General features: G+C 38.2%; 4 protein-coding genes across 11 annotated transcripts; 1 reads left to right on the top strand and 3 right to left on the bottom strand.

Moving 5' to 3' along the window:
• The first annotated feature begins 31,944 nt into the window (after nt 1-31,944).
• Nucleotides 31,945-100,811, top strand: LIN28B (lin-28 RNA binding posttranscriptional regulator B). The gene is made up of 4 exons (XM_026726490.2): nt 31,945-31,989; nt 32,569-32,774; nt 72,049-72,233; nt 93,680-100,811. Exons 1-4 carry the CDS (start codon nt 31,959-31,961, stop codon nt 94,053-94,055), a joined length of 798 nt encoding a protein of 265 aa, XP_026582275.1. The 5' UTR covers nt 31,945-31,958; the 3' UTR covers nt 94,056-100,811.
• A 12,001-nt stretch (nt 100,812-112,812) lies between these two features.
• POPDC1 (popeye domain cAMP effector 1) lies at nt 112,813-141,002 on the bottom strand. Of its 8 annotated transcripts, none has more exons than XM_087913670.1 (9): nt 140,833-140,959; nt 138,975-139,119; nt 137,652-137,885; nt 137,097-137,221; nt 130,344-130,531; nt 125,055-125,163; nt 121,358-121,525; nt 119,417-119,558; nt 112,813-115,401 (listed from the first exon to the last, which is right to left on the bottom strand). In XM_087913670.1, the coding sequence occupies exons 3-9, from the start codon at nt 137,872-137,874 to the stop codon at nt 115,289-115,291; spliced, it is 1,068 nt and encodes a 355-aa protein (XP_087769796.1). In that variant the 5' UTR covers nt 137,875-137,885; nt 138,975-139,119; nt 140,833-140,959; the 3' UTR covers nt 112,813-115,288. The 8 variants fall into 8 exon arrangements, with proteins under 8 accessions (XP_087769796.1, XP_087769812.1, XP_026582455.2 ...); XM_087913686.1 differs by lacking the exon at nt 140,833-140,959 and adding an exon at nt 140,621-140,746; XM_026726670.2 differs by lacking the exon at nt 138,975-139,119 and having other exon boundaries at nt 140,833-141,002.
• Nucleotides 141,003-149,825: 8,823 nt separating this feature from the next.
• On the bottom strand, nt 149,826-166,632 carry POPDC3 (popeye domain cAMP effector 3). Its single transcript, XM_026726671.2, is given in 5 exon segments — nt 149,826-150,029; nt 150,031-150,270; nt 155,869-155,977; nt 157,973-158,615; nt 166,298-166,632. Coding segments are annotated over 4 exon segments (909 nt in total). The 5' UTR covers nt 158,464-158,615; nt 166,298-166,632; the 3' UTR covers nt 149,826-149,960.
• Nucleotides 166,633-195,030: 28,398 nt separating this feature from the next.
• PREP (prolyl endopeptidase) lies at nt 195,031-263,177 on the bottom strand. Its single transcript, XM_026726667.2, has 15 exons — nt 262,956-263,177; nt 255,540-255,614; nt 252,445-252,578; nt 252,085-252,215; nt 251,544-251,753; nt 250,739-250,860; nt 242,125-242,230; nt 227,188-227,379; nt 224,256-224,453; nt 219,217-219,320; nt 205,597-205,733; nt 201,855-201,949; nt 198,919-199,050; nt 197,271-197,427; nt 195,031-195,886 (listed from the first exon to the last, which is right to left on the bottom strand). Exons 1-15 carry the CDS (start codon nt 262,998-263,000, stop codon nt 195,592-195,594), a joined length of 2,133 nt encoding a protein of 710 aa, XP_026582452.1. The 5' UTR covers nt 263,001-263,177; the 3' UTR covers nt 195,031-195,591.
• Nucleotides 263,178-263,905: the final 728 nt, after the last annotated feature.

Below are 263,905 nucleotides of genomic sequence, written 5' to 3'. Positions count from 1 at the left end.
AGAAGGGTATTAGAAGCTCATCAGGAACAAAATGAGGATACAAAGACAATTTTTCTTCAGGTTTCCCAGCACTTGATATTACTAGTAAAGGACATTGATCAGTTCAAACGTGGTGCCAAACCATGCTTAAGCTCATACAACATGGTAAGGTTGGATTATCACTGATTCTAACATTGTGGGAGAAAGTGCTTAATTATGTATCATCAAATTGGTGTTGATTCTTGACAATAACATACATTTACTTTTTCTATGACTTTTTCTATAACAGCTTTCTTGCTGTAATTGCGTCCATCCATTTTGCTGTTGGTTGTCCCTTTTTTCTTGCCTTCCAACTTTCTAACATTAGAGTCTTCTTCAAAGAGCTATGTTCATAAAATCTGTCTGAAGTAAAATACTGTAAGTTAAGAGCCATGACTTGATTGATTGGTTGATTTATTTATTTATTTTTGACTACTCATTGTATTCTCCAACACCAAAGTTCAACTGGCAATTCTCTTTCTATTCTGCTTCTTCAGAGTCCTATTTCACTTCCATAGAGGAAGTCATTGCTTGCACAATCTAATCTTTTATTGGTAGACATATCACAGCATCTCATATTTTCCAAGGTCTTGGTTCCTTTCCTACCAAGTGGCACATTTCTGGCCTCCTAGTTCATTTACTATTGATTCTGCAGTAGTAAAAGTAGAAGCTATCCATCATTTCAGTATCTACACTGTAAATATGTCCCCTTATTGTCTTTTTATATAATCCCCAAATATAACATATTTTTAGCAAAAAGAAGCTGCTCTCTATTTCTGTTAACATTTTGGCACATTTTCATGCTATACAATATCAATATTACTTGCAAGATAATTCTAAAATATTCTCTTTCTTTTTGTTGTTTAAGCCTATCTCATCTAGGAGCCAGAAAATACCCCCTTTTATTTTACAACAAAGCACATAATGAAAGGAACTCTGGTACATGTATTATGCAGGTATAATGACAAATTGGAATGTACGATTGCACACTGAGTGTGTAATAGCAGGTGATTTTTCTAGATACAGTAGAGACTTATTTCCAAGCACTCAAGGGAACAATGAATCCACTTCATAGCAGACTTTAAGGTTAGTCCTAGTAGTTAATAAAAATTAAATATTTCTACTTTCAGCTTGTTGCAATTTAATTTTAAAATTCAATGTTTCAAATGCAATGAATAAGTATCTTTTCTATAAACCTATTTGGAATCCACTCTTTGTTAATTGAAAATGATATTAATACTCAGCTTTCAGAAGAACAATTTACTAATACTCAGATGAGATTTTTCTTTTCTTTTATAAAGCACTTGATTTTTTTTAAAAAAAATAGTATGCACACAAAAAACCTCATTTTTTGAGCAGAAGTATTAAAGGGGTATTAAAATGCATTAGAAATATATATCAGTTTGAAATGAAGAACATATTGGTATGGGGTAAATAGCTTGAGAACTACACTGCACAAGCTAAGAAGAAACAAAACATGTTTAAAGGATTAAGAAGATTTTAAAATGTGAGCAGAATACATCAGAGGAACCATATTAAGTGGACTTAACCTACTGAACACATACTAGAACACTTTAAAATTATATTACCAGTAGTAATTTATTTATTTATTTATTTAAAAATAGGAAAATATATTACCTGTAAAATCTAAGAGCCTTAAGAGCTGTAGAGAGAAAGACCAGTCCATTCCCTCTTAATAATATGGCTAGGAAATAAGGGGAGCTCCTAAGTACTATATATAGCAAGTTATTAATATTTTTTTACATTGCCGCTAGTGGCACTAGCATGCTATTCATTCAATTTATATGGGTATCATATAAGGGATGCGGTGGCTCAGCAGCTAAGAAGCTGAGCTTGTCAATTGAAAGGTTGGCAGTTCAGCAGTTCAAATCCTTAGTGCCGTGTAACAGGATGAGCTCCCATTACTTGTTTCAGCTTCTACCAGCCTAGCAGTTTGAAAGCATGTAAAAAATGCAAGTAGAAAAATAGGGACCACCTTTGGTGGGAAGTAACAGCGCTCCATGCGCCTTCAGCATTTAGTCATGCTGGCCACATGACCATGGAGATGACTTTAGACAGTGCTGGCTCTTCAGCTTTGAAATGGAGATGAGCACCGTCCCCTAGAGCCAGAAATGACTAGCATCTATGTGCAAGGGGAACCTTTACCTTTACAATATATTCTTTGTGTTATGTTTCCAGCGATAGTTTTCTAATGCTTAGGAATAGACTACAACATTCTATCTATCATCTATCTATCTATCTATCTGTCTGTCTGTCTGTCTGTCTGTCTGTCTATCTACTACTCATCTCGCAGTTCAGGCAACTCTGAGTGGCTTGCATCAAGATAAAACAACATGTAATAACAGTTATAAATATCAAATGGATTAAAATTACAAAAATTAAATTAAAAACAAGGGTTTGGGAAGAGAGATGGGATATTTTTTCTGTTATTGTACCAACCACATCCAGCCAGCAGCTTCTCCTTCAGGATGCCAGGTCAGCCAGCATAACCAGATTTTAAGAACTTTCCTGAAGACTAAAAGGGTGGGAGTGGATCTCACTTCCTGAGCTAAGATGTTTCAAAGCCATGGCAGGGAGCATTCTTCTCCTGCATCCCACCAGCCAAAATTCCTTAACTGATGAAGTTTGCAGTAGGCCCCTTCTACCAGCACAAGTGGGACTAGGCCAATCCCATTGGGGGAAAATGCTTCCACAGATAATCTAGACTGATGCCATAAAAGGACCTTAAACTATAACCAGCACCTTGAATTGCACCCAAAAGCAGATCGGCAGCCAGTGCAGTTCACATAACCGTCGACCCTAGGAGTCTCCAAAACTGCACTATTGCATTCTATACCAATTTTAGCTTCTGAATAGGGTAGCCCCATGTATAGCATATTGCCATAATCCAGGCAAAAGATGACCTGAATAAGTGCAACTTGTTATGATCTAGAAAAGGGTGCAATTGGCACACCACATGTGATGAAGATATGCAAAGCCACAACTGCTACATGCTCTTTGAGCATGGGTTGTGACTGTTGGGTATTGGGTCTATCTAGGGTAGTGCTACCCCATCCTGAACTAAAGATGATAAACAACACGTGTGAGATATTGCTGTCACTCAGATTCAGGGGTGGAATTCTACCAATTTAGTGAACCCCTTGCTTTGAAGATCAGCTGGCAGCGAACCAGTTCACTGCCACGAGCATGCGGGCCTGCCCACCTGCCCCTCCTCTTTCCTGTATTCCCTTTTGTGAGAGGATAGCTGATTTGCGTGGCAGAGCGTTTTGCTCAGCTATTTTAGTCACAGGGACTGCAGAAGAAGGCAAGTATAAAACCTTTTTGAAATGCTGAGTGCGTGCGATCACCAAACCGGTTGTTATACCGGTGGAATCCCACCCCTGCTCCGATTCCAGCAGCAAAGAAAGTATGGTTAACCTGGGTTGATCTGTACTTGAATAGACCATGAGGAATTTCCAGAGTTGTAAGCTACACTGAGGAGTGAAAAAAGACCTCCCTAAAGGAGACAGTAGTGATACAACTGCATGGATGTAGCTACGAAGTTACCAAGCTTTCAACTCCACTCAAGAGCTTCTTTATCTTTAAGTTAATGTTACTACAGCCTAACACTGTTCCGTATCACCTTGGCCCAGGGGTGGAATTCAATTTTTTTAACAACCAGTTCTGTTGGCATGGCTTAATTGGTGGGCGTGGCTTGATGGTCATGTTTTTGGCTGGGTATGGCCACCTCAACATCACTCAGATTGAGTCACGCATCTCTTTGCCTGGCCTCATTACTGTGGGGATGCTGCAGCAGTTGTAAGTGTGAAAAATGGTCATAAGTCACTTCTTTCAGTGCCATTGTAACTTTGAATGGTCACTCCACACAAGCAAATACCAGCAAAGGAGGGGGAAAAAAACTCCAGAGACATTCCTGAGACAGGAAGTCCAGTCCTGCCAAGAATGTAATAAGGGTTAACAGAGAGGCAGTTTCTGTAAGCAACACCATAATGTTTCCTTCCTGCCTTCCTTACAGGATTAGGCCAGTAATTTCTTCTAACAACAGGTTCTCGGAACTGCTTAGAATGTTAATAATTGGTTCTAGCGAATAGGTGCGAACTGGTAGAATCCCACCCCTGCCTTGGCCCCAATGTGCATATCTGAAGACTCTTTATCTTCCCATCCAATTTTACTTGTATAGACATGGACTCATGATCAATCATATTTTATTTTCTCCTTCTTTCTTTCTTTTTAGTAACTTGGCCAAAGAAAGTTTTGAAACTCAAAATCTTGCAACGATTTTTTATAATATCGGTTGGCATAACAAGATTATTGACTCCAAAGATTTTGGATGTTTTTTCCCTCATCATCAGCCATATAGCTCTTTTTGCTTTTAATGTTCCCATATTCTATAAATGTAATAAAGTGGCCTAGCATGGATTTATTTGTCTTCCAGCTTTTGGTTTTTATTTCTTTTTAAAAATGACTTATAATATTGCAGCCAATAACACAGATCATCTGAAAAATGCAAGTTTGGGCCTTTCTCTTTGTTTTGCTTAGTTTACTGATTTTTTTTTAAAAAAAATCAATTGATTTGAAATACTATCAATACAATTTCACAGTGATGTCAGTGGGACTTTTGTATGCAATTAACTATTCATCTGGATGTGTTCACATTGGTGAATACTGGTAATGACAGTTCTGCTGCACTCGAAATCCCCTGTCACGGAACTCTGAACGCAAAAGAAATTTGTAGCAGATTGGAGAGAATCACTCTGAAAGTCCATGAAAAGTCCTCAAACTAAAATTATTTATTTAGATAAACGTTAGAAGGCTAATTATATTAACTGCTCTGCTAAGCTGTTGTCCACTGGTGTGTTTTGTTTATTTATGGAATATGTATAATTTCAGCATATCTTAAATGGCAACCATTTTTTTCAAATTCCTCTTAAAAGCCATATGATCCACTATAGAACAGTCTCATCAATACAATCCAAGGTTCTGTTAGCAAGTGGATTGTCTCCATGTATTCCAAGCTCAGTTAGGATTTCCCTCATTACCAAATCCTAGAAGTTCATTCACGAGCATTTTCATATCTCTTGTAAATGTTTACGTGTACATCATTTGTGTCATGAGGTAAATGAATTATGAACTCAGCAATAACAATGATTAAAAAGAAAGAAACGATTACTGTCACCTTCTACATTATGTTGCAATGTTTCTCAAAATCCCCATAGATGGAAAATAAAAATCAGGTGTCCCAGCAGCAATTTTATAGTGTGGCTAACACTTAATTGTCATAATGAAAGGGGGGCAAATGCTCAGATTATTTCTTCTTTCCCCAGTAACTACCTAACCCTCCAGTTCAAATTCTTGCATTGACTAAAAATTTAAAAAGAAAGAAAAAAATCTTTGTTATATTTTTATCTAGCATTTTATAGCATGTTTTATATGTTATAAAATATTTTTAAATATTTTATATATTATATTCTATATTTTACCTTATAGAAAAATACATTTTATATTTTTCTATTCTTCATTGCCCCATTGGAAAGATATTTTATAAATGAATATTACCCAAAAGTTGAAAAAGAAGGGAGGAATCATAAAGGACTCAGAATATATGAAGAGAGAAAGATTAGACTTTTTCTCCTCAGCTGTATCTTTCCTCCTCACAGAGCAATGATCCTTACAGGGAAATGTTTCTCTTAGTATCAATGGAGCCTGTTTTCTTTGCTAGGTCCAATTTCATAGAAATAACGGTAAGAGAGAAAAAAGAATGTGGAAAAAAGTTGTGTTTTTTAATGAGGTTTTTTTCCCCCCTGGAAAAAAACAGAAAGCCTTAGAAAGAAAGTCCTTTCCCAAGAATACAGTATTCTGCTTTTTTGCTTGTTTTAGTTCATGTGCTGGGCTCAAATAGGATATCCTTGTTGATGTGTTAATGTGTTTTGCAAACTGAGTCACTATGACATGAAGGAGTTTTAGATACAAACATTTAGTCATGTAGACATTGTGATTAAACCAATGACTTCTTTAGGGTGGTTTTTTTTTTTTTCCAATTTTCCAGACAAGCTTAAAGGCTGTCCTGTTTATGAAATCTGTGTTGTGATGGTTACATCAGGTGTTCTTGTGTATGTATTCAATATTACTATGAATGTATTGGATTCTTCCAGGCCTGGAGAATAGATGAAGTGGAGATTTTAGACATAATGCTTTGAGACTATTACTTGTCAGCAGTGTTGCCATGGACACAAGGGGCATGTCTATCAAGACTCTTTGATTGTTCCTTTGTTGTCTGAAGCAATCATTTTCATTTTCTGCTGGAAAACTCAGCTAAGCTACACTTATTTTTTACTGATTTAAGATGACTGTCATAAAGTGCTTTCCGTATAAGCTTCCTGATTACATTAGTTCCTAACCAGTACATAATTCTCATTTTGTTCATAATTAAATTTTCTTCTCTAAAGACAAATAAAGCAAATACTTCAGACTCCATGAACACAAGCATTCTCCTGGTGCCTATTTGCTAAAATGAAGATGTAGTCTTTATGCTAGAAATCAATTTCAGGTTTCATAGAGAAGAGGCAATATCACTGAGGCTTTTTCCACCCACTTACCACAAGAGGTCAGCCATGCTATGGTTTCCATTCAAAAAAAATCTACCCACAATAGTTTTAGAAATTAGATTTCTTGTTTTATATTAGTATTATAGATTATAGATTAGAAGTGTTTGATGATGATGATGTTGATGATGATGATGATGTTGATGATGATGACTAGAGTATTTTTTTAACTTCAGTTTGAAATGAATAATAAGTAAGCAGCAAAACCAGATTCAACCCCATTAAGCTATATAGATAGTCCTCAACTTACAACAGTTCATTTAGTGACTATTTAAAGTTACATAACAGCACTGAAAAAGTGATTTATGGATGTTTTTCACACTTACAACCATTGCAGCATCCCCATGGTCACGTGAACAAAATTCAAACACTTGGCAACTGACTCATATTTATGATGGTTGCAGTATCACAGGATCATGTCATCACCTTTTGTGACCTTCTGACAAGCAGAGTCAATGGAGAAGTCAGATTCACTTAATAAATATATTACTAACTTAACAACTGCAGTAATTCACTTCACAACCATGGCAAGAAAAGTCATAAAAGTCACTTAACAAGTGTCTCACTTAGCCACAGAAATATTGGGCTCAATCAGAGATGGGTTTCTACCGGTTCTGTCTACCTCTGTAGAACAAGTAGCTCTGAAGAGCAGCAGACATAGAACCGGTTCTATGTCTGCTGATGTTTTTGCCCACCCGCCCGCCTGGGCTCTTTCCTGATCTTTATTTCCTGATTTATCAACTTCAGCTGCCCAACACGGCACAGCTGCAGTTAAAAAAAACAAGAAAAGAGGGCTGTTTCAAAGGCTGCTTCTGGCATGCAGCATGCTAATGACAATTAACAGACTCACGGCTCACAGCGGGCAGGGAAGCTCGTAAATCCCAAACCGGTAGTTAACCCTGTCATATCCCACCCCTAGGCTCAATTATGGTCGCAAGTTGAGGACTACCTGTATTTGGGTAAATACACATACATTTCTTATTGTGGATTCCCTAATTTGTTGTTTAGACATGTATACTTTCAAAGTACAGAGTCCTACCATGTTCTGCCAAATCTGCTTTTCCTGATGACGCAGAATTTTGTTAATGCTGGAAACATTTGGCTTTTCTGATAAGATTCCCACCCCCAAAAAATGTACTGCCTAGCTGGCAGTAGAAAGCAAATAGTTGTGGAATTAAATGCTGTATTAAGTACTGAGTACCTCTACATACCTCACCCTATCTTTCTGGCCTCAGAAATGGAGGAGGATGAGACTTTTTATAGATCATTTCTTAATGGCTAGAATTAGAGCACGGATGCTGCTACAAACTAGACTAGTAAAAACTAGTAAAAAGGAAACATTTAAACTAGTAAAAATGAAATATCTCAAAAGCAGGAGGCACTGGCAAACTGTTTTCGTATTGCTAACAAAGGCTGTACATCACCAGGAATGATATTAGATTGATATTAGTTTGACTTCTTGCAATTCCTTCAGAGTTGGCACTTATAACATTACCCTCTCTGATTTTTTCCCCTACAACAGATCTGGAAGGTAGGCTTGCTCAAAATTCATCACAGATGAACTTCCCTGGCTAAAGTTGGGCTTAAATCTGGATCTCTACAGGTTCTACTTCAACCCATTTTATTAATTTCTCGCATTTATCTGGCCACCCACCTCATAAAAAGTGACTCTGGGTGGTGTAAAACAATCGTGAACTGCTACTCCTCATTAACTTGAAAAATAATTTATGCTTTATGCCTCAGTATTAATTATCCTATCCTCCCACCAACGTATATTGGATGCCTTTCTTATCACTTTCAGTTAGAATAGCAACTATTTCGACAGGGTGGGTGAAAATTGCCAGATTATATTTCAACACATTAGAGCACTGTTTCTCAACCTTGGTAGTTTTTAGATGGGTGGACTTCAACATCCAAAATTCCCCAGCCAGCTGACTGGGGAATTCTGGGAGTTGAAGTCCATCCATCTGAAAGCTTCCAAAGGTGAGAAACACAACATTAGAGGGAACGAGGCTAAGAAAGACAGGGCTTTGCTGTTAATACAGATCATGGATACTGTAAAAATATTGGTGAATGGGCAGTGCTATCATAGGGTATGAAACTGTTCCTTTGCTAGCTACTTGTTTCTTAAGTTTCTCCTTTCTTCTTTCTTTCTTTTTTCTTTTTTTCAGGAGAAGTGGAAAAGAGCAATTATTTCACAAAAGCAATACATGAATTGGTCAGCAATAAGAAAAAAAATCTGCATGCAAATATAGCTACTGACTTTAATTTCTCTTTACACAAGAAGCAAGTGCTTTATGACTGCAATCCTAAGCACATTTGTCATGTACAGTGAAGTTTCTGTACAAAGGAGCATGTAATAATTATTCAATTATGCAGTGAAATGGTATAGGTTTATGACCTGAATAAGGACACACTATTTCTGACTATGGATAATATGTACTTTCATACATTTTTCTCCTTATCTGACTGCAGCTATACATTCTGTTAGAAGTTTAGCATGAATATCCCAATGTATTAGTAACAGAAGTATTTATGCATGAATAGCTTCATACTAAGGAAAGACAACATAGATGCATCAGTGGTGGGTTGGATTAAAACTGTACAGTCCACAAAAGTGTTGATTGCTGTTTAAAGGGAATGCTTTGGACACATCCTGGGAACCAGTTTAATCTGCTTTCTTCCTGTCTGGGAGGTGATCCAAAAGTGTGTCAGCATTATTTACTCTGTCTGCATAGCCAGCCTCTACTGTACTCTGTCTCATTAACGAGGGCACTGAGTGGTGCTGCCCTAGCAGTTTATTGCAGGACAAACCAAGGCGAAGTGCTTGGTGGATTTCCTATTGGCAGGAATCCTTCCACAAATCGCCACAAATCTTCTGCAAATCTGGTGGAAAAAGCAAATTTTGACTGAAAGCTTCATTCTATGCTTTGGCTCCTTAAATGATATTCAGCTGATGGTTTCTGTCAGACCTAAGTGCCCTTTTTCATTTCTTTTGTTTAAATTTCCTGCTTCTTTTATATTGGGTCTTGCCTGTCCTATCTTTTGGAATTGTTCTTACCTGTCCTGGCTCTTATCATATCTGTCCATTTTCTTCACACCTTTTCTTCCTCCATTCAGTGACGGCAGGTTGTGCTGGGGTGGCACTGCTTGTATAGTGTGCTGATGGATCACATAGAATTGAAAGCAAAGGGGAAAGGAGGAATTGGTGGCCCCAGATGGAAGAACAAATTTGGGGAACCATCACAACCTGCTGATGTTTATGCCAATGAATTGGGCAGTATATCTGGGAGAGGAAAATATGGCTTCAAAGTTCATACTTTCTCCGCACAGAATCAAGACATGGCCCCAAGTGAAGGGATAGATAGCATCCCAAGGAGCAAAGTTAGTTTTAGCCCAAATCCAGAAAGGCTGTACTGTATAGATCAGTAGTGGCTAACCTTTGGGTGCTCCTCGGCCAAAAATTTTGTGTGCGCTTGCATACTTGCACTCGCGTGCCAGCACCCAGAAGGCAATGTGCACGCCCCCACACCTCCCACGCATGCACGCACAATCCACCCACCCACCCACTGTCCCCTTACCTGCACTGCACCTCACAGCTGATTTTCGGCCTCCCAAAGGCTTCAGGAAGGCTTCTGCAGGCTTCTGCAAGCTTTGCAGGCTGAAAACTAGCCCCATTTCATCACTTCCTGTTTTTCCAAAAATACCATAAGTGATGAAACAGGACTAGTTTTTGGCCTACAAAGTTTGTTGAAGCCTGCAGAAGCCTTTGGGAGGCTGAAAAAGGCCTCAAACCAGCCAAAAATAAGCTGTGAGGCGTGCACATGCGCAATGAGGTAAGTTTGCCAGCAGCTTGCATGCCAGCACAAATGGCTCTGCGTGCCACCTGTGGCACGCATGCCATAAGTTCACCATCACGGGTATATGTCAACGCTACTATAGGTATCCTCCACTACGACCATAAGTGAGTCCAAAATTTCTGTTGCTAAAAAAAAACAATTGTTAAATGAGCTTTGCCCCATTTTATGACTTTTCTTGCCACAGTTGTTAAGTGAATTACTGCTGCTGTTGTTAATAACAGTTTTTAAGTGAATCTAGCTTCCTCAATGACTTTGCTTGTCAGATTGCAAAAGGTGACCACACAACCCCGGGACACTGTAACTGTCATAAATATGAATCACTTGCCGAGTGTCTAAATTTTGATCACGTGACCATGGAGATGCTGCAACAGTTGTGAGTATGAAAAATGATGATAAGTCGCTTTTTTCACTGCCCTTGTAACTTCTAACAGTCGCTAAACAATTGGTTGTAAGTCAAGGAGTACCTGTAAAATATTTTCAGTTCTTCTCAGAAACCTATTGCCAAGAAAGTGGACAAGGCTCCCTCAGCTGTTAGTTCAGCTATTTGTATATAAGATCCATGCTCTTCCTGGCTTATTAAAGTTGTGCAGGGAAGACATGGAATTGGATCTGGGCAGTAGTTAACTGTGAAAAAGGATGTAGTTTCACCAGTTCTTAAAGAGATAGTGATATTTTTTCAAAGGACTATTGTTCAACCCAACCAAGCTTGGCAGTTTCACCCAGTTTCCAAATTTCCTTTCTTAGAGAAGATTGTGGAGAAAGTGGATAAGGTTAGGATTAGGATAGGGTTAGGGTTAGGGAGCTACAGAGGACCTTGGATGAAGAGGATTATCCAGACCTCTTTCGATCAGGGTTCAGGCCAGGTTTTGGGAGTGAGATGGAATCGATCACACTTATGGGTGACCTCTGGCAGGAGTGGGATGGCAGTAGTGTATCCATCCTGGCTCTTCTTGATCTCTCAACAGCATTTGATACCATTAATTATGGTATTTTTCTGGGCCGACTCCAAGAGTTGGGATGGTACCATGTTATGTTGGTTTTCCTGCTTCTTTAGGGCTTATTTTCAGGGAGAGATCCAGGTTGTGGAACACCTCAGGTCAGTTCTCTCTCCTCCTATTTAGCAACCACATGGCACCATTGTGTGAGGTGATCTGTTGTAAGATATCAATATGCAGATGACAACCAGCATTATATCTCTATTTCAGGCCCCTTGAGAGGTGTCATGGGTGTTTCTATCCCAGTGTCTGGAGGTTGTTCGGTTCTGAATGAGGCGAAACAGGCTCTGACTCAATCCTAGCAAGCCAGAGTGGCTGTGGGCATTTGAATCTTCTGGAGACAAGGTTATTCCATTTCTAGTTCTGAATGGGATGACACTAAGATGGGTTTTTTCTGCTATAGCCCCTGACTTACAGAATATTCTCCCCATGGAAATTAGATGGCCCCAAACCAGTTGCTTTTGCAAAGCTTTAAAAATTTGTGTATGTACCCAGGTCTGGGGCTCAGAATGTGTTAAATTTGTACTCGCTGGTATTTATTTTGTGGATGTTTTTATTATTTATTTGATGAGCCACGATGGCACAGTGATTAGAGTACAGTACTGCAGGCTACTTCTGCTGACTGCTGGCTGCCTGCAATTTGGCAGTTCAAATCTCACCAGACTCAGGGTTGACTCAGCCTTCCATCCTTCCAAGGTGGGTAAAATGAGGACCCAAATTGTTGGGGACAATAGGCTGACTCTGTAAACCACTTAGAGAGGGCTGTAAAGCACTGTCAAGTGGTATGTAAGTCTCAGTATTATTGCTATTTTACTGTTTTAACTTTTTAAATAATTTTAGAATTCTAAGCCTCCAAATCACTTAGTTAATTAAACTGAATAAATAAATATTAGTCTCAATGACATCTCATGCTGCTGAAAGACCTAATATGTTCAGGAGACCCACATTCACTCATTTCAGGTCACAGTAGAGCAACTAAAGTTTTAGGTCCTGGAAGCCACTGGTAGCATAGAATGGGGAAAGGATGATGTTGGCTATTCTTTGTTCTCACCTGTCTTGTCAATATCAGTGGGGTTAGTTGATGGTGTGAAACCAACAAACTCCTTTGACAGGAGGAAACACATCCACAGGGGAAGTAGATGAGGTCGATCCTTACACAGCACAGTAAGAACCAATCAACATGATGGCATATGATTGCATGCATAAACCATCTTTTAACAGATTAACAGAGTTGGAAGGGATTTTATGGCATATGATTGCATGCATAAACCATCTTTTAACAGAGTTGGAAGGGATCTTGTAGGTCTTCCTAGTCCAACACCAAGGGTCTTCAAACTTGGCAAGTTTAAGACTTGTGGACTTCAATTCCCAGAATTCCTGAGCTAACATGACTAATTCTGGGAGTTGAAGTCCACAAGTCTTAAAGCTGACAAGCTTGAAGACCCCTGCCCTACACCATTTCTGACAAATGGCAGTCCTGTCTCTTCTTGAAAGCTTCCCGTAATGAAGCTCCCACAACTTCTGAAGGCAAGCTATTACATTGGTTAACTGTTCTCACATGTGGTACAATTTACTCCGTGAAGCAAGCGACGGAGATTTCAAGTCAAGGCGTGGCTGCCTGCACAGAAATGTCACCTTTAACCATAGCGATCCCTAATATAATCCTGGTTCAGCGGATTCAAGGGTGTGCGAGTTGCGGGTCCAACCCCAACAATTAACTTGTTGTGGGGCGGGCTCAAAGCGTGCTGCAGCCAGAAGACAGGGGAGAGGGACGAAGGCGTGCATTATTTTTTCTGGCAAGGAACGAGGGGCGGAGAGGGTGGGGGGAATATCCAAATTCACTGGAGTTTATTCAATCATCTCCACTTTCTGCATTCCTGCCCGACAGACCGACGGGGTTGAAGCTTGCGCTTCGGTACTCGGCGGCAAGCCCTCCTCAGGGGTTAAAAAGCAGCCTTCGAGGAGGCGTGGTTTGGGAGAAAAGAGAAGGGCGAAAAAGAAGCCGAGAAGATGCGCGGAGAATCCCAGCCGAACAGCCGGCATCGGAGGAGGCCTCTTTCCCGGCCGGGACCAATGCGGCACGCGGGCGAGAGACCTTATTAAGCAGGTGTTGCCCAAGCGGGTGGCTGGGCTGCGGCTCTGCTCAAGCCCAGTTCAAGCTTCCCCGGCCAGCGAAGCCTTCCCTCCCCCGCCCATCTGCCCATCTTCCCGCCACCGCCCCCTTCTCTTCTCAGTATTTTGCTCCCTTTCTTTGGCAAACCCCGAACCTGCTCGGCCTTGGAGTGACCATGGCGCGCGCGAGGTAAGCAAAGCCTTTCCCGCGGCCAAAGGGAGGGGCGTGGGGGGGGAGCTCAAAGCGTGCTGCAGCCAGGAAGACCTGGGCAGAGGCGCCGAGAGGCGTGTGTTATTTTTCTGGCAAAAGGGGGAGAGAGGGACAGACAGACAGACAGACAGACACACACACACACACACACACACACATTGCCGGTGGTCTACTTCCGGGTGTGCACCTTTATTTCCCTCCCTGCTGCCAGCGGCTGGAAGCCGACGGCCGATTCTTTCTTTCTCTCTCTCTCTCTCTCTCTTTTTTTTTTTTTTTTTGCTCGCCTTTCACGGCGGCCGAAGTTTTCCTTCTCCAGCCCCCCCTTTTTTTAAAGCCGAGCTTTATAGGTTTTAAAAGGACAAGGTTGGAACCGATCGCCCCTTCCTTCCTCAGCGCGGCCGCCAGGGGGTGCCGTGTCCGTCCCTCTTGTGCCTTCCTTTTCCTTCGCCGCCTTGATCCGCGTGTGCGGTTTCTGCTTTGAACGTGTGAAAAGCCGGCGAAGGAATAAAGCTACGGTGATGGGAGGGGGGAGAGAGGGGGAGCGCAGGGTGTTCAGGAAAGGCCACCCAAAACTTGGAAGAGAGAGTGCGAGGAAACTGCAGCTTGAAGCGTCACGTACGTGGGAAGCCCGAGTGCGAGAAGTGAAATAGTTTACATTGTTTGCGATGAGAAGGCGCGGTTGCTTGTATTGATGGCGAGTGCAAAGGATGGAATTAGTCTTTCGTTAAGACTAGAGGCTCTTATTTTTTTATTTTTTTTAAGTGCACCTCCTTTGGGTTTCTGGGGAAGGGAGAATGGGAAGGAGAACCTTATCATTGTTTACGATCTTGTGTATAAATCGGGGTCCTCTGAATGGGATTTTAAAACGTAAGTAATGGGACGCCATCTTGGACTATTTCATGCATTAGAAAATGAACTCCGAGATCTTGCTTGCTGCTTTTTAAATTTTTTGCTCTTCCCCGACAGAACGTTATTTTTTTTTAATTGTTCCCAGAGTTGCTATATATACCATAGTTTGCTTCATGCAGGTTATTTTGCAATAATACTATGTAGCGAAAAGTAATTCCTTGTGAAACAATGTATTTCAGATGTCTTGGAATGAAAGGGAAAAATAAAGTATCTTAAGCATATATTGTAAATCTCTGTCGTCTCTTTTGTAATCATGGTAGAAATCTAGTTAGATTAATTTGACAAGTATCACCACAAGGTACTTAAAAGAAATTATGGTGGGATTCTGTGTATGATGATTTCTTTTAAACAGAGAAAATGTTTCCTAGTTTACTGTACAGATGAATTCAAATTTATCCTGGAACACATTGTAGTGCATTTAGTTGACTTGGTGTCTTTCTCAGTTGTGAATTTCCCAAAAGATTTTTATTTTTATTTCTGGCCTATAGATTATTATAGACAACAACCAAATTAAATAACCTCAGAAAAGAGAATGAAGCCAGAAGTGAATTATTATCTTAAAGATAGTTTGGCTAACAATGTGCAAGACATTAGGCGTAGAACATCCAGTATAGAGAGATATTCTACGGATCAATATAATCAATTAAAATAATGGACACGGGAGGGCATATGCTGCCTTCCAATAACCTTAACTATAGCTTAAAGGCAAAAGTGCTTAATAAAAGAAATATTGGTACTGAGATAACTATCAAATATCATTTTTCCAAACATTATTTACAATAAATATTAGAAAAACTACACATGCATGAAAATAAGTTCCATTGTCTAATCATCCTAAATGCTTTTAAATATTTTCTTCCCTCTGGAATACCAACTTATGTCTTATACAGAGCAGGATTTATTAAACAAAACGGGTTTTTTTGTGTTTTTTTTCCTACATGTAATAAATAAATGAATAAATAAAATAAATAAAAATTATAATTCAACCAAGGCAATGTATGAAAACTTTATCTGGTCATTATAAACTGGATCTCAAAATGCAATGTTCAGAATATATATATATATATATATATATATATATATATATATATATATATATATATATATATATATATATCAGAGATATAGAAGCATATGAATTTGCATAATAGCCCTTCCTACAACAGGATGCTGTATCTATGAAGTCGCTGGCCAAAGTGCTGAAGCAAGACAGCCATTTTGATCATTATTGTGTCCAACTGAAAACATTCTAAACTTTAGAAATTTTCCACTTAATTCCCTTTTTTATTTTTATATTTTCAACATGGTTTCATTTTTGTAAAAGGCAGATTTAGTTGCATGCCACATCGTATCTTATACCTTGATGCTGAACAAAGTGCTCAAATCTCTTCTGATTTTACATTAATTTGTAGAAATGGAAAGATTTTGTTTATTTTGATACATCCAACTAAATCCTCCTGTAAAAAGAGACTTTAGGCAGGAACAATAACTTTTTGGATGCTGGGATTTTGAAAGACATGAAAGTTGATGTTGAGACTTCTAATAACGGATAAAGAGTTTGCATAAAACCTATATTAAAGTTTCAAGCAAATCACATCTAAAATAATATTGAAGAACTTAAAATATGGATGAGTAATTTTGTTTAACAGTACTAATTAAACAAAAACGTTATTTGAAAGCAGATCTGTACTAGTTCACTTTAATTTCCCACTTTGGTTTTTAACCAAAGGATTAAAAACAGGATTGCTTAACATCTTGTTTCTAAAAATAGAATAAATTGATCCTTGAATTTTCGAATTTTCAGATTAAAGGCAAAATGTGACAAACTGGGATAAAATCACACAGCTTATCTTAAAACCATTTAATTTTTTTGCCAAAACAAATTTGCAAAACAGTGATCTACATTATAAAGGAGCCCAATAAATGTCTGTATATTTTTCTAATAAGTATTAATATTTTATATGATTAGCATAACATCCCAATTTATAAAATCAAAGGTGGAAATTCAATTCTCTAAACTAGATTCAAAATCACACAAATGTAAGCTTCCAAAATAAATTTTCAAGTACTGCATGTTTTGTTTTGCTATGGTAGATCAAAACCTGCACACCTATGAAAGCTAATATTTTCCTTCACTCAAAAAAAGTTGCAAATATTAATGGTTTTCAATTTGTTATCCTATGTCATATATTAATTTTTAAGTTAATTACATCTGAAAAAATGCTAACATTTAATTTCCAGAGATGAAGTTTTTAACCAACAATTTCTTTATATATCTGTGTGAACATATTTTAAATTCTGCAACTGCTTCATTAACTCAGGGGAAAAAAATCATTACATGAGGTTTGATCTTTTAAACCAATGTTTTGCATAGAGTAAAACTCATTAATTTTAAGTTCCTAAAAGCAAAATTGCTTGCAGAAAATGAATAACTTAATATTGTGGACCTAATTTTAATCTTTCATTTTATATCAGAGTAGATAGAATTAAAGCCTAGTATCCTGCATTTATACAGTATTATTATATTTACATAAGTGTCATTACTATAACTGAAATATTACTACTGTTTATGAATTTAGGACTATTTTTCTCTTCAATAAAATATTAGTGCTTGAAACACTAGATGAAAAATATTCTGTGGGATTGTTTTTATAACTGAAAATGTAAGATAAATAAACTTCATATAATTTAACTTGAGCTTGGGTTTAAAGTCCTTATTTTATATTTTTATTTACTTTATATTTATTTATATTTCATAGTTCTTAACCATCCATCTCCCTCAGAGGGATGCTTAGTAAAAAATAGTATAACAGAAATTAGAATAAATCATTTACTTAAAAATATGACTCCTATCAAAAATGAAATATACCCTTTCTAATAAAATATAACTTTACCGTATAGCTTATTTCTAGACATGTAATTAACCTTTTTGATTTTGCAATGATCATTCAGATAAGTGCCTCTGAACTCAGTAGGGCTTACTACAAAGATCTGAGTATTGCTTTAGGTCCTTTTAGGAGGCAAACTGAAAAGTATCTGCATTTAAATATTTTTTTAATGTTCGTACATACTGCATTTTAGTAGGAATGATGTAATTTGATACTGTCTCAAAGACATTAATATTTTAGAAATAGATAAAAAAGGATACAACAATGATTTAGATGTTAATATTAAAACATAACATTAAAATATTATCTTTTTAAACTTGGTCATTTTTTCTCTGAATTAAAAGAAAAAATGTAGTTATGTTTCTTTTAGAAACAATGAGATAAAAACTTAAATTCAATTAATAGAACATGTTATTAAATATTCTAAAAAATATTGAATGTGTTTCTCTGTGTGTATTATGTTACATTACATTAATTATGAGGAATTGTAGATAGGGAAATCAAATTTTTCCAGTTTAAATAGTGGAAAAATTGGGAATAAAGTGTTTGATTATTATGTTCAGATTAAAAGTATGAACTGCATTTTTGACTCTGGAAATAAAGCTTCTCAACTGAGCAGTAGTACTTTGTTAAGAGAATATTCAATGATTGCATTAAATGAAAACAGAACTATACATAGAATAACAAATATGAAAAGAAGCATTGTTTTTAGAAAACATTCAGAAAACATCTTGGCAGCAGTGACATGATTTCACTGACAATCCTCACTATGATTAAAGACAACTGTTTGGCCATCACTATGAAAAATTATTAGGACATTTATTGAAAGTAATGGATCTTATGGTGAATTGATGTTTTTTATTGTAAATTCACAATATAACTTCATTTGGATTAATCTGCTTTAATGACTTTGATAACAATATAAGAGATGATCATTCTCAGTTCTAACACATACTAAAAGGAAGAAAGTTAAAGAAGCGATATATCTGAAAAAGTAACACTAAAGATTGCAATCTGGCTAAGCAGAAGTATGTTACAAAATCCATTTCATGAAAAATGTTAAGAATATACATAATTCTTAATGTTCCATCCTGGTGTGAAAATCAAGTTAAATTTGGCATCATTGTATATTAAATCTTTAATTTAGATAACTCAATTGTCTTGAAATGGAAAAAAAAGCTATTTTCTTTATTTTTTATACTACTAAAAACCAATTTTTAGTATCAATATCTGGCAGTTGAGAACAATTCTAGATTAGTTGAATTGTGTTTTGTTTACAAAATAAATAAAATATTAGACTGAATTTTCTTGCTTGGGAAATATATTTCAAATAGTCCTAATATTTCACTCTCTTATAAAATAAGAATTATGTTAATTCAAATAATAAAAAGAATAATTGCTATGATGAAAGATATTTTAAGTAGGTGACCATTTTAGCACAGAAGTGGGGGGAATAGACAAATGGCAGAATATTGCTATAGTGTTTTATTTATTACAAAGTTTTCAAATATTGGTGAAGTTTTCCCATAATTCTATTATTTATTTATGTATCATCTCACTTCAATGCATGTATAATGTATGGTGACTTCACCATGTAATTTCAGTAAAGTTGATTTTTATTTATTTGAATTTAAACAGTAATTTTCCATTTGTAATTGATGTTTCAGGTAGCTAACAAATTTAAGCATAATTAAGACAGATTAAGGAATTATAATTGGAAATGTAATGGTATTTAAAACATCATAATGCTGAATGAAATGTTAGGACTGGACACGCTAAACACCTCCAAAATGACTCAAGGATCTTCTAATTTTACAACTGCTTTTTGAGTATTGGAAGAATATTATAATCAGGATTATTTTATTTACATTACCATGCCAGCCAGTGCAATTTGAATTAGCAGCATAACCTTATTTGAGGTTATGCTTAACTATTCAATATTATTCTTTGATGAAATATCCAATTGAATAAAGACAGTGCAGACTTAATAGTGGAATAAAGCAAGTCATATACGGCTTATAACAACTGCTGTATTTTGTGGAGCAGATAGACAGACAGACATAGAGAAAGAGACAAAATGCAAAGAATATTTAATAAATGCCTTCTGAATATTTTCTTATTTTACTCCCTTCACTATTTACATTCTGCTATAGTTCAGCAAAATGATTAATATGCAGGCAGAACATGCTGCGTGGTTTGCATTGCCCAATAATGCAATCAGGATTTTGACTTCATTATTCTTCCTAGTGTCTGATCATGCCTGTGAGAAACTGTCAGTAGATTGTGTGGATTGTGTTCCAGTTCTCATCTTTTTTTTCTTCCCTTCACCTTATTTTGCTAGCAATGGTATCAAGGCAGGCTAGTGTAATACCATTCAAACATCAAATAAAACAAAGTGCTAGAATGTTCCAAACATTATTTTTATCTTTTTTTTTTTAGTAACCTTGGTAGTATTTGCTGTAGGCCAAATTTTATAAATATCTGCTACTATTTGGACAATTTTTGTCTCTGATCTTTGGCTTCCTTTTATGTATCAAAAGGTAAACTTTAACCTGCCAAATGAAACTGAGCTGTTTCGTGGGAAATAGGACCTAGTTTTGAATTATTCAGAACAGAATCTGAGTACTGCATATTTGCTATGTCAATTATATACAGGGAAGAGATGCTGACCCTTTCTAACTGCAATTTAATTATATTTTTCTTTGTTCTTTCTAAAAAAGAGAAATACTGATGCCTTGAAGAAATTCATTTTGTAACATCAAAACGTTTTCCTTATTGAAATAAAGGAATTCTGTTTCCTTATAACTATTACACACCTGAAACATATCCCAGTATCATTGTCTTCCTATGATTAATCTTTCTTTTTTTGTTTATACTATTCAAGTTCAGTTTTGTTAACTTTGGATGAAAAATTACTGTATGTTACCATTGTTTAATTCAAGACAGAATTGTTGGTTTATAAATTCAGTTTCTAATTTATAGAATATAAAGCCTAGTGGAAAGATTTATAAAATAATTAAGCTTAGTTTCACACCATCTTTCATTTGCAAAGTAATTGAAATGGAAGGAGATAGCTGGGATACACTTTAAAAAAAAAAAAACTACCCAGTGGCTTGTGAATGTCAAAATATATTTGCTTAATTATTGATATATTGACATTTCTTAAATATGCAGGGCACAATAAGCAAACAAGCCCCATTAAGTAATGGAGTAATAGAATTAACACATTCACTTCACCCAAATATTAGTGCTTCTATAAATCTCAAAAGACAGTTTGAATAAAGATACATGGAAAGATTTATTTATTACCTATGTCACCTGTCTAAAAAGTATGTTCCTATTGCATTTTGCTCATATTTGACTAAAGTGAATGCCAACCGTTTCATGTATGTTTGTTGATCTGGCTAAAATATGTAAGGTACCATGGTACGATTAGTATATGATAAATTCCACAATTAAAAAAGACTTTCTGCTCCTTCTGCAGTCATTCAGTTATTTTCATTAAAAGGTGAATGCCTTCTCTGGTGTTGCTTTGATGAGAGTACTACCTATTATTACATTTATTGGTTGTAATGAGTTAGGTAAAGTCTCAACCTGTTAAAAACTTTATAGGCCACTTCATAGAGTCAAGAGCTGGCATTTTACAGCCTTCTAATGAGTTGTTAAACTAGAGAAGGGAGAATTAAAGAGAGGGCTCTGCTGGAATTAACATGGTAGTGACTGCAGCTCTCTGATTCCTAGGTCCTTCAGAAGACTATGAAATCCTTCTGGAAAGTTTCTTCAAATCCAGGTTAGTTCTTATTTCACCCCACCCCTTCTCCATTCTGATTGTGTGCTTGTCTTAGCTGTTTGTTGTGAAGTGGAAATAGATACAGTAAATGAACCATAGTTTCCCTACAGAAGAAAGAAACCCCAAATACAACGGTGCCTTAAGATTTGATGGTATCCTTCTTGAACTTTGAAAGCGTGTGAAGCTGAAGAACCTTTCTGTGTAAGTGAAGGCTGTAAATGATGTAGCCTGGAATAATAATGATCTGGAACCTAATCATTGTTCCTGTTTAAGATGATTCCCATTTCTGCCAATCTCACTTTCCCATGAACATTCATTCTTTTCTAGGGCACTAGAGATCCTGCTAGAGCAGTTGATTTTCCCACAAGTCAAATGTTATGAGCACTTATTTTTCTATTTAGAGAAAGGAAGGTTAAAAGATTTTCCTGTAAGACATTTGATATATGTAATGCAACAATAAATGAAACCTCCAGGGTTTTGTTGAGCTATGTAAACACCTAAATGGAAGAGTTTTTATCTAGATAGCATGCTCTCTTCTTTTAAACGGTTTTAATGTATTTGGAGAAGCCATACAAGCAGAACAAGTTCCTATATTTCCTCACGAGGATGTTTATATCCAGCAGATTATCTCCCTTATTGGTCTTCTCTTTCTCCCCCTCCCTCCCCCAATGATCTGAGCATTTTGATCGAAATTGAGCTATCAACTCTTGGGAGAAAGAGGAGCCATCTTGGTTCTTTTCTTCTTTCTTCTCCATTCCAAGAGATGCATTTCGGGCTCAGCTGGCTGCGCTTCAGGCTCCAAGGCTGCCCCTTGGTTAACCGTTGCTGAAGATGACTTTCCTGCTCCCTGCACGATGCCCTCACCCGGACGTGGGAGGAGGGCGGCGAAGTTTCAGTGGCGCATGCGCCCTGAACCTCTGAAGGTGTGTTGTTTTATCCCCCAAGATGTTAGGAGAATGAGCCCTCCTGCCCGCCGCATGAATTAAACGCGTCAAAACAAAAAGTTTTTAAATTTCACTTTGTCGAAATTTAAACACCGTAAAGATAGCCTCTCCCTTTCCATCATCTGGCCCCTTTTCCAGTCAAGAAGTTTCCGATTCTTTCGCTTCTTTTCCTTTGCACGTGGACCTCGCCCGTAGAGGAACCGGTGCAAGGCAAAACAACACAATACCTGAGCACAAAGCCTGGAGCAAGAATTAAGATAGAGCGAGCTCTAAGCGTCCTTATCCGAGGCAACTCCGCCTGCCTTTATGGGGAGGCGCTCATAACTCCCTCGCTCCTTTGATTGCCTCCTCCTGCCTACCGGTTCGAAGAATCCGACTTGGTCTCGCACACCTCTGTTCGCGACTGCTAGCAATCTCTACGCCTGGGCTGCCAACTCTTTCTTGCAGGGAAGGTCGAGACGGTGCCTGGGGATAAGTTTTTAGGTTTTCTGAGGTGTTTCCAGGGTCTCCTCTTCCCACCTACCCACCTTTTCCCCGCTTCTCCTCGGCCGGACTGTGAAATGAAGGCTTCCGTCCTTTGGCTGAGCCAAGCGCCCCACGAAATCGGTCTGGGACTGCAGCCTGCTTGCCGGACGCCCAGCGTCTCTCGCTCCCGAAGGAGCTTCTGCCCTCTTTGTCGCAAAACCACCAGTAGGAAGTGGCCACCGGACACGAGCCACCTCTGATCGGCTTCCCTCTAGTTTTCCCCAGGGTCCAAACGCCCAGGAGTTTATCCCCCCTCCCCCCCCCCCCAAGCCTTTGTAAAGCCGACCGGCTGTAGTTGCCCCTTCGCAAACCACTCGTCGAACTGCGCGAGTTTTCTGGCAAGGGAAGGTTTTATTTTTTTAAATTTAAAAAAACCCACGTATTTACATTAAATAGAGGGTTGAGTTGCACGATCTTTATTAAACCCTTTCTCCCCTTAACTGCGAGGTCCTGAATATAATTGCTGGGCAACAAGTTGCAGGGAATTCGCGGTGAGGGTAGTAGGCCTAGTTATGCCGGACTTAAAGATTTCTGTTTGCAGAATCCATCGGTTTTCTTCCTCCTCGAAAAGAAGCTACAAGGCTTCTAAAACGAAGCGTTTCTTCCAGATCCTGTCCTAGAGAATGAATGAAATACGCTTTTCATTTAAATTTTGCACGATAACCGTACTCAGTTTGGTTTTTTTTTTTTAAGTAGTCCGATGAATAAACATGAACCGTAAACGAGTCCTGCTTTCTTACCAAGATCCATACATTTAGGCAGGAGGCGGACGCTCGCTTGGTTTTGCATCTTTCTTTAGCAAGAAATCTCCGTGGGCGGGGAAAAGGCATCAGCTGATTTACCAATCAGTTTCTCTGCCGCCCTTTCCTGTTCCTTCTCCGCCTCCTTCTCGCGATCCTGAGACTCATCCGTGGCCACGAAGGTTCCCAGGCTCCTAGGATGACGATCGACTCTTGCATAATTGGAGCCCCGAGTTTCCACAACGCTGCACTTTACATTCACCCGTGGGCTCTCGCCCTACCGAAAAGTTTTGGCCTGCCATTCAGTTTCCCCGCATCCATCGATTACGGCTTAATTTCAGGTGCCTCCCCCTTCCCCGGAATCACAACAAGGATATTACAACATTTTTTCGAGATGCGATTGTAATACCAGTAGTAAGCAAAGAAAAGAAGAGCTCACTCGTGTAACTTTCAACCTTTTGCTGAAACGTCCCGCGGTTTAAATGAACAGAAATAGGAGTAGCGGGGAACGTGTTAGGGGAACTTTAGAAGACTGGTTCTGGAGGTCTTAACTGGTTAGTATCTAATCGCACGAAATTCTGGGGCGCTGCTCCCATTGTAGCTACGTTTTAGTAAGCTACAAAGAGGGTCTGGATCGCGTGGAGGAGCCAGTCGCACCAGGAATTTCAGCATAGTTCCTCAATACACTGAAGTGGGCGAGAGGGGGAAATGGTTGGCTAGAAGAAATGTCTTCATATCTGCCACTCCCGATCCAATAACGGGTTGGTTTATATCGAAGTATAAGGTAATGCTCAAAACCGTGGAACAGTTACAGAGTGCTTTAGTTTTTTAAAAAAAAAAAAAAAACCGAAGGAGCCCTGCGAGTGATCTACCTATAAGGGTCACACGTTCTCCTAAGCCTCGCATTCACTTCTGTGCGGTTTCTAGGCAACTGGTAGTCCAAGCGGCAGGCGAAAGTTGGATGAGGAAGATTATCACGATTTTGTCTTAAAATGTGGCGTTTACTATGAGCTCAAAAGTCCCTCCTCCCCCATTATTTAAAAAGAAAAAGAAACTGGATATAATGAAGCAAAAACTGTCCCGGAACTGCATAATGCATACCAGCCAGCAACCATATGAAACGCCTGCTTTTAAATCGAGGGTTGAGACTCGAGTTAATAAAGTTGGACTTTCTCGCCACAGCCGCATTTTTACTTTTGAAATGTGCCTTGGCCATTTGTGAAACAGCCGAAAGAAATCGTCTTCTCAAAGGTGTTTAAGGCGTCTTCTCTGGTCACCGTCCTTCGTGAAGTGAGCCGATTGCTTTTTCTGGATTAGAACTGCTGCCGCCGCTACTCTCAGTTTCGGAAAAGAAGGCTTTCCAAAGTCTGCAACAGAAGTCCCAAATGTATCCACACACCCGCCCGTAAAAACGGCTCCTTTATCAAACAAACACACCATGAAAGCATTAGAGATAACTTCAATAAGACTTTTGTTCCGTGTTTTTATATATATATTTATATATTTATGGATGAGTGAAGACAAAGAGGTATGATAGAGAGAGATAGATGGAGAAGATAGAGAAGGTAGATAGATGATAGGAAGATAGAGATAGATAGAGAAGGTAGAGAAGGTAGATGGGTGGATGGATGGATAGATAGAGATGGATGGATGGATAGATAGATAGATAGATAGATAGATAGATAGATAGATAGATAGATAATGGATGGATGGATAGATAGATAATGGATGGATAGATAGATAATGGATGGATGGATAGATAGATATGGATGGATGGATGAATAGATGGATAGATAGAGATGGATAGATAGATAGATAGATAGATAGATAGATAGATGGATAGATAGATAGATAGACAGACAGACAGACAGATAGATAGATGCGGGCGGCAGAAATATTATAAGCCAGCGCTATGTGGTTGGTGCCCAAAATAGAGATTCTATATAGAGAAGCTGCAGGAGATTCCAGTGACAGTGAGGGTGAGAGGGTTGGGGGCAGTGAGAGAGAAGATGCTTCTCTTAATTAAGACTTTGTCTATTGACAAATAGTGAAAACGGTTGTTTATCCAGAAGAGGTGAAAAAGGCAGACCCGTAAGGTTTCTCTGACAGCGCCCCTTTCTTTCTTTCTTTTTCTTTCCGTTTCCATCTATCAAAGATCAGGTAGTTCCTTCTGGGGAAGGTGGCCTGAAGGAGGCTCTGCTGAAGTAAAGGTACCCGGAAGTCCTTCTCGGGGAAAGAGAGGTCGGAGCTGTACCTGGGAACCAACTAGCTTACGATTCTAAGATTCCCACACATAACCCCTCCTGTCTGAAGCCCCCGGAGCTTGAAGGACACAGCCAAATTTCTTCTTCCCGGCGCTTCCAGGGGAGTACCGTAAAATCCCAGGCGACCGCTAGATGGCAGCCAATAGTTACAGCTTTCTTTATTTCTTCGCGACCTCTTCAACGTTCTTCCGTCCTAGTATTGTAACCACACCGATCCCAAACCACCAACCTACTTCCCCAAATCCACCCCCACAGCAGGTGCAGCTGTCGCCGTCGGGGAAAAAAAAATATCACAATCGCGCCGAGCCGTCGTTTCGCAAGTCGAGCTTCGGGGTTTCGCCGGATTGTTTGAAATAGCCTCTTTGCCTGGGAAGCAGAAGGCCAGGGGTGGGGTGGGGGGTGTCGTCGTCGGAAACTTCACGCCTGGAATGCCGGTTTTTTTGAAGGAAGAAAACTGCGATTTTCGTATCGTTCAGATCCTCAAGTCAGGGCAGCGCTTTTGGGGGTACTGATTTTATCGCCACATTCCTACATGCACGCTCTGAGTTTGTGGCTAGGAGGGGGGGACCGTGATGTTTTGCGGGACAGGAATAGATGCGCCGAAAGCATCTGACAGCCTTGGTCGGACCGTTGTCCCCGACTTTAATTCTGCTAGTACTGGAGGCTTTCAGATATCAAGGCTGGTGGGCAGTCATTTGAAAATCCGCGTGTTTTTTCTTTCTTTTAATATTGTGCAATCCGCCTGCAGCCTGTTCTTCCCTAGCGACTTTCATATAGGACAACGCCTTCAATACTGTAATTGGATTTATGGCGTTTCTCAACTACAAAAACAAAATAAAATAAAAAGGTCCTTTAAGTCAAGCCTCTGCAAAACCCAATGATAAGCTTTGAACCAAAGGTCACATATCTTTGGAACAGGATGGAGCTATCGGGTTCGTTTCGCCTAAGACTTTCACTTACTACCCCGTCGACTCAGGCATTGCGTTTCTAACGTCCTCCCTGCGTATAAATTCTTATGGACAGGTGTATTAATAGGATGGTATGCACAGCTTCCAAGTTTTGCCAGTTTTTTTTTCCTCAAGGGTGTTTTTAGACGTATAATCAGAGATACTACGCAGATTGACGTTTTTATAAACTTCAGTTGCTTAGAAATACTGTCCTTTGTTTTAGGAGGATGCTTTTGTCGTCTCGGCTTTTAGAGGGCGAGGGAAAATCTCCACAAAGTAGCGCGCAGGTGAACGCGTCAGGCAAAACCTCAAAAGAGAGGGATCCAGGCATGCAGCCTCCCCACAACGTAAGCAGTCAAACTTGCGAATCCATTTTACGGGGTGGGGTGGGGGGGTGGCTTTAAGGCAAAAATGACTCTTCGTTCTGAAAAGATAGCAGCCAAATACTTTCTTCGGGGCATAAGGTTCAGGGTTAGGGTTCCTTAAACCGAAAAGAAGCCAAAACTGCCCGAGCTGCAGCAAGAAACAGTCTCGCCTTTGGACGGCCTGCATGCCTCAAAAGCATGTTCCATCAGCCAGTAATTTTTTTAGTTCTCCCAAATCCTTTGAAGGCTCTTTATTCTCATTGTCAAAGAAAGGTGGAAATGTTCTTTTTATCTAGTTTCACCATCTAGCCCCTGGTAACAGGAAGGCATTTAATTAGTCACCTCAGTCCTCTATTTCTGGTAAGTAAAAGCGTTTTAGGTTTTTGGTCTCTCCGCCTCATCTTTTTAGGAAAATCTCTTTTAGGAAAACCTCAATAAACCTTTAAACTCTTGGAAAAGCCGCGTTCTTTCTTCCTTCGAATTAAAGATTCGCTTCTTTTCGAGCTGATTTGGAAGGAAGTCCCGTTGAATTGAGAGCATTTCTTTCTAAGCAAACGTTCCCGAGGCTGGGCTGAGACCTGCGCCCCGATCCCGATCCTCAGGGATTCTGCGCCATTTAACTCTCCCTGCTCCCGCTTCCCTGCGCGCTGTTCGGTTTCGTGAAAAGCTGCGCCGGAGAGGAAACGAGGAGGGCGGGAGGAGGAGGAGGAGCGAGAGCTGACCAAAAGAAGGCGACCTCCAGCACCGAAATCACCAATGGGGAGCTGACGGTTGAAGCTGCCAGAGGAATGCCGCCGTGGACAACGCCAAGCCCTCTTAAATGAGAACAATCTTGACATCGCTACGAATTAACGCGCGGTGATGTTCTCATGGCAGGAAGGTACTCTGTCCACTTCAAACGGGGCGCAAGGAAAAGAGGTTTGCACCTTTTCTCTCCCTGAAACAAACCCTTACACAGTAACCCGGGAGTAAATAGGCCCCTTTGGTTAGTCTGGAGGTCCTTTCACTGTTTGTTCAGACTGTCTGTCGCCAGGGTTTAAACCAACAACGGACAATCTTGTGATTTCATTTAGTGAAAAAAAAAAAAAACCCGAACATTCAGGACAAATTAGAGCGAGAGGGCGGGAAGTGGGTGACAGAACCTGTCTGGATCTTACAGATAATTACAGATAATCAGAGTTGGAAGGGACCTTGTAGGTCATCTAGTCCAATCCCCCCTCCCCCAGGAGATTCTACACCATTTGTCAAATGGCAGTCCAACCTCTTCTTGAAAGTCTCAAGTGATCTAGCTTGAGAAACGGGCGGTGGGTATTTTGAGAGGAGGCCAAAGGGATTCGGGATTAATCCTGTTCGTATCCATTCCAATGGAATGCGGTACACGTGTGTGTGTGTGTGTGTGTGTGTTTATAAGTGCATACGCAGCTGCGCGGCAGAAGGCGAGCGATCCCAAGCGCAATGCCAACCAGCGGGACTCCTAAGGAAGCGGTCTTCAAAAGAGGTCCCGTTGTTGGCTCTTCAAAGGATCGGAAGTCACTTCGGCGCAGCGGCAGGGGAAAGCTCGCGGGGAAAAGTAAGATTGGGCTGCCAGCGTTCCCGGGAGCATTCGACCCGTCATAGAGGCAGAGGCGTGCACTTGTCGTGAATACCCCGATCCCTCCACCCTTTCCTTCGCCTGTGTGTTGGCCTGAGGATTCCGCTGAATTTGGAGCTCTTTGGGGAGATAGATGGCTTCTCTTCCGTGTAATTCGTGTACGGGGTCTATTAACATGTTACTTTACTCGCAGGTAAAGCCTGGACTAGATAACATTCCCATCGGAAGGGGTCCGTTTCAACAGCAATTTCTGCCCCAGCTTCATCCTTTTTTGTTTTCCGCCTCTCCTCCGGCCGGCCAGTCCGGAGTTTCCTCTTCACTGGCGAATTCTCGTTTCGCCTTTCCAGTCTCTCTCTCTCTCTCTCTCTCTCTCACCCACCACCCCGCCTCGAGAACGATCGGTTGCCGAGGGAGGTTCGTTGGACGCTGAGCTTGCAAACTGACCTCTTATTTAGGAAGTCATTAATCACATCCCCTCCCCCGGAACGAGACGGCGGTGGAACCTGTGAAGCGCCATCCCGCTCCCTCCACCACCAACCAACCCCCCCCCGCCGCCCCCGCGCGCGTAGTACCGCTTCCCTAAATGCTTTGAAACGCTTGACTGCCTCGCATCCTGAACCGAATTGAGATGACATCGCGTTTCCGGTGGGGCTTCCCTAATGGACGAGGTACAGACCCGGCAAGACGACTTTGTCCCGACCAAGCTTGATTGACCGAGTCTACACAAGGCAGACCTGCCATAAGCACCTTCAGACTATCAGAATTCTTTTATTGGCCAAGTGTGATTGGACACACAAGGAATTTGTCTTGGTGTAAATACTCTCAGTATACATAAAAGAAAAGATACATTCGTCAAGAATCATAAGGTACAACGCTTAATGATAATCATAGGTACAATAAGCAATCAAATCATACAAGGAAACAGTCAATATAGATCGTAAGGATACAAGCGACAAAGTTACAGTCATACAGTTCTGCGAAGTATGCAACGCGTATTTTAATGCTCGCCGATCGTTCGAGCAGTTGGTGTGTTTTAGCAATGTAAACCCTGTTATCAAAAGAGGCTTCGATGCTATGATTTAATCTCTGATGATATTCCACAGAGATATTTTTTTCAAAAAAAAAAAAATCCCAACGAAAAGCACGACCGAGACGGGAATAAAATGGCAGCACTGCAATGTGGTGGTTATTATAAAGAAAGCGGGACCCCAGTAGATCTACGTTTCAGGAAAGCAAATTCCGAATTAAAATGGGGGGAGAGGGGTTAATTAAACCGAGGGTTCTATCACCAATCTCGTCTTGAGATGATTTAATTTGGATTCCTGCACCGAGTGGGCTTGATGATCTTAGTGATGGATTCGTGACCAATTCTGTTAAAGGTTACAGTCATACGGCATATAACACTTAAATGGCAGCAAGACCCATGAAGTTCAGGTAGTTTTACTTCGGGGGGGGGGGGTGAGCGCAGGCCTCCTTGGCCCAAATTCTGCGCGCGGTTAGTGGAAAGGAAGGCGGCTGACTTCCAGGTAAATGTGTGTGCCCAGGAAGAAGCAAGACTGCGCCCCCTATTTCTTCCCGATTCCAACGGGACTGCGATCAGCACGCCCGTACAACGATCCAAAGCCCACCTCCCACCCAAGTTTACCTGCAGAAACCATTCCCAAGTTAAATTAAAGCCACCGATTGCCATTTAGGTTAAATAAATAAATAAAGCTCTTATCGCCCCATTTGTGGATCAGCTTCCGAGCTCTTTCCGGCGGCGCTTCCCAAGCTCCCGGGTCCCGCCGCCGTTACGAAAGTTGCGCGGAGCGAAGGGCGATTTCTTTGCACGCGCGTCCTCCTCCTCCTCCTCCTCCCCCTCCTCGAAAAAAAAAAGGCTTTCGCTCCAGAGAGCGCGCGCTCTACGCTTGGCTCGCGCGAAGCAGGCAGGCCGGCCGGCGGGCTTACGTCCTGACAAAGAATTCCCCACCCTTAACCAGCGTCACACGGATCTACGTAAAGAAACGTGCCAACTCGTGGCACGGGGAGCGGATTTTCAAATTTCGTTGTTGGTTTCATAAATTATTCCGGCCTGTCAGGGCCGTTAGAAGCGCCGATTGGCTATTCGTGGTTGGGTTTTTTTTTTGGAGGGGGGGGCAACTTCCCTCCCCCCCTCCCCAAATCCCCTTAACTCAGAAGACCCGAGATGAAATTAGTAGTAAGAAGGCATGTAATTGAGCGAGTCACGTGCAACGGGGCCCCAGAATCGCAGCCAGAGCATGGACGGCGCTTTGGCCTGGGAGGTGGGGGCGGGGCAGCCGCAAGCTCTCCTCCCCCCCCCCAAAAAAAGAGCAGGGACCTAGATAAATAAATAAAAGCGGGGGAAAACGCTCAAAATCGAGATGTTAAGCTAATTCCGGAGACCGCTTCTCCCGACCTGGAAGGGAGGGGGGATACTTTTCCGCCTCGCTACATTGGAACAGAAGGCCTATAAAGCAACATGGCCGAAGGTTATCCCCCTTCTTTTCCTGGGTTGCTTTCCTTCCCCCCCCCTCCCCCGTTTGGATCGTCGCCTGGCTTTCCTTCTTCTCTCTCCCGTCCTCTTTTTTTATTTTAAAGGAAAGCCCTTTAACTTTCGCTTTAAAGGAAAGGGCAGTTTAAAGGGCAGTTCGTTTGAAAGGAAAAGCACGACCAACAACAGCCACGAAATGGGAGGTTGTGTGAGTGTGGGGGGGGGAAGAATCCTATTGTGGCCGAGATCTCCTCTGTGTCGCTCTGCGCCGCCCACCGCCGATTCACCCGAGTTGAAAAGCCTTCGGAGGGACCATTGTCCCTATGTGATTGAGCAAGCAATAGCTGAAGGCAGAAAGGGAAGGGGAAAGTTTTATACACCTGCCCCCCATACACACACACACACACGCAGCCGCTCCATTCGGCTCTAGTGAGAGTCGTTCCAGCGTACTAGAAAGGGGAGGTCGCCGGAGGGAGGAAGAGCGCGAGAGAAATGAGCCCAGTTGGAAAATAACACCCGGCGCTCGCGGCCGTTGGATGGGCTGTTCCAAGCGGTTGTGCAATCGCCTTCTCCCTCGGCTCAGTCGCCCCCCTCCCTCCCTCCCTCCCCGCCCCTCCTCTCTCGCTCCCTCCCTCCCTCCCTCGCCAGCCAAGACTCATTCGCCTGCGAATTCCTCTGGGGAGGGATGGGATCGGTGCTCAACCAGCAGTATCCAAGTAAAGTATCGTTTTCTGGGGTGGTTTATGTGGCTGAAAGATGGAGTTAAAGGGCAGGATCGCACGTATGTACAGAACAACGTGGGGTGGGCTGGACTGCTGCTGCTGCTGCTGCTGCTGCTGCTGCTGCTGCTGCTGCTGCTACTACTACTACTGTGTGTGCGAGTGGCGGGGAGTGTATGAAAAATAGAGCCTGAGTCACAGCAGATGCTGCCTTTCCCTCGGAGATGCCCTTCAGCGTTGCATTATTATTGTTTCTTTCGAAATGCGGTTTATTTCCTCCTACCAGATCCGGGCGTGGGTGTGCTTGAAATGTTGGTGCGCTTTAAATTTTTTGTATATGTATGTGGATCGGAAGGGAAGGGAAAATAGCTTGATTTCGTAACGTTGAACGTGCGTGTATGTGTGCTTTCCGTCCTTTTCTTTAGCAATCGCTCTTGTGCAGCCGCCAAGGAGATGTTACTAGAATTTAATTCTCTGCCTGTGTGTAAGAGAGAGGGTGTGCGAGTGTGTGTGTTCTCGTGTGTATTTACGTAGTTTCTTGTGTTTCCCCCCCCCCCCCATCCCTTTCCAAATCAGCGGGGGCGCGTAAAAGTGGAGATGAACCCGGGAAATTGCCGGAACAAGAAGAGGAAGAAGAAGAGGAGGAGGAGGAGGAATCCCAGGTTTTGCACGGAACAGGCCATTGCAAGTGGTTTAATGTGAGAATGGGATTCGGATTTATTTCCATGCTCAACCGCGAGGGAAGCCCTTTGGAGTCTCCGGTTGATGTCTTTGTACACCAAGTAAGCCCTTTTTGTTACTTAAATTCTCACCTCGATCCCTTTTGGTAAAATTAAGCGATCGTAGTTCCGTTTAAGATTGCTTCTGTTTCATGTGACCCAAATAGTGTTTGCATAAATATATATTGTGCCTGTTCTGTTAGGAACTAATTTCAGGTAGCAACAGCAAAAGTCCCAATGAAATCAGTGTATTGAGAAAATACCCTATTTTCTCAGTAAAAGCTAATAAATACCTTCCCAATACAAATTGTAGTAGGAAGCCTTGGTTGTTGTTGTTTTTTGTTTTTGTTTTGCTTCCAGTGTAATTCTAGAGGAATTTTGTAATCTATTAGTCATCTGATAATTAATTATCCTTTACTGAAATTGGAGCACGAGAAAAATCAGGTGTAAACCCTGCAATCTTGTGCATGTTGATTTGAACTTAAAGATTCTGCACACAAAATATAGAACTTACTTATAAAGAAAACATTAAACAATGTTACTTTTTGTGATAATACGATGAAGTACTTGTCTTGCTCTGCTATTTGGAAACAAATGGATCTCATATTGTAGAATATGACATATCAAAGCCTAATTTATGTTCAGGTATGTGATAATCTGTGAGAGCAAAATATCTTTTATAGAGCAACAAGGCTGCTCAGTCTTTAAGCCTCAAAGTTTAGAAGTGCAAATAAAAAGATGATATTATACAAATAAAGGTGTGATTCCTTTTGCATGTTATGACTGTAACAACAAACAGCATAAAACTGATAATTCAGTTAACTATGTTGGACACATGTGTGCCTTTCACTTTCTCTTCTGTCCTTGATTATCTAAATCCTAAAAATCAGGAATTAAATTTCGAATTGTACTATCCCATAGTTAGTTCAGAAGGGGAATGAAATGCATACACATTCCTGAAATTCCTATGCACAGTTGTTAAATTCCTTTTTATTTTATTTTAAATCCTTCATTGAATGTAGGAAGACCTGGGTTTTTGATTGGGTATATCTGCAAAATTTCAATAATATTTCATGTGAATACATCTGTGGGTATTACCTGTGGGTATTTCCTGGAGAACTGAGATATATTTTTTCTGTGTCAAATTTGCTGTCTTTCTTTTTTTCTGGTTTGAGCAAAATTTTAAGATAATCCATTGTGTGTGGTTTTTATTATAATTTGGGTGATGGGGATGGAATTCATTTGCAATAGAACAAGGTAATAAAAACCAGCAATTTCAGGTATAAAAATATTTTCTGAGGCAATACATTCATTGTTCTGGAATGTTCTGGAATAAGTGGTGAAAGAATTGCTGTTGCTGCTACTCAGAATATTTACTTTGCTTTTCCCATGTTGTTACAAAATTAATATCACTTCAATGAATTGTAAATGTGGCATCTTGAAACAAAATTAATATTAATTTAACTATAAATATGGAGACTAAATGTGAAATATTTGATTTTTTATTTACATGAATTTGTTTATTTGATTTAATCTACAATCCTCATAGTTTTCAGTGCTGATTTCTAATGGCATCAGGCTTCTAAATTTCTCTCCCCTCCCTTTTTAAAGTCCTTCGTGTACATTTGTATATATAGAGGAACTGAATGTATGTGTGGAGTCACATTATGCCTGAAAATCAATCTCCCCAAAATCTGTTAAAATAGCATTTATGTAAAAGACACCTGTAGTTTGATTACTCATATATTGTCATGTTGTAAGGTGCTGTGTATCTTGCTAGGCTTTTGACATCTTGTGTTTATATGATCACAAATTTAAAAAAAGTAAAACCAAAATATTGTGGGGAGGGTTATTGCAATGGCAGTCGAGAGAACAAACTTTGTTAGTCTGTTCCATGCACACTTGCATTAATCAGTGTGGTTATTGATAGGTTGCAATAATAACGAAAGCTATGTAACGATGTAGACTTGGTGTTTGTTTGTTTCTTTTTAAAAAAGCTTGATTTCTATATTCCTCTTTCATCTATAAGTCTCTGGGCAAGTACTATTTTTTAATCTAAGATAAATGTGTACAAATCATGATCAATCCCATTTTACAGATTTGGACGTAGAACTATAGCAGGTTAGATAGTTTTCTGTACATATGTATTTTGCCACTTCTTAGTTGAAACAGCTCTTGACTTTATAAGTGGGCTTTTTAAACATTCCAGTCAGAATTCTTCACAGAAGTTGGACTTATGTGTACATGCATACATACATTTGAACCTCCTTATGCCAGATCGAAATTTAATGTTCTGTCTTGTCTATTAAGCTGTTGTAGAGTATGAAGAGTAAAGAGAGAGTAAAGAAAGCTAAAAATTCTGTAACAGACAAAATTAATCCATGAGATGGAAACATCCTTGCCGAATTCAGTAAGCAACAAAAATAATCTATATAGAAGAAAAGTGAAGTGTATAGGGGTGTTACTAATATACTTTATTTAGATAATTTGAAAAAAAGCATTTTAGGAATACTTCCATATATATGTATGTGTGTGTGTATTTGTGTATTTGTGTGTGTACACATACACATACACACATTTGCAAATAAGTATAATGAATTATTCCTGATAAACATTGAATGAAATGGGGGTTTTATGATAAAAAAAATGGAGCTTTTTTTCATTATTGGGTTATAAATATCTGGAAGGATATTTGAAGCAAAGTATTCCTCCGGCATTTCCAGTAACGTTGATTAAATCTTAACTTGCAGAAAGAGTGTACGTGTGCTCTGGGGAGCTGCTTTTCCGGTTTCCAGCGCTCCCACATGCGCGAAGACCAGTTGTCTGGCGCGCATGCACACACCGGAACATGAAGGAACAGCTCCCAGTGCATGCATGCATGCCAGTCACTTGGTTTCCAGTTTCTAATGCACATGCACACATGAAGACTAGCTGGCTGGCATGCACGCACGTGCCAGAACCCAGAAGGGCAATGGCTGGCATGCCTGGAGAGATGGCTCTGCGTACCACGTCCGGCACATGTGGCATAGGTTCGCCATCACAGATCTACGTTACAGATCTCTCTTTTGAATGCCAAGCCAATTGCTGGTAAAATATCTAAGAATCACCATTTAATGGTGAATGGTAACTTCAATCTGGTATGTATAATGGAGACTTAACCTCCATGTAGAATTGCCTCTACCAGATGGGGGGCATAGGAATTTAATCATAATAAATAAATTGAAAGTAGAGAGAGAACTTCATCTTGCTTAGTTCTTTACAGTTCTCTGTGATGTAGCTGGCTAGATTTGGACAGCAAAGTTGAGAATCTGGGTTTGGGAGCAAATCATGGTTGGTTTGTAAGAATTCCATTTTGCTAAGAAGAAATTGTCTCAAACATTCTGCCAATTCTAAGTTCCTATCACTGTAGGGACAGTTGTTCTGCTGATGTCTGTTATTGTATCAGCTATCCAGCAACATTAATACTTGGAACTAGTTTGCAGATGTTAGAGGAAATATGTTGCAGTTTGTATAATCGTTTGAAAGTGATACTTTGAAATATGCAAGAGGGCAGAGACACCCTTCTGTTTGGCTTGTTAAAGCAGCTGTGTCTTTTGGGGGGCTAGCACAGAATAAAATGGCTATGCATGCATAGGCATGTGAAGATAGCCGGAAGCAGCAGTTTGGAAACATTTTAATAATTTAAAGAGATGTTTTATATATCTGTCATGTGTTCTGAAACATCTGTTTTGAAAGATTTACACAGTTTTGGAAGGTTGTCCTAGGTTTCCTGGTTGGACAATTTAATGGTCCAGAATTCTGATCAGTCAAGGGATATCCAGAAATTCTTTCCCACCTAGGTCGTCCTCGATTTACATCAGTTCATTTAGTGACCTTTTGAAGTTACAACGTCACTGAAAAAGTGACTTATGACTGTTTTTCACACTTATGACCATTGCAGCATCCCCACATGATTTACATTCAGATGCTTGACAACTGACTCATATTTATGATGGTTGCACTGTCCTATAGACACGTGATCCCTTTTTGCAGCCTTCTGACAAGGAAAGTCAATGGGGAAACTAGATTAATTTAACAACCGTGGTACTAATTTAACAACTGCAGTGATTCATTTTAACAAACGTGGCAAGAATAGTCATAAAAGGAGGCAAAGCTCACTTAACAAATTTCTCACTTATCAACATATAGTTTGGGCTCAATTGTGGTTGTAAGTTGAGCACTACCCATATACATCTGTCCTGGTTAATATATGTTTCCTTGTCAATCCACAATTAAAACAGCCTCACTTTGGATTTAAGAATTGGGGTGGGGTGTGATGAATACAATCCAACCAATTATTTTATCTTTTTTTTCTATTTGGGGATGTTGAGGTTGTAGACAACTAATTCTCTGGCAAGAGGCCCTCCTCCCCTCCCCACTTATAAACTGGCCAGGATGTGCTTGCCCTGTGGAAGGGGGAAGAGAATGGAGGCTTTCTTGTGGAAAGTAGATGCTCCTTCCTGTTTAAAATGAAGTGCTTAGAAATCTCTTATTTAAAAAACCCACCTCTTGAATTGGGAATTGATTGACTGACCTCACATCTACTAAGAAGAGAGGATGATCTCAAAGTACAGAAGACATCTGGGAGATCTGGACTTATTTCTGTCTGTTTCTGGTTGGGTTTGAGTCATCTTAGTAAATGATCTCTGCCTGAAAATGGATGGAAAGAAATGGGTATTTATTCACATAAACGTTATAGTGGATTTCATTAACCATACATATGATTACTGGTAATCATTTGCTGTTTGAAATTATTCTAATCCTTTTAGTTGGATATATTCAGGGGGTATTGCTGGGAACTACTGTTTATATATGATGTGTTGATCTCTGGTGTCTCGTGGAATTATGCCTTGTCTTCTTAGTTGCCAAACATCTGTGCATAACCTCTAGAAATACTGAAGTGAGTGCCATTGATGTGCTGATGACGGACAGCTTATGTTGTTGTCTCCCAGCTCCAGAAAACAGTTGACACCATTTGATTCCTTCCTAAGTTCAGTTGTAGAGTGAACAAACTGCAGTTAAAGCCAGATGAGACAGAAGTGCCATTGGTCAGTTAATCTTAGGAATTTGGATTCAGGGGTTTGGGGTTTTTGGGGGAATCATGATATGGATCTTGGATTTTCTATTATTTTTTCCCATTGTAAATGTTGAGACTATTTTAATCTTTAGTCAACTGAGCACATAGTTGACAAGGACTAAAAAGTAAAAAGGTCAAAGGCTGAAAGCTTCCCATTCCAGACGGTTTAAGTAGAAATCAAATTTAGTGCTACTTATCTTAGGGGTTTTTTTTAAATGTGTGAATGTATAAAATGCCTCAGTGAAGGTGATGTTTAAGTAGCATAGAAAAGCAACACCCAATGCAACAATAACAATAAAATACCAATATAGGAAACAAAAGCAATACAAAATTCAATTCCAGTTAAAAGTAGCAATTCATACAACATTTCTGGAACTTTAGAATTTCAGTTTAGACAAGTAACACGTGAAGAGGAACTTGTGGAAGGAACTTACATCTCCAGTTTGTGATGATTTTCTTCAATGGTCTTTTAAAATATGCTGGAAGTGAGGCAAGAAATGAAGACAAGACAATTTATCTGAGCTTCTTATTTCCCAACTGTTGGTAATAAAGGTAAATGGTAAATGCTTCCAAGATAATTTCCACACATAAATTCAATCTCAATATTAATGATCAAAATTCTAATTTATTTCCTCTTGATATCAGGAAAATATCTACCTCAGACTCCTAGAACCGACTGGCTGGCTGGCTGTATAACGATCATCTAGTGTTTGTGTGTACACACACACATGCACATATACAATATAGATATATCTATTATGTGTGTGAGAGAGATATACATAAATACATACAGAGTGTGTGTTTATATATAAATATATGTACAATTTGTGTGTATGTTGTTTTTCTATTTGTTTTTAATTTTATGTTAGCTGCCCAGAATTATTGTGAGATGGGTGGTCATATAAATTAACATAAATTCAATATCCAAAATGTGCTTTACGCAACCTATAAACAACATACAATTTATTCAATTGCAACATTCTCTCTTTTCTTTAACTTTCTGGCCTGTGGGGTGGGATGGGGGTCCCAGCTATTGTTTTTCAGTTTATTTCAGTAAATTATGGGTTATGTAATATATTAACACATTACTAGGTCAAGATGTAGTTTGCTTTGCAAAGTTAAAAATTTCAATTTCCCAGGAATGCATCCCATGACAATTGTCTTTCCATAACTCCATGCTTTCCATCTGTAGTTTTGCTATGACTCTTTATTAAATGCATGTATAAAACAGCAGTTAAATCAATAACCACCTGGAATCAAACAAAACACAGGGCAACTTTCTAATAACGTTGAGTAGGTTGTCTCTTTTTACTGTGTCCTTTTGTTGCAACTCTTTCCAGTTTGCTAATACAATATTCATGCTCTTTATATCCCCCAAAGTTGTGTTTTAGTCCATGTTTCTAATTAAACCGAGGTGATAAATATTAATGTGATCAAAACACTAAATTTCCTCAGACTGAAATTCTAAACTTCACTCTTGTATGTTGCAATAAAAGCAATTTGCTTACCCCTTAATTAGATGATCAAATAACAGAAGTCTCTTTAGACTTAATCTGCTGTGGCATTCTTAAAACAAGCGGTTGTATATAGTTGGCCATCCTGAATCTAATAATGAAGAGGACCATTTGCAGTCCCCACATTTTCTTTTTGTGACCTACAAGCCACCTATAATCTTGATTTCTGAAAACTGACCAGAGATTCTGATTTCTGAGGTAGGAAGCAGATAAAAAACTGTACTGTAAGTTTCTAGGGAGGTTTTTTTGTTTTCCTAAAATGAACCCTGTGAAATTTCCAACAATAAGCAGTCTTGCTAACATTTATGATGTGGCCCTTTAACATCCTGACCTGCACTCTGAAAAGTTAAGTGTGACTTTTGTTCATCAAAGCATAAAGTGGAAAATATTCTAAATCAGACTTGATTGTTTTGCTCTATTTCACTGAATTAATTCTTTTTCTACCTTTTAATGCAGTTTCAAATAGTAACTGATATTTTGGTTGCATGTTGCATGATTGGTTCTAAGTTTTAATATTCAAAATTTAGGAAACAGATGTGTTAAGTAAAGGATAGAACAAAAATCTTGTTTATATTTATTTTGTAAAAAGGAAGTTGTATATTGATATGCATTGCATCAATATATATAGGAAGGACAATGAAGTTTACCACAATAAGAGAATTGTGGTCTTAATTATTTACAAGTAATAATTGTTTTTAATTGTGTTTAATTAAAAATTTAAATGGTTTTATAATATGTTTTAATTGTTTATTATATGCTATCCCGAGTCATTTTGTGTGAGATTGACAACCAGACACATTTAATACATAAATAAATAAAATGTATAGCCAGATTGTTGTGGGATATTTAACCATATTTAAATAAGATAATTTATGTATATAGGATTGTGTAGTTTTGATCCCAAAGCAATCAAAATCAAGCTGTCATGAAATAAGTCTTACTTATTTTTAATTGTGTGATTTTGCATATTTTTCAGAAGTCTTTTGTAGTTTTATTGCCTTATTTTATCAGTAGTCATGTGGCTTATATACTGAAATATTTACCATGCTACAAATTAACAAATTGACTACAGGCTATATAAATGCATGAAGGTTTACATTTTATTGATTGTAATAGGCTGCTTGAATGATGCTCTTATTTTCAAAATAATTATTTCAGCATTGTAAGTGTAAACCTCTGAATATAAATTGGTGATCAGTAATATGTTGATAGAGCAACATTTCCCATCTTTAGCTATTTCATAGTGCTTAGAATGGGACATAGATCCCATTGGACCTGTGGTACCTTTGAAGAAATCTCTTTCACTAATGGGTCCAAACCCCATCAACAGTTAGAGCTCTCATGTTTGAGATTCTAGATTCTAGCGCTCGCCAGCCGATGGGCCGCGAGAAAATTTTGGTGGGCCGCAGAGAAATGTCACCCCCAGAGCACCCCCAAAGCAATTAATCCAGGCTGTGCAGGAAGACAAGGCTGTGCTGCCCACAAGGCCTGCAGGAACGCTCCCCGCCCACTCACTCCTTATAGGTAAAATTGCCTGCTAAATTGCTATTTTTTTCCAACCATCAGCTGTGAGATTTAGATTAGCTAGGAAGCAGGAAATGGTTGGATTTCTTGCTTTCTAGCTAGTCTTTAGATCTTCGGCTCTGCTTTCAAACACAGCCAAATCTCCCTTAGGACTGAAGGTTCTATTATTCAGTGCAGACTCACAGCAAGCAAATTTTATATGACAGACTGAGCTAGCCAATTGCAGATAGATAGATCTCTGAATGAATCTGTGATTCTGTGAGCAACTCAATCTGCCTGCCTGCTTTGTCTGATTTTGGGTAAAAGTTGCTCTTTTTAAATAAAATATTCAATATTTACATACATGGTGTGCTGTGAGTTAATTTTGTGAGTATTTTATGAGTTTGCAAGCAAATTTTATGTGACAGACTGAGCTAGCCGATGGCAGATAGATAGATCTCTGAATGAATCTGTGATTCTCCTCCATGCTGTTGCGAGAGCCCAGGATGGGTATGACTCCTCCTGATGACATCATCAAGCTGGGTCCGTCTAGTATAAAAGTAGCAGCCTGTGGGAGAAACCCCCCAGCTTTGACTCAGCTTCTTTTGATGACCATAAGCTGGTGTCTCTGAAAGGAGTTTAGTTAGCAGCAAAAGCGAAAGCTATCTTCATCATTGGCATAGCTCCCAGGGAACTGGTGCAGGTATGCCTTCAACAGAGTGGGTCTCCACTCTCCTGCAATGCTGAGGATTCGATGTTTTCTTCAAATGAGGGATACTGTAAGTAGGGAGTAACCCTTGATCCTCCCCCACAGTCTTCCCTCAGCGATTTTGGCCTCCACGTTCGTAAAGAACGTGGCAGTGCTCCTCCTGTCCCTCCTTGCACAAAGGCAGAGGTAGTGGCCTGATGCTGGGTTGTTGCCCTCCTACGGCCTCCATGTTTCCTGATGTACTGGCCTGTCTCCTGGTAGCGCCTCCATGCTCTGGACACTACGCTGACAGACCCAGAAAACCTTGCCACAGCTCGCATTGATGTGCCATCCTGGATGAGCTGCACTACCTGAGCCACTTGTGTGGGTTGTAGACTCCGTCTCATGGTACCACTAGAGTGAAAGCACCACCAGCATTCAAAAATGACCAAACCATCAGCCAGAAAGCATAGGAACTGAGAAGTGGTCTGTGGTCACCACCTGCAGAACCACTCCTTTATTGGGGATGTCTTGCTAACTGCCTATGCTTTCCACCTGCTGTCTATTCCATTTGCACAACAGGATGTGAAATTGATTGTTAATCAGTGTTGCTACCTAAGTGGACAGTTTGACTTCACAGAAGTGTGATTGACTTGGAGTTACATTGTGTTGTTTAAGTGTTCCCTTTATTTTTTTGAGAAGTGTATTTGTAATATTTACATACAAGTCAGTCATATAACCACCAAGCCACACCCACAAATTAGGCCATGCCCACAGAACTGGTTAGTCGTCCCTGGGATTTAAAATTATGAGTTTGGTGGTCCCCGAGGTCCAAAAGGTTGGTGACCCCTGGACTAGACCATTCTGGAGTTGGTGGATTTCTTCTCCATTAATTGGAGTTGAGGAAAAAACTTGGGTAAGAAACAGGAAATGAACATCCATGTATTCATTTCTTGGCTGATATCTATAGACAAGGTGAATATCCTATGTTCACCTCTGTCTTTCTATTTTCTCACAATAACAACCCTGTGATGTGGGTTGGGGTGAGAGAGTGAGTGACTCAACTGGCTTTCACAGCTTTGGCAGGACTTGAACTCACAGTCCCCTGCTTTCAAATATCTTAACCTATAGATCAAACTTCTCCCTCCCTCTCCCACCTTTCATTTTTAGTCCTCTCTTCCCAACATATTTTGGAAAGGGACCATAAATATATCTTGCATTTATCTACAAGTTCATTTACACTTAACCAGTGGGTGCTCTGCTCATAAGTTATCCCAATTATTGAAAATTAAAACCAAGTATGGGAAGCAAATCCTTGTCTCATGCTTCTGGGATTTGTTTGTTTTGTTTGTCTTCTTTTATATATTTTGTTGGGTTTTGCTTACCTTGGTATCAATGTTGACTCCTGGTGATTGTGTGGATGAGTCCTTGCTGTTTTATTGGCAAGATTTTGCAGAACTGATTTGCCATTGCCTCTTTCCTAGGGCCGAGAGAGAGTGACTCATCAAAGGTGACCCAGCTGGGTTGATGCTTAGGCAGGAGCTAGAACTCACAGTCTTCTAGTTTCTACATTACTACACCAAACTGACTCCAGTATTTCTGCTAATTGACCAAAATTACCTCAAGTAATTTGGTGTTGCGACCCTGCCCCCCGTGCTCCATTTTTTACTTCCTGGGCCTCAGGGAAGCCTCCTGGAGCAAAAATGCTTTTTTGCCTCCTGGGCCTCGGTAGGAGCATGGGGGGTGGGGTGGGGTGGGGTGGGGTGAGGTGCTGCAAAAAAGAAAGAAAATGAAGAAGCCACGCCCACCCAGTCACATAGCCATGCTCACCTAGCCACGCCCACAGAACCAGTAGTAAAAATATTTCCATCCCACCCCTGCTTGACATGCCTCTCACTTCTGTATCAGGAAAAAGTATTACAAACTATATATCCCATATCCACAGTTTTGCTATTAAATATTGTAGGTCGACAGAACTGTCTTCCACAGGCTAAACGTTTGCAATATTGAGTAAAAGTGGTTGTTACATGAATTTATAAATCTTCCAGGAACAACTGTCATGTGTTCTGCACTTCCTTAATTGATGATGGAACTAGGAAGGGAGAATGTTTCTTTTCCTCTTCTGTCTAGAAATCCTTTAAATCAGCCTCAAAGTTTCAGAGACTCCAGAACAGATTTTATAGGATATTAGATGCTGCAGAAAATTCCATTGCCTGAATGCTTTAACACATATTTTACTTCTAGATATACACAATCCACACACAACTAGAAAATATTTTCATGCATGTTTCTGTACCCTTGGCCATTATTCCAAATCCTATGGATCCTTTTAGCCAAGATAAATATTTGCAAACCCTCCCATAAATTCCTAGAGCCCCATTAAAGTAGATTTTTTTTCTATCCCAAAATGTAGGTCCAATTGTACTTTGGAGTTTTGCTAACTATCAGATTTTCAAAAATTCTGTGAAGCTTATACAGTAAATCTTATTTAGAAAACTTGCATTCTGGATTAATCTATGAAACAATCAGTTAAATTGATAACTCACCATTCTTTAACAAAGTCACATCTCGTTTATTGAAAGGTTGGATAGAAAATATAATTGGAATATCACTGTTTAAACTATATTATTTCACACCTGGTCATAAAACCTACCTTAGGAGAACAAAATTACTTTCCATGATCTTTTATTCTGCTTCCATTTTGTATGTGTAAGGCTTAGTTGAGATTAAAAAGATAAAGCTTTCCCTGTCCAGTCGTGGCCAATTCTAGGGCGCAGTGCTCATCTCCGTTTCTTGGCCAGCATTGTCTGAAGACATTTTCTGTGGTCATGTGGCCAGCATGACTAAACAAAGGTATATGGAACACTGTTATCTTACCACTGAAGTGGTACCTATTATCTTACCACTGAAGTGGTACCTATTTATCTACTTACATTTGAATGCTTTTGAACTGCTAGGTGGCCAGGAACAGTAATGGGAGCTAACCCCATTGCACAGAGCTTGGGTCTCAAATTCAGGTTGTCAGTTTTCCAGTTGACAAGCTCAGTGTCTTTAACTAGGGCTAAGCCATCACTCCCCCTTAGTTGTGATTAAATGAATATTGTAGAGGTAGTTGATATTAGCTCAACAATATTCATTTTGATATGAATGAAGGCATTGAGAGTTATTTTAATTGTGCCTGCATTGTAGCCCACAGGATTCAGGGAGCCAGTCTTGGGAAGGCTTCTTTGGTGCAGCCATCCAGGTTGTATTCCACAACCACAACAGTTTGTCACAAAAGGAAATGGCCATACACAAACTGATACCCTCCAGATTTCTCCCAACCCACATTCACTCCTTTTTGAACATTTCTTTTTGTATGTCTTGTTACTTTTGGTTTTGTCCTTCCTTTTTTCTTGAAGGTAGGACTTGGGTTTTAGATTGTTTACTGTCTACTGCTATGACAGCTGTAGATAATGTGCTTTATGGACTGCAAATTTACTAGGAATTTCACTGAATCAATGAAGCATTTAAAGGCCATTCAGTAATTATGTTATTGACCACTTTTATTCAACTCATGATTTGTTTGTTTTTATCATATTTACAGATTACCCATCTCCCTCATAGAGTAACAACCTGATGTTGTCTGTCATTCATTCATTCATTCATTCATTCATTCATTCATTCATTCATTCATTCATTCATATATAATCCTTTTAACTATGGTCAGAAGTGAATATTCTTAAGCACCATATAATTAGATTATTCTGTTTTGTCCTGCAGTATTTTGAGCAATTGAAATAAATAAGGACTGGCCTGCTACTAAAATAACCTGCAACTGATTTCATTAATTTTATGGGTGTCTTGTAGATTGGGTGATTTGATCAATCTTTGAAATACATTATAATTGGTGGAATTTATATATAGGGTGAAAAGTGGTATACTTCATGATGCATCTTTATTTATTGCTGTCATTTGTTTTGCCTGCAATTCTAACTGATCCAAATGGAACTTGTGGATAAAGCGTTTATTTGACTATAGACTAAAGAAGGTTGTTTGGGAACATGATAGATTGGTTTATGTAGAACTCTTTTCCAAGTTTGTTTTGACCTGCACATTTGATTCAGGTCAAGCCTTGTGCTATGCCATGGAATCTATTGAATAAACCATATTAAGCAGGGTTTACATGGCATTTATGTTCAGATAATGATAATTGGTTTAGCTTGCCCTCTTTTTGTTGTTTTCATGCAGCATTATTCAGGTTGCAAACATCCAGTAAGGCTCCTTGCCATGTTTACTACTTTTCCATTACAGGAACCCTCAATTTTTCCCTTTTTTAGGCTGGTTGAAGTGGTTTCCCCATTTGCACAAAACCTTTGATGCCAAAGGCACTTCCTCATAGTTCTATTTCCACTCCCCCACCCCTTCAAAGCAATTTGAAATGAATCTGCTGATTGGCTTATTTTATTTTCCACATTCTAAGCAATTCTTTAACTGACCAACCAGGGTCTGCAAAAAAAAATGCAGCTCAACCCATGCCCTACCCAAGTAATTGCAAGCTACTACAGATCGGGCAATAAAAATTTCCTTATCTCCATCCTAGACAAAAAAAAAATGAAACAAAATAATAACTCATTCTTTTTGCACAAGAAGGAGTTCCATGCCTATACTCCCTATTTCCGCCTATACTCTACTAAAGTAATCATGTTTCCTTTCTCCCACCCACCCCCGCCCCCCCAAAATCTTCACTTGCTCTTTCACAAAAAAGCAAAGCATGAAATAAAGCCAGGCTGCCTAGCAGTTTGCCTGCCTGCTTGTCCCTTGCCTGCCAAGGAGAAAATAGGCAGAAAACCTCTCAATTTCATACTTAAGACCCACCAATGTTTGCCAAGGCAATTGAAACCTGGGAACCAGGAAGAGGGCTGAGGCAAAGATTATGTTCCGTGAGGAAATGAGCAATTCCTCATCTCTGCTAGTTTCAGTACAAAAAAAGGGGTGAAAGTGAACTAAGGAAGGATAGGGCAATTTGAGTAACACCTCAGCTGAGTCAGACATAAATTAGCTCATCTGCCAAACTATTGTCTAGAGATGAGAAGCTGAAGCGAGTATCTTTTAGCTCCTGATTGCAACAACTTGCAAGCTATGTGCACGGCTTAGAGTCTTTCCTCATCTGTTGCACAGGGAGATTTATGCTGAACTGCAGCTACCATGTGTCCAATCAAAGCATACATTTAAAAAACAGTAAAGATGGCCCATTATAAAACCTGTTCTTCTGTAGTTTTTCATTCATGTTAATTGATTTACTGTAATAACTTCAAATCTGAAAAAAAAAAAACTAATCAAGTATCCCTTAAAAATAAAGGTTCCCACACACATGTGTGCTAGTAATTTCCGGCTCTAGGGGCAATGCTTATCTCCATTTCTAAGCCAAAAAGCCAGCACTGTCCGAAGACATCACCACAGAAGTCACACGGAGACTGTTACTTTCCCACTGAGGTCCCTACTTTTCTATTTGCATTTTTAAGTGCTTTTGAACTGCTGGTTAGCAGAAGCTGGGACAAGTAACAGGAGCTCACTCCGTTACATGAAGCTAGGGATTCGAACTGTTGAACTGCCGACCTTCTAATCGACAAGCTCAGCTTCTTAGCTACTGAGCCACCACATCCCGCTAAGCATCCCTAAATAAGCATTAAAATGAACATTGTCCATGCTGTCTGTTTAATCCTTTTTTTCTCATTCATTCCAGTTTTGCGCTCCAACTGCAAATTTTCTTGATCAAACCAGGGAAATGATAGTTTACAACCCACTGTTTTCCTACATATTAAAACTTTGGTGTTAATTATTGTTTGTCAGTTAATGTGATTATTTTTTATAAAACCACAATTTATTATTTTTATGAAGCCCTAATTTATTATGTTATTAATGGGATAGCAAATGCTTCTAAAATAAGTAGTATACTTTTTTATACTTCAGCTTAAGCCCTGGGTCTTTTGCAGGTAATTGTGAGAAATATACAGTTTTTCATTGGGTCATAATGAATAGCATTTGAAACATCCATTTTAGTGAGGTCTTGAAAAAAATAATTCCAAGATATCTTGTCAGGAACTGTCTTTGCAGTGAATGTATTTTGCCTGGGACTTGGTTTATTGTGAATAATGTGGGAATAATTGTCTATCAAGTAACTGTATAGAATGGCCAGAGGTTTATATAACACTGGGATGGTGAAGCACAGGACTATTGTGAGCTGTTTCTGCCAACTACTGTAAAACATTTTGCAAATTAAGGGGTTGAATCCAATGGTGTCATGCTTAAATTAAATTCAGTTGAGGACCTGTATACTGCATGAGTCAAAAAGAGGGCTGTGAAAATATTTACAGACCCTTCACATCCCGGACATAAACTGTTTCAACTCCTTCCCTCAAAACAACACTATAGAGCACTGCACACCAGAACAAGTAGACACAAGAACAGTTTTTTCCCAAACGCCATCACTCTGCTAAACAAATAATTCCCTCAACACTGTTCAACTATTTACAAAGTGTACAGTACTATTACTGTTAATCTTCTCATCACTCCTTGTCACCCATCCCCTCCTACTTGTGATTGTAGTAACTTTGTTGGTTGTATCCTTACAATTTATATTGACTGTTTCCTAGTATGATTTGATTGTTGATTGTGCCCTATAACTATCATTAAGTGTTGTACGTTATGATACTTGATTCTTAACGAATGTATCTTTTCTTTATGTATACTGAGAGTATTTACACCAAGACAAATTCCTTGTGTGTCCAATCACACTTGGCCAATAAAGTATTCTATTCTATTCTAAAATAAATCCACTGGAATTAGCGGGACTTACGTTAATCACAAGTCTGCTCTGTTTGTTTAAATCTAAATTCAACCCTTAGTATTATATCAAGTCTAAGTAATCACAGAAATTTAGGATTGCCCTTTATGTAGGGAATATTAAATTTATCAGTACCAGCATAATACAGCAAAGTTAAATTATCTTTTGAACCCCCTTTTAGTTTCAGGAGACATTCATTTGATTGTCTTAAAATCAAAAGATAATTTTGATAGGAAGAGTGTGTTAGCGAACCTTAATGCTGCCTCTCTGTTTTCTTCTTAATATTTATTTTGTCACATAAATTCTGTTAAAACATGCTCTACAAAAGTCACAAAATAGTTTTAACCAAACCACTGATGAAAACAAATGCTTATCTCTGCATCCCAAACACACAACCTTGGAGAAAAATCTTTTGGGTCACATGTCCTTCTGGTTATCTGAGCTATCAGATACTACTGTTTATTCAAGAAGCCTTTGAAATGTGCATAGGCTGGGAGTGGGAAGAGAGATGGTTGTGGTGTATCTCTGTGTGTGTGTGTGTGTGTGTGTGTTCCTTTTTTTAAAATGGAAGCACAAGTTGAGGTGATTCAAAAGCAAAGAGGCTGTTTTGTTTGGAAATGATGAATTGATGTCCCAACTGAAGTCTTTGATTGTAGTGCTGGGGTTAGATAAAATGCCTGAATAATTACTCTGGCTGCGGCCTGGAGAAGATGCAGTTTTATATGTTTGAAAGATGGATGCATTTGAAAGATTGAAGTGGGCCTCTTGGTCAGATTAACTTGCAGCCCCATTATACTGGCCCAAGTCACAAATAGTGCAGAGCTGTGCTAATACCAGGCCTTTGTTTCTTTTTCTGGCCAGGAGTTTATGAAATGCCCTCTCCCTTCTCGCTCCCACCCACCCCCAAAAACAGAAGGAAAGAAAACCTGCTCTTTTCCTTTCAGGGCCTTGGATCACATGACTTCCCCTTCCCCCCTCCCGCCCAAAGTTGAGGGGTTGAATCAGAGGCTGATTCAGGGATCAGAAATCGTATTTTGACATTCCGAACAAATCTGGCTGAAATGGCTGGTAATTGAATTCATAACACAGGATGCAAGACACTTGCCTACCTTAATGGATGTTTATCTTGAAATCCTAGCACATTCTCTCTGAGAGGAGAAAAGAATATCTTGCCTTCTTTTTCAGCCAAGGCTTAAGCTGCAGAACTCAATAAGATTGTTCAAAGGAGACGGGGAGGGCAGGGGGAGAGTGAAACCCCAGCCAAATCCACTACCCTTCTTTCAAGTATGTGCATTTAGGGTGGGGGATGGTGGAGGGAGAGCATATGGAGAAATGTTTCCTGTTCTGGTACCTTTGTGATTAGTGAATTTTGTTCAGAATGTGCCTGACTCTGCGTGCATGGAGAAGGGGGAGGGCACTGACATTCCTACCCACATGTGGCTTTTGTGGGGGAAATTGGCAATGCCTTTTCTATCAGACCAGAATCTGATGATACAGGTAAACACATTTTTAAACAATAGCCTTTGGGGTCCTGTCGTTTGCTTTTTTTATGAAACACAAAAAATGCAATACGTTGGGTGGTGTTTTTTTTTTTTTAAAGATCAATGCTCAAGCCAAGTTATTTCCTGCATAATTACACTATTTTTTTTAAGATGCTTTGTGTAACCATTTACAATCCTAGTTAGTCTCTTGCCTTCAGTGATTTGGGCCATATTTCACTTAGAAGGATCTTAACAATGTCCTGTTATTTTTGTTTGTCCTTTCTGTTGACATTTGTTTTCTGAAGGTCATAGATAATAAAGTTAATTAGATTGATAAATGATTTAATTATTTAAACATTTCATTCACTTCATTCCATCTGATTTAGAGTTGTAGCGTACAATACATTTAGATGAAAGTCTGTTATAGATTATCTAGCAAAGATTAATTATACATAATACACATGTTTCATCTCTGGCTCTTGTGTGCATCATAGCATACAGGTGGTTGGTGCTATTAGTTCGTATTTGAGATAGGATAGAGCCAAAGACCGTCAGTAGCAGTTATCTATATCTAGTGTTCCTTTGCTAGCTGCTGAGAAAAAAGAGCTTTGCATGCTGTCTTCTGACTGTAGGTTCTGCTTTCAGGCGAGGCAGGTATGAAACAAAGCAACTTTCCTCACTACAATAAGAGAATTGTGGTCTTTGTAACTAGTTCCAAATAATAGTTACATTTTTTATGTATAGTTATTTGTTTAAGTGGTTTTACAATATGCTTTGTTTGTTTTATTGTACACCATCCAAAGCCATCTCCTGTGAGGTGGTCGGCTATATAAGTTTAATAAATAAATAAAAACAAAATGTTTCATTTGGAACAAACTAACCCCATTTAGAATGTTCTGCCAGTTCAAGACTCTGATGAGAAAAATCACAAAGTGTGTTCTACTTTCTTTTTTTTAAAGAATAAAATGCTTCAATTATTTTGTCATTGTAGACAATGGGAAGTTGAAAGAACCTTGCTAATTTTTCATCATCACCACAAAAGAATGTGGGGTGGCAACCTATACAAAATACTGTCTTCCTCTCAGCATACAAAGTGGTGAAGAGAGTGGTTTTTTAAAAAATGGATTAAACCATGTTTAAATTAGCCTCAGCAAACAACAGTAGACACTTTTAAGCATGTTTCTTATGCCCTGGTTTGGCTCAACCATAACGAATGAACACATTCCAAACTTATGGACAACATAACAACAACAAAAATACATTTCTCTGGCAGAAATGTATTTTGCAGAACAAGCAAAGCAACATCTTTTTTAAATTTGCAGTCTTACGCTATAATGGCACACCAGTATTCCAAATGTACATTTGAATTGGCAGAGCTCCACAATGCAACATACTTTCTGTATTTGCAATCCTAAAGCATAGCTCACACTGGACCCACCAGAACATGGTTATTTATAATCCATGAACTATTAACAACTCTCCACCCCACCCACCCCACCCCCAGGATAAAAACAACAAAAAATTAAATCAGTAAATTTTCCTACTAGCCAGGCAGAAATCTTTTCTTTGGGCTCAAAATGGTTCTCCGTCTCTGAACCATGTGCTGAACTGACTCCTCTGTAATTTCAATCTTCCCCCAACTAACTCTAGCCAGGAATTAGACCTTTGCTTTTTTTTTAATTAGCTAATGTGTGTTTAGAGAATCTCAAGGATTTTGAAGGAAAACATACCAATTGGGGAATATCAGGTCAAAACAAAGGGCTCCATTTTATCCTGAACGTGGGATGAGCATTGAGAATCTTAAGTACAATATTTAATTATTTTGGTAACACTGCAAAAGCACTGTCAGTATCATATTTGACTTCAGTGTTTGTGCTAGCCTACCTACATGGAAGATTAGAAGCTTTCGGTTTACAATAATGATTACTTCGTTTTATAATGATTCCTTCATTTCATAATGATTATAATTATAATGCATAGGAGTGTTTGTTTTATGTAATAGTGAATGATTCCAGCCTACACTTTTTAGAATTGAAGCTAGCTTTTAGGGAGATAAAAGGTTTGCTCAGAGTTTACTATGTAAATCAGGCTAATTTATATGTTTATTTCATATATCATATCAATCAGATAATCAGATAACATGATTTAGATAATCAGATAATCAGATAACAAGAATCTACAATAAAGGGAAACTTTACCAAAGAAATGCAAAGATATACAATCAGTTTTCCGGTCAGTATTCAAGTAATTTTCTTTTAAAATGTGGTGTATTTCTTATAATTCTAGTTTGAACAATGTTGCAGTGTTGTTTAAAAAAAATTACAGTATTTTCTTAGGCCAAATATAAGATCACAAAAAGGCTAGGTTGAAGAACATCAGATCTCATCAGATTAAAAAAAAAAAACATAGCTTTACTAGTTAATTTGTAGGGACGGGGGGTGAGAGTTTGTTTTTGATTTTTGATTTTTGTTTTGTTTTGTTTCTTGTTTTCCCAAATTTTGTTCTATTGTACTTTACTAATTTATTTGATTCTTTTTGTTTTTATTCTTTTTATTTTTATTTTTATCTTTATTTTTTGTTTTAGATATGGTTTTACATTGAGTAAGCCACCTCAAGTCACCATGGGCAAATAGGCGGCAATATAAATTAAATAAATAAATACATAATTTGCTTACATACTCAAGCATGATGATGGAATGTAGAAGTACTGTACTTTAAAAACAGGCAAATCAAAACAAATTGTTTGATTTATTAGATGAAGGCACCTCCAAAAATACATTTCCAATTTCAGTGATAAATAGCATGCTTTTTCTAGTGCCTAGAATTCTACATATTTTTGGAAAGTCTTAGCTGGCCCAATAAGACTTTTGACATTTTAATGCCTAGTGCAATTTATTTTTTATCATTATCCTTGCAACAGCCTTGAGTACTTTTTTTTTTTAATCTATTGAACTGCAGTCCCAACATCCTCAGTCAGCATGGCTGGTGGCCAGGAATGGGTGAAGTTGTAGTTCAACACAAACAAAGTCACTAAGTTTAGAAAGGTTGAGATAGAGCCTTCTTTTATAAACTAGATGACTAAGTTTCTCTCTCTCTCTGCTTACTTTCCTTGTAGAGTTTTGTTATGGGGAAAAACAGAAGACAGTACTGTATGGGCTTCCTTGATCTCGTTTAAAAAAATTAAGTTTATCATAATATAAAATACAAATGAAAATAAAGATATTAGGGAAATGGAAAAGGAACAGAAAGGGGAAGGAGAAGGGTAGAATAAAAAGGAGAAAAAAATAACTTTTAATCAGAGAAAAAATATATCTAGTTTTGTTTTTACTTCTTGAGTTTGAGACATAAAAAAGAAATACTGACTGGGATTTGCTCATTAGATCAGTTTATTGTTACAGAAATTGTTCTTTTTCCTTTTCTTTCCTCTTTCCCTTTCTTGCAGTGCTCAAATGCAAAAGGGGAAACATTTATCTTTTTGTTTTGTTTTTAGTTTGCTTTACTAGCCCTCTGCCAGCCTAAAGGGACCTCGGGGGTCCTCATTTTACCGATCTCAGAAAAAGGGAAGGCCGGTCAGAATCGAACTGCTGGCAGCCGGCAGTCAGCAGAACTGCATTCTAACCACTGCACCAGCATGGCTCGTAATGCTGAATTTTGACTATTCTTGCTTCTTATTTAAATTTTTATAGTCAGTTTTTATATTTTTAACATTTTATTTGTGTATCACCAGCGTCCCTCTATGAGGGAAATCGCCAGTTTCAAAATTTGATAGATAAATAAATAAAAAATAAATACCCACTCAGCCCAATCTTTTTGGATGGAGAGAACTATAAGATTTAGTCAACCTCCCAAATGCCATGAAGGGCTTTATAGGTTATATAAGAGCTATAAATAAGGGGCTACAGGGTTCTCCCCCTCAACCAAAACTATCCACAGAGGAAGGGGGAGAATCATTATAAAACTCTACTAATAGGACAATAGTCATCAATTTTGCTACTTTGGGGGCAGTAAACTACAAGTGAACCAGATCCAATTTTACCCCAAACTCTCTCTGTTCTATACTAGTGCAGTCTCAAATCCCTGAGACTGCCTTGCAAACCAACATATTGGTTTGCTGTCTGTTTTTAGTTTTGGACTGTATTATTTACCCCCATCATGGGCTGTTGTCTTTAATTGTTGAGTTGTGTGCCACCCAGAGGCATTCCATTGAGTTGCCATATAAATTATTTATAAAGAAATTTTAAAAATACAGTTTCCAGCACCTGACCAACTTGGAGGTATATGCAGTGTACCGAAACACACTGAGGATACTGTTTTATGGTGTGCTGATATTAACAATGCTGTTAATGAATTTTACATCCTGCTTATTATTCTCTGTCATGACAAATGGTAAATAATAGTTTTAGAAAAGAAAGTTTTAGCTCTCAGTGGTATGTGAGTTGACGAATATACAACAGTCCTGAAGATCGGAAATCCATGAATTACTGCATTTTTTTATTTTTTAGAATAGCCTTTTTATTTATCTTTCTGACTTAGTAAAGGTTTTGTTTCAGATGATTTTTCCCCATTTATGGTCAATCACAAGATTTTCATTGAGATAGAAATTTTAGAGCATTGTTTTGAGATTAAGGGATATAAACAATTTCAAGTCAGGATGAACAACTTGCTGTATTTACTGTGTTGATAAACTATTTAAAAACCAGATGGAAAAGATTTTGTTTTGTTTTTGCCTAGCATGAAAAGCTAACAAAAATGGGGATTCTAAATCTGTGTTGTTGTTGTTTTTAAAGAGAGAGTAATTTTTTTCCTGATTTTTTCTTTTTGTGTGTGTGTGTATGAGTATTTTCCTAAGATATGAAAAGTTTCCCCCATTTGTAAAACTCTAACTCTAATATCTGCGTGAGAGGAAAGCATAGTAACATTAAACCCACAATTTTAAAATGGCAACCTCAGGTCTTCATTTGTTACCATGTTGCCTTCTCTGGTACAGCAAAGCAATAAATATCTGCTTAATTCAATCAGCAATTTATGGAGTTCTTTGCTAGTGAGTAACTTAGAAAGTAACCAGCCATTGCTCCTTCTAGTCTTTGCGAAAGAGGTTTTAAGGTCAGTGGTTCAAATCTGGTTTATGTCAGGAAATGTTAAGTATACATGTGTTTTTCATTCTTTCAACTTTGCCTGTAGAAAAAATAAAGCCTGGATTTTTCAAAGTTCAGCTGTAATAGGTCTTTTAAAATATATATTGATTGCGTGTGTGCATGTGCAACTGAAATATGTAATCTTTGATTTTCACACACTCAGTGAGTTGTAAAATATGTTGACTTGTCAGTAGTGTATTAGATGTACAATTATGAGTGTGAGGATTGAGGCCCCTACAGAAAAATCAGGGCAGTGTCTGGAATCGGTTCTTCCATATGCAGTTAAAATGTATAGAAGCTGAAAATGAGATGTACTGAAAACCTTTTGCTGAGTATATATACATTTTGTTTATTTGTGGGTTTTTTGGTAATAATTTCACTGACAGTAAAAACTCTGATTATTTTTACTGTTCAGCTGAAATATTGCAGGTGGGACAGAATGGAGGAGCCTGGAATTGTGCAAACATATTGATATACATTTCCTAAAATGTTTTAGGAAATAATATCTGGATTCTATTTTGTTTTTTCAGATTGTGTGTTTTGTTTTATTGCATTCAGTTTACTTGGTTAAATACACTAACAACTGTCATCCAAAAATATTTGAGTTTTGATCAGAAATACTAATATAACATTAATAACAATAGTGTTAGTTATTTTTATGTGGTATGTATATCAGTGTTGTAGAAAAACAATGGGCCCATATGACAATACACTTACAATTTAAAGGTTAGGACTGAAGGAAAAATGTAAAGAAAAGAATAGTGAAGTGATTAAGGACAGGGGTGGGATTCAACCGGTGTTACTACCGGTTTGATGACTACGTTTTGCGTGTAAAAAAACCTTAAGCTGTGCTGCACAGAGAGCTGAAAAGCGCAGTGTGCAGGTGCACAGCATTTGAAAAGCCTCTTTTTTCCTGCTTTTTCAACCTCAGCTGTGCCGCACAAAGCAGCTAAGGTTGAAAAAGCAGGAAATAAAGAACAGGTAAGAGGCCAGGTGGGCGGATGGGCCAAACAGCAGCAAACACAGAACCGGTTCAGTGTCTGCTGCTCTTCAGAGCTACCGGTTCTATAGAGCCATGCAGAACCAATAGCATCCCACCCCTGTTTAAGGGAAAATACCAGAACCAAAAGCCAGTATTTTAAATGCATTGTTACAACTGGGAAAGTATTTTAAGAGGAGAGGATTTTGTAACAAAAAGAAAAGAGAGAAAGAGATCTTTATTTTTAAGCAACCAACCAAGCCATTAAAAGAAGACATTGAGGTTGAATTGAAAAAAAAAATGCAGTGCAATACAAAATTTAGGTTTGAATCTTAACAACTAACTTTATGTAATAATGTGTTAGTCTTTAAGGCTAACTCAATAGAATTGTTGTTTTTGGGTGCAAGTGGAAATTTTAAAGTGGATCTGCTGGATTAAAAAGATTAAGAAAGACTGATAACGTGTGCACTCCTGAATTAAAAATGCAGAGAATGAAATGAATGGAAACAAATGGAATTAAGACATTTGAAGCAAAAAGGACTATTAATCAGTCAAAATACAAACACAAATAAAAGAATGAGATTAAAGTGTGTGTGTGTGTGTGTGTGTGTGTGTGTGTGTATATATATACATATATATATATATATATATATATATATATATATATATATATGAATAAAACCATAAATTAAGTGAAATTAATTAATTAATTAATTAGAGTTCGAAAGGACAGGCAAGGGCTTTCTTGATGGATAAGAGTAATTAAAGGAAATGTGAAATGATAGAAATGAAAGATATGTCATAAAAATAGAAGTTATCAGGGAAATTAATGGAATTACTTCTGTGAAAAAGTTAAACCCAGATTAATAAAAAAGGAAAGCTAAAGTGGGGAGGGGGGCAAAGATTTCAAAACTTATCCACGAAAAAAACAAAAAAAGATCAGATATCCAATGTCTCTTGTAAAGTAAGCATGTAATGATCATGGAGAAAGACAATATGAACAAAGTGAACCTTAAGACCCCTCGGAGCAGGGAAGATTTTATCCCCTGACTTTCACTACCACTGTTACCGAATTACGCCTTGGTTGTCCACATGGCAATGTGTTGGGATTTTCATACCAGTGCCAAAGAAGACTCTTGGCTGTCTTAACATAGAGTTTGGAGGGGTGGTGAGATGGAGGCAATGAACTGAAGCATCCAAGGACTTGTGGGGTTAAAATCTGCTAGATGGCAGGCTCAGTTTCCAAACTAATTCTTTGTTACATGTGAGCAACATCAATACACAAAAGAGTCAAGATTTGCATTGCAGTGCTGCACTCTTTGCATCGCAGATGCTGATCTCCCTTCACACATGTTTCTGGTGGGACCTGTCTGGATATACATTCCCATCCTGTGGAACATCATCCACTATCACCCCATTCCAGATGAGCCTGGCTCAATTAACATCCTTCGACCCTTAAAATTTAGTAGCAACAAAAGGCTTAGGGGGTCTTGCAGAAATGAGGATTTAATGAGTTGGGCTTCCCTTTGACTGCAACATCCATGCTGTCCCTACCCTTTTTAGGATTTTTTTTTTTGATAATAGTAAAATTTATATTTTACAATTTTTTAATTTTATTGGTTTTTTAATGGTTTTATTGGATGCTGACCAGAGAATCACATTTCTGTTAGCTGAGTGGCATATTGATTAGATAGATAGATAAATGGATAGATGGATAGGCAGGTTGGTAGGCAGGTAGGTTGGTTGGTTGGTTGTGTTCTGACCAAGGCTTCCAAGCCATAATCACACACACACGTCTTTTAAAAACAAGGCTTATTTTATTGCAACGCTTTGAATTGTTTTCATTCCCAGCTGGAATTAATCTCAAACAGTCCCCTGAAATAAGCACACACCTTTCAGTTCTGTGAAGTGCTGTCAAAAACAGAAGTATCAAATGAACTAGAAAAGAAACCAACTGAAGTACAAAAAAAACCTAACAGAAGTACTAAGAGCTTCAAGAATGACTCTGAACCGATCAAACTACTTTGCTTCCTGCAAAGATACCATCATCTTGGCCTGACTTTTATAAGTTATGGGAGGGGCAATCACCTCCCAGCCTTACTCCTGAGTCGCCCCTTTTGTTTCAGCTGTTCTCACCTTCTAGCAGCTCTGTGCACACATGCACTGGGAACAGGCTCCCCTGGGTCCTCTGCCTCGCTGCTGCCAGACTCTGAAGGCTCCAAAGACAGCACCCCACTCCCAGATGGTCCTGGTCTCATCTCTGCATCAGATGCAGGACCCTCATCCAAGTCCTCTTCAGACTCCCTGACTGGTCCCTGTTCTTCCCCACTGTCTGATTCCGCTGCCATCTGCACCGGCTGCCAGCGAACCACAACAGGTTGGTTGGTTGGTTGGTTTTTCATTTAAATATGATTTATTATAGCAGCTTAGAAATTTGCATTAAAATAGGTCAGGTTCTTTGATTTATCCAGCTAAGCTGAAGGATACCAAGAAACAAAAGCATCCAGCAGTGATTGAGAGATCGCTAGACAGGCAGCGTTAAAACCCAGCAGGGTTTCTCAGTTGTGCAGCTGGATGCTAGTTCTGCCTGCAGGCTGATTGTGGTGACTTATCAGTTGCATTTTAGGAGGCCAGGGCTGCCTCTAGATGACTTCCCAGAATCGGATAGATCATGAGTGTTTCATCCAATGGGATGGTCGAGAGACCTCCTCCTCCAGCAAGACTATGAAAGAGCCTCATGTGATGGGAATGAAACATGAGCCATGTGGCACGAGCCGAGCAACTCTCCTCATTACCAACCCCTTGAGAGACACTCAGGAGTAGAAGGATGCTAAATTCAAAAATGGCACGCAAAAACAAGTTCAGTACGTTGGGCAGATGACCCTATGTACTCTTTTATAATGGCGAGGAGCCTGATTGATCTATGTGTAGGTGCCATTTCACCATAAAAAGCAAGGGTTTATGCATTACACACACAAAGCAAGAAGCATATGGAAAACTTAGTAGAGCGTAGTTTTTTGTAACCAAATAAACACCTTACAAAATGAAAAAGAGCAAAAGCATGGTAATTCCCATTAATGAAAGCAGTCTAAATTGCAATGAGTCAGATGATGTCTCAATGGAAATAGTTCTCTGTGGACCTGCAACTCTCCTCTCCTCTCCCCTCCCCCAAAGCATGAAGGTCCATCTTGGAACATTTTCATAACTCTCTATACGTAATAGGATATTACTAAAGCTGGAAAGGAAGAGCTATAATTCTGCCCATACGTCTCTGCCTTGTACTGTGTGGTCTTTTGGCATGGGAAAGAGAACAGTCACTTCTCCAGCATTTCCTAGAAATGCTGTTACAAGCCGTACCATCCAACATGTTGCCCTATAGCCTTTCTTCCCTCTTAATTTCCTGACTATGCTTTGTGCTGCCTGAACAGACCCTTCCAAGTAGCTCCGCATCCCCCTTGCCATTAAACAAATTCCTTGTGTGTCCAATCTCACTTGGGTATAAAGAATTCTATTCTATTTTGTCACGCTGCAACATATATGGAACATTTTAGGGAATATTTAAGTATTTAAGGGGACTTCCATGCAAAATACTGATTTTGCTCATGGAACATTCATAGTTCCATAGAAGTAACTCTGGCTGCTAAACATTCCCTCCAGCTAGCCAGGGGGAGCATGGGTGCCAGACTTTTAGTTAATGCTTTCCACTCCCCTGTTGTCATTGCTATGTATTACATTGAACTAGGCTGATGTTTTGCAAAATGTTCTGTGAAAGTTACTTATGATGGTCATCAGGAGAAAACCAAGGTGAGTGAAATGTTAATATAGAAATGCAAATCAGTTTCCTGCATAAGTTAATGGAAAGTGAGTAGCTGCTCCGTACCAATTTAATCTTAACTACTAAAAAGCTGGCTGAGTCATTGCAAAAAAATGCATACTGCTGCTCAGATTTCTTACATTACAGTTTTTATAACATTTATACATTAATTCCAGTTCAACTATTCATATCCTGTTATGTAGAATTACTCTTACAGTAGTCACTATTGTGAGTTCTCTTGTTCAGGTACCTGTTATATGTTTAAGCAATGTCATTTTAAAGAAGCCAAAATACAAATTAGATTATTCCTGTTACCTCTGGCAAACTTTCAAAGGAATACTTTTGGCAATTTTTGTAGTGATTTAACCAGTTTCTGAAATTTTGTTGCAGCCACTGATCAAATGGTCAAGTCTTTCATCCTTTTTACTACAATTAAGACAACACTTAACTGTTGTTTATTAATATGATGAATTTTCACTTTCATGCAATTAGTCAGCAAAACCTATTTCTTTCTTTAATGCACCTTATGTTAACGAGATCCTTGTGAGGTTTTGTAGGCCTTACATTTTTCAAGCATTGACCACACATTGGCTTGGTATTCCAATTAACAAATTGGTTTTCAATGGTTTATTTCTATATTTCTAACTTTTACTTTTAAGCTTTCCTTGATTGACTTCCTTCAGTAAAGGTGATTGACTTCTTTCAATAAAGGTTCTTCCTTTTTGTTAATGCAGTCATTCAAGCCAGGTCCCAAAAGTGCTTCTCCCTCCCCTTTCAGGGGGCAAATGGACTTTCTTGATTTTTTTTTGAAGATATTTTGCTTCTCATCCAAGAAGTTTCTTTAGCTCTGACAGGATAGTGGGGAATGAAAGGATTTATATTCCTTGCAGACAGCTGGTCATTTGCCTCCTTTTAGAGCAGAGGTTCCCAAACTTGGCAACTTTAAGACTTGAGGACTTCAACTCCCAGAATTCTCTAGCCAGTGCTGGCTGTGGAATTCTGGGAGTTGAAGTTCTGAAGTCTTAGAGTTGCCAAGTTTGGGGACTCCTGTTTTACAGGGTCGTTGAAGCACTTGGAGGTTTACCTCAGGGTCACCTGAGTAGTGCTCCTGATTCCTGTAGTCTGCAGGTTTTTTTTTCTTCTGGAAATCCATTCCTACTCCCATACCATTCAAAGGCTGTTCATTCTAAAATTGTTAGCTAAAAGTCTGTAGAGATTCTCAGCCATCCAGCTCACGGTTGTCCCAATGGTGGTTTTTTTCTCTTTCAGGAGGCACCTGGACTTTCTTGAGTGGGGACTGGAAGCATAAATCCTTTCATTCTCCTCCATGCTGCAGCAAGAGCCCAGGATGGGTAGACTCCTTCTTATGATGTCATTAAGCTGAGTCTGTACTTGTATATAAAAAGCCAGCCCCCGGGAGAATCCCCAGCTTTGACTCAGCTTCTTTAAGTCACAAGCTGTGTCTCTGAAAGCGTTAGCGTTTTATTCAGTGATTTTCTACAGAAGCTACCCTTGTTTCAATCAGCTTCCAAGGATCTGGGCAGCTGCAACTTCAGGAGAGCGGGGCTCCATTCTCCTGCAAAGTTGGGATAAACGTTTTCCCAAGCACTGCTAGGCAAGCAGGGAAGCGTCTGAGACCTTCCCCATATCCACAGTTTGTCTGATCGTAAAACTGATCGGCAAACTGATAACAGAGCCAGCTAGCTGATCGCGTGGGAGGCAATCTCTTCCTTCACTGGTTGATCTGATCGCTCGGGGCTTGCAATAGCCTAAGGAGCTAAATTCACTTCTCGGAGCCATCGACGAGCAGCGGTCATCTTTGAGTGCAGTCTCTTCAGACACAAGGTGAGCGGCCATTTTAAGTGGCCTGGTGGCCATTTTCAGGGCTCCAAAGACCCAGTTCCCACCCTCTGCCATCCTTAAGCACTTTTGAGAGTCATTCTCTCCACGCTTGAGCCTTACTTATTTTAAAATGGATCAGGACAGTGCTCGTGCAGAGCTTCCCCCCCCCCCAGTGGAACAGGCCCTCCAATCCACTAAAAGGAAAAGATGCAGACAATGTACTGCTCAGAGGGAAGTGGCTGCAAAAATCAGAGCTAAGGCTCTAGCCCCTAAGAAGACAACTCAGGCTGAGTTGAAGGCAGAGATACACAGATATGAGAAACAATGTAACATGACTATTCAACAGATGAGAGGGCAACTGCAACAGGCTTCCCAGCCAGCCAAACATCAGGGTTTCCAGAGAAGCCCCCCAGGAGAGGGAAAGTTATTCATGGAGCCTTTGGATCCCCTCTGTCTGGTCCCCTGAGGCATTTGAGGAACAACTAGATCCTCAGGATTTCAGCAGGTCTGGGCCATATTTCCAGCAAACTTCTGGGTCCTATGCCCCCTCTCTTCCCTCCAGAGTTCAGGCTTCCCAGATCAGGCCGGAAGCTACCTTCACACCCACTGCAGCTGGCCTTCGGCACTCCACTACCTTTGATAACAGGCCCAGGAAGATCCAAGATGTTGTTTCCTTAGACATTAGACAGGGATTGGCTGAAGATTTTCAACAGATTCTTCGGCCTCTGGAAAGGGTTCAGGCCCTTCTCCCTTCTCAGTCTATGGCTTTCTTACCTCCACAACAAGATTTCCACAGACCCCAAGACCTCAGGGTCCATTCTTCACAGGCAGAATGGGAGGAGTATGAAGGGGAAGAGGGCGCCTCCCTATCTGAACACAGTTGCTCCTCGTTCAGAACGTGAAGAGGGTGAAATCTGTGATCTCAATCTTTCAGAGGAAGAAGACTCTCATCCAGATCAGCCCTCTTTAAACCCGTACTTAGCAAGGCTTGGTCACTGCCAAGCTGTCACCTGCGGAAGCAGCACCTGAACCACAAGGGGAACCCTCCGGGCAAGGAGACTCGCTCTTCTTCACACCAGTAGTACACAGGGAGGTTTTGCCTTCTCCCCTTTTGTTTCTCGACATGGTCAAGGAGCAGCGCACTTCCCCTTCAGCAGGTCCTCATCCATCATCTTTGGACAAGCAGTTCTACAATGTCAGCACATCCCTAGCCAACACCCTTGCAGTGCCCTCAATAGACACTCCGGTTGTGGCATCATTCTCGTCTTCTGGCACTTCCACCGAGCGAGAGGATGTCCTTAAACTAGAGGACAAGCATTCCGAACAGACTCTCAAGTGCAACCACCAAGCAGCTGCGTGGGCTTCGAATGCTGCATCAGTTTTCACGAGGGCATCTCTACGATGGCTGCACCAACTGCAGGACCGATTGCCTGCCTCTGACCTCAGGTCTCATGAGGACCTTAACGAATTTATAGCAGCAGCGGAATTCACTGCGGATGCCAGCCTCAATTCCACCAAATTTGCATCAAAGGCCATGGCATCTTTGGCAGCAGCAAGAAGGCTTCTGTGGCTCTGAAATTGGCAGGTGGAGTCACACTGCAAATGAAAGCTGGCAGGAGACTAGCTTTTCGGCGAGGCTCTAGAGCCGTATCTCATCGAGACCAGAGATAAATGTAAAATTCTTTCCTCCTCAGGGAAAAAAGCTGACTATCGCTCAGATCCTTATCACCGACCTGCCTTTCTGGTGGAGTCCACCTCCCGCTTTCCTTGGCTACAGAGGGTGTATTCTCAATGCCAAGACCAACATCAAGAACCACCTGGCAACAACCTTCTGCTGATAAATGGCCCTTTCAGGGGGGAGGGGATCGTGCCTTCTGTCGCTCTAAGTAATACCTCGTTCTCCCCACCCATCGGAGGTTGCTTAGCCTTCTTTGCCTCCAAATGGGAGGAGCCAACGACAGATGCCTGGGTGCTCAACACTGTTAGGTCAGGGTTACAATTGGAATTTCTATCATCACCCCCAGAAAAACTTTGGATTTGTCCCGTTTCACGGGACACTTCAAAGGGAGCCCTTATGAATTCTCTCCAATTCCTAACTCTAAAAGTAGTTTTCCTTGTTTCTATCACTTCGGCCAGAAGGGTGTCAAAACTGGCCGCCCTTTCTATCAGGCAGGATCTTTGCACCTTTCACAATGATAAGGTTGTTCTCTGTCTGGACCTCTCCTTTATCCCAAAGGTTAACACTTGGTTCCGTTGGTCCCAAGACATTGTGTTACCTGACTTCTGTCCCCTTCTACACCATGACTTAGAGCGCAAGAAGCACACTCTAGATGTTAGAAGGGCTCTTAGAATTTACATCAAGTGCACTTCCCCTTTTAGAAAGACAGAAGCCATGTTTGTCTCCTTTTCCCCTTCTCACTTGGGGAGCAAGGCCTCTTCCCCTACTATTAGCAGATGGGTCAGGACATGCATTACAAAAGCCTACAAGCACACAAGCTCTTCTGGTACCCCGTGGTCTAACAGCGCACTCTACCAGAAGTGTGGCCACTTCAGGTGCCTGGGCCACCCAGGCATCTTTGGAAGAGATTTGCAGAGCGGCCACGTGGACATCCCCATCTCCCTTCATCAGACACTACCGTCTAGATTCCTTTGCCTCGGCAATGGTGGCCTTCAGCAGACAGGTTCCTCAGCGAGTGGTTCCACCATCAGAGTGATTGGCCAGATGAGGACCCGCCCATGGACATGCAAACTTTGGTATGTCCCATCCTGGGCTCTCGCAGCATGGAGGAGAATGGGCGTTGGTAAATTTACCTGTGAACGCCCTTTCTATCTATGCTGCGAGAGAACCCAGCCCCTCCCTTGGTTCATCTGGAGATGGTAAGGCATGTTAATGTATTGGATTGTTTGCTTTCAGAGACACTTCTTCAGTCTGTCAAGTATCTTCGCCAAAGCTGGTGATTCTCCTGGGGGCTGGCTTTATATATACAAGTACAGACTCAGCTTAATGATGTCATAAGGAGTCTACCCATCCTGGGCTCTTTCACAGCATAGATAGAAAGGGCGTTTATAGGTAAATTTACCAATGCCCATTCCCCACCATCCAGTCAGAGTTGAAGAAGCTTCTTGGATGAGAAGTGAAACGTCTTCAAAGAAAAGAAGAAGAAAGTCCAGTTGTCTCCTGAAAGGAAAAAAAAGCACAGTTGAAAAACCATGACCTGGATGACTGAGAATCTCTAAAGAATTTATGCCATGTTTTTCTTCCTTCACAGTTTGTTCCACCTGTAGGAGTTCTCAGCCCCATACATCTCTTAGCAAATACAGCTGATCGATATAGTTTTTTGGGTTTGGAGCATGGTGTATCATTATTAGTTTTATTGTTTTCTGATCAAAGTTTCAAATTTCATCTAGGTCCAGTCAATTCTTGCTGCATATTGTACGAGGGCTAGCCACAAAATAGATTACGTTTTGTGATAGAAAAAAAACAAAGTGTAGGAAAAAAAATTTATTATATACACTTGAAAGTGACACTTAAATACTACTTTTCAACATATTCACCGAACAAATTGAGGCACTTATCATAGCGGTGAACAAGCTTTGTAATTCCATTGTCATAAAATTCAGCCACCTGAGATTTGAGCCAGTCAGTCACACCCGCCCGCAGTTCCACGTCGTTCGTCAAAGCACTGTGTTCCAAGCCAGGTCTTCATCTTTGGAAACAAGTGGTAGTCGCTTGGTGCAAGATCGGGGCTGTAGGGCGGATGAAGAAAAATCTCCCACTTGAAAGCATTCAGGACTTCTCGAGTGCCATAGTTTGGCCGTTTTTAAACTTAATGCACCATTGGTCCACTCCACCTTCAGTGATGATGTTGTCCCCGTACACTTCACACAGTTGCCGAAAAATTTCAATCGGTTTATGGCTGCAGTTGCACACTTGTTGATCCCAGATTGCATTCCAGTATCTTTGTGGAATTTCCAGTGCTTTTTAGCAAACAATCCAGCTCAGCCTTCATTTTTCCAAATAGTTTTAAGTCATCTTTATAGAGCAAATGCAAAATTTTTATTCCTTTTTTTTAACCTTACATTTAATGTATATCTCCCCAGTTTGCCTTGTTCAAAATTATTGTCAAAGGGTTCATTGATAGTATAAAAGTAGCAGTCTCCAACCTTTCTGGGGGGGCCCAGATGGGCAGTGGCAGGGTGGAGTGGGGGAGGGGATGACTTTGCATGTGCAACCTAATCTTGCAAATGAAGCTTTACATGCTTGCCCACCACTTGTGCGGCCTGATTCCTAACAGGCTGTGACCCAGTACCGGTTCATGGCCTGGGGGTTGTTGACAGTGGTGCAATTCAAAAAAATTTATTACTGGTTCTGTGGCCGTGGCTTGGTAGGTTTGGCAGGAGAAAGGATACTGTAAAATCTCCTGTCAGAGGTGGTATTTGCTGGTTCTATGAACTACTCAAAGTTTCCGCTACCGGTTCTCCAGAACTGATCAGAACCTGCTGAATACCACCTCTGGTTGGGAACTTCTGTTACATGGAATAAAGATGATGATGAATCACACTGGAAAATTCCATGTTTAATTTTTATTTCTTCTAATTCTTCCCATCAGCCATCAGCTTTGTTTGCCAAAGTATCATTGCAATATTCATAAACTGCCAAATGTTTCTGCTGATTCCAAAAATTTTGAATCTTTTTCCAATCTAGCTATGTGGAACAGAATTGAATGCCTTTTCGTAGTCTATCCAAGCCATAAAACAAATTTATCCTTTTTTAAAAATTATTTAAAAAATCAACTTAACCAATCAATAACTGGTCTTCCATTCCCCTCCAATCTTTGTAGCATCCTTTTTGTTCTACTATTTTTATTTGCCAATACTGTCCTTAAGCATTGAATTACAAGCTTTGTACATTTCTTTAATATTAATGAAACGTAAGATAGACAATAATAATAATAATCAGACATCCTAAATGAATGCAATGCAAATGATGCTTATTTGATTCACTGTATTATGCTCCAGTATTTATTATGATAACTTCAGTCTCTCTTTAAAGCAATACTAACTATGAAGCACACCCCAGTTACCAATTGCCTTACACTTTAAAAAAAATCAAGGAGAATTTCATTCAACAGTATTATTTGGGAACCCTGTCAACATTTTTTTTTTTTTTGCTCTGTGCAAATCTGGGCTAAGAGAGCTTTAATTGACAAGAATCTTGTCAAGAGGATTTTAAAGCCGAATGGCAGCTGCTGCATAGGACCCCGCAGATGTGGCCATATGCAGAAGTGCTTTCTCTTGTTAAGGTCATGAAAAGACTTAAACTACAGAAGAAACCAAAGGGGAGTTTGCGACAGAAGCATTTCTTCCCACCCCAGCTTCAGGCTCTATCCCATACAACATTTACAATTCTTTTCATATAACAGTTCAAACCTGAAGTCTTGGCTGTATTATGATTAAAGTGACTGACGTGTTGCTTTCAAACACGACCCAGAATACTTCCTTAAGTTGTGTGTGGTAAATTGAGCTATACTCTTAGAAGCTTGATTCAGAAATGTAATCTATGCCTTGTGATGCAAATCGTTTGGTGGTTCATTATGTTTGTATTAAGAGGGTTCTTACATGTTGGCTGGAGAAACATTTCCTCAGCTAAGCTTTGGGAATCAGAAGTTCACTCCAATATGGAGTTAGTAAACAAGAACCTGGCAGGCTGCGACTGTTAACAAGCCCATAACTCCTGATGCCATGAATCCTGAACATGCTTGATTGCTTGTGGAGACAGAGAAGTTCTCTCCAAATTTAAATCATGGAACAGCATAAAACAGAATACATCTTTTGAAGAGCTTTTATGCTCAAAATGTGCATTAACGATATTGTGAAATTGCTAAGCAAGCTTACTTAATAATATGATTTAGCTTCAGATCAATAAAATAAGAAATGGAGAAACATATAGGATACAAAGACATTTCAAAGAAAAGTCCTCACTTTCCTTTCCATGCTAAACCAACAGGTGTTTAAATTTTGACTATAAGCCCACAAAAGAAAGGAAAGTCCAAATTAAGCCTCATTATTGGAGCCTTTTCTCTCTTCTGTGGGCACCTGCTAATAGGAGTGAAACACAAATACCAAGAAGAGAATAGGCTACAAGTGTGAGCCCCAAAGTGATTTTCCTTCTTTCTGTGAATTTCAGTCAGATTCTGAAGAACCTTCTGACAGATGTTCTAAGCAAACATTCAAGTGACTTGGCAGACTTGGTGGAAAAGATCTTTTTTGATAGAAGTCGCTAGATGGTATTTACAGGAAAGAAGCGGATTTGGAGAGAGTTAGAAGTGAAGAAGCTTTGAAGTTTTTGAGACACAAAACATTTTCAAAGAGAAGAAACCAAGATAGTCCAGTTGTCTTTTGGAAAAAGCACCTTTGGGACACCCATTTTAAACCATGACTGCTTGGCAAATGTTGGCGTAATGAAAGAAAGTGGGCATTACCACAATATTGTGAACTTAAATTTAATTTTAAGAAAACAAATAATTTGGGGGATATTTGTGCATTGACAGTGAAATATTATCATGTTTATTCAGAAGGAAGTGCAACTAAGATGAGAGGGTCTTGCCTCTAAGAAAATGTGCTTAGGATTATAGCCTTTAAACCATGATTTAGACCAGGGGTCACCAACCTTTTGGACCTCAGGGACCACCAAACTCACAATTTTAAATTCTGCAGACCAGACACCCTTGGAAAATCCCCAAAAAAGTCTGCAGGAAAATTCCCCACCCAATTTTCCTATTGATCGATCATTATTTGGAATTGCAGGATACCAGCTCAAGCTCCGTTCTCGGAAAGAGAGGGAGAGAGAGAAAGACTTTTGGCTTCATGCAAGGAAAGTAGCAGAAACAACAGAAGTCTTTCTTTCTCTCCCCCAAATTCCACCAAAAATGGTTTTTGTGAGACTTGTTGCACCAGTGGAGCAGGTTACCTTGCAGGGTCCCAAAGACTCATTTCTGGCAGAGTTTGGGGGAGAGAAAGAAAGACTTTTGCTGCTTTCCTTGCGTGCAGCCAAAAGCAGAAGAAAGAAGCAGCCCAGGGGCCAGACGAGGCAATTGAGGCAAGTTCCTCCCCTTTCCCCCCCTCCCTACCTTGTGTTGTTCACAATGCAAGCCTTGTATTCCTATGGGCCATGTGGGCAGCGTAGCCTTGTGTTCCCAGGCAGCCTGGATTAATTGCTTTGGGAGGTGCTTTGGGGGTGACAGCTCTCTGTGGACCACGAGTGGTCCCTGGCCCACTGGTTGGCTTTATCTAGACTTTATTTTGTCAGATTGGTTTTTAAAATAATTTTTGTTGATGCCATTGTTGTTTTGAATCAGATCAAGTTCAAAGTGCTGTTGTTAAATTGGTAATTTATTGATGCAACAGTAAGCCATTAATCTACTTTACCATTGCATGTAAACATAGGCATTGTCACATTATAGTTAAACTTACCCCTACATTTCTTTTAGCAGTTTTTTTGTCTGTATTTCTGAAGCAGAAAATCAGTTTTTTTCCTTTCTGAACTTGAAAAGTATTTTTGATTTTGAATGATTTTTAGTAATTTTGATTTTTAATATATATACACATAATATAGCTATATCTACCTACCTTTGTCTATTATATATTAAACTCCTCTTGGAACTATAGTCATATATCTTGTCTGTTTAAGAAGCACTCAATCATCATTGTGCTTTAATACAAATAGTGCTTTTTTTGTTTGATAATCCTTGCTCATAATGATGTATTGTATGTATGATTATGTTATCTCTCAAGTCAATTTCTGACTTCCACAGAAATAAATGTCAAATAAGTTTTTGTAGAAGTCTTTAGATCCAGGTCATGGTTGTCCCAAAGGTGCTTTTTCAGGAGGCAACTGGACTTTCTTGTTTTTTCTTTTGAAGACATTTCACTTCTCATCCAAGAAGCTTTTTCAGCTCTGACAGGATGGTGGGGAATCCTTTTGCAGAAGAAAACGTTTCTTCTGACTGTGATAGCATGTGCAGAGAATAAAATCAGCTGACCATACATTTCTGTCATAATTTTAAATTCAGAGAAATAAGTAAGAAATTAAACACGCTTTGAACTTTTTTTGTAGGAAGCAAGTGAGTGAATTTCCTCAATCAGCCTTTCCATATTTTTTCTATTTTTTACCCTGTAATCTGTTAGATTTCACCACTAGCAAATCTAATATCAGAAATTAAATCTAATGTTTCTGGCTTGCTGTAATCAAGCTATTTTAATTCTTTCCAGTTCACCTATTTATAACTTTCTCTTTCCTCATTTCAATAGCTTACCTTCCCAAAGAGCTATACAGGTAGTCATTGATTTATAGTAGTTTGCTTTTGTGACTGTTCAAAGTTAAAACGGCACTGAAAAAACTGATTAATGATCATTTTTCACAGTTACGACCATTCCAGCATCCCTGTGTGATCATGTGATCAAAATTCAGATGCTTGGCAACTGGTTCATAATTATGACTGTTGCTGGGTCCCAAGGTCATGTGATAACCTTTTGTGACCTTTTCACAAGCAAAGTCAATGGCGAAGCCAGATTCACTTAACAACTAGGTTGCTAACTTATCAACTACAGTGATTCACTTAACAACTGAAGCAAGAAAGGTTGTAAAGGGGAGCAAGATTCACTTAACAGATGTCTCACTTAACAACAGAAATGTTGGGCTCAATTGTGATCATAAGTCAAGGACTACCTGTGCTGCCTATGTCAATATTTTTGCTTCATTTTTTCACATGTTAGTTTGTCAAAGTAACTTCATCCTATTTCTAAGATTGTTACTCACCTCATAATAAAGGAAGGCCATTTGTGGGAGTGTCCGGTTCTTTACCTGATATTTTAGGGTTTAAAGATTGCAACGGGGAAGGGTGTGATTTTTCAAATCTAAGGAGTTAAGGAACTGTTATTATAGGTTTTATTCAGGCATAAAGATTGAACTTTCTTAAATGTCTGAATTCAGATTGGAACTAAATCCTAGAATTTCATTGCTGATGCTCTTTGTATGTCATACTCCTAGTAAGAATATCCACTGTGGAAGTAGTCCTCAACTTGCAACATTTAGTGACTGCTCAAAATTACAAAATTGCACTGAAAAAAGTGACTCTTATGATTATTTTTCACAGTTATGACCATTTCAGCATCCTCAGGGTCACATGATTCAGATGTGGCATGAAAGATTGTAAAATGGGGCAAAACTCATTTAATAAATGTCTCATTTAACAACTTAAATGAGCTCAATTGTGGTTGTAAGTTGAGGCTCAATTGTGATTGTAAGTTGAAAATGCCCATAAAGCTCCAATGGGGTGGGGGGGTGGGGAATCTAGAAACAGGAAACATTACATACACTGGTTTTATTTTCAGTAACATTCTATCTTCCTTTTTTAAAAAATTATCACCTTTCCTTTGCCTTCATTCAAACATTCATTCAGCCTATGCAAGGTTTTTGGTGGTACTGGAGATATTGGTTACCTTCTTGTATGTTTCTCCCCCCCCCCAAATTCCCAGACTGACCCACATTTTTGGAATGCCCAGGTGTTTTGCCATACAAGTCCATTCCATAGCTGAACCTGTTTAACTTCTGAGATCAAGTCAGTTGGAGGGGTGCCACTATGGAGACAGAATGAAATAAATTCATTGCAGAACAAGATCTTCTAGATCTCTTTCATTTTGGAAATCCTTTTGAATAAATGTGCTTGGGTATCCTATTTAGAAGAAGAAGAAAGTATCTAAATATATTTACACAAAAGCCATTTCTTGACGCAGACCAATAACAGCTATGGTTAGAAGGTTGGGAAAAATCAGGGAGACCAAATTGCAAAACTCTGGGTGATTTAGTGGCAGTTAGTATCTCTCCACCAAACCTTTTCACAGTTGTTCAAAAGATTGGGCAGAGTGATGACAGAATGATGGCAAGAAATCATCCTCATGCTTTTTTTTCCTGGGGGGAAAAAAAGGAAAATAATAGGAAACATAAGTAATGATGCTTTCACTTCAGTATCTAGTCAGTTTTTCGATACCTGTTATCGTTCAGATGTACTGAGACTATTCCTCGCAGAGTTTTTCAGCTGACACAGGCATCAGTTTTGGAAGTTATAATCCCATCTCTTTATATTGTGGAAGACTGCCCTAATCTGAGGCTTTGGGGGTTTTCTTCTCAATTTGGCCTTTTCATTTGAGGAGGAAGAAACTTGATGTTGCATAGCTGCAGAGGTTTAGAATGCCAGCCTATGCAAGATTTAAATGACAGTTGTATAACAGGGCTTTATTTAGGAAATCTCACATTCATTGTACATGGCAGGGGAAAGTATAATAGGTTTGGCTAATATAATCCTGTTTTGATTTTGACAGATTTTAGTATTTTGTTTTTCTAAGTCTATGGTAACTAAGAATATTTTTCCTATTCACAGAGCAAGCTTTTCATGGAAGGATTTAGAAGCCTAAAAGAAGGAGAACCAGTGGAATTTACTTTTAAGAAATCTTCCAAAGGCCTTGAATCAATACGGGTAACAGGTCCAGGTGGGAGTCCCTGTTTAGGAAGTGAGAGACGACCCAAAGGAAAAACAGTACAGAAAAGAAAGCCAAAGGGAGATAGGTAACGGAGTTACTAACTTTTTCTATATATGCACCTTTTCTGAACGTGTTTATTTCTTAATTATTTGTGAATAAATGTGCATCACATGTATTAGACCCAGTTGGTGGTATTGTCTAGATATGTGAATTGCTTGATTTCAAAAATGAAGACTGGGAAGTCTCTGGAATTTACATGCTTCTGAGTTTTTGATTCATCCCAGTGATGCAAGTTGACTTGCTTTAGGTGAGCAAAATTAGTTTTTCAGATGTTCAGAAGCATACTCTCCATAATTATGATTTGCCTGGTGTCAGAGTTAAGTCCAGTGCAATGGTACTCAAATATGGGTTTATAAAAACTGGATGTTGCCCTCCAGCATCAAGTTTTTATCAGTCAGTTTTCCCATGTTGGCTGTGTACATGTATAATATGTGTCTCAAAGCTTCTTTAGATGTTTCCAGAAAATAGGTTCTACACTCAGAAGAGATCAGAATATCAAGAGGGGGAGGGAGAGAGAGAGAGAGAGAGAGAGAGAGAGCATGTGTATGTTTATGTATATATAGTGTGTGTTTCTGAACATTTAATTGAAATTTGGTAATAATTTATACTCTGTATTTATGGTTCTCTAGTAATATAGGGACTTACATGATGCCACAGTGCTATAGAAACTGGAAGACCACAACTTGCATATTATGACAGATATGTAATCACTGATCTTTATGCTTGCTTGTTTCAGTTTAAAATAGTCTTTTAATGCTAGGGCAACAGGGTAATCACAAACTTGTGAGTGAAAGTCAAGAACAGATCTGCTGCCTTGGGCTTGCATGATTGAACAAGGCTTATACAGAAGGGAAAAAATTGAAGATGTTGAAGATAGACTGAACTGCAAATGTAGAAACACAGTAGTATTATAAATGAAACATTCTTTTAAAATAAAGAGACCCAGCAATGATACTACACTTATTTGCTTGAGAGCTCATATAGATATTTGCTAAACCCTTTTTTATGATTTTCTTCACCACTTTCTTTTACAACACAATAACAGTATGGTCTCTTGCAATAAGTAACTGTTCCTATATTCTAGGACCAAAAACATTTTGATTTAAGGAAAGAATAATTTCCAAGCTTTCTACCATGCAAAAAAAACATGGCTGCAGTTAAATTTTTAAATGCTTTTACATTTTTTATTTATTTTTCACATTTATGAACTGCCCATCTCTCTCAAAAAGGGGCACTTAAATACTTAGTTCCAATATTTACACTTTTGCACATTTGTTCTTGAGCTGCAGAGCATAATCCTGTGTTTAACCAAAAATTACACAGCTACAGTATTCCGAATTCAGGGGCCTCCTGAGTCCAATGTGTGATCAGACATGTCTTGTCTTCACTGAATAAAAGAAAATCTGTTTTATATTATTATGCTTTACCCTGAACTTGGGCCAATCCAGTAAACACTTCTAATGCATATTAAAAATGCTAAAGTTTCTTTCATTTTTCTCAAAGCCAATTGATGCAGTGGTTGATTGGTTGGAATAAGTTAGAAGAGATTCACTTTTAGGTCCACCATCAACCACGGAATCACATTGAGTAACTTTCAGCCACCAAATCTCTCCAGCCTGTCCTACTTTGAAAAGGTGGGATATAAATTTAACAAGCAAAATAAATACATTTGTTGCTGAGGATATTTGCTTCCCTTTTTTTTTTTTTTTTTTTGCATTCATCTATCCACTTCTCTTGTTTTTCCTGGTGGTCCAGCACAGTTTGCTTTGCTCCCTGGCATCATGTGTATCACAAACAGAATTAATGGCCATTGAAATAGCACCTTTAGATGAGAACGGATTATGAATATTGGATTTCTGCCCGGATGGGGCAGGTTATGATGTTTAGGAAAACATCATAACCAGTAGAGATGCTTAATGTGTATGAATTCATCAAAGCTGTCTATATACTATTAAATGTTCATTGTCATGACATTTAACTCAGCAAAATAGTGCATCATATAGCAACATTTTTGAACCAAGTATATTGTGGGTTAATTTATAGAATGTGTCCAAATCTGGGACTCTTGACTCCCAATTGAATAAAATTTAGGGATGTTGTGGCTGCTTTAGTGCTACTGAGTTGCTGCTTTCACCATTTTAACATTCCATGGCAGTTTCTCAGCCAGTCTCACAATCCTCACTTCTTCCCTCCATCCAGCAGCAGCCACTTGCATCCCTGCTAGAAAGGGAAGGATGCTCCCTTCCAGGTTCCCATAAGGGAATGCAGTGGGGAAGCCTGAAGGAAATCACAAGTTGTTCCTGCTTTACTTTTTTGCCTGCCATTGGTTATTCTATTCTATTTAGGTAAAGAAATATCTCTGAAACAATGATACAACAGGGCAGAGTTGTCTAGTTCCATATTGTTGCTACAATTACAGCAGGGATATATTCTTACAATCACCAGGAATCTAATTTGACACAAGGAAAAACTTTACTGGATAAAGTGATTGGGAACAGTCCATCCATTGAAATTGTGACTGTATACATTCTTGCCAGTGTGAGGCACAAAAACCCAGGCAAACTGAGGGCATGGGCAACTTAACCTGTAAAGTTATAATACAAGAGACAGAACAAAACCTTTTCAGAATATAGGTTTGAATTTAAAACAGCTGTCTTAAATTGCAGCTTAAATCAAGGATCTTAAACTCATTTAAGCCAAGGAAGTGTATACATTATAAAATTGTGTTTTGTGTGTAAGAGTGGAGTGGGGAGAGTTTTTAAACTTGAAAATCATGACTAAAACTGGGTGTGGATGACAGTTTCAGACACATGGTCTCCAAAATTTTATTTATATATCCATGGTTTCCGGAATTATGTTTTGATGCTCTGTTTCCCCCCCCCCCCTTTTTTTAAAATTCTTTTGTCCCCTTCTATATTTGGTTTGCATGTGACTTTTTGTAAAAGGAATTTCTCAAATTGGGAAGGATTTTAGGAAGATTAAAATAGTACTACAGAGAAGGTGAGATTTTTTTTACAAGCTTCTAATTTGGTTAAGCTTGTCTGCTCATTGTAGAGAGAAAGATGTTAGAAAAAGGGAGAAAGTAGAGTCTTTTTTTCCATTCAGCGTTATTCTTACCTTACATCTGGAGTCTCTTCATAGTCTGTTTCTGTTGGTCATCTTTGAGGTGAATCAAAGTACTTTGCAGAGGACCAATGCATAATTCCTGGTTTATTTTGTCCATGCAAAATATGAAAAATTAGTAAATTGAACCTATCAGTTTGTTCTCATCTAGCACCTTCTGTATTAGGAGCAATGACACACACCATATTGTATTGTTGGGTGGTTTTTTTGGTAATTTACTTACAAACTTGTAATCCTAGTTTATTTTCTCTTCACATTCCAGAATAAAAATCTCAAGTTTATAACTTTGACTTTTTATAGATTTAGTTTCTGGTATGCATGTAGCATTGAATAAGCCATCTGTTAAGCAGGCTGGGAAGCAATTATTATATATCATTGTATAGATACTAATTATACGTATTAGTTCATTATTGCCTGTAAATCAGTATTCTTGGCAAACAAGATATTTAATTTTAATTTTAGTTCTGAAAAGGTGATTTTTGACACTTAAAATAGCCACTCAAATGACGGATGATTTATGGTTTATAAGTAATATTTATAGATTGCATTAATACAAAATGCAGACCTTGGTATGTCTAGTTATTACACTTTACATTTATATTTCACTTAATTATGCAAATGTGTACAATATTAATAATAAAATTGACAGCGATAAGATCATTATCACCAACAATCCCTCTTTGAGGGAGATAGGCATTTTAAAAGTTAGATGATAGATAGATAGATAGATAGATAGATAGATAGATAGATAGATAGATACATACATACATAGATACATACATAGATACATAGATACATACATAGAATGATGATAGGTAATGATAATGATAATAATGAGACAGAGGAAGAGAGATAGAGATGGAAGATGCAAAAGGAAAAGAAAGGAAATCAGCAATATCACACTGATTTACAATTTCAAAATGATTGTCCCTGAGAAAAAGACAATAGAAAATATACATCTTCAAGAACATAAAGTTGAACAGATTTCTTAAACAAACAAACAAACAACCATAATCCAGTCTTCTGAAAATAAAATATAGTACTGATTATGAACATCTTCCTTTTAAAATAATTTAATCAGTTATTTAAACAGTGCCTTATCTTTGGTCTCAATTTATAATTGTAAATTTGTTTTGGTTCTAGTGTGATGAATTGCTGCTTAATTAATATGAGAGGGTTAAATTGCTTTGTGCATTGAACGCTTTATTTCATTCAGAAGAAACTTCTCTTTTCCCCTTGATATTTAAGAGTTTAAGGAAAGGCATTTTTGTTAGCATGTGCGTCAGATAGACAACCATCCATCTCTCTTCAGCAGCTGCAAAATGTATGTTAATATTGATCATTCTGTTTGGGATTTTTTATTTTTCTACTTGCATGTATGGTAAAACAGGCATCGCTCTAGAATCCGAGGGAGCAAGAGGGGAATTTTTCATTGGGTATGAGGAATCTTTAGAAGACTGCAACTCATGCCTTCAGCTGTATTTCCTCCTTTGGGGAAAAACGGTGTAGTAGAATAAAACAAATAATCATAACTTTGGGAAGCAGATCCCCAATTCCTGCATAATCAATCATTCCTCATGTCTGCAACTTAAGGATCATTAAAGGCTTCCTGGATATTGCCAATCCCCACCCCCAATTCAGCAATAGAGCTCAGTGGGTGGCCTAGATGGCAGTTCCCTATTTATCAAGCTGCTGGCTTACTTCAAAATGTTTGTTACACTCACATCACACTCCCTTCAGCTCCATAGGAGACAAACAGAAGAGCAAATGCATTATTTCATAACTTTAAAGACACTAAGTTAATTTTTCAGATGGTCCATGGGTCAATAAATTGCTTTTTTTTTAAAAAAAATCTGAAAGTCTTTATCATTTTTTCTGAGTCGTTTTGGGATTTTGTTTCCTGTGCTGGCCTTGTGTCTTGAAAAGATGCCCACAACCCTTAGGAAAGAGGAAGTATATTATTAAAGGTAGTTAAAGGTTTTCCTATTCTTGGCAAGCTAGATTGACCTGCTACATGAATCTTGTTGGATCATTGCATATTTTTTTTAAAAAGAAACCAATGTTTGGAAATTTACAGCATGGAAATCACCCGATCTACAGCTGAATACTTTAACATTATTGGGTGAAACAAAACTAATATATTATACTCTGGAAATAGTTTTAAAGATACATTTATGTACATACATATCACCATTGCATCCTTCTAATGCTAATATAGCTAATGCTACAACTCAGAGAAACTAATGAGAATTGAAACTAATGTATCATTTTAAAAATTAAAAGGTAGATTACAAAATAACTTAAATAATATAGACTAATGTTTCAAATTTTCTCCAACTTCTTTCCTCTCCAAAGGAGTTATTTGATTATAATTTTTAATGTACAAATTATAGTACTATGCAAATCACTTTAAATACATTTAAAACTACGAATGGTTCGGGCACATTTCTGTAAATATAATGGGTTTGTTCTATCTTAAGACTTATTTGGTCAGATTTTTGAATTTGCTGTTTAGTAGTTTCTATTGTAGAAGAGAAATCTTTCAGGCATGAATTGGTAGTCCAGATATTTTCCAGCCTGTCTCTTCTAACCTCTGACCTCTGTTCCTATAAGGTCAACATTTTAGGGCAGGAGATTAGATAGTTTCAAGACTGGAATAGAGCTGCAGAAGGAAAAAAAAAATAGCACATTTCAGTTGGAAACAATCTCCAAACAAATTTTTAATAAATAATTTAAGACTAATAAGATAATTGGGATGAATTTGTATACAAAATGAGATAAAGATGCAAGTAATTTATACTTTATTTAGTTTCTTAGCAGCATCATAAAGAGGATTTTGGGTGTACCGGGTGTGGGTGTGGGTGAAGTAATGGGCAATATAGCTAGGAATCTGGTCTTGCAACTTCTTGTTACCCAATTACTTCCCACTCATTAGCTGTAGCACTAACACTAGTCTCTATATTTCCAGAATTCCTAAGATTGTGTGCTGTAATTGCTTAAATGTCTAATAATTAAACCAAGGTTTCTTGGTTTGATTATGCTGCCATACAGATGCTTTCTGTGTAATCCTGGGGTTTATAAGAAACATTTTTCATGAACAACATGGGGAAAAACAATACCTGCTTTTCTGTAGAAATTTAAAAGTTAAAAATAATGGTTCACCCAGCAGCATAATTGTTTTAAGATGTTTTCAAAAATTGTGTGTGTATGAATGCATGTCAGCACACATTTGCATGTCAGAAGAGGTTATAAAATTCAGGTGCAAAAAATCAAGCTCCTTTTTCCATATCTTAAACATTAATAAAATATATTCTAGTTTTGCATAACTATTTAGGCAAATTATATGCAAAAATCTATCTTTTTTTCTATCTCTCGGGATTTGAGTGACATCATTTTAGTGTACAGTGGCTTGCCTGCTGAAATGTTTGTAAATGATTTTAAGTTACATAAATTAAAGCTGATCTCTTGTGCACATTAAATATCTCTGTCATAATCTTGCTAAATAACCTTTGGGAAGCTGCTGTTTCCCTACAGACTTCCTGTTTCCGTTTGATTTGCAATATAGTGTGATGAAGACAGTTGGAATCCTTTCAAGAGAATTACAAGGATTAATGCAATAAGATACATAAAGTGGTCTGAATTCTTGGAATGTTCTTTACATTTCCTCTTTTGCTATAAGTAGAAATATTTGTGTTAGTCCCACCATGTGGTGAAAAGCCAATTAGATAGAGCTGAAGTACATGGTAGAATGGGATAAGTCAGTCTCATGGAATAAATACATTTTATAAATAATTGTAAACAACAACCATTTTAAAATTGCCAATTAAATCAAGTGTCAGTTTTTGTACATACCTTTCCTGAATTAATAGGCATTACGGTAATTGTTTGCTATAACAACAAATGTCTTTGTGGTTTTGCTAGTGGTCATAAACATTTATAATCTGATAAAAACATAAACTGCAGAGCTTCCATTGTTAAAAGGAATGAAAAAGAAGCACCAGAGGATTCTGAAGAAATACAGATTTATATTATAGAACCTAATGATAATAAGCCATTTCTGGAGTCTAGAAAAGAGTTTGCAGTGATCTCTCGTAGGTGTAATAAATCATTGGTTGATTCCAGTATAGTTAGGTCATATTTTTTTAAAAGAAAAAGTCTCTTAGAAGTTGCTAAACATAAATAGGTTCTGAGTTTAGTTTAAAAGAAGTGCAGAATTTAATATGTTTGTGTTACATTTGGATTTAACTTTAAATCAAGGTATTTTTTAAAGAAATCATTACAATAATTAAAGTATTGATTTTTCTGACAAACTTTCCACTCTATGGTCCTCATTAGTTTATCCTAAACAAAAAGAAGCTGGTTCAGTCAAGTTATCAAAATTGAGGTTATACATTCTTCAAATATTTTCAACAATCTGGGGTGATGACTTCGTTTTATTATGAGAGATGTGTGGAAAGTAAGAGATTAGCTAGATTTGACTGTTTCTGTTTTGTGTAATATTGATACCATTCCATTGAAGTTTATAAAAAGTTAAACTCTTGAAAATAGTTCAGAAAGCTTTATAAGGGGGCTTAGGGCTCAAAACTAAAACCTAAGCATTACAAAAATTGGCATTTGAAGAGTATTTATGAAATTGCAGAATAGCTTAAATATATTTTCTTACAATATATACTGTAAATCTCATTCTTGAAAAATATTTTCATTCTTGAAAAATATTTTTTTACAGTAATATACATTTCTAAGCTCAATATAGCCTAGGTTTGTAAAGCATGAAGTAGTTCTCACTTATAATAGAAGCACATTGTGAAGAGCTATAGAAAAAAGTCTTAAGAAGCCATTCTAAATCAAGAGTTTCAAGAAATTCATTCTTTACTCAACAGTATCTTCAATTAAAGATGGCATAGAAAAGTATTTTTGAAATCCAAATAATTACAAAAAGGATGGGTATTGGTGCAGAGAATTAATGAAAACTAGTGATTAAATGTAAAATGTGCTTTTAAAAATATTTCTAGTTGACTGCTAACCAATTAGGTTAAATCAAAGTAACATTTTGGGTATGCCCCACTTTATTTCTGTGATCAGTATCAATGAAACTAAAACTTATTTCTGCTGCATGCAAACATAAGGCAAATAAACATATGGAGGGAAAATACTGTGATCTATAGCATGCTACGCATGTACTTGCAGACTGTTCATTCCACATACAAATATATTTTTTTCCAAACTGACATCTCTACAACTGTCAAAAAGCCTACTGAAATAAACACATTTAGAGTTGCAGAACTCATAATATAAAACTATGTGAAAGAGGGGGGGGAGGGGGGAGAGAGAGAGAGAGATAAATGGAAAATAGGAGCTCCTTCAGGGTTTTTCTCCCTTCCTTCATCCAAACTGCTTAAATGTTCATCTACTACCATTTTCATATATTTCACATAATAATGAGTGCATGACAGGGTAATTGTGTTGCTGGATCAACAGAAGCTTTCATTTTTGAATTGCCTTCTCGAATGATTAAATGCAGAATTTTTATCTTTTGATATCTTCACAACTAAATCAATTTTAGTATTATGTTGTGCATTGTGTGTATATAATTCATTGAATAGTAGACAAAGAAATTTTAAAAACTTATTGAAAGTCTTTAAAATCTTTCGTTAAAATAAAATCATTTGAGATATTGATTCAATATGGAAGGCTATTTTTGATCTATTAGAACAACATAATTTCCCAAACATTTAGTATTTGCTACATTTTAAACACAAAGATTCTTTTGAACTTTAAGCATTCTAAATTCATGACTTTCAAATATAACGAAGAGAGAAAAAGATAATAGAAGTTGCATATAAGGGTTTCAATTTGGCTTTTAGTATGTGCATATTTATTTATTACTATTACTTGCTCTCTGGGTTTTGTTGGTTGTGAAAGTCATTTATGAAAAGAAAGGATAATCCAGATCAGGAAACAATTTTCTCAGCAAGACTGAAGACCTGAGCATGGGAAGATGTAGATAAGGCATCATATAGATTTATAGGAGATGCTTAAAGGCAGCAGAGCCTGATAAGAGCTTTGTTGTTGTGGTTGAATGTGGCTACAATACGAACTTCTGGTCACAGGCAAAATATGTAAATTTTTAGTTTCTTTTGGTAGGTGGGGGGAATACATGTTTCTCAAAAAAAAAAAAAAAGCAAGGCTGTTTATCACAATCCATACTTTCTAAATTGTTTCAGTTTAGAATTAAGAAGATGAAGGCACTTACTAACGGGTTACCGTTGGCAAAATAGATCTTTCTCCCTTTCAACCTCTGTTTGTTCTCACTGGCCATACTGGGAGTTTGGGGCAAGGATGAAGAGTAAAAAGAAGGATGAAGAAGTCCTATTGTGCAAGGAAAAGTTCGGTTATAGGAAATGGGAGGAAACAGATTTTTAAAAACTGATATTAAACAAGGAAAGCATTCCAGTTTTTCACCCTATCTTCATTCTTATTATCTGTCCTTCATTCACATTTTAGTCTTGGCAAGTTAAAACTCAGATATTTTTTAAAAAAGTATTATTAAGCTTTTGAATTTCTTATAAAGAAATATAACATATAAAATGTTTTATAGATAGCACTTACCACCTGATCGGTTAGCTAAAATGTTTAAAAATATGTCTAGCAAATGTTGGAAATGTAACCAAAAAACAGGCATGTATTATCATATGTGGTGGACTTGTGTTAAAGCAAAAAAAATTGGGGCAAAAATACATAAGTGATTAGAAAAGATGATAGGAAAACATAGATTTTAAACTGTTTTTATTAGGCGTAATATCAAAAAAACCTGATAAGCAAAGTATATGTTTAATATTGTACGTCTTAACAGCAAAGAGGATTATATTTGCACAATGTTGGAAAAATGAAGAAACTCCAGGAAATGAAGAGATAATTAGGAAGATAGTAGATTGTCCAGAAATTGACAGACTTACACTGAAAATTAAACAGAAAGAAAACACAGAATATTATCAAACATGGACTTTATTTTACCAGTGGTTGGAAAAAAAGAGGTGGAGGTTAAGAATGTAATATGTACTGTTAAGCAATTACACAAACCCAGACAACATGATGTTTATTAAGCACTAACAAAAGGTAAACAATAGAAAATCAATAAAATCTTTTTTAAAAATGTGCAGGATTGCCACTCTCTGAAGGTATCGGTATCTGCCCATTCCGCCAGATTAAATATATTTGGCATGCTCCAGGTCCCTTCCTTTAAAAATCAGCAGGATCTAGGAAGTATGTCTTTTCTCTTTCTTTCTTTCTTTCTTTCTTTCTTTCTTTCTTTCTTTCTTTCTTTCTTTCTTTCTTTCTTTCTTATTGTCAAGCATGCATTTGATAATATATATAAGTATAAACATGATTATTAATACATGAAATAGATACGAATATTATTAATACATGATATAGATATGAATAAAAGGGAACATTAAGACAGGGACGGTAGGCACATTGGTGCACTTATGCACACCCCTTACCAGACCTCTTAAGAATGGGGTGAGGTCAACAGTAGACCGTCTGAGGTTAAAGTGTTCGGGGTTAGTGGAAGAAACCACAGAGTCAGGTAGAGTATTTCCAAGCATTTTCCATGGAAGTCCCTGCCCTACGGAACATCATTTCTCTTGAGATCTGACAGGCCTCCACCTTCCCAACCTTTTCGAAGGGAGAGTTTGATGTAGTGGTTAAGGTACTAGGCTAGATGCTGGGAGATTATAGTTCTAGTCCTGCCTTAAGTGTGAAAGTTGGCTGAGTGACTTTGGGTCAGTCTTTCTTAGCTCATCCCAGCTCCCAGGATTGTTGTTATGGAGAAAATAAGAGGAGTATTAGTAAATAAGAGGAGTTCATCATTTTGAGTTATTTATAAAAATAATAAAGGCAGGAGATGTGTATGTGTGTGCTGAGAGTGTATTGGAATTTGAAGACTATAAAATGGTGGTATTGCTTGCAGGAAAGGTTATACACATTATACTGCAGGTTTAATTGCCTTTTTTAAAATGATGCTTGGTTTTAGACAACTGTTGTGAGCTACTCAAATTGTGTTTCCTAAGACAAGAGATCACAGAAGTCTTTTAAGTAAGTAAATAAGTACATACATTCATACATACATACATATATGTCAATAAGATCTGATGTCCTTAACAAACATCTACAACTATTTAGTTAAGTTGCCATATTCGGGTCAGTAAGGTTTAATAGCATTTTGCACAAAAAGCTAGTCATTGACCTGCAAATTTGATTACATATTCTATTTTTACTGGAATTACTATTTTTACTTTTAATAAAAAAAAAATCTTTATAGACATCAATAGCCTTTGATCTACAATAGAAACGAAATCACAGCTATGAACTATAGGCAGGTATTCCAAATAAGAGACTAGTAGCCTGGCCTACCAATAAACAAAAAAGAAGGTAGGAAAATATATGCTAAATGAACATTTGTCATTAAAGCTTTTAACAAAGTCCAATCACTCTGGGAGGAGAAAATAGGCAGCTTTTTGGAGTCAAGCTTAACCTCTGAAGGCAAAATTGAAATTAAGGATAACATTTCATGGAAAGCAGAGTTATTAATGACAAATAAGGAGACAAGATTGTGCCTTATTCAGATTTGGAGGTATTAAAAATGCAATCAGATGGTATGTCCTTGCAGGAGGTTGCCTAGAATAATATATATATTTAAAGTAGATTGCAAGATTGCAGAATAGGAGGTCCATGATGAAAACAGCAGCAGAATTCCATGTTAATAAAAGGGAAGGAATTCAGCCATGTAAAAATGCCATCAATTTCCTGTTACATGCAGCACCTTTCACTGGAGAGATCAATATTTTGAAACAATGCAATTTCTACAATGCTTTTTCGGTTAGTAAGTACTGCAATGTCCTTGCAATATGCTGGGCCAAAAACAGAAAGCTTAGAAATTACTGTGCAGATTCATTAGAAAATCATTGGTTCTTTTGCTGGAAGATTCTTGTCTCTTTTTTTGACTTACAGAGCAGCTGTTTGCTTTATCAGGAAGGAAATTTTTGCTCATGGGTCTCTTTGACATAATAGATGGCAGACTTAATAACATGAGTTTGGGTGTATTTATGTACTTATTTATGAAAAAATGTGAAAAAAAGAAACCTGGCTTTCAATGCCATCTTTTTTATGACCTATTGTTTGAAAATGTTGTCTGGCAATTGTCAAGGTCAGTGGTTTACTGCAAAAACACCCAACAGTGCAGTTTTGCTATAGATGATTTGACTGTTTTTCTCTCTCCCAAAAAAACAACAACAGCCCTTTTGTACTATTTGGAGAGTAACTGCTTGCTGGGTCAGCTGAAGCAGATTTTGTACAGTTGGGTAACCCACCATCAAACCAGTTAAAAGAAACAGCAGAAGACAGTCTGCCACAGATGTGGATTTAAAAAAAATATATAACATGAATTTCTTGAAAGGGAGGGGGAAGGGAGAGAGACAATGTGAAATGCTCAAATGGAATGTAGCAATAGAACAAAACAGAACAGAATAGAATAGAATAACAGAGTTGGAAGGGACCATGCAGGTCTTCTAATCCAGCCCCCTGCTTAGGCAGGAAACCCTATACTATTTCAGACAAATGCTTGTCCAATCTCTTCTTTAAAACTTCCAGTGTTGGAGCATCTACAACTTCTGGAGGCAAGTTGTTCCACTGGTTAATTGTTCTAACTGTCAGGAAATTTCTCCTTAGTTCTTGGTTGTTTCTGCCCTTGAATTATAGAGTCACTTCCTGCTACTAGCTGCTGTAGTAGCACATGGGTTCTAAAATGTGGAAAATAAGTACAGATAGACAATTGTTGAGTTGTGTCCTATTTTATGATCTTTTTGCCACAGTTGTTAAGCAAATCACTGCAGTTGTTAAGGGAATCTGGCTTTCCCATTGGCTTTGCTTATTGGAAGCTTTTTGGCAAGGTCACAAATGGTGATTGCCTGACCTCAGTATAATGCAACTGCTGTAAATATATCTCTGTTTCCAAATGCCCCAAATTTGATCATGTTACTGTGGAGATGCTACAATGTTCATAAGTGCGAAAACCAATCATAATTCACTGTTTCCAGTGTTGTTGTGACTTTAAACTGTCACTAAACAAATAGTTGTAAGTCAAGGACCACCTGTAGTGGAGGACTAACTATATACATGACACAAGTGGGAAGTATGACTTTTATTTCTTGTCCCTTTTCATCTTGGTTTTCTTCCTTTTTAAATTAAAAATCCACTTCTATTGATTACAATTGGGAAAAGATAATGCCCGTGGACTGGTATATATATTTTTTCTAATAAGGGCAGGATAAAGATTTAATAAATAATAACTGTATACAGCTGTATTTCTAGCATCATACTCTTCTTGTGGACCAAAGAAACGTACATTTTTCAAAGTTTTGTTCTTCTATATTTTCCAGAAAAGGTGTTTATTTTTGATAGCAGTAAGTAAAAACAGAAGCAGTATTTTGGGAGGAGAACTGTTTTTCATTTTGTATAGCACTTTCGACTAAGCATTTGATCAATTTCAAATTTGCAAATATTTTGTTTCCTTATATCTGCTAAAACATGCTTTTGATTACAGTTATTTGTATGAAGTCCAGTGGAAATATCTAAAGAAAGAATATTTTTGTTTGAAGGAGAATGACAAGGCAGTCATCCATTGTTTAAGCTACCCTTTGTCTATAATACCATAGTATAGACTCGTGATGGCAAACCAATGGCACACGTGCCACAGGTGGCATGCAGAGCCATTTGTGCCGGCACATGAGCCTCAGCCAAACTTACCTGCACATGCATATGCCTCCCAGCTGAATTTTGGCCTATTTGAGACTGTTTTCACCCTCCCAGAGGCTCAAAGGAAGCCTCTGCGGCGTCAGGAGGCTGAAAAACGGGCCTTCCAGAAATGCCAGAAGTGCCAAAACAGGCCCATTTTCAGGCTTCCAGGCTCTGGGAAGGCAAAAACAGCCTCCCCCGGGCTCCCAAGGCCCTCTGGAGGCTGAAAACAGGCACTTCCAGTATAATATTGTTTTAAAGGCAGGAGGAAATATCAGATTAGGTGTGGTCAGATAGTACAGTCTCTTTAATGTTAATTTGACTGTTTTGTCACTAACTATGAACTACTAAAGATTTTGGGGGGGAAACTTGTTCAATGTTATATGCATGCTTGCATGTATGTATGTATGTATGAACATACACACAGTGCTAAATGAGTGATAAAAAGCACTGTGGCAGGGTTTTTTTTAAAAATTTGTCCCTCCCCAATGTTTGAATTATTTAGACCTCAGAGCTTTTGCAACCCATTTGCCAGTAACAGAAACTGAGGAAAGTTTTATTGGTGATTTTGGTTCTGTTCATGCTATTTGTTCATGCTACTGTTTGCTTTTAAAAGAGGAGAAAAACATCTGAGACGACATGCAACTGATTCAAAGCTTTCTACATATTTGTCAGAGCAAGGCAGTTTCAGAAAGCTTTTCTGGAAACATAGATGTGCAAATAGGGCTTGCCATTAATACAGGTGGTCCTCGACTTACAACAGTTCATTTAGTGACTGTTTAAAGTTATGATGACATTGAAAAAGTGCTCTGTAAACATTTTTCACACTTTTGACTGCTGCAACATCCCTGTGGTCACAAGATCAAAATTCAGGCACTTGGCAATTGACTCGGTTGGGTCGTCCCAGGGCAGGTGATCACTTTTTGCGACCTTCTGACAAGCAAAATAAGGAAGCCAGATTCACTTAACAATTGTTACTAAATTAACAACTGCAGTGGTTCACTTAATAACTGTATCAAGAAAGGTTGTAAATGGAGCAAAATTCACTTAACAATAGAAATTTGGAACTCAATTGTGGTTGTAAGTCGAGGACTATCTGTACTAAATATTTATTGGAACTTTGTATCTTACCATCTATTCTGTAGTATCATTTTTTACTGGAAGGGAATAACACAACCTTTTTATCAATCATAAAATAACCTATTTTAGTGCTCTGCTACAGCATTACGGATTTTTTAAGAGCAGAAATAACTTCATCATGTCTCTAACACATTTTGTAAAGTATATCAAATGTCACATTTAGGGTTTAATGAGTATAATAAACTAACTCAGGTAAACACACTGAGAACTCTGCTATTTAAACCCTTTAATTTTCCAATTTGAATACATATCTTCACCTTCATGAATGGTACTTTGTTATTTGCAATATATTTGTGACGTTGTGTGCCTACAATTAGTTCTCTGCTTTTTAAGATCCTTAGGTTTCCAAGCAGTGCATAAGTAGATGATGGATAACTAATATGTACTCATCTATATGTACAAAATGAGAAGCTCCCCTGGGCTAGCTGGCTTTTGGTCATTTGGGAAGGTAAAAAATTAAATTGAGTAACATAGTGCCTACCCTAGTGACTTATTAAATGGATTTCTGTATGCCTGCTAACTGATCTGCTGATGAAGCCCTTTAGCCTAGAAAAATGTGTGGAGCAATACTTGTGCTTATATCTGTATGTGGGCCTAACAAAAATGAGCTGGCCTCATCTAAATTCCTATTGCTATGGCTTTGTTTTGTTGAACCTTGTATATTTCTTCCTCCTGCTGAATAGAATTCATTTTCAAATAAAGTTATATCACACACTGGTTTTTATTTTCTTCCATCAAGAAGCACAGCAAAACAGAATTCTTTACTTAAATTGTCTTAACTGAGTATATACTTCATCTTGTTTTATTTTATTTTTTTTATATTTTTTTTTATTTTAACAACAAAACAACATAGATATACCACATAAAACATAAAAATATCATCCTTCTTCATAAATTTGCAAACAATGCATCGATTGGTTTACCACTTTTTTTGTGCATCCATTTCCTAGTCACTAATATAATTATATTACATAATAGCTCATATTATCAATCAATAATTGTATAACCTAATATCATCACTAAAAAAATCATTTATCTATAATTTTGTTAATTCATATTTTAATGAGATAACTATAGTTTACTTAGTTTATTTTGCAATAAATCATAAGATCATACCAAATCTATCTTGATAATGTTTTATAAAGATAATATCAAGAAAAAAAAGGAAAAAAATTTTTTTTATGCTAAATCTGAATATTCTATTATGTTTTATTATTTAACCATTGATAAAAAAGATCCCAAACTTCATAAAATTGTTTATCTTCTTGTTCTCTGATTTCAAATGTCAATTTACTCATTTCAGCACAATCCAATATTTTCTTAATAATTTCTTCCTCTGATGAAGTTTTCTCACTCTTCCAGTTTTTAGCAAATACAATCCTAGCCGCTGTTAATATATTTACAATCAAATACTTCAAATTTTTATTATATATATCAGGTAAGATTCCCAATAAAAAAATCTCTGGTTTCAAGTCTATATGTGTCTTTGTCATTTTTTCCAACCATATGCGAATCTTAGTCCAATATTTTCTAGCGTCCTCACAAGTCTACCACATATGGTAGTATGAGCCAGGTATCTGATGACATTTCCAGCACTTTTCAGATTTATTCTTAAACATTCTTGCAATTCTTGTTGGGGGAAAATGCCACCTGTAAAACATCTTATACAAGTTTTCTTTATAAGCTGTTGACATTGTCATTTTATAATTTTGAGACCACAATTTTTCCCATTTCTCCAAATTAATCCCATATCCAAAATTCTTCCCCCAAACAATCATCGTTTCTTTAACTTGTTCCTCCTCTAATAAAATTTCCAACAAATAACTGTATAATTTTTAAATCACTTTTTCATCAGTACCTGTCAAGATCCTGTCTAAATCAGTCAATTTATCATAACGTTAGACAATCTGTAAAGAGTAAAATGATACAGCTGGAGTACTGCATGTCGGAGGACAATATAGCTGATAACTTTACTAAAGCCCAAGGTGCCATTAAGCACCAAGAGAGTTGTGTAAAGTATGGTTTTAGATTGTAAGGGTATTGTATATTTATATCACCCAAAAGGGGAGAATGTTGGGTATAACATTGATACACCAACTAAGTTTGGGTGAATAAATATATAAAACCAAGGTTTGGGTGTTTGTAACTTGTAGCTTTAAGCACCAAACTGCTTGTAATTAACTAATTAAGGGTGCGGTTACAAACGGCAATAAAAGGCAGTAAGAGAAACATAACTCTCTCTCTGCTTGTTTTTTCCTGCTTGCTACTGTTTGTTTGCTACTGTTTGCTACAACTGTTTGAATACCTGAACAAAAGGACTATTTCATTGATGTGCTGATATCCTGTGAATACTCAGCGTTGTCTTCAAAAGGAAAGGTATCAGAGGAGAAGATATCTTTACAAGCAGATAAGCATATAGAACTGACTAGTGAATGGACTAAGTTACTGAATGGATATATTTGTGAATGACATATGGACTGATTGACAATGTTTAAACTCGAATTGGATTAAACAACTATTTAAACTACAAAAACAGTGTTTGTCATCAGTGTGTGTAAACTCTAGGGCCCTTCCTCTCTCATTTGGCTGCCTGGCTTGACTGCTGCTGCACATTCTGTTTGGGGGTTTGTCCCCAATCACTAACAGGATGTCTTTAGGTGAACAGAGATGTAAAAAGCCAAAGTAATAAAAGTCTGATACTGACCTTTATATAGAAGGTACCCTATAGAGCAGTGATGTCAAACTCGATTTCATTGAGGGCCTCAATCAAGGTTGGCCTTGGGGGGGGGAGTGGCCAGTTTGATGTCACTCATGTTGGGGGCACCTGTGATGGCTCTAGCACTCTGCCAGCAAAAACAGGTTCCCGAGCTCTGTTTCATCTCCTGCAACCCTCTACCAGCGAAAACGGAGCTTGGGAGAGCTGCACGCAGCCCTCCTGAGCTCCATTTTCACTGGCAGAGGCAATGCAGGCCAGTCCTTCACTGTTTCCAGAATGGCCCCGTGGGCCAGATCTAAGCAACCCCCCCCCCCAGGCCTGATCTAGCCCCCGGGCCTTGAGTTTGACTCCCCAGCTATAGAGGTTGATAGATATCCTGACTTCATTCTCCCCACTCCCCTATAGGGAACATACCCAGAATCATTTTCCTTAAGACTTTGAGAGGAAACCAGTTTGTAAAATGGTTTATGCAGCAAGCTTGGCTATATGGCTGTCTATCAGTTTTTCCTCTGTTTATCACAAAGGTTTTCATGAACATAGTCATGGTCTGCTTTTGGACAAAGGTTTATGCAATGATGGAGTTGCACAGTTCTAGACTAGCTCTGCTTTGGAATAGTGCTCAGCCTATGTTCACAATTAGCTCACAATCAGTTGATAGCCAGGCTTCCTTTGAAGAGGATCACAAAAAGTTCCTGATCCAGACCTGATCATCAAGCTTCATTTAAATTCATGGGATGCTTCTGTGTTATAGAAATATTTCCTATTTCTGTTATTAAGTTTATATTACATACTTATATACTGTTCAACACTCATCAGTCATAATAAAAAATGGGGCTTGGTGTACCTCACTGGGTAGGGAAAACCTTTTGGGGGGCTGCTCACCATATCTCTGATGGGAGGGCACCCACTGGACATGAGCTTTTGGGGTCCTTGCAAGGAGATATCCTACATCTCTTACTGTACCCTACATTCATAGGTACCCTATTCTGTGAATTCCCTGCTAGGTTTAGACTAGAGGGAACTTCCTGACTTCCAATGGGGGCATGTTTTCATCCATTCAAATCCTTCTGCCAAAGTGGGACTGAAAAAGAAATAAACTAAACTGAATGACTTAACCCAAAACAATCCTTGGTGAAAATCACATCCCAGAAAAGATTGGGAAGTAACTTCAGGTCTCAACAAACCTTTGAAAGGAATCCTTTCTTGTAACCATAAAGTGCAACTAAACCAAACTTTCACCTAATAGTCAGTCTAAACAAAGTGAATAGACTATTACTGGGGCAAGTTTGGATGAGAAATAAGATTAATTGAATCTATTGTTTCTATTTCTTGTTCATACAAAAATGTACCTAGTCCCAGCTATATTGTGATGTAGTTTCTTCCCATCCCATTAAGTTTTGTAACTTTAAATGTAATGTTCTTGTATTATAAAAAATACAAGGCTAATATACAAACTCCATTGAAATGAATGGGAGGTGAGAAAGCTGCTTTTTGGAAAGCTCTTACTGTTTCAAAAGCATTTGCTCAGCAATATTTGAAGACTTACAGTTCTTACAGGAACATAAACAATATGGGGCTGGTGCTATCTGAGCTTGGTGTACTTACAGATACTTTATTGCTCCAACTTGGTTACATCATTAGTGCTGCTAAGGACTGGAGACTGTTCTCAGTTTATATTCCTAGTGTCAGTGTTGGTGGAGTTGGTCTTGGAGATTCTTTGGTTGGGCTGTTTATCTTTGGCTTGTTTGGCAGGTCCTTGATTGGGGTATTGTTTACTTCTTGGTTGTTGGTTGGAGGTTAATCTTGGAGTTAATTCATGCTCATCTGAGTGCTGAGCTACAAATGTTTTTCCTTGAGAGGGTGATATTTTTTTATTTCAAACTCCAACCTATAGGAGAAAAATATTGTTGGCTTGGAATTAAGATAACGATAGATAGATAGATAGATAGATAGATAGATAGATAGATAGATAGATAGAGATACTTTAATGTATACGGTGTAGAAGCATATTTCTTGAAAATATGATTTTGATCATACCTTTCTTCATCTTTAAAACTGATGTTAAAATGACCTGGTTTCCTCTGACAATAATTTTTGAAATAACAGTTTAAAAGCACTTCAAGGATGAGGGAAATGATCAGATGGTTGCTGCCCTCTAGTGGGTTATCCTGAAACAGATTAAAAATAAAATCACACAAAATAATTATTTATTGGAAGTACGATTCTTTTATCTTCTTTTTTTCTACATGACTTTTTCTTTCCGCATTGCATATATGGGTTTTACCTAGCACAGAGTTCCTCATCATGATAGTTGAGACATAGTACACAATGTCCCCAACTTACGAGCAGTTACTTAGTGACTATTCAGAGTTAGAAAGGACCTTGAAAAAAGCTCCCTACAATCCAGATTTGATGTGCCAACACCCACATTCACCCTCTCTGGAAATGCTGAGAGGAGCAGGGGTCTTCCTGCCAACATTCTTCCCTCTAATGAGCTCTGATGAGATGCAAAGATGTAGAGATGCAAATCCATATCTGTAAATGCACAGATAATTACTCAGTGAATCACAGCAACCTGTCCTTCACATTGCCTTTCTCTCAGTAAGTTATTCACAAGAAAATCATTTCCTTTATCTTGGTTTAGATATTTTCAAAACACCCACAACCCTCACATATTTTTCTTGAGCTCTGTAATGTTGTCACAGTAATACTTTTGCTGTGACTAATTTGCAAAAAAATTTACTTTGGTATAATATACCTCAAAGCTGGGAAGCATTTGAGATTTCACAGGAGTTTCTCAAAAGTGTTCCTCCCTCTCCTTTGGAAAAACCTTTCAGTGAGAGCTCAGTATCCCCCAGACAAAGTACAATGATGTATTGGTGGTTCCAGCAAAGAGGGAAGCATGAGAATGAGAACCAGTTGGGCCTAGTAGTTAAGGCACCAGGATAGAAACAGGAGGCTGTGAGGTCAAGTCCTGTTTTAGCCATGAAAGCCAGCTGCTATAGTAAGTGACATTGGGCCAGAAGTGGTATTCAGCCTGTTCTGACCAGTTCTGGAGAACCCATAGCAGAAATTTTGAGTAGTTTGGAGAACCAGCAAATTCTACCTCTGACTGGAGATTTTAAAGTATCTTTCCCCTGCCACACCCACCAAGCCATGCCCATAGAACCGGTAGTAAAAAAATTTGAATCCCACCACTGCATTGGGCCACTCATTCTCTCAGCTAAACCCACCTCACAGGGTTGTTGTGGAGAAATAGGAGGAGAAAGGGGTGTTGGATGTGGTGTGGCCTTGGGTTATTTGTAAAAATAATAAAGGCGGGATACAAATAAATTTTAAAAACTTCAAAATCCAATCCAATTTCAATTATCTCAAAATCTAAGAGATGGCAATTGCAGGCTGTTGAGCTTTAAAACTTGCTTACAGGTTGTTCTTTTTTTTAACTTCTGTGAAACAAAAATCAGCAGTGACAATAAATTGATGCATCTCTTTTAATTGATTTCCCTCCCCCCTCTTACCATGGTTATCCTTCAAGGACTTTACATTTCCAAATTTGGTGATAATGGTCTCCTTGCCTATTGCTATTATTTTAAAATTGAGAATCAAACATTTCTTTTGTTTGTAAAATATAATCTTGTAAAAATTTTGTAAAAAATATCAGTAAAATATATATATATCTCCCTGTTTGTGTTTTGCAGATGCTACAATTGTGGTGGCTTCGATCATCATGCTAAGGAATGTATTCTACCTCCACAGCCAAAGAAGTGCCATTACTGTCAGAGCATCATGCACATGGTGGCAAACTGTCCGCTTAAAACTGTTCCACAGCAGCCCACGAGTTACCAGGGAAGATATGAAGCTGACACTCAGCCATCCACATCAGCCTTCCTGAGGGAAGGAGGAGGAGGAGGAGCCTATGGCTACACTTCTCCATCCTATTCTCTAGAAGGAAGGCCAGATATCTTACAGCATTCAGGAAAGTCACCTCAAGAAGCTGCTTCAAGTAAGTTTTCTCCATCACCTGAAGAGCAAAACCGGAAGGGACCATCAGTTCAAAAACGAAAAAAGACTTAAAAAGCTTTGTCACTGCCTTTCATTACCTCTTGGGATGTCTACCTCATTCAAGCACAAGGAGAATAATCTCATGTATTATCCTGCAACAAACCTCAAATTTTAACTACTGTTGTGGACCAGAGGTCTTTTGAAAACAAAAAACCAAAGCAAACCAGTCACTCCAAGTAAATTTCAGATGAGTTTAATGGCTAATGGGTTTCTAAACTGTTTGGGCATCAAGATCTCATATGATTTTTAAACTTAGCCTAAATTATTGTTGGGCATATATTCTTTGCTTCTTCCCCTCTTTTCCAGAGCAGCCCTAAAGAATGATGGAAGATTATGCTTCCTTAGCTGCTTAAGTTCTCTGTGGTTTATCTTAACCACATTAGTTTGGGGGGAAAACAGTTATCGTATTTCTTAATTCTAAACAGCAATTAATAAGAAATGGAAGTGAGTTTTTTTTAATTTCTTCACAGCCATCCAGGGGCTGGGAAGCAGCACATATACCCATTGTGCACAGAAACTCATTCCTGTCACAATAAACCATCTGACATTTTGATGTACAGACTAGCCCATTGCCTGAATGTATACATTAAATACTATGATTCTTGAATTCATGGGAAAGTAATAGTTTTGAGTTTTAAATGGATTGTTTTCTTTAATGATGCCTTTTTTAATTATAAAAGAGAAAGAAAAGGGGAGGGAAAGAATTGTAACCATACTTTCCTGAGTATATAGAGTCACCATAACCACGGTACTGAATAGATCAATACATCCTTGTAGGATTCAGGGAAATTGTAATTCCCTCAGCGGAAAAGATGGAAGAAAGTTCTTAGTTCTTAACTTGAAAGGGTAATGCCTTGGTTTAAAGATGCCTCAGACTTGCCACAAAGTTTTAAAGAATTAAAGGATCTTCCTCCTTTTTTCCCTGCCCTCCCCTTAGACAATGAATGTGTTATCTGAAATACTGTATCAACTCAATATGACTTATATACAGGTTAGGTGATTGCATGGGAAAATGTATATGTTAAAATAATGGTTAAAAGTGATATTGAGGCGCCATTTGGACTTCCCTTTTGCAAAACTTGATTGCACTCATCTAGTGCAAATCTTGAGGATTATGAAAGCGGTGGTGGTGGCAGCAGTAGCATCTTCCAATTTAGTGTTCGTGTCACTGGACAGATTTCGATAGGTCTTTCTAAGAAATGGGTTTGGGACTTTTAACTTCCCATTTGATATTTACAGTGCAATCCTGTGTAAAGATCTCAGTGGCCTCAAGAAAAGAAAAAATAGTGTATAGGATTGCAGTCTTAAACTTATTTAATTGCTATATTATGTAATAGTAATTACGGTCTGTGTACATGCTGAATTATTTAAAAGCCTACAGAGTTGCCCAGGTGCTTGGAATTTAGGGAATTTGTTTTTAGAAATGGAAATTAGAAAGCCAGGTAACTGCCAATACATTTGTCCTGTCCTGCTCATATGCGCAGACACCACAAGGGTTTGAAGTCTTCATTGAGGCTTCGTCTGCCCCGAATAGTATTCCCTAGGATTCACCTCACACAGAAACCAGCACAAAATCCAATGAGTCCAATTCTCAGTTGCTTGTCCAGTCACTCCTCCAGCTTTCTTGGCTTCTCCTCCTGCTCTTGCCCATCCCTTCCTGATGCCAGCTCTTCTTCGTCATCTGAACCAGCTTCTGAGGCATCCATTACACTATCTCCCCAGCATGGCCTGCCCCCCCTCGACCTCCATGGATCAGTTTCCATAGACACCAGAGGTGGAACTAGCAGGCCAGATAGGGGGCATGCAGGGCCTCAGCATCTTCCCAGGATACATCCTTAGGGCCCCTTCCAGTTGATCAGGTACTGCAACCATCTAAAGTCTATGATACAGGTCACCTCCTACTCCAGCTGGCCCTCTCTGAAGTTCGTGAAACCAGGTCTTTCTTGTTGTCCCAAGTGACTTCTGGGGCATCCATTACAATATTATTTGATCAGGATCAAATTATCACAATTTTTCCACTCTCCCAAGAATGAGCTAGAATCAATTTCTTACCCATTTCACCAATTTTGGAGCAGCTGCTGCTGTTGATACCTTCAAAAGACATATGAGCTAGATGTTAAGTCCTGTGGACCATTGCTTTTTCCTTTAAAAAATAATTTGAAGAAATACTTTACCTAATTTATTTGGCAAATTAATGTAAAAGCAAATATAAGTAAAAGAGATCTGTGTTCATAATATAATTTGAACCAAATCTTCAGATTTTCTTCGATTAAGTCATGGGTGTACAGCATTTTGGCTTGCCTGGGCTGCATTGAGTAAAGAGGAATTGTCTTTGGTCCCATATAAAATATACAATTTAGTTAATGTATATAAATCACATAATAAGGTTTAAAGTTTACAATTTTGTGGGGCCGCATTACTTGCCGTCCAGGGCTGCATGTGGCCTGTGGGCCATGGATTGGACACGCCTAGGTTAAGTCATTGAGAATCTCAGGGCTTGTTTCTGTAGGCTCTGCTCAATCTGAGAGGACATTATTACCTGCAGGGAAAAAGAAAACCCTCTAAATATTGTTGCTTATACTGCTGTCACCACTATCCCACTTTCCTTCAGGAAAATGGCTCAGCGGCCTAAAAGTAGGCCTAACTCTGATGATGGAAATTTGCTTGGAATCCATGGCAGTGCTGGAGGGAAAGAAGAATCTTTGTTGTTTATACGGATGTTTTCAGTGAACCTCAGTGCAAAACGGGGTGTTTTGGTTTTTTGGATTTTGTTTTGTTTTTGTTTTGACGATACTGAATGTGATGTATGTATAGAGAACTACTTCCTTGCCCTATGCAAGGATTGTAAACTTATTTAAGTTATGTAGACAAATCAAAGTGGCATTGCCTAATCTTTTCGTAGGTATAATAATGGTTATAAAACAGTAACAATGGCAAGAGTAAGGTCACTTTGAAAATATAAACCAAAGTTTGTTGACCTTTATTTAGAGAGTAATATGGAAATGGTGGATTTGAAAACAGGCCATTCTCTGTTTAGCTACTTTAAAATTTCAGAACTACTTTTTTTTTTTTTTGGAGTGAAATAAGTAATTCCAGCAGCCACAGACTAAATTGCTAAGAGAGCCTAGCAGATCTATCTTATTATTAAAAGTTTACATTTTATTTTTGTATATTGGAGGATGGTCACTATTGCAAAATATCCTTCTCAGGACAAAGAACCTTGCTCAGGGAAAATGGCATGTAATTATTGTTTTTCTTTTACAGATTGCTTGCTTGTTCAGAACAAACAAAAATGCTTTGATACTGCTACATACCGTGCTATTATATACATATTATGTACTAATGATAATAACTACCTCTGTTTACTAATGAGTTTCTTATGACTCAGATATCAACTTTTTGCATAATATTTTCCTTGTAGTGAACTGAACACATTACAAGCATGGCTGACCTTCAGGGTTGTGGGCAGGGCAATGTATTCCCATTCCTGAATTTCTAAGCCACATTGTTAATATAGGGAAGAATATAATTATTTCTGTTTACAGCAAACAACTACCTCATGCTTACCTCAGAAGCAATACCTGTGTGTTGCTCTGGCCTTAAATGTGGCTTTTAATTCTATGGTACATACCTCTACTTTTGAAAAATCGCTTGTGCAACATATACATATTACAGTGATGTTTAGTTTTGAAAATGATGCATCTCTTTGAAATGATATAAGACTCTCTGAAAATTTAACTTATTCTACCTGGTTGACAGAGAAAGAGGTGCTGTTGATATGCAGGTAGGATTTTCTGTTCCCTCTAATAAAGAGCCAGCATGTGGGAATTAAATAATTATCTCATTATTCCTGGATGGCAAGAGAATTGTTAGGTTTTTTTTCCTTGCTCTCTGTTTATAAGATATAATTATCTGCTGAAAGTAAATAATCAGTTATATATAACAACCTAGCAAACTGCTAGTGAGAGCAATACTATATTTATCCCATTCAGTATGTTTGCCAGTTTCTAAGGAACATAGAACAACCATTTTGTTCCAAAAGTAATGCACTCCTGGGTTTCATTGCTTTGATAATGGGCAGGCTCCAGCAAGAATTGGCTGCCCAGCCCTGAGTTTTTGTCTGGCCTAAATAATCCCATGGCCCAAATTAGGCAATCTCAGAGCAGAAAGAGCTTTGGGTTTCAGCATGCCTCCCTCATTCCCCTCCTCGACTCTCTCTGCAGACCCAAACACAATGGAAGGGAAGTGTGATTTGTTAAATCAAGATCCATTTCCAACTGGTGAACAACAATTAAGACTGTAGTCTCATATGATGTCCGAATAAGGAGACTTGAATTAATAAATCACGGTCCTTTGATTGCAAGAGTGGGCTGATGCCCCACTGCAGCCATTCCTGCCCTTCCCACCCTGTATGTGATGTGAACAGGGAAGCATGACCTGTACACAGTGGCCTCCCATCAAGGCAGAGAAAGGTGCCTGGAACAACTACTCTTCCCACCTCTTTGCCTTCAGAGTCATGGTGAAGGTAACAACCAAAAGGCCAAAATCCCCAAGATGCTGGGAGCACAACCCTACTTTCTCCCCTCAGGTGTAACTGCACAAGGTATAAATTCAGTCAGCTTTACCAAGCTTTGGTTTAAGGACCTTCAAGCTTTAAGGCAGGGGAGTCAAACTTGCTTTGTCATGGCAGTGTCACATGACATATCGTGACTTTTTTTCCCTTCGCTAAACTGGGCGTGGACTTGGCCACCATGTGATGCATCCGGCCCACAGGCCACGAGTTTGACAGCCCTGCTTTAAGGCATTTGTTTTGCTCTTTAACTTGCCCACCCTCAAAGTACATGTGCCAAGTCCTAAGAATTGTGAGCATCATTAAACAAATGCTAACGGTATGTGTGCAAATCCGGTTTGCACTTTTCAGCCACCAGTATAAAGACATAATAGCTGAGTAGACCAACATTTAACTCTCTGAAAGTTACTAAGTGGATAGTAAATATAAAAATACATGAGCACAATTCATGCTTAAATGATAGATGCCAATACCTTTAAAGCTTTTAAGATTTATAATTTTATTGCAAAATTGAAATATTTTATTTTAAATCACCTTGTTTAGGAATCACTGTTGCTTTCAACAGCATCCTGAACTCTTGTTGGCATCGAGCTTTATGAAACTTTTTGAACTTTCTAATGTGACTAAGCCAAAACTTGAAACAGCAAGTCTGTCATATGAATCTCAATGGGACTCTCACTTGCACAAATGTTTTCTTTGTCTCCTGGCCCTAGAATTGAGGCTTTTGTGCTCCAGAACTGGTCTCATATAGTGAAATCAGTAGGAGCTGTGCACACTTGACTAGCAACATTAAAAAAAATCTCAGAGGGAAAAGATAAGAGGACAATTACTTAGGTCTTGTTTGATTGTACAATTAGCTCTATAAGGATGTGATTCTTTTGCTAAATACAGGCTACTCAGTTAAAAAGATCGTAATTGTCTTAGTACTACCCCAAAGTTACTTCCTTTGTGTAATTTTGTGGATAGAGACCCATAAAAGTGTTATAGACCTGGTGACTTTTGTATGAAAAAAATATAAAGTGGAAAGATCTCATTAAGTCTTAAACTAATTTAAATTAATTTATCTGTGAGAAATGTTTATCAAAAAGAATATATGTAGGTTTTTCTTCCCCTTTAGTTGTGATGGAAATGAATGTCACTGGGAAAAATGTGTGCGGATGCGCAGGATTTAATTTTGCTAGATGTCTTTAATGAGATTTGATGACTTTGTCTATGGTCGCTTTTAAAGACTTGTTAAATGTATCTTGTTCTGTTTTATATCATCAGCCTTTTGAAGATAGGCTAATAGTGTTATTCTGCCATCATGACCGGTTGGCGACAAGATGCTGCAAAGGGAGCTTCAACAATTTTTCACAATGCCCTGCATCAGGCCAAACGTGTTGAAAATAAGCAATGTGTGAATATAAATTCAGTCCTCTGATGCAGGTGGATCAGACCCCTAACTCTGCCGCATCTATACTGTGGTTGAGCAAATTCAAGGTTTTAAGAATGTATTAATCTAAGCTCCATTTTCAGCATCAATAGTTCATAATTTATAACCAGGGAAGTAAGCACCAAGCTTTTTTCCCAAGCATGCAGCTTGCTCATGTGGAGGTCCAATGTGGCATCCATGACAAGAAAATGAGAATGAAATTGAATATAAGAAGAGTTCGGACATTTGCTCTACACTATTGCTAACCTGCAGTGGCAAACTAAGAAAAACCATTACAATAGTGTCTACCTCTTTCTGTTTCCTACTTCTTAACAATATGGCTGACAAGTATTATCATATTGACTTGAATTTGTATATTACTCTAGTGAATGAATTAAATAACCAGAGACCAAAGTGAACACAATATCTGTGTGTCTTGAATATTGTCTTTTTATCTAGTGTTTTTAAACCTGTCCTCCATAGAATATAGATTACCTCATGGTCCATTTTTAATTCATTATGTTGTTTACATATAATAAAAATAAGTCACTTGAATTTTGGGGTCTTTTAAAAGAGAAGACAGTGATGAGGGGGCTGGGAAAGATCATGTTTCTACCTGTTTACTGTCTCTGTCTTGTTGGAATGAAGCACTGATTGTCTTTCTATATATCCTGTATTTTATACCTTCATTTAATGCCTATTGCTGAATGTTTAGTTCTATCAATCATCCATTTGTGACTGAGGTTTAAAAGGATTATGTGATGAAAAATAAAACATAACATTGGCATTTACCAACAATTTCTGAGAGTTTAAGTATATACTGAGTGGGAAAACATTGGGCACAGCCCTAAATGGTTTCTGTCCCATTTACAAATCATTCATTGGTGTAATTCTTCATGTTTGAAATTGATTACAATGCTCACCCTTTTTAATGTTTTCAATAAATTTACAATAGCCATAATCAGAGGTGGTATTCAGCAGGTTCTGACCAGTTCTGGAGAACCGGTAGCGGAAATTTTGAGTAGTTCAGAATACCACCTCTGACTGACCCTGCCCCATCTATTCTCTGCCTCCCGAGATCGGCTGGGTCTTCTTTTGTTGCCCTGCACAGGAGAACAGAGTTGGAAAGCAGGTTAGTGGGTTGGGGAGAGAATGAAGATTTTGCCTTCTCCTGCCATGCCCACCAAGCCATGCCCATCAGGCCACACCCACAGAACCAGTAGTAAAAAATTTTGAATTCCACCACTGGCCATAATCCTGTTTTAATCTACTTTTATTGTAATCATTTTTTCTCATACATTGCACAGGTAACATTGTTAAGCAAAAGGAGAAATCCAAGGAGATTATAATCCCAATTCCATCAAGGATGGACCTAAGAAAAATTATCTAGAGAGCCTTATTGCTTTATATATGTGCAAGCTGCTTAGATAAACTTTTGTCATTAGAAGACAACATATTAGAAGGTGAATGGATTGTATGGCATCCAAATTAATCCAATAAATCACCACCAGATGGATTTGTAGCTGGCTGACAAGCAGTACTCAATGAGTAGTCCTTAATGGTACTACATCCACATGGAGAGAAGTAAGCAATGAGGTATCACAAGGCTCCATCTTAAGCCCAGTACTCTTCAATATCTTCATAAATAACGTAGATGAGGGAATAGAAGGGGAATTTATCAAATTTGCAGATGACATTAAACTGGCAGGAATAGCCAATACGCCAGACGACAAGATCAGGATCCAAAAAGACCTTGACAGACTTGAACAATGGGCCCTATCCAACAAAATGAAATTTAATGTGGAGAAAACAAAGTTTTACATTTAAGCAGGAAAAATCAAATGTATAAGTACAGATTAGGTGAGACCTGGCTCAAAAACAGTAACTCTGAGTGGGACCTTGAAGTCCTAGTGGATGATCACTTGAATATGAACCAGCAGTTTGCAGCAGCAGCCAAAAAAACTAATACAATCCTGGGTTGTGAAAACAAAGGCAAAGAATCAAGATTATGTGAAGTATTACTACTGCTTTATAAAACCTAGTAAGACCACACCTGGAATTTTGGTCGCCATACTACAAAAAAGATGTTGAGACTTTGGAAAAGGAGCAACCAAGATGATCAAGGGCCTGGAGACTAAAACATAAAGAACAACTGCAGGATTTGGGTTTGGCTAGTCTAAGAAAAGAAGAATTAGGCACGACACGATAGCAGTATTTCAATATTTGAGGGGCTACCACAAAGAAGAGTGGGTCAAATTATTCTCCAAAGCACCAGAGGGCAGGACAACAAACAAAGGTTGGAAACTGATCAAAGAGAGAAGCAAGCTTGAATTAAGGAGAAACTTCCTAATAGTGAGGACAATTAACCAGTGGAACTTGCCTTCAGAAACTGGGCGCTCCATCACTGGAGGTCTTTAAGAAGAGACTAGACTGTCACTTATCTGAAATGGTATAGGTTCTCCTGCTTGAGTGATAGGCTGGACTAGAAGACCTCCAAGGTTCCTTCCAGCTCCTATTATTCTATTCTAAATCTGGTCAGTTATAAAAAGAGATTTATACAGAAACAATAGAAAAACAATAAACTATGCCAGATAAAACATCTCACTCAACAAGGGGAAGAAAACCCACTGGGCTCCATTAACATTCTTTTATAAACTGAGGGAAGAACCAGATTTTTAAGAGTTCCAAAGGGCCAAGAGGTCTGACACTATCCAACTTCATGTAGACTGTTCACCTTGAAGGAGAAAGCACATCTAGATCCCCCAAAGGACCTGGTGTATGTTTACCCTGCCAAATTTTGCAGGATGGGTGGAAATCATTTGAGAAAGGCAATTCCCGCATGTGCAGCTAATCTGAGCATGTACAGATAATAATCTGAGGTGAAAATCCAAAAACCTGTAGTATATATAACCCATGAATAGTGATTTATGTAGATGTTCCATGGTGTGCCTTAATCTGCCATCTGCCCAAGACAAAGTCCATGTTTAAAGGATGGTGTGCTGCACTTTTCTCTAGAAAACAATTCTTGAGACCCAGTTTCTCATTAAAATAATTTTAGCCTTTTTACAAAATGTTATCAAAATATTTTAATATTCACTTGAAATCTCAATTTAAATATAAGATGTAACTTAGATGTCCTAAAGCAGTAGAGAAACAGATGTCTTATCTCCATTAATCTATTAATTTTGTTAATAAAATAAGTAATGTGGGTTTAATTGGCTTTTCTTTAAGAATAGTGGTCTCTTGGATGCTGTTACAGTATGTATTAGTATACCTATTTACTGTATTTTATACTGCTTTTTTGTCAAGGAAAGCTATCAGTGGATTATGATTCTTTTAAAAGATTAGCACTGCTGTAAAATAACAATAAAATAAAAGCAGCAAACCTTCAAAAATATTGCAATCCACCAAAGTTTCAGTAAAACACCCCAGGTTTTGTTTAACTTCTAGCACTCATGGATAAAACTACCTGTATTTCCCATAAGGTTGAACAACTGCAACTGAAATCTGTTTCGCTTTGTGCAGTATGCCGCTCAGTAAGATAACCAACTTCTTGTTGAGTTCACACGGAAGAAGGGTAGTCATTTATCTAAGCTGCCTCTGTCTTCCCATTGGCAAATCTGCCCTTTCCAGATATTGCTGAAACGCAGCTTTCAAAACCCCAGCCAGCCTTTCCAGGATGAAGAGGTGCTATTCTGCACTGCCTAGCATCAGTCGGTCCTCAAGAGTCCAGATTTTCACAAGATTTCACAGTGAAGGTAGACTTCTCAAAAGTAAGCATAAGGGCTGTGCTGAAGTGAGGCATGACAATATAAATGGTGGTGTATAAAAAGTTGTTCTCCAGGCTCCTCCTTTATGAGAACAATTTTAAATGATAAATGATACGTTATCCCCATAATGTGACTTCTTAACTTCAGAGATGGACTTAATCATTCTCTGAGTCAAAATTCCCATTGGACTGCTGTGTTTGTCTATCCCCCTTTCATTTGATGATGAGCTACAGACTGATTTATGGTTTTATGAGCTGACTCTGAGTAAATGGCTTGATTTATGGCTGCTCAATTCCACTCCCTGAAGGAATCTCACTAAAGCATGAAAAATGCCAATGAAGTAACTTTTAAGTTGAAACATTGACTGGCAACCTATTCTGTGGATTGTCATAGATAGCACTTGTCTTCGACTCAATTGGATGCCAGTCTTTTCTGGTAGCAAAGATAAAGGCTTTCCAATTGTGTCCAATTCTAGAGCAGGATACTCATCTCCATTTCTTAGTTTAGGGAGCCAGCATTGTCTGGAAACAATTTCCGTGGTCGTGTGCCCAGCATAGCTGAATGTCAAAAGTACATGGAATGCTATTACCTTCTCACTGAAGTGGTACCTATTTATCTACTTGCATTTGCATGTTTTCGAGCTGCTAGGTGAACAGGAAGTAACAATTATTAAATACCTAAAAAAAATTCACCCAAACCCTACTCTATTCAAAATGAATGCAAACACAAACTCTTCAGATTATTGGCCTCACCCATTCACTTGTGATTGGTTTTAGCCATGGTTTTTCAACCAAGCCAAATTGGCAAGATTCATTCTTAACACACACACACACACAAACACACACAAACAAACCCACATGAATTGTTGGGATCATGTAGCTTACTAAATCAAATATGTTCCAATCCAATTCAATCCCATTTGTTTTAGGGTTAGGGCTAGACAATTGGTGGATTGGTGGATTTTATACAACAAAAGAAAACAGAAATATAACTGATACTGTGATGTTGACTGTAACTATGCATGCCATTTGAGGCAAAAATATTAAGGACAGAGGAAGACAAAAGGTGGGGTGCTTATCTTTTCTTTTTGTCTTGCTTGAAACACATTTTTGGATTACAACGGCAACAACCAATAAACTCAGCAAAAATGGAGGGGAGGTTCGCTAGATCAACCTGAAGAGGGAAATTTTTTTGCCAGATTTGCATCAGGAAATGTTGGATCAACTGAGCTGTATCACTTGATACTAAATTGACAATTTTTGAAAAAAGAATGGATGAAAGATATAAAGATGAAAGAGTAGATGAAAGAACAAGAACATGAAAAGTTCTGTAAAAAAATGTCCGGACATGTAAACCGAATTCATGATGGAGTGGAAATTTTGGGGAATAAGGCAAAAATTACAAACAGCTGCAAAGAAAACTAGATAATCTGAGTATTGAATTGAGAAGGAATTTTATTTGAGATTTAAAGTAATCTCAGAGGATTCTGGTGAAGATATTAGAAGAAAGATTATTAAGGTTTTAGCCATTTTCTTTGGATTGGAATGAGATGGATACAGAGGCAAACAAATATTAAAATATATACAGTAGAATAATACTAGATTGGCAAGAATGTGAAATGTTTCAAATGATGTTTTAGTGTGCTTTAACAGAAAGAAGGCAAGGGATCAAGTTTTGCAGCAGCATTTGAACACAAAACTGAAGGTTGATAATACAAATATAGTTGTTCTTAATTATTTTTTGACTGAGATATTAAAGCAGAAAAACATTTCATTTCAATGAGGCAAATTGGAAGGTGTGATTTTTACTGTATTTCTCCAACAATACGGCCCCCCCAATAGGAAGACCCAGCATGTTTTCTAGGCATAAAATGAAATTAAGTCCCTCCCCCCAAATTTAGGCCTAGTTTAAAACATGTGAAATTGGGGGGGAAGGCAGGGGGGGGACTTTGCCATTAGGAGTGCCCCGCCGGCAGTTACGCCTCACCATCAGCCACTCCTAACACCATGGTGGAGCATGGAGGGCTCCCTTACTCCTCCCTTACCCGGGTCAGCAGGCAGGCGGCGTCAGCGTGGATGTCCGGCAGCATTTCAGCTGCTTCTCAGGCCTCCGTAGCTTCTACGGTTCCCACCAATGCTGGCGCCTTTCTCGCCAGTGCCATCTCCAACAACAGCATCTGAGTTGCTCCTGCTTTTCCCCAGTCCCCATAGCAACAGAAAAAAAAAACATTTTGAGGTACCTGGGAGTGCTGCGCGCTGCATTTTGGTTTAATCCCGAGCGGCTGGGTGGGTGTCAGAAGAGCCGAGCGAGCGTCTCTGCTGCTGCTATCCTTGGTTCTCCAGCCTCGGGCTCTGCAAGTTTGCAAAAGTCCTGGTGTGCAGCCTGTTCCTGCATTCCAAGCGCCCAGGCCAAGCTGCAGCTGTCCCTCTCTCGCCAGCGCCGTCTCCAATAACGGCGGCAGCAGCGGCGGGAACCGTGGAAGTTATGGAGGCGCCTCTCCCACCCAAGTGGCTGAAACACTTCCATGGTTCCCGCCGCTGCTGCTGCCGTTATTGGAGACTGCACTGGCGAGAGAGGGACAGCTGCAGCTTGGCCTGGGCGCTTGGAATGCAGGAACAGGCTGCACACCAGGACTTTTGCAAACTTGCAGAGCCCGAGGCTGGAGCACCGAGGGTAGCAGCAGTAGAGAGCTCACTCAGCTCTTCTTACGCCCACCCAGCCGCTCGGGATTAAACCAAAACGCAGCGCACAATTCTCCCAGATACCTCAAAATCTTTTTTTTCCTGTTGTTACAGGGACGGGGGGAAAGCGGGAGCGACTCAGACGCTGTTGTTGGAGACGGCACTGGTGCGCGGCGGGGAGAGAAATTAATTCACCCCCGAAAAGATGTCCTAGCCGTTTGGGGGGTGGGGTCAAAAAAAAATAAGGCTTGGCCTTATTTTGTGAGAAACACAGTACTTTTAAACAGCAGAGGTTTTGACTGAATTGTGTCCAGAAGGGGAAGAAATTTTGAGAAAAATTTAAAGAGGAATCAGAAGAGATTCAAATGGAGGTGTCAGGAGAGTAAACAAAAAACTACAACAGGAAATGAAATTGTGTTTTGCAGCATGCTGTTTGGTTTGGACGTATGAGTGGGTGCTGCTGAGAAATAAAAAGCTGTAGTTAGAACAAGAGCAACTCAGTTCTGAGTGTCATGGATATGTGTGTATAGCCAAGTTGAGGTTAACATGGCTATTAAAAACTATTATCTTAGATGTGCCATATTGAGAATATGGAATAGATAAAATAAAGGTTGTACCCAAAAACATTATTTGTGGTCTCAGCACAAGACGAATTTTACACCCAAGAAATCATAGGCAAGCACAAATACTTAACTTATTGTCAGATGATAGAAGAATGTAAAAGGAGAATGGAGAATGTAAAATTCAAGAGGAAAAACTGGTGGATAGAGATGTCAGTGGTTCCCTTATTTATATTATTTATTGAAGTTCTCTTCAAATTTATGTAGGAAATGTCAACAACAAGAAAGGACATTTTAGTATGTTTATTGGATGTGTTAAAAAAAAACCTTAACAAACTTGGATTCAAATACACATACTGATGGAGAGAATGCTAAAGTGTTTTTCTTTGGGAGTTGAGGGACAAACAGTTGAAAAAAAATCATGGAATTTTGTTTTTATATTTGGTAACTGCAGCAAGATTATTGTATGCACAAAGATAGAAAGATTCAGCATTACCCACAATGGAGGAATGGTTGGTGAAGATGATGGGACTCTCTGAGATGATCAAATTGACTTGTTTGATAAGAGAAAAGACAATATTTCAGTGAATTGTTCACTGGAAACCCTTATGAATGTAGATTTATGGCTTAGATTATTAGACAGAATAGTTTATATAGAAAGAAAAAAGGTATGAAGTTACCATAGTTTAGAGGTAAATTTATAATTGTACTTATAACTGCTGTAAAGAAGATTGGAAGCTACTTTTTTCTATTTTTCTTTTACCTTTTTTCCCCTTTCTTCCACTTCTTTCTCTTGGCTTTCTTTCTATTTTTTTTTCTTTTTGTTACTCTATATTAGTTTGTATCATCTTTAAAAATTGATAATTTTTTTTTACATATTTGTGAACAATCCTTCAGGCCTGCAATGTCTGAAATAAGGTAATAAACACAGTTGCAATTTCACTTAGTGACTGTTTCGCTTAACAACTGAGTTGTGGCTGCTAAATAAGGATTACCTTTTTAATACACATTTAGGATTAACTGTACAACGGTACAGATCACTTTCTGTACTATAGGGCTTTAGAAAAAAAGAGACATTTTCTAAAAGTAAGAAAAGAGGCTAGAGTTGATTTTGTATGGTCTTAAGTAGGGTTAAGAGAGAAATGAATAAGCTAAGCCTATCACACCTACAAAACTCTGGGTACCCATTTGATGGCAACAAAGAAATCAAGAAAAGTCCAACTTTTCCTGCTACCACATGGCAGGCTTATTAGCAGTGAAGGTATAGTATGTTTTTATCTAAGCATAAAAACTTTTTATCTAGTTTAATATGCCTACTTTAATGACATGTGTGAACCAGGCAGTAATATTGTAATATATTATTAATCATACAAGCACTATGGAGTTTCAGGTAAGATTAATTGTAGTAATTATCCTGATTTCATATATTTATAGGACCGGGAAGGGACCTTGGAGGTCTTCTACTCCAACCCCCTGTCCAAGGCAGGAGTCCTTATTAAATCCCAAATGGTTGTCCAATCTTTTCTTGAAAATCTTTGGCAATTTCAGTCTTCTGCTCTCAGTGGTTAATGATCAAATAATTCTAAACTTTCCTGTGTTTTGGTTTGGAGTTAGTATGATATGTGAACATAGCCATTATGATTAAGGTTTTTCCTTCATCAACAAAATAGTAGTTAGAAAATCTTGATTTAGTGATATATGTAAATGAACTCAATATTTCTTAGACTATATACTTACACGGTTATGCTGAGGATAAAGGAGTAAGGGGAGTACTTAATTTTGAATCACGATTGAAACATGCAGCTCTATAAAATAGCCCATCTGTATAGCAATTAACTTTAGAAGATGTTTGTCTGGATATATGCGCATTATAAATATGCACATACTGTTCATGATCCTACAAATATAAAGATTCTGTGGCTCAGAAATGTTTTGTCTGCTCCAACAGGTCATTCAGTGGGCATTTCTGCAAATGCATGTATTTCTTGTACATTTTGTTGAATGGGTTGAAAGGGAACATTGGATGGACAGCCAACCCTGACATAGCTCTTTTGTGCTGTAGATGGTTGGATTAATCAGTTTCTCTTAAGTCAATACATAGCTGAAATGTCCATTCAGCATCCGCTTTTACTACAGAGGATGAAGGGGAATTCATATCACAAGAGTGCTTTGAACAGGAAATCAAGCTATGGCCTAAGTATATGATTAATCTCTAAGGGGGAAATAAAGGAGGAGCATTAGAAACTGAACTGCAGTCAATTACTACAGCCGGATGACATTCAACTCAACATGATCACAAGCCCTGTGGGCTAGGAAGGCCTCTTACATACATCTGCAGTCATCCTGTCTGCTGGACCCTATTTCGGAGAGACACAACGTGAGTTCTAGGACTATACGTGCCACCTTCTTAGGGGCATCTTCCAGAGCTCTAGTTATAAATGAAATAACAAAAAAGGAGTTTTTTTAAAAAAATGCTTATTAATTTAATTCACTTTTAACTGGAATGCTTTCCATCAAATATTCTTTGTTTTCAGAAAAAAATCAAAGAAGCAAAACATCTTACAAGATATACACTGTAAAAGTAGAGGAATACCTTCACTCTTAAGAGGGGAGGTTGGAAGTCTTGTAAAACCCCATGTACAAGGACATTAAATAATGTAACATCTAAGGCTCTGAGGTTAAGGAATGCTGGATGGTACATACACCATACTGTTGGCCTCTGTATAGCCTTCCTGAAATTTGAAAACTTCAGGACCTGGATAGCTAATGCCTTCTACATGATCATCTAAAATGCAAAGACAAGTTAAATTCTTGGTGGAAAGCTTGAACCCTATAAAACAATATTGGACTATGTCTGACTCATCCAAAATAAGATAAAACAGCTCATGTGGTGCCTGCTTCCTGGTGGTCAGTTTAATTGAGTTCCCTGTCAGCCTGACAGAAAAACAATATAGTCCTTGAATTTACAACTGTAATTGAGCCCAAAATTTCCAAGGAAGACAGTTTAGTGAGTTGTGCCTCATTTTATAATTTTTTTTAACCGTGGTTGCCATAGTTGATAAGTGAATTGTGAAGTCATTAAGCAACACCCATTGACTTTTCTTGCCAGAAGGTTCCTAAGGTTGCAAATGACAATCCTGGGGGTGCTGCAATTGTCATAAATACATGCTGATTGTCAAGCACCCAAAGTTTGATCACATGGTGGTGGGGTTGCCGCATAACTCTGAAAACTGGTCACAAGTCTTTTTTCAGTGCTATTGTAACTTTGAATGGACATTAAACAAAACTTTGTAAATCAAGGACTATCTGTAACCTGGAAATTTTCACTTTGTCCATTCATCGACACAGGACCAGGTGAAGCTCAGATGCTGATCTTACTTTACAGGCTTCAATAAAGCAGAAAAAGAAAAAAAGGATGGTCTTATATGATCTGAGAACTTGATAAAAACATCCAATCAAAAAGATACAAAATCGTTAAAAATGAAAGCTTTAATAAAGGTGAAACTGAAGATACCCAGAGAGGTGAAACAGGCACTAATACTAATATGTACTCCAAATTAATAAAATACATATTTCAGGACTTTCTGGTAATCCAGAAGAGAGAGCTGTGGGGTTTTAATTACCTAACATATAAAAACAACTATAGCTGTTATAACTATATGTTATAGCTATACACACTATATGTTATAGCTGTTTTAAGACAAGGTGGCCCCAATTTTGATTGAACAGGCTAATGTTGGCAATGTCTTCCATCTCATATCTTCCACCTACTTGTCTGCTAGGTAATGCTACTGTTTACAGAAATTAGAAAGACTAGGAAAAATTAAAATGGTTATGAAGACATTCAGAAGAAATAAAGATTTGATTTAACAAATACTTTCATAATCATCAGATTTGAAGCCGGCAGAGGAGTTCGCTATTCTTTTTTTAAAGAAACCAAAAACAGCTCAAATGATACTATTGTCACAAAAAATGCAGATACTCCAATTCCTTTTGGAATCTGTGACTGAACTAACATTAAACCAAGACTGATTTTACTATTTATGCTAAAGGAATGTGGTTGATTTGTGATTCAGTGGTTGTGTGATCCCAGCCCATGTGATTGGGCATTCTGTGTGGATTAAGAAAATAAAAAACTTAGGGTTATAGGTGCTATGCAAAACTACATAGCAGTTGCTTATGAAAGAGAAACATCATACTCTGTGAAGAGTATAAAGCTGGGAGAAGTTGCCTTGATTTATATAGGTATAGGGAAGATAACAAAATTCACTCTGGAAAAGAAAACAATTGTTTGAAAATCCAGTTACCATTAGAAAGGACTTCCCAGGGAGCTTGTACCAAAACAGAAACAATACTGCTAGCATGTATGAAGGAAAGAATATCTAAAGACCATAGGAATTGAATCTGAAGGAAACTTGTGGCATAAGGAAGCCCCTAACACTATTTCTGCTGTGAGTGATTGGTTAGGATGAAGCCTGGGAAAATGTGGAATGCCTCTTATGGATTGTAACTAAGTAAGCTAACTAAGCCAATAGGATTAAGAGATACATGAAACACAGAGGTTGCATTTGTATTGTGTGATTAAACCAAAGTGTAAAGTATAAATCAGCTTGTATGATTTAGTGTCTTCTATAAGTTCAAATCTTGGTTAAGCAAACAATGATTTAGTATGCTGTAGAAATACAATCATAGTTAAAACACAGACATACTAAAAGGTAATACCAGCCATCAACTTTAGAAAAGCGTTTACATTAATTGGGAAAGGATAGTATCAGCAGTAAAGACTAAAATTGTTGCAAACTTATAGACTTCTACTGATTGGATCTAACTGGAACATAATCAGGAATAGATAAGTTTTTGATCTGCACTAAAAGGGCTCTTCCTAAATGTATTTATTTATCTGATTTGTCAATTGCTTACAAGGTATAAGAATAGACATGAATATGAATATAGGAAATAGGTGTGAATAAATGGGGGCAATAGGACAGGGACAGTAGGCACGATTGTGCACTTATGCACACCCCTTACAGACCTCTTAGGAATGGGTGAAGTCAATAGTAGTTTAAGGTTAAAGGAGTGGGGGGTTTGAGGATGTAACAACAGAGTCACGTAGTGCATTCCCAGGCATTGACCACTCTGTTGCTGAAGTTACTTTCTGCAATTAAGTTTGGAGTGGTTTACATTGAGTTTGTATCTGTTGTGTACTCTTGTATTGTTGTGGTTGAAGCTAAAGTAGTCATTGACTGGTAGGACATTGTAGCAGATAATTTTGTGTACTACGCTTAGGTCCAACCATAGGCAGCTTAGTTCTAGGTTGTCCCAGCCCAAAATTTCAAGTCTGATGATGTACGGTATTCTGTTGCAAGCAGAGGAGTATAGTACTCTTCTCATGAAATACTTCTGGACTCGCTCAATTGCATTAATGTCCGATATATAGTGTGGATTTCAGACAGATCAGTTGAGTATTGTTCTAGCAAAGGTTTTGTATGCCCTAGTTAGCAATTCAACATTACCGGAAGAGAAGCTTTGTAAGATTAGATTTACAACTCTTAATGTCTTTTTGGTATTAATTCTAAACTTACATTTAAATACTGTGTCACAAAAATATTTCCCTGAAAGATGACCAAAATGTTCATAATTTTATTCATTTGTATCTAACAGCAGAATCATTTCCATGGCTATGGTAGTAAAATCCAGTTACAATAAGACTGATTTTAAGATTCATGTTGATGGGAACAGTTGAAAGTTTTACAGCAATGAAGTACTATGAAGTAGTATGAGGCTTATTGAAAAACTTTATTACATATTGTTGCAAGGAAATCCATAAATTTAGCCAGGAAAATTTGAAAAGGAAATAGGCAAAATAGCAATGTTGTTATTATATGACTAATCAATTATGTGCAGAGTTAATGTTAAGATGTAACTTGGTAATGTTAATGGCAACTCTGTCAATAACTGAATGTAACTTTTAATATTGGATTGGATTCATTAGAAAAATCCATTACAGCCACAAAGGTTTATTTCACTGAATGGTTAAAAATATAGCCATGGTTCAATGAGAATCGCATATACAGGCCATGATAACTGTTGCTTGGCTGTTAGAAGACAAGTTTATATAGAGAAACTCTTTGTTTTGAAATCACATGCTTTTCTTTTCACAGTTTTATTGTACCAGAAAGTTAAATATATCTTTCTCCTATGTCCAGGTTTGAAACATTCAATCCAGTTCAAACTGATTAGAAATGATGCAACATAACAGTGAATTATAATGGCACCATAGTAAATTCACAGTTTTTAAAATTGCTTTGGTTTATCCAGTCTAGTACTTACTAAGTCTGAATTGTATAACTGTAAAGTTTTTTCCATAATAATAATTATTTTATCAGAGATACAACTATGGCAGCATCTTATCAAAAGAATTAAATGCCTAGAAAAATAAATTTGTTCCATGTCACAAACTGACCATTTGTCCTTTAGAATTTTTAATACTAAACTTCAGTTTTCAAAACTGTGCAGTATACAAAGATCTTCAAAGATAGCTATCACATAAATAATTGCTGATTTTAGAGCCATCTGTCATAACAAATGTATTTTCTTTTACCTCAGAGCTTTTTCCTTAAGATGCTTCTCAGTACAAGCCCCATAGATGACTATTTCTAGTTATTTTCTGAATCAGCTATAATTACAATAAAGTCAATAGATATTGTTATCTATCCATTTCAGTGAAAAAAAATAAAGCTTAGTATTGTAAAAATTAAAAAAATGGGAATAGAAGAGTTTATCATTGTTCACAGTGCTCCTTTATTTATTTAATTTATTTGTATTTCATGTTTCCGCCCATCTCCTTCAAGGAGAGATATTCTCTTTCCATTATGTTTTAGATAAATTAGGATGGAAAGAGACCATCTCAATCTTTCTATTATTTTTTTGCTAAGTACATTCAGTTTAACTTTGGTGCCAGTAATCCTAAACTAATATAAACTTGAAAAGAATAGTATGCTTGGGTGGATTCTGTTTTTAGGAAGCATTCTTGCTTATTTATATATAAAATAGGTTTAGTTTGTAACTCAGTGGTGTTAGTGTCAAATTTTCACTAAATACAATAAAAACAACCCCCATAAATTCAATAAATAAATGATATTGAAAGGTGTCTATTGTTTTAAAGTTACTAACAACTTTGGCTTCAAATTTAATTAGAGTAGACACCTTATTTGAATATATGAACACAACTGTGCCACTCCTAAAGGTGTGCATGTGTGCGTGCGTATACACACACACACACAGATCAAAAAGAACTATAATCATTAGTTAATTGTAACATTATTAGTTTCCAGTCCACCAAGAGAGAATTATGTGTAAAAGTATGCTGGAATCAACCCTACTGACACCGTAAGGAAGTGAGGAAAAATGAGGACTCACTTGTACACATGTCAGAATGTGACTGGAATACTACACAATACCTAATCAGAACTTTTGCTCTTGAAGTAGTAATCATTTTCCAGTTCAAGACAGGAAAGGATGCTAGAAACTACCCTCTCCCTTGCTAGTTTAACAAGTAGGTTACTGCTGCCAGGATTTTGATATTCAAGATACAGGTCAATAATGTAGTAAACCTACATTTTCCATATTGTGCAGATGTATCACTGCTAAGTCTCCTTAGAATCACATCGTACTTATTGCCTAAAAAGCTAAAATAAACATATACTTTACTGCGACTACTTTTCATATAATCCACAGGGTTCGTTGCAATGTAAATGAATGCTAACACCCATATGTGCCTAGGCCAGGCGTGTCAAACTCATGTCATCACGACGGCGTCACGTGATGTATCAGGACTTTTTTCCCCTTCGCTAAACCGGGTGTGGGCATGGCCAGTGCATGATACATTTAGCCTGCAGGCCGCAAGTTTGACAGCCCTGGCCTACACTTAAGGCACATGTAGCTCTCCAGATGATGTGAAAGCTGTCGTTTTCTTTAGCACATGGACCAGATATGTACACAAATGCCTTATGTATATATAGTTCCTCCATTCCTCATATAGTTCCACATATTCAATTCTTTCAAGCATAAACAGTTCTTTTAGCTGTACTGAAACAAACAAGATCTTTGGAGTGGAAGTTAGTACATTTTGAGTGCGGTAAAAGTTTGCTCATAGATACTACAAAGTCAAAAGATGGATAAAATTAAAACACAAACAATGCCATCATCTACAGTTGCAGTTCTTCTGAACCAATGCATGAACGTCCTGTGAAGTCACTCATGACCTTTAAATGGTGCGGCAGATGGAGCTTCAAAGACATCATCTTCCACACTTTCTTCAATTGGTTTCATTTTGGATGATGTTCTTAAACAAGGAGATGGTTGGCCTGCCAACATTTTCAAAAAGCAATCATTGAAAAACAATATAATACTTAAAACAGTGTACAACAGTAATGAGATATTCGAAATATATCCTTCAATAATTGAATGATTTAGATTAGACAGTCTATATCGAATTCCAGAGATAGGAAAAGAAAATTAAAAAATAAAATTTCACCTACAATTCATTCTGAACAGCTGTTCTTGAGTTCTAGAGTATTATATAGATCACACTTCCACAATCTAGTGTCAATCCAAATGTAATGGAATTACAATTCTTAGAATTCCAACCCAAGATAATATCAAGTTGAGAAAGGTTGAAAACTGATGTTCTAAATTATTTTGATATTATCTTTTAACTTTAAAATGTATGCAGTAAATAATTTAATCAATGAAATTCTGCTGTATGGCATAGGTTTAGCTTGGGAATGTTACATGTTTTACATTGATTTTTTTTTAATCTTATAAAATAAAAGTATTCCAGCTCCCATTCCCCTTGGTATTTAAAAAAAATAACTGTTTTCAACATTTTCTGCAGTTCAGCATTTCATAATTATTACAAATATCAAGAAATAGTGAAAGAGAATAAGAACTTGCCCTGAATTAGTAAATAAAATAGTATTCTGTACTTTCTGATAATTTTTTCAGAGGCAAAGATTCAAGCAAAACAGATAGGAAATGTAGTAGTTAATTTTTATTTACATTTAATCTACTTGCACAATACATGCTCAGAATCAGCTAACTCTTATTAACTTTTTTTGGGGGGAACTTAGTTGTTAGTTCTGGAAACATTCAATATTAATAGAAACACGGGATATATAAAAGCAAATGAATGAACGAACAGCTATTTGATAAAATACTATCTCATCATAATCCTATGCCTGTTTATTCAAAAGTAGTTCAGCTGAGTTCAGCTCAGTTACTCTCATGTAAATGCATATAGGATTGCAGCATTGGGCTTTTTGCAGACAAATGCTTTTCACAGTGCTTGCAAAGAGCATAAAGAGTTGGGGCATTTTGACCCTGGAGCCTCCCAGGGTTGAGAAAGAAGACATCTTCACTGTAATTACATAAAGTGCGTTTGTTTGATGGAAGGAAAGGTTCAACCATTCCCCTGTGGGGATAACTTCACATGCCGATAACTGCATGGTTATGCATGAAGGTCTGTACATGATGCATTTCTTCGCTTCCTGCAAAAACTGGAGTCATCCTCATTAAGATGTTTCCTGCTTTGCTGTCCAGATAGGATCCTTTGCTAATACTTTTCTGAAGCATCAAGTCTGGAAAATATTTTTCACCTTACCCTCCCCATGAGAAAGCCATGAAGCACACAATGAATAAAGTACAATACATAGATATTCCTATCTCCATATCCCTTATGGAATGGATACACTAAGTACCAAGAGTGGTTTGGCAGTTATGTATATAAATGCAGGAGTCTATGCCTCCATAGCACTCAAAATAAAATACAGAATTCCGTTTCTTTCTGGCATCAACTCGAGTCGGGCTGCCCAATGTTAAGAGGACCGATCCAAGCTTTGCCTCCTATGCAAAGACTTCATTCAAAAAAAAATAAAAAAATCAGCTGGGCCACTTTTTCTTGCCATTTTTAAAAAGAATTTACTATTTTAAGTTTTTAAGCTTCATTTGTTCTCATCATTACAAGAGTTCTCAATAACTTGACAACCTTCAGTTGTCCTTCTATTAACGTGTGCCTGCACACCTCTCTGTATGTGTACAAGGAGGTACATATTTTTTTAACAAAAGATGGAAGATTACAGAATAGTTTGAGTCAAGTATCAAAAAGGGAAAGAAAATCCGCTCAATATTTTTGAGAGGCTAAAGGCTGGCATCCTCGCCAAGGAGTGCAATGTTAGGATGTGCTGCAGTTCAGGATTATCCTCAAGGGCGCTTTGGAGTGAGCATGCACATCACACCTATCAGTGCTTCCTTAAAGAAACGACATACTTTTTTGGCCTAACATAGAGCCCAGAAAAATATACATGTTTTGAATTCAGGAAGCACCATAAAATGTGGCAAGCTGCAGGAGGCACCAATAGTTGCAATAACCCAGACCAAAGCATTCTTTCAGCTTCTAAACTTTGTAGTGCAATAGGTGGGTCCCTCAAGCTTCATTTCACCTCTTGAAATCCTTCAGAATTCGAAAAATGGAAAAATGTTTCAAAGGCTTGAGGATCAACCAGATACCACCAAAGGGGTGCTAATGGGCTACATGCCACACGTGGGTTATGGTTCTGGGGCCTTTGAAGTACAACTTAAGCACCAGCAGCAGAAAAAAAAAACACTATGTATTTTAGGTGGCCTAGTGAGGCATGGACAACGTATTCTAGGAAACTGTCTCCAAAATTTTCCTATCTGGAAATTTTGCAGTCCCCCAGATGGGGAAAAGCTAGTGGTTTTTTTCAAGGAGTGTAATGTAGTTACAGTAAATATAAGTATTTACATCATTCCTACTCGTTTCCTACTGTAAATGAGCATGATATTGTGACCCTAAAACCATGTATGAAATCAGCATAAATTGTTCTATGAATTTCTAGTTGAATACAAGTATGCATAGCAATAGCAATTTGACTTCTGTATCACTTCACAGTGCTTTACAGCCCTCTCTAAGCGATTTACAGAGTCAGTATATTGCCCCCAATAATCTGGGTCTTCATTTTACCAACCTCGGAAGGATGGATATAGCTTTTGTATGCTGATACAATCTTTAATTCTGCAGAACCCAAACTACTGTATTATTTCACTCAAGTTTGTGACATTCAGTCCATTTCATACAATTTTTGACAATGTTGATGAATATGTCATGCTGTTGACAAAAAACATACTTTAAATTCATTCCATAAGGATTCATTCCATAAATTAATCCTTGTTGGTTTATTTTTTAAAAACACAAGAGTCAGATTTACATCAATAAATATTAAATATGCACATGCTCTATTAGTAGTTTTAGTCCTATGTATTCTTAGTGTAGAATTAGCTACTTAATGCAGAAAATAAAGAAACCAACTTCTGTTAAAAATTGCATAAGATCATATTGTATATAATAACATATTTTTTTGCAATTTAAGACATCATGAAACACTGGTTGGAGGAAAGGGATCTAATTTCTATAAGGATGGGGGGCAACTTTTTCTGGACATAGACCATCCTAGCTTTTCAGGAATTTGCTGGGCAATCCACTCCATGTGGATTCTCATTTTAACTCATTGGCTTTTACATTTAATTAAAATTGAATAGAATTTCCCAATTACATCTTTAGTCTCCCCTCTTCTGTCACATTAAAAATTGAAATTTGTTAACAAATTTGGAGCTTTCTAGTTAAAGGTGTTTCAGGCTCACACTATCCCAAGGCCTAAAATTATGCACCTGTGGTTTACAATGAGAATATTGGATGAGGTTTAATTTCCATAAAAATCTATGAAGTAATGAAATTCACACTTTCAAAGGTGAACGCAGAGGGCAAATTCTTGCCTGTAAGCAGGTCACAGTGTTTAGCAGATATCCAAATTCTTAGATCTGTACTAATGCACAACACTTGTATGTGCTATATAGATTTTTTTTTAGAATAAAAATGTCTAAATAATCTGATAATATGTTCATTTTCTCTTACCATGAACAGGCTGGTTTCTCTGAACTTTTCAGGAAAAAGGGGACACAAAGGCTTGAGCACCATATTTGAAAACTAACAATTAAGTGCAGAAATTATCCCACATTAAGAAACATATATGAAGAAATATTCAAATGAAAAATTGGTCAGTAATGTTTGGTTTATAATTAATTAGTCACACATGGAAAAGGAGCTGTTTGATTATGACTACTGAGAGAGAGGAATGCAAATACTGGCCCTAATATAAGCAATACAGTGATGCATTCAGATGCACCTTGTTGCATGACTCCCTTTCCCCCTTCCCAACTCTTCTCCCCAAAAGCAACATGATTTTGGCCACTGACTACAATGTTTAGTGATGCCTGGAAATGTTGACTGACTAGCTAATGACTCACGAAGGGTAGATGCAGTAGAAGTTCCACGCAGAAAATGTTGTAATCCATCTTCACTATCACTTGAGCTTGCCATGCTATTCCTCATTTGCATCACAGACAGTTGGGAACAGAAGCTGGGCTGGCGATCTATTTTTTGGGATGTCTGCACAGAAAAAAAAAACCCACACAATTCTCCATCAGTCCTAGATTGCTAATAAATATTCATCTCCTGCCATCATTTCTTTTAAGTTGTTCAGACAATGCTTTCTCAGCTACCATCCCAACAACCCCCATAGAATAGGATGACAGAATGTCTGCTAATTATAACTTGGATAACTAAATTATGATGGGGGAAATAAGAACTCTGTGGCAATTTACATATAATAGGGTAGAAACCTATTAGTCTCCACCGAACTGACAGCTTCCCTCTCTATTGGTCATGCTCAGCAAAAACTAGAAAGACAGATATTGATGCTAAATAATCCCTGAGGGCTAAGATATTACATTACAGAAGAAGACTCAACTGGCTCAGTAGAAGAAGACTCAATAGAAGAATTCTAGTTTTACTATTTTGGGGTGCAGGCAGTGGGAGCTAATTATTCTACATCAAAGATACAAGGTTTTAAAAAAAAACTTAAAAAGCAATCAGGTCACTTCTAGCCAAATAACTCCAGTTTTGCCACAGATTTATAGGTCACAGCAGGGGCATTTAAAGTGGGGAAGACTTGTGAGCTGGATGTGAATGGATAAGGACTTGCCCACATATCTTTTGATGTGCAGCACAGAAATAACCATTCTCACTTTCTCATTCCCAGACCCTAGGTTGTGGGGAAATTACATAAAAATGCAAGCATTTGGCTATGTCACTACTGAGAAGAAAAAAGAGAGAAGAAATAGCTACTTAAATAATGTTCAAGGATAAATCCATAGGCAGGATCATTTCAATGGATAGTATTTAAAAACAATCATATAGGAGGGAGAAGACCTTAAACTACACATTTTAGGTTTAACCGTTTTATGCTTTAGGTAGCCTGCTGCTCTCTATTTCTTGCTCTTCATTTCACATATAAATCAGGAATAGAAGATTAAAAACAGCAAGTAAACACTTATGCCAACAGCATATGTTTAGAAGGAGAAAAATTACATATGGAGAGCCATAGAGTTTGATTAACTGTGGCATTATGTAAGTTTGTATGGCCCCGTCAAGTATGACAAATCTGTCCCAATGGACCTATATAAGTAAAGAACCCAGTGACTTCATGGATATGCTCGTATAGCTTCTTCACAGCCATGCAGAAGTGGTTTCTTTATATCTTTCCTTTGAATCATTGCTTAAAACTCCAGTTCCTAAATTCTCTGATAGTGAAGAAAGCCTTTACTTTCAAAAGACTGTTGCTGCATTAAGATATCTAATCAGATATCCAAGTGGAAGCATGTGAACATTTATACAGTTCAACTTATGGCAAAGGAGTTCCAATGCCATGCAGAACAGGAAATATATTCAATGTCTCGAAATAACCTATGATGGGAAGGGCAATATAGATATTAATGAATACAGAACCAAGGTCCAAACAGTTTAAAATCCTCTAGAGTTTTGATGAGTTCTTGATCCAACTCCAAAACCAAATGATGCTTGATAATTATAAGTTTCAAAAATATAACTGTTAAGTGTTGTTCTGCATGACATTACATAAAATTCAGCATTCCAACTATTAGTCATTTATTTAGTTCCCTCAAAAAAACATTTAATTGCCATCATCCAGTAGTTGTATTTATCTTCTCTTGGATATAAGACAGAAAAATTGATAGAATTCAATACGAAGTTATAAATAGGCATTCTAAATCAATTGTGTTTTAAGAAGCTGCGTGGGAAAGGATATTGTACATTTTAGAAGGGAGCACAAATTAGCTCATCTATAAAACAGTTATATAATGCATGGAAGTCAATAGGGAAATGCTTACCTTATCACTTAGGGTTGGATCATTTAATGAGTATAACTTGTTTGTAATATCCTTTCCAATAAGATACTTAAATATTTCAAAAAGAAATGGCTCTGATTCTAGAAAAAATGCAAGTCTCTCTCTGGACCAACATAAGAATTTGCAGTTATCATCAGCAGTAATTGATACCTATAAAGAAAGTGTGGTCAATAATTAATACAGCATTTTAATTGTTCCTATGACTACAGCATATTTAATTCAAATCTCAGCAAATGACTAACATCAATAGCACTTAGACTTATATACTGCTTCATAGTGCTTTACAGTCCTCTCTCTGATCGGTTTACAGAGAGAGCATATTAAAAATACTTTATTCTATGAATTTTCTCATTTCAGCAAGGATGAAATGGTATTCTGACTATACCAAGAACCTTGCTTTCTATTCTATTTCATTTGGATTTTTAAAACCCTGTAAACAAAGGTATTGCAAAGGAGGAATTAAAGAAATATGAGAGTCAGTACAAAGAATTCAAACAGCCAAGCTTTAATTACAGTATGTAACATTGTACAGCAGGCCCAACACTCCAGTGCTGCAAATCTTATTTGCGGATAAAGTTTAACTGGTTGTAATCAAAGTCAAAGAAAATGGAAACGTTGAATCAGAAGCGGAATAATAAGCATAATTTTCCTCTAATTATTTTAAGAATAATATAAGGCAAGAATGTTAAACAATTCCTTTACTTTTGGGGATACAGTAGAGCCTCGGGTCACAACCATAATCCGTTCCAGGATTTCGGCCACAACCCAATTTGATTGTGACCAAAAGCACAACCGTCTGCACATGCGCGGACAAACCCCTCTCAAAAAAATGGCAGCAAAGGGGAAATTGGCATGGAAAGGGAATCTTTCCACACAGATTTTGTTCGCCACCTGATTTTTGAACTGTGACCCAATTCAAAAATTGGGTGGATTTTTTGTTTGCCATCCAATTTGGTCAGGAACAGGAGCATTCATGACCTGAGGCTCCACTGTTTTACAAAACATCCTTTATCATTTCATAGTTCTGAAATACAGCTACCATATCTGCACTGCTAAAATCCATGTCACTGCCAGCTGTCAGGAGAGTGTTAAAATGTGTGTATCTCTTGGCTTCCCTTGTCTGGATTTATGCAGCCCATCTCTGATAGCCCCGTTCTGAAATGGCCATATAAAGGTAGTCCTCAACATACAATGGTCCACTTAGTGACCATTACAAAGGCACTGAAAAATGGGACTTCTGACTATTTTTTACAGTTACGACCTTTGTAGAATCCCTATGTTCATGTGATCAAAATTCAGATGCTTGGCAACTGGTTCATATTTATGTCAGTTTCAGTGTCCCAAGGACATGTGATCCCCCTCTGAGAAGCAAAAGATCACTTTCTGACAAGCAAAGTCAATGGGGAACCCAAGTTCACTTAACAACCAGGCTACTAACTTATCAACTGCAATGATTCACTTAACAACTGCGGCACAAAAGGTCGTAAAATGGGGCAAAACTCACTTAAGAAATGTCTCACTTAATAACAGAAATGTTGGGCTCAATTGTCATCATAAGCCAAGGGCCACCTGTACTCTGATAATATGCAACTTAGATCTTCAACAGGAATATTGCTCTTCCTCTATTTCATCCAGCATAAGCTCTAATCATGTAAATAGAAGTAACAGTATCATGGGATGGACTATCTTCAGTTGAATGCTTCAAGGATTACGGCCTCAGAATAAAAATCAATTTAAGTGCTGTTTATATATGCAGGCTAGCTACCAATGATTGTGTTCAGGGCATCTCCATAAAACTAAATCCAGCAGATGGCACCAGTGTATTAACAAGAACAAAAGGGAGGCAAATTCCCTCATCCAAAGATCCATAAACAAAAAAATGTAAGTATATCCCTTCCAAAAAAATTGAAAGCAATGTCTAAGCATGTGGGGAGGTCTATCAACTATTTGTAAATGTTGTCTACCTATCATTAAATGCATATTTTCATTTTCTAAGAAATGAATTAGTATGTGAATTAAAACAACATTTTCCATCATTAAAAAAGCACACATATATTAAATAAACAAAATTCTAGAAATTTGTGGTTAAAAATGTACAATGTGTGATCAAAACAATCAAAACAATGTGTGAATTTTAGTCCCCTTGGCAAATAAATCTAGCACTCCTATTCTTGCCTTGTTCTTGTTTTGATTGAATTTAAACTAATGTGTGGAATAAGAAGGCTGAGATGTTTTCTTTCGGTATCTGGTAGAGACGGTATTTTCTCCAAGTCTGAATAAATGAGTGCGCAAAACCCAAAGTAGATAATGTGTTAGAAAGAACAGAAGTATCTTGTATTGGTCTTCCAGTAGGGGGATTACTGTATTATGACAGCAACCTTTCTATGGCATTAAGCCCAGTTCTTGAGTGGAACATATTACGCTAAGTCACTGATTTTAGATTCCGTACCAGGCTCAGTTTCACTTTTACTATCAAGTTAACCAACAACTGCATAAATTCCTGGTCAGGCATAGGAACCAGGCTTCCAAGGCAGAGATTGCCTTTTACTATTAAAAGGCACTGCAATGATTCCATCTTTTACTCCCTCACATGTTTGTTTGTTTGGTTGGTTTTTTTGGGGGGAGGGAGGGGTGAAGAAGGAAAGGAAAGGAAAGGAAAAAAGCAGCTCTGGGCAACTGCATCAGAAAGATCTAGCTAATTAGTTCCAACTAATATCTGAAACTCGTTTGCTGGAGAATCATTTTGGAAATATGGGATCTCTCACCAATTTTGCAGCCTATTATCTCTTTATTTCTAGAGATCCCTGAAAAGGTACTTGCTGGAGTAGTAGATCTTATTTTTCCAAATCTCTTTAAGTCATACTATGGGAAAGCAATAATTTTCAACCGTTTTTTATTCTTTTTAAAAATGACTTTAGAAATTTGATGGCTAATTACAAATAAAAAGTCCTGGAAGGAATCATATTCCAATATTTCCTTGATTGCTGTTATCAGTTGCCAAAAAGATATGGCAGATTTTTGAAAGGACACTAAAACTGCCATCTGTCACCATCTTAGATTCTTGTATTTTCTGAACTCTTTCCCACAGATCTTTCCATCCCTTAGTTTTCTGCAGCACAGGAAGGCTGTATTATAAGTAATTTATTCCCCTCATAATGGTTCTTTAACCTATAGTGAAAAAAGGGCTTCTTTCTCTGAGATTCCCTAGCATTGAACAAAAAGATAATTAAATATAGTGTCTATCAGCTTTTTCTGAACTGTTCTCCACATTGTCCTGTCTGAATATTTTGAAATACTAATGGATCGTCTACCAACAGCAAACAAGATTCTAGTTGATCAGGTAAAGGTGATTATTTTCAAATTATAGTTCCAATAGTAAAATAGCATTAAGTTCAAGTACAATGGTTTTCTCAATAAAGTTTGGAAAAGTGATTGTTAATCTTATCACACATGCATTTGGTGTATGAAAAAATATCATTTTAAATCTCCCCAACAACACAACCTTAATATTTCACATCGGGAATTATTTTATATTCCAACAACAACAGTTTTAAAAACTATATCATCAGACAAAATACTGTAAATTCATAGCTCTTCAATTTTTCAAACAAGTGCTTTGTTCACTGGGAAATCTCCATGATAATTATACTCATTCCTAAAGAAATGGTTGATTTCATACCTGGAATTTCTCACCCCGATTCATCTGAGTTGATCGATATTCAGGAGAATCTATAAAGGCACATGGGTAAATATTATGCAGAAAATGTCCTCTATAGGAGACCTTCATTCTGATGATGAAAATAAGTATTACAATAATTGATAATATAGGCAGTAGAGCAAGCTAATTTCTAACAGAGTACAATTATTTCCAAATACATCAATTCACACAACTTCTGTCATCATAGGAAAAAACTTCACTGACTTTTACTAGTTAAAATTCTGGAACCCCCACAGTTCAGCTATTTTCCAAGAGGCGTGACACAATCTGCTGCTGAATCATATCCTACACTTAGATATCCCCTCCCCATCCTTCCCTCTTACTTGCATTAATTCTGTCTTGGTGCATGGTACATTTATATGGTTCATTATCATTCATCACGAATCATTACTAACCAATATTAAGCTAAGATTTCCCTGTTAGAATTAATGATGCATTAACATCAAGGCAGATGTAATGTAGCATTAGGAATAGCTGCATTGGGAGAAAGAGCAAATGAGGGAGAAAGTTATAAATTGGCAGATCAAGAGCAGAAGGAAGTAGAAGGATTCTGTACTGTTCTGCTTGGTTAACTTTAGTTTGGACTGAATCCTTGCCAAGCTTCTGTTTTTAGCTGTGGATAAGGCTTATTCCTGCTGGAGGAAAAAACCTGGGGAGAAGTATTGATGTTCCCAATATTAGTTTCTCAATCTCGATGTTACCAATATTGATGGGCTTAATTGAAGCTTTCCTGTTACCTAATAACCAAGGCATTTTTTCTACATGAAGTAAGTAAATAAATAAACCACCAGGAATTTAGGAAAGCACAAGATTTCCCTCTGTCTCACTGTAACAAGGGGAAATGAATCATGAATCAAGTGACTTGAGCATTGTTACAAACATTTTTTGAGATTTAAAGAAATAAATTTCTTAAACATACAATTCCCAAAAGCTTAGACATTTAACTGAGAATCTATCAACAATCAAATTTTCTTAGAACCACATTGTTTGAAATCAGTAACATACGTATGATCACTGAAAGATAAGAATAAAACTTTGAATAGCAGTTATAGAAGATAGCAGCTGACAAGGGCTGCAAAGCACTAAAGAGATCATCAGATCTGTTAGTACTGCAAATCACCAGGAAATTCCAAAGCTGAAGGAGTAAAAAGAAGGTACAGGACTGGATCTAACTTTGCTTTGTTTCCCTAAAAAAATATTCTTACGCATGTGCTAAGCAGACTACTGTTTCTATGAAAGGGAAAGGAAAGAATCTTCACTAATTCTATTTATCCCCTTTAGCACCTAGTGCTGTTTCCATAATTCAGGGGATTCTCCAAATTTTTGGATTAGATTTTGGATGACTCTAAAGGAAAGGAGAAAGGGCGTTGGTACTTACCTGACACGCCCGTTCTCTTTGAGCTGTGAAGAGCATCCAGTAGTGGGAGATGCTTCAGTCTCTGCATGTCTAGGCTGGGCTTAATTTGTGGAACGCTCCTCCTCCTCCACGGGACTCCTCCCCAGCATTCCCCAGTTTTGGCGAAGACGAGATAAATAACCGCCCTCGTCCTCAATGCCCTAACAATTCGTTGGCCAAAACAGGACCCCACCAGATGGAAAAAAGGGTGGGGCTGGATGCTGGACGAGCAGAAGTGATCGTTACAAGGAAAACTACTTTATACATCAGAAATTGGAGACTTGACGATTTCAAGGGTTCGAAAGGGCCCTTAGTGAGTGCGACCAGGACCTTGTTAAGGTCCCAGGTGGGATAATGGTGTACCGCTAGAGGGCGTAAATTTGTGGCTCCTCGAAGGAAACTCCGTATGTGTGGATGATGGGAAAGAGATAGTAGACCTTCACAAGTGAGAACTGACGCCAAGGCCGCCACCTGTCTTTTCAAGGTATTAGGTGATAATCCCTTGTCAAGTCCCTCTTGCAAGAACTCTAGGATTTGAGCCACAGATGGAGAGATGGGATCAATTCGAGACTCGGTACACCGTTTGCAGAAACTGGACCATGTGGGTTGAGGGGCGTCTGGCGACTTGGATAGTGGCGATAACTCTGTTGGAAAACTTTTCGCTCTTCAGACAACCTCCACTCAACCTCCAGATGGTCAGGTGCAACCATTGAGGGTCCAGATGTTGAAGGGGTCCCTGGGTTAGCAAGACCCTGGCTGGCAGAATTCTCCATGGTGTTGATATGGATAGACTGCTGAGGTCTGCAAACCACGGCCATCTAGGCCAGTAAGGAGCAACTAGAAGTAGTTCCGCCCTCTTGTCTAGCAGTTTCTGGATGACCTTGGGAAGCAGTGGAAGTGGTGGGAATGCATACAGAAGTCCCGGGGGCCAATGACAGCGGAGCGAAAAGTTCTCCGCTCCTTGCGAGAGGTACCTGGAAAAAAATCTCGGGAGCTGAGTGTTGAGGGGGGAAGCGAACAGGTCCACCACCAGCTGTTCAAATGTCCTGACTGCCTCTTGAAACAGGGTTGGATGGAGGCGCCACTCCAACTGATCAATCGTGGCCCTGCTTAGCCAGTCTGCCTGTGTATTCGACAGACCCGAAATGTGCTCTGCTCTGATGGAAAGTAGGTTGCTCTCCGCCCAACGACACAAGCGCTCCGCTTCTCACATGAGATGTTTCGGCTGTGTGCCCCCCTGTTTGTTTATATGAGCTTTGGCTGTTACGTTGTCGGTCAATATTAGTATGTGCTGATTGCGTACCTGTGGAAGGAAGCTGCGGAGAGCCAGGTGTACTGCTCAAAGCTCCAGCCAGTTTATGCTGCACGACTGTTCTATGGCGGACCAGCGGCCTTGGGTTGTGAGCGATTGAACGTGCGCTCCCCATCCAAACAGGCTGGCATCGGTGGTGATGGTAAGTCTGTGTGGCTCTTTGAAGAGGCAGCCTCGGTTGATGACTGGTCTGGTCCACCAGAGGAGAGATATGAGGACCTTTGATGGTACCTTGACCTTGTATTTGGAGTTGCTTCGGCTGGAGGGCTGGTACGGGAGCAGGAACCACTGGAGGGATCTAGTGTGGAGCCGGGCCCAAGGGATGATAGAGATACATGAGATCATCTTGCCTAACAATTTTGATAGTTCCGCTAGGGACACCCTCTTAAGACCCCTGATCTCGATTAATTGCTGAATGCTATTTAGTCTATCTGCTGCCTTCCACTGTAGTCTAACTTTGCCTTCCACTGTATCTATGACTGCCCCCAGATGGGTTAACCGAGTCGATGGTGTTAAATGACTCTTTTTCCAATTTATTGAGAACCCGTGTTGTTGTAGGGATTGTAATGTGTTCTGAGTATCTTTGACTGCTTGATGAGCAGAAGATGACAAAATCAAGATGTCATCAAGATAACACTGGAGTCGTATGGGGATATCACGGAGATGAGCAGCTAGTGCTGCGAGAACCTTTATGAAAGTCCTGGGGGCAGAAGCTAGTCCGAAAGGAAGGGCCACATATTCAAAATGGTGGTTATTATAACAGAATCTCAGAAATTTATAGTGGGAAAGCCGAATAGCAATATGTAGGTACGCCTCCGTCAGGTCTATGGACGTGAGGACGTCACCCTTTCTGATACCAAGTAAGATAGATTGCAGGGTGTGCATTTTAAACTTGTGATATACTAAGAAACGGTTGAGACGTTTCAGATCCAATATTGCTCTCCACCCCCCTGAACTTTTGGAAACAACAAAAAGATGTGAATAGAAACCTCGCCCTCATTGGTTGGTGGCTACTGGCTGGATGGCTCATATGTCCAGTAGGTGTTGGATAGCTGTTTCCATGAGAACCGGGTCTCTGGAGAGAGGGCATGACATGAAAAAATCTGGGAGAGTGGATTGAAACTCTAGCCCAAGGCCAAATCTAACTGTGTCTCTGACCCAGGAATCAGAGGTTGAGGAGTCCCATTGGTCCGCGAATAATTTAAGGCATCTACTAATGGGGGTTGGGTCCAGGGAGTTATCTTGGATGCCGAAAGGACCTGTTTCCTGCTCCCCGAAAGGATCTCTTGGATTGACCACCCCTTCTGCTCCTATCCCCGAAGTCGGACCTGTCTGGCTGCTGCACTGGTCTGAATGATGGGGGTCTCTGGTATCTGGGTAAAAAGAATCCCTGGTAAAAGGACCGAAAGGATCCCCTCCGAAAGGACTGAGGGTTTCTAGAATCTGACTTCCGAAAAAGGGAAGGAAGAATTTTGTTTTTGTTTCGGGTTTCAATTAGTAGCGGATCAAGGGAAGGGCCAAACAGTCTGTCTCCCACAATTGGGAATGAAGACAGCTTGCATTTGTGCTTAAAGTTCGCTTGACAATGTTTTAACCATAGTAAGCGTCGCGCTGTGACATGTGAAGTAATGGCCCTGGTTGAAAACTTGACTGCATGATAAGTTGCGTCAGCTGAGAATTCAGCAGCTACTATAAGTTTAGCAATATCTTGGTACGCTCTAAGGTTGGAATTAGGGACATGTTCCCGTAAGAGGCGGAGCCATCTGAGAAGAACGGGTGAAGGAGGCGGCCGTGGCTGCTCTGATGGCCCACGCGTCAGACTGATGGGCTCTGTGTAGGGCTAGCTCGGTCCGTTTTTCCTCCAGCTTTAATGCCTCCAGCGCATCACTGGGAATGGAGGAGGATGCTAATCCCACTATAGGTTCATCTACCTCGGGAATATTCAATAATTTTGAGAAATCAGGGGCCAAATTGAAATATTTCCTGTCATATCCAGTGGGGGCTGGGTACACCGCTGCAGAGGCCCACTGTTTCTGTACCAGGTCCGAAAACATGGGAGGAACTGGGATCACCTCTGCTTTGACTACTGGTTGGTTGAAAATTAGATCTTCTGGTCCCTCTTCCGAAGGAGTTGGAGTGGTAGAAGGGGTCGACTTGTTTAGACGTGCAATATTTTTTGAAGCACTTCCCACTACTGGATGCTTTGAACAGCTCCTGGGAGAATTAGTGAGGCAACTTCTACAGCAGAATTCTTCCATTAGCTAGAAAGAGCTCTCCTGTCCAGGGATGCAGGTGGGTGGGTAGATTTTTGATCTAACTAGCTTATATTTAGGTCTATCATACCTGACCTATAAAAATCCAAATGAGCACAAATGGGCAGCAAAGATATACTGAAAATTCCTTGCTGCCATCTAGTGGTTGTCTGGATTTGTGCAGACCAGATCTGGTAGCCTTACCTATCTCTTTCAGATCGAGCGTGCATTTTTCATACAGTCCAACTATATAAAGGGGAGATCCAGACCCAGTTATTTCAGACACATACTTTCCTTTTAGTAGAATACTTAATCGATCATCCACTGACGTTTTATCTTCTGCAGCATATGCTTGACCTGTTTTTAAAGTCTGAATATCGCAGAACTGTCCTGTCAATCTTTGGAATAGCTCTGGAGGAACATGGAGTGGTTCAAACATTCTCTTGTACAGGCTACTGAGCTCTTTATTTATTTTTATCTAGAAGACAATAGTGAAGAAATATTACAAACATTAGAAATGCAGAAGAAGTGGTTTTAAGACATGATCGTTTCAGTTAAAAAGCTTCCAAAAATATCATTGCTGGCAAAAAAATAAATAAAAGTTTACAGTTCATTTGTTTACTTAATACTGCTTTTTATGTTGTCAAAAGTTAAAACTATTTATGAGTACAAATCAAAATTGCATGGTAAAATACAATATAAAATCCCATTCAATAAAGAAAGAAGAGGAAAAACATAAACAAAACTAGCTAATCATAACATTTTCAGTCAAAGAAACCCCAGAGGAAGAATTGTCTTCATCAGGCATCTAAAAGACACATTAACAGGTGTCACAGATTGGGGGTAGCAGGAGAGGAAGAAAAGGAAATTCTGGAGTGCAGCTGTCAGTTGCTTTTGTAACTACGAGATGACATTGTCAGTCACTGATGATCGTAGTGATTGTTCAGATTTGAAACAGGATATTAAATATCCTGGTACTGATTTGTTTAGTGACAGAAGCATGAACTTGGCTTGATAAATTGACATTCATTGTGTGTATGAGATGTCCTACTCAGAATGCTGATTGGATTTTACCATACATTCTGCAGTTCCTAGGCCCAAGGAAGCCACACATAGAATGTTATCTAATCTAATGAAGCTATCAGTGTGTGTTAAATAATAGAACAGCTGTTATTATATCTAAGAGACTATATAATTAACATTCCAACTAATTTTGATAATAGATGTTCCTGAGCACAAAATTACTTGGGCCTCTGAAATCTATAACTCTAGAGGCTCCCCAAAAGCACTTTCCTGTTCTTTCAGAAGCATCACCACTCTATTCTGAACACAAAAATCATTCTGGAGTCCTTGGTACTGTTTGAACTTAGTTGTTTGCTTGCTGATGTTTCATTACTTAACTAGATGCTGATGATGTTACCTAGTTTGGTAATGGAATGTCCGCAAGTAAACAATCCAACTCAGGGATACCTAGGATCCCATAGTTCAACCCAACTCAAAGATGACAAGGATCCCATAGTTCACGGGTGTCAAACTTGCAGTGTCACGTTTCTGTCACATGATGTATCGTGATGTTTTCCTTTGTGGAGCTGGGGTGGGCGTGCCAGTTTGACACCACTGCATAGTTCAATCCTGAATACACACACACACACACACACACACACACCCACACTCACTCTTCTATTGAAATAAAGATCCTCAAATTCCTGTACTTAGGAACCACACAGAATATTACTGTTGTTTCAGATTTAGCGCTGGATTATTGACTTTCATCTAACCCATAACAACATCAAAGTTTTTCAGAATATGTATAACCACAACTTAATAAAATATTATTGGCAAAAGAAATCATCCCAAAACTCTCTGATGATTATTATCCCTAGGGACTTCATATAGTTGTCCCAGGAGCATTGGGACAAAATAGTGCATTTTTGCCACAGCCAACTTCCAAGGTACACAATCCTGTTTCAGTTTAATTTGAACTATTGTAATGCAATGTCTCCAAGCTTCAACTCCAGCAGCACAAATAATTGTCTTCATTTTTCCCTCACAAAATCATTATACCATCACTACTATAAGTCATTGGCTCCCAAAGAATAATCCAGGTGTCATAAATCTTTCATAAATTTTCATGGCAACATGTAACCCAGTTATATAGAAGCCACCCTTTCTATACATAGCCACCCAGCATTGCCTTGTGATGAGATGGGAGGACAATAAATTTAATAAATAAAACAGAGCATGGCAGTTACACATTTTAATCTGACAACTTTAGGTTTAGGATTCATTCAAAGTTTATTCCAATCTGTTCAGTTATCTATAATTACCAACTGACAGCCATTTAGTTTTCACAAATTATTATTTACAAATAGCTTTGTGATGATAATCTTTTCTCCCCTCCCCCCCCACCATGGAGGATTATGTTACTGCTCATCCAATCAATATTATCTTTCCTTAATATGCCCTTTAGCAAATAAAATTAAGCCTATTTATTTTCATGATAGAATAACAAAATATATAGAACGGTAAGGAAATTTTTAAAAAGACAAGAGACTAAATTATAAAATTCAAATTTATTAAAATAATTTCTTTTCCCCATATGTGTAGACTCTAAACTACACGGACTTTAATGACAAAGGGGAGAAATGCTAGTTCCCTTTTGTCAACCGATGTCGTTGCTGAAAGTTGCAGTTCTGTTTTGGTTAATTGTGTGAGGTTATGGGTCAAAAATTATTCAAAACAATTATATTTTCAAAAATAAATGTTCCAGTCTGATATTGCAGCCACAGCTGTAAGCAGACAATATAAATATAGTTAAGCAGAAACATTATCTTATTAGCTGGGAATCTGAGAATAATAAATACCTTTCAAATTGTTGTAAGAAAATAGTATGCATGAACAAGTTAGTTCTATATAGTATTGTATATTATTACTCCATTCTTTTTGTCCTTTACTTAAAGTAATCTAAAATCCCTGAAAATGATTAAAGATACCAAACTGTTGTATAGTCCAAGGCTTGGCTTTTACAATGATCAAACAGACCCTTCTGGGAAGTCCATAAGTAGGACATGAGTATTTTAGCACCTTCCCACTCATGTTCTCTAGTATTGGGTGCTAAAACATATATTAACCTTGAAACTAAATGCAGTGTATCATCATTATTACCAGTCACTTATAGCTTCATCCTCCCCGACTTGTACACACCAATCCTTTGCGTTTGTTTGTTTTTAATTTCCAATATATTGTTGATCTCTGCAACTTGCAATAATAAATTCTATAGATTAATTATTCACTTCATGAAGTAGTGTTTCATGAATCATTCACTCCCAAACTTTGCATGATTCCAATTTCTAATTATCTGCTTTCTCCCCTCAGGCATTCATTCTCCTTTTACTCAGAACTTTTTTTTGCAAACCAATGAAAACTTGCAGACTGGGTTCAGATAATATGCTTAATCGTAATCTTAATAAGTCTCCTTGTCTTTTCAAAAATAAAAACCATTTTTGATACAACTATGACCTGGATGACTGAGAATCTTCATAGGCATATTACTAAATGAGTCTAATTCATGATTTCACACAATGCATTGAAGTGGCTAGGCTTAAACTACTGAAAACAGAAACCAAGGCATGATTAAGACAAATGAAGCTACAGAGATTGTAAAAATGCAGCTACTTGAGAAGGGTAGGGTGAACATCTTTTCCAACTGGACATCCTTTGGGAAGTTCACTGTCAGAATTACACAACATACTAGCACAGAGAAATTATTACAGCGATGGATTAGAAATGGGGATATCCATGTGCAAATCCATTCTCAACTACTGAAACCCTATTGTATAATTTGGGGGCTGTTATTCTTGCTCAGCCTAACCTACCTCATAGCGTTCTTGCTGTGAGGTAAAGCTGTGAGGAAAACCTGGAGATGCGAGTGCCTAAGCTCCAAAAGGGAAGGTGGGATAGAAATCTAAAGAAAAAAACATTCCAAGTGGGATGTATATTTTGGGGCTTATGTTTTTATTGTGTTATTCCCTCGTAATTTACACATCAGCAAAGAACTTGGGATGCGTTGTCTGAAATATGCACCATTGTACATCTCCCTGCATTGAATTACTTTGGTTTCTTTAATGCTGATAAACTTTTAGAAATTCTCTTCAGGCCCTGATCTCTGTCTTGACCCATACCATCTTAAATCCACATAATTCCACTAATGTTCTTAAAAAGTCAGGTGAGGAAGCTAGACTAGTGGCCACCAAGATAATCCGTGTGGGCACACTAGACTTCCTGCCCCACTTGGAGATCCTGCTTGCTGCAGTCGTACAACATCCTGTATCACAACATGTTGTGATGGAATGTAAAGGCTGTCTGATTCACATAGTATATCAAAACAGTGAAGTCCGTGAGATGAAGGCCAAACTGACAAAGTCTTTCAATTCAATAGCCAGAACACTATGCCTTGTCTTATCTGAAAACATAGGCAGGCAGAGCAGAGATCGATTAATCTGTCAGAAAAGCAGAAAATGGTCATAAAAGAAAGCAAAAATAATATAGCATTGAGCCAGATAAATAAGGATGGAAGCTTTAATGGAGGTACATGGAGCCTCAAGTGGAGAAGGTGGTCTTGGGCCTATTCTTAATTAATTTACCTCTATATCAACAAGAAATAATCTGAATTTTAGTAAGGAAAATAGATAAAATGGAGATGTATGCTCTGTAGGGAGGGGGAAAAGAGCTTTGTCCTTGAGATTAAAAGAGCAATGTTTTCACCAATATAAGATCTTTCAGGCAGCCCTTCCCTCCCCCGACAATAGGATTTGTCTGGAAGATTGAAATAAACCCTACAGCAGATAACCGTGGTTTCTATTGTGTACCGGCTCCTCCAGGAACGGTGCCTCAGAGCAGCTGCACTTAGAAAGAAGTGTTGTAAAAGGACAGCTCTGCTGACCACAGAGGAAATCTTTTCAGCGATGAATGGAGCAAATATCATGCATCTCTGCATATGATAAACCAGGCATATGCCTCAATCAACCGCAAAGGCATCTGCACCTTTTTCTGACAGCAGCATTTCTTCTGCAGTACGTGATAAGCAAAGCTCTGGAAGTGACAAGGACAAAGATTACTTTTTTAAACCATTCACCAGCCAGTAAAACATCTTCCCCCTCCTCCATTTCTAAGATTATGAGGATGAGCTTGCAATATATTACTAGGCAAAGGGACAACTTCCCTCTCAACTCACTTTATTACACTGATGCTCTTTTGATAGCAGATTCACCTATGAGTAAGAGAAAAACTAGAGGGCGTTGTACAACAGCCCATTTTGTGTAGCTTGCTCTTTAATTTTATTTCAATCAAGCTGTACACTACAAAATTTCTAGTTGGATGTTTGCTACAGATGACAAAAAAGCCTTAGTACAAAGGATGCTGGAATGCAGATGAACTACTGTCATCCAAAACTTACTACACATATGGGTTGTCATAGGTAGAAAAAAAGGCTGAGAGCTAGAAAAATTTGCAATAAGGTTCTCAAATATCTAGTCTGGAGACAGACAATCCTGCTTATTTTTACGCTTAGGGTTTACCTGGCTATTTCAAGAAAAAGAGTAATTGGATTGCATAGTGGAAAATAGCCCTGACAAGTTGTGAATGATCAGCGTCTTTCTCCTGATAGAATTATTTTTAAAGCAGTAAAAACTTTTGTCAGAGATCAGGGATAGAAATAATGTTGGCATATAATTCCTCCTCACTTAACAATCTAATAGAGAGTGGTCAAAGAACCTAAATATTAATTTTTAAAACTTCCTTTCTGTTTCACCAAGGGAAGTTTCCAATGAGTCAATGAGCCTCCTTTTACTCACTGGATTTGACCCAATATCTTGTGAAATTATATATCTAAATATGTTTATATCTATATCTATATATGATAGATAGAATGTTGAGATATTATATATATATATATATTATATGCATGCATGCATGTATATGTATGTATGTATAAAATTTATTTATTTACATGTTTGTCAAATAAAAGACAATTATGTATTTTAAAAATGTATTACTTCCACACTATACACAATGAAATATTTTAATATAAAGATAAAGTAAAGATAAAGTAAAAAATATTTTCTATGTATAAATCAGTGTACGTAAGAAATTCTGGTAAAGTAGACAGCGATGACTTTTTGCTAGCCAAATGTGAAATATACTAGATAAACATTTAAAGATACATCTCCTGAAAATAATTTATTTCCTATTTTTATGAAACTTTAATAGCATGATCGTCAGAGGTCATGACTTTCACCCCACCTCAGTGGGAGGAAGAGATACAAATATTATAAATAATGAAAAGGAAACCTTCATTGCAGTGGAGACATGACGAGGAAGAAGAGGAGGAAGAAGAGGAACAAATTATATCCTACTGAGAATTATGAACTGTGCTGAAAATAGAACCGATGTATAACAATGCTCTTATTAAAATATTATTATTGGATATATTATTATATATTATTAGTAGTAGTAGTATTTACTAAGAATATTTATTGATGCACAGGTCAGACCAAATAATGCCGTAGTTACAAATGTTGTCCAAAACAATAAGTTCAAAATATAACCAAACTATTTACTTAGAACAAATAACATATAATAACCATAAAATGATACAATAGAGTTCCACTGAAGTCCTGAATGTTTATTCTCACTTACTTATTAGGATTTATATGCTGCTCCATTCCCAAAGCACTGTAAGTGGCTTAGGAGCCCTCAAGAAGATTAAAAGCAAACAAAACAATATAATTAAATTACAAATGCAAAACTCTTGGCACTCAATATTTGCAGTTATATTCATCTTACACTAGGACCACAGGCTATGTAAATGAAAACCTGGAGAGATAAGTACTAAAAGCACAGTTATTAATAAATATTAATAACCTCTTGCACTTTTTTTGGCAGTGACAATACATTAGCCGAACAAGTCCATTTAAAAGCAAGACCCAATTCTTTTAAATAACTTCTTTATACATCTATCATTGATTTAGCAATGATGAACATACCGGCCTCCTCTTGTACAGCAAGAATATAAAATGCAGAAGATTGACAACAAGGAATACCATATTCCAGATTACCATATCCACCGCACAGCGAAAAAGGGCTGCCCAGATGATAAAAAGTACACACCCTGCCAAAAATAAAAGTGTGAAATTATTAGGCATACAACTTTGCCATTCCCAATCCAGAAAACTTAAGTATAGCAGAATATTGTGTTCAAACTTTTTATTTTCCATAGAACAATTTACCAAGAAATGACTAACAGTAATAAGAACAATGATGATTATGCCAGGAAAAAAATGCAAGTTATAGCATTATAGAAGAGTACTACCCACATTTGTCTGGAAGCACAATCAGAAATGAAATTATTCATTTATTTTTTTAATAGTATTTAAGGATTGGTTTTCCACACATATTCCAAAGCACTCTCCTGCTCCCAAAATCGAACAAAATCAAGCAGCAGGAATAGAGAAATAAATTTTATAAATATGTTATAATGGATTCTCATTACAGTAGATTGTAAAGGGTGCAACATTTGAGTCTAATGTTGCTTTCCTTACCCATTGTCAGCATAGCTCGTAGGACAATCATATGAAGATTAAACGTAGTTGGAATAACCAACCCAACTGCAAAACAAATATTGGCCATATGAAAAACCAGGTGATGGATCTCTCTCCAATTTTCACATACAGTTTCATTCAAAGGCACAGAGGTGGCATTTCTGAAGTCCAGGCCGAAGTTCAATGGGGCTGTGGTAATTGAGCTGGCTTCTATGACGTTCATCTTGAACTAGCCTGTTAGAAAGAAATATAGGTTGTACTTGCAGTGTGACTGAATATTCATCTTTTTGCAAGAGAATTGAATGGGGACAGATCCCGAAAGCTTGAAAAGTTATACACGGAACATGTTGAATGTTCGCTTCATATTTTTTTTTAAAAAAAGAAAACCAGATCTTGTATTTATCAGAATTAACTCAATCATGAATTGTATACTCTTATCTATGTCATTTTGCATACATAAAGTGTTCAACAAAGTAATGGGTATAGCTTTGGCACTCAAGTAACTGTCAGCAGAGAATACTTAAAATAAAGTTAGAATTCTGCTTGTCTCTCCCACACCTATCCAACTGCCATGTAGCTGTGACATTAAACAGCACTACTAAATATAGTACCTAATGCAGTGCTGAATAGAAGATAAGAAGCAAAAGAGTACACAATGCTTTAACAGCCAAGTTTTAAGGGCAACAAAAAATATTTAATTTTTAAATATAATAGGTTATACATTTGACTGTTCAGAAAATGGTCCAATATACATCTAGTCCGTGACATATGACCCAGTCAAAGCTAAAAAAATATTTCTATATGTGGTAAAGTTGTTAGTGATTCTCTCAACAGTTCTTTAGTTTGTGCATCCACACACGTGTATGTAATTTGTACTCAAGTAATGCTGGATACTCTAGCAGAATGCAACACATCTGCTGTCTGCATTTCATTTTGTGTTAATTTCTGATACATAAGCAGTTTTTGATGGACAACTTCAGTTGGAAAAATGTACTGTATGAAGTTCACAATTCCTTGAAGAGTTGGAAAAATTCTGACTGGGCAATGACCATAGGCTGAGTGTAGAAGATATATTTAACCTTTCTCTACATGTGTAGGGTGCTATTTTCAAATAGAAACTAAAAAAAGAGTACTTTTAATCAAGAAAATGGCTTACAGAAGAAAGTTAAACTTATTCAATGAAGCTTCTAGACAACTGCAAAACTCCCTGAGACTATTATAAAGGAAGAACCAACAATCAACAACCTCAGAAGTCATTCTACACATATACATCTGCTTCAGCCCTTGTATCCAGAAAAATAAAATAAACACAGCATGACTTACTTCACACTATGTCTGGATTCATGTTACTAAATCCTCATGTAGCATCATTCATTGGTTGAACCAGATCTTTAAAACCACACAGTAATATTTTTTTATGTTTACTAATTGCTACATGCAAATAGATGTTTTATTTTAAGGTGTTGCTCTGAAAGTGAAGCAAAAATAGGGACAGAAATAATATGTGAATTTCCAGCATCATAAAATATTGATTTCAATTTCACAGATATAGAGGCAGTTAGAAAAATATCCACTGGATATCATAATCTGTTTTATATCAGTGGGATCTTGGTTGTTCAAAGCAAATGTCCCTATGAAGAACTCAATAATTCTATACTAAAAAGGCAATCTGCATTTTACCTTTTTTTGTCGTATGATACAACACTGTCCAAGATTTTGCTAACATTGTGTATGGGCATTTAATGTGCATTTTAATATATGTTTGGTTAAAAAAGAAGATTTAGTGTAGATATATGTGCATGCACATTTTCAAGTCAATATGCAGTTTTCTTGACATTTTCAGAAGGAGGTTGCCTGTTACCTTGTGGCCCAAGGTTACCCTCTTAGATGCCTAAGCAGGACTACAGGCTCACAGGTTTAGCCTGGTGCCCTAACCATCATGCCGCAACAGTTCTCCCAAGTATATTATTTTACAATACTATATACAATACAAAGCATTCTAGACCCTAGGCAAAGGATTATTACTTGAAGTATATAAACACTATTAAACATAATAGTATTTACTTACTATTAAATTTGGTATTTCAAACATGGTGCCCAAATAAGCAACGAAACAGAGTAATGGGAAGATATCACGTTCCTTGTAGATAGCAATCTTGGAGGGGGAGGACTTAATTGGAAGAGTTAGGGTCATATCTGGCCATAACTGGACTGCCAAGTTATTGCAAGCTTTCATCATGCTGCACATACATAAAACATACACAATATTCAAGCCTCTCCCAACAAGGATGGGGATTGTATAAGGCTGTACTTTTTCTTCCTCTCAGAAAATTACTTCAGCTTCAAAATAATAATGAGGCTGGTATGGCTTGTGCTGAGCAATGAGGACTAGTTGTCTGTACATATTGAGCCAGGCCTCGGCAAGGTTTTGATTAGCCTTGACTTCTGTTTCAGATATAAAGACTCATTCAAAGTTGGTGGCACAGGGATACCTGACCATGCTCCCCCCCCCCTTCAAGGTAGGACTCAAAACAATAAGATATTATATTGCCTTTTGCAATTAAATTCCAGTTTCCCCCACCCAGGATGACAAGAAGCTAGGATATATTTAAAAGCAGGCGAGAACCCTAAGAATCCTCTGTAATGTGCTTTGGGGTCCTTTTGAATGAGGGAGCCGGTGTCTGTGTGTGTGTGTGTTTGTTTGTTTGTTTGAGCTCCTGCAAACTGAACTCCAGTCACAACTCCACAACTCCAGGCATCCCACGGGTTATTTGCGCGAGCCACTGCAGTTCTTACTCTAGGTCCCGACGTGAGAATCCAACGAGGCCGGTATAGAGGGCAGGTGCCAAGCGGTAGGCTAAGGCGGGAGATAGACAGGACTGGGGACACCCAACGGGCGAGGCTAACAAAGTGTCAGGTTCTGGGAAGCAGCGCACCCGCGTTAAAGGCAGTAAGCAGCCGAAACTCACCCGGACTAGATTTGCACGGGAACCTTACCTCCCTCCAACCCGGACCGCCGGCTCGTGAGTAGACCGGGTTGCGGAAAATGTCGCCGAGCCCTGCGCGTCCTCCCAGCTGCCTCAATTCTGCCTATCAAAACTGATCCGCCCCGCAGCTTCTTCTGGCCTCCGCGGGATCTTCTCCTACCTGCTTCCCTCCTCCTAGTCCCAGCCAGTCTTACCTCTTTGCGTCGCCGCTGCCAGGCTCCTTCTCCAGAGTTTCTACTGTTATACTCAAACGTGGCTGCCAGCACTGGCGCGCTCCTCATGGGAGCGCCTTGTGGCTCCGCTGCGCCCGCTAGAGGAGCCTGCGGGAAGCGCGCTCACCGCCCGCGGAGCGGAGGTTTTGACTAAAATAGGCATCAAGCAGCCGCCAGTAGTAACTAGCGGGCGGCGCTAGCTCCCTCCCCGCGCTTGCAGCCCTCAGAAATCAACTGCGTAAGGGAGAACAGAGGCGCTTTTTTGGTGGGGGTGCGCTTTGCTCTTCCCGTCCCACCCGCGTAAAAGTTTTTGGGATTTGCTTGTCCGCCGGGGATGATCTCCAGTCGCCGCTAAAGCTATTCGGAATGTTACAATTCAAAAGCGACGCGGGGATTAAGTGCCCAAGGAGCAATACTAGGGCTTTGCGAACTTTCTCCCAAATGATTGGGGGGAAAAACTACTTCTGTTTATCCCGAGAGTACAAGGCACCCCTCTGGTGCTCATTGAACCAGCTGCCTAGAATTTAAGGGCCTCCAATTTAGGGACTCGGAGTCTGAAGGAGCTTCTCTAACTTTCAAGTGTTTTTAAATTATTATTAGTATTATTAGTATTTGTTACAGGTTTATTTGGATTTCAAACAAGAGCGTTTCTTAAATTTAACCCTCACATGACCCTCATTCATTTTAGATTTGGCTTGTTTTTTTCATGCATTCACATCTTTTGTTCAAAGAGTATTTTTCTTTATCCGGTCATAGATTTGTAATGCATTTTAGTGGCATTGTTGCCAAGTTCACTCTTGTAACAGTCTGATGTTTTATTAACATTTGCCAAATAGAGCCTCTACAAATTCTCATACCTTGCCATGTCTAAATCCAGCGCTTTTTTCATAGGCTTCTGCAAGGAAAAAAAATACATGGCAACTAACTTTAAAGAGCCATTCATTTAAGGAATGAGATTTCAAAATCAGGGGCATCTTTTGGAGAGAGGTTGGCTGAAAAAAGCTTAACAAAGGATTTGCTTCTTTTAGGAATAATAAATAGTGTCTTGCTGTGCTCCTGCATGTCGGAAACATTTCTTCCCAATTAAAGCAAGTGCACAGTGCCAGTAATGAGATCTTTATGCATAAGCATACAGACACACATCTGGAATTAGACACCAGAGGGAACACATTCCAGGTAGGCCTAGGTAGTCCACTAGGAAGGAAGGAAGGAAGGAAGGAAGGAAATTAACATGCGTACCAAGAACCAAGATACTGTATTGCTCAAAAGATTAAAGATGCAAGAGGATGGCTTGATTAAGAAAAGGACTGATACAGTAGTAAAAGATAAAGAAGCAAATCTGACTCAAAAGTGAACAAAAATACTATCCTTGATCTCATACGTAGGAGTGCAAAGATCAGAGGATTGCTAGAGTTTTCTGTTTCTTTGCTGCCAATTAGCCATTATCCAAATATCTGCAGCCCAGATCTGGTAGCCTCTCGCACCCAAAATTGAAAGGTGTATTTTGAGAGATTTAAAAATAAAATTGTTTTTAATGACTCCAGAAGTGCTGGTTGACAAAGCCGTTTCACTTAAATCGATGTTACTAATGCAACAGGAGTTGAAGTTTTCCTTAAATAATTAATAGTCTCCAGAAGGTCCCATCCACTGACTCAGTTCCTGCAGTATATCTCACTTGGCCACGGTTTGTTTAATGAAGTTCAGCTGTTAGGTGAACATGTGCCATATATTATGTCATGCCAAAACATAATAATTTGGTACAGACCACTACTAAGCCATAAATCCAATCAAACAACCAGACTTAACAAGTTTCACACTTATTATAAATAGAAGATGCATCTTCTAACCCATTTCTAACTCCTTTTCCTCCAGTTATCTGATATATAAAAATACAGGTAATGTAAAGCAAGGGTGATCATGAAGAGGTAACTGCAGCATCTCTTACATTTTATCTTTTGAAAACATGATATTTCATATAATTTCCTGCAGCCTCAGCCTCCAGCACATTGGAAGTGCAACCTTTCTTTCAATTTAGCCTACTTCAAATAATTGTTGTAAACTTAAGGTAGTGGAACCTAGCCATTTAAAAGAATGTGGAGTGTTTAGAATCCAAAAAATCAAGTGAGGGATGGGATGCAAATATTTTTACTACCGGTTCTGTGGGCATGGTTAGGTGAGAGAGGCTAGGTGTGCATGGCTATGAAACTGGGTGGGTGTGGCTTCTTTTTTTGTGTAGCATCCCTCCCCCTCCATTTTTTTGGCCTGCTGGGCCTCAGGGAAGCCTCCTAGGCGAAGCAGTAAGACAGCGAAGGTGATCCCAGCACAGCTGATAATCAAAACAGCTGATCACTGGAAGGGAAAAAAAAGAAATACTGGTTTGACTGAACTGGTAGCTGTTTTTTTTTACTACCGGTTCAGCCAAACGGTAACATTTTTTACTACTGGTTCATGCGAACCGGGCCAAACTGTTGGAATCCCACCACTGAATCAAGTTCCAAAGCTCTCTTATTTATATGCATGTAAGCTTCTCAAAACAAATTTAAACTATTTAAATTTGTTCATGTTTCACAGTTTGGCCATATGGAGAGGACTGTCATGAAGATTTATGTGACAGAACCTGAAGGCCCCATGCTTTTAAAGTGTAAAAATAATTATTTCCTGAAAGCGCAAGAATTTTTAATGCATTCCACAAGCAATAAATATTAATTTGGTCTGTTGACTTACCTCTAACTTAGAATCTTCTTTATCCACTTCATGGTTTAAACAAGAGTGGTTATCACTTGTCACAGTCCTAGGAACAGTGGACCCAATCCATTGCCTGTCATCGCTGATGATATGAGAAATGAGTTATTCTATTAAAATGGGAAGTTGTCCGCTCCTGATTCATTTATCATTTTCAATTCTCCCCCTTTAGTGAGAAAGCTAGCAAAGCTGTTTCATAATTTTTCTGGAGAAATTACAAACCTTTCTTCAGATCCTGCTTTAAATTCATTTGCAGAAAGCATGTCCCTCCCCCCTTTCCAATTTCTCTTTAACTTAAATGAGCTATCTTGCTTTTTTTCCATTGTGTGGAACAGAAGTGTGTGCACCATAGAGCTCAAATCAGATTTTTCCAAAAAAGGAAAAGCCATACACCTAATTAGCCATGTTTTAAACAGTATGAGGAGAGACGAATTCTTACTAATGTAAACACACGTGTAAAAGATGAACCTCATTCAAACTATGTGGGCCGTGAGGGAAAAAAAATAACCAAAAATTTCCTTCAAAAATATAGGGATTTTTTTTTTTGTAGCACCAACTGAAGTTTTATAGTGTGTTTAAGTTTTCATTAGAACTCCAAATCAGACCAAATCAGGGGTGAAATTCAACCACCTTGGCCCACCCTGGGAGAGGTGTGGTACAGACTATTTGAATGGGTAAAACATTACCCCAGGTTGCTATTACTATTATGCCAAGCCATGTCAACAGCCACGCCCACAGAGCCAGTAGGGAAAAAATTTGAATTTCACCCCTAGACCAAATAGTTGTAAGTTAGGAAAAAGAGGTGGGGAAATGTGGTTCGTCTCTGAACTATGTCAACATCCTATTACAGGATTGGAACCTGAACAGTTTCCAGAAATGCAAGCTGAGTTTTATTGATATTGGGGGACCTTTCTCAAAACTCATTGAGAAGAAACAAAAGATTCAGTCCTTCATTTTGAAAAATATAACTTCAGGTTAATAGAATAGAATAAAATGATTTCCATCTTTGGAAATACATAGATTTAATGACCAGTGGAAACAAAATGTCAACTCATAAAACATTTCTATGCCTGCTTTAGGGCAACTGCCAGAATCCTGACACAAATGTCAGTCAGTTGGAGATTATTTAAGTCTTCAGTCTGATTAAAGACTTAAGCAACTTTTTGGGCCAAGATACATTGGGATTCCAAGAGTATGTCGCAAGGTACCCTGTTTAAATTATGTATAATCTTTTGCCACTTCTCTGATGTCTTCTGTGTCATACAAATATTAGTGTCTACAGATATATTTTCTATGGCTGTACAAAACTTTGATGAGAAAACAGAACTGAAAGGCGATTCAATCAATTTATTTATTTGGATAGATTTGATGTCTGTATCTAATCGAGTGCATTTGAATCGGTTCAGTTATTTGAAGGTGACTTAAAGAGATTTGATAGATTTTCTGCAGAGTCCTAAGCACTATTGCAGCTTTTCTTCTATATGTACATAGCTGAATGGAGATGTTGAATGGTGTGATCGGGTCTTATTAGCAGCTGGTGAATGATTTTCATCACTTCTGCAAACACTATTACAGCATTAAGAGAAGAAGCTTGTCCTTTTCACTAGGGACAGATTGCTTATTGCGTGAACAAATTTGCAGTAGTATGCTTGCTGCTGAGTAATTATGAATATGAAACATATTAGTATGATACAGAATCATACTAATACAGGGAGCCCTCAACTTACAACAGTTCTTTTAGTGACTGTTCAAAGTTACAACAGCTCAGAAAAATGTGACTTATGACCGTTATTCACAGTTACGACCTTTGCAGCATTTCCATGTTCATTTGATCAAAATTCAGTTGCTTGGCAATTGGTTCATATTTATGACTGTTGCTCTTTCCCAAGGTCATGTGATCACTTTTTGCAACCTTTTGATAAGCAAAAAAAATCAATGGGGAAGCCAGATTTACTTAACAACCAAATCACTAACTTATCAACTGCAGTGATTCACTAAACTGCTGTGGCAAGGAAGGTCGTAAAATGGGGCAAAACTCACTTAACAAATGTCTCACTTAACAACAGAAATTTTGGGCTCAATTGTGGTCATAAGTCAAGGACTACCTGTAATATTATATATTAAGCACACAACCATAGTGAGTTGCTTCTTAAATTTTTGAAAAAACTTTCTTCATACCTTCTGACTGCCTTGAAAGATTACAGAATATCTTTTTAAAAAGTAGCACATAGAAATCCTAGAATATACAGTTGAAGCATTAATTTTCTTTAAACTGGCCATCATATGCTGTTGCATTCATCCCATTTGGCCTCAGAATGAAACAGCTGTAGATGTTCATTGTTATCCTTTATAGATTATCTTTATTGAACTGAAACTCTTAATAGATTTAAATCTGCTTCTTAGAGGTTGTAGGGCAATCTGTTGTTTATAAACATGGCATAAACCCCACACTCATTCACATTGATGTTGTTATCTAGTTGGGTAATGAAATGTCTGCAAGCAAATGATGAAGTTCAGAGAGCACCAAAGACTCACAGTTCAACTCTTAAGTTATATATATTGTCTTCTAGTAGATGCAGATGAAACTGAACCATGCTTTTCATATTTTGAATTCAGACCAGATCTTGGCTGACATATGCGTCACTGGTTATGATATTTCCCATCCCCATATCTCACTAATTTGATTATATAACAGAATCTGGATTTTTTTTAAATATTCTTCCTGTAGATGTATTTCACCATAGCTGTTTGTTTGTATTTTCCATCATGCCTTTTGCATTAAAACAATAAACCTTGAAGCTTGTATAAAAAGTAGGATATATGTATTTTAGAATAAACATTAATAGTAATCTGTTATTCACAAACATTTAGTAATTATTCCTATTTTTCCATTAATTATCAAAGCTTATGAAGGTAACAGCAAGGAAGTAACCTATTAAAATGGTAATCTACATCAGAGGGAATACAATATTCATTGAATATCACAAATAACAACTTGTGTGCAGAAAGGATCACTGTATTTCATTAATGAAAAGTAGCCATTAAATTGAAATGTTTATAGGCTTTTTTTGAGCATGCTGTTTATCTGTTTTGCGTTTTCCATTAGTAAAAGATGAAAATGTTACTTTATACAAACATCAAATGTGTAATAACACAGAATAAACAGTATTTTCACTCAATTCCTTTGCTTGACTAATGTGTCTGAATGTTTCTCTCCTCTCACCTGCCCTGTGTATTTACAGGCACATTTGCTACATTGGGGGAAAACTAAACAAGCAGTAGTCCTTTGTCCACATGGCTCCATATCTATAGGCATGATAGATCTACAGATTGCCTTTTACATATATATGCTAGATGTTAATGGTAGTACATTAGACATTCTTCACAAACTGTAAATTGAAATTAAACAATTACATTTTAGAATCTCATATATGTATGTATTTGCATGGACAACCTAGTGGATGCAGAATATTTATTGGATTGCTGACCATATAAAAGCTTTTATATATACATTACTACTAAATATATCTGCTGGCAGCAACTTATTTAACGCATTTTCAAATTATTAAAAACTATTTCTAAAACCTTCTGGCATTCCATAAAGTCAAACTATTCTAAAATGCTAAGAAAATACATGTTTCTGCTAAAATTTAAATATTTGTAAAGTACACATCTGTACAATATTGGACAAGTACATTTAGAATAGGAAATATAAATTGTTTCAGTTCTTTTAAACTTTTTATATATAAATCATCATTTTCTAAGCTTCCCCTGAGTATAAGCAACAAAAATATAAGACAATAATATAGTAAATTTCACTCCAAATTCATTGTGATTCTTTATTATCAATATTGCAACTACTCCTAATTGAATCTAATGTATTAGGTTTGAATTAATTGTCCTATAATTTCTGTTTTTATAAATAATGTAGTGACAGACCAGAATAAATCCAAAATGGAACAGCAACACACCACACCATTACTAATCTACTAAATAAAATAAATAGAAAACACAAACTTGTGGTTAGCCAAGAATCAGGCAGATCAAGCAAAGTGCCAGATAATAGATTCTGGAATCTTTCACAGCATAAGAGTTCAGAATCTATTTTCTGGTTTTTGAACATGATTTTTTAAAAAATAACGGCATTTGTCCTAGTTGTTCCCTCACAGAAATAACAGCATTATAATATAGATTGTACTTTGAGGAGCAAAGAATTATAGATTTTCCATAAAGTATTCCTAAAAATACAGAAGCTTTATATCAGTTAGTCAGATGGGAAAGAATGTGTACTTTTCTTCCTTTAGAGAGGTTAATCCCAAGATTATACAATGCAGCTGATATTAATAAAGGAGAATATTTGTAACTCAGGGTTAAAGTGAAGGATCCTTGGTGCTCTCTAAGCTTGCAAACTGTATTAGCACTGATAGTGTAACCTCGTTTGGTTAATGAAATATCTGCAAGAAAACAACCAGGCTCAGAGACATTATTCAGTCCTGAAAAATGAGTAAAATTACACCATTTTCTATATAATGGCCATGTGTTTTCAATTGTTACAGTATTATTTTTCTAGTTGATTTTGCATATAAAATGGCATAATAAACTAGTATTGCTGTCTAAAAAAATCAACACTAGCCAACTTATGAAGAATGAAGGACCTTTTAATATTCCCCAAGCTTTGAATCAATCTAAAATGTCAGCTGGTATTTTTGGTCTCAGCTGAGGCAACCTGATTGAGGTATACATAATTATGCATGGTGCAGATGAAGTAGACAAGTAGCTGTTTTCCCTTCCCCCAAATTCTAGAACCACTCAATGAAACTGAGTCCTGGAAGAATCAGGATAGACAAAAAAGAAATTTTTAACATAAAGCATAATTTGGAATTTGCCACAGTGTGATGTGCTGGCATTCCGCTTGGCTAGCCTCAAAAGAGTTGGACCAATTCATGGAAGTTCATGGGATCAATGTCAATTAGCTTTGGTAGCAGCATGGCTATTCTGAGACTATCTACAGGAAGACCAGTGGACTTTCTTGTGCAGTGGCTTGACCACTGTGAAAACAGACCACTGAACTAGACGGGCCAATAGTTTGATCTAGTAGGGCACTGCTTATGTTCTTATGTACACTTCAAGTTCTTTCTCCTGTGCTCTTTCTTGTTGTACCAGTAGGTTTCAATAAATACAGAATTTTAAGTTATGAGGCAGAATATTTTTACAGTTGCCATACTTTTCGAGTGGTTATCTGTCAATACCTGGGATTAGCAACACCAGACTTTCTAGAATAACAGAGTTTTATTGTCATGTGATAACCTCTTGAAAAATACAGGTCTGTTGCTTAGATTCAAAATCTGAGATGAAATGATTCCTGTTATAAATCTCAAACTCTTCCTCAAAGTAGTTGCTGATACAAGTAATATTTTGATTTATGGGATTCCTAGAGAGTATTCCATGTTCCTGAGGTTAGTCTGATATGTTGTAGCAAAGGAAAGGAGACTGATTTGTTCGTATACATGTGCATTTTAGAGTTTTTATATACAGTAGTTGGTGCATTTATTGCCTTTGGAAACTCTCCATTTCTTTTTGACTAGGGGAAATCCCCCTCCCCCAATACTTGCCCTTTAAGAAATAATTCCCTTCCCATAACATTTCCATTGTTCTTAAAATATATACCCCATTCATCAAGATACTGTAGCTGCCTTCTGTGCCATTTAAATAATGGAACATTTTTATGCTACATAAATTGCAACATTTAAAGTGATTGATGCACTTTTTGAATTCTAAACGGTAATATTTATGTCTTTTGCTGTACATCCAAAAGCAATTTTGTACAATCCAAAAGTTTTTGATAGAAAGGAAGAAAGTGCCAAGTCTTCTTTCAGGTTGCTCAATTTTTTGTCACATGGGTCATCTACTGTAAATCTGCAGGCCAAGTTTATGCATTGTAATTATGCACAAGTGAACCAAGGTTCTTTTGAAAAAATGGCTTGATTGTTGCTCTTCTTTATGATAAAATAGCTTATATAATTCACCATGACAAGGAGATCTTAATAAGCAGGAAGAAAAGCTCTATGCAAATGATTTTTTGAAAACACAATAAAGAAAGTACAATTACAAGAAGTATCAAATAATGATTCATATCAGCCCCTATTCTCCCAAAGTAATAAGATGAGCAGAACAAGTCAACAGAAGTGAATCATAATGCACAATCTATGTGTACAATCTGCTGGTTCTAAACAGTGTGAAGAGTCCCACTAGATTGTCTGCAAGGAAAGAAAATGGCTTTTATTTTAAAATGGCCTTTTTGAGAGTCTTCACATGATACCATCGTAATACGTTTCACCATTTAATGGTGGTAAGAGGGCAAAATTATGTCATTTTGTAGTAAGAGGTATATTGTCTTTAATTTTATTGTTGTCTTGAATTGTTCTGAAAATGGTCTGCAGATTTTTTTTTTGGTGTGTTAGGTGCTGATACATGATAGAAATTTGGTAGCCGAATATCATATCGAAATCCTTTCCCTTGGCTCACTCTGTCGTTCAATGCATAGAGTTTATCAGCAATATCATTTCCAATCAGGATTGAAAACAGACGTGAGATGAATCGGTATTTTGCAAAGAGTAAATATAATTTTTTTCTCCTCCATGCCACATAATGACAATCTGTTTCGGCTGTGAGGGTTACCTGAAAGACATATTCCCAAGTATGGGGATGGGGAAAAAGAGAAATTGATATTTTTATCATTGTGCTTAAAAAACCCAAAATTAAAAATAAAACAAAAAACAAGACTCTTCCTTTTCTTGTACTGTACCCTTATCAATCAAAATTGCAAAATGGTTTATTCTTGACTTTCATTCTAACTCTTCTCCATTTATTAGCATTCTCTGCTACAAATATATTTATCTTGCTGGATAGGTTATAAGCTAGCTATTTTTACTGCATTTCTTTTTCAAAGACAAGTTTATTCAGAGCAGGTATATCCTTAATTTGGACATTCTATTAAAAGAACAGTACTTCTGGTAAACACAGAATTCATGCTGAATTTTACAGACACCTCTTCCCCTCAAATGAGCCATTAAAATGAAGGTTTATTTTGTTTGTTCTACTTACAGTGCTACCAGAGGACAAGCCTCTGAAATAGGGAGCTAAAAATCCAAAATATGAAAACAAAAGAGAAAAGAAATGCAAACAAGGAAGAGTTAAGGAAGAAAGATGCAATTTTTCCAGTTTACATGTACGTGGATTTAGTTAATTGATCAAGCTTTATAGAACTCCCATATACAAAAAAATTACCAGCAAAACACTCTCCAAGTACTAAAAAAAAGTTCATTGTTTAGATTTTTATTCCATGCTGTGTTTTTTCCCATTGGTAAATGTTTTAGATTTTTCTTGGCTCCCTTACTTTTGCCTCATGCCCATAACAAGTGCTGTCAGTGGACATTTCCCACCCTTGGCAGAATGGCAGGGAACTAAGGCGAGTGCCAAAGTCTTCACAGACCAAGTTGTTTTTTGAGTCTGGATCTAAAGGAGCATTCTCAGGAAGCTTCTCACTAAAGCATATGGTGCAACAATGGACAGAGGGGGACATACTTTACTTAGGCAGCAAAAAGTTCACTCACATGGAAGACTAATTTATGTGTGTGTGTGTGTGTGTGTGTGTGTGTGTGTGTGTTTTTAAGTTTTCGCAGGTACTTACATGTATGGTATTCAACTTTGTTCAGACGAACACAATACAGACGAACACAATACAGAAGCCTGATGATGGCAGATGAGATTCTGCCGAAAAGTTGCTACAACTTTAAAAGCACAACTATAATGACGCGGGAAAATACCCGAACAAAACTGAATACCGTATATATATAAGCTTTATAAGCTTTATGGTCTCCCCAAGATACACAAAGAAGGAACCCCACTTAGACCAATAGTCAGCTCCATAGGCTCACCTCTACAAAACCTAGCCAAATTTCTACAGCCCTATGCAGAATCCATCAACTCACACGTAAGAAACTCATTCCAGTTCATCGAGATCATAAAGAAAAAAAACTTACAACCCAGCGACCTACTAGTGAGCTTCAATGTCATATCTCTCTTCACCCAAGTGCCAATAAAAGAAGCCTTGACAGCCATCCAAAACAAATACAACACCCCAAGCACATCCTAGATCTGACCAACCACTGCCTATCCAACACATACTTCACCTACAATGGACAAAAATACTAACAAATAGAAGGAGCACCCATGGGATCACCCCTCTCACCTGTCATCGCAAACCTCTACATGGAGCACTTTGAAACACAACCTCTAGAAAAATATGATCACAAACCCAAACTCTGGCTCAGATATGTAGATGACACCTTCATAATCTGGCCAAATGGGAAAGAAAAACTGAACAACTTCTTCACACACCTCAACAGCCTACACCCCAAAATACAATTCACCATGGAAACAGAAGCTAACAATCAACTTCCCTTCCTAGATGTCTTAGTATACAAAAAATCCAATGGCTCCCTAGGATACACCATCTACCAGAAGAAAACACATACAAACCGCTATCTACACGCACTCTCACACCACCACCCAGCACAGATCAATTCCGTAGCCGAGACACTCATCTCCAGAACAAAATGCTTAGCCGACGAACAACACCTAAAAACCGAACTACACACTCTCACTAACGTACTAACAGCCAATGGATTCCAAAGAAAGAAGATTACCCATCTAATCCAAAAAGAAACCCCAACCAAAATCCAAGACAGAGAACAAGAGAATGGCAAAGCCCTCCTCCTATATATAAAAGGCACTACAGACAGAATCAGCAAGATCCTCCAAAAACACAACATTAAAACAGCATTTTGCACAAACAGAAAAATATCCACCATCCTAAGAAACCCTAAAGACAAAATTGAGTTAGAAAACCAAGGAGTATACGAAATCCCTTGCACCGCCTGCCCCACCACATACATCGGGCAAACTAACAGAAGAATAAGTGCATGCATTGAAGAACACAAGAACTCAATCAAAAAAGAAGAACCGACCTCTTTCCTGGTCCAACACCTCAAAGCCACAGGACATGAGATTGACTTTAAAAATACCAGAACTATCGCCAAAACCAAACACTTCAACAACAGAATAATCAGAGAAGCCATAGAGATAGAAAAACGCCCACACAGCATGAACAAACGAGATGACACCTCCCGCCTACCAGCCATTTGGAAACCCACCCTAATGAACAGACGAGTACCTAACATGAAGAATGACACCAGACCCACATCCACAAGGGCCACACAAGATGCTACCACCACACATCCACATAGAAAGCAGACTCACACCCACACAGAAGATGAGAACGACCATGGACCAGAAGCCGCACTGCAGCTGCATCACTACCCGCTTCAAACCCCTCCGACCCATACATGAAGCGAACTAACGCCCACCATGAAGATGTGGCATGACCACGAACACGAAGCCAAACAGCAGGATCACAACTCACCAGCTCAAATCCCCCAGCAACTAACCTGAGCACAACCAAGCCCCCACCTGAACAGAACACACCCCCAGCCAATCAGAACACAGCCAACCCCCCAACCAATCAGAACATAGCCAAACTCCCAACCAATGAGAACACACCCCTACCCAATGAGAACACAGCCAAGCCCCCACCCAATCAAGTTACACCCCCACTAGCAGTTAAAAGGAAGAAGCAACTGCAAGCTCACATTACTCTGAGAAGCACAGAGCCGAAGACACAAGCCTGAAGATGATGAATGAGACTTCATCGAAACGTCGCCTAGATACTTCCAATTTTACGCGGGAGAAAACCCAATAACCAAAGATCCACATACAAATACCCACGAGAACCTCAGAATATATATACAGAAGCCTGATGATGGCAGATGAGATTCTGCCGAAACGTTGCTACAACTTTAAAAGCACAACTACAATGATGTGGGAAAATACCCAAACAAAGCTGAATGCCATACATGTAAGTACCTGTGAAAACTTAAGAATGAATATATATATATATGTGTGTGTGTGTGTGTGTGTGTGTGTGTGTGTGTGTGTGTATAGTTATATATAGTTATATATATTTATATGTTGTTTCCTTTACCATCAAGAAAAAATATATGCAAAAGAAAATTATACATTAAAAATCAGCAATTAAGCCTATAAAAACAATCATTTTAATTCCCCTGAAGGATGTCTGTATGTAAGTACTGTAGAGCTATGTGTTTATAAAAGAATATATTCAAACTCACCCAGACAAAACCCAGGTGAATGGACTGAAGTTGAAAATATTATCACAGTGAGCATCTGAAGAACAAAACTCCAAAGACTACGTGCCATTCAAGAGAAGGCTCCCTTCCTTGAAATTCCCATATGACCATTGACAGGTCCTGACATTCCTGATAAGGTCTCCCCTTATAGTCTTATCCTATTTGCCCAAATCAGTATTAGGAAAAGTGGTCTGCCAGTTAACTTAATGACCATCTTAGATGGCTTCATTATACCTGTTAAATGGCATTGGAACCAAATGCTACCGTTGCATGACACAACATAACTGTTAGGGAAGAGTGGTATGATCACTCATTTTAAATTTCTGTAAACATTCCTACAAATAGGAATGAAACCATGACAAAACAATGATCCGATGCTCTTAAAATCTTGGAGATGATTCACGGTTTCATTTTTGAATTAGATACTGCTATTCAAATCAGACAGCCAGATTGATAAAGTGGTTAATTCACCCAGCTAGAAACTGTGAATTCTGTTTCTGCCTTAGGCATGAAGCCAGTTGAGTGACCATGACCCAGTCACTCTCCCTCAGCCCTAGGAAGAGGGCAGTGGCAAACTACTAATGAAAACCTATGGCACAAAAACTTGAGATTAGTCCAGGGAGTTCACAGAAGTCAACACTGACTTGGTGTGTGCGTGCACACACACAAACACACACACACACACACACACAGAGAAAGAGAGACAGACAGACAGACCGAGGCAGAGAGAAATTGGGGGGGGGGAGGGGGGAACGAGACAAATTCAAACCAGGAACTATCTGACATATATACATTTCACATCTTCTCCTGCAGTCTTATATACTGAAATGTGACAGTCATCCCACAACCTAAAGCATGCTATGTATGGGCTAGTGATAATGAGAATATGTAATATAGTGACTGCAAATAATAGACCTGTTTCCATTTATATCAGATTAGGAAAAAGCATCAAAAGAATAAATAAGGAAAGCTTTTAAAACATTCCTTTCAGAATCAGATATATTTACATGCAGTATTTATGATTACAAGCCTCAGTTCTTACAGGTAAGGGATTGTCTCTCTTTCAACTCCTGCCAACTGCCTCCTCTCCTTCATTTCTATCCTTTTGCAGGACAACGCATGCAGGTTAACTCAATGCAATAAATGTTATCCCCCACTGTTTCTTTAACATTATTTCCATTGACAAAAATGGGAACAATGTTGAAGAAACAGTGGAAAGGAATGCATGGAATTGTCCCAGGCAACTTATCCTTCAGAGAGTTGGTTGCAGTGCGTTGGCCATAGTGAGTTGTTCCATTCTGGTTGTGAGAAAGCTGTCACGTGTAACATTGACAAAAAAGCCTTTGTGGCCAGCAGATGCCTGACAAAGGGACAGGACAGGCATGTTTGGTCAACAACAGAAGCAATGAATGGCAATTGTCAGCTAGTGTGTAGTGCAGGGGAGGGTGGTAAATAGGTGGGGAGTTGAAGTGTCCCCTATGATCCCAAGTATGAGTAGGCTGCAGGGGTATTTCAATGTTCATAACTTTGGACACTGGTCATAAGTCCCCCTGTGTTCAGTGCTGTTATAACTTCAAAAGATTGCTAAACAAATGGTCCTAATTTGAAGCAACCCTAATGCTAGAAAACTGGTTTTGTTGGCATTGCAAGCCAATCTAGACCCTGGATATTCCATTAATTACAGAGCTATTAATTCTGTTGCCAGCATTAACTGCTAATTCAAGTGGAAAGTACAGAGAAAATGTGTGATGCATGGAAAAGCTCACCCAAAAAGTGTTTCTTTTTCAAAATTATCGTGAACTAATATTTTGTTTAAACTTACACATACTTTACTCCACTGGAATTTTTATTAATTATCCTAGTATTTGGATGCTTCTTCAAAAAAAGTGATGTCAATACAAATTCTTAGAGATAGGTCTTAATCCTAAATTGGGTATTTCCTCGAGTATCCGTAGTTCAGTACTGGAAAAGGAGAATTTTATCTGATAGATTCATAGAAGTTCCCTACCTGAAAAATGCCATCTTCTGTGGGTCTTAATGAATCCCATTCAGGTGAATCCAGAAATTGAAGAGGGAAAATATAATGCAGAAATTCTCCATCCACCGTCACTCTAACTCTAACAAAACAGATCAATTTGTGTAAATAACTGCCAGCAAAGAAAAAGGAAAATAATGCCTCGGTTTATGTCAGGGATGAAGAATGTTTAAATTTTGAGTAATTTATGCCATGTCAGTGGCATTAAAGATTTTAATGTCTTATATTGGAGGACCATAATTTTTACACTTAATATTTATATGCATTTACTAATAAAATGCATAAATTTATAGATTTTCAGTCCATACTCAAAAACATATGGAAAATGGCAATTTCTGACACACACATACCCAACCCCAGAAAATAATATCAAGTCACATCTTTCTTAATATTCTTGAATCTCCTTGGCAATTATCCAGTAAGTATTCAAGAAAAGCACAAACCCAGAGAGAAACAGACAACAGCAAACGTACAAAGCAGAAATCCTGGCCACAAGAAAAGAAAAGAAAAAAAAGTACACAGTTTCAAAGGCATTCATTCTGAGAGATAACAAGCCTGGCTTGTTGCTGCAGTGCCAGAAAGACAAAAATACCACAGAGGAACAATGAAAATGGTTAGCAGGACCATCAAGGATTTTCTATCTGTAATGTGCTACATGGATTATAATATATCCATTATGTGGAATTCACAGAATTCCTGAGAATAAGAAATGAGAGATTACAATAATTCAAATTCACATAGAGTAATCTTGTTAAGGGTTTTTAGATATAATCCTAAATAAAATTATCAATGTTTGGCAACCAGATTACCTGTACATTGGAAATAAGTTAAGTTCCTTCTGTTATAGTTGTGGAACTGCTAAATGTTTCTGTCTGACCACTATTGGAAACAGAGGGCTGGACTGTGAATCTTTCAGAACTGCACCCAGATCCTGTTTGTTCATAAACGTTCCATAAAATGAAACTACACAGGGCTGAGTTGTACCCCATCAAACTCTAATCTATTTTGAAAATTAAAATCTTTACTGTCTCTGTCCAAATATAAATCACTTCCATTCTGGCACAGACATGGTAAGGGTACATTTTAAGCCTTCAGGGTTTATGACACATAAACTAACCTGAGCTTATATTCAAATATCAGGTTCATCACTTTGATACAAAAAGTGTGAAGTTGGGGGTATCAATTGCACTAAATATATCAGCTAAAATATATACATTTTTCACTATCCCCAAACATTTTTTTTTTCATTTTAATATAATGTGGAAAGGTGAGGGTTGTGTTTTTTTTAACCATCGTCACGATTAGGAAATTCAGAATTAAAAAAAAACCTTAGAGATATGTATTTCAGATCAACCAGCAGTCTATTGGTCTATCTTCTATTATACTTTGTTGTCCTTTATGAAGCAATTAAAAACAAAATTAATCAATTATTTGAAAAGATTCAATATGCAGCGGATCCAAAGATGATCCCCATTCTGATTTTGGTACAAAACAAGGGGATATGGATATAGCTTCTATGTTCAACCTGCAGTTTCTCCAATGTTCCAGAACGTGGATGGAAGAAAGAAATTGGGATAAATGAAATGTTGCTGCATTAACTGATTTGACGATATAGCCCTCTAATGAAATTTAGGAGATTAAAATGAACACAGCCCTCATGTGAAACATACTGAATATGTTCCAAGAATAAGTGCTGGTCTCAAAGTCCTAGGTATACTTTGAGAAGAAATCCATTTTGTTTTGTTTTGAGAATTATGAAAATTAAACAAAGTTGTAACACAACACAAAAAATAGTAGAAATACGGGCTGGGGGAGCCCAGGTACAACAAGAAGATAAATCCTGCCACAATTAATGCTTTCTCACATATCCATGGTCTGATTTGTTTTAAACAGATTTGTTTTTAACAGTAGCTTGTTGACCTAGTGATGTTGTTTACACTTAGTATTAAACTGTCAAAACATTAAACATACTCTGTGTATTTTAAACAGGTTCAAACAATGCAAAGGAGGCCAAAGATCTGGTATTCTTCAACCTTTCGTTTCTAAAAAAAGAAGAAGGGATAAACATAATACAAACCTTCCTGACAAAAGTAAGGAGAGCTTGTCAATTGGAGTTTTGCCTTGCATGGCATAACAATGTTCCTTCTCTAATGTAATAACTTCTCCACCACAGCAGAGGACAATTTTTCTAAAAACAGGCAAGGAGATCCCCAAAGGCTGGAACAAAGCATTGTAAAGCTCCTGAAATTCTTTGTCGAAAGCAACACTCTGTATTTGGTAGGTTACATAAATAAACTGTATGAAGCAGATCACAAACAGGATAAAATTCCATGAGAAAATGTCAGCTGCACAGACATCCAGCCATGACCACACAGATGAGCAGAGAAAACCCAGCCCTAGCAGGAAGAAAATATAGAGCAGGCCAAAAAAGCCACTTCCGCCCATAAAGCCAACCACAAACAAAATGCTAGCTAAATGATAGATCGATCCTTCGGTTTCTGACTTCCAGTTCACGCAGATAGGGTGTGAAAATACCAAGCTGTTCCAAAAACTTGAGTTGCCTTCCATGGCTGCAATATCAAATTATTCACTGTCTCTGTAGTTTTGCATTTTTTGTCCTGAGGAGCTGCTTTCGCAAACATTCAGGCACTAAGGTAGTTTTTCTCTTTACAAATCCATACTCTTCCACATTGATTCTTGTTACTTTCACATCTTTCTGCCTAGGAAAAAGAAAGAAGAGGGTGAGAGAAGTACAACATCACAAAAATGCAGGGGAAGGTGGGGGGAGAGAGACAATACCAACAACATATTTGCATACTTAAAGGTATTTTCCTAATAGTTTCTTACAGGTGCAGGATCTATTTTGCAGAACAACTGAATGTTGATTCGTTGGATGTGACAGGAATTGACCAACCAACTTGTCACCTCAGCCTGAGATCATGGGCTGAGAGTGAGTGCCTGGTTTAAAGTTACCTGGATAGCTTTCATGCCTAAGACAGGACTAGAACTCCCAGTCTCCTGGTTTCTAGCCTGGTGCCTTAGCCACCAGGCCAAACTAGCTCTCAAATGCTTGCTTAAAGTGAAAGATTTAAATGCAGGTTTTTAATATTCACAGGAATGCTTCTTCTATGCAGTTTTCTATTCAGAACAACCCTGTTAATGGAAAAAGGGATGGACACTATTTTTTTTAATGTTTATCTCCTTCTAGAGAGCTATCCCCTACTGTTCCCAATTATCTAAAAAAGATTTTAGAGAGCATAGAAGATTGCAAGAAAAAGAGGAACTGATAAGTACTGTGGCACCTCACCAGAGAATCTTTCGTTAGATCAGGGCCTCATATATACCAAAATAAGACCTCTTTTCTAGGTGACCATTTGTAGATCTAACCTCCTATTTTCAAGGACTAAGCAAATTAGAGTTTAATAGAAATTTAATTCATATTTATATTATTATGATTCATGCTTCTAGTATTTTCACTAAATATACCCTAAATATGAATACCACAAGTAAGGCGTGTCAAGCTGAATCACTCTTTCAAATGAACAATCATGGATGTAGATATACATGCAAAGTGTTCAGAATATAGTACAATATCTAAATGAATTATGCAGATTGCTGTTCTATAGTTTTATGCTTACATTTCTCTAATTTAATAGCAAAACGTTTTTTTGAAACTGAGTAGAATTTCAATTACAGTTTGTGATATTGCAGTTTAGAATTCAAAATAAATACTACCATAATTATAAATAATCTAACGAGTATGTCATTTTTAAATAAATCTAAACTAGCTTTCCCTATATCATTTTTAAAAAATTGATCAAATTTAGAATGAACCACTCAAATTTGCCATCGCATGTCATGCAGATCTTGATTAGCGACAAGTTCAATAACAGATATCTGAGTTCCTTCAAATTATTACAATAAGAAAATACAACCTTGAACTCCAGTGAAAACAAGAGACCAGAAATAACAAAAGAGCAGAGCATGTACTCTTCCTCACAAGAATTAGACCAATCACTGAGGTCTTTCTGTGTGTTACCTTTATTTCTAACCCATCAAAATCAATATTATTTATCTAGCCAAGGACAGAATTATGCATTTGTGAAAGTCTGATGATCAGGTCCTCAACCAGACTGACAGCAGAATAGAGGAACTCAGCTTGATTTTCACTGAGTGCTAATCATTCTTGCATTCTTATGTATAATAGAGCTTTGTTATGTGATAATAAAATGTAAAATAATGAAATATGTCATACTGAAAAGGTTAGTACATAATAAGATGGATTAAACTAGCTTTTAAAACTTCTCTGTTATACAAATGAAATAAAATCAGGACAAATCTCTCCAAGGTAACTTTCAAGTCAAAACAATAATTGAGTACTATGGTATAGAGCAGGGATTTCCAACCATGGCAACTTTAAGACTTGTGGACTTCAACTCCCAGATGTCCACAAGTCTTAAAGTTGCCAAGGTTGGAGACCCCTGCTCTAGAGCACTGCAAATGAACCATTCCTCTCCCACCCCCCACCCCCAATGTGAAATGTTTATCTGGTTCTTTCAGAATGTATTTCCTAGAAATAATTGTTGAATTGTCAGGTTTTATCCTTATGCTACGAAAAATGCAACAACCCACTAGCTATCATTCTATCTCAATTGTGACAGTAAAAAAAGTTGTATGCAAAATGACACAGTAGGGAAGAAAATTTCCAACTCGCTTTTGGAACAATTAACATTTTAAATGCCCCAGAATGAGAGCAGATCTGTATGTCTCTTTTTTTATTAAAAAAACAAACAAACTTTTAGCTAATGTATGTCATTGGTGAGGCTTATTTTCTGACAACTACTCATGACAATATTGCTATCCAAATGCTGAGAGGTTTCTGCACTTCAGAGGTCTTATCACTAGAGGTCATAGAAACAGAAATTCAAAGAACATGGAAAATGTCAAATTCACATTTCTCAGGTGATAGGGTCGAATTCTATTATTAGTTTCTCAAAGCAGCAGTTAAAAGTAGGATTTGAGAAAATGTTAGCATATAAATCTCTGTACAATGAAGAAGTTTAGTACCATCTGATAGTGCATGTCAGTTCAATTGACAAGATGTATTATCAGTGTACGTTTTTAAAAACACTTTCTCTCATTTCTTGTTACTTTTATTAGTATTATTCCTTGACAAAAGATCTTCACTGTGAACCTCACTTTGAATAAAACCTTTCTCTTGGCTTGCTTTTCTTTTAGTAAATAAAGACATAGAAACAAGTAGAAATGCTGTACCAAATTAAAAAATATTTAATAAGAAGACAACACACAAAATGAAAAATAAAATCATTTTAAAGAGAGAATATAAAAATAAAATCAATCTTCCATTGGATAACTGAAACATTGTTTCAGTTACCCAATAGATTATAAAATATACCGTACATAATAAAAAATTTCCCAACCATCCAAGAACAGACAACCTGTAACCCTCAAGTCCTTCTTTCATAGCACTCACAACTCTCTCTGACCACAATTACTGAAAAATTAGGCCATTTTGTCCTGCCATTTTGAGGTAGGCAATAAATATAAATATAAGCCCTAAAATAGGCAAATCAGATTTAAAAACAAACCTCCAACTCCTCCCAAAATCCCAACTCAATTATTATATATAATATGGCCCACCTCACACTAAAGACCATAACTTCCCAAAATGCCATGTTGCTATGTTAAGTATAGCCCTTGACTATGAAAAGGTTGCTTCCTCTGCTTTAGAATAAGAAATACAACTGGATTTACTACTGTAGCACCATTAAGAGGAAGATGGGCAATTCAGAAATGTGAAATATAATAAATAAATAAACCAGAATCTCCATGTCAGAGTCCTGTCATGTCATGGTCAACTGAAGAACTATCAGTCAGTCAGTCTCTACCTACCTACCTACCTAGTGGTATCTATCATCCATCCACCTACCTATTTACCTACAGACAGCACCAAACATAACAGAAAAGGGAGATTATTTTGGTGGGACAATATCCCACTAAAAACATGCAAAATCCCTCACATCTTAACCTGAAGGAAGGCATGGATTAAAGAGAGACTATCAGAATTTCTGGAGGAAGGCTGTTCCAGAGGTCAAGTACCAGAACAGAGAAGGCACACATATTCTGTGTATTATGTTAGGGACTTGGATTCTGTCTCATATTGTAGCATAGGCAGAAACATCAGGAGAAAGATTACCTTCCAAAGAGCAAGGCACCATGTAGCCTGCATAGCAGAGGTACTATATTGGCATACCATGGTATACCCATGGTAAGGTTAACAGCTTATGATGCTATATTTTGGATCAGGTGACACTTCCAAGGTTTATTCAAAAGCTGTTCTATGCAAAACATATTGCTGTAGTCCAGATGTGAGGTGGCCAAGCCATACCTAAGAACCGTCCTGCTTGGGTCATTCCAAGACACCTAGTCAGTAATTATAGGAAAGATATGAGGGACCTGACTGGACTCTGGTCTGATGCAATATAGCTTTTCTTTTATATTTAAATTCTCATTCTCAACTTCTTAATCTTCTTTTGTTTCATTTCATTTCTTTCTGTCATAGGGCGCACTGGTTCACATGGTAGATTAGGAAAAGAGAGACCTGGGTTTAGCCTATAGTTAGGCCTATGAGGAGAAATACAATGTAATGCTCTGTAATACTAAAAGGAAATATTTAAAAGGCAGATTAGTAGGTGGGATGGTTTAACCCTACTAGCAGATGGGAAAAGGGAAAAGAGAAAAGATGAAAATTCACATTTATGAAGTATCTTCTCACCCAATCCGAATTCTAATGCTAGACTGTGTACAGAAAAAAACCAGCATTTGGGGCAGGATTTGTAAGAGTCAGTTATGTTTTACACATATTCATTCCAACAGGCCTATTTAAACTTCCTATATTTATCATAGCAACTGTCAGATTTGGCCTTCATATTAATCAAGTCAATGCATAGTTTTAATATTTATTATTTATTAAATCCTTACCTTGCCTCTTTTCTTGCAGGACAAATAAGACACCTAGCGATTAGTTAACTCTTTCTTTCTCCATACATACACATGCATAAAAACAAACCTATAAAACAAACTAAAATTATTAGTGAAAGTCACATGAGATGATAGCACCAAGCAGTCCTCAGCTAATCTTAGAAAAGTCAAGCAGGATCATAACTAGATAGTGCTTGGCTAGGTTTCCAGAAATAAATTTTCCAAACCAGAGAATTCTCCAAACCAGAGGTAGGGATGAAAGAGGCCTATTTGGAGCTGGATCCATTCAGAAAATTGAACCCTATCAAAATGGCATGTTACAGACAGAAATGAACCATCTAGGGCAGGGGTCCCCAACCACCAGTCCGTGGATCATTTTTTACCGGGCCACAAAGCTTGGGCGCCGCCATCTTGTTTCAACAGCGCTTCTGGGTTTTCGGTTGCTTCCGGGTTTTTGGTTGGAAAACGGCATTTGGGTGCTTGTGCCTTAGTTTCATCGAGGGGGGGGGGCGGCTTCGAACGAAGAGCCGTCCCAATGGCAGTGGAGTCTCGCGTTACTCAGGTACCAGTCCATGGAAGAATAAATAATCGTGAAACCGGTCCCTGGTTCAAAAAAGGTTGGGGGCCACTGATCTAGGGTGCTACTATTTCCAGATCAGTGAACTGACTATGCATAATTACTAAAATTAGCCAAAATTGGCTGACTTCTGCCATCTTCTAAAGAAGCAAGGCTGGTTCACACAGTCTTACTATGCATCTAATTGCCAGGTGCAAATAACCAGGAACATTAATAGAATTCAAAGAGTTTATTATTGCTACAATAATATAATACACTAGAAAGTGATCAACTAATAGTTAAAGCTCAGTTTGCACTAGTTAAGGGTCCAAGGAACTCATGGGAGAGGGCTGGACTTGGGTTTCTTGTGGCAATGCAACACTTCCAAACTGATGATATGTTTAACCCTGCCTTCCAGCTCAGCATGCCCTTCTACACTAAGGTAAGAAAGAATAGTGATGAAAATTATGGGTGCTACATCACTGGAGGATTTTAAGAAGAGACTGGACAACCATTTGCCTGAAATGGTATAGGGTCTTCTGCTTGAGCAGGCAGTTGGTTAGAAGACCTCCAAGGTCCCTTCCAATGCTGTTATTCTATGTTTTAAAAGAATGTGATTTACAGGGCTTATGGTATTTGTGTGTGTGCCTTAGACTTGGTGTTGATTTGTGGACAAATTCTCATACTTTTCTTGGCAAATGGCTTGCCACTGCCTTCTTACTACAGCTCAAAATGAATGATTAGGTCATCCTGCTGGCTTTGTGCTATATGGTCTCCTAATTTCTAGTCTAGCGCCTTAACCATTGACTTTTCACAAGGCTTATCAGTTCTCCCATATGATCTATTCCTGGATAATCAAATTTTACACACCTTTATCTGCCATAATGAAATGCTTGGATGGAGATTCACTTGGAAATCCCAGGGCTGTTGGCCAGATCAGGAAATTAAAAAAAGCATCCCAGGAGGCAATGACAAATCACTTCCATAATATTGCCAAGAAAACTGCATTTAAAACCTGCATGAAGCTCTGGTATTCAGTAGCCAAAAGTATGCAAAAAATTGGAAAACTGAAAGGGAAAAAATATGTTTTCAGAGAACTGTACATGTCCTCAAAATCCAGTGCCAAAGCAGAAAGATTTCCTTGCAAAGACAATAAAATCTCTAAAGATGACAACATTATCTTTTCCACCTCCCAAGTCTAGGCTGGTGCTAGACCAAAAGGCCAAGTGAATTGTACTGGGTGAAATCCACTCCACTAAGCCCATTCCATCAAAATAGCAAGAATACCTACCTTTTAGGCCCTCTCATTTTTAATTAATTCATGGATGGAAACAATCAAAGACTGACATGATATTTAAACATAGAACCACAAGACCAGAAGATAATCATCCCTTCATTTTTTATGCAAGTTACCTCACACCCATTGAGCATATTGTTAAGAATCATGGGACTCCAGATTTTAAACTGGTTCTAAAATTCAGTATTTACAAGAGTTATTGCACAGAATGAGCAATACAATTCTCAAAGAACAGCTCATTTTGAAAAATGTCTCTAAGGGCAAATTAACTATTTTCTGTTTCTTAACTTTGCCAACCATGTCTCCCTCTTCCTTTAAACCAGGGGAGGGGCAGGTCTTCGCAGTGATACTTCTGAAATTTGTAAAGAGAAAAGTAAAGAAAGTAGTAGAATACAGATTTTAGACCAAAAGATTACTCAACAGAAACTTTAAAGGACACAGAAAAAGACAATGGGATGTGATTCAAAGACCAAGTTGGATGCCCTATTTCAAACTTCATTTGAAAAGTAAAAAAGGAAATGATAGTGTATTAACTGAAATATTAATAACATGTTTATGAATTTGAATTACTTTTCTCCTACAAGGTAAAGACATCTTCAGGCAAAGTTCCTCCACTGGAGACTGGTTTACATGAGAACAATACCTAAGAAGCTTGGCATTGCCCTTTTCTGGGATGGTGTTAACAGTGTCCTGGTAGGCCAATAGTTTAGTTCTGCAAATTCAAAACAAAACAAAACCACATACACATACACACGTGTTTACATACAAATATATACATACACTCACATATACACATACATACAAATATATACTGGTATGTATACACACACACACACACTCCACCCACTTCTCTCATTGACTTTTCAAGATTAGTCAAGGCCAGTTAACCTATGTATATATAAATGTGTCTTTTAGTAAACTAACATATTAAAATTATGTTCACTAGCTCTCCTGTGCGCTTAAAAAAACAGCCACTAAGATTCACTTGCTTTTTCGGTTTCGTGCCACAGTTCCGCTCCTTTCCTTGCACCACCAAGCCTCTTTCTATCTCTCTCAACAGACGGAAGGAACTGCGATTAATTTCCTACCACCCCGTTCTCATTCCTGCGCCGTGGCAGCAGAGGATAGGGGAATTTGGTGCTCTGGCTATTCCGAGCGGTTTTCCAAATCGAAGAAGGAAAAAAACGAAACGGTGGAGCAGAAAAAATGTGGGGCGCCTCATAACAGGGAGGGACATCGACTCCGGTCCCGGACCAAGGCTGCACCCCGGATTTTTTTCTTTTCTTTTTTCTCACCTTGCGTGAGGAAATCACCATCGCGTGGAGCCGTCGGGCTTATCCTTGCAAAGTTTAGAAGGAGGGGGCTTCTAAAGAGCCTCGCGAGTCCTCTGAAGCACGAAGCCGAGCAGGATCCCCGGAGAGACAAACGGGGCAACTCAGCAGTGACTACGCGCTCCCACGTCGAAGTTAATTCTGCACGGTAGCCCCGAAAAGCAAGAAGAGCCACTTGGTTTCCTCCCTTCCCCCCCGCCCCCCGGTTCCTCTTACCTTCGCCAGCCTCCCTTGCGCGAAGTTTGCCAGCCGAATACCGGGGAGGCGCTGTAGTTTCCCCGCCGCCCCTTAGGCAGAGACGCCGAAGCTCTCCCTAAAAATAGGGAGCAAGCCAACTGCGGGCGGCGTCAGCTTCGGGGTCAACAGCGCGGCACAGGCGGGGTGGAGAAGGGCGACCCCCAGCGCGCAGGCGCCCCCTAGCAACACCGGCCGTCGCTGCCCTCAAGGCCGCGAAGTTGGGCGGCTCTGAGACTGAAGGGGGGGTGTTTCGAGCGCCCCGCAAGCTGCGCCTGAGGCGCGGTCTCGGGGGACAGCTAGCCCGCTGCTGAAGTGTTTGCCGCTTCGCTGGTCCGGCTTTTAAGCTCGGAATATTTGCATTTGTGGCAGGCATGCCTTTGCAGCCTCGCAGCTCCTTTCGCCCCTGTGTCTTGCGCTCCCGAGTTACATTTCCTCCGGCAGCTGCTCCTGCTCATTATTGTGGAAACGAAATGGCTGCAAACTCAAGAAGGCGGAGGTTTGTGGCCGCTGGGGTTTATCTGAGCTTGGAAGGATCCGGGGCTTCCCCTTTTGGGAGTCTTTTCACTCGGGGCCTCGAAGGTTATTTTCAGGTCCGGGTTCTGCTTTGGGATGTATGTGGAAAATGCGGGGCGAGAATAACTTTAGGCATGTGCAGAATGCTGCTGTATTTATCGCCGCGTTTGAGTTCCTAACCTCCTTGCTGCGCGTAGTCAGGCATACTTGGAGCAGCGTATGAACTTCGCTGAATTAAATATGTTTATTTGAGTAGGCATAACCTTGACAAACATTTGGAATCACCACTCCTTTTCAACTGAAAAGAAAGCCAAATTCTTCTCTTTTTCTCTCTTTTGTCCTGAAGTTCCACTCAGACACATCATTCTCCTCCAGTGGGCATTTTTGTATTTTGCTTTTGAAAAGCATTTTTATTTTACAAACAAACAAAAATCCCTTTGCCGTTTGAAACTCCCCCCCCCCCAATGGTTTGGGAAATCCGATTTTGGAGACAGAAAGCTGAATGCCAGCTTTCATATAGAATGAAACTTTATTAAGGCAATAGTGTAATGGTAATGGTACTTTTTATCCTTGAAAAATATACAGAATAGGCTCCCGTGCTTGGCTGTCTCTGCAGATCTTTAACAAGGACATTTTGAAAAAGCTTTCAGTTTCTATCAGCACTAAGGAAATAATTTTTCAACCAGTTTGAAGTATTCACAAGAAAGGGATTTCAGAGACTGAAGCATCTCAGCAACTTTTAAATAGAAAGAAAAGGCTCTTCTGGATAAAATCAAAGAGAATATCTAGCCCAGCATCTTTTTTCCTTTAAGCTGGTTTTTCTTCTATACCAATCCAAAACAGATCAAATACACCTTAGCTTACTGTGTTGTAAGAACCCAATGTGTATGTTAACTCACACTAAAAAGCACACTCAGACAATGGAATTGAATGAAGCATTGTTAACTGTAAGCAAGTCTGTTGTGTGAATGAAGCACACTGGCCAATCAGATGCCTTTGGAAAACCTGCAGGCAGCACATGAAGGTCTTCTCATTCTGTTATTCCCTAGCATCTGGCACTCAGAGAAAAACTCATGTTATAGGAAAAATAACTTTTTTTGTCCACTTACTTTCAGTTAGTTTCATGAACAATGCAGAATTCTAAGAAAGAGAAAATATTCCCCCCATCTGTTGTTCCCAAAGTCAGAAGTTTTCTAACCTTCTTCCAATGATCATTTAAAAATGTTCCAGAAACTAGAAACCTTCAAATATTTTAGTCTGTCTTTTTCAAGGGGGATTCCTTTGCTTGATCATTCTGGTTTTTGTTTTCTGTTTTCTATCCTTTTGAGATAATGTGGCCAGACAGTACTGCAAGTATGATTGGACTCCAGTTTTGCAAACTGGAGGAAAGAAACAGAAGAAATGGCGAACTGGAGACAGATAAAGTGGAGCCAATGACCTTGTTATAATGAAGAGCTGGCAAGTAAATGGACTCTTCATAATTCTTTTCTGGACAAAAAGAGGAATTGAGATTGCCTGTAAGTGCTCCACAGGGTTACTCCTTGCAAGGATGCTGTAAGAAAGCAATCTCCAGCAAATGTACAGCTCTGAGGAATTAAGGAATAACTATCTTTTTGCTCAACCTGCATTCAAACACCATCCCAAGAACACAGGTTTTGCATACAGTTGAATTAAACCGTAATTGAGCCTGGCAATTATTATGGTTATAAGTTATGACAAATACAAAGCAGGCAGGGGTGGGATTCAACCGGTGTTACTACCAGTTCGGTACTTACGTTTTGCGCATGTGTGTAATACACTGAAAGCTGTGCCTCCCAGACAGCTGATAAGTGCTGCACGTGGGTGTGCAGTGTTTGAAAAACGCCTTTTTTATTGCTTTTTCAACCTCAGCTGTGCCGTGCAAAGCAGCTGAGGTTGAAAAAGCAGGAAATAAAGATCAGGTAAGAGCCCAGGCAGGCGGGCGGGCCAAACAGCAGCAGACACAGAACCAGTTCAGTGTCTGCTGCTCTTCATAGCTACTGGTTCTATAGAGCTGGGCAGAACAGGTAGCATCCCACCCCTGAAAGCAGGTCACTATATGACTGAACTTGATTTGATTACTTTTTTGTGGATGACGTTAAGTGAATGCAGTGGTTGTTAAGCAAACCCATTGTTCGTTATGGGTAGAAATAAACACAGGATTCTGGCAAAATGGTAATAAATCGCAGTTATGTGACCATGGAGCATTGTGGGGTTCAAATATCAAAATATAAATACAGAAATACAAAAAAAAAAATAAAGATAATGAGAAAAGGAGGAAAAGGGGAAGAGAAAATGTAGGGTAAAGGAGAAAAAGAAAATCATTGATTTCTGATTTCTTTTGGTGCAGTAGAATAAGAAGTAGCATAAAACCTCATCTTTTTACATTTATATTATAATATATACTAGCCCTTTCTATAACAACAAACCTATGTAATCAGCAAAACCCAAAATGAAAGTTTCATTTTTTTCCATCTCCAGCACAAAGTCCAGAAATTATTTCCAAGTAGAAGAAAAAATAATTATCTTTTTTTCTTTAATCAAAGCGCTCAATTTAGCCATCTCTGCTAAATTCATTAACTTTTACAGCTATTCATCCATTGTGGGAATCAAGGTATCTTTCCATTTTTGTGCATAAAGTAATTTGCTGCTGTCAACATATATAACGTCAAAGTTTCCATTTTTTCAAGTTCTTTATCTATTAATCCTAGAAGAAAATTCTTTGGTTTTATCTTTATATGTACTTTAATCATCTTCTGTATTAAGATGTGAATCCTACTACAGTATTTCTTTGGTTTGTCACATGTTCACCATACATGATGAAAGTTCCTTCTTTGCATTTACATTTCCAACATTTGTTTGAAATGCCTTTATACGTTCTTGACAGCTTGGTCAGTGTTAGATACCAATGGTATATTATAAAAGTTTTCATTTAATTTATAATTTAATGTGAATTTTAGACCTTTTATCCACATATTCTCCCATTGTTCAAAAAATACATTATATCCAAAGTTCTTTGATGACCATGGGGCAACGCAAACAGCTGGAAATATGGGGTAGTTGCTGAAAGCACAGAATGTGGCCATGTGATCATGGGGGAAGGGGGGACATCGGAATTTTGAAATTAGGTTATAAGTAGTTTTTCTGGGGAAGGGCTGTCTGTTGTAACTTCAGTTAGTCACTAAGTAATAAGAACTATTTTTGCTTCCTTTTTTAATCACTTTTGGAAATTGACTGTTAACTGCTTTTCAGCTATTAGAAGCATTTAGATTGACAGGTTTTACAACAGTGGGAATAAAAGTGTTTCCTACAATCCTTAGTAAAAAATTTAAATATAAGTTTAAGAACTTAAAAGTGAAGAGTGTGGTTAGAGCTTTGATTTTGGAAAGTTACAAATGGACTAAGTGTCCAATTGGATTTGAACTAAGTTTTGGAATTAATTATAAAAATCCTTCTCATGGAAAATGCTTTTGTTTTGAATTTGTTTAAAAAAACAGGATGAGACACAAGATTGGACACTAGAGTGGCCCACAAGGAATTAAAGATTACAATTAAAGAAGAACACTTAAATTTAACTTGCTAATACAGAATGAAGAAATATATTTTAACTTTAGACATAGTGAAGAATATTTTTGAACAAGGGAGCCAAAAATATAGAGCCAGTTTGGTACAATGGATAAACTGCTGACCTAGAAATCAGACAACTATGATTTCTAGGCCCATCTTAAAATGAAAGCTGGCTGGGTGACTTCGGGCTAACCCACCTCACAGGGTTGGTGTGGGGGAAATAGAAGAAGGAAGGAGTATATTCATTATGAGTTGTTTATAAAAATAATAAAGGCAGGATAAAAAAAATAAGTTAATTTTAAGAGTGCCTTCCTCTGTAGATAAACTATACCTAAAATAAGTTATGGAAGAGGAATAAGTTTCACTGGACAAGGTAGACTGGTCTGAAAGTGGATAAAATAACAGGTTATAAAGAAAGGATGCTATATTGGACGTACAAATGAAACTAAGTGATGTCTTAATAATTAAAAGGGATATATGGGTAAACAAAAAGAGTGATCTGGATAACATTCCTACCCTGGATATACAAAAGAAACTTGTTAAAGCTTGGAAGAATTTTCTGAGAAGAGTCAAAAATGAAAAGAAATCAAGCTCCAGTATTTGATCAAGGTTAAAATAGGCATGTCATCACTTCTAGCAACCCTTAATATACTTTTGCTGATCAGAACTGAATGACAAGGCTTTAAGGATTATAGCTGAAAATATATTTTGTTTCCTTTTCTTTACTATAGTCTTATTTTTTTCTTTCTATTTTTCTTCGTTTTAGTTTGCATTAGTTTTTTTAATTGTAATACTTGGTAAAATTGCTATAAAATGAGCATTTTTCACTGGAATAACACAGTCAATTTTTTTTTCAAAAGTTTCAATTTCAATCTGCTTGATAACAGTGCGAATGTAAAATGCAGTTAATACAAGCACCCTCATTGGTGCCTTCCAGATGCCTGTATTAATTGGTGATTCTTGGATTCTGCTGTATTCTGTGTTGCTTTTTTAATTCATGTGGAAGTTTTCTTCTGCATATTCCCGAATTTCAGGCAATAGATTTATTAAAAGCCTTTCATCTGCACCCAGCTGCACAAAAGCAGTAAGTAGGTGAGTCAAAGATTCATTATTGAGAACTGAAATTATGTGCTTTCTTTTCAGTTTTCTATGCTTGGTTGGACTGTATGAATATGGCACCATTGCTGCAAATATTAACGACATCCTTCATTACTTCAGTATATACCCATTTCAACGGATGTCCCAAATTTGTTTGGAAACAAAAACTTTAGGTAGCATTGGCATTGTTACATTTAATTTAATGATGTGAAAATAGGAACATAACCCATTTAAAAACCTGACTAGGATTGTTATGCTGCTAATGAAAGATACAATTGATTACATCAAACAATGAATGTCTTTGAAGTTGCTTTCTATTTAATCGCTTTTAGACAAAGAGCTATTATGTTTCTGATTAATTTTCTGCTTTGCTTTCTTTCTGAAAGACAAGATAAAGATGTTTTCGTTGGAAGAACAGAGGTGGTATTCAGCAGGTTCTGACCAGTTCTGGAGAGCTGGTAGCAGACAGTTCAGAGAATACCACCTCTGACTGGAGATTTTACAGTATCCTTTGCGTGCCATGCCCACCAAGCCACACCCACAGAACAGGTAGTAAAAAAAATTGAATCCCACCACTGGAAGAACCAAACAGACAGCCGTACCTAGTTATGTTATAATGAAGTAGCCCATGCTATAATGTAGGAAAATGTTGACAGTATCTGTGATTCACACATTCTGACTCTCTGAGACAAATACAAAGGTTGAAATGCTATAAAGCTGCCTTGTAGTACAGTGGCCTAATAACATTTGTCATAATATAACAATAATTTATGGACAGCTCAAAATTGGGCAGAAAAATATATTCCAACAGCTGAGCTATGTACAAATAGATTTTTCAGTAATTTATATGCACTACACTCCATTGTGCAAATCTAAAGGTTATTGTGCCAGAGGATCCTATTATCCAATTACATGATAGGTAGAAGATATGAATAACAGTTGGGAAACATTTAATTTTATCTCAACAGAGTTTACAAAATCTTCACATACCGGGAATGATAAGAAAATATTATTCGGTACTAGTAACGGTATGTTACTAGTGCACCACATTTTCTGAATGCAAAAATTCTCAGCTGAGTTTAAATGATTAGATGATATTCAGGTGCTAACGAAAATTCTACAGAATCATGAAAGCAAATTCCCTTGTTCCATCCCTTGTTATGCTGAGAAAAGAGATGATATATTTGAAAAAAACTAAGCCTTTGCATTTAGATTATGAAAACTTCCTAAGAATATGAGGAGTTGACCTGTATTAGATTTTTCCATGTGGCGGAGATTCATTGCAACGGCATGAGCTAGAGAGCCAGATGTACATTTAGAACCCTTAAAACACAAATCATGTTGGGATATTTCTAATAATAATAATCTCAGTTTACTGCAAATTGTCTATTTCAATGTTCAATTAAACTAATATTCCACTGATGTATGCAGGAATTCTTGTTAAAAATGAAGTGCACATGCACACAATATACTGTATATCCACAACCAATATAAATCACAACAAAATTGGATTAGCCATTTTTAATCCCAAAAATAATGAGTTAAAATAAATGGTATAGTTTCATATAACACATATAGATTGTACAGGTGAAAAACAGGTCAGTTGGTATATAGACCAGCTTCAACTCCAAGAATTATGGGAGTTGAAGTCCACACATCTTGAAGTTGCCAAGGTTGAAAAACATTGATTTAGATTATTATTCTGTTTCTAACCGTCTTTGAATAAAATTTGAGAAATAGCACAGATTAGGGCCAAATATTGCCAAATAGAATAAGAAAAAAGTATTAGGAAGATGAGATAGAAATAGAGTTGGTAGAGATGATAATTATGATTACCTTGTTTCAGGGAAAAATGAAAATGGTGGCCTTCCCATCCTGTACGTATTTGAAATAGTGGATAGTTACTCTCAAACTTTTGCTATGAATTTTAAAAGAATAAAAATGTCTTATGTGAATCACCTAAACTGTCCAGGACAATAACTGATTTCAAACTTCTTTTCCTTAAGGTGAACGCCAATAAAATCTACGCCATAACTTGTGACCAAACCCTACGTAGTTTTGTTCTAAAACAATTTACTTAATTCTTACTACATGATTGTATTAAATACATAGTTTAATGCCAATCACACCATGGTTCTTTGGCAACTTTCACATTTCCTTTAATACATTTCTTTCACTTAATTCTCTAAGAATGAAATAGCTGTCAAAATTGCCAATCATCAGCAAAGCCAGACAGAAAACATATTTTCATTAGCAAACACATATCTACCTCTCATAGAACGTTTTTTTTCTCTCAAATGTATTTCCTGACATAACTACTTAAAATAAACATTCAGATTATATGATCAAAAGGAAAGAACTCAAGTTGTAGGCCGACATGATAAAAAGGAGTTTTAGTAAGACCATATACTACAACTTACATTTTATTGTTGCCACCAACAATCAAGTGAGGGGGTTATTGTTTTTTATTGTTTTTATATTGAGTTTTTATTGTTATAAGCAGTCTAGAGTCACTAAGTTAGTTGAGTGGCCATATAATTTTTTAAAATAAACAAGTATGTTTGAGCCACGATGGCGCAGTAGTTAGAGTGCAGTACTGCAGGCTACTTCCGCTGCCTACTGGCTGCCTGCAAATTGGCAATTCAAATCTTGCCAGGCTCAAGGTTGACTCAGCCTTCCAAGATGGGTAAAATGACCCAGATTGTTGGGGGCAATATGCTGACTCTGTAAACTGCTCAGAGAGGTCTGTAAAGCACTGTAAAGTGGCATATAAGTCTAAGTGCTATTTCTATGTGTGTTGTAGTCTATGGGAAGATTGGAGCTCACTGAAGCAGAATAGTTTCCATAATGGAAAGATGGAGAGAACAAATAATGACCTATTGCCCTTACCTTTTTACCCACTGTTACTAATGATCCAAACTACATTTTCAAGGGATAAAGATAATTGAAGATTATATATACATATAGTGAGGGAGGATGGATGGATGGACACCTTTATATATGGATGGACGGACACCTTTATATATATATAAATAAAAATCAGGACTGTAATGGTAGCATCACAATCAAAATACTGAAAAATTAGGATAATGTTTATACCCTAAATATTGCAACATCTTTACAAATAGAATTTGATACAAAAATGACCGAGAGACAGTGAATAGAGAGTAATCCTAATAATTATTAGGGATATGGTATTTCCATCTACATCCTCAAACAATGTGAAATTCTTTGAATAAAATCCAGGTTTCAAATTCCTTGTAACTTGAGATGATTACAGGTTTATAGTCTCTCTTTAATAATTGCTGGTTGATTTTTCCTTCTCCCAAATATGTAAGTGGATAATAGTATTGGGAAATGGAATGCTTTGAGCAGGCAGCAGAGGCTGAATTTGATTCCCAGAGAACATCTGGATGGATTGTAGATACCTGAAATAACAAGGCATCTCCCCTTTCTCCTGCCCAGACTAGCTACAAGAGTTCATTGCCTAGCTTGAACCCTAATATCTCACAGTGAAATTATGTTTGATGTTGGAGATTGTGATGAGATTGTGTTGGAGATGGTACTTTTTTGCTGTTCGCTAAAAGTAATCAAGAGTGAGAGGAGAATCCCCCCTCCCACAATTGCCCCTGGCAAATGCCTGCAGTGTTAGTTCAGTTAGCTGTAGAGGGGTAAGCCATTTATTTCTTTTGACAGTTCTTGTGTGAGAGAGAGAGACACACATAGACACAGGCTTAAACAATATTTCCCCATAGGATTGCAGTCCAACTTGTCCTTGGGAATTGTTTAAAGGAAAGAAATGTTAAAGTAATGTATGTCAATATAACATCCATTGTTGCAGTCAGTGAAAACCCTAGTTTGTTTCTATCCAGACTGCAGAGTGTTTTTTTCTGAAATACTCCCAAGTCAGCAAAAGTTTGCCTTGAGGCTATAGTGAATTGCACATTTGGGAATCATGTATTAACTTTTTTGCGATCAAATTTTGAACAGTAATCAAGCATCATTTTAAGTCAAACCAGTAATAGACTCTCATAAAAATCTCAAGCAAGCTTGCACTGTTATTCAAAGAGATTTCCTATTTCCTATTCTCTATAAACTCTATTATTGGAGATTTAAAATGTCTGTATATCAACCTATATCTATGTTTACCATCTGCTCATTATCACACTGGTTTGCTAGATCTTTGCCAAGTTTATTAAAAAAAATCTACCAATGTAATTACAGTATATCTTACCATAAACTGTATCAAGCTGGGTGATCATTATCTATGTGTGAGCATCTGGAGGCATAAGGATATAGTTGAACAACAAACATTTTAATTTATATTCATGCTAAGTCAGTGCTATAAAATGTATGAAGCAATATATTGGCATGTTAATACTTGTAGGACAATGGTTGTAGAAAAAAAAATGAATAAAGGGAAATAGCCCTCAATGCCAACTATATATAGCCAATAAGGCATTTTGCTTGGAAATAACAAGTCATCTTTATTTAATCTGTTAAGGACATCAGTAAAGGCAACATGGAAAAATCTTAAAAGAAGAATATTTTTTCATAGCTACCAACTCACCCATCAAGAAGCTCTCTTACTCTCTGACCTAGAAATACAAAAGTATATGAATGTGCTAATAGAATTAAAACCAAATGCCTTGTATGGGTTTTATATATTATATATATATATAAAAAAACATTTGTGTCAGCCTTCAAAATTTTCTCTGCTTTGCATCTTTCAGCTGTCATAAGTAACGGGGGAAGGAGGGGGAGAATGATTATGGGAAGTGAGCTGGAGGTGATACAAACCAGAACTGTATTAATTGAGGGGAGTACATTCTTGCTTAGGTTTCTATTCTATCCTTCGGTTTCTATTCTATGCTATGCGCAGCTGCAACTCTTTATCAAACTATGTCAAGGTCAATGGACAGAAGCTTCATCACCACTTGGAGATGCCCACATGATGGGATACACAACTTTTAATTGGATGAGCCAATTGAACTATTGGGGGTGAGAACGTTGCCATTACTTTGTATATGTGATTTACGCGCCTATTTTCTCAGATTCAGAATTCTTTTGTTGCTACCACTTGATTTCCAGTAAAAGATATCTTTTCTCTAATTAAAAGAGTCTTAAGTATTTCTTTCTTGGATTTTGAATGAAGCACCAGCTGACATTATTCTGAATCTCCCATTTCCAGCCCACCCAGAGAAATAGTAACTTTTCTTCCGAGGGGGTCTGAACACCATGTCAAATCCAGCCAGTGGCTAAAAAGACCTGGGAGCAACTGGAGGACAAGATTCTCTGCTGCTAAAGGAAGCAGGGGAAGCTGACTTGTTTGCAGAACTAAATCTTGGGGAAAAACCAGCTGTAAAATCCAAATGGTCCCTGGGAGTCGGCTGGAAAGATCCTGAGGAAAAGCCTCCTCCAGGAGTGACCACTACCTGTCAGCGTGGAAGAGAGGAGCCATGGCAGGAGAAGGAAAGAAAGAATTTTTTACTGACTCAAGCCATGCATCTTTTATATGAAGCTATCGGAGAACCTCAAACTGATCAAAGGTATGAGGGAGAGGAGGAAGAGGCAGCCCCAGCCAGAAGAATCAGCAGCCACCCCCATAAATCAACCTGGGCTAGAGCAGCAGGCGGCAGCAGCCCAGGGGCCCCCAGCGGGAGGAGTAATTGTCAGAAGACGTAGAACTCCAAAGGTGCCTCCATTGGAAGTAAAATATGGAGGAGGGGGAATCCCAAGGATTTAGGATTTTTCCTGGCACAAGTCTGGAGCTATATGGAGGAATATGGAGGGGATTTTTTCTCAGAAGCAGCCAAAGTTAGAAGTGTTACCAGGGCTTTGGAGGGAACAGCTGCAAAGTGGATGGTGACTTTGCATAATGATAATGCCCCTCAGCTGATGAATTATGACCTGTTCATGACTGTGCTGCGGGCCAGGTTTGAAGACCCACTTGCTGAACGTAAGGCCAGAATTAGGATGAAGACCATAAATCAGGGGTGGAGATCAGTGGCTGACTACACCCTGAATTTAGAGAGCTGGCATGTCATATTCAAGGCTGGTCCCAGATAGAAGCTTTTAAAGATGATAGAAGCTTTTAAAGATGGACTGAATGAAGATGTATATCAAAGCTGTATTGCCAGAAGAGACCCCAATGAGCCGCAGCTGTGGTACGTGCTGGCAGCAGAGGTGGAAATTGATCTAACCCGAAACCAATGCTGGGGGGTGGGGTTGGTTGGAACAAGTCCTCCCCCACCAGCCCTCGAGAAACCTTAAAACTCCAAAAGGGAGGAATGGCGGCAAAACCCAAGACCTCTGCTTGTTTCCAATATGGGAAGGAAGGTCACCGGGCTGCAGATTGCCATGCCAAGATAGAACCAAAGGGGGCGCCAGGAGGAGGAAGAAAGCCTGAAAAAACCCCAGCGAAGCCTCGCAAAGCAGTGCTTAAAGTGGAGGAGGTTGTAGAGGTCGCCCCTCTGAAAGGAGAGGAGCTGGGAACTCCAACCTCTTCTGAAGAGAGTGAATCCGAATTGGAAGACAACTCACTGGTAAGTCCAAACAAGGGCCCTATGACCATTCCAGTGAGATTAAGGGTACCCACGACGGGAGCCAAAGGGGAAATGCTGGCCTTGTTAGACTCTGGGTGCACGAGGTGCGTAATCAGCTCGGAGGTGGTGGAGAAAATGGGCTTAAGGCTAAAGACTTTAAAAACGCCCATAGCCTTTTGCCAATTGGATTGATCGGTAGCTGGGGGTGGCCCTGCACATTTCATAATGGAACCAATAGAAATGACAATGGGGAAGCATAGAGAGACTTTGTGTTTTATTGTAGCTCCTGGGATGGAGCGGCCCCTAATACTGGGGTTGGCCTGGCTCCGGAAATGGAACCCCTACGTTGATTGGAGGAGAGGGTCATTGCGTATACGTACTGACCAGTGCCCAGAAGGGGAGGGGCAATCTCAACAGAAACTCAAGTGAACCGCCTCCACTGGTACCAAGAACCTGAAGGGGGGAGGAACTTTATGGCGGATGCTTTATCTAGATTACCTCAATATAATAGTGCTTGCCAGGAAGTGGTACGGTCAATTGTCCCAACCAAACAGCTGGCAGCTCCGGTGGTTACCAGAGCCTAGAAGAAGAAGGAGAAGGAGGTTGATTTGTCGAAGGATTTGACTACACAATTAAGAGATGTTCTAAAACTTGATGATTGGTTCCTTGCTCACTTGAAAGCTGTACAGTTAGAGATGGATTGGCATGGGTGGGGGCCAAATTATATGTGCCAGTGAAGCTGAGAAACCAAATATTGCAGCGAGCTCATGATTCTAAACCCGCTGGTCATTTTGGATTCGTGAAAACCTTACATTTGGTTAAAAGGCAATTTTGGTGGCCTACTTTGAAAAAGGACATTGAGACTTATGTAGCTAGTTGTTCTATCTGTGCCTCAGCCAAACGGCCTCCTGGTAAGCCAGCAGGCTTGCTACAAAATGTGGCTAGACCAACGGCTCCATGGAAGGAAATCTCTATGGATTTTATAGTGGAATTACCTGAAAGTGGGGGGAATACGATTATTTGGGTAGTAACTGATTTGTTTTCCAAACAGGTACATTTCATACCTTGTCCGAAGATCCCATCTGCAAAAACATTGGCTAAACTGTTTATTTTACATATCTACAGGTTACATGGGGTTCCTGAATGCATAATCTCAGACAGGGGTGTCCAGTTCACCTCAAACCTTTGGAAGGAGTTCCTGAAGTTATTAGGCTCCGCCCAGGGCTTAAGCTCCACCCACCATCCACAAACCAATGGGGCTTGTGAGAGAATTAACTCGGTATTGGAACAATATCTTAGATGCTATATAAATTATCAGCAAGATAATTGGGCTGACTTATTACCATTCGCTGAGGTGGCATATAATAATTCGGTACATAGTAGTACTGGGTTTACTCCATTTAAAGTGGCTTTAGGACAAGATTGTGTACCCATACCCGAGCTTCCACAGGAGAAACCTACCATTCAGTCATTAGACGAATGGATAACGCAACTCCAGCTTAATTGGCCGGCTACACGCAAAGCACTAGATGATGCACATCAAGCTCATAAGAAATTTGCAGATAGAAAGAGAACTCCACAAAAACCATATCAGGTGGGTTACAAGGTCTTTTTATCCACCAGATATTTGCAAACTACCCAAAAGTCAAAAAAGCTTGGCCCTAAGTATGTTGGACCTTTCTCAATTGAATGAATTGTAAACCCTGTGGCAGTCCAACTGAAATTACCAAAAACTCTTCGACAGATCCACCCTGTTTTCCATGTTAGTTTATTAAAACCTGAACATACTTCCGAATTGAGACCAACTCAGGTTGATCCTCCCGTACCATTGCTAATTGAAGGTGAACAACATTTTGAAGTTAAAGAAATTTTGAATTCTCGAAAACGAAGGGGTCGACTTCAGTATTTGGTTGCTTGGAAACATTTTCCTGCTTCCCAGGCTGAGTGGGTGAATGAGAAGGATGTTAGAGCTCCTAAGCTTATCAAGGCATTTTATACTAAATATCCTGATAAGCCCTAAGAAAATAAGAATGTTGCTGTTACCTGTATATTGTTTATTACCTTTTAATTTTTTTTTCTTTTTAGGACTAATGTCTTTTTCTAGGAGGGCCGAATGTCAGCCTTCAAGATTTTCTCTGCTTTGCTTTACATCTTTTGGCTGTCATAAGTAACGGGGGGAGGAGGGGGAGAATGATTATGGGAAGTGAGCTGGAGGTGATACAAACCAGAACTGTATTAATTGAGGGGAGTACATTCTTGCTTAGGTTTCTATTCTATCCTTAGGTTTCTATTCTATGCTATGCGCAGCTGCAACTCTTTATCAAACTATGTCAAGGTTAACGGACAGAAGCTTCATCACCACTTGGAGATGCCCACATGATGGGATACACAACTTTTAATTGGAGGAGCCAATTGAACTATTGGGGGTGGGAACGTTGCCATTACTTTGTATATGTGATTTACGCGCCTATTTTCTCAGATTCAGAATTCTTTTGTTGCTACCCCTTGATTTCCAGTAAAAGATATCTTTTCTCTAATTAAAAGAGTCTAAGTATTTCTTTCTTGGATTTTGAATGGAGCACCAGCTGACAATTTGTTTCAAAAAATATTTTTCCTCCTCAGCTGCTTCTGACATTGTGGTAATTGAAAAAAGGCTATTATAAATCATCCCATCCCCCCCCCCTCGCAAAAAAATCCCAGGTTCACTGGAAAGAAAGCTAAAGGAACGTGATGCCAAACACCTTTCAGACAGGAATTGAAACACAGAAATGGCTTATTTTTACCATTTGTAAGAAACTATGTAGTTAAGAACAGCTTCCTTCCCATGCATTTTTCTCTCAATATTATGTGGACAAATCTTTATATATGAAAGCGAGACATTGTTTAATGAGGATATTAATCTGACATCTTTAAGTCAGATCTGCATATAATATTGTAGAATGTGTGGATTTTTAAAGAAAAATGCATCATGAAACATACTGCAATAGAACATACTGCAGAACACAAACCTACTTACAGGAGAGATTGCACATTACTTTCTTACAAAATATTTTAGAGCAGTACATTTCAGACTGTACAAGATAAGTATATTTTACAGGCTCATCAGTCTTGTTCTTATTCTGTACTAATAATATGTGACAATTCCTTGTGACAAGAGAAGGACACTTTATAAATCAGGAAGAAACATTTTAGCCTTTTCAACCGAACACAGGAGGGACTTCAAACTTCATTTTCCATGGACGTCTGCCTTTTCTAGGCTGACTTTTCAGTTCTCCTATTCCACCCCCACCTTTTTAAACAATAAAGTTGCTTTTACCTAGTAAGGATGAATCTTCTCCTGTCCATGATAATCTCTTTTAATTCCTGGAGCATAGGAAAGCCCAAGGCTCTTGAAGGGGTTTCTTTCTTCGTTTTTACCATCCAAGCAATGTTAATCAGGAAATTATTGCTAAATCATGATAACTAGGCAGAAATGAAAATTAATTCAAAATAGAAGGAAATATTTCCTTTTCTCGGAGACTCTTTCAAAATTCCAGTGTGTGGAACTGATTTTTGAATAATTGGGGCTGGGGCGGGTGGGGGGGGGGGGAGGGAGAAAGAAAAGAGAAAGTGGCCAAAAATGGTATTATCTAGTTCTTGTTAGATTGTATCAATTTAAGGATACTAAATTCAAACTGTCTCAACTGCAACTTGGCAGAAAATCTAAGAAAGCTGAGATTGTAAGATTTTCAGGTCACTAATTTGCCTAGCAATAAAAATCCCACATGGAAAACTATTGATGCATATGCAATGTCATGATTGCAATCAATTATTTGAAATCAAATATGTGATGACATTTTAAAATTAATTTTCAATATAACACTATAGCAAATTCTTAAGAGAAACACATTGTAATAATTAAAAGTTGTTGATCTTTCCTTGGTAAAATGTCAAGGATGTACATGTGGCCTCCATACCTGAATATAATCCACTTCCTCAATTCCTGATGACAAGTACTTGCACTGAGGAGTTTGTATCAATGAAAAATGTTTCTGAGGTGATGTGTCATTTAATTGTGATGGATCCCCCACACATGCAAGTTACTATTTTATGCACTGTTAAGAAATATTAATAAAAAATAAATAACCAAAAGCTGAGTGAGATGTATGTATGTGAACATCTGATTTCTGGAAATTAAATTAAATTTTCTGTTGTGCAAAATATAAATATTACAATATCTGTTTTCCTTGTTTAATGTTATTCACACTCTGTCTCTCATGAATATTAATGCATATGTATTACATACAAAATGTATTTCAAAATAGTAGTCCTTGTAGGGAAAGTCAATAGTTTTGTATAATGATTTTTGAATGAGCTATATGAGAGAATAATATTAGTTAATTTGTTGAAGCTACACAATATAACTTCTTTACATATTAATTTCATAATACCCTGATCTATTTCCTATTTTGGACGTCGGGGGATATTAATTGCCCCATTTTTATCAATGACAATAGTTTGGTCTAGTGCAGGGGTGTCAAACTCACGTCATGGCAACATTAGGTGATGTATTGGGACTTTCCCCCCTTCGCTTAAACTGGGCGAGGCCAGGGCCAGCATGTGAAGCATCCAGCCCACGGGCCGCAAGTTTGACACCCCTGGTCTAGTGGCTAATGTACCAGGATAGAAAGTGGGAGACTGTGAGTTCTAGTCCTGCCTTAGCCATGAAAGCTAGCTGGATGATCTTGGGCCATTCATTCTTCTCAGCCCAATTCACCTCACAGGGTTATTGTGGTGGGAAAAGAGAAGGAGGAAGATATATTGGATATGTTTATTGCCTTAAGTTATTTGTAAAAATGATAAAGGTTTTGCCAGACTAACCATTGGAAAAATGATCTGAAACTGAAAAATGCAAAATTCTTCATGTAGGAACAGATATCAAGTGCACAGATATAGGTAGTGAATACACAGTTCAGTAACTGAAATAGGTGCAAAAAGGGATAATGCAATTTTAGACCATATCAAAAGTTCAAAATCATGAACTTCTACTTCATTCTGTGCTGGTGAGATTCAGCAATGAGTCATTCTTTTAGGCTTCATACTTTTCAGACTGACAGAAATTGGCCAGATAAGAGCAGGGAGGATACTCATGATTAGAAACTAAGTCTTACTAAGAGAGATTGGAGGATTTAGAAATATTTATCTTTGAGACCACTGAGGTGGATATGACTGCACTCTTAACAACTCTAAGAGGATATCAGAGAAGCAGCCTAAGACCAAATTCCATTATTCAGAACTGCAGGATCCAAATTAATTGCAAGAAGGCAGATTGTGATAGAATGTTAGAAAAAAAAATCTCTCTAAATTTAAGGTATCTCCTATAACATGAGCTCCCTTTTGCTATATGGGTTTAAGTAGAGATAAGACTGCCATTAGTTATAGATACTTTAATGTATACAGGTGAACCTTGAAAAATTAGAATATCATGCAAAAGTTAATTTATTTCAGTAATGCAACTTAAAAGGTGAACCTAATATATGAGATAGACTCATTACATGCAAAGCAAGATAGTTCAAGCCGTGATGTGGCATACTTGAGATGATTATGGTTTACAGCTCATGAAAACCCCAAATCCACAATCTCAGAAAATTAGAATATTACATGCAATCAATAAAACAAGGATTGTACACAGAACAATATCGGACCTCTGAAAAATATAAGCATGCATATGTACTCAGTAGTTGGTTTGGGCCCCTTTTGCAGTAATTACTGCCTCAATGCGGCGTGGCATGGAAGCTTTCAGCCTGTGGCACTGCTGAGGTGTTATGGAAGACCAGGATGCTTCAATAGCAGCCTTCAGCTCTTCTGCATTGTTCAGTCTCATGTCTCTCATCTTTCTCTTGGCAATGCCCCATAGATTCTCTATGGTGTTCAGGTCAGTCAGGTTTGCTGACCAATCAAGCACAGTAATCCCATGGTCCACATAACTTTCTATTAATGTGTTTTGATACAGAACTTTGGGAACATCCAACTTCTTTTGCAATTACCTTTTGAGGCTTTCCCTCCTTATAGAGGGTGTCAATGATGGTTTTCTGCACAACTGTCAGGTCAGCAGTTTTTCCCATGATTGTGATTCTTACTGAACCAGACTGACAGACCATTTAAAGGCTCAGGAACCCTTTGCAGGTGTTATGGCTTAATTAACTGATTAGAATGGGACACTTTGAGCCTAGATTAGTGAATCTTCACAATATTCTAATTTTCTGAGATCGTGGATTTGGGGTTTTCATGAGTTGTAAGCCATAATCATTTCAATTATGATACATCACAGCTTGACCTATCTTGCTTTGCATGTAATGAGTCTATCTCATATATTAGGTTCACCTTTTAAGTTGCATTACTGAAATAAATGAACTTTTGCACTATATTCTAATTTTTTGAGGTTCACCTGTATTCCTGCAAACTCAGGAAGCTTTTTTAATGTACATCTTACTTTTTAATATACATCTTACTTTTGAAAGCTTACAATGATGGGTAATGGGTGCTCTGAGCAATATAAGGAACCTTTTTATAATGATTGAAGTTAGCATTGTTTTGCCAGCATAAATAGAAGTATTTTTCTTGCCACAGTGACATAGTTTGGCTATTCTATAATTTGTGATTCTTCTTTGAAATCCATACTTTCAATTTCTATGCTTTTCCTATGTCAATAGAAGCCTAAATCTAAATGCACATCTCCATCCACAGAGAATTGAAGTAAGCAGGGAGCAACAGCTAGAAGTCTCTGAGTAGCACAGTATATGGAGTATGGATAACATAATTAAGAAGAGAATTTGAGCATCAACCATTTTGAACTGATGCAAGTGGAATTAGCTGATACATATGAATAATTTATTCAAAATTTATGATTTCATAAAGTTGAAGGTCCTGGATTTTCTGATTGTTCTTTTTTCAGGCATAAGAGTGATAGTTGAATTCAAGATAGCTAGATTGGAAAGTCTCTTATCTCCAAATCTGTCATCTTACTTTCCTTGTTAATGGACTTTCATATATTATGGATGACGTTTAGGAGAATGTCTTCCATCTCCCAAGAAAAAAGTTCTGGTAAGAATCTTTTAAGTGGCATTGATTAAATATGTGGAACAACAATTCGGATCATAAGAATAAATCACTTATCCTTATAAAACATTCTATAGAAATGATGTAGTGAGATCTCACACACACTCAAAAGTCTGAAATTCTCATTCTAAAGCTCATTGCAGAACATCTAGGTTAAACTACTCTGTACCTATCACAGTAAGAAAATACATCTTCAGATATCTTGAGGACATTGGCACCCACAACAATCAAAGCTGGGCCAGATGGATGAAGTATGAGTAATCAGTGGGTTTATTGTGTTATTGATGGAATTCATATTTCTTATGGTATGGGCAATTGGCTGCTCAGAGATTTTTTGCAATCCCCACAGCAGTGTGTTTACAACTCCCTAGCATTCCAAATTGTATCTCCAAAATTCAGTGGCAATGTGGCCAAAGTTGGTGGAGGGGAGAGAGTTTGATTTAAAAAATAAAAGAATGGAAGTACCTTTCCTCCTGTTCCCATTTTGACTGCCCCTCCCCAACATTGTGATGAGATCATAGCATTACTAGATAGTCTCAAGGGGCTCTCCTGAAGGTCAGGAATCCAAACTTCCATTTTTGAGTTCAGAACAAAACACCCAGCAATTTTATCTTGACTGCTGTGTTATAATGGAGAAAGGAAAGGCCAAAAAATAAATAAATCTTGCTTTCTAGAGAGGAAGATTCAGCTGACCATTGGCCCAATCCAGTTCTATGATTCATTTTCCTTTGCTATTATGTTGAAAGATACATGTGTTTACAGATGTTTCTGAACATAGATAAGGAGCAAAACCCCATGGCATCTCCTTTGAGCTAGGGAAATACGTCTGATAGTAAGACCTATCCTGTCAATTTCAACAGTCTAAAAATGGGGCAGGCTTGCTGTCAGACAGTCAAGCTGTAAGCTGATTAGGGATTTAAAAATTAATACCAATCTAGAAATACAGTCTGGAAATCAGTGCTGATCTTTCACTACAGGAGGTAAATTATACTTGTCTTACACTGATCAGCAGATCAGTGTAAGACTTGAACTTAGGGTCAAGAAGCACTTCTGAGGTTTTACATACTGCTCTTTATCCTAAAGGAGTTTTAACTGCAGCCAACTCTTTTGTACCAAAAGTGCACATCTACTACAGATCTGTTGCATCTTCTATAATTCCTATTAGAGACTCCTCCCCATCCCCCAAAAAGCAGCTTTCAGAAAACATGCGACCAATGATTCTAATGCACTTTGCAGCCACTGATGACTTCATTCACTCAAACAGCACACAGTGTAGCTAGTTGAGCTCTTCATCAGTATCTCCCTCAACCCCATGGAATAAGAATAACACAACAGTAAAGTAAACAATTTGCTGCCACTTTTTGATAATCAAGAGCATTGATTAGGGACCAGGTTATCTCAGGGACCATCTCTTGCTGGTCACATCCATCTGAGTGGGGAGGCAAAGAATCTTGTGGGTCCTGTCCATGAAAGAGGTACATCTGGTGGGACCCTAGAAGAAAGGGCTTGTCCATGGTGGCTGCTGCCCTTTGAAATGTCATCCTTCAGAAATTAGACTGGCCCCACTTTGATACTCTTTTGTGACTTGGTTTTGCATGTGGGCATGGGAAACCTGAAGTGGGATGGAGCCGATCAAGTGGTTTTTTTTTAACTCTGTATTGTCGCTGGGGTTTTTGGGGATGGGTGGGGGGGAATGTTTTTTTTTTTGTATACTGTGTTTTTATTGCTTGTAAGCTGCCTAGAGTCACTGTGAGCAAATTAGTGGCTATATAAATTCACTAAATGACTAAATCTAGTTTCAGTAGCTACATCTCTGCCTAGTGATAGGGCAGCCCTTAAATTAGTGTTGCTAATGCTGTATTCTATCTCCCCACCTGCTCCCATCAGTTTGCCATCTAGCAGGGATCAAGACTGTTTTTCAAATACCAGTTTTAGGGCCAATGATTCAGTAACCCTGTCATGCTGAAACATTCATTTGGATGTGCTATGTAGTCTTTACCAGCAGCTGTTGGCTAGCATTCTTCTTTACTGTAAGTATAATGTATAATCATTTTTTCCTAGAGGTTAGCTGGCAATACAGTATGACTTTTGGTTCAATTGACAAAACTTTACATGATGATCAAAATATCCACTTTGGGGGGATAGAGAACATGGACAAATCAGACCAGTTGATTCTATTTTGCAGCTGCAAAGAAAGTGCCAATGAAGTCTAGAGAGACAGGTGTGCATAATAGAGAAATGTACAATAAGACTATAGAAGCTGCACACCTCTGGAACAAAATCAGGTTAAAGAGAATAAATCAAAGCTCAAGTTATTATTATGGCAAAGGTGTTTTATTTCATTGTGTCACAGTTTTCATTGCTTTATGGTTGTTGTTTTTATTTATAGCTTTTACTGTTGTTTTTTGAGCTGCCCAGAGTTGCTTGAGATTTATTTATTTATTTATTTGATTTGATTTGTCAATCTCTTACAAGATAATAGGTATAAGTATATACATAGTTATGCATACATGAAATGGGTACATATAAGAAAAATAAAAGAAACAATAGGACAGGGACAGTAGGCATGTTGGTGCGCTTATGCATGCCCCCTACAGACCTCTTAGGAAAGGGGTGAGGTCAATAGTAGACAGTCTAAGGTTAAAGTTTTTGGGGTTTGGGGAAGAAACCACAGAGTCAGGTAGAGTATTCCAGACATTGACCACTCTGTTGCTGAAGTTGCATTTCCTGCAATCAAGTTTGGTGCGGCTAACCTTGAGTTTGTATCTATTGTGTGCTCTTGTGTTGTTATGGTTGAAGCTGAAGTATTTGTTGACAGGTAAGTCATTGCAATGTATGATTTTATATACCATACTTAGATCAGATTGAAGACGGCATAATTCAAGATTTTCTAGGTCTAGAATTTCAAGTCTGGTGGCATAAGGTATTCTACAACGAGTAGAGGAGTGGAGAACTCTTCTTGTGAAATATTTCTGGACTTTCTCAACTGTGCTAATATCAGATACGTAATGTGGGTTCCAGACTGATCAGCTGTATTCAAGTATTGGTCTAGCAAATGTTTTGTATGCTCTAGTTAGTAGTAATATTACCAGAGAAAAAGCTACATAGGATTAGGTTAACAACTCTTAATGCCTTTTTGGCTATGTAGTTACGGTGGGCTCTAGCACTTAGATCATTAGAGATGAGTATTCCAAGGTCCTTTACAGAGCTTGGATCATCAACAAGATCTTGACTATTCAGTTTGTATTTTATTTTCTGATTTTTTTTTGCCAATATGTAAGACAGAGGATTTATTTGTTGAGATTTGAAGTTGCCATTTTTTTGACCATTCTGATACATAGTCAAGATCTTTTTGAAGGGTAGCAGTATTGTCTGTGGTATTGAACAGCTTTACATCATCAGCTAAAAGAATGCAGTTGCTCTTAATATGATCACAGGTCATTTATGTAGAGTATGAAGAGAGTTGGCCCTAGAACACTGCCTTGGGAGACACCACTATTGACAGGTACAGAATTTGATATGACACTCCCAATTTTGACCATTTGTTGTCTGTTTGACAGGAATGCTTCTATCCAGTTATGCAGTTGTCCAGAGATACCATAAGATTTTAGTTTTAGGAGTAGTTTGTCGTGTACCACTGAATCAAAGGCTTTACAGAAGTCTACGTAGATTGCGTCTATTGTTTTGCCCTGATCGAGTTGTGTAGTCCATATGTTTTTGCAGTGTAAGAGTTGCAGATTGCAGGATAGTTTTTTTCTGAAACCAAATTGTTTATTGGAGTGTAGGTTGCTTGTCTCTAAGTGGAGGATGGTGGATTGGTTAATAATTGATTCCATGACTTTACAGGTGACGGAGCATAAGGAGATTGGTCTGTAATTTTCAACTAGGCTGGGGTCTCCCTTTTTGAAGATGGGGATGACCGTGGCATGTGACCATAGTTTAGGCAAGGAGCTGGTCCTGAAAGATTTTTCAAAGATTATGCTTAGTTGGGTGGCCATATAAACTTTTAAATAAATAAATAATAAATAAATCCTGATAGTGCAACAATGGTGTTTATAAAGTAGGCTGGATTCCACTAGGACCAAAATAATTACAGTGGCAAGTTGAGAAATTTAGAACAGTATCCATTCCAACTAAATGAGTGAGAGACTAAAACAAGCCAGAGTGTAGTTCAGTGAACTCACTGCTCATAAATATTAGACGATTGTATAGTCCAGCAAATTTAATCGAGCATATGCAGAAAACATTTCTGAATCTTATGAAAAAAGCCAGTAATTTTCTTGAATCAATAGTTAATGAAATACCTGTTTATTTACTCCATATGTTGATCAGACTTTGTTCAAGTTCAAGATAACTTTCCAAACTAAGTGTTTTTACTGTAATTTGCTTTCAGACTCTCTTTTTCCACATTGGACTAGATCCAGAAGCGCTGTGTTAAAAAAAAATTCTGACAATGACATCAGTCAGTGTGATGCCATGGAAGATGTCATCCTGAAATCATGTGCAAAACTGTGAAAGCTTAATTTCTACAAGAGACTCTACAACATATAAGACATGTGGAAGCCATATTTCCATTTCACTTTATTTTTGTCACACAAAAATCTTTCACTGTTTAACAAAATGGCCTTCCATTGATAGCTAAGGGTCTTCTGTTAACTTAAAGGCACTTTTGAACCTAGTCAGTAAGCAACAACTGTACTTTAAGCTCGAGCAGAGACAAAAAGAATAAAAAGGTTACCTGATAAATTGTGCTTGTGTGATATGAAATGTGAATACTAAATTACATGAACCCACCAAAGGAATATTAGAGATAGATACTGGATATGGCCTTCCTCTTAGAAAACTGTCATTAAAATGCATGGTTTATGATTACATAGAAGAAGGAAGGCTGATAAATAGATTATAAATTTGTGAAGGCAGCTAGTTTATCTCTGAAGGTATTAGGTTTTCTAAAATTCTGGGTGCTAATGATCCAAATAATTCATGGTATGGACAAAATGAAAACAGCAAAGGAACTTCTATAATGGGCAGAAAATTGGAGGAGGTGACACAAGTAAACGAATGAGAAAAAGAGGGCAATTTGTCAAGCTCAAAATAGCATACAACAATGCACTTGTCAGTTGTTTTCCTACAGGTCACCGTGAGCAATCAGGCAAGGTTAATGAGAGATGGTGAGACACAACATTAAATAAAAACTGAGGTGCTTAAACAGTTAGAAAATGTGCAAGACTATAGTGTGGTTTTGAGTACTCCTAGAAACATCAACTTACAATCTGATCTCCTGGGTCATTCATCCAGAAACAGATAAATGGTGTGACAATCTTAACAATTCTTTGCCGTTTGCATACTATACAGTTTTCTTTAAAGACAATCTTCAGGCAGCTGGGTTGAAAAATATGGTTGCTCAGAATGCATTCAATAGTGAATCAATAAAACAATCTTATGTGTGGTGGGGAGAAAGTGATGGTGAATAATCCACATTTCTAAAGCTATAGATAGATTTAGTGTCAGAGCATCTTTGTGTTCAGAGAAAAAAAATAGTTCTATCCTCTTAGTCCACAGATGTCAGACTTGCCTCGTCATGGTGGTGTCATGACACATAGTGATTTTTTTCCCCTTCGCTAAATGGGCGTGGCCAGCGCTTGACACATCCAGTCCGTGGGCTGCGAGTTTGACAGACCTATTTTAGTCTCTGTAGCCCACAGATTCAGAGGTAAGGGCTGCATTTCTTAAATCAATTTTTAAAATTTTATATATACAAATCAGAGTAACCAAAGTAAAAGCATCAATCTTCTTGTTTCCTACTTTTTATGAAAGTTTTTTTTCTTCAAAAATGGTACAGCACACACACACACACAAACTGTGTGGTTTTCCACCCCCCACAGCTGTTTTATTATACAAAATTATTCTATTTACCACATATCTATATCTATTTGATCTTCTCATTTAATTTTTAACTATATAACAATAATTTAAATGAAAGAGAATTTTCTAGCATTGTTCTTAAGAGGCATTACTTGTACTACTTATATAATTAATCGTATCTCAGAATTCAGAAGCTGCAGTCTTCCAGTCTCAGAACCCATCCATGAGAAGATTTTAAGATTGGACTTGGTAGCCGAAACTGTTTTGATGCAGTGCTAAGATTCTAAGCAGGCAGCAGAGGCCAACATAAGAAAGCTTCTTGGATCTTAGGGAAGAATAATTTATTAGAAGGAGAACTTCCATAGGAAGAACCTCATGCGATAGAGAAGGTAATTATATTGGATTTGTTCCTGATTCAAAACTGCAAGCCCAGCTCATTTGAAGTCCTAAGGTCCTCAGGAACTATACAATTTAAGCAACTGAAGTTATTCCCCTTGATTACAATTATTCTGACAAAATTGCCATGATTATTCTTATATATAATCCCATCAGCCTATTTCCTTTGTAAGTATGCAGCATTAGCATAATGTAAACAAACAAATAGTAAGCAAAAGAAAGTTGGTACATGAAATAAAATATTGGTAAAAATAGATGAATGGAATCTGAAGCTGAGGGAGATTCCTGGCATGCAGAGGAGGGTGAACAGCAAGGAAATCATCAGACACAAGCTTGTAGTCCAGCTACCAGAGAGGTTAGGGGTCAACAGGAAACAATCCATCAAATTTTATACGTAAACAACCTGGAGCTTCTCTGGGACGGAGATGGGTGGTTTCTAAAGGAAACGTTGTGCTGGTTTTTGTGGGGAATTGCCCTATTTCTGCATTGGACCTATCATCTAAGCAGCGCCCATGTCTTCCACAATCCCTCTACATTGCCTTGGCCAGGATGTAGCAAAGCAGGTATGAGTAAGTATGGTGCGAGTAATTGTAATGAATAAAACATTTGTAGATTAACGGAGACTCTGTATGCTGTGCTCAGTGTGCCCCTTAATTTCATTACTGCACAAGATCCTGTATTTAATAACTCCTGTATTTCAAAAACTGTGTGAGTGTAATACCCTAATAAAATTACTTTTATATTTCTCTTCGGGTACCCTACTTTCATTTCAATATTACACATTAAGCAAAACTGATAGCTTTTCTTGCTTTTCTTGATATTTTCATGCCTTGCAACACAGGTATTAACCACTGACAGCATTTGATCACCAGCATTTCTTTATCTGAAAATGTTTACAAATGATAACTTTTTTCCTTATCTTCAATATCTGAGGTGATAAAAAGATATCACAGCAATTTCCAATCTGTCCAGTTAAGAGTTTATATAAAACTTGTTCTGAAACAGCAAATGTCCTGCTACAGTTTAAAAATTACAAACTTTTTTTAAAAAAGTAAGCTCTTAAAAAGGATCAAAGAATTTTGCCACCTTCTATCACTTTGCTAGTTTAGTTTAGCAGACTTGTTGCATGATTAGTCTTTTCTGCAAATCAAGGTAATCCTCGATTTACAACAATTCATAAAGTGACCATTCAAAGTTACAAAGGCACTGGAAACATGGACTTATAACCAGGGGTGGGATTCAAATTTTTTAACAACTAGTTCTGTGGGCGTGGCTTAGTTGGTGGGCATGGCTTGGTGATCATGTTATTGGCTGGGCGTGGCCAACTCAACATCACTCACATCGAGGCATACATCTCCTTGCCTGGCCTCTCATGACTGTGGGGATGCTGCAACAGTCCTAAGTGTGAAAAATGCTCCAAAGTCACCTTTTTCAATGCCATTGTAAATTTGAATGGTCACTCCACACAAGCAAAGTACCAGCAAAGGAGGGGAAAAAAACCTCCAGAGAAATTCTAGAGACAGGAAGTCTAGTCCTGCCAAGAATGTAATAAGGGTTAATGGAGAGGCAGTTTCTGTAAGCAGCACCAGAATGTTTCCTTCCTGCCTTCCTTACAGGATTAGGCCAGCAATTTCTTCTAACAACCAGTTCTCCAAACTACTTAGAATGTTAACAACTGGTTCTAGCAAATAGGTGCAAACTGGTAGAATCCCACCCCTGCATATAACCATTTTTCAGTTACAAGCTTTGCAGCATCCCCATGATCAAAATTCATACGCTTGGCAAATGGTTCATAATTATGACCTCTGCTGTGTCTCAAGGTCATGTGATTCCCCTTTTGAGACCTTCTGACAAGCAAAGTCAATGGGGAAGCCAGGTTCACTTAACAACCAGGATACTAACTTATCAACTGCAGTGATTCACTTAACTGTGGCAAGAAGGTAAATAGGGCAAAACTTACTTAAATGTCTCATTTAACAACATAATTTTTGGGCTCAATTGTGCTGGTGAGTCGAGAATTATCTGTAGTACATAATCTGCTGACTGTGCAGCAATGTTTTTTGAAAACAAAAAATCTGCAAAGTATTGCATGCATTACAGTGATTTTTTTAAAAAAAGCCTGTACCTATGCAATAGTGTAATAGCAAACACATATCCTCATTCTACAGTGAATAAATCTGAATCTTCTTTCTTTCTCTTTCCTCCCAAATGAACATGCCTAAACAAATTCTGGCATAAGTGTAAAATGAGAATACTAAACAATAATAATGAACAACACTTTGCCAAACTTTCCAGTGAGCTAGATCAACACCTATTATTATGTTTTCAGGCAGCTACCTCTATTAATAGCATAATGCCCATCATAGCATTCAGCCTCTTACTTCAGTTTTTTTATATATGGAAGAAAAGTGGTCTTGAAACCCTGAAAAGCCATAAAATGATAAATGTTCAAACACTTTCAATAGATTCATGGCTAAATGGACCTGCTTAATTTGATTAAATCTCTGTTAAATTGAATCATTCACTCATGGCTTCACATAATTTTAGTTCTGGCCCCAGACAATTTTCTAGCAGTACAGAATCAACAACTGTATTGTTTCCCTTATTATTATGACTTTTCATATTATGTCCGTATCAATCTACTGCATAGCTCTTTGTCACTGAATTGTAAGGTAAAAGAATCAGCAAGTAATTAGATATTCCAGAGAAAAGTAGATAAAAACGCCTAATCACAGCATTTTCGGATCCTGTCCTATCTAATGACCAAAATGATAAAGGTGTGTGTGTGTGTGTGTGTGTGTGTGTGTGTGTGTGTGTGTAAGAAACAATATTCAGAACCATCAAAGTTATCAACAATCCTTGGACAAGTTGATTCATCAAAGGGAGATATTTAGGATATTTTGGATACCTGAAAGAATGCATTTAAAAGAATAGATATTGGATTTTATATGCTGGAGATATAAAAATTTGAGGTATAAAGAAACTGACCCCTATGTCATAACTGGTAACTTTTTGGGATAGTATATTAATATATATAAACAGATTTATGATAGAATCTTTAAATGTTGAATTAATTAATATAATGTTAAACTATATACAGATTTGAATTTGACTTTCTACTCGGAATTATAGTTGTATAAAGAATGGGGGTGGCTAAAATAATGAAATTGAGAAATGTAAAATTGATATTATTACAGATGTCAAAGAGTAGCTGTCGGAAATATGTGATCTCTTTGTTTTGGAAAAGACAACATTTTCTCCTGCTATTTCCTTTCTCCCAAAAGAAATAGTAGTATTTATTACTAGGGGAAAATTTGTGATATTTTACAATAATATTTTATATGATCATTATTATATTATATTCATAAGTAAACCAGTAACTATTGGTAAATATAAAATATATGGTAGATTTTTTCATTTCTTTTTCAGTTTGTACTGTTAGTCCTTTGTTTAGTCTCTATTTAAAAAAAAATAATTAACTATATGCATAACATAAACAAACAATGTGTAGTAAGAGTCAAGGAATGTATGTGCATATATGCATGAGATATATCTACAAAGTATTTCACTACTGTGTACTAATCAAGAGAACCCACACGAAACCTAAAATTATTCAGTGTTTGTAGTACAACTGTTTTAATGGAGGAACACTGGCAGTAACCTCAATGTTTGGGATTACCAGGTTTGCAAGGAAAATACAATTTGACAGCATATACTGGAACAGTACTTACATTTAATTACAAGTGAGCCAGATATGTTGACAAGGAGAAAAAATACATTAAAACCATTGTGTATGAATATTCATCACCAACATTTTGACTCTTTAAGAATCCACATAACAGCATCATCCGCAATCTGTCTATTTATCAGAACATGCTATTTAAAATGTATGACTGAAACTAAAATGAGGAGGCAAAGTAAACACCAAACAGAAGCAGAATGGGGGTATCAAGATCACGGGAAGCCGGGAGTGGCAGTCCTTAAATGTAAGTACTACACCAAGTGTAGTGTTTGTTTTAAAATGTTGTTAAAGCCCTTGTTATGATCTATTCCAGGGCTGTCAAACTCCCGGCCCATGGGCTGGATGTGCCATGCCCACGCCTGGTTTAGTGAAGGGGAAAAAAGTCCCGATATGTCACATGATGCTGCAATGATGAGTTTGACACCCCTGATCTATTCTATCCATCCAAGATTTAGGCATCTTGCTATAAAGGCATACATGTCAGATGCTTCCTCTATAACTTTGGCTGTTGGCTTGCCTGCGCCATGACCAGCTTTGGTGTCAACATGAATTAGTAACGGATTGGTTTGTTTGGGGCTTCGGCCTACAATATATTGCAGAGAAGCAATGAACTTCAAGGAGTGAAGAGGCACCACTCGGTCATCATGATCAGCCGTAAGAAGTAGGATTGCAGGATATTGGACTCCATCACCTTCTGGTATTTTGATATTGTGAAGAGGAGAGTATCTGCAGAAGAGATACAAGCATTTATTTATTTATTTATTTGATTTGTTCATTACTTACAAGATAATAGGTAGAAGTATAAACATGAATAAGAAACAGGAAATAGGTACGAATAAATGGGGACAGTAGGCACGATTGTGCACTTATGCATGCCCCTTTGTACTTTGTGAACACTTATTGGCCTTCAATAGTCAGATAAATGGACAAGCAATACTGCCTTCTACTTCAAAAGATTATTGTTTTATTAATTTATTATTTGATTATTTTCTTTTATTAGTTTTGTTTTTTATATATGATGCTTTTATATCCCTGTAAGTTGCCTTGAGGCGCCATGTGCGATTAGGTGGCAATATAAAATTTCTAAATAAAGAAATAAAAGTTCTAAGGAATGTGGGAGGAGCAGGATCGCTGCAGGTAGAAAAACAATTGGATATGGCCATCCATAATATGTAATACAGGACAATCCATGTCATGGAAACAGGCATCTGGTCCTGAAAAATTATTCCCACTGAATCCTATACTTTCTATACCTGCATTATTTCCATCTTCCAGCATAGACTTGAAGCATAAACAAAGCTGGAAAACTTACTTTACTAGCAGATACCTTGGTATAACAATAGCAATAGCACTTAGACTTATGTTCCGCTTCACAGGGCTTTCAGCCCTTTACAACCCTCTCTAAGCAGTTTACATAGGCAGCATATTGCCTCCAATAATCTGGGTCCTCATTTTACTGACCTTAGAAGGATGAAAGGCTGAGTCACTCTTGAGCCCGTGAGAATTGAATTGCTGGCAGTCAGCAGAATTAGCCTGCAAAACTGCATTCTAACCATTATGCCATCATGGTATGATCAACAAAGGTTAAAATTAGCAAATTCAGTGCTACAGGTTATTAGGATATAGATCAAAAATAAGCGAACTCCTGGCATCTTAACTGCTTGATATAATTCTCTATAGGATTTTCTTTCTGTTGTGGAACACTACATAGTTTTGTCACCAAATCTTTAAAAAAATATTATGTAGCTGAAGAAAATACAATCCATTCAAACTATCAAGATATTATTGGAACATCCAGGAAAATATAGGGCTTCTAAGTTCATAAGAGAAGTTTCTAAAATGGGAATACAGAAAACATATATTTATGCAGTAAATGAGCATCTGCCAACCTGGCAACCTGGCTTGCAGTTTGGGGAGATTATGACACATGGTGGGGGAAGGCTGGTCTACATCCACATTTAATTTATACTATTAAATCACATTAAAAAAAACCTTTATAGTACTCAGCTTTTGTGCAACAAAATAGAAAAATAAACAGCATCTTTATTATTCTTATTTAGAGATCTAGTAGAGTATACTGTATGTCAACAGGGAGATATTCTTTACGTACTTGAGCAGCCAATCAAACTGTTCTTTATAATCCGAGCAGCCAAAATCTGTAGTCCACGCATGACCAATGGTGAATTTGTGGAATTTTAGCATGTCCATCACTCCAACCTGAGCAATCACACAGGCAAATAGATCTGGGCGCTGGTTAGCACAGGCAGCTGAAAAAGTTGGAAAGATACTCATCTATTAGCATTGATGAATACCTACTATAGAATGGTTTCAAATACAGCGAATAAGAGATAGTGTTTGAAAATTTAAGGATGTACCAAATGTAAAGCAGAGGAAAGAACCAATCTAGAACTAAGAAGAAATTTCCTGAGATAATAATTGATAAGTGGAATGATTTGTCTCCAGAAGTTGTTGTTGCTCCAACACTGGAGGTTCTAAAGAAGAGATTGGGCAACATTTGTCTGAAATGATACAGGGTTTCCTGTTTGAGCAAGGGATTGGACTACTAGAAGACTCCAAGGTCCCTTCCAATTCTGGTTATTCTGTTAAGCAACAATTTTCTTTAAAAACTAACAGCAGATGATACTGGAACACTTCCACCATGAGATTAAAACACGTTGTGTTTAATATTTAATATAACTATGAAAAAAGGTCTGTTTTGAACACAGGTGGGCAACAACTCCCTAAGCCCTTTCTGATATAATGTCTGTATCATTTTCTCCCTCTTTTGAGGCTTAGGCAAGAGCAACTAGCTTCCCGAATTTTAAAGAAAGCACTCCACACACTCAAAATAAATAAATAAATTGGGGACTCCTCCCCAAATCCCACTTTATGCATTATGCATCTATAATCCAATTTATGCCATTATCCCACCTATTACAGATATTTATTTTTCTAGAACACTGTAAATGCAATTCCCAGACTCAAAAAACAAAAACAAAAAAAAGAGTCCACCTCTGCATTGTCAATTAGCAAGTGCGCAAGAAGGGCAACATGCAGCAAAAATAGTAACTGGCAATTAAAAATGGGCAGAAGTGAATGTTTACTAATCCCTTAAGTTCAGTGGTGGGATTCAAATTTTTTAATACCGGTTCTGTGGGTGTGGCTTGGTGGGCGTGGCATGACTTGGTGGGTGTGGCTTGGTGAGCGTGGCAGGGGAAGGATACTGCAAAATTTCCATTCCCACCCCACTCCAGGGGGAAGGTTACCGCTGGTTCTCCAAACTACTCAAAATTTCTGCTACCAGTTCTCAGAACTGGTCAGAACCTGCTGAATACCACCACTGCTTAAGTTGGATACAAATTTGAATTGTGTTTTCCCAGCAGAATATTTTTCAGCTCTACGAGCTATAGAGCTCATTATCCTTAGGCAGACTCTGCCTGGAAAAATTAAGATTTTATAGTTTAACATAGTTGGAGAAAACCAGGTCTGAAAACCATCTTTTTACAGTAGGTACTGAATTCTTTGTGTAGCTAGTCATGTCCAACACATTATATACAGACCGATGTGCAAGTGTGCATATCTCTATGATGTCTAGATGCGGAGCAAATTTTGTGAATCTGTTAACAAGTGCATTGATGTTTTTTTTTTTTTTTCAAAAAAAGGCCTTTTAAGGCTTCTCCTTTGCATACACCCAAGTTGCTTGTGCATTCCATCCAAGGTAATCAAATAACAGGGAAATATACAGCCTCTGATCTTACCAACTAAGAGGCCTCCATTTGAACCTCCATTAATAGTCAGCCTTTTTGGAGATGTATATCCCTCTTGGGCAAGATACTCAGCTGCAGACTGGAAGTCATCAAAGCAGTTTTGTTTATTGGCCAAGATTCCACCTAAGAATAGAGAAAAACCAATTAACTCCTTCAGAACTCATACAGACTTTGGATCCCAGCATAATGCAGGGAGGTGCAAAAAGCACATTTTGGGATGACTTTTCAGTTCCATGAGTATTTTAAATAATTAATGCGGTTGGGAATTCAAAAGACAATAGAGATCACTTTCAACAAAAGAATCAGAAGATGGTTCTGCCAATAACTTTAATGCTTTCAAAATGCTTTGAATAATGCATAAATATGCTGAAAACTGGAAAGTACAAAATAAAACTTCACTACTATTTTAGGTAATGTTCCTATTAACATATCCCATCTAAAAGCATTACATGGAGCAATGTAACTATGAGTAGCCCTGAAAAAAAGTTGCCTAGATTTTTAATGGAAACTATAATCTTCCTTTTTTATATAGCATTTTAAAATACATAAATGTATGAAAAAAACAGATGAACAAGATTTTTTAAAAACAAGCATGAAACTTGGTATCAAACACATGGATCTTCATTATGAGACCAGGTATTTTTGCTTTATTTATTTGTATCCTGCCTTTATTGTTTTTACAAATAATCAAGGGGGTGAACATATCTAACCCATCTTCCTCCTCCTATTTTCTCCACAACCTGTGAGATTAGTTGGGCTGAGTGACTAGTCCACAGCTGGCTTTCATGGCTAAGGTGGGACGTGAATTCAGCTTCTCCCGCTTTCCAGCCTGGTGCCTTAACCACTAGACTTCTATCTCAGCAATCAACTCAGAAGAACTAAAATGAACAAAATATAATGCAATCAAGTACTAATTTATTAAGCTGTGCGGCAAGGGGGCCTATGTAACTTGTCTCTTAAGCCTACCCTTACAATGGCTCACATTCATTTATCTGTGATATTGTGATGAGCCTTGGTGACACAGTGGTTAGAATGCAGTATTGCAGGCTAATTCTGACGACTGCTAGTAGTTTGATTCTCAAGCTTGAGTCAGCCTTCCATCCTTCCAAAGTCAGTAAAACGAGGACCCAGATTGTTGGGGGTAATATGCTGACTCTGTAAATCATTTAAGGCTGTAAAGCACTCTGAAATGGTATATTGGTCTACATGCCATTGCTAGTGTGCTTCTGGTCACTTGCAGAGCTCCCTTTTTGGAGTTGTGACTGCTGTGACACTTGAAACCCAAATGGCTTGCATAAAATTTACTAATCATACGAAGTCTGAGTGGCCATAGAAAAAGGTGACTCTTTTCAAATTCTTTAACCATTTCAGTGTCTTCTTTATATTAGGGGTGCCAAACTTGAGTCGTCACGTGATGTATCATGACTTTCCCTCTTTGCTAAAATGGGGTTGGGCATCGCCAACATGTGATGCATCCGGCCTGCAGCCATGAGTTTGACACCCCTGCTTTATAGTATTTCAAAACCTTGGTAAATGAAAAAAATAACTCTAGAAGTGCCTGATGACTCTCTTGCTATCATATAGTAAGATATGAAATATTCAAAATAAAATGCAACCAAGGCTGAAAGAAACATGTAACATATATAGCTTTGAAAAAGCTGCAGTAGAGAGAGGAGCCTAGATAATCTTGAATGAACTAAAAAAAAGTGAATAAACAGGATTGGACCTGGCTTGTTGTATTTGAACCGAAGTTCATCTAGAAATCCCAAAGTTGTACTTAGATTGGAAGGTCTAAAAAAATATCTTGGGAAAGGACAATAACCAATCAAATCTATAGTGATGCCAAAAAAACCTCAACATGGTCACACCCATAGCCTTTGGCTCTGAATATGCCATGGAAAACTAAAGTGAGTAGAAGAGAAATCCTGTCCTCCTTCAGTAGCAAAGCTTTATTTACTTATTTGTTGCATTTGTATAGCCACCCATCTTATACCAAATGCCAGTCATTTCTCAAATTATGAGTGAAAACAATGTAAAATCATATAAAAACCATATGACAAAGCCAAACATCACAGTCTTTCCATGCGATCTAAAACACACTGCACTAAAATTAATAAACAGATCTCTAGTTACTACCAATATGCAATCTGCAATGCCAATTATGCTAGGAAATGTGGAAATAAGGACCATTCAGGACAATGTAACCGTTATTAAAACACACATTAAAGCTCTTCAGCTGATTTCCAGTTATTGCAAAATACTTCACTTGGGTTATTAAAATGCTGCCATGAATGTTTTATATGTCCTGAAACCATTGTGTTCCTTTTCCAAATTATTGGTAAACTCTTTAAATTAGGGAAACAGTGAACACTAAAAGTCATAAAATGCTAACATGAAAAGGAAGCAACATAGATATTTTTCAAGCATTCTTTGAAAGCGCTTTTGAAAAAAATGCAATTTAGAATAACATTTTTTGAAAGAAGAAGTGTGAGAAAGTTTAATAAATTTGAGACTGTGATGATTTATGATGTTACATAATGTTCAGGGTATGGAACTTTATCTAGAGCAGGGATGTCAAACTCAAGGCCCACAGGCTGGATCTGACCAGCGGGGTGCTTAGATCTGGCCCGCGGGACTGCCCTGGAAACAGCGAAGGACCAGCGGGCGCACCTGACATAAGTGATGTCGAGCTGGCCACGTCCACCCTGGCCCTGAGGTCAAACACAACCCTGATGCAGCCCTCAATGAAATCGAGTTTGACACCCCTGAACTAGGGCATAAACAGGAGTAATGAATAGTAAGGCAAACAAAGCTGAAATCAAAGAGATAGCTATAATCATTCAGCAGTCAGATCCACCATGTTTTTATATTTATAATAAAATCAGCTTGTCACTGACCAACATTATTTTTGCAATATTAAATCTTACCTTTGTGCCAGGTCTCGCCATATTCACCACCTCCCCTGATATTAGCCACGGCTAGAATACCGCCTAGGTGCCTTATAAAAATAAGCCTTGATACACTGCAAAATAATAAAAGCAGCCTAAATTAATAGTTAAATATGTGTAAGTTATGGCCTTTTGAATCAGCTGGAGCTAAAATATAGCAGTAGCAAGAGTATGGATTTTCGTGATGTGTTACCACAAAGGAGAAAATATTTTACTGATACCATACATGTTGTAATGAAAAATCTTTCCATGGTTCATTCAGCAAACCTAACTCACTGACCAAAAATTATTTCAAGTCTGCCTTTCATAGCACTGACCTAAAATCAATGAAAGAAATAAAGTCAATGAAAAATCCACAGTAGTTTTTTCAAGTTTTTCTAATTCTATATTTCATGTATGGAAATACAGGTAGTTCTGGACTTCTAACCACAATTACAACCAGAACTATCATCACTAAGCAAGGTGATCATTAAGTGACTTTTTTGCCATGGTTTTTAATAAATCATGTAGTCACTAAGCAGATGTGGCTTCCTCCACTGACTTTGCTTATTGGAAGCCTATTAGGAAGGTCACAGGTGACGATCATGTGACCCTGGGATGTTGCAACCATTGTAAACACATGTCAGTAGCTGAATTCTGGTCATGTGACAGCGGGGATGCTTCCACATTTATGAGAGGAACAGGTCCTAAATCACTTTTTTCAGCACTGTTATAATAATCGTTAAAGATTGTAAGTTAAAGACTACCTGCAATTCATTTATGCAACTTTAGTCTTGAAGCTTAGATGTTAGAAAGGAGAAGTATCTTGATATGTTTAATTTAGGAGAAAGCATCTATATATCTATCTACCTACCTACCTAGCTACTTATCCTTAGTTAATTCAACTCTATTAAAGATCACTTCAGTATTACATAATTCATATCTTTGCAACAATGCTAGACAGGGAGAACCCATAATACTCCTGTATTTACTATAATTTAGTAGTGCTAAGAAATATTTAGACTTTCCAACTTGGAATATATTTAGATATACCAGCCTAACAACTTGAACTCCATTTCTATATCTGTATAACCATTTGAAGGCACATTTCCTGAGCACATATGAACAAAAGCTGCCTAGAACAGCTTATTTTTTCAGTTTGGAATGCCACAAATGGAAGTCTAATTGTTTAAAAAAATCCCTGTCAGATAATAAAAATAAATTAGACATATCAAACATAAAAGGAATGTAGCTTTTAGAAAACATGCAAAAAAGCATATTTGAAGTAAAATAATACCATCTTTCTGTGTGAGAATTCATTAATTAGATTTTAAAATTCATCCTCTTCTCCTTACCTCTTTGTCAACCTGGGTGTTTATATTAGCTGGTTTGGCAGTAGCATGTTTTATTGGTTTTATCTGTGAATGAAATCTATTAATGCTTTTGGGTGCAATCTTAAGTGAATTGAATTGGGGTGGGTGGGGGTGGGACTTGAACCGTGGATTATCTGCCACTTCCAAAGCTTTGCTGACTTGGCATAAGTTATTATTTATTTTTAGATTATTCTTTGTTTCAAATAAAAGGCTGTGTTTGCATGTTTATAATTTGAAGCTTTCTAATGGGGGCTTTGGGGTATCTGCATAAATACCCTGCACCAACTCTGTTACTTCTGAAGATGGAGGGAAAGCTCAGCGCTCTTTTAATGTTAGCGCATAAAGTAAGAGAACTGCAACAAATTGCAAAGATGTCAGAGACATTAATCAAGCCTAAATACTATTAACCATGTTACAATTAATGATCACAAAAGGAAAAAGGATAGGAAAAAAGTCTGCTGTCAAATGATATTGAAAATTAATGGAGTCTAATGTTGAGAGGGAAAAATTATATACTAGAAAAAACAAATCATCCTGAGAAATATGCCATATTTTCCCAAAATAATATTATCTACATGCCACTTTATACAGAAAGCTAGCTGCCATTCAGAGATGGTTTATATGTCAAATTATGATACAGTACATACTGTATCTACTTCCACTATTCCTACCTTAGAAGTGATCTATTTTGTTTGCCTATTCTTTTATTCTAATTAGTTCTCTGATCAAAGCAATGGTTCTCTACAGAGCCAATACATCTCTTATGCACGCCTGAAGTAGAACAGAGTGCTTAGAGAAAGAACCTCCAGACATCAGGTTATGTATATTGATGTGACATATTCTATTTGCTTTATATAATAAATAATAAACTGACACAAAAATGTATTCTCCTGCTGAGCTCAGAGTTTGAAGGTTTGAAAGATCTGGAGCTTGAAGATTATGAAAGTGTTTTGAAGTCCACCTAGAACAAAAAGCTTGTTTCTTGCTTTTGGGTGTATGACTCATTTATTTAGTGTTTACTGTCAGACTGTATCTATATATTTCTGGTTGAATGATTAGTACTATATAAGAAACATAGAACAACAAGAAAAAAATGAGGGCAGACATCATGTAGAAAGAAAACACGTGGAATGCTGGTGGAGTATAAGTATTTTTCAAGTCATCTGTTCTGGAATTGTGTGTATGGGTAACTTCCTTCCTTCCTTCCTTCCTTCCTTCCTCTCTCCCTCCTTCCTTCCTTCTATTTTTCCTCCCTCCCTCCCAAATCCCTACAATCTATATGGCTTATATCAAAGAAGCTCTGCTTTATAAAAGGAACTAAAATATAAGCAGACCACATAGTCTACAGTGTAATTAAGAATTTATAAGAGACTCTTCAATTAGGGAGGAAAAATGCTGTGTAGAAATGAAATGAGGACATATTGTAGGAAAGTTTGAATAATACCTTTTTCAGAAGATACAGAATGGATGTGATGCAGCCCTCCCTCATCTCCCCAAACAGATTTTTATTGGGTAACAGGGAGACTTAAAAATAAATGACAATAAACAGAGCCTCCTAGTCCAGGAATGGATGTCCAACACTAAGGTCCCCTTAGCCATGGCTACCACCTGCTTTTTCAGCAGGAGCCATGTGTCCACTGCCTGAGATGTACACTGAGTACATCTCAGGCAGGGTCACCTCATCTAGGACCAGAGGTGGAAAAACCTTGACATTAGATAGCCCAAGACCAAGCATACAAAGTCACTCAGTCTTACTTAAGACTCAGGGAGCCTGCTGAGGGGGAATACTACTGTGGAGCGGGGCAGGAGATATAGAGTGGGGTATGAACCCTAACCCCAAACTGTCGGATTACCTCGCAGAGAGGCTTCATGTAGATGTTAAATAAGAGGAGAAAGGAGATCTTACCCCATCAACACTGACTGGAACTGACCCAGAAAGAGGAAAACCAGCCTAACACATGGCTACCCACCCTCAACTCCCAAAGCCAGTCCAGAAGGATAACATGATCTGTGGTATTGAAAGCTGCTAAGACATCAAAAAGAGTAAGAATGAATGCATTATCCCCATTCACCTTTGTGTCATCCAAGAGTGTGATCAGTGCTACCTAAACTAAATTGTAGCAAGATACAATGATTGTTTATGTATTTGTGATGCTCCATATCCTTACGTTTTGTCTCCAGAGAAGACTGAACTGCTTCTGAAGGAGTAGGTCCATATTTGGGTTCATCCTAAAGTCATGGCACCTACTTGATCAGAAGGTGAAAGCCATAGCTGAGGGACCCTTGCTCACCTTCAAATGGTACAAACAGTTGCATTCCTATTTTCAGGTTTCAATAATTTTTTCACACACTCCCAACTTTCCACTTACCTATAGCTTGGTGTGATAGATATGTTGAAGCCACCGTAACCATAAAGGAAGGCAGGATGAGACCCATCCAATTTGATTCCTTTTTTGTGGATAATAAACATTGGTATCTTGGTACCATCTTTGCTTGGATAAAAGACCTGAGACAAAAAGGAAAGGGAAAATAAAACTATGAATGATGAGAATACTTAGGAGTATTCTTATAGTCATATTAGTGACTCTTTTACCTGAACAAAACAAAAGGGAGAACGAACATTTTCATTGCTGGGATACCTAATAATCAGAGTTTCCTTCCTAGACCAGAAATTTAAATGCCTATGAACTTTTCTTCAGCTCTGAAGAAAAGTTGCCAATTATTCTTATTTGTGATAAGCATCTTTAAAAAGTGTTTTACATGCTGCTGATACATTTTGGCAATATCATAATCCTAGAAGAGAAGTGGAGAACCTCTGGCTCTCTGGATGTTACAGATTAAAATTTTTAGTATTAGTCATGCAACCTAAGACTTCTGGGAATTACTTCTTCTTCTTCTTTTTCTTCAGCGTTTGTCTCGCGCTCGGGCGAGGTCCGCTAATGTCCTTGAGTACTGCTTCCACACCTCTCTGTCTGCCACGCGTGTCGGGTCTGCCTTCGCTATCTCTAGATCGGCCTTGATCGTGTCCATCCAGCGTTGTTTAGGTCTACCACGCGGTCTCGCCCCTCCGACAGTCACCTTCATTACAGATTTGATGATGGATTCTTCCTTGGCGCGGCTCACGTGGCCGAACCATCGTAGCCGGGACTGCCTCATGACCGTGGGGATGGGCACGACGTTGAACCGTCTACGCACTTCTTCGCTCCTGACGCGATCGAGTAGGGTGAGGCCTACCGACCATCGGAGCATTCGCATCTCCATTATCTGGAGTCTGCTTTCGACTTCTTTGGTCGTCGGCCAGCACTCTGCGCCGTATATGGCCACGGGCGCACCACAGAGTTATAGATTTTCGCCTTCAGGCGCATCGGCATCTTCTTGTCACAGAGGACGCCCGTGACGGACTTCCATTTGCCCCACGCTGCATTGATCCTGGCTGCCACCTCAGTTTGTAGTAGGCCTTCTTCCCCAAGAGTAGTTCCCAGGTACTTGAAGGTGGAGGCGCGCGGTAGCTCCTGCCCGCTCACGTGGATGGAGCCTGTCATTTCATTGTCAGTGGTCAGGTATTCGGACTTCTTTAGGTTCAGCCGGAGCCCGAACTGCTCGAGGCGGTCGTGCCACTGTTGGACTCGGTGCTCGAGTTCAGCCTTGCACAGGTTGGCCAGGAACACATCATCGGCGAGAGCAGCGTCCATGGGGCGGGCGTGTACAGGTCGTGTGTAATTGTGTCCATCACCAGAATGAACAGCAGTGGTGAGAGAGCAGAGCCCTGGTGTACGCCGACGGTAATATTAAACTCCTCTGATATCCCAGCTGCCGCTTTACACGGCTTTTGTGACATCTGTATAGGAGTTGGACCCATTGTACGAGCAGCTCAGGCACGCCGTGATCTCGCAGTGCGTACCAGATGAGATCGTGCGGGACTCGGTCGAAGGCCTTTTCCAAGTCTAGGAAGGCGGTGTGGAGCGGGATTTTCTTCTCTCTGTGAGCCTCCATCAGCATCCGCACACCGAAGATGGCGTCAGTGGTGCCGCAGTTCTTGATGAATCCAGCCTGGTTGACGCTGATGTCGACGATGTCCCGAATGCGCTTATCAAGGACGCGTTCAAAGATCTTCATAGTGTGTGACAGTAACCTGACCGGTCTGTAGTTGGAGCAGTCCGCTGGGCTGCCCTTTCCTTCCAGATCGGAACAGTGGTGCTGCGGTACCAGTCGTGTGGCACTTTTCCCGTGGAGACGATGTTGTTGAACAGCTCGCACAGCCACAATGCCGAGCCCGGTAGTGCCTTTTTCCAGAAGTCGGCAGGGATGTCGCCTGGTCCTGTTGCCTTACCGCTTTTCATGGCCTTGATGGCGTCGGCGACCTCGCTGGCATAAATGCCTGAGACTGGGCCTTCAACTGGGTCACCTCGCGGGGTTCGTGGGTGTGGGAACTCCTCGTGGAGATCTTCTCAAGTATTGCCGCCACCTCTCCGCAGCGCCTCTGGGGTTGACGATCAAATTTCCCCTTTCGTCGTTGATCCCATGAAACTGGTCAATGTCCAGGGTCTTCCTGTGTCTGCTTTTGGCTAGGCGGTAGATCTCATTCTCGCCTTCTCGCGTGTTCAGCTTCTCGTAGATGTCATCGTAGTGGAGCTTCTGGCTGTCGCTACTGCTTTCTTGGCTGCCTTTTTGGCCGTCTTGTATTCGCAGAGCTTCGCTGGTCTTGTCCTGAAGAAAGGCCTTGTAGAGCCGTTTCTTCAGGTGTACGGCATCTTGTACTCTCCGGTGTCCAGAGCCATGTATCTCGCTCGATGCGTCTCTCGTCCTGGCTTGGTGCAACCAAGCTGTTGGCAGCCGGCAGTGTGAACAGTGCTCTTCAGCATGGACCACGCTTCCTGTGGCCCGTCGACCATCTGCAGGAACTGCTCCGGTTTGATGAGGGGTCCCGCCATCTTCTTCTGGTTCCACCACTTGATTCGTGGCTGGTCTGCATTCCTTTGTCAATCCTGGTCTTGGGCTTGCTGATCCTGATCTTCGCCATCAGCGGCCTGTGCTGACTGCTCGATTCGCACGGGTACACCTTGGCGTTGGAGCACGTTTTAGCGGCTCTTCGTCGACGATGATGTAGTCGATCTGTGTGTGGTGGCTCCCGCTTTCTGCTATGGTAGGTGAGGAGTTGAGATTCTCGCCTAATGAAGCAGGTATTCGTGATGGTCATATCATGGGAGTCGGCAAAGTCCAGGATCCTCTGGCCATTCTCATTCGTATCGCCTGTGCCGTGCCCACCGTGGCACTGGTGTCCGCTTTTGTCCCGCCCTACATGACCATTCAGGTCGCCCGAGATGATGATGTCGCCTTCGTGTGGGATCTGCCTGAGTTGGATGTCGAGCAGTTCCCAGAAGGTATCCTTCTCCTCCTCGTGACATCCGGTCTGAGGGGCGTAGGCGGACAAGATGTGTAGGCGCTGCCTCTCGGTCGCCACGACGATTATCATCAGTCGCTCTGTGAGGCGCTTAACTTCTGCGACGGAACTTTGCCAGCTTGGACCGACAACCACAGCTACACCGCCGCGGTTTTCCTTACAGCTGGTGTATATGATCTTGTAGCCGTCTATAGTCGTAGCCTTGTTGCCCTTCCAGCGAGTTTCCTGGAGGCAGCAGATGTCCAGCTTCCTGTCCCGCATGGCCCTGACGATCTCGGTCGAGCGTCCAGTCAGCGAATCCACGCTCCAGGTGGCCACCTTGAGCGTCTGGCAGTCCTCTGTTCCCCGCTTGCGTTTTTTCACACGGATCGGGTAGTCTCTGTGCGCATCGGACCCGGACGCAGTCGCCATAGCTTCTCACACGGTGCAGGTGCGCCGTGCTTTCCACGTGGACCATTTCGTTGATTTTTGGCGCAGGCCAATGGTCTCCTGCGCCCGTCGGTTCCCCCGAACGCGGTAGCATTGGGCGTGTGTTTTGTAGTGGATGTTTCCACCATGTTGATGCGGCATTTGAGTACTCCAGCCGGCCTGTCGCGTGGGCCTGTCGTCGGAGGGTCTGCTCTCAGTTACGGTCAGCTTTGACGGTTTCGCGCATCCAGGGGACACCACTTGGAGGTGGCAGACCGCTCGTCCCCTACTTCTGGGAATTACAATTCAACAATATCTGAAAAGCCACAGCTATTTAGGCTTGGTCTACAATGAATTATGTACACTATCCAGGCAGATATTTGGTTTTTTTTTTAATCACAGATAGTGATCATAAATATGAAATGTGTTGCCATAAAATATTACTACGGACAATGAATTGATAGCAACTTAAAATGGAAAAGAACAAATTCATGAAAAATCAGTTTATAAAGAGCTTGCTGACTTTATATTACCTCCTGAATCATTTAAATACTATTTGCTGGGAAATGCAATGGAAAAGGTGATTTGGGGCCTTCTTAAAAGTTTGACTGGCATTTTACTAGTATTGAGTACTGAACTTAGCTGATGCAGCAAGGCTTTTGCAATATTTATAGATAACTTGGAAACAAAACAATGTTTATATCAAATGCATTCATGGAGGTGAAAAGGAAGAAACCCCAAGGAGAAATCAATCACTATAGAGAGATTGTTACTGTTAAGATGCCTAGAACCTCTATTACAGAATTGCTGACTCACATAATATATATTTAAAAAATAACACAATGTTTTGATACAGATATTCATAAAGTTAAGGCTTAATTAACAATGGATGTATAGAAACAGAATAAAACAAAACCCAAGGAAATTTATAACAGCAAGCATAAAGACAATCAAAATGTTAAATGGTGTTTATGTTTGATAATGGCATAATCACACTCTGGCTCTTCCTAAAACCTTTTTGTTATTTTGCTAGATGTTAAAACTCTGCAGAAAACAGATTTATTTGCCATTTCTGATTTTGCTGCCATTTTGAATACTGGAACAGTTGAGTTTCAGATGGATTTTGTCTTTTCTTCCCAACTATCTCAGTTCCTTTAAAAATAATTTTACATTGTAAGACTTTTAGCAGAATTCCTGAATTTAGTCAAAATAGTCAAAGAGATGTTTATAACATGGGTCTCTGACCTTGGCCACTTTAAGCCTAGAGGACTTCAACTCCCAGAATTCCCCAGCCAGATTTGCTTTGCTGGCTGGGGAATTCTGGGAGTTGAAGTCCTCCAGGCTTAAAGTGGCCAAGTTGGAGATCCCTGGTCTATAAAGTTAAATAGAAGGAATTAATAAATGAGTAGCATTTATTTCCAGTGCTTAGATTTCTTCCCTAAATGAGGTAATTTCCAGATGTGAACTTCCAAGCCCTAGAATTATCATAAGAATTCTAATAACTGAAATTCATATTTCATGAGTTTCAGATTGAGGAAAGCTGTCCTATATAATTCTTGGGCAAGAATCCTTGGCTGCATTCTGAAATTAATCAGCAGTTTACACAAAAAGCTCTCTCTAGGTATGATGTTCTATTTTACCCCATGAAGAACATGCTCCACTTTTCTGAGGCGTTACTTTATGTAGAGTTAATAACTAGGCCATAACCACGTGATATCTGGTGACACAGAGATCCCATATATGGAGAACTTTCCCCAATTAGACAACCCCCAGAAATACATCTCTTCTAGAACTCCCATCCAGCCTAGTCAATGTATAACCTGAGTAGGAATTCAAGGAATTGTAACCCTAGTTATATGGGGGCAGCCAGTTTAGTGAATGATGATTTAAAGTTTTAAAAATTATAGAATGTTTACCCTGATTTTTTTTAATACGAAAAAAATATTTTCTAAAGAAACTGAAGGAACCTTCCCTGGAATAAAGCAATGAAATGAGGCAAGAGCTATTTTTCCAAATAGATGTTAATTCCACACAACCTGGCTGGGGAATTCTGTGAGTTGAAGTCTACAATGTTTTAAAGTTATGATGGTTGAGAAACAATGCCCTAGGACCTCATATGTCTTGACTGTAACCATCAGAAATCTCCAATAATTTTAAAATTATCACTTTTAATGCTACAAAATGGGATAATAAATTGTTTAAAACTTAAATAATGTTTTATATTACTATATATCCTTAATTCATAATTATCTTTAAACACATATAAGCCTTTTAGGTGTTGGCTGTAAAACTGCTTTCTGGAGTGTGGCCCCAGTATAATAGCCAAAAGTTCTCAGCTAAGAAAAAAATACCCCTGGATAGGGATCCTATTTTTTTAAGCAACCTGTCAATTATTCTTCAATATTATGGTATTGAACGTTTTAGAAAGTCACAAGTATCTAGGAGCCGATAACACATCTCAAATTGTAAGACGAGAATGCTAACAAATCAAAATAATGAATTCTTCAAAGAACATATACTGATTAATTTGAGGATGAAAGGATTTTTTGAGGGAAAAACGGAGGTTCAGCATAAACTAATGCCTTTACACCTATCCTATGAGACTCAGATGTAGATTGAGTGCCAACTAATTTTTCTTTGAATCCCCATGGTGGTCCTGGTGCTGATTTGTTTTGAGTAAAAGAGAGGCTGGCTATGCTAATGATGTCAGGCTTGTTAAACTTTCAGAGTAATATAATGAAGGGTCCTATCATAGATATGCCAACAAGGCTGTTATGAAAAATAGAAGACTCGGGATAAATAATCAAGGAAGCCCTTCAGAAAAGTTCATTTTTCTATTCCCCATTCAAGGGACAAGAAGCAGTGTCATGCTGATCAAGGCCAAGTGCCAGAAGCCAGTCATTTAGAAAAATCCCTCATTAGTGAATTTGGTAGCCTGGCAGCAAATAAGCTCACCAGGTGGCAGGAGGGGGAAAAAAAAGAGAGAAATGGAAGAGCAAAGACAATTTTCAAAACAGTTCAAACAGAAATCCAGCAGCGAAGGCAAAGGATTAGTGAGCTTTTATTATTATTCTTATTCTCCTTACTTGACAAAATTGAAGAAATAGTTTTATTCACCCTGAAAAAATATTACATGTAAAAAAAGTTTGATATAAAACAGATCAAATAATTTTGAAGTCATTTAATTCTACTTATATATGATAGGAAGTTGAAAGACTATTTCATATAAAATAAAATACTATTTGATATAAAATAAAGCAGTATTCTCTATCATTTAGGTATTACTAAAAATTCTTTCATTAAGGTAGTTATTAGTGATCCTAACAATTACTGAAATGGTAGTTAATAGAGAAACTAGAGAGAAGAGAAACTAGAGAGAAGAAATAAAACTAACGTAAGAGTCTTTGCAATATTAAAAAAAATAATCATAATTGGAACTGGAGCATGTGGTCCCAATTCTTTTCTTCTTCTACTTCAATGTTTGCTCTATCTCAAAGTTTTTTCATATTTGACATACAGTCACCCTAGTAACAAATGGTATTGCAGAATAAGTCTCCTTTGCCATTGATTATCAACAACTCCTTAATACTACATCCAAAGAAAGCTCATTTGTTCCAGGATTATCTCAGCAACAAAAGCTTTTTTCTGAGAACTATGTTTAGATGTTCTTTTAGGTACTTATGTGCCACTCACGAACTCCCATCATCCACTCTAAACTTTTTTCTTAAACTTATTAGTTGATTCTTATGCAGCTTCAAATCCTAGTTTGGAATCAGATGAAATATCAGTAATGGACTAACTTCTGAACAGGTGGCATTATTAACAATCTTGCATAGGGACTTCCAGGGGAGGCATGGTGAACTGAATATGTCTCTGTGAAAGCAGAACCAATGACTACAGCAACATCTGCCAAAGAACTGGTCAAAGATCTAGTGAGTAGACTGGTTCTTCAAAACTCCTTGGATAAAGAGAGGATGGGAGATTGCTCATATGTGCTCCACAGGACTGAAGTCTTCTGAGGGTTAGCGGTCGGGAGCTGGAGGGATTAACCATCTTGATCACAACTGTTGTGGAGCCTTTTAAAGGCTACTAACATTGTAAGACTCCATTTCGGAAATTGCCAATTAACTAAAAAGTTTGAAAAGTCACCAGGTGAATTCAACTTCAACTCTGAACAGAAAAAACAATTATAAGCATAAGAACTTAAAGAACTTGAAATAAACAGCAAAGAACTAAATGAGGTTTTGATCTAAGAAAGTTACAAATGGGGAATATTGACTTTTGCTATAAGATTTTAGAATTAACTATAAAAAATAAATAGCTTTTCATAAGAACCAAAATTATTTTGGCTGTATTGATTCATAACAAAAATGCATAACTATTATTTTAAAAATTGAACACTGGGGGGGGGAGGGACTGAAGATTCTAAGGAAAGGGATAAAATACAAACCAGCTTTTGATGTCTGTTCATGGATTCTCCCTAATTTTGAACTTAATTGTTCCATGGAAAAATTAAAACTCCAGCTAGGCTTTGATTAATTTCTCTTTCTCTCTCATCTTAAGGTTTCCAAAAAATGAGGAGCTAAATGCCAATATAAAAATAACTAAACAGATGTTTGCAAAATCAGTCTGATTTGTAATAAATGCCTGCTTAAATAGTTTAGCAGGTTGCACTAGAAACAACCATTATCATTTGTCCACTGACCTAATTTTAAACAGCATGAAACACATGTCAGAAATATTAGTTTTTTTTTAAAAAAAAAGCCAAATTTAAGTATCTTCTTTTATTGAACCTCTGATTAGGACAAATAATTGGAAAAAAATATTAGTGATGACATTTTCCAAAACTTTCATAAATATGCAAACAATAAATATATCAGGACAGTTCACTTCTAATATTTCTACCTAAAAATGGAACCTGAACATATTTAAAAGCATCAATACACTTATATTTTTTCATGCAGATAAGGGAGGATTTGCCTTTTCTTTTCTTTTTTCTTACCGAGGATGCTTTGCTCTAAACTCATGATTTTTTTAATTTGCTTTAATCTTTTGTAATTTCAATTTGTTTTTATATTCATAACTATTTTTTATAACTATATACGTTATACTGTAAGCTGCTCAGACTCGCTTTGAATTGCAAGATGGGCAGCATATAAATTTAATAAATAAAAATCAATCTATTGCAACTTAGGTACGTGCACACAATGTGGGTGTAAGGGCAAGAGAAAGAATGTATTGCATTCACAGATGCTGTTCTACCCATAAAATGATCCCACTGATTCATACCTTCTATTTAGAAGTTGCAACATACCAAAACAGAGTAAAATTCAATTGAAATACACGTTCATGTTCCTAAAATGAACTTCTGATAATATATTTGCAGCCCTTGGGTCACAATTGATCCTCACTTTAATTTCAAAACTATATGTGAAATCAGGTCAGACCTTGGTTCAGAACTATCCCTTCCCTGAAGGTCGAGAAAATAAAGAATGGGTGGGGGAAGGAAAGGGGGTGGAAGCCATTAATGCCCACTTCAGGCCCTAGGCCGACACATATTTTTTTGTACTTAGCACAAGGCTTCCATAGCAATGCTGAAAAGAGTTTCAGATCAGTGGTTAGATTTGCTATGCAATTTTAGAAACTCTCTGATATGCACATGGAAGCAATTAAGCTTTCCATAAATTTCTTTAAACCTGTCTTTCCTACTTTCAAAAACTAATGCATGTTTGGTTGATCTTCTCTGAGAAGTGATTTCTTGTCAGTCTACTTAGCAGATTTTAAAGTCTCTGCTGCCAGTGAGAACAATGGAACACTGTTTAAAACAATGGAGACCATCCCATGATTGGTGACTTCTAGCAATGGAAAAATGTTATGTTGAGAATATTAAAGATGTATTACTTTTTGATGAACTTAGAGAACAATGAGTTTGAGAAATGTGTTTTGTTCTGAATATCTATGCCTCCCTCTCCCCCCAAAGAACCTACCACTTTCACCTAGATGGGTCCTCATCTGTAGCAGAAGCAACTAGTGCCTTAAGAATGCAAATAGCTCCTGCTTTTGTGGCTCCTGAATCACTCTCTTCTTGTACCAAATTCAGTGATGTGATGGCTGAAAATGTGCATTAAGCATTATAATTTCCTTCTTAAGAACCTTCCTCTCAACCCCATTGCATGTGGAAATAGTATCCCCCAACACAGGCCTTGAAATAGCACCATTTGTGTCACTTCAGTAGTGACTGTATCGGGAGAGTATTCATCTCATTTCTAGATTGCTTCTTTCAGCTGTGGCAAATCCTCATCTCTGATCAATATTCTTTTTCCTCTATGACCATTTTAGTTTGTTTTGAAGGAATGACAGGATACCAGCCACATTAACATCACTGGAGAAGCAACAGAAGAGCACCTCACTAAATACAGTGATCCCCATCTTTCATTCTCTGTAGCTAAGCCAAGATTATTATAGCAATATTTTGAATTACTTTGGTCTAGTCTATTGGTTAAGAAAGCAGAAGAGCCTGAATTCAAATTCTGGCTTAGGCAAGAAAGTCAGCTGGGTCAGTCAGTCACCCTCTCTCAGAGCAAGCTCCCTCACAGGGTTATTGCTGGGAAAATAGGAAGGGGAAGGTGTGTTCGATATGTTTTTTATTATTATTTTTGCAAAAAGCTTTGTAAAAGTAATAAAGATGGTATCCGAATAATTTTTTGAAACGTTCTGTCTCCAATGTTGTTTAATACTACCAAGACAGAAAAAAGTAGACCAAACTTTATAATTATGGTTCCATAAAACCTTTTCCAATGTTCTGTTTCAGAGAACTGAAAATGGACTTCATTGTTCCCTTGAATCAAAATGATCTCAGACTTACAGTAAATTTTAAAGTAATCATTATTTAACGTAATGCAGTTCTTTAAAGATTAGCAAGCTTTCTTTTAAATTGCCACTGAATATCTTTTCAGTGCCTTGTACCTTTTCCATTTTCTAAATTATAAACAATTTGGGTGCAGTCAAATCAATTGTTTATGGATTAGAACATCTACTGTCATTCAAAACTCTCTGTTAATAAAAGCAACTGAATTTACATTTGGAAAGAAGCTTTGAACTTTTGTATCTAACAACATCATTGAAACTTGAAGTATTTTTTTCTAGGTGAATATTTGTTAGAAAACTCTATTTGAACTATGGCTGACATTTTGCACATATGAGGTGTATGTAAAACTAACATAATAGTAATCTCATTTTGTCAGACACAACTATAAACAAATAAAGTTTGGAAGATAAAGCTTCTCTTATTGCAATGAGGAAAACTGCTTAAGAATTTATCCTGTATTTCATACAAATGTTCCATTAGTATTTGTTTTAACGTATCAGTAGCAGCCACCTTTGAATTACAGAATAAACTAAGAGGAATCTTTTTCAGTTCTGAAGACCACATTCCCTAACTGGCAAACTTCCAGGAAGGAGTTTCAGGCTGGAGTTTAACTATTTATACCTATCAAAGCTTTTAACTTCTTGCCTGCATAATGGAAAAGAAAGGGACATCAGATTTGATGTATCTCATTTATACTGTGCTGAGACATGGTTATATTTAATTTCACAGCCAACTGAAGAAGTTCATTTCTCCATAATCTAAAAATATAGTAAGTAAATGGAAAAAAAGTGATTTTGAAGATATATGCATCCTTAATATGAGAAGTTAACATCACAGAATTCAACAAACAAACCATAATTAAAAGCATTAAAACAAAACGAATGAATGAATGAGAAAGTAATTTAAGAAACACTGGGTTGCCTCAATTGTTATTATCTCCCACACAATGCTTATTTGCTGTCCTCAGACCAACACTACAGGCAAATAATATATTTTTATTATTAAATTAATTTAATATTATTTAAATTTCACTATCCAAGAATAAGTTATGAAACTTCTTATAAAGCCCAATTTCCCAAGGCTAACTAGAAGATGAAAATGAGATTGAATTGCAGCCATTAAGAAATAAGTAAATGAAGAACTGAGCTGAACTTAATTCAATTATTTATATATATGAAAAGTTTCTTCTAAATATCTGTAGGGACATCTTTCAGAAAATATTCACTGCTTCAGAGAGAAACCAGCATGCCAGAGGTGGCACGTAGAACCCTCTCTCTGGGTACACAGAGCCGTCACTCCAGCTCAGCTCTGCCACACATGCACCTCCTGCCAGCCAGCTGGTCTTCAGGTCTCTGCCATGCATGTGCAGGGGGCAGGGCGTACACAGGGGTTGTGTGTGCCTAAGCAGGGGTGTGGAGAGGGAACACATGTATGCACAGGGGGAGGGACACATGTGCAGGGCACACACACATTGCATTTTGGGAATGTACACTTTGGGCACTTGTTGCCAAAAAGGTTAGTCATCACTGGCCTAACCTCTCAGAAAATACCTGAATCAGATTTGTTACATGAGATAGGTAACATTCTCTTCACCAAATAGTCATGGATGAATGGGATCATTTATAAGAATCGCCCAGGGAGAAAGCAGCAATAATGGGATTAAAGAAAATGTTTTGAAGAAGCAGCTGGCAGGATAAACAGTGGCATTCTCAAAAGAAAGCGATATCAGTGCAACTATAATATTCTTCAGGATAAAGACACTAAAGGTCTCGGTCTCACTCAAACCTGAACTGGAGAAGATATTCAGCATACCACAGGACATGATAAATCGGTGTTTGTCTATGCCTGTAAACATTACAAAGTTTGCAGTCTCAGTGACTCTTATTGAAGCTTGATGCTCTAAGGCAGGGATGTCAAACTTGCGTTGTCACGGCATCGTCATGTGATGTATCGCAACTTTTTTGCCCTTCACTAAAGCGTGGGCATGGCTATCATGTGATGCATCTGGTCCGTGGACCATGAGTTTGACAGCCCTGTTCTAAGTTATACCAGAGCATTTGACTGAAAGCCAATGCAGAATGTGGTTTTGAAGAAGTAAGCTAAACAATGTTTGCTTATTTTTAAGGATTTCTTTTATTTTCTCAAAAATTAGCAAGAAGGAACCCTTTGAATGACATTAAGGAAGATAATCTTTAGTGAATAACAAAGCCAGTAATATTAAAGTGTCATCACCAGAAGCCCACTGAACTACACTTGAGAAAATATGAGAAATAATAATCTTGATTAGTCTCTTTTAATATCATCTGAATCACCTGCTAGTTACAGGTGATTAATACAACTGAGTACTCAGAAAGTAATATACTTTAGTAGAATATTAAAAAAAAAACTTTGAGTGCATTTGTTACTCACAATGAGTAACAAGAGCAAGATCAATAATAGCAGGGGAAGAGGTTTTAAAATGATTTACCCTGTAAACCTGCCAATTATATTCACTTCTAAATTTGGTTTACCAGCAGTTCTGCTAATATTTAATAATGGATTTGAGTTTTCTTTCACTTCTGAAATGTACAGACATTTTAATCTATCACAAATATGATAAGAAAGAAGTAAGATTGGACTTCCGGTTTGAGCTTCGGCGACACCGAAATCTGCGATCGTCCGCGGTTTCGATCCGTGCTTGCTGCCAGAGTGCCCCGAGCTGGCTGGATTAAGGGCTAAGCCATCCCATAGAGGTGGTGAAGAGGAGGGATTGGAATACTATAAATATGGTTTTTCTGCTTGTATAGCTGGGACATCCTGACTTGTTTCCACTCATATGATTTTTATAGATTTTCATATGGCATCTAGATGTTTTATGTGCATGTGTGTGTTTGTATGCATATGTAATGTGTATGTTATATGCATACACACACACATACATATTCATTTATGCACACATGTATACCCAGCAAAAATAATTCTCTGTCCTCTATTACAATTTTGAACTTTACTAAAGTACAAGAACAAATCTATTGCTTTTGATACCAAAAATAAATGAAGTGCATTTATGCCAAACACTGTGACAAAACTTGTAATTATATATGCAGATTTGCATCCTGGCAAAAGAAGGCCCTAAAATTTATAGGAATTGTTACTAAAGGTTAGGGCTAATCTATTTTTTTTTAATAAATTCCATTTTAAAATGGTAGTTTTTATGTTGTTGAATCGAACAAGATACCATTGTGCAATGATTTGAACTGCTATGGTTTTTGTTAACCTTTATACAAGAACATAAACATGTACTAACAATAATTTCTTTTTTCCTTTACTTACCTGCACAGTTTGATAAGCTGAAGGATCAAATCCTTTTACACTAATTTCTCGGAAAACTCTTGGCTCTAATTCTTCTTTAGTCAGATCACAATGATAAATAATACCTAAACATATAATTCAAAGCTGTTATTTGGTTAATATGTTTTTATTGACAGAAGCACACAAGTAAATATCTTTTATCCCAAAGAAACAGACTAAAAAAACCCTCTTAACTAAACCATACCCCTGCTTATTAAGTTAAATATGTAGAAAGCTTAGAAAATACAAAATAACAAAATAGTAATTTATCAAGAATTTTAGTTAATATACATTTGATGAATTTTAAAGCCTGCTGTAATTAATATTTTTAAATAGTACACTTATTTTATTCCATTAAAACGAGACATAAAGACAATATTTGTAGCTATTTTTCCTTTAATAAAAACTAGATTCACAGCTAGACTTATTTATATGCAATGTTTCACATGCAATGCTCTAGACAAAAATGGATTCAAATGAAGCTATATGCTTTGACATGTTCATCATTAATGTACACTCCTTCCACTTACAGATGACCTCTTTTTGTACTGTAGCAATATCTTTTCTTATTTTTCTTCAGGACGTAATGAGAAAACAATCCCTATTTCCAGGTAATTCTCTTTCAGATCAGTCTATAGCTTCTCTCTCATTATTTATATCTGAATGTCCCCTTAATTCCACCAAATGATGGAGCTAATCTCCAATTTCTTTTGGATAGAACAAACAAAACAAAATTAAATTATTATCATTGCACTGCTATTATTGGATTTAAATTGAACAACTCAAGCTGATTACCCAAGGAAGAATTTGTACCTGGGGTGTGTGTGTGTGTGGCAAAGAGGAGATACAATGAATTTCAGAATGGACCTGCCCTCATCATAAACTTACATTTTCTTAAAGAAATCTTATTGATTCAATCAAGTTAGATGGCACATGTACAATGCCTAAATGTACAAATTAGGAAGCAAAGAAAACTAAAATAAGACAACCATTGAGCAGATAAGAAAAGCAAGATATGGTATTGTTTATCCAAGGTCTTATTGATCAATTTGATCAAGTGGAAAGTCAGTGAAAAAGAGAAGACAATGGGGGCAGAATACAGATGTAAACATCTATAGAAGTTTACATCTGTGTTTACATCTATAGAAGTTTATATCTGTTTTGAAGTATAAAGTCTAGTTGCGTCCAGAAAAAGCACCTTTGAGACAACCATGACCTGGATGACAGAATAGAATAGATGCAAATTACCAGCTGTCTGCAAGAAATATAAATCTTTCCATTTCCCACTGTCCTGTCAGAGCTGAAGAAGCTTCTTGGATGAGAAGTGAAATGTCTTCAAAGAAAAAACAAGGAAGCCCAGTTGCTCCAGAAAAAGCACCTTTGGGACAACCATGACCTGGATGATTGAGAATTTCTACAGACATCTGTAGAAGTTGAATCTGCTAAATCTTTTTGGAATTTTTAAATAGTGAATCATTGCTTCAAGGTTAAGCGTTTGGAAGACTTTATTTTCTGTTACCGGTACTACTTTAAGTATGTATTACCCATACCATCTTCAAATAAGTGTTTAATGTCAACTTGCCATGGCCACCTTGTTGCAAGAAAATTTGCCATAGGACAATTTAACAATTCAATTTAATTATTTAAAATAATACAAAAAATATTTTAATTTTTGTTATTCACATTTCATTTTGTCCCTTCTTTTTCCCTCCTTTTAAAAATGATTCTATTCCACAATTTCTTCAGCATTAGTGTAACTCTTGTCCCGCATCGAGCTGTCCCATAGCAAGTCGGCTGTGGCAAGTTGTCCTAGATCTTTAGGCATAACCTCTCTAGAATGGGAAACTTAACCTAGTTTCTTCCGGTTTGCTGCTATGAGCTTGAAAAAGCAAAATAGGAAAACTTGATAAATATGTTTTATGGCTTTTCCTGTTTTGAAAGTTTATTTCAGGCTTGCAGTTGGACACCTACCCAGCTGAGGACAGAAGGAATGATATAAAATATAAGAAGAAAGTCACACGCTATGTTCCTACCGTACAATAAAAAAAATCTACCTTAGGTTTCTTCTAGAGCAGAAAGAAGAAACAATTATTCTAAGAGCACTTCACTTCAATTATTATTAAAATGCTGACATAAATTATATGGTTATATTATAGTTTATACAGTCCAAACAAAAGCAATTTTAATTCCAATTCAGCAATGTAGATATATGTTAATTTTCCCTCTGATAATCACTGCAACTTAATAAGGCTTCAGACTGGTTACCCTAATTGTTACAATTAACAAAAATTGGTATGTTGTTTTTCAGGATATAATAAAGTCAGACTAAAGAACAGCATGGAGCTTTCCAGGGCTCAGGGAAACATCTTTATTTTCTTTCAGTACAAAGATAATTCAGTATAAAATAATTTGAACAAGATAAAGCATGTTCATAAAGTATATATATAGCACTTCAGACATTTTTTCTGAAAGAAGAAATACATTACTCTTTTTTCTCACAATTTATAAAATAATAGCTACTCTAAAGTTTCTTCTTTTTGATATTATTACAGAAAACAAAAAGATTCCATCCAATCAATAATGTTTCATGATGGAGGCCAAAAATGCAGAATTTTTTTAAAGGGTCTATGACTTTTTAGGAGAATATAAGGCTACACTTAAGGAAAGTAGATTTTATTAATTATTGCCTCATATTGATTTTTTAACCATGAGGGCAAATAGCATGTAACAGGTGACTAAATTATAAAAACAAGAATAATTATACCAGGTGTTCTAAGAGGGGAACCATGATAGTTTATGGTAGCTAAAAAGCAGGAGGAGGCTAGTCATACCTTTTCCAACATCTGCATAGACCTAGATTAAGGTAGAATTTAAATTGGGAGGGGAAGACAGATTAGTTTTGTGGCTTTTGATGAATATGAAGATTTCTATGAACATGAGGAAATGTTTTGCAACTAACAAAAGCTTAGGTGTTAATAAAATTGTTAATCAGAAAAGGTGCTACCAGCTTCTTTCTGACTTTTAACCTTACTTGTAGGAAAATCCATTCTTACTGAGAATGTGTTCCTCATTATTAGACCATACACAATGCAGGTCACAACTTCAAATTCACCCTTTGTTCTTTTGTTTGAGAGCCAGTATAGTCTAATGGTTAAAGCACCAGGCTAGAAGGCAGAAGACTGTGAGTTTAAGTCCCACATAGCCATGAAAATAGCTGGATGATTTTCGGCCAGTCATTTTTATTCAGCTCAATAAGTTTCAGACCAGACTCAAATTAACATGCTTTAGACACATTATGCAAAGACACAGTTCTCTGGAAAAGACTAATGCTGGGAAAAGTAGAGGGAAATAGAAGAAGAGGATGACCAGAAGTGAGGTGAATAAACTCAGTTACAGAGGTGATGAGTGCACCATTGGAAGAAATGGAAAAACAGCTTGGGCACAGAGAATATCTGTGGCATTGCTAGGAGTTGAAAATGACTTGATGGTATATAATCAAGCAATCAATGAAGTTAATAATCCTCCCTTTCCATCAAGAAAACCAGAGTAGTAAAAAGAAGGATCTCTGAAATAAAATCCTTCATAAATATAACTCAGTTTTTAAAATGCACAGGGATAGAAGCATAACCCTTAATTTTCCAACAGAAAACATTCTGTAATAACTTTCTTCTTCAAGTGCTGAAATGAAATAGTGCACCACTTAGCCGTGGGGAAGGAGGAAATTCTACATTTAAAATATTTCCAGCCCCACCATATTCAGCTAAATACAGTTTTCTGACGTCCCTTTCTGTCATTTATGCAGACAAGATATCAACAGAAAACAAATTTATTGTCCACCTGCTACACAAAATCAGGCAGGAATGTAATTTTCATGCTATGAGTTCATTACTCCTTCAACATAATAATTAACCTGCAAATTATAGTGTAAAGGAATCCTGCTGTAGTTGTAGTTATTGGTAATTACTGAGCTTTGAAAAGCCAACGTATAGTTTTCGTAATGATAAAAAAACAATGTCATAAAAGTTAGATCCATATTATCTTTCTGCTTATTATGTAGCTAAGAACATGGTAATTGCCAACTTATGCAAATGTACACTTCTTTCTCATGTAGAAGACAGTTGGGAAATACTAATTCACTTATTTCTACAGCACATTTTGTGTAGCAAACCAGGGGAAATACTTTTCCATGACATGCTACTTACATATATATGTATGTATGTATGTATGTGTGTATGTATGTATGTTATTCAGCTTTGTTTGCATATTTTCCCACGTCATTATAGTTGTGCTTTTAAAGTTGTAGCAACGTTTCGGCAGAATCTCATCTGCCATCATCAGGCTTCTGTATTGTGTTCGTCTGTGAGTCAGACTTTTACAGTTGTTTCAGTTTTAAATTTGGGGCTAGCCTACTGCTGTGCCAGAATGTTTTTTTCTTCATCCTGATTGGTTGGGAGTCTTGGTCTGTGTTTATTGGTCTTGGAGTTTGCTGTGTTCTGCTTGATTGGTGTTTCTAATATCGTCTGTCTGTTTTGTGGCTTTTTTGTGTGTGTGTGTCTTGATTGGCTGACAACATTGTGTTCCTGTATTGGAGGCTTTTAGTGCAGCTTGGCTCTGAGTAAATGGACAGCTATCATTTGTTAGGAAGCTAGGTTTCATCTGGGTGCCTGGTTGGGGTGTGTTTGAGCTGGAGGTATCAGGGAGGATCTGTTTGTGCCCAGGTGTTTGCCTGGCTAGTGGTGTGGAGATTTTTTTGTTTGTGAGTGCAGGCTTCCAAATGATTGACAGTCTGGTGGAATCATCTCTTCTATTCATGCTTTCAGGTCTTTTTTCAATCTCTATGGCTTCTCTGATAATTCTGTGGCTGGGGTTTTCTATAGTGGCTAGGGTTTTGGTGCCATTGAAGTTGATGCTATGACCTGTGGCTTTCATGTGTTGGACTAGTGAGGAAGTGTGTTCCAGCTTTTTTACTGCATTTTTGTGTGAAAAGAAAACAACCAATATGCAAAAGAAGCTACACTTACCTGGTGATAAGAAGGAAGTAAATTGATAAAATATTTCACTATCCTTCTTTTGTCCACTATATCCAACAATGCTGCCAACATCTAATGGAAGTGTTTTGAGATGGGCACCAGTTGCCAGGTCATGAAGTTGCAGGACATTCTTCACATCATGTAGGTAACACAAGACTAAGAAGTTGGATCTAACACACGCCACCCATTCTGTAAATATGAAAGAAAAACAGCTGCCATATTTTCAGTATGTGATTGCAAGAAAATGTATTAGTTTTTAGAAAAATTGATCACTTTAATATATTTCACAGAAAGAACTTAACTTTCCTCTGTGTGTCATTAGGATCCTAAAAGATCATCAGATTCCTAAATAGATTTCGGCTTTATGCCAGCAAACACATTTAAGAATTTGCTCAGTGTTTGCTTTCAAGCCAATATATGGCAAATTGGCCCTCTATGTTGTTCTTAACAAAACCGTCTAATCAAGGCCTCATTATGAGCTTCCAATCTGCTCCCCAATGATAACCTATATGAATTTTCCCTAGCACTTTTAATGGACAGAATTAAGCAAAATAGCTGGGAAGGGAAATTAGAGAAGGAAATGCTGCTTCTCCTGCATTCTTACACTTCTTGCAACAAGTGAGCAGGTTAGTAAATAAATATGCCCTTATTTCCTTCTGTAACAAGATCATCTTAAAATGACAACTGCCAGGAAGGAAGCCCGCTCCTTGATTAAATCAGAGAAGGCATGGGACAGATAATAGTCTTGTGACAATGGGAATTGGTAGTTGGGAATTCAAGGAAGAGAAGAGAAGTCTTATGTCAATTTTTTGTCTGTCTGTCTGTCTGCCTGCCTGCCTGCCTGATGGAACCATTCTTTGCATTTTAATTGCTTCCCTATGTTATTTCTTATTCCATTCTGTTTTCTATCATTCTGCTCCCCAATACTTTCCATTTTAAGTATTACAAATATCCATGTCCTGATTCTTATCTTACTTTTATAAACCTTGATTTTTATTTGGCAAACTCTACTGAGTTGATGAAAAGGGGTCATGCTTTAAAGAGCCTCAAATGTCTATTAAACAGGGTATTTAGGCAACAGGGTATATTTCTATGAGTAAATACTGCCTTTTTGCTTATAAGGCACTCAATACTCCCAAGTAGCAGAAATCATTATATCTATCAAAGGGACAAATATGATTGCTCTACCTTGACTTTTTTTAAAAAAAGTCATCAACTTACAAGTCATCTTTAAAAGAAATGACACTTTGACCCTTGCTAACTATTATTGTCTTGGGATTTTTGCCCTATAGATCTTCAGTTTACTGTTACTGAAACTCACAGAACTGAGTCACAAACATATCTCAGCACTAAGTTTGTATAACTCAATTCAAGGATCACTCTTGATTGCTGATATGATACCTGTTGAGCAGCCAAGTAATAATATACAAAGAAGGGAGGTAGACTTAACAGCAAATCAACTTTTATACAGGATTGATTCACAGAAGTCATTTGGAAGGCACTTCCAAAACATCCCTATGTACACAGAGATAGAGAATGAGATAGGAACTGTATCTCATAAAATCCAGGAAATCATAGATGCCAACAATAGAGAATGTATGTAACTCAGGGTTGAATTGTTGGGTATTTTTCTGTTTTTTAGGCTTGGTGGTCTCTCTGCAGGCATTTTGTTGCCAGACTATACAGCATCATTACTGTGCATATTTTGTTATGTAGCCTGGCAGCAACATTTTGCAGGAACAGGGGGAAAAAAAGCCCACACACCACAAACCCAATCATACATATACCAATACCTGTGATGGAAAAGTGGACACGTGACTGTAGCAAAATACAACATCTATCAGTGTCAGAGCACTTTGTTTTCAGGAAGAAAGTCCCATATTTAATGCCTGTTACTTTGGGTTCAAGGTAAAGCCCTCCTATCTATGCTGTTTTGGAAGCTTTTGGAATTTAGGATGTAACGTAGAGGGTTTAGTACACTCCTTCATGGTCATAAACTTCTAAAGTTTATGTTGGATTAAGAATATAAATGTGAATTATAATATTATCAGGAATTTGATTGTAAGCCCATTTTTTGTTACCAGAGCAATGAGTCACTTATGCTAAGTGATCATTTAAGCTTTCTGTCACATATCTTGATTTTGTATAAAGCATTTCATTACTATGTCATTGTTATATCAGGCAGAATCAAAAATTCACTTGACTGCTAAGATTTTACAGCAATGCATTATTAACTGCTTTCAGCTATAATTATATCTTCTCAAATCAAATTTTGTAAATGACTAAATGGGTTAAAGTATTGTGACACAATAGCAGGTTGGCCTTTTAGGATCAAGATAATTTCCTTATTAAGTAAGATTTCTTAAACATGATCAAATGTTTATTATTACAATGATAATTGTAATAATTGAAGTTATATCATATTGTTAATGGTGATAGTACATGGCTACGGTACATGTTTAACATATAATGTTTAAAAATATCTGAATGGACACTGTCCCATTGTATTTAGAAGAGTTAATTTCTAAGTTAAAAAAGATCAATATGCACCCTGATAAACATCTGTCATCATGTTTAGAATATACTTATTCAAACATATCTTCCTGAACTATTACATTGCAAGGATATATTTTAAAACCATCACATCCCTCAAACAGCCTCAGCTATTCATTAAAAAAAATTAGGGGGGAGAATACTATAACTGTGCATTACTCATTTGTGAGTCATACAGCAATCATAGCTTCATAAAAATGTAAAAGTACAATTATGATATTTGCCTCTCAAAAGTTTCTTAAGTTGATCTTTGCTTTAATTAATATGAATAATGTATAGCTCTCCATAGTTATAATAGTGCTATCTTCTTGTATCTTGGATTATATTCTATTGTTGTTGTTGCTGAAATATATAACTTAAATAATCTTACCTAGAACATCTTTTCCATGCTCAGGAATCAGGACTTTCCATTTGGATTCCTCAGGTTCAACAAAATCAATGTTAATTAATCGATAGTTTGGAGCATGACGGTTTGTCTTGAAGGTGAAGGTTGTTCCCTCATTGGTGACGTACTCATATTCGGCATCAAAGTTGTCTATCAGTTTCACCCATTGCAAAAGACCTATATTAAGATAATAAAGAAATTTACTCTAAAAGATATAAGCCAAGTTGGTAAATTATAAAATGTCTTTTACACTCCGTATGAGGTTATTTACAAATGCCATAACTGCAAGTTACTCCTGAGGAAAGGTACACTTGAATTATGAAGATTCTTCTCCATGCTGCATTGAGAGCCCAGGATGGGTTGACTCCTTCCTATGATGTCATTTAGCTGAGTCTGTATTAAGATATAAAAGCCAGCCTCCGGGAGAGACCCCAGCTTTTGACTCAGCTCCTTTCAGTCAGTAGCTGTGTCTCTGAAAGCTTCTGTTAGATAACACTCACCAGCGATTTTCAGTGCCGTTTTTCCTCATTTCAAGCAAGGTTGGGAGCAGCGTTGCCAGAGCGCTGTTCAGGCAAGTTGGGCAGCATCTGTAGACCTCCCCCATCCCTGCAGTTTGAGCGGTTGTAAAAAGCGATCGGCAAACCGATGACAGCTTCAGCCAGCTGAGGTTCTGTAGATAGCACTCACCAGCGATCTTCAGTACCTTTTTTCCTCACTTCAGCAGCTCCCAGGATCTGGGCAGCTGCTCTTCCAGGAGAGCAGGGCTCTCTCTCCTGCAGCGTTGGGAGCAGCGTTGCCAGAGTGCTGTTCAGGCAAGTTGGGCAGCGTCTATAAACCTCCCACACGCCTGCAGTTTGAGCGGTCGTAAAAAGTGATCGGCAAACTGATACCAGCATCAGCCAGCTGATCGTTTGGCCAGAGGCTGCCCTTTCCTTTGCTGACTTCACTCGGGGCTCTTTATAGCCTAAGGAGAAATTCTTCGATCTTGGAGTCTGTTTCCCATAGTCAGTGGCCATCTTGGATTGAAGCCTTCCACCATGAGGTGAGCGGCCATTTTGTAAGCCCGGGGGCCATTTATACCCTAAGGGGCTTAATACAAAAAAATTACAAACAGTTTCTTTCCATCGTAAGAGCCTTTATTCTTCAAATGGAGCAAGATAAGGGTCAGGCAGAGTCGTCCCCCTCAATGGAACAGTCTCTTAAGCCAATAAGAGAAAAAGTTGTAGGCAACACATCCAATCAGTCCAGAGGGTGGTGGCTGCTAAAATCAGAGCTAAGGCTCTAGCCCCTAAGAAGGCAACTCAGGCTGAGTTGAGGGCAGAAAAGCGCACACATGCAGCCCTAGAGAGGCAGTTCAACAGAACTATTCAACAGAAGGGAGTGCAACTATAGCATGTTTCAGGTGATACCTGTGGGCCCCAGCCAAGCCCTCCCAGGGGAGGAGAAGTTATCTATGAGCCTGTCTCCTGAGGCTTTTGCAGTACAATGATCCTCAGGATCTAAGCAGATCTGGGCCTTATTTCTAACAGGCTTCTGGGCCCTATGCTCCTACCCTCCAGGCCTCGAACCTCTTCTCAATCTAGGCCTGAAGTCACCTTTACTCCCTCAGCAGTGGGCCTTCGGCCTTCTGCCCCTACCTTTGAGCATAGATCAGGGGATATCCAAGATGTTGTCTCTTTGGCCATTAGGCAGGGATTGGCTGAAGGCTTCAAGCAAATCCTTCGACCTCCGGAAAGGGTTCAGGCCCTTCTCCCTTCTCAATCTATAAGTTGTCTCATCACCCTGATTTACACAGGCCCCAGGACCTCAGGGTCCATTCTTCTCTACCAGAATGGGAGGAGGTTGATGAGAAGGGAAGGGCTTCACCATCTGAACACAGTTACTCCTCTCGTTCAGAACGTGAAGAGGGTGAGACCAAAATCTTTCAGAGGAAGAAGACTCTCGCCAGGCCCAGAGCCAATCCTCTGCATTGGTCTTCAATCCTTCTCTCTTCAGGCCATTACTCAGCATGGCCTTGGTCACTGTCAAGCTGTCGCCAGAGGAAGTGGCTCCCGAGCCACAAGGAATTCCCTCTAGCCAGGGAGACTCATTCTTCTCCAAGCCTGTAGTGCATGCAGGGGTTTTGCCTTCTCCCACTTTGTTCCTGGACATGGTCAAGGAACAGTGCGCTTCCCCTTCGGCAGGTCCTCGCCCATCTTCTCTGGACAAGCGTTTCTACAATGTCAGCGCAGCCCTGGACAATTCCCTGGCAGTGCTTTCTGTTGACATTCCGGTTCTGGCCTCGTTCCCATTTTCTGGCACTCTCACATGGGCATCCATACGGTGGCTGCACCAACTCCAGATTAGATTGCCTACATCTGACCTTCGGTCTCACCAAGGCCTTAATAAGATTATCGCAGCGGCGGAATTCACTGCAGATGCCACTCTCAATTCCGCCAAATTTGCATCTAGGGCCATGGCATCTTCAGTAGCAGCAAGAAGACTGTTATGGCTCAGAAATTGGCAGGCGGAGTCACGCCATAAATGGAAGGCAGTTTCAGTTCCATTCGCAGACGATCAGTTTTTTGGTGATGCTCTGGAATCTTATCTCATCGAAACCAGATATAAATGTAAAATTCTCTCTTCCTCTGGGAAGAGAGCCAACTATCGCCCAGCTCCTTATACTGGTAAACAGCCCTTTCAGGAGGGTGGGGGTCGTTCCTGCCGTTGCTCTAAGTAATCCCTCATTCTCCCTACTCATCGGAGGTCGCCTAGCCTTCTTTGCCTCCAAATGGGAGGAGTCAACGGCGGATGCCTGCGTGCTCAGCATTATTAGGTCAGGATTACAACTGGACATCCTAATGCACCCCCCCACCCCAATTTTTTTTTTAATCTGTCCTGTCTCTCGGGACATTTCAAGGCAAGACCTCATGAATCAGCCCATTAACTCCTTCTTGAAATCCGAGCTATTCAAACCTGTTCCCCCCTCTCAATGGGGACGTGGGCTTTATTCTCGCCTTTCATCATTCCCAAAGACCCCCCTGGGGGGGGGGGTAGCGAACCACCATGGATCTAAAATTTCTCAACCAATTTGTAAAATACAGGCTATTTAAAATGCAGACTCTGCATTCTATTTTAGAGAGTGTTCGGGAGGGCGATCTCTCTTCCACTGATCTCATGGAGGCTTACCTCCACATCCCTATTTGGCCTCATCATCGCCAGTTTTCTGTTTCTGTTATCAGAATACCCATTACCAGTATCGAGCACTTCCCTTTGGCCTCTCATCGGCTTCAAGGGTCTTCACGAAGGTTCTGGCAGCATTGATGGCATCTCTGCTTTCTGTTCCAGTGAGGATCCAATGCTACTTGGACAACATTTTGATTCTGTCCTCCTTCATCCATGCAGCCCATCGGGATCTGCAAATTACCCTATTGTCATATCACCAGAGCCACGGATTTTTCCACTCCTGTCCACTCTAATGGTTCCTGCTTCCCTACCAACGAGCAGGAACCAGCCACTCATCCATCAAGGTCCTGCTCCCGCCACAAATCAGGCGGTCTCTCAATTGGTGGTGTTCCCCATTAATCTGGAAGGGACTCCTTTTCAGGTCCCAGACAGGCTAGTGATAACCACCGATGCCAGCCTCCTGGGTTGGGGTTCCCATATGCAGGACCAGATAGCTCAGGACCGTGGTCCAGGTCAGAGCAGGCCCTTCCCATAAATTGGCTAGAGCTCAGAGCCATTTTTCTAGCTCTCAAGCATTTCAGGCACTCAGTGACCAGCTCTCATGTTCAAGTCCTTATGGACAACATGCCGCCATGGCTCATGTCAACTAGCGGGGGGGGAACGAGGTCCAGAGCCCTCATGGGAGAGGCTTTACGGTTGGGGTTATGGGCAGAGCAACACCAGTTGTCGATCTCGGCGGACCACTCTCTGGGATCAACAACTCCCAGGCCGACTGGCTCAGCAGGAGCCTAGTTGACCAGGCAGAATGATCTATTCCTCCTTCTCTATTCAGGGACCTTTTCCTCAGATTTGGAACGCCGGAGGTGGATCTTTTCCACTCCTCAAATTGCCCAGGTCACCAGATTCTTCACCAGGTTTCCTTGCCAGGGAGTGGAGGGGACCAATGCCCTTCGGTGCAGATGGCCCAAAAGTCTCCTCTATGCCTTTCCCCGCTTCCCATCATTCCAGCAGTAATTCAGAAGATGTTGGAGGAACGAGCGGAGCTCTTCCTCCTGGCACCCTATTGGCCAAGGACGGTTTGCAGACCTGGTCAACCTGTTGGTGGCTTCTCCTTGGAGGATCCCAGCCCATCTAATCTCCCTTCATCAGGGGATTCTGCTCCACCCGGAGCCCCAGTGGCTCAAGCTGACCATGTGGCACTTGAGTGGCAGTGGCTAGAGGTGGCTGATCTTCCTGAAAGGGTCATCATCACTATCCTGGCATCTCACAAACCTCCCACAAGGCACATCTATGATGCCACCTGGAAGGCCCTTCCCTCTTAGGGAGGGTTTCTCTCTCACGCTTTAGCCCAGTTGGCAGAGGTTCTTAGATTCCTTCAGCATGATCTGGAGAAAGGTTTGGCCCCCAACGCCTTACATAGGCAGGTTGAGGCCCTCTCCTCGGTTCTTTCATGGGGTTCGCTTCCTTCCTTATCCCATCACCCTTCAGTCAGGAGATTTTTGAAAGGGGCTTCCAACCTGCACCCACCGGTGGTTCACAGGTATCCTTCCTGGGATCTTCATGTGGTCCTTTATGCCCTTGCAAAGCCCCCTTTTGAACCCCTTAGAACATTGTCTCTCCATTTCCTGACTCTGAAGGTAGTGTTCCCCGTTTCCATCACTTCAGCCAGGTGGGAATCCGAGCTCCTCTTTCCATCAGACAGGACCTTTGTTCCTTTCATGATGATAGGGTTGTCCTCAGTCTGGACCCCTCATTTATTCCAAGGGTTAACACCTGTTTCACAGGTCCCAGGACATTATGTTGCCTGGCTTCTTCCCCCTCCCGCACCATGACTTAGAGCAGCAGTGGCACTTGCTAGACGTAGGTAGGGCTCTTAGAATATACATTAAGCGCACTTCCTCCTTCAGGAAGTTTGAAGCCATTTTGTTTCCTTTTCCCTTCTCACTTGGGGCACAAGGCCTCTTCTCCTACTATTAGCAAGTGGGTCAGATCTTGCATTGAGCAGGCCTACAAAGCTGTGGCCCTTCCAGTTCCTCGAGGTCTGATGGCGCACTCTACCAGAAACACAGCCACTTCGGCTGCCTGGGAGACTCAAGCACCCTTGGAGGAGATCTGTTGTGTGGCCACGTGGACATTTCTGTCTCCTTTCATCAGATACTACCGCCTGGATGTCTTTGCCTTGGCAACTGCAGCCTTCGGCAGACGGGTGCTTCAACGAATGGTTCAACAGTCGGTTTGATGAGCCGGACGAGGACCCACCCGTGGACATGCAAGCTTTGGTATGTCCCATCCTGGGCTCTCGGTGCAGCATGGAGGAGAATGGGCATTGGTAGAAGTTACCCTGAACACCCTTTCTAGCTATGCTGCGAGAGAGCCCAGCTCCTCCCTTGGTTTGTCTGGAGAGGGTAAGTCATATTTCTGTATTCATTTGTGCTTTCAGAGACACCTTTCAGTCTGTCAAGTATCTTCGCCAAAGTTCGGGTCTCTTCCAGGGGCTGGCTTTTATATCTTAGTACAGACTCAGCTAAATGATGTCATAGGAAGGAGTCACCCCATCCTGGGCTCTCTCGCAGCATAGAAGGAAAGGGCATTCAGGGTAACTTCTACTAATGCCCATTTTGTTGATTATGAAATCAAGATTCCATTTGAACATACCTTTTAGCTGAATAGTTGAACATACAGTATTAATAATATCAGAACATGGTCAAGAGTTTCAAATGACATGTCACTTTGGATTGGAAGGTTTCTTTCAATTCAATTTTTAAGAAGATTATAGCAAGTCTTAAGTCTTACATCTAATATACAGTTTTAAATAGGGTAAGCCACATTATGATCAATACTTGTTACTCCCAAAATGACTATCAAATCACAGTTTGAAGAACTGTTTTGGGGTCCATCTAAGGCTTCAGATATTCTTGGCAAATTTTATTTCTTCAATCCCACTTAAAACTTATCTGATTCCTTGAACTGTAATGTTGAGCAGCTAATTAGCAGCTTAGTTAATATTTTGACTAACTGTTGATATCCTGGACATCCAGGGGTGGGATACTACAGGGTTAACTACCCGTTCGGGATTTACGAGCTTCCCTGCGCTGTGAGCCAAGCACCTGTAAAGCATCATTAGCACATCATTAGCAGTCATTAGCATGCTGCCTGCAGAGAAGCAGCCTTTGAAACAGCCCTCTTTTCTTGTTCTTTTAACTGCAGCTGTGCCTCATGGGCAGCTGAAGTTGAAAAATCAGGAAATAAAGATCAGGTAAGAGCCTGGGTGGGTGGGTGGGCAAAAACATCAGCAGACATAGAATCGGTTCTATGTCTGCTGCTCTTCAGAGCTACTGGTTCTACAGAAGTGGACAGAACCAGTAGAAACCCACCCCTGTGGACATCCTTTTTATGCTATCCTTTATTGCGAGTAAGATGAATAATTACAATTTTTTGAGCTAATTTATTCTAAGCAGGACTTCCACCCGAGTACACGTTTGCTTACATTTCTGGAAGATAATTTTACTGTGCCAGAAAACCTTCTGATCTTCTAACTTAACTTGTTCAAGAAATTCCCTGATTTATAATGGATATGCCCAGGGGTGGGATTCAAATTTTTTAACAACCGGTTCTGTGGGCGTGGCTTAGGTGGTGGGTGTGGCTTGGTGGTCATGTGACTGTATGGACATGGCTTGGTGGTCATGTTATTGGCTGGGCGTGGCCAACTCAATATCACTCACATCGAGGCACGCATCTCCTCGCCTGGCTTCTCATGACTGTGGGGATGCTGCAACAGTTGTAAGTGTGAAAAATGGTCATAAATTACTTTGTTCAGTGCCATTGTAACTTTGAATGGTCATTCCACACAAGCAAAGTACCAGCAAAGGAGAGGAAAAAAACTCCAGAAACGTTCCTGAGACAGAAAGTCTAGTCCTGCCAAGAATGTAATAAGGGTTAACGGAGAGGCAGTTTCTGTAAGCAGCACTAGAATGTTTCTTTCCTGCCTTTCTTACAGGATTAGGCCAGTAATTTCTTCTAACAACCAGTTCTCCGAACTGCTTAGAATGTTAACAACCGGTTCTAGCGAATAGGTGCGAACTGGTAGAATCCTACCCCTGGATATGCCTATTTCATTGTTCTTGAAGCACAACTAATTTTCACTTTTCTCTACCAGCTAAAAATATGTTATACACTGTACAATTATACCTCATAATCTGCAACAAAATATACTATAATAAAAATTAATGTAGTGTACCATAGTATTATTTGACAGAATTTAACAGAATAACAGAGTTGGAAAGGACCTTGGACCTTTTAATCCAACCTCCTGCTCAAGCAGCAGACCTTAAACCATTCAGACAAGTGGCTAACCAGTCTCTTCTTAAAAGTCTACAATGTTGGAGCGCACACAACTTTTGAAGGAAAGCCGTTCCACTAATGGTTCTCACTATTAGGAAATTTCTCCTTAGTTATAGGTTGCTTCTCTCCCTTGATTAGTTTCTATCCATTGTTTCTTCTCTTGTCTTCTGGAGCTTTGGAAAATATATTGATTTCTCCTCTTTATGGCAGCTCCTCAAATATTGGAACGCTGCTATCATGTCACTCCTAGTACTTCTTTTCCCTAGACTAGAGATTATCTTTGTTTACCAAGTGTAGTAACTATTTCTTATAAATGAATTTAGGATCTCAACCTAAACCATAACTTAACATTTAATGATCAAAATTCTATCATCAAGAACCAGTATTTTGTTATGAATTTTAAAAGGTTTTATCACTACAATGCAGTGTTTGTTCATTTGGATAGTAAAGATAAAAAAGAGATAGAATTTGCGTTAAGATAAAATATAGAACTTATTTCTGAATTAAAAACTGGTTTTGTAAGAGATGTAAATGTTTCCACGAAAGGGTTTTCTTTACTCACATTTTTCTATAATTAACTATCAGGTTAACTGCAATGTTCATATAATTTAGAAAAAAAATGCTAACAAACATTATCAGCATTTTAACAGTAAAAAACTTGTCAAGATATATACAAGTTTACCTATACAAGAGATAAGAATATATCTATGCAAATTTATGCAAGATTCAAACATAGACAATTTTATGAATTTTATTAAGAGATTTTGTAATAAAATAGGAATTAAACAGTTCTTAAACTAGTTGTTTTTTAAAGGATTAAAGCTTTGCATTTCAATTTAAAAATCCTCATATCTGTCCACAAAACTAGCTTCATATAAAACAGAATAAAATAGCATGTCAAAACATAGTAATCAGTTAACAGGTAAGGTAGCTAAACCAAGTAGCTAAAATAAAGGTAAAGTTAATCTTGGAAACCACAAAAGAACAATTGGCTTGGTTTTTTAAAAAATATAATAGAGGATTGATTTTAAAAAAATTTAAAATATACCCAGCTGCCTTTAGTACTACGAATAAAAAAATACTAAGTTGATGGAAAAACATAATGAATCAATTAAAATATCTGTTATATGAATCAGTAAATGTAGCAAGGCAGTAATAAAAAATGAGAAATCATGAGAAAAATATAAAGAACTTTTCTTGGCATTAACATGATAGAGATGTCCAGAGATATGCACGTGAATTTATCCAAGGAAAGAGTGCCCTCAACTGTCTTGTATTTACAGTAATCTGACTGTACATTTCAACCTCAAAATCTGTTTTGCCCATTCCTTGAGATTCACAAAAAGGATTTTTAATTCTCAAAGTTCTACAAGCATAACTTTAAAATATTCAGGGAATAAGACTGAAAGAATATAATACAGCTAGTCTTTGAATTATAAGCATTTGTTTAGTGATTGTTTGAAATGGCACTGAAAAAATTTTCTGATGTCCATTTTTCACACTTATGACTGTTGCAGCATTAAAAATGGGAAGAGGTCCTAGGTATACAAAGTTTTAAAAAACACTGATGTAGACATTTTTTCTTCTGTATCCAAACTATTGAAATATCTGTATATTTCAGTTAACACAGGTTGTCATACTGTAGCATATATTTACATTTGCTCAGATATCTATAAAATTATACTGCATTGTTCATTTGTGTGGCAAATGTTACAATCAACCAGATATATACAAGCCTAAACAAGTATGAAAGATAGAACGAGCCCAGCAAAACTCAATCATCCATCACCTTCTAATACTCCACTGCAAATTAATAAATACGGAACATGTAAATTAGTACAAATACAGGCAAGTATGTCAAAGCAACAATCAGTTTAAAACTGTCAATCAGCCTTTTACAAAACTCATCAAGACAAGCATGACAGCAAATTTCTTAATTGTTTCAAACTGTTTGGACAAGAAAGCCAATGTTCAAACTAGAGAATTATGATTGCATTCAGATAATCATCCAAAAAATGATGCTGTGAAACAGAAATGAGTTTATTATGAGTTTGTTTATTATCTCCTTCATTCTTCTACACTCAAGAATCATTATTTATGACATTATTTATGTACATTACCAAACTTTTCCACTGCAGCCCATAATACAATTTCAATTTACACCAAGACAATAAGCAATTATTCGGCTGCAGATAGATTTCCAACATGTCTAAAATCAGTACATTTTTTTTTGCTTCTTTAGAATCTTACTAAACTTTGCTTAATTGAAATAATTCACTGTCTCAAGCAATGGCTTCAGATGTCACAATTTCTATTGTCTCTTCTAGTGTATTTGATTTAATGTAACTGAACAATGCAAGATTCAAAACATTTAAAAGTATTTCCTCATATAGCATACCGCTAAACTAGGGAAGCCGCTTGCACAAGATGCTGTGACTATTACAATCTTGGACAGCCTTTACAGAGGACAATTTCATGAAGAATACAGCAATATCACAGCATGCCAACTGTTAAGGAAATTAGTCAGTTAGTGTTAGAAAGAAGCAATATACTGAAACACTGTACAGTAGAAATGTTAACATCCAATATCCTTACTTTCAAGAAGTTTGTACTTAGTTCTACAAGATGAAATTAGACCAGTGCTCTGGTTATTACAGAAAGTCTTCAGGAACTGATGGAAAACCTACAGAAGTATTGGAAGCTACAGAAAAAGAATCAGTAAAAAGTCTAACTAAGCTATGCCAGGAAATCTGGAAAATAACACAGTAGCAAACAGATTGGAAGAGGTCAATCTACATTACAAAAAAAAAAAAAAAAGATTTAGGAGAGTGTGCAAATTATTGTCCAATAACCTTAATTTCACATGCCAGAAAAATAATGCTTGAGATCATCCAACACAGATTGGAGTCCTACATGGAAAAAAGATGCGAGATGTTCAAGTTGGCTGAGGAACATGAAACATTATTTCTGATGCTAACCGCTAATTCAAAAATAAATAAATCACAGAATATGAAAAAAGAATATGAAGAATATGAAAAAAGTTTTTCTGATTACAGAAAGGCTTGTGATCACAACAAATTGTGGCATGTGCTTTAAAAATGGAACATCGAATTGTGTTCATGAGAAGCCTCAAGTAAGGAAGCCATAGTATAGGCAGAAAATGGAGAAACAGCCTGGCTCCAGGCTGGCAAAGCAGTATGACAAAGCTTATTTATTTAACCCATATATTGAATGTTTATTGAGCAAATGGTGGCTTAGTGGTGAAGCTTCCCAAACTGGCCAGCAAATGAGATCCATAGGATTTCCATGTTTTCAATATTCCTTAATGAAATTGTACCTTTTCCATGGCTATCCTGCTAGCCATAGAATATAGAACATAGAATAATAGGCTAGAAGGGGCCTCAGGCGTCTTCTATTCAATGCCCTGGCCATGGCAGGAGATCCTATATCACTTTGGACTTTCATTGGGCTTGACGGGATGGATACACATGATCACAGAAAGAATAAAAGAAGAACAGAACAGAACAATAGAGGAGGGAGGACTTCGGAGATCCTGCCATCCAAGCAGGAGACCTATACCGTTTCACACAGTTGGCTGACCAATCTCTTCTTAAAAACTTCTGAAGGCAAGCTGTTCCACTGGTTAATTGTCCACACTGTCAGGAAATTTCTCCTTGGTTCTAAGTTGCTTCTCTATTTGAGTTAAGTAGGTAGCCATAAGTGCTGCAACTTGGATTATGTGCTAGAATGTATAGGCATTACACATTTCTCCTTCTGCTAAACAAAATGGAACACAATGGGGAATCTTGGAAAAAGAGAAGGACAATCCTTCACAGAATTAAGCAGAGAGGGAGCATTATTAAACAGCAGAAATGGTTTCCCAGGTAACATTGAAATTTGCCAAATTACTGTTTCAATGTAGTGATAAAGAAACCAAGATACTATCAGAGTGTCAATAGAGACTGAATAGAAATCCAAGAGACTGTCAGCAATCAAACAGAATGAACATTCACTGGAAGGATAACAAGAGGGAAAACAGCTTGTATTATTACCAAACATACAACAAACACAATGAACACAAAGGTGTAGAAATTGCCCATCTAGGAATAGCAACTATTGCTAAAAATATATCATAAAAACAGTAAAGATACAGCAATCAGATGTAACATATAACAGATAATCAAAGTCGGAAGGGAACTTGTAGTCATCTAGTCCAACTCCCTGCCCAAGTGGGAGACCCTACACCATTTCTGACAGATGGCAGTCCAATCTCTTCTTGAAAGTCTCAAGTGATGGCATTCACACAACTTCTGAGGGAAAGCTGTTCCATTGGTTGATTGTTCTCACTGTCAGAAAATTTCTCCTTATTTCCAGGTTAAATCTCTCCTTGTTCAGTTTCCATCCATTATTCCTTGTCTGGCCTACAGGCGCTACAGAAAATAGCTTGACCCCTTCCTCCCTGTGGCAGCTCCTCAAATATTGGAAGACTGCTATCATGTCTCCCCTGGTCCTTCTCTTTACTAGACTAGCCAAGCCCAGTTCCTGCAACCTTTCGTTGTATGTTTTAGCCTCCAGCCCCCTAATCGTCCTGGTTGCTCTTCTCTGTACTTTTTCTAGAAACTTTTTCTAGATGTGTTCAGAGGAAGTAGAAAAAAGGCATTTAGAGAATGCCTAAAATTAGTTCAACTGTTTGTGCTGATGTATTATTCCAAGCTGCCACTGATACAATCCTTTCTCTTTGACATCAACTTTTTAAAAACTTGAGCAGATGCTGTTTGATATACTGTACAGGCAGCAATATGGGCACCACGATGCCCCCAAACACTCCTTCTATCACCTGTCAGGCTTTTTACTTCAACTGATATAATTTTTTGAAATAATGCCATAAGAAAATCCTCTTTTCTTAAAATGATAGGTTTTGAAAGATATTTATTGCCATGAAAGACAAAGATGAGTAGCATGCAATTATTTTGTAAAATATAAGTTATTAAGTTTTATAAATATAAAACATAATTTATATACTGTAAGTTATTAATTTTGCTTTAAGAGCTTTCCTGATAATTAATAGCTATCCTGGCCATTCTGACACCATTTATTTTTAGTGGCTGCTTAAAGACGAACAGATTGTAGTCATAGCGCAGGTAACTGGATTCTGCACAGCGGCACTATGAATTAGTTGGAACCCGATGAATAAACCATTATAGCTATTTTACATAATTAATGCACCAAATATTTTGATATTATCACTGTTGTACTTTAGTATCTAATGACTATAGGCATTCACAATTTAAGGACTAATATATTATATAGCTTAAGCCACAGGTGTCAAAACTAGTGGTGTTATGTTGCCGTCATGTGATGTTTCGTGGTATTTTTCCCATTCGTGGAGTTGGGGTGGGCGTGGCCTGCATCAGGCCTGGGGGCTGCCCAGTTTGACACTCCTGGCTTCGGCTATATTCTTGTGAACAAACAACTGACAGATAGGACACCAAATTATGATTTTAATACAGCTTTTTTATTTATTACTCTATTCTAGAACTTTTAATTATTCTTTGAGTATTTTTAATTGCATTGGTCTTTGTAATAAACATTTTGAATGACTGCTGTAAGAGTTAATGGAAGTTCTTCTAAACTGTAATCTTAAAGAAGCCTCTTTCCAATTTTTAAAATCAGACATAGGTTAATTTGATTCTTTATTCAACTGTTACAGAAATATGACTATGCTGTTCTGTTACTTTGCCACAGTCCAGCAAGCCACATGACTTCCTATTAAGATTATACTTTTAATTTGAAAAACAAGAAAAAAGCGACACCCTACAACAGCTTGCATGCACAACAGAAAGACTAAGATTTTCAGAATCTTGAGAATGAAAGATTATCACACCAGAGAGGGAAATTGTAAAGAGGACAAATAAATTAAAACTTGAGAGCCAATTTTCCTAGCAAGCAATCAAGTGCATGACATATAGAAATGAACCTTATTTTTAATCTGAATTTTAAAGCCCTATTTCAAAAATAGACAGCTTGAGAAATGACAAGAATATTAGGCTACATCCTCTTCCCACATGTTTCCCTTATGAAGTTCATTTGTTAAGGTTGGAACTGTGCTCGGAATGAACGCAAATTAATCTTCCAAAACCGCCAGTATGTAATTAAGATTCGGTGGTTATATATCACACATCATACACCAACAGACTGTGACTGTCTTTTCAATATTAGTCTGCAAGTACACTTTTCGCCATGTGGTTTTATCAGTTCAATAAAGAATGTAACTAAATTCACAAAATGAAATAGCAGAGTACAATGCAATAATAATTATGATGCTATTGTTCCATTATCTCCAGCCAGCATGCTGCCTGAAAAAGGAACCTGTATTCCAACAGATATTTGAAGGTCATCAGGGGAAAGTCTACTCTATATGTTACTACCATGAATAGAGTACAGGTAATTTCTATGAAGAGAAGATAAATATATATAATATTTTAAATCCAGATTTAAATTCCAATTTTGGAATCATAACTCATTTATATAACAATCACAGTACTGTAGTTCAATGAAAGCAATATAACTATAGATGTGTGAATTTTCCTACACAGTTGTAGTCTATTAGGAACACTTTTTTCTTTCACATTCCCAGACATCACATCAGTCTTGATTTTGTAGGACATGTGTAACAAAGGAAACTCTCCACTGCTATCCCACTTTCAAGAACACAGCTTACTACTGATTAAAAAGGAAAAAGAAATGAGAGATAAACTGTTTCTTAATTTTTGAGCATAAAGGCTATACAGGTAGCCCTCAACTTACAACAGTTCATTTAGTGACTGTTCAAAGTTATGGCACTGAAAAAAAGCAACATGACCATTTTTCACCCTTATGACCATTGCAGTATCCCAGCCGTCATCTGATTTATATTTGGATGTTTGAAAACTGAGACACTTTTATGACTGTTGTATCGTCCCAGATCATGTCCCTTTTGTGACCTTCTGACAAGCAAAGTCAATGTGGAAACCAGGTTCACTTAACAACCAAGTTACTAATTTTAAGAACTGCAAATGTGGCAAGAAAAGTTATAAAATGGGACAAAACTCACTTAACAAATTTCTCACATAGCAACCATAAATTTGGGGCTTAGTTGTGGTAGTAAGTTGAGAACTACCTGGACAGGAAACCCAATTTAATAGACTGATGGGAGGAATAGGTTAGATCTGAATGGCCATTTAATGAGAACGGGATCTTTTGCATAACACAGTGAGTAAAACAGCAAATGGGCTTTGTCTATTTTTCCGGTTATTGATATGTCTTGAATGCTGATTTGCAATATAACGAATGGTTACTATAGGTCAGTTACTTTTAAAATCAAGCAAGCAAGCAACTAAGCAAAGGTTTGGCAAATCTAAAAAGGAGTGATCTTACCTGTTATATTTTTTGATTCCTTCTGTAGTTTACAGTACCACAATCTGTTCACTGGATCGCATCCCTCCCGGATAGAAAGCAAAGCATATTGCCCATCATCAGATACCTAAGCATCATCAAAATTAAAGCAATGTCAATAACAGAAAAAGTATCAGCAGCTAATAATAATAATAATAATAATAATAATAATAACAACAACAACAATAATAATAAAAGGCCTGGGAGCACTAGCTTGTTTCAGGCATCAGAAAAAGTCAAAACACGATCCTTGTCTTTGATAACATTCTGCCTCAGAAGGTTGCAACATTTACTGGAGCTCTGGGACAAACAAATGTCAACTGTGATGGGAATGGATATTAGAACTGGCAACATCCAATTTAATTTGCAGAAGTTAGTGCCACATAAAGACTCTATTTCTCTGAATAAAACATGACTCAAAGTAGCAAATAGTATATTTCTTCCAGCTCTCAGTAGGATCTAAGACCATTATTTCAGCTAATCTAGCAAAATCAACTGGCTGGGTCCACATATGACATTAAGCCATAATGTGGTTTATCTGAATTTGGGTTGGTGTGCTGTGTGAACTCAATTGCTATTTCTTTAGCAAATTAATCATGCATACTATGTATGTCATCCCAGTCCCTAGGTGGCCTTGGGCTCTCCAGAATTTCTTATCTGAACTTGAAACCTTCTGCAAATAGCTGTAAAAGTGCTGAAAGCATCTAATATCCCTAATGTAAAGTTCATACTGAATATTAATTCTAAGCTCACAATGCCGTCAGTTTATCAAAGCAAAATTGGTCTTTGAAAACATTTTACTTTTGTTCAAGAATCCCTGCAGTGTATTTTTCACTGTTCCCTGCTAGACTGGGGAAGAGTTGATAACAATTTGCTTAGAGTGATTCCCAAAACACCCTCTTAATGTAATTCTACAATGTATAATACAGGCAGAGTGACAATTAAGTCTCTCTTTATCGCTACAACATCTTTTCATCAATTCATTTGAGAGCATGAAGGAATTTAAGAGCATCAAGAGAAAACATTGTTGACTCTATGTGGAAAAACCCATCTGCAGACATTTTTATGTGAGATAAACAAGGAATGGGCATTATTGGCCCATATGCATATATGCTTTAGCACAGTGGTCGCCAACCAGTGGGCTGGCGAACACTGGTGGTCCACAAGAAAATTTTAGTTGTCTGCAGAGAAATGTCACCCCCAAAGCAATTAATCGAGGCCGCGTGGGAACACAAGGCTGTGTCGCCCAAATGGCCTGCGGAAACACAAGGCTTACATCGCTTGCATTGTGAACAACATAAGATAGTGAGGGGAGGGGGGAAAGGGTGGAGGTGGGCAACTTGTCCCACTTGCCTCAAGCGCCTGGCCTGGCCACCGGGCTGCTTCTTTTCGCTTCTTTCTTCTTCTGCATGCAAGGAAAGCAGCAAAAGTCTTTCTTTCTCTCCCCCAAACTCCACCAGAAACGAGTCTTTGAGACCCTGCAAGGCATCCTGCTCCAAAAGGCTGCATCAGCACGACAAGTCTCACAAAGACTCATTTCTGATGGAGTTTGGGGGAGAGAAAGAAAGACTTCTGCTGCTTTCCTTGCATGAAGTCAAAAGTCTTTCTCTCTCCCTCACTCCCCCCCAGAACGGAGCTGGAGACCATCCCAAATAAAGAATGATCGATCGGTAGGAAAACGGGGTGGGAATTTTCCTGCAGACTTTTAAAGGATTTTCTCAGGGTCTCTGGTCTGCGGGATTTAAAATTATGAGTTTGGTGGTCCCTGAGATCCAAAAGGTTGGCAACCCCTGGTCTAGAAGACGCCCTCTTCCACCTCACTTGTTTGAATAATGAGAAGCAAGGGCATTTGTCCCACGTTCTTTCACACCCTCACTATGGGATTGGGAAAACTTTCACTTATGGGATGAATTTTTGAGGGCCTCCCAAAGATCCATTGCCAAAACTTGCCTGCACATTACAGGTAGTCCTTGACTTACAACCTTTCATTTAGTGACCCTTTGGAATTACAAAGGCACTGAAAAAAGTGACTTATGACCATTTTACACACGTATGACCATTGCAGCATTCTTTTGGTCACATGGGCCATTCGGACACTTGGCATCTGGGGTCATATTTATGACAATTGGGGTCATGTGATCATCTTTTGAGACCTTCTGACAAGCGAGGTCAATGAGAAAGCCAGATTCACATTACAACCATATTTCTAATCTAACAGCTGCAGTGTTTCAACAACTGTTTTGCTTAGCAATAGAAATTTAGGGCTCAGTTGTGGTCATAAGTTGAGGACTACCTGTATTAATTTCCAGCTGCACGGTTTTTTTTCTTTTTCTTTTATTAAAGAAGAAAAGAGTTAAAACAAAAAAAAAATGGGCTGAAATTTTCAGCCTGCCTCCACCAGCAATACCAGGACATTATTTAACATCCTTCAGTCTTCAGAGCCAAATTTTAAATGGAAAATAAAAGGCTCCCTATTTCTAATACATATATTCTGCCAAAGTTATAAAATTCATAACCAGATACATTTTTAATGAAGTTCCTTTCTATTGCCATCAATATACCTCTAGTGTTGCTTAAAAGTTTGTGAACCCCTTTGAATTTAGATCATTTCCCCCAGCAAATAAATGAATATATGTAATATTTATGACTCATTTGTTTAATGGGTTTTATTTATTTATTATGTAATATTTGGTTTGTTTGTTTGTTTATCATACCATATTTAGAAGTGGCTCATCTCCCCCATAGAATGACTCTGGTCAGTTTTTCTAGTTTTAGGACTTGAGAGAGAAGAGATTATGCTTTAGATCATATTTATACAGAATTATTTAAAATTTACATATCCAAACTGGTCTTTTGTTCCAAAATAGGCCTATTCTAGAGAATAAGATTTTTTTTTAATTAAAAACACTGAGGGAAAATAGGACACTGGGATTTTTCTATTGATTTTCCATCAAAATACTAACTACGACTTAATCCTGCTTAGCATTGTTTTGAGATCAACCAAAGTCGGCTTAGTCCTGTTCCATTTTCTTTGTTTGAGCCTTTTCCACAATAAGATCAAAAAAATTTTTTTTGTAAGTCTTTAGCCCTGTGTGGGGAGTCCTATTAAATATGATTCTATTCACCCAATCATCTAAAGAGGGCTTGCTAAAGATTCCAGCCCAAAGTGTAGATCAGAAGTCAGGTCTTTTTATAGCTATTGTTCTGTGAAACATTTTCCCCTCAGAAATATACATGGCACCTGATCTTCTGGCATTTTGGGAGGGGCTTAAGCCCATTCTTCTTCAGTGGACCTTAAGCCCAGAATGAGGATTTTGACTTGCTATTTATTTTTTAAATGTAATATTACGTTGGTTTTAATGATTCCTTACCCAGAGACTGATGTAGGGCTATCCTATAAATAAATACATATTCCATATCTTATTTTCCTAAAGTCTTAATTTTCCCAATATTTGGTTTCCTTCCAAGGATTTTAGTCCACTGATTCTGACTACTTCCTTTATCTGCTGCTACCCTGTCTAGCTTCCATGCCTTCTTTAGGCTGATTTTCTTATCCATCCTGTTATCTTGACTGTGTTACAATTCAGCTGGTCCAAGAACGCATGTGTGGGGTTTTATGTTCCAGCACAACTGTTCTATTTCCTCTTCTGGAAGGCTGCCTGAGGAGATAACCAGTCTGTCTGTTTTTACTCTCCAGAATTCAAAACATTCATGAAAATCTAATGCATCACGTTTCCTGTTACTGTACAATCTATCCTCAAGATTACCACTGTTCTTAAGGCTTTATAATTTCATTCCATTAGATCTATCTGGACTACTTTATTGAAAAGAAAGATCCACCCAAACTATTCCTTTGTGCTTTACTATAAATACTTCTACATAAAGAAATAAGGCTTTTACAGTAAAAAACATCTAAGAAAAACACACTCATTCAAAGTTGGATGCTTTTCCTGAGTTACTTGAAAAGGGACCAAGGTAGAGGAAGAAATATTTATAGAGTAATCTAATCATTCCAATTATATATATTATATTTGTCCAATAAATTGATCTTCTCCATAAAAATAGCACGTATAAGACAAGTCCATTTAAAATCACCATGGCTTTTTGCTTCACTTGATTCATACCATTTACTAGCGCCACCTTCTGGGAAGTATCTCAAACGCATCCCTATTTCCAATCAAATATGCTTGCTTCTAGCTAGAACCGATATAGATGAGAAAAATCAGTTAAAAATGTAAAGCCAAGATCAGCTGGGTTGATCTTCATGAAATCTTAGTTTTGCTGACTGCACCATAAATAGTTTGACAAAGTCTTGTGCCAGGATGTTCTTTTCAACTTTCCAATCTAGTCAGTCCTTTGGAATTCCAATACTGTAGTCCTCCATTCAAGGTCTGTCTGGCTCTACCCTGCTTAACTTCTGAACCTAAACACGATTGTTCTGGTGCTGCCAGCTGCTGAACCAATAGATGTCTAGAAATCTTTGCCCTTATTTGTAAACTTTTAAAAAAGAGATAGGCATTACAAAAGGTAATTGTTGGGCTATTTTACTCTTTCCTACAAGGAAATCAAGACAGGGAATGTGGCTATTTCCTAATCATAATTTATCCTATAACAATCCTGCGAGTTAGGCTAAACTAAGCTGAGAGATTATGGTTAGCATCATGGAGCATGCAAGCCAAAACGTGGTTCTGACTGATACATAAGCCAGTGGCAGTCACAGGATCATTCAATCATGTTCATAACTGACTATAGCTTTAAATCTTTCATTTTACATACGAAAACATTAATTTCACGAGAATCTAAAAAGGTACAGATTGGAAGGAGAGATTACTGAAATGCAATGTATTTTTTCTCTTCTTTTCAAATGAGCCTGATTGTAAGGCTGCCTGGGCAAGTTCCTACAGTTTCAGAAGTGGTTTGCCACTGCCCCCTCAATAGGGTTAAGACAAAATGAGTAGATCAAGATGGTATTAAAATTCACGATTTCCAGGTTTCCGGCCTGAAGCCTTAAAAATTATACCAAACTGGTTTCTATGGCAATTTTAGGTTCTTCTTTTTCTTAACTCTTTCCAAAGTTTATAAAATTCATAATATTTATCCATAGTTCTGTTTATTTTCCCTTTTACATCTAGTACTGTTTTTCAACTTAACCAATAAAATAGGAGCTCTCAGGGCAAATTTATTTCAATTAATATGGGCATCCATTTCAATGTTTATCCTTATCTTATACATAGTATGCAAAGGTTTTCATACATCCTAAGAGTGTACTTAACATCACACATCTCATGTAGAGTAAGCAACCATTCTTCAAATATTAGTCGTCAAAATGTGTCAGGAAGAGAACAAATAATCAGGACTGACAGAAGGACAAAGCAAGTGCCTTTAATAAACAGCTAAGGCTGCAAGCATAGAAACCACCTGCAGCAATATAATCAAAAGTTATTAGTTCCTTCACATAAATATATACCTTGCTGTGCAAGCTCCTGTTATTACATCGAATTTAATATTTTTAGCAAAATGAGATTGTTGATAATATTTTGGAGCTGAAGACCTAACCAGAAGACACTAAAATTATTCCCAATCTCTAACACAGTAAATCTCACTGAATTTACTAACTTATATTTGACTAAAAATGCTTAAAACTATATTAAAACTATACTTGGAAGTACACATCTCTCAGCCAACAAAATTGCTCTGAAAGCAATAAACCTCTTCATAGGCCCCCAAATATAATTTTGGTTATGATTTAGAGATTTTCCATAGGCTAACTTTCAGCTTGTTGCTATGTTTTTGGAGATCTCACACATAAAGGTTTGTGCTTGGATGCAATATCAAATCATACTTTAGTGCTATGTGAGCAAGACTCACATAGATGGTTAACCATAATCTATTAACTAACTAATAACTACCATGTTTCTCCAACAATATGGCCTCCACCAATAGGAAGGTCCAGCATGATTTTTAGGCATGAATTGAAATTAAGCCCCGCCCCCCCAAATTTAGGCCTATTTAAACCATGCGTTTCCCCACTATTTCTCACATCGTTCATTCGAACTACACGAGGTGAAGAAAAATGGGGGGGAGGGCAGGGGGGATGGGGAGAAAACTTGCCTTTAGGAGTGCCCTGCAGGTAGCCTAGGCTAGAATACCCTGATAGCCAATAGAAGCTCCCTGAAGGCAGAGTCTCCAGCTGCTTCGGGGCATGGCGTGGCTACCCATGTCCCCTCGCCTTTAGGGCAGTCTCTTTCGGGTGATGGAAGCTCCCCAAATGCAGTCACCAGCCACTTCGATCGGCTGGTAGAAGCCGCCTCAGGGCGAGCACACAGACACACTCCCCTCACCGCGAGGCCGTTTCTATCAGCAGATGAAAGCTCCCTTGAAGGCAGAGTTCCCAGCCGCTTCAGGACGTGGCGTGGCTACCCATGTTCCCTCGCCTTTAGACCGTCTCTTTCGGGCAATGGAAACTCTCCAAGTGAAGTCACCAGCCACTTCAATCAGCCGGTAGAAGCGGCCTTGCGGCAAGGGGAGTGTCTGTGTGCGCTCGCCTCGCAGCCACGCCTGGCCCTGAAGCAGCTGGGGACTCTGCCTTCAAGGGAGCTTTCATCTGCCGATAGAAGTGGCCTCGCAGCGAGGGGAGTGTGTGTGTGTGTGTGTGTGTGCGCTCGCCCCGAGGCCGCTTCTACCAGCCGATCAAAGTGGCTGGTAACTGCACTTGGGGAGCTTCCATCGTCCAAAAGAGACTGCCTAAAGGCGAGGGGACATGGTTAGCCACGCCACGCCCTGAAGCGGCTGGGGACTCTGCCTTCAAGGGAGCTTTCATCTGCTGATAGAAGTGGCCTCGCAGCGAGGGGAGTGTGTGTGCGCGCTCGCCCCGAGGCCGCTTCTATTGGCTGATCGAAGTGGCTGTTGACTGTATTTGGGGAGCTTCCATGCCCGAAAGAGACTGCCTAAAGGCGAGGGGACATTGGGCAGCCACACCATGCCCTGAAGCAGCTGGGGACTCTGCCTTCGGGGAGCTTTCGTCGGCCGATAGAAGCGGCCTCGTGGCGAGGTACGTGCGTATGGGCTGCTCTAGGTGGGGGAGGAAATTAAGTCACCCCCCCCAAATGATGGCCTAGCTGTTTTTTCAGGGGTCAAAAAAAAAATAAGGCCCGGCCTTATTTTGTGAGAAGCACGGTAATCTTTCCCCACTAAATCTGTAAAAATGCCCAACTCATGGTGATAAAAACATCATTTAGAATTCCATATGTGTTTCTCTTTAAGTTGGAAATGCTATTCAAATGCTTCAAACAGAATAGGGATGATGGAAGATGCAGCTCAACAATATCAAGGTTCTATGAAGTTGTCTTTTCCTGGAAAGTCTTTAACAATCCAGTTGCACAGCAAGATGCTTTTGTACAGCTTCATTAGAAACCACAGTTCCACTTTTTCTAGCACATGAATTATTATATTGTCTATCCAAACATATCTTATGCATTAGTGTGCAATTTAGTAAAATGGAAGCAAGATTACCAGTAAAAGCATTAAACTTTTCTGTTATAATCTGGGCACTATACTGACCTTTACCTAGGTATCTTTTTATATAATTTGTAAAGCAATGCCAGTGTAATTCTATAGTATGGATTCAACAGCATCAGAGTCAGCAAGGGGTAGAGTTAGAGTGAGCAAGCAATAGGGCTTTTATTAAATTTGTTAACTTCTTACTTAGGGTAAGAAGTTAAATCAGACTCTAATAAAGAATCCTTGTTGGAATGACAATGTAATACCGGAACAATTACAATTATCTAGGATATTCCATTCGTTCTGTAATGGTTTACATGATATCTTTGATATAACATTTGTTTCATTTTGTTATTTGATATCTAAAAGTATTTTCTGATTATTCTATTGGCCTAAATAAATTCTATAATACACAGAAATTTTTACAGAGGCCACATGATAAAAATTTTCTTAAAATTGCTTCACACCATGAAATGGGACAAAGAAATCAACTGTGGAGAAATAATATCTAATAGTTAAATATGAACCGCTAGTTCTTAACATACTTTCTAAATCAGGGGTCGCCAACCTTTTGGACATCAGGGACCACCAAACTCAAACTTTTCAAACAAACAGCTCATTAATCCTATAGTATTGCGCTAAACATCTGAGGAGTCTTGCATCATTGGTGTATAGCAAGAATAAAAGGTTAACATATACAATTTGGGGAGGGTGAAAATTACTCTGTAAATTAGTTTATGTACAGATTAAATAAAGGAAGCCAAAAGGTAATTCTGTCTAACAACTTTGTATTCAGAGAATTGATTTAATGAGCTTCCTGAATTACATGGTGTATTACTTTTAAGAGCTCTTCCAGGTCCTGGTGTTTGGCAGTTGCAGGAAAAATATACAGAAGCTATCAAAGGGGTCCATATACCATTAACCTTCCATTGAGCTCTTAGAACAAAGAATTATTCACATCATATTTGACTAATACAAAAGAAACAAGAAACACAGCCAACGTATTTGACAAACAAGAGCTGGGTCTCTACACACAGTTTATTTTATGTTATCATTTATCAATATTCTAAGTGAATCTTTCAAGGTTATGTCATACCTCAACTCCACCCATCCATTTTGGCTCATGAGGAAATTCAGCACATAAAACATCTTTTGACTGGTCAGTTCCCAGGACATGATAGTATAGTTTCTGGTGCAAATTGGTTGATGTTTCAGTGCCTGGGGGAAACAGCATATTTGACTACATGTATGCAAGTTTTTCAATCAAAAGTAACAGTGATAAGAATTTGCAACTCCTACAGAGCAAAAGCTGTTCAACTTGAAAGGTAGCAAATTATATAATTTGTATTATTTACCAGATTGCTGGAAATACCAGCTCTACTTGCCAAAAGTTTTTCTGTTCTCTACTAGGATAATTACATCATTACTTAAGTATAATATTTCTACATTATTTGTTTTATTTAAAAGTAAGCTGCCATATTTCTTTTACTTACTTATTTGTTAAAGAAGGCAAACAGGCTCTCCGAGTTACCCTTAAAATTCAGAAACCTGTCTTGAACTAGATACAGTCATGAAAGACAATTTTTCCACAGAATGTATGTGAGAGGGAGGATGAGTGTGCAACCTAGATCCATATATGTGCGGCTTACAGAAGTATTCATGCTCCTCTGAAAATCTAATGCCTGATGATCTGAGGTGGAGCCGAGGCAATGATGTTAGCATAGGGGAATGGCTGCAAGTACATATGAAGCTTTGCTAGTTTGCCCACCGCTCACCTCCAGCTGTGCGGCCTGGTTACTAACGGGCCACAGACTGGTACCACTCCAGGTCCAGGGTTTAGGGACCCAGATGCCGAAGATTAAGCTAGATTCCTATTCAAATCTTTATTGCCTGCCACTTACCATCACTTTTGCCATCGCTTTTGGGATAGGAATTGTAGAACATGCCTCTGCCATCGTGCGTCCAAGCCATGCAACTGAATTTTACCATTTCCAATGTATCTGGAAGTTCTTCAGCACTGTCCACCTTCATAAATTTAATCGTTACCCAGTCTGATCCACTGGAACTCAAGCCATATGCAAAATATTCACCATCTTCACTGAATGCAAAACCTGCAGGTTATTTACACGCATTAGTGATATTTTCTTTTAGATCATTGTTCTGTTTCAGTTTTGTAAAGTTGGGGTCTCGCCAGATGTGTTGGTAATACAAGTCTGGGAATTCTTAATAATCGTAGTTAAAAGTTACACTATTTCTTTATTAGGTAAGCAACAGACAAAACTTCTCAAACCTGGATGTTCTTTAGATGCACAGAAGTTAATTTTTTTAGAATGTCCACATAGGCATGTGTTGTGATTTGTGACATCTTTATTCATAACTCAAAGGAGATGAACTTTCACAAAAGTCCCAATTGAAGCATTGCAGAAAACCTGTTATACTGACCTCGTAAAGCCACAGTGCCATCATCTGAAAGCTTATTAGGATCAAGAAATACTCTGCTATCAGCATCCAAAGAATCTTGCACATATAATACTCGTTGGTTCTGAAGTCCAGAGTTATAAAAGTGAAAATACCTAGAAGACATGTGTGATGCTGTTATTAATTTTAAGTACGGCCAAATCTAGATACCAACAGTATCCCAATAAATAATCTCAAAAGCAAATACACTATAGACATAACTATTACTGTATTGAGACTTAGTGAATGTATGGCACATCAACCACAATCCTCAGCATTACCAGCAACAATTCTGACTATGAATCAAATCAATTGGTTGCTGATATATGAAAAATCTTGACATACCTTTTCCCTTTCTTGAAATGGCAACTATACTTGGGATAGTCATATAGTTCAGTCATTTGCTCTTTAAATAGCCCCCGGACACTGCATTGTTCAAGGAAGGGCACTGTTATTTTATTTTGGGCTTCTACAAATGCCTAAGGAAAAAGAAACACAATATATCCAATTAGACAAGCACATATGTTGATTTGAATAGTGAAAGAAAAGTTATGTGCTGAGTATAATTTCACCTCAAAACTAGAACAAAATGCAATCCATCCATTATTTGAAGAAGACTGTATTTCACATTATCAAAAAGCAAAAATTCTCCACTAGGCATAAAGCCTAATAGTATTCATACCAAATTGTATTATAAATTTAATATATTTTTTTTAAAAATTCCAAACTAAATTGGTCACCTAGTTTTCTGGACACTGGAACAAGCTATCCAGTTTTCTCATTATCTATCTTGCTTTTTTCCAGCATAAAAATAAGGTGGCACATTTTTTTTTGCCATAAGATGAAGAGACTTTTGCAAAAAAATAAAAATGCCCATCATGTTTCACTGACGATTCTACATTTTGTTTCTTTTTCAAGCGCCACACCATACAACTTTCATACACACCAAGGGACTCAGTGAAAGGACTCCAAGCATATTTTTTGAAACCGACTATATTTTTACATTTAGATATTTACTTTTATATTTTCTGGGTGTGCTGATCAACACGCCCAGAATGAGCAAACTAGTGTTAAATGGTATTATTAACTTAATATGCTGAAGTTGGCCCTGACTCAGAAAATTCTGATACCAAACAGCTTGCTTTGGGAGTGCCAGACAGGTTTAGCTTGAGGAAGTTGTGAGCAGTCAAGCACCTGAGTATGATATGACTAGCAGCCATCAGTAGCAGCTGCACCTGCAATCAGAGGGTGAAGAACAAGAGCTGAGTGTGAATGTGTGAATGTGCCATGTGCTGCAATGAGCAGAACAATGATGCAAGAGCATTCTTTACTAGGTTGACTCTAGAGATAGTCCCACTTAACAATCACTCATTTGGTAACCTTTTGAACTTCCAATGGTGCCGAACAAGTGATAGCTACTTATATTCCTCATACTGACATCAGCCACAATGTTCATGAGCACCCTGCTTGCAATTACAGCACTGCAACATCCCATGGTTCCACGATCACCAATTGTGATCTTTGCTGGTTCCTACAAATTAACTTTGTGGGAAGCCAGTAGGTGGTCACAAATGGTGTCTGTGCGATATCCTCAGTTAAGAACTTGTGATGATTCCACTTAACAAAAGCAATTGGATGTCTGAATTTCTATTGCTGAATAAAGTGGTCACATGATGTCACACTTCATTTTTATTTTTTAAATCTATATGCTGCCTGTCTCGTTGTTGGAGCAATAGTGAACGCATCACTTAGCAGTGGAAATTCCAGCCCTGATTACAATCATTAAGTGAGGATTATGTGTACATTAAGAGCCACCACAAGCCTCACTTATATCGTGACTCTATACACTTGAAACTATAATCCTTTGATATCCTGAAATTCTGCAGTTCTGATCATGGGCCAGCTGTCAATCTACCTATGGCACTTAGGCCTTAGGACTATAACCTGATTATACTTTCATCCAATGCATTTGATTCTGGCCACTTGAAAGGAACTGCATACAAACTCTCCAGATATTTGGGACTTTCTCTGTATCATGTGTGCACTTGTACACACCCACTGCCTACTGCTGCTTGTATTTATTTAATCTTATGTAAAGCTTCTTGAAAACTACATTACTTCCTGCATACATTATGTCTAACCTGGAACAGGAGATAATACAAATATGAGTTCAAGTAGCTTTATTGTAACTTGTTTAAATTGAACTTTAACAGCTACAACTTACTTGACCTATATTAAGTATATTTGTGCAAGAAGATAAATTTAATCCACTTTAATTGCAAAGTAGAGTGCTTTTAATGCAAAAATTACTGCTTTTGTGAGATGTATAACTATACAGCTTCGTCTATCATCTCACCCAGGTATTCTTTATAGAGAAAAAAAACAGAAGATGACGACAGCAAAACCATGTATTAATTTTTAGACAGACTAATTCATTTCAAAGTAAGTTTTATTGCATTCAGTGGAGTTTCTAGCAGAGTCCTATGAATATATACCAAGAAGACTCGCTGAGCTTAAAAGGGCCTGGTAGCAAATGAATTTGTTCTGGATGCTAATTTAAAGAAAAACTAGACATGTATATGGAAAAAGAAACACTGCTTGGTACTTTTTTAATGAAAAGCAATCAACTGGGGAAGAAAAGGCAAGTGTAAAATTGAAATCTTCCTTCTTTTGTTATTTCACCAAATACTAGAAAGGAAGAGAAAAGGATCCAGAACCAACAATTAGGCAATTTAATTAGCCACATATTTTCCAGTGTGCACCTGCAATTCCTGACAGGGGAGGTCCTTCATATAATAAATTGGAGATTTAATTAAGGAAAGAAGCAACCTGGAATTAAGAAGAAACTTCCTAACAGTAGAATTATGAACCAGTGGAAAAAATTGCCTTCAGAAGTTGTGGGTGCTTCATCATTGGAGGTTTTTAAGAACAGACTGGATAGTCACTTGTCTGAAACGGTATAGGGGTCTCCTGCTTGAGCAGGTGGTTGGACTAGAAGATCTTCATAGTCCCTTCTAGCTCTATTCAGAATTGAATTGAATTTGGGGCCCAGTGCCTTTGATTATGCTACAGCTTTTCTTATTCGATAAGCTCAAAGCAATACAGTAATTGCTGTACAACTCTAATGGAAGTATAGAATTCTTAGTCCAATAATTATGGGAAGCAAGTATTGGCTTATACTAGCAGCAATCCTTCAATTATCTTTTTAAAGATTTTTATACCTGAAATCAAAAGGACTAAACTACTGTTCCATTTATATTCATAACTGCGTATGGAGATTTGCAATTAATTTCCATAATTTTTCTCTTAGTCCTGCCTAGAAATGCCAGGATTGAACCTCAAATCCTTCTCATGTACCTTTTTAAATGGCTTTTGATATAGAAAATTCACATAGCTTTATATAGAAGTTCCAGATGTCCAAAGTTATTGTTCATGCTTACTTTTGTTTGTTCACTGTCAGGATCTTCAAGCCAATTATAAGGATCACATATCTTGCAGCCATGATAGTCATCTACCTTTAGGGGGAAAAACAGAGATGGATAAAAAAATACGGTTCTCTAATATTATAATTTGTTATATGGAATTTAAAAAGTTATTTTTCAGGAAAGTAGATAATGCAGCTAGAATAGGTAAATAATCTTATTCACCTATATGATTGCAGAGCAATAGCTTCTTCCAAATAATTGTTTAATCAATCAATTATAACTTGATCTCCAATATTAAGCATCGAATATAGCTATTTGTGATCCTATCACAGAAGTCTGTGGATATAATGCCATTTGTCTCAACTGCACACTGATAGGAAGATAAGACATATAGGATGGAGAGTGGACTAAAATCATCCAAAAATATAGATCACTATATTTTGTTAACAAAGATATAACTTTTGCAATTCCTACATTCAGTAACATGGCTACATGCAGAGGACTTCTTTGTCCACCTGCTACTACCATATGTTATCCATATGACATGTTGACTTTGGCCTATGCTAACATGCATTTTATCAAAAGAGAGAATCTTTTATTACCTTAATTGCATGATTCTATAGTTTAAGGTTCTTAATCCTACTGATTTCTGTGGCCAGGAATATAACCATTTTTTAAAGGATCAACATCAGTTTACACACAGAAACCAAATAGCTACTAATGTTCTAATAATATTGCATAAATAGTAGCAGGAATTCATTTATATAAATTATTCAGTGTAAAATTTCAAGAAAGACTTTTCAATAAAAAGCTCCAACTTCATTACAAGAAAGTACTTGCAGACTCTGATACTAGCATACAGGGATAGGCACATTTGGACACTTATGCATGCCCCCTTTATGGACCTCTTAAATATGAAGTGAGGTCCAGAGAAGTCAATTTGTGACTAAACTGTGAAAATTTGTAGCTGAGACAACTAAATCAGGTAGAGCATTCCAGACTTTGACAAGTCGATTACAAAAATCGTATTTTTTACAGTCACGTTTAGAACGGTTTACATTGAGTTTAAAACGGTTGTTTGCACGTGTATTATTAAAACAAAAAAAGTCATCCACAGGAAAAACATTACTACATACAATTTTGTATTCAATACTTAAGTCTGACTGCAAGTGACACACAGTTCCAGGTTGTCCAAACCAAGAATTTCAAGCCTAGTAGCGTAGGGAACTCAATTATGTACAGAAGAGTGCAAAAACGTTTCTCGTAAAGTACTTCTGAACCTGCTCGATTGTGCTAATATAAGATACATGGTAGGGATTCCAAACAGTTGAACAGTACTCCAAGATTAGTCTAGCATAACTTTTATAAGCTCTAGTTAACAATACAATGTTTCCAGAAAAGAAACTTTGTAGAATTAAGTTAACAACTCTTAGTGCTTTTTTAGCAAGGCGGTTACAATGAACTTTGGAGCATGGATCGTCAGAGATGAGTACATCTCCTTTAGTAGAAATAATCTCTCGCCCCAATTTTCATATTAAAGCATTTTTACTGTAAGATATTTTTTATAATGGATCAATAGTGTCACAAAATTGCATTATTTCTGAAGAAATGGAGTGGAAATACATGTTTCCCATTCCCATTTCCTTTTAAATCAAGGTATGTAAGAGTGCTGAAGCTGTCAAGTCACTGAGACCAGATAGACCTCATGTTTCTAAAACCAAGAATTAAAGAAATCCATCACCAAATAAGGAAGGAGAAGGAAAGGTAGGATTTAAACCCCTGCTTGGATATAAATACAGCTTAATTCCTAGACCCTGCAATAATAGTCGATCTCTGTTGGTGACTGCAATAAAAGCAACTTATCCAAACCTTATTTTCACTATTTGCTGCAAGATCTGAATCCCCAGAGAAAGATTTATATCCATGCCTTGAGTACAGTACTCCAACAGCATGTTTACATTCAAATAAAACACTGGTTCCACGATTAACTGTACAGATATGACATTTATATTGCAATCCTATCTATTCAACTAATCTAATTAAGACTGCATTGTATTTTGAGGGGGATATATTGTACTGAAAATGTACATTATTTTCAAAAGTGTAAAATAGGCATGACTCCTCAAATGAAATGAGAAAACTTGAATTGGAAAAAAAAAAGACCCTTGGTGGAAGAAGTGAAAGAAGCTGTGGATGAGAATTTTTGCTCCAACACTGATTAAATGTATCGTGTAAGATGTAGACAGAAATAACAAAAATGTAATCAAAGAGAGCAAGGAAAGGCTGACATTAAAATAGGAGAAGAAAATGAGAAGCTGTCTTGGAAGGGGATAAAGAGGGCTATACAAAAAAGCTCTAGAAGACTGAATTGAATTAAAAATAAAACTGATGAAATGGCTTAGGATGAAACTTAAATGTGGGAAAACTGGAGGGACTATTTTAGAGATCTGTGTGAAAACAGCAGTGATATATTGTGGAATTGAAATTACATTGAATTGAAACTGTTCACAATGCAAGTGGCCCAGAAAAAAATTAATGCTATGACAATGTTGAAATATGGCAGTTTTAATCAACTATGGATATATTAAAAAATAGATGTTGTTCATCTAGGAAGTGATGGTATGAGTTGTTTAAGATTATCAGTTATGCCCTGTCCTGGATCAGCGGTCCTTACTCACAGTCACTCATGCCCTGGTCACTTCCCGTCTTATTACAACGCGCTCTACATGAGTCTGCCCCAAGAGCATCCGGAAGCTCCAGTTGGTGCAAAATGCACCACTTCGATGTGCAGACTTCAGTGTGCACATGTATCACCTCTCCTGCAGGAACTGCATTGGCTGCCAATTTGCTGCTGGGTGCAATTCAAGGTGCTGGTTGTCACCTTTAAAGCCCTTCATGGCTTGGGTCCTGGTTATCTGAAGAAACATCTCTTGCCAGTGACATCTACCAGACCCTTTAGAGCGAGGAGGCAGGGAATACTGTGGGTCCCACCCCTGAGGGAGATACATCTGGTGGGATCGAGAAGAAGGGCCTTCTCTATGGTGGCTCCCTCTCTCTGGAACATCATTCCCCCAGAGATTAGAATGGCCCCCTCGTTAATACTATTCCAAAAGGCACTGAAGACCTGGTTCTGCCAGTGGGCCTGGGGAACCCAGAGAGGGATGGAACCCATCAAATGGCTCGTGTGATCTGCTGTCGTCGGGGTGGGGGGTGGGAGTTGATTTTTGTTTTGTTGTTTGTTTTCCCAAATTTTGTTCTATTGTACTTTACTAATTTGATTCTTTTTGTTAGCTATTTTTATTTTTTGTTTTAAGTATGATTTTACATTGTGTAAGCCACCTTTGGCCCCCAGTCCAGATGTGCAAAGCTTGTTGCGCTGTACCCCCAAAGTCTCAAGGTGCTGCCAAAGGTGCTTCAACAAAGTACTGAATAAAAGCGTCTGAATACTTATGCCAATGTGATATTTCAGCTTTTTTCTTTTTAATAAAATTACAAACATTTCTAAAATTCTATTTTCACTGTCCTTATGGGATACTGAGTGTAGATTAATGAGGGGAAAAATGAATGTTAACAACTGTAGAATCAGGCTGCAGCATAACAAAATTTACAATAGTAAAAGGGGTCTGGATGCTTTCCGAATGCACTGTATATTGAGTGGCCTGGTCATATACAGCAAACAAATACCAAACTGAGAAACAAATATATGAAGAAAGAGTGAATGGATCAAGAAGATGTCAGAGAAAATCATGGTTGGGTACTGTTGATGACATTCTGAAAAAGAGATTGGTGAGAAGTAATGTATGAAGCAGTGCATGAACTCAGTGTAGGTAAGGATTGCTTTCAACCATTGAAAGACCTGAAGGGGGATCATGAAAGGAGATGATGTAGTTTTAGTTTTGTTTCTTTGGTTTTCTTTTTCCCCTCTTTATTTTATACTTTTTTTTTTGAAGAGCTAACAATTTTAATTCCTTTTCTGTTTTTCCCCGTCACATTGTTTCCTTCAAAAGAAAATGATACGATGAATACATATGCACCAGTGGTGGTATTCAAATTTTTTTACTACTGGTTCGATGGGCGTAGCTTGGTGGGCGTGGCAGGGGAAGGATACTGCAAAATCCCATTACCTGCTTTCCAGCTCCGTTCTCCTGTGCAGGGCAACCAAAGAAGACTCAGCCAATCAGCTGGGACTCGGGAGGCAGAGAATAGATGGGGGCGGGGCCAGTCAGAGGTGGTATTTGCTGGTCCTCCGATCTACTCACAATTTCCGCTACCCGTTCTCCAGAACTGGTCAGAACCTGCTGAGTATCACCTCTGATATGCACTCAATAAATAGCTACTCTAAAATCCAGTTTAATATGGTAGATAGCTGGCTGTCATGTTAGCTGGCTTGCATTTTCAATTAGACTATGTCAGTCACTTACATCCTTCTGATGGACTGAATCTGCCATCCTTCATAGTAATCCCAAAAGAAGAAAAACAGGGTTAGCACATATTCAGCAATGGAATTCAAGCCTCTTTATCAAGATGATCTCTCAGCGAAAGTAATTGTTTGACCAGAGAATAAATCTAATTACAAAGACTTGGAATTCATTTCCATGACATCAGTAGAACCATTGATGTCATGCTTCAGATTGCTAGCCTTTCTCTGTTTATTATTTCTTTATTGAAGATAGCCTACTGGTCTCCTGGCAATGGGTGCACAAGATTGCAGTCTTTCTATTCAATGCAGAGCAATTTTATTCAGAAAGGAAGCATATGTTGTTCAATGGAAAATACATTTACATTAGTCAGCACTGAATTGTAGACACAGAATATACTTGTACACAGATAGAAACTCATATACACACAGCAATTTAGGAAGAAAGACATTATCAGAGATCCAACATTGTTTATTAATTGGTTTGTGAGGTTAATACTAATGTATTAACAAAAAAGGCAATCAAGATCTCTGCTCTCACCCATGATCACTATAGATCAGGGATCTCCAACCTTGGCGACTTTAAGACTTATGGACTTCAAGTTGAAATCCACAAGTCTTAAAGTTGCCAGGGTTGGAGACCCCTGCTATAGATAGTCCTTCAGTTACAACTGTAATTAAGGCCAAAATTACGGTTGTAAGTCATGCTGGTCATTAAGCAGGTCATCACATGACTGGCCTTTTTTTACAACATTTTTTGCAGTAAACATTAAGCAGATCACCATGGTCACTAAGCACACCCGCAGCCATTAAATGAACTAATTGTCCACAATGGGTAAGGGTATTGTTGTTGTTGTTTTGCCAGAAACCAGATGTAAATCCTAGATGAAGTTTTGGTTCTAACAGACTTCTTCAAACTTACCACACATTGCTTAATATGCCATGTCATCCCATATTTAGTTAGCACAATGATCCCCCTTTTCAAAAATTCAACTGGAGAAGGTGTTAGAAGTATTAAACATGTAAAAGTCGGAACTTTCTCCCAGAAAATAAGCAAAGCAAATTAGATAAATTGGAAAAGGGAAGTGCTGATGAGGATACATCCAAGAAACTAATGACTTTCCTTATGATGTCAAACTTGCATATCTCTAAAATCATTAGGGTATCAACAACGATTTCAAGCCACTTGTAAATGCTAAAGGAAGGCCTGATTATAGGCTGAATATTACATAGATCTGAATATTGAATGGACCTGAATTCAGGTGTATAGAATGGATGAATGAATGAACAAGAGTCAACTAAGACCAATAGCTGAAGTTTTGCCAATCATTAGTTAACAAAATGATTTTTAAAGTATGAATGGATTTACTTCAGTGTCAGATGGTATAAAAAAGCAGAAGAAAAAAATTTACAGTTTCACAAAATAGCAGAAAGAGGAAGCTCCAAAGACATTTCAATTATTTTATCAGAATAGAGTTTATTTAATGTCTGGGGTATGTACTTGTGCAGAATTTCTTTTGACACATTACAAGTGTTAGGGATCTGCTCAGGACTACAGACAGCAGAGCAGCTGAGCAGCTAAAGTGCGAAACACTGCCCATTTCCCCCCATTCTCAAATTTAATTTTTCAGGTTTCAATTAAGAATTTACCCATGAAACCTACACAGAAGTGCCTATAGCAGGGGTGCCAAAACTCACAGTGTCCCCGCAGCATCACGTGATCTATTGGGACTTTCCCCCCCTTTGCTAAACTGTGAAGGGGTGGGGCCAGCACGTGACACATCTGGCCCGCAGGCCGTGAGTTTGACACTCCTGGCTTATAGGGATCAACTTTGAATACACCTGTTGTGAGGAGGAAACAAAAGATAGTGCAGATTTGTCTCTCTGCTGGAAAACAATGTCCTCTATCTTCACTTTCTCTTGGTACATCATGATGTAGAGAATTAATATGTTGCAGAAAAAGTACCTGAGGAACAACCTCAAGCAAATCAACCCACATGTTATTAACAAGCCCATGGTTATAGCTGCCATCTGATTTGGCAGACAGATGTTTTTCTTCTTGAACAACAGGTTTTGTTTTATGTTAATTTTAGGCTTGGGTATGGCAAAGATGTGCCAACACTAAAATTTGAAGGTCAGGCACAGAATTCCCTTTCCCCTATATAAGCGGCCTCCAAGGTACCATCAAAGAGCAACCAGATCAAAGTAAACACTAGTGGGAATGTCTCTGATTTCAGTAATTGGTGTAGCCAGAGAATATAGGGATCCCACTAGTTGGATATCCCTCTCCCCCAAAACTCAGGGTATTAGTAACCCCCCGAGGATTCCACCACAGTTCTAGGTGTTTCTTCAAGCATACAACTGATCTAGGTGCTTATTCAAGTGCACAACTGATCTAGGTGTTTGTTGAAATGCACAACTCGTCTAGGTGTTTGTCAAATGTAATTGTTCTTTTAAGATCCCATGCATCCAAATGCGGAGGGGAGGATGGTTTTGGACTAGAGGTAGTCCTCGACTTACAACAGTTCACTTAGTGACCATCTGAAGTTACAATGGCACTGAAAAAAGTGACTTATGAACCATTCATTCTTCACACTTAATGACCACCATAGCATCCCCATTTGGATGCTTGACAATTGACTCTCATTTCTGATGCTTGCATTGTCCCGGGGTCATGTTATTCTCTTTTGCAACCTTCTGACAAAACAGGATCAAGGGGGAAACCAGATTCGCTTGACAACTGCCTTAATAACTTAACAACGGCACTACTTCACTTAACCAATGTCTCACTTAGCAACATATATTTTGGGCTCAATTGTGGTCGTAAATTGAGGACTGCCTGTATAATAGTTCCTCCGGTAATGTACCTTGAGAGAGGGGGGGTGGGGGGAAGAGAGAGAACCACGCGAAGGCGCTAAGAACCCGGGAGCGAACCTCGTACGGGAGAGAACCTCGTACGGGAGAAAGCGGAGCAAAAAGAAAGGCAGTGGCGGGGCAGAGGCGCCGGTACTCACGGAGGTTTCGTCGCGAAACACCTCGGGGTACTGGAAAACCTGCATGCTGGTGTGGCAAAAGCAGAAGAAGCCGACGAGCGTCCCGGCGGTGCGGATAGCAAAGGGGCGGGAAGAAGGAAGAGGTGGACCCAGGCAGATTAGGGCAGAGGAAAGCGCCGCGCTTCTTCAGCCGGAGGACGGGCGTGCAAGCTCTGCCCTGAGCCGCTAGACCCTCCCATCCCCAACGAGGAGTTTCCACCTCCGGCAAAAGGCAAGAGAAGCGAGGCGAGGAGACTCAAGCCGCCGCATGGCTCCCCCTACAGCAAGGCACCGGAGCCAGGCTTGCCTCTGTCTCCGCCTCGGCCGGGGAAGGATTTGCCCAGCCAAGGGCCAATTGAGAGCCCCTCAAGCGGTCCAAGGGCGAAGGAGCTGTTTGGACCGGTTGGGCCGGATTTGCATCGAGGCTGGGTTCGCAACATCCCTCATCCACCTACCTGGTACTTTGCCACAGGTTAGCGGGGCGTGTTACACTAGCCAGCCCTTATGGTTTAAGCTTTGGTGTGACTAGCAAAGCCAGAAAAATTGGGTTAGCAAAATAAACTGTCATTAACTTTGTAGGCGGGCTTGGTTGTCCCCTTTCCACGCTTGCAGTGGAACGCTGCGTCAACCCCCCCGGGTTTTTTTTTCTTTCTGTTTTTGTTTTTCGCCAGAAATGCAGGCTCGGATTAGCTCGGGTGTTGATTTAGTCGCAAGGGTCTTCAAACTTGACAGTTTTAAGACTTGTGGACTTCAACTCCCAGAATTCCTTAGCTAACATGACTGGAGGAGGAATTCTGGGAGTTGAAGTCCACAAGTCTTAAAGCTGTCAAGTTTGAAGACCCCTGATTTAGTGTTTGGATCACGAATTGTCCGACCAGGAGTAGCTTCATGAACTGACAGAACGACTGGCCCAAAGCCACACAACCCCCTTT

The sequence above is a fragment of the Pseudonaja textilis genome, chromosome 1 (assembly GCF_049901715.1).
Source record: "Pseudonaja textilis isolate UNSWEBS1 chromosome 1, rPseTex1.2, whole genome shotgun sequence".
NCBI classification, from domain to species: domain Eukaryota; kingdom Metazoa; phylum Chordata; class Lepidosauria; order Squamata; family Elapidae; genus Pseudonaja; species Pseudonaja textilis.
Note: the sequence above shows the minus strand (reverse complement) of the source record. Positions and strands in the feature narration are given on the sequence as shown.

What these genes read in the sequence shown, in the direction of transcription:
- LIN28B (XM_026726490.2), top strand. Translation starts at nt 31,959, where the DNA reads ATGGGATCGGTGCTCAACCAGCAGTATCCAA. An exon ending in TTGATGTCTTTGTACACCAA is followed by an intron (nt 32,775 to 72,048) that starts GTAAGCCCTTTT and finishes TCCTATTCACAG; the next exon opens with AGCAAGCTTTTCATGGAAGG. An exon ending in AGAAAGCCAAAGGGAGATAG is followed by an intron (nt 72,234 to 93,679) that starts GTAACGGAGTTA and finishes TGTGTTTTGCAG; the next exon opens with ATGCTACAATTGTGGTGGCT.
- POPDC1 (XM_026726668.2), bottom strand. Translation starts at nt 137,874, where the DNA reads ATGAACGTCATAGAAGCCAGCTCAATTACCACAGCCCCATTGAACTTC. An exon ending in ACGAGCTATGCTGACAATGG is followed by an intron (nt 137,222 to 137,651) that starts GTAAGGAAAGCA and finishes TATTTTTGGCAG; the next exon opens with GGTGTGTACTTTTTATCATC. An exon ending in TGCTGTACAAGAGGAGGCCG is followed by an intron (nt 130,532 to 137,096) that starts GTATGTTCATCA and finishes ATTGTCTTCTAG; the next exon opens with ATAAAAATAAATAAAGAGCT.
- PREP (XM_026726667.2), bottom strand. Translation starts at nt 263,000, where the DNA reads ATGCAGGTTTTCCAGTACCCCGAGGTGTTTCGCGACGAAACCTCC. An exon ending in AATGGATGGGTGGAGTTGAG is followed by an intron (nt 242,231 to 250,738) that starts GTATGACATAAC and finishes GATGATGCTTAG; the next exon opens with GTATCTGATGATGGGCAATA. An exon ending in GGAATCAAAAAATATAACAG is followed by an intron (nt 227,380 to 242,124) that starts GTAAGATCACTC and finishes ATCTTAATATAG; the next exon opens with GTCTTTTGCAATGGGTGAAA.